Below are 258,447 nucleotides of genomic sequence, written 5' to 3'. Positions count from 1 at the left end.
CACATGTTGGAAAAGGGGAGGAAAATGCTGTGTGAACAGGCTATGGGGACAGCGTCTCCCAAAGAGAGAGATGCTAATGTGGAGGAGACTTGCTAACCAGGAGTGGGGGTACTAATCTAGGACCCATGCTTGTGTAGGGGTCACCTGGGCCGAGAAGGACCCATCTGAGTGACTCGATCTGAGGCCCCACGGCACCCACACATTCCTATGCAGATGTGCCACCGAATGCCCACGGAGCTGTGTATCTGAGGCTTACTAAAAGGGGAGACCTGCTGACCGAGGGGTGACCCATGGGAGGCCCACTCGAGAGTGATGCAGACCCGCTAATCAACCACGGGAGGCGGGGTAATCAAGAAAATGAGCTCCACGCAGCCCCTTGGGGTTGGAGCTGAGTGAGGAGGACGCAGCTGTGTGAGGCACACACCATTGTCGGGGTGAGCCCAGCTCACTGACAGCCGTGGGGTCCAGAAGCAAGGATGGGAGCCATGGGGTGGACATAAGGTGATGGACTCAGCACATGGATTCTAGAGGGACCGCAGCCCTGCAGCCACTCCAAGGGAGAGAGACAGGCCGAACTGGGGTGGGGGGAGTGGTGGTTGGGGACAACAGGGAGTGGGATGAGTCTAACAGGAGGCAGGAGGAATGGTGGGGAGCAGCAGGTCCGGGGTGGGCGTGTGCTGAGAGCTCTGACCACACCTTTCTGTCTGCTCCGGGACAACAGGAGGAGGACAGCCCCTGTCGCACTGGCATAGAGGTGGAAGTTGACTCTCAAGGACAGTGTCCTGAGTGCGAGGCTTGGGACAGCCCGCCAGTGTTATCCGGGGAAGTAAATGTGTGTGCACGTGTATGTGTCTGTATGTGTATCTGCACGTGCCCTTCCCTGAGAATGTGTATATGTCGGTGTGTCTGGTGTGTCTGTGTATCTGCGCCTGTCCATCTGTCTGCGTGTGCTTACGTGTGTTTTTGTGTCTGTCTGTGATGTGCACGTGTGTAGGCAGGGGGACACTTTTTGAGATTTCTGTCAACCCCATACAGGATTGGAACCAGGATCTTCCCTTCTCTTCTTTCCCACTGCACTTTGGATAAGCACACAGCTCTGCCCTCACAGTGACCCTGGAGAGTCACAGCTGGACGGCAGTTACTCCAGCAGGGGACGAGGTGGGGAGGAGGAAAGTGACTAAGGTATCTATCGATGGGGTGGAAACTCCATAAACCTGTCTTTCCTTGGGACGGGGGTAGTTCCCCCAGGCTCCTGTGTCTAGCCATCCTGATACAGGGAGCAGTGTGGGATAGTAAAGGCATAGAAACAACCTTCAACAGGTCATGGTGTGCCATGAGGGACATGTGGAGAAGAGACCTTCATGCACAGGGACACTGTCACTCTTGTCTTTTCTTCAAGTGACTCAGCTGACTCTTTTCCTCCAACCCATCCAACTTCAGAGCATCAGAACTGTGGGGATGTCAAAGAGGCGGCTGCCCTCCTTCTGCCAAAGGGACATAGGGGGCATCAGGAATTCAGAGGGCAGTGAGGGAAATGGCAGGATAAAGGGAGAGGTAGGGGGTGGGAGGTTCTGGAATAAAGGTGGAAATAGGTTGAGGACAAGACCGAAGAAGCCATTGAACCAGTAGGGAGAGAGCCTTGAGCAGTTGGTGACCTCTGGTGGGCCTTCCAACCCTGTGATAGCGAATTCTATAGGTTGAAGAGAAAAATTGGGGTGCAGTAACCAGTGTCGAGACGGGCAAGCCTAGAAGGAACAGGTGGGGTGGGAAAAGGGAGAGTGGCAGCAGGAGGCTAAATGGGGGTTCCCTGCCTCTTCCTGTCCACCATCTACTCTCTGCCTCTGAGGACTGCACTCAGCTTAGACTAGGTTGGATGACAGGCCACAAGGAACTTGGCTGCCCCATTACTGCCCCCTCAGGACCCTTTGGGTATGTGGAGGCATGGGTGTGTCATGCGAGGGGGCTTGTGGAAGAGGTTTTTATGAATACCTGTCAGACAGTGTGGGGCCAGTGCGTGTGTGTGCGTGTGCGTGTGTGTGTGTGTGTGTGTGTGTGTGGCAGCAGGAGACAGGGAGGGGGACAGAGCAAAGGAGGGAGCTCATCACGGTGTGTGAGTAGAGGTGTTGATGGGGAACTAGGCGCGGTGTGAGCCAGGTGTCCGTGGGAGTCTGGGAGCGCAGGTACCGAGAGCTGAAGGAGCCGGTGAGGGGTAGTGGGAACAGGTGAAAAGAGATGTAGAAGGAGGCAGAAGGGAAGGGAGGGGATGGGGGGTGACAGGATCCAGGGAGGGGGTTGGGTAAGGCAGAAGCAGGTGATGAGCGATCCTGACGACAGGTGAGGAAGCGGCAGGTCCCGGGGAGGGGCTTCTGGGCACTGCTGAAGGGGTGAGGAAGTAGGTGCGGCAGCTACTGGAGGGACGGGAGGGAGTGAGGAGAGGGAGAGGGGTTATGGAGGCAGCCGGGAAGGGCCTGTCAGGGTGACAGCAGGGTGAAGCCTCGGGGACGGGGGCAGAGGTGAGAAGGGAGGGGCAGAGGCCTTGGGGGGCCGGCTGGCGAGGGCGGGTGTGTGTGCTGGGGGGGGGGCAGGGAGCCGTTCCAGGCCTCGGGATGCGGCCCAGGCTGTGTAGGCCAGCGGCGGGCGTCCCGGCTCGGGCGGACTCGGCCCAGGGAGGGGGAGCTGGGGAAGGCTGCGCTGGGAGGCGAGCCGGGCCCGAGGCCCGCGGAGCCCGCAGGGGAGCCCCCGCCCCGACCCCGCCGGCCCGCCGGCGGCCCCGCCCCGCCTCACCTGCTCTGTGCCCGCTGCGGCTGCGGCTGCGGCGGCGGAGGCAGCGGCTCGGGGCGGCGCATCCCCCGGGGCCGGGGCGGGGCGGGGGCGGGGGCGGCTCAGTGCGGCGCGGGGCGGCCCGCTCCCTGGGGCGGCGGCGGCGGCGGCGGCGGCGGCCTCCCGCCCGGGATCATGCCCGCCCGGCCCGGCCCGGCCCCGATCCTCCTCGGGCGACGGCGGAGGCAGCGGCGGAGCGGGGAGCTGCCCACAATGCACTGCGCCGCCAGCATCAGCACCAGCCCTGACATCACCGCCCCACCGCCCGGCTCTTACATCACCGCCCTTTCTCTGACATCACATTCCACTCCGCTCCTCTCTCTACGCCTGCAGCCGTGGGGTTCTCCTTCAGATGGTCCCGCTCCAGCTCTTCGGCTCTCCTCGCTGGCTTCAGCGATTCACTTGACTGTCAACCCCTACCCCGGGAGGGCCCCATCCCTCCTTACCTGTCCCCACAAACCTCATCTGTCTTGAGCATCCCTTATCTTCTCCCCTCCCAGCAAGTCCCTGTCACTCGCTGCCTGTCCCTCAGCCTCAAATGATTGTCCCACTGCACCTTCCATGTGTTCATACTACTTTCTTCTAAACTCCTTTCCCTTCACCTGTACCCATCCTCCCATAGTCCCCGACCCCATTTCTTCTCACACATCCCTCGCCTAGAACTCACCTCGCCACACATATGCCTTACCTCCTGGCTCAACCTGTTCCTCTGTGTCTTTGGCCCTTCCTCCCATTTGTTGGCTAATTCTGTCATTGTTTCTTACTGCTTACAAATAAGATGCACTCTTTTTATTTTTTTTTAAGATTTTATTTATTTATTTGAGAGAGAAAGAGAGAGCACAGGAGCAGGGGGAGGGGCAGAGGGAGAGGCAGACTCCCCACTGAGCAGGGAGCCTGACATGGGGCTTGATCCCAGGATCTGGAGGTCATGACCTGAGCCAAAGGCAGATGCCTAACCAATTGAGCCACCCGGGCACCCAAAGATGCACTCTTAAAAAAAAAAAAAAAAAAAATATATATATATATATATATATATATATTTGACAGAGAGAGACACACACAGCGAGAGAGGGAACACAAGCAGGGGGAGTGGGAGAAGGAGAAGCAGGCTTCCCCACTGAGCAGGGACCCTGATGCGGGGCTCCATCCCAGGACCCTGGGATAATGACCTGAGCCAAAGGCAGACACTTAACCAGCTGAGCCACCCAGGTGTCCCATGATGCACACTCTTTACTGTGACATTAAAAATTCTTCCCAACATGGTAATAATACCATATAGAGGTTATTACCACCCTTTTGACAAATTTGATTACTCAACATTCTCTGAACATACTTTGTACTTCGTCTCTCTCATCCTTTGTGCCTTCAACAAATGCATACTGACGCCTCCATTAACAACGACAAACGGCACCATTTACTCTTGCCACACACTGTTCTAACTTTACCCATATTAACTCATTCAATCCTCATAACAACCGTACGATGCAGCAGTACTAACGTGACACCGATTTTATAGAGGAGGAAACTGAGAGGCAGAGAGATTGAGTAATTTACTTAGGTTACACAGCTAGCAGGTGGCAGAGCTAGGATTCAAACTCTGGCTTCAGAGTCCATGCTCCTAACCATGATGCTGGGAGGAAGGACCACTGAGTCATCAAGACCACTCAGAGGAGGTGCGTTCCACCGTAATTTGAAGGAGTAGTTTTGCAGCAGACAAGTAGGGCCAGGGCAGAGGGTGGGAGAGACTTCCAAGCTGAGAAGGGGGCATGAGGTGAGCTGGGGTGGGCATGCACAAGATCACTAGGGCCCTGCACGCCATGCTTGAGAAGACTGGATTATCTCCACTGCGCTTTTGGAGGTGTGGTGGATAGTGTTGTGAGCCGTCCAGACCCCCCTCCAGAATCTAGGTACTCATTCCTTCGGCTGCCTGGGGTGCTGAAGTCTGAGTGCTCTCAACTGACTCCCTCTCTGGAAATTGCCCCTGGCCAAGGATGCTGCCTCATTCCAAATCAAGCACCCTTTCTGGCTCAACCCATAGCAAACCGATGATCCGCTTGCGAGGACAAAGGCCTGGCCCCCTCACCCCAACTCGGGACATTTCTGAAGGGACATCCATTTTCAAAACTCCTGATACGGTCAGCTGAGGCTTCTATCGAGGCTGCATCAAAGCTCTGCCCAACCCTGCTTTCTTCTCTCCTCCGCAGACGTTCATCTTCGGAATACTTCCCGATCAACTCCTTGCATGATCTCCTCCATCTCGGAGTCAATGTCATGGGCACTGGACCTTCAGACAGGAAATCACTGAAGAACACAGTCTGATCCGAGTATTGAGTTAGGATTCTAGGATGACAATTTTTTCCCCAGTGCTATAAAAACGTCGCTCTAGCTTGCATTGTTTTTGATGAGAAATTGGCAATTATCCTTATTTTGTTTCTCTGTATGTAATATCTGTTATTCTTCTGGCTACTTTAGGATTTTCTCTTTATCACAGTTTTAAAGCTATTTGGTTATGATGTAACTTGACGTAGTTTTTTTCATGTTTCTTGTGCTTGGGGTTTGTTGAGCCCTTGGATCTGTGATATTATAGCTGTCATCAAGTTTGGAAAAATCTCAGCCGTTATTTTCTCAAATATTTTTTCCGCCTTCCCTTTCCTTCAGAGACTCCAATTACCCACTTGAAGTTTTCCACAGCTCACCGATGCTTTGTTCCTTTCTCCCCCAATCTTTTTTTCTCACCGTGTTTTGTTTTGCATAGTTTCTACTGCTAATTAATTTTAGCAGTTCATTAATTTTATCTTTTGCAGCATCTGAGCTGGTATTAATCCCATCCAATATATTTTTCATTCTAGTTTATATCTCTAGAAATTTAATCTGGATCTTTTTTTTTTTTAAGATTTATTTATTTTTGAGAGAGAGAGTGTGTGCACGAATTGGGGGAGGGGCAGGGGAAGAAAGAGAGAATCACAAGCCAAATCCACACTGAGCGCGGAGCCCAACGTGGGGCTGGATCTCCCGACTGTGAGATCATGATCTGAGCTGAAACCAAGAATCCCATGCTTAACCGAGTGAGCCACCCAGGCACCCCACAATCCGGGTCTTTCAAAAATCTTTCAGGTTTGATTTTTCTTCTAACTTCTTAAGCATGTGGAATACTCATAATAACTATGTTCATGTACTTGCTTACAAATTTTATTATCTGAATAATTTCTAGGCCACTTTCAATTGATCTTTCTTCTCACTCTGGGTCATATTTTTCTGCTTCTTTCCATACCCTAATTTTTTTATCGGATGCCAAATAGTGTCAATTTTACTTTGTCGGGTTTGTGGTTTTGTTTGTATACAATATTTTTGCGTTTTAGTAAATATTCTTAAGCCTTGTTCTAGAATGCAACTAATTTACTCAGAAAGAGTTTGATCCATTAAGGCTTACTTGTTAAGCTTTATTAGGCGGGACCTAGGTAGCTTCTAGTCTCCAGATCATTTTCCCCACCAATGAGGCAACAAGCTTCAGCAAAATCTACCTCATGCCCCATGAACTATGAGGTTTTCCCACATCGGCTGGAGGGAACGGGCACTTTTTCCATTGCCGTGTGAGCTCTGGAGATTGTTTGCTTTGCTGCTTTCAGGTGGTTGTTTTCCTGCTTCAGCGAGTTTCCTGACACACATGTGCTGATCAGTCCTAAGCCGACTGTCACAGAGATCACGCTGGAGACTCCCAAGCTCTCTCTTCCGTCCTGTGCTCTGTTCCACACACCAGCTGCCTTGGCCTCCGTGGACGCCGCACTCTGCCTCCTCAGCTCCAGGAGACAGCTGGGCTTAGCCTGGGTTCCTCTCCCCAGAAGCCTGGAAAACCTGCAGGCATGTTGCAGGAGCAAACGAAAGCTCACCTGGCTGTTTTCGGATTTCGGGGATCCCTGTCCCACGATGCCTGATGGCCAGTGTTCCAAGCATCATTGTTTCATATACCCTGCCCAGTTTTTTGCTTGTTAAACATGGGAGGCTCGACAGCAAAGGAAACCATCAGTAAAATGAGAAGGTAATCTATGGAATGGGAGAAAATGCTTGCAAATCATTTATCTGATAAAGGGTTAATATCTGAAATATATAAAGAACTCATCCAATTCAACAGGAAAAAAAAAGAACAGTCCACTTTAAAAATAGGCAGAGGATCTAAACTGACATTTTTTTCCAAAAAAAGACATACAAATGGCCAATAGATAATGAAAATGTACCATATTACCCCAAGCCATCTATAGATTCAATGAAATCCCTATCGAGATTCCAATGACACTTTTTTACAGAAGTAGAAAAAAAATCCTAATTTTTTAAAAAGATTTTATTTATTTGACAGAGAGAGAGAGCACAAGCAGGGGGAGTGGCAGGCAGAGGGAGAGGGAGAAGGAGGCTCCCCTGCAGAGCAGGGAGCCCGATGCGGGACTCGATCCCAGGACTCTGGGGTCATGACCTGAGCTGAAGGCAGTCATTTAACCAACTGAGCCACCCAGGTGCCCCGACAATCCTAAAATTTATATAGAACTAAAAAGACCCTGAATAACTAAAGCAATCCTGAGGAAGAATGAAGTGGGAAGCATCACACCTTCTGATTTCAAAGCTAGAGTATCAAAACAGTATGGTACTGGCATAAAAACAGACACATAACCAACGGAACAGAATTGAGAGCACAAAAATAAACCCATGCATATATGGCCAACTAATATTTGACAAGGGAGCCAAGAATACTCAGTGAAGAAAAGACAATTTCTTCCATACAGATGGCCACCAGACACATGAAAAGATACCTAACATCACTGATCATCAGGGAAATGCAAATCAAAACCACAGTGAGATATCACCTTATATCTCAGAACGGCCAGTATCAAAAAGACAAAAAATAAGAAGTGTTGCACAGGATGTGGAGAAAAGGGAACCCTCAAGCACTGTTGGTGGGGAGGTAAATTAGTGCAACCACTGTGGAAAACAGTATGGAGGTTCCTCAAAAAACTAAAAATAGGGGCACCTGGCTAGTTCAGACGGTACAGTGGGCAGACTCTTGATCTCAGGGTTGTTAAGTTCCAGCCCCACTAGAGATTACTTAAGAATAAAATGTTTAAAAAGGATGAAATCTTGCCAACTGCAACAATGTGGACGGAGCTAGAGAGTATTATGCTAAGAGAAATAAGTTACTCAGCGGCTCAGTGGGTTAAACGTAACCTTCAGCTCAGGTCACGATCCCAGAGTCCTGGGATTGAATTCTGCATGTGGCTCCTTGCTCGGCAGGGAGCCTGCTTCTAATCTCTGCCTGGCGCTCCCCCTGCTTGTGCTCACTCTCTCTCTAACAAATAAATAAGTAAAATCTTTTTTAAAAAGAAAAAGAAAAGAAAGAAAGAAAGAAAGAAAGAAAGAAAGAAAGAAAGAAAGAACAAGGAAGGAAGGAAGGAAGGAAGGAAGGAAGGAAGGAAGGAAGGAAGAAAGAAAGAAAGAAAGAAAGAAAGAAAGAAAGAAAGAAAGAAAGAAAGAAAGAAAGAAAGAAAGAAAGAGAAAGAAAGAAACAGACTCAACTATAGAGAAAAGAATGATGGTTAGCAGAGGGGATGGGGTGGGGGGATGGGTGCAGTAGGAATGGCAATTAAGGAGGGCACTTGTGATGAGCATCGGGTGATGTATGCAAGTGTTGAATCACTAAATTGTACACCGGAAACTAATATTACACTGTATGTTAACTAACTGGAATTTAAATAAAAACTTGGGGGAAAAATCTTTTAAAAAATACAAAAAACCGGGGTGCCTGGGTGGCTCAGTCGTTAAGCATCTGCCTTTGGCTAAGGGCGTGATCTCAGGGTCCTGGGATCGAGCCCCGCATCAGGCTCCTCCGCTGGGAGCCTGCTTCTTCCTCTCCCACTCCCCCTGCTTGTGTTCCCTGTCTCGCTGGCTGTCTCTCTCTCTGTGTCAAATAAATAAATAAATAAATAAATAAATAAATAAATAAAATCTTAAAAAAAAAAATACAAAAAACCCCTAATGGGGCACCTGGGTGGCTCAGTCAGTTAAGTGTCTGACACTTGGTTTCAGCTCAGGTCGTAATCTCTGGGTCGTGAGCACAAGCCCCACGTCTGGCTCCAAGCTAAGCTCGGAGTCGGCTTGAGACTCTTTCCCCTCCCATCCCCTTCCTCTCTGCTCCTCCCTTTGCTTGTGCACTACCCCTTCTCTAAAATAAGTAAATAAATAAAATCTTAAAAAAAAAAAACTAAAAATAGAAGTACCATATGACCCAGTAATTCCACTTCTGGGTATTTTCCTGAAGAAAATGAGAACACTAATTTAAAAAGATATAAGCACCCTTGTAGTTCACTGCAGCAATATTCACAATAGCCATGACATAGAAGCAACCTAAGTGTCCATTGATTGATACATGAATGGATAAAGGAGATGTGGTGTATAGAGACAGTGGAATATTACTCAGCCACAACGAAGAATGAGATCTTGCCACTCGTGACAACATGGATGGACCCAGAGGGCGTTATGCTAAGTGAAATAAGTCAGACAGAGAAAGACAAATACTGTATGATTTCATTTGTATGTGGAATCTAAAACAAACAACAACAATAAAAGAGAAACAGACTCCTAAATACAGCGAACAAACATGGTTGTTGAGAGGGGAAGGCAGTAGGAGGATGGACAGGATCGGTGAAGGGGAGTGGGAGATACAGGATTCTAGTTATGGAATAAGTCATGGGGCTGAAAGGAAGAGCATAGGGAATGTAGTCAAAAGTGCTATAATAGCATTGTATGGTGACAGAGGGGAGCTACACTTGTGGTGAGCATACATCTAGACTTGTCCAGTCACTATGTGGTACACCCGACACTAATGGAACATTGTGGGACAACTACTCTTCAATTACAAAAATTTTGAAAAGACGGTCTCTTCAATAAATGGTGCTGAGAAAACTGGATATTCACATGTAAAGGAATGAAGCTAAATCCCTATTTTATACACTCACAAAAATTAACTCGAATTGGATTAAACTTTTTTTAGTTTTCTTTCTTTCTTTTTTTAAGATTTGATTTATTTCTTTATCAGAGAGAGAGAGCACGAGCAGGGGGAGTGGTAGCCAGAGGGAGAAGCAGGCTCCCCACTGAGCAGGGAGCCCAGGCGTCCCTCTTTTTTATTTTATTTTTTTAAAGATTTATTTATTTGAGAGAGAGAGTGTGTGTGCACACACAAGTAGGGGGAGGGGCAGAGGGAGAGAGAGAATCTCAAGCAGACTCTGTGCTGTGCACGGAGCCTGATGTGGGGCTTGATCCCATGACCCTGACATCATGGCCTGAGCCGAAACCAAGAGTCAGATGTTTAACCGACTGAGCCACCCAGGTGCCCCTCTAATTGGATTAAAGATTTAAATGTCAGACCTGAAGCCATAAACTCCTAGAAGAAAACATAGGGAAAAAGCTCCTTTGCATGGTTATTGGCAATGATTTTTTTTTTTAATATTTTATTTCTTTATTTGACAGAGAGAGAGACAGCCAGCGAGAGAGGGAACACAGGCAGAGGGAATAGGAAGAAGCAGCCTCTCAGTGGAGGAGCCTGATGCAGGGTTGGATCCCAGAACACCGGGATCATGCCCTGAGCCGAAGGCAGACGCTTAACGACTGAGCCACCCAGGCGCCCCTGGTAATGATTTTTTTAATATGACATGTAAAGTAGAGGCAACAACAAGAATAACTAAACAAGTGGGACTACATCAAAATAAAAAGCTTCTGCACGGGGGCACCTGGGTGGCTCAGTCGTTAAGCATCTGCCTTCGGCTCAGGGCATGATCCCAGCGTTCTGGGATTGAGCCCCACATCAGGTTCCTCTGCTGGGAGCCTGCTTCTTCCTCTCCCACTCCCTCTGCTTGTGTTCCCGCTCTCGCTGGCTGTCTCTCTCTCTGTCAAATAAATAAATTCTTAAAAAAAAAAAAAAGCTTCTGCACAGCCAAAAACAAACAAACAAACAAACAAACCCAACCCCCACCCCCCAAATCAGAAAAATGAAAAGACAACCTATGGAATGGGAAAAAATACTTGTAAACCATATATCTGATAAGGGCTTAATATCCAAAATACATAGAGAACTCCTATAACTCAATAGCACACACCCACACCCCCAAATAATCCAATTAAAGATAGGCAAAGGACCTGAAGAGATATTTTTCCAAAGAAGACATACAAATGGTCAACAGGAACATGAAAAGGTGCTCAACATCACTAACCACTAGGGAAATGCAAATCAAAACCACAGTGATAGGGGTGCCTGGCTGGCTCAGTCGGTGGAGCATGAAACTCTTGATCTCAGGGTGAAAGTTTGAGCCCCGGATTGGGGGTAGAGATTACTTAAAAATACAATATTTGGCTGGCTCAGTCAGTAGAGTGTGAAACTCTTGATCTCAGGGTTGTAGGTTTGAGCCCCATGCTGGGTGTAGAGATTACTTTAAAGAAAAAAATCTTTTAAAAAAATCTTTAAAAACCCAGAATGATATGTCACCTTGTGCTTGTTAGAATGGCTATGTTCAATCTTAAGAAAAAACAGCAAAAACAAACTCATAGATACAGAGAACAGATTGGGGGTTACCAGAGTCAAGGGAGGAGGAGACATTGAACAAAGTGGACGAAGGTGGTCAAAAGGTACAAGCTTCCAGTTATAAGATAAGGAAGTCCCGGGGATGTAAAGTACAGATGGTGACTTTAGTTAATAATACTGCATTGTATATTTGAAAAATGCTAAGAGAGTAGATCGTAAAAGTTCTCATCACAAGAAAAAAATATTTGTAACTATGTGGTGATGAATGAATGTTAACTAAACTTATGGTGGTGATCATTTCACAGTACATACTCATATCAAGTCATTATGTTGTACACCTAAAACTAATGCAATGCCAAAAGAAATTTTTTTAAATCACAGGAAAAAAAAAAAGCATGACAAACAGCAGAAAGAGCAAGGAAAACATGGTAAATATAAAGCACAAAAAAGGATAATAGGAAAAAATCCAAATATGTTAATAATCACAATAAATATAAATGGAAGAAATTCATTGATAAACAGAACATCGGCTTTGTAAAAATGCAGGTATAAGCTGCTTAAGAGAGACACACTGGACTACAAAAAAGGTTAAAACTGAAGATGTAAAAACACGTAAGTCCAAAAGAATTATTGGGGAAAAAGTGGGTCACATCATGAAGACAAAAAGTATACCACCAAGAACATATAAAAATTCTAAACTTGCACTCACCTAATAATAGTCTCAGAATACAAAGTAAAAATAGGTAAAATCACAAGGAAAAAATTTTAAATCCACTGTCCAAGGGAGATTTCAACAAAATTACCTCAGTAATTGATAAATGGTGGAAAAAAGTCAAGATATAGAAGATCTGAAAAATACAAATATAACCAACAAGTTTGATCTAGTGTATACATGTGTATAGACAATTACATATAGGGGCGCCTGGGTGGTGCAGTCATTAAGTGTCTGCCTTCGGCTCAGGGCGTGATCCCGGCGTTCTGGGATCAAGCCCCACATCAGGCTTCTCCGCTGGAAGCCTGCTTCTTCCTCTCCCACTCCCCCTGCTTGTGTTCCCTCTCTCGCTGGCTGTCTCTCTCTGTCAAATAAATAAATAAAATCTTAAAAAAAAAAAAAAAAGACAATTACATATAAGTAATATATATTATATCTATTTTAGATATGATATCCGTTGGAAACATAGATATCTATTATAGATAGATTTTATATACATACATGCCTATTATAAAAATAACAGATAATATTTATAATAGGTATTATGATATAATGTATAGATAGATCTGAAATAGATATAACAAAATTTTAAGATCTGATAACCCTGAGCAGTGACTACAAGGATATAGGATCTACCATTCTCCAAACTTTACTCATATTTGATATATTTTGTAATAAGTTTTTTACCTTAATAATTATTCACCAAAAAAATCTAAACTTGAGCGCTAAGGCTGAACTCCCCGTTCTGGCCTCTACAAATTCCTGACATTGAAGAGCTCCCTCCTTGCACAAAATCTCCATCATAAGAAATCATCCTAGCACCTGGGATGGTGAAGAAATGAGTCAGGGGGCACCTGGCTGGCTCAGTGGGCAGAGCATGTGACTCTTAATCTCAAGGTCGTAAGTTCAAGCCCCACACTGGGCAGAGAGCTGGAAGGAAGGAAGGAAGGAAGGAAGGAAGGAAGGAAGGAAGGAAGGAAGGAAGGAAGGAAGGAAGGGAGGGAGGGGACTTGGAACGTCCTCAGGTAAGGTGGATATAGTATATATTAGGGCAGAGATCCTCAGTCCTGCTTTCTCTACAACACATCTGAGGAAGCAGTATCACGTTTGAAAAACAAATGAAGACAAAACATGGGAGGGCAAATGGCAAATGTGGTCCTTGCTATTCCTTGTTGAAGAAGCAGGTGTTTGTTCGCTCTGGGTATTAACCGGCAGGAGCGTGAGGATAAACTGGATCCTCCAGCTGCTTGATTTCTGCTTTCTTCGAATTGCTCAACACTTTTGTACAGCGCTGCTCGGCATTACATTGACCTCTGTCCTTGAGCCAACGCTGGCCCTTCCCCAGACCCGAGTCGTAAAGTCTCAGACTTTCCTCCTTTTTGTGGTTCCTCTAGTGCCCACTGAGTGTCTCACACAAATGTTTCCAAAAAATGTATCCTCGAAGCTGGAGATAAGAGACTTTAAAAACATATTAAAAACAATGAATCAGTTTAAACTGTATGACTGGAAATGCACGTTTGGGTGATAAAACCATAAAGAAACATAAAGAAGTTTATGGCCGTTCTTTGTCCTTACTATAAAATGGCAGTGGTTACTTTTAGAGGGACAAGGAGGCTGTGATGGGGATGGGGCACATGGAAATTTCGGGGTGGCTGAAGATCAATTTCTTGACATGAGTGGTGGTTACAAGAGTGTCTTATAATAATCTGCTTTGAGGTGGTTTGCTGCAGGTGGATTTTATTTTAAAATAAAATCATTTTTATTGGTATGTTCCATGAATGAATGAATGAGTGCGTGAGTGAGTGAATGAATGAATCATTGGGGGCACTGAGCATCAGTGGTTGCTAACATAAAAAAAAAGAGACATCCAGACACCATATGCCCCACGATGGGAGTAACACCACCACCTGTGAGGTAGTCTTGCCCAAAACGGAATCCGAATCTGATTAAGTCTCTAGATCCAACTCCAATTTATAGGACGGAAGAACACCTTTTTATTTTTTAAGATTTTTATTTATTTATTTGAGAGACAGACAGAGTAAGCAGGGGAAGGGGCAGAGGGAGAGGGAGAAGCAGACTCCCCGCTGAGCAGGGACCCTGACGTGACACTCGATCCCAGGACCCTGGGATCATGACCTGAGCCGAAGGCAGACGCTTCACCGACGGAGCCACCCAGGCGCCCCCAGACAACACTTTAAATGACACCACAGGTACATAATCAGTAAACTCCAGACTATAGGAAATTCAGCAGAACAAATGAGGGGACTGGGGGGAGACGATATGCAGCGGTAACATGTTGATTCAAATAGCCTCAAAAGATATATCAACCAATCAGAACCTGTGGACTTATATGTGGCTTCTGCTTTTAAACAAACTGGAAACGAACATTTATAACTTTTCTAAGACAACTGGAGATTTGAACTGTGGTAGAATACTTGATGATGTTAAAAAAATCTTGTTAAGTATTTTAGCTGGGATAATGGTATTATGGTTAATTTTTTTTTTAAAGAGTATCTTGGGGTGCCTGGGTGGCTTAGTAGGTGAAGTGTTTGACTCTTGGTTTCAGCTCAGATTGTGATCTCAGGGGTCCTGAGATCAAGCCCATGTTGGGCTCAGCAGGGAGTCTGCCTTGGATTCTTTCTCCCTCTCCCTCCTGCTCTCTCTCTCTCTCTCAAATAAATAAATAAATAAATAAATAAATACATAAATAAATAAAATCTTAAAAAATAATAAAATAAAAATTAAAAGAGTACCTTTTAAAGGTACATATTAAAATATTCACCAAAAAAATGCAACCTTGAAGTTGCGTCGAAACAGTAGAGTGGGGCGCCTCGGTGGCTCAGTGGGTTAAGCGTCTGCCTTCGGCTCAGGACAGGATCCCAGGGTCCTCCACTGAGCCCCACCCCACATCAGGCTCTCTGATCAGCGGAGAGCTTGCTTCTCCCTCCCCCTCTGCCGGCCTGCCCCTCCCCCTGCTTGTGCTCTCTCTTTCACTATCTCTCTCTGTGTCGAATAAATAAATAAAATCTTAAAAAAAAAACAAACAGTAGAGCAAGGAAATTCAGTTTGGGTACAGAGATGAAACCAGATTGGCCATAAATTGATAATTGTTGAGGCTCATTACATCGTTCCCTATTTCCCCTGCTTTAGTTTGGCTTTTTAAAAAACAGCTTTATGAAGTATAATTTACATATCAATACATTCTATCAATTGTAAGTGTAAAATTTAATAATATTTTGTGAGCATCGATGTTAAATGATTCCATTTAAATGACATGTCCAGAAAAGCCCTGTTTGGAGACAGAAAGCAGATCATTTACATGGGATTATGGGTGGGAGCGCCTGGGTGCCTCAGTTGGTTAAGCGTTGGACTCTTGACTTCAGCTCAGGTCAGGATCTCAGCATTGTGAGGTTGAGCTCAGGCTCTGTGCTGGGCATGGAGCCTGCTTAAGATTCTCTCTCTCTCTCTCTCTCTCCCCCCGCCCCTCCCCCCACCTGTGAGTGCTCTTTCTCTAAAAAAAAAAACAGACATAAAACAATTTTTAAGGGAATTATGCACTGTGTATATAAGTTTGGCATTGTCTGTCATGCCAACAGTTCTGTGGGACCGAACACTGAGTGTCATTTGTAGAGCACCTGGTGCTCTGTAAAGCGCTCCCACGAACTTCGTCAGAACTGCACCGTGCGAACAAACTGTGTGAGGCGGGTAACATTTCTTACTTCGGGACAAGGAAACTGAGGCTCAGAGGCTTTAAGGATCCTGCTCCAGGTCACAGAGCTGGCAAGTAGTTACTTGTCTGACGAGTTCACGGGACTAGGATTCCATCCGCGCCCCCTCAGGCTGCCTCACTAGACTGCCCACCTGCCTCACTGCCCCCATGCCATCCCCATCCTCCCACCTCGGGCCTCCCTGCGTGGAGCTGGAGGACCGAGCTGGGAGCCACCGCTGGCTCTGCATCCTCCACCTCTCCACCCCCCACCGGACAGCGGACAGAGAGCCAACTTCAGGGCCTTGCTTGCCAGTGCTTCTCTTCTTTCTCCTTCAGCCTGAGGTGGGAAGGGGAGGCCAGCCACATCACCGTGCGGGCCCTGAGGAGATAGAGGCCAGTCTATGTTCTTTAAGACACAGAGGCAGAAATAAGATGCGGTGTCTGTACATGCGTATACGGGTTCCTCTCTGTGGGAAGAACGGAAGGAAGGCGTGAGCCAGGGTAAAGGGTAGAGGAAGGTGCCCATCACGTCATCTGGCACACGAGGCTTCTTTCCTAAAGGGGCCTGAAGGTGCGTGTGAGTGTGTGTGAGAGAGGGGGCCTGGGGCACTATCAGACGGCTCTGCATACATGTTTGGCCCATGGTCTGTGTACCTGTGGCTGGGCCCACCAGGGGGCAGAGATATCCGAAAATCTCTTGTGTCTTTGCACTTTTTTTAGGTTTATTTATTTAAGTAATGTCTACACCCAATGTGGGGCTCGAATTCACAACCCTGAGATCAAGAGTCTTATGCTCTGCCAAGGGAGCCCACCAGGCCCCCCTGTGCCTTTGCATTTTTATTTATTTATTTTTTTTAAGATTTATTTATTTATTTGAGAGCGAGAGAGAGTGTGCATGCGAGCGAGCAAGCAAGGCCCGATCCCATGACCCTCAGATCATGACCTGAGCCGAAATCAAGAGTCAGTGGCTCAGCTAACTTGAGTCACCCAGGCGCCCTGTCTTTGCATTTTTAAAAATTATTACTGTGTCGGCCCTGTAACCCCATACTCTGGTATTTTATAGTTACCATTCAGGAAGAATTTGGAAGGAAGTCCGACAGAGCTTTCCTCTAGGGAATGGTATTGGGGTCACAGGACTCACTTTCCACCAAGGACTCTCTTGTTCCATTTGATTTTTTTTTTTTTTTTTTTTTTTGTCCTGTGTTTCTTTATTTTCATCACATAATGAGGGGTTATAATTGGTGTTACCAGTGAACAATGGTGTGCCAGCCTCCCTGAAGATCCTATCTCCATCAGCCTACTGTAGGGCTGGGCAGATTACAAAGTGCTGGCAAATATAGCTTCTCAGCTGAAGCACTCATTCATTCAACAAATATTTGATAAATCGTTCCTCTGTGTCCAGCACAGTTCTAGAAGCTAGGGATATAGCAGTGAACAAAACAGAGAAAAGTTCCTGCCCTCCTGGGGACTTACATTCTACTGCATAGGGAAAGACAATAAAATTCATCAGTGTGCTGGGGAGCAGGATAAAAGGTAAGGCAGGGAAGGGCAATGGGGAGGATAGGAAACAGGAGGCTGCCATGTTGAATAGGATGGTCAGGGAAGGTGACCTGTGAAGACAGGGAAGAGGTGAGGGAGTGCTCCAGGGAGCTACCTGGGAGAAGAAGGTTCCAGGCTACAGCAAATGCAGAGGGCATGGCCAACATGCTTGAGGAAGGGCCAAGAAAGCCAGCGTGGCTGCAGAAAGTGAGAGTCGTAGGAGGTGGGGTTAGGGAGGTAGGGTCACCAGAGCAAGCACCTGCGTCTCGCTGCGATGGGGGAAGGCCCGGGCCGAGGGGCGCAGGAGGGCTGGAGTGTAGGCGACCAGCTGCAGCGACCAAGCCCGGGAGGCCATGGGTTTCCAGCCGTGCCGTCGTCAGCGTCCGGAGGCTAACGCCGGGCTCCCAGCTCGCCCCCAGCTCGCAGGAGCCGCCTCCGGGGACCCAGGGCGGAGTCCTGGGCCGGCCGGGTCACGTGGCCGCGAGCGGGCGCCCCCTGGCGCGGGGAAAGGAGCGGCGGCGGCGGCGGCGGCGGCGGGATGGCGGCGGCAGTGTCCGGAGCGGGGGAACGCGGAGAGCCGGGCCAGCCGGGCCAGCCGGGCCGCCGGGCGCTGTACTTCTGCGGGAGCGTCCGCGGCGGGCGCGAGGACCGGGCGCTGTACGGGCGGATCGTGTCGCGGCTGCGGCGCTTCGGGGCGGTGCTCACGGAGCACGTGGCGGCCGCCGAGCTGGGCGCGCGCGGTGAGGCGGGCGGCTGGGCTCGGGCGGCGCGGCGCGGTGAGGCGGGCGGGTCCCGCCCCGCTACCTAGATTGCACTCCGGCCGCGGGTCCCCCTGGCCCGGAGACCGTCGCCTCCTGCCAAGCCGGGAAGGGAGGCAGAGCTCGGACAGCGTGGGTCCCAGGGAGCTTGCGGGTGGGAGGCCGGGCTCCGCGTTCATTTGTTCTCTTGACTTTGATTCTTTCCTGGAGAACTTTCTTCTCCTCTTTCCAGGGACGGAGCAGGGAGGAGCAGAGTGAGAATGAATGGGGCTGCTGCAGTTCCCGCCTCACGCGCAGCCATCTGCTCCCCCACCTGCTTCCCCCTTGGCGGTCAAAGTATCCGCCCTCTCTTGGACCCCACGAACCCCCCGTTTTCCCCGCCACCATCTCTCTCACGCCCTCTCATCAGGCTGTTTACTTCCTGGCTGCTGGGTCTTTCTAAAGCGTGGCTTTTATCAGTTTTGGTCTGGAATCTCCGCGAGTCTTCTAGTTTGAAAGTTGTGCCTAGAACTCTTTGCACTTCTGCTCAGAAAAACTTTTAAGTGCTTTCCCCTCGCCAGACCCAGGAGCGGAGCCAGGTTTTGTGGGATCTAACGCAATTCTGAGAGACCTCTTTAAAAAGGTGTGATGTAGTTTTTGGAATGTTGGTGAGGTTGGGGTCCAGAGCCGTGGCCAAGAAAGAATTCTTGAAATGTTTTTGGTGGAAAAAAGGTGATTTTATAAGCGCAGGTACAGGACTTGTGGGCAGAAAGAGCTGCTGCACTAGGGTTGCGAGGAATGGCTGATTATATACTTGAGAGTTGGGAGAGGTAAGGAAAAAGGAAGGTGTCCAAGAGGGCTTTGGTATGCTGAAGAAGATACTGGAGGGCTTGCCATTGTCAGGCTAAGGTGGTTTTCCCTGTAGCAAAGCATTAAGACTGTTGGGAGCTTCCTGGAGGAACATTATACTCTGCCTGCCTCAAGTACTTGTCACTGGGCGGCAGGTTCTAAGGGCATTTCATTTTTACCTGCATTTCCTTCTACTTTTGTTTCCGACATCCCTGTGGAGGGGAGAGTGATGTTAGGGCTCCAGGAAATTGAGTTATGGTTCTCTGGAAGTTAGGTTATTGATAAGAATGCTTTTTCCTTGTAAATCACTAAGACATTGGTAAACTGATGGGAGACTCCTGTCCTCCTGGCTGTGGTCTCTATGAGTTCACCATTTGTGTTTCCTTCTGTTAGTTTAGGGCAGGCAGGAGTGCCTGAGGAAGGTCCCGCAGATCCCACCTCGGGGTGGGGCGGGGGTTGCCCCGTCAGCTTGTGCTTTGTTCTCAGCTTGCCTTCTCCCTCATCAGGTGAAATCCCAAACCAAAACTGCTAGGGCGTTGGAAAGGGTCTGTGCAGGTGCGGGACCCTGAAACTTAAAGGTTCCTTGGTTTCAGGGCATGTCCTGTCCATGCCCCCCTCCCCCAGTGGTTCTGGAATTTAGTGTGCTCAAATGTAGTGTGAAGGAACTTGTTTAAAATGCAGGTGCACGTCGCCATCTGGGGTGAAGGCTTAGGATGTATTTTTAACAAGCTCTCCAGGGATTCTGCTCTGATTGGAGCAGTAACATTTCTTCAAGCCTGAACTGAGAGGCTTCGCCTCTGACCCGTTAGAGCCACTCCTACCATCCTTCCCACCACGTTGTATTCCCGCACTGGTGCTCAAAGTTTGGTGGGGCTCACAATCGCCCGGAGAGCTCATGAAGCAGCCGGCGTGCTCTCAAGCTGTCAGCTGATGCTGGTGCCCAGCGAAGCTGGAGAAGCACTTGGTCAGGCTCTGGTCGTTCAGCCTTTCTTTGCACGGGCGGGGGCTCTTGCTCCTGCCTGCCGTTTTCCCGCGCCCCAGGCGGCTATTCCTCTCCATCTCTGATCCCTGACCCACAGTGAGGTATAGTCCTTCCCGTAGTCTCCTCTGTATCCCTCATCTGGCCCTGACCACATCTCTCCTGGAAGTTTTCTTGTGACTATTCCATTTCATCCTTTCCCTGGAGCTTTAGTGTCGAGTGGGTCCTCGGAGGTCACCTAGCATGCCTTCCTGCCCTGCCTGAGCAGGACACATATGGGGGTGGCGAGGGCAGAGGAGAGGTACTGAGTGCTGAGGACCAGGCAGGGGCCTGGCCTTAACCAGCTTTTCCTCCTCCACAGGGGAAGAGGCTGCTGGGGGTGACAGGCTCATCCATGAGCGGGACCTGGCCTGGCTGCAGCAGGCAGATGGTGAGCGGTCCCCCCTCCCACCCACAAACCCCTCTGGGGTGTTAGATCCCCTGGACATGCCTGTCGTCCACACCTGGGAGTACCCTTCTCACCACATCAAGACTCTGTCATCTGTCCCTTAGTAAGCCCCAGATATTGAGCGCAGTCTCTTCTTTCTTCCCAGTGGTGGTGGCAGAAGTGACCCAGCCATCGTTGGGTGTGGGCTACGAGCTGGGCCGGGCCGTGGCCCTCAATAAGCGGGTCCTGTGCCTCTTCCGTCCGCAGTCTGGCCGAGGTGAGTGCTCCAAGCCCTGGGCAGCCCCTCCTCCCGCCCCAGCTTTCTGCAGACCCAGCCCTTGGGGGCTCTGAGGACAGTGCCTACCCCCCAGAATGGGAAGGGAGTGGAGAGAGGGAGCGTGGATGGAAGACACCTTCACCTCCCTCCGCCCTCCCCAGTGCTTTCAGCCATGATCCGAGGAGCAGCAGATGGCTCAAGGTTCCAGGTGTTGGACTACGAGGAGGGCCAGGTGGAGGCCATGCTGGATCGTTACTTTGAGGCTGACCCTCCCTAGCAGGGGGCTGCCTCCCCTGACCCAACTGCTCCATTTAACCCCACTTTGTTAATTCTTCTAATCCCAGACTCTGCCCTAGTACCCTTCCTACCTCTTTGCCCCAGTTTCAAATTAAAAGGTATGTTTAAAATTCTACCTATGTCTATATGAGTTGGGGGGGGCGGGACAGGTCCTCAGGAATATCCTTTTCTTTCCTGCTTCACTTCAAGATGCAGAGAGACCTGTTAACATTCTGTACCCCAGGCTCCCCAAGAGAGAGTACTTCCTAATGCTCTCAGACTCCTGCCAGGAACGTTCAAGAGTTTGGAGGAAGGCTGGGGCGGGGGGGGGGGGGCGGTGGTGGCTGTTTCTCCGTCTCCTCTGATGCTGGGTGGGGTCTGGGGCAAGCCGACAGGCCTGTACCTGGCCCTGGACCGTGTGGACCTTCATTTCCCTTTGTCAGCTTAGGTCAAATTGGTCTGCTTGGTGCCTTTTCTGAGAACACAAGCGTCTAGAGGTCTAAAAGAAAAGTGAAGAATGAGGGTTGGGGGTATGTAGAGGGAGCGGGGAGCTGATGCTAGCCTTTGGGGACGCAGCTGCGCAGACTGCTTCCAGAGAAGTATTTGGAAAAAAGTGTATTCAGTAAACAGAAGGTACTGCAGACACTGGGAATCGCCTCCCCCAACGATGGCAGGAAGGGGCGACCTCACCCCCTCGGCCCTCATCCAGGGCTGGCTCCAGGTGTTCCCTGTGTCCTGCCCCTCAGTCATAGGCCTCATCATCCTCCTCCTCGTCACCGAAGAAGAAAGTGTCTCGGTCCAGGTTCTCAGACTCCTCGTCATAGGAAAAGCTGTCGTTGTCCAGCTCCTCATCAAACTCGTCCTGCTGCCACTCGGGCCCGTCGTCATCATCGTCGTCGTCATCGTCCTCCTCATCTACCTCCAGCCCCGAGGAGCCCTGGGACCTGGGGAGGGAGGGAGAGCGCCATCCTCAGCCCCAGGCGAAGCCACACGGCGCCCACGCCCCTGCAGCGGCTCTGCCCACCCTACTCACTGACTGCCAGGCACGTTGGATCCTTTCGCCTCTCGGGCCTCTAACGATGGGCTCTGCAGACCAACCCGGAAGTCCTGGCGAGGAGCCGGGGAGATGTGGGAAGTCGGAGAGTAGAGGAGGACCTGGGCCTCTGCCCAGCATTCCTTCACCCACCGTTCTCTGCTGGCCTCCCCCACAGAGGTGCTCCCACCTCCTCTCCGTCATCCCGGGACTCCACAGCCCCAAGCCTGCGTGTCCCGGAACTCGGGCGGTCTCTGGGGACATGGGTCATGCTGGTGAGGCCCCCCCATCCCCGCGCTTCGGGAGCTAACGGTGTATGTTCCTGTCCTGTCTGCCCAAGTTATTTACTCCTCTGTAAGCTCCCCAAGGACAGGTCTCCTCGTTTAGACGAAACGTCAGTGTATCAGACCTGGGAAGAACCTCAGTGGATCCCGATCCCAACGTCCCACTTGGGAACTATGGGAAAGTTCCCAGAGTGAGCACACATCTGGGCAAATACCCCTGATGTGGGCAGACCATTCTGTAGCACTCGCCAGGTGGCTGAGTGGCAGAGCCCAGCTGCATCTGGGAGGCTGGCCTAGGAGCTGGGTGCGCGCCCAGGTCTCCACACAGCCCTTTCCTCTTCGCTGCCTTTCCTTTTGCAGCCCCCCCAGGGCAGGGGCTGTGCTGGGCCCAGGAGGCCCGCGTGGGCCGTGCACCTGCATAGAATGCTGCAGAATAGCCAGCAGCCTCTCCTGGATCCTCCGCAGCAGCTCCAGGCCCGTGCTAAGGCAGTCGGCTCGCAGGAGGCGCAGGGATGAGGCCAGGTCTCGGCACCGCAGCAGCGTCTCCTCTGCAGAGGGGGCAAGGCACAGGGGCTCCCTCCCTCCTTCCACTCCTTCCTTCAAACACCTACTGAACGTCTACCAAGTCCTACCAACACCTGCCAGGCAGGGCTCTAGACTAGACATTCGTTCTCGGGGCACCTCCGTCCCAGTGGAGGGAGGCAGACGGTAATTGAACAGGTCAGGTGAAGGCCTGTGCCCTCAGGCACCTTACGGCAAGTACCACGTACCCTCATACCTGAATTCTAAAAGGCTGTTATCGGTGATAAGGCTGTGAAGAATGAGGACAGTGCGGTGGGGAGCTGGGTTGGGAGTGCTGTTTGCCCACTGTTTGCTGGGAGGGGATGCTGGGCGTGCAGATGGGAAAGGAGTGTGCAAACGGGCGGGGGGGCGGGCCGCACCGAGGAGTATCTGCAGGGCGTTGGTGTGCAGCTCCAGGTTCTCGGTCTGCTGCTCCAGCACGTCCGCGTGCTCCGCGTCCTGGCTGTAGAAGCTGTACACGCAGGCGTAGGCCAGCACCTGTGGAGCCCCCGTCGGCCTTGCCTTGCTCAGCCTTGGCACCTCCCCACCCCCACTGCCTCATGCCCTCCATCCCACAGGGTCAGAGTCCCGCGGCCCCGCCCCCAGCACCCCCACCCCGACCTTGCGAGCCTGCTCCAGTCCCCGGCAGGCGTCACTGAGGAAGGTGAAGGATTTGGGGGGTGGCACCTCGTGGATGGCAGACACGCGGTCCCGCAGGCTCACAGCGAACTCCTGTGCAGGGTGAGGGGATCAGGGCGGCGGGCAGCCCTCCCCGCCCGCCCACAACGGCTTGGCACCCACTCCATGCGGATCTTGGGCCCCTGGCCGGCCGTCCACCCCAGCCCTTCGACCTTCTCACCCACGCAACTGTTTGCTCCCTGCTCACCCGGGCCTGGTGATGGAAAGTACATCTCTCGTTATAGTCCTGAAACCGCTTCTCCTGGCGAGCTGCTCTGCTCACCTGGTAGGGACAGATTGAGAGGGAGGGCTCTGGGGTGCTCTGCTGGGCAGGACGGCGTGAACACACCAGGCACCCCGGCATACAGGCCTTCGGACACTTCACCCAGACCTTTTCATTTAATCCTGACTCTGAAGTAGGTCACATCACTGTCCCCTTCTGCAGCAGAGGGTGCCAAGGCGTGGGCAAGGCAACTGGCCCAAAGCCACCTACTAAGCAGCGGTGCCTGGCTCTGATGTGAGGCCCGGCCTCTGCTCTGCTCTGGCCTAGTGCCTCTGAGGAGGCACGGACCTCCCAGGACAGAACTCCCAGCACCTGCAGGCCCAGGTGGCTTCTGTCTTCCCACTGAGCCTCTGTCCCAACAGCTGTTCGGCTGCTCAGGACACAGAGCCCACTCTGCCCAGCATGCCATCCCGACTGCCCTTGGGCCTCCCGGCCCCGGCCCCAGCCCTGGCCCCTTACCATGGCAGAGCAGTTGTAATAGTCTTTGTGATTTGGCTTCCAGGACTTGAGGCAGCGCCAGCAGAATCCGTGGTTGCATTTGGCACAGGTCATACTAAGGAGGAAGCTGGCTGGTCAGAGCAACACCCGGGAACTGGGAACACCCGGATGAGGCCTGGAGGCCCCACTGAACCTGCCCTGGCCCCTCCGTGCCCTGACAGTCTCTAACCTTACCAATCCCTAGTGCACGCACCCTCGCTTCCAAGCCCCTTACAGTGCAGACTTAAAAGCAGGGGAAGGAGCGTAAAGGAGCAGCAGTCACCGGAGGTTGCCACGACAGGGGTGGTGACTGCCCTCCTCTGCTCAGCTCTCTGGTAAGCCCCACGGGCCCTCCATACCTCCAGGCCTCCCACCCTCTCCCGTGACCTCTGACCCCACCAACGCCCGCAGTACCCCCCTTACTGCAGACACCCTTCGTTCTTCTCAATGGGAGCCTGGCAGCTGGGACAGCGCTTGGAGATGAGCTTGGCCAGGTGCTTGCTCTGGGCCTCCACGCTCATGCCGTCGTAGTAGCCGCCGTCATCGACCCACTGGGACATGTGGCCACAGCTGGCAGGGTAGTGTGCCTAGAGCAGGAGGGGGCCGGGAGGACACGGCCGAGCCCTGAGCCCTGGCCAAGGGTGGTGCCGTGGGTGTGCAGAGGAGGGAGGTTGCATGTGGAGGACTGCAGGCGGAGGAACAGAGCTCAACCCGATGGCAGAGGGTGAGGACAAGACAGAGTGGGTGAGTGTGAGTGTGTGTGTGTGTGGCAGAGAGGGGTGCTGGCAGATGAGGGGTATAGGCCTTGCTCAGGGGCAGGGCTGGGCAGGTACCCACCTCAGGGAAACTACAGTTGAAGCAGGAGGCCCAGCCACACTTGGAGCAGGTGGTCCCACAGCCCAGGCCCTGGCGGCACAGGATGCGGTCGCAGCCCTGGGGGTTGGTGCACCAGGTCAGGTTGGAGCAGCTCTCCACGTAGCCACGCAGGAGGGCCTTCTCGTACTGTGGAGACATAGGCACCACCAGGTGAGGGCATGGCTCTCCAGGACACACCTCTGTAACCACCACCCCTCCCCACCCCGTCCCCTGCATGTCAGTCCACTCCCTGGGGCCTGCCCCTCTGGCTGCATACCGCCGCCTCCCACAGAAGAGGGGCTACCTTGGAGATGACGTCCGGGGAGGAGACAATGGCCCGGATGAAGGCTCCAGTGGGCTGCGCAGGGCAGTCGGCAATGGGGCAGGTGCAATTCAACACAAGGTTCTGCTCAATCCGAGTTGTCAGATACTCATTCCAGCAAGACTGGGGGGGAAGGAGGGGCTGCTCAGGGACAGCGGGGGAGCAGCACAGGATGCTGGTGTCCTGGTAACTCACCTAGCACCCATCCCTGACAATATGGAAGGCCAGAGACAAGCCTGCTCCCGAGCAACCTCAAACCGGACCCTAACTTTTCTGGCTTTTATGGGTTTTCCCGGGATTGGCCCAAATCACAGCTCCCTTTGAGAATGTGTGGGTCAGGACAGTGGTCTCATTTTAATTATTGCTGGGATGGACATGGAGGGAATGGGTAAGAGAATCAAGAAAAAGGAGATGATTCAAGTGCTAAGAAAGATTTGGAGAAAGCAAGAAAGTCGGAGAGGAAGGAGGGCTGGGGCAGTAGGGCGCCTTTTCCCCACCAGCTGACCTTGGACACTGTGAACGCTGCCGTGGCCTCTCCTCCCCACTCATCTGCTCTCCTGGCTCCTCGCTGCTCCCATCTCTCCAGACCCAGCCTCTTCACAAAACAGCCTCACCCACCGCCTCCCCCCAATCCCAGTCACCGGTGTCGGAAGCCTCACATCTCTCGATCCTTTTCTAGCTCCTGCGTCACTTCGCCACCCTAAATCAGGCCATTATCCCGTCACCCCTAAATTGCAGCAGGAGTTTGTCCCCATAAGTGGTCTTCCTGCCCCGATCCCTCCTCCATGCAATCCACTTGGTTTAGGTGTGATCAGCAGCCTGAGCCTCCTAAAACACTCCATTAATGACCCCCTTCCTTCACACTGCCCACTGTAGAGCTTTCCAAGATGATGCATCTAGACCCCGGGGGAGGGTGTGAATCCTTATCAGTGGTACCAAAGCTCCAGGGCAAATGAAAAGTGCCTTACCCGACTATTTTTACTCAAAGCAAAGTACTAAACAGAACAAAACAAAACCCTTTTATAGTGAAACAAATCTGGGTAAACTGGGAAGTTGAATGCAGAATTCCTGCATTTTTGAGATAAAACAGGAAAACGCTCCAAATTCAGACCACACACTCGCAAGCACACAGGCCCGATAGGGTCCCTTATGGCCTAGAGCTCAAAGGCCGGCCTCTCAGTTTGGAGCCCCTCCCACTTCCCTAAGGAGCCCCTCTGCCATGGCTTCTTCTAGCTTCTGCTGTCCTCCCTGTCCAGCCCACCTGGAATGCAGTCTCCAGCCTGTATCCCCCTCCTGCCCCGCCAACCTTGCCTGTCACTCAAGGCTCACACGCAAAAGCCTCCTCGGACAGCCGCAAGCCCCAGGATTTCCCTTCTCGGAGTGCTCTTGCATTGCACTGTGCTGCCCAAGGCTCCTCCTTGGCTGGGACTTGGCTAGTGTGCCTGTTTTCCCCAGTCTTCCTGTCTCTACAACTCTGCAGGAGGATCTGCGCGGCTCGGCACCCTGGGCCTGCTTCTCTTTCCCTACGGGATGCTAGCCAGGCCTCTCGACTTAATTCCAAATTCCCCTGTCCCAGACAGGTGTCCAACACGAAGCTCAAACTTCCCATGGCCAGAACAGACTGAATTTCTCTTCGAAAACCTGCCCTCCACACCGAGCCCCAGCCCCAACATGTTGCTCAACTCAGCGGATGACACATCTCATCCACCCGGATACTCAGGTCAGAAAGCATGGTCAGAGGAAGCACCCAAGAAGCACCCTTGATTCCCTTGTCCTAAGTCCCCACGTTGGCTCCGCCGAGCCCTGTCAGCTCTCCCTCCTGATGTACAGCAATCCGTCTGCTTCCTTCCTCACGGCTGACCCTGGGCCAAACTCCTACCACCTCCTGGCTCTTGGTACAAGTCTCCCAATGCGTGCCCTGCTTCCACGCTTGATCCGCCCAAGTCCTTCTTCCACAAGCAGTCACCTTTTCAAAAATATAAATCACATCATTCCTATCACTCCCCTGCTTGACCCCACCGTGGCTTTCCGTGAAATCAAGCCCACCGTCTGCCAATCCCAACCCAAGTGGGCCCCCGTCTCCCTCCCAAATCTCTCCCTCTGCTATCCCACCACGTCACTGTGCTTTAGCCACCAGGCTCAGCTTTTTCGTACTCACTGTCCCCTCTGTCACTCTCTTCCCCTAGATCGTCACCTCCTCGGGATGGCCTTCCCTGACCTCCCCAATCTGAAGTCCCTGACAGGCCCCTCCCCCACTCCTCACCTGGGTCACTTCCTAAGACATGACCCTGTTGTATTTCCTTCCTGCACTTGTCATTAGAGTGTGAGGGAGGGCCCTGGAGCCAGACTGCCCAAGTCCGAATCCTGACCTTGGGCAGGTGACTTCTCCTCCGGGCGCTTCCATCTGTCTCCAGCAAAATGGTAACAGTAAAAATACCTACCTCACGCAACTACCGAGGAAATTAAGCAAGATAACGCATGTCACAGTGGAACGGCCCAGAACGCATCCCCTATAAGTATTAGCTGCTCGTATTATTAGCTCTTAGGTCATTTCTTGCTGGGATTTCCCCCCCCCTCATAAAGCAGCACCCGGTGCTGTGAACACAGTGAGTTCATGACAAACATTAGTTGAATGATGAAGTGAAGTAGAAAGGAAATAATTCAGAACCTGGGAAAATGGGAGTGCAGGCAATGGTGTGGGAAGAGTAACTTGAAGCCGAGCAAAAGGGAGTGAGAGAAAGTACCCGTCTACACGAAGCCAATACTCAAGTCCCGGATCACCCACCCCTGGGGAGACGCTGTTGGCAGAGGCAGCTAGATTCACGGCAACAAGCCTGCTCGTCCTGCTAAGCTGAGGTATGTGGGCTTGGGACCAGTTCTCAGAGCTGTGAGGCAGGGAATATGTGACACTCAGCACCCTGGGTCCCTGCACCTCAGGCCCTCTCCCCTGCCAGTGAGGACCACTCACTCCCCCGTCTAGAGCCTTCTCTGCTCCACTTCACAGTGGCAACACCTGGCTTCCCGTAATTCCCTCCACTTCTGTGTTATTCTCTGTTTTACACCATCCCCTTCATGTTTGTATTCAATGAGAATATATGGTAAGTGATGATGTTCTGAGATAAAGAGACTTGGTGATAAGGAAACCATAAACTACTGTCATCACCAATTTAATAACGCTTCTCACTTATGAAGTACCGTGGTGTAGGGTTTACGTGTGTGCGTTATCTACCTACCTACCCTGAGCACTGGAATCACCTGAGTTTTTAAAACTCCGGATGCCTAGGGCACTTGGGTGGCTTAATCAGTTAGGCATCTGACTCTTGGTTTTGGCTCAGGTCACAATCTCAGGGTCATGGGATCGGCCCCACACGGAGCTCTGTGCTCAGTGTGGAATCTGCTTGAGATTCTCTCTCCCCTCCTCCCTCTGCCCCTCCCCCTGCTTGTGCTATAAATAAATAGTAAAATCTTCAAAAAATAATGGGGCACCTGGGTGGCTCAGTCGGTTAAGTGTCCAATTTTTTTTTTTTTTTAAGATTTTATTTATTTGACAGAGAGAGGCAGCGAGAGAGGAAACACAAGCAGGGGGAGTGGAAGAGGGAGAAACAGGCTTCCCACTGAGCAGGGAGCCCGATGCGGGGCTCGACCCCAGAACGCTGGGATCATGACCTGAGCCGAAGGCAGACTAAGCATCCAATTCTTGATTTCGGCTCAGGTCATAATCTCCGGGTCATGGGATCGAACCCCGGTCTGGGCTCTGTGCATGGAGTCTGCTTGTCCCTCTTCCCCTACTCTTTCTCTCTCTCAAGTAAATAAATAAATAAAATCTTATAAAAAATAAAGTAAAAAATTTTTAAATATAAAAAAAATAAAATAAAACTTCAGATGCCTGGGTTTCACCTCAAGATTCTGATTAAATGGTCTGGGTTACAGTTTGAGCATATGAGGATTTTTTTTTTTAAAGGCAGGAAAAAAGGACAGAGCGAGAAAACCCAAGCAGGCTCCATGCTGGGCATGGAGCCCAATGCAGGGCTCGATCTCACAACCCTGAGATCATGACCTGAGGCCAAAATCAAGAGTCAGGTGCTCAACCGACTGAGCTGCCCGGGTGACACGAGCATGAGGATTTTTTTTTTTTTTTAAGATTTTATTTATTTATTTGACAGAGATAGAGACAGCCAGCGAGAGAGGGAACACAAGCAGGGGGAGTGGGAGAGGAAGAAGCAGGCTCATAGCAGAGGAGCCTGACGTGGGGCTCGATCCCATAACGCCGGGATCACGCCCTGAGCCGAAGGCAGACGCTTAACCGCTGTGCCACCCAGGCGCCCCGAGCATGAGGATTTTTAAAAGCTCCCAGTGATTATAATATGTAGCAAAGTTTTAGCCACTGATACATTAGTGCTGGATCCTGACAACCACTCTTCAGAATGCTGAGGCTGGTGGCACCCTTTCAGATGACAAAACCAGTTTGAGAGGGACTAAGCGGCCTGTCCAACATTGCCCCAGCTAGGAAATGGCAGTGCTGGGGTCGAACCCCAGACTTGCCAAGGAATTGTGTTGCAGGTGGAAAGCCGGGGCAGGTGAGAAACAGGCGGGGCCTCACCTTACAGCAGTAGTGCCTGCAGCAGAGGGAGGGCAAGTCGTCGTCGGGCTCCAGCGGGCTGACGCACACAGGGCAGTGGTCGGGGCGTGCGGGGGCAGCCTGGGCCTGGGGTAGGCACAGCCCAGCTGCCAGCAGCAGGGGTTCGGGGTTATCACTGTAGCTCTGCAGCAGCTGTTCAGCACCCCAGTGAGAATGAGCCAAAAGGTGCTGAGCTACATCGGGCTCTAGGTTCAGCGTCTCCTGCACCTGCCGTACCGTCTGCTCCATCAACCCTTCGACCTCCTGGGGGCTCATGGTGCGGCCTGCAGGCAGCTGGAGAGAGGCCAGGGCGGCTACAGCTTCTGGGCTTGAGGGGAGAGAAGAGGCAGCAATCCATCTCCCTGCCCTGCTTATCTACTAAGCGAACCCCTCCCCTGGCCCTCAGCTCCCACTTGTGCGCCCCTGCTTGTGTGCGCTTAACCAGCCCCAGGATGACCACCTGAACCCATAGTCAGAGCGTGGCTCTCCACAGAAGCATCTGTACGCGAGGGCTGGGGCGGGCTGTCACAGTGATTTTGGGCACTCCGGGAATCTGGTGGGCAGGGATCTGGATGCTAAGGGTGGACAGGATCCCCACAGTGGATGGATGGGATAATCCCATTGTAAACCCCACCCCAAACACCAGCGATCCGTCTGGTGAGAAACCAAAGTCTACGGCCTTACTACTCAAATATGGGCCAAGGACCAGCAGCCTGAGTATCACAGGGAGCTCCACTGAATCAGGATCTGCGTTTTAATGAGATCCCCATGTGATGTGTATGCAAGCGACTCCTCTAGAGAACTCTCTTTACACGCAGTGCAGGGGCAGGCCTAAAAGTAGTGCCGGAACAACACTCGGTGAACTGGATGTGACGGGACAAGCTTTAGGGGTGCCAGCTAATTAGGGGGATCCTACGGCAAATTCCTCTGTAGAACAGCCTTCTTGAAAAGTAGAGTTTGTACATTTCACAGAGCAGAATGCCTCATCAGCACTCTATGCGCATCGGTGTGATACTTCTTTTTTGCTTAGAATGAGAGACATCTATACAGAAGGTATGTGTCTGGGTCCCTTGCCTAAGGGTTGGCTCTAGGGGGATGGGGACAACAAGGTCCCCCAGTGAGGAAGGCAGAGAAGGGGGTGACAGGGGTAATGAGGACTAGCAAAGTGGGAGAAATAACAGAGGCAGGGAAAATGGGGTAAAACAGAGAGAGAAATGAAGCATCTTCCCACAAAAGAGCCTGACTTTGGCACTAAACCTCCTCCATGTCACCGCAGCGCCAACTGTCCTGGGGAGCCCATCCCTCCCTACTGGCTTGGAGCCCTTGCAGCAGGGGAATGGGACTGAGGATGGCTACCTAGGCTTGGAGGTCTTGGTGGTCTGGCTGCCACAGAAGGGGACCTCTGCCTGACCCCGGCAAGGCCCTGTGGGCTCTGGGGTGGCATACACCAGGATCTGGGGCCGGTCGTCGCGCCGTTCCACGTAGCCCTGGCCCAGGAGGTGCAGGATGCAAGAGAGGACATCAGTACTGGTACAGGCCACGCCTCCTGCAACAGTGCGGCCCAGGCTTCCAGGGGGGTTTGGACCCTTCTGCCAGGCCTCCAGCACCTGGATGGGAAAAGAGGAAACAGCGAAGCCACTTTTACCTAGAGGAGCTAGCCTGCCTAGGTTCAATCCTCAGCTCTTCCACTTACTAGCTGTATGACTATGGATGCGTTACTAACTCCCATGCCTCTTTTCTTCTCTGTCAAATGGGAATAATAGTAAATAATAAAATAATGATGATGATGATGATGATGATGATGATACCACCACCACCATCACCTGTCCCATAAGACTGCTGTGAGGATTAAATGACTTACTCATGCAAACTCTTGGAATAGGGCCTGGCACGTGGTGAACACTCACATCTTGTCTCTATCTTCTTGTCTAACTAAGTGCTCGGTCAGGAAGAGAAAACCCAGATGCAAACATCACCCTACGAGGTCTCGTACTGAGAGAGGTTACCTTCCCTTGTGCTGATCCCTGGCACTAAGCCCCAACCCTGAGCCTGACTCTCTCCCTCCCCTAACTTCACGGTCCCCTCTGCCTACCAGACAAACCAGCTGATCAATATGGAGGCCCTTTTCCCCATGGGCTTTGAGAATACGGACAAGAAGACAGCTCAAGAGGTTCCTCTTTTTTTCCAGAGTTCGGCCCTCATCCTTCTCTACATTCAGGTATGTCTGCGGAGGTATCAGCCACAGGGCCTCCCCACAGCGCTGGGACCCAGGCGTCCGAAGCCGCAGCACACCTGGAACTCACTCCCAGTCAGCACCAGAGGAGGGGAGGGAGAGGTGAGTGGCGGCAAAGGGAACCCCATTCATTCCCTGCCACACGCCCACCATGAGAGCCCCACCCCCTAGCAGCAGAGGCACAGCCCAGCCCCCCGATGACCTACCCCTGTATGGAAAGCCCTGACCCTCATGCAGGGTCAAAGGGCCATTGTCTGAGGTGAGGGGCAGAAGTGCCTGGAGCAGCAGCTCCGGGGTGAGGTCAGAATTCTTCAGCAGGGTCTCTACAGACACCTCCTGGTGAGGAGAAACAGGGCCAGTCAGGAGTAGGTAGTCAGGGGAAAGGAAAATAAGAGGGGGGAAGGATGGAAGAAGGGACAGAGTTTAGGAGGAGAACGGTGACAGGGAGAAGAGAAGACAGCGAGGCTAAGGAGCTGGGGCACCTCTGTCTGATTGAAATGCAACAGCAGCCACATCTGCACAGTGGACACATGGAGGGTCTGGTCCCCAAACTGCAGCTCAGCCCGGCCCAGCCACGTCCACTGCAGCCGCCGATGGGGTCCCATGTCCAGGGCTGGATGATTCTGACCTGGGAAAGCACGGAAGAGAAGGGGAGAGACAAAGAGCAGGGGGAGCGAGGGGGTTAGAGGCTGAGGCCAGCCAGGGTGTACTATCAGTCAGGCTTTGCTCCTGCTGATCTCTGTGGGGAGAAGGGCCCCCACAGAAGTGACTTGTTAAGCTTTCAGAGCTCAGCCTCCTCTGTGTCTGCCTCCCTGGTCCGCCACATGTATCTGGGAGCCCACCCTGTGCCTCGCCCCACACCAGGCAGGCTCCACGAAAGAAACACCAGAGAGAAGAGACCTGTGTGTTGCCCTCAAAGAGCTGACGGTTTTTAAAGACCCACTAGGCTGCATCTCTTCCTCCTCCTGTGTCACAGCTCAGGCGACATGAGCCTGGATGGTCACTCATACTAGAAAGCAAGGCTGCTGTCAAAGGCAGAGACTATCACAAGGAGCCAATGTGAGAGGTGCTCTCTGGCTAGAGATGGGACAGTCTGAACATCAAGAAAGTAACACCTGCGCTGGATTGAAACACATGAAATATCTTAAAATTCAGAAGATCATAATGATATATTTTTTTTAAAAGACCACATTGGTTATCTTTGGAGGGTGCTAGAGGAACCAACACATTATTATGAAAACTGGTTAAACATAAGGGGGAGGAGGAGAGAATCGAGCCTTTCTTGTATAAACCGTACTTCCGGGTAACCAAAAAGTTGCCGAGCGGAAGTTTCTCCTTATAGAGAAAACATTCCGGCTGATATAGGGAATGACAAAATTAGAATGGTGCAAGTTTGTACGGCCTAATGAAACGACAGAGCTAAGCAATGGTAACGAGTGACCGCCTCATTAAAAGCTGACAGGAAACTACATATAATTTACAGAGCACACTTGCAACACTGCAGTCCACTGACCCATCTTAAGACGTCCCAGAGGCAGACAGAAGTACACACTACCACCTATGAAGCTCTTGCCCCAGAAATCACGCCCAAATCGAAATCAACTTCTACATCTAAGGATCTGTTTTCTGGAAATGAAAGAGACAGAAGGACAGGCCAGAGGACACCATGTGGATACAGTCAGCAAAATCCGGCCTGTGGACAACTCTGTGTGGCAAGAGATCTGTTTTCCTCCACAGACAGTTGTAAGGGGGCAAAAACGGAAAGCAGGAGCTACACATTAATGGAGACGGAAGATAGAGCTCAATCAAATGCAAGGTGTGGGCTTTGTGTGGATCCCCAATGAACAAAAAAATTAATTTTGAAAACTTGAAAAAACGGGAAATATGGACACTTTACTGTTTGATATTAGGAATTGTTATTAATTTCTCCAAGTTTGATCACTGTAGTGTCCTTGCCTTTAAAAAGAGAATCCTTAATCTTTTAAATCTGAGAACTGGGGAAAGTGGGTGGGGGTACAGAAGAAATGAGATCGGCCATGAATTGACCCATGTTGGTACACTGGAGTTTATTCTGACTACTTTTTTTTTTTTTTAAGATGTATTTATTTATTTGAGAGAGAGAGCGTACACAGAAGGAAAGGGAGAAGCACGGGGCGCCTGGGTGGTGCAGTCGTTAAGTGTCTGCCTTCGGCTCAGGGCGTGATCCTGGCGTTCCGGGATCAAGCCCCACATCAGGCTCCTCTGCTAGGAGCCTGCTTCTTCCTCTCCCACTCCCCCTGCTTGTGTTCCCTCTCTCGCTGGCTGTCTCTGTCAAATAAATAAATAAATACATCTTTTTTAAAAAATTTTTTAAAAATTTAAAAAAAAAGAAAGGGAGAAGCAAATTCCCATTGAGCAGGAAGCCCAATGTGGGGCTTGATCCCAGGACCCTGGGATCATGACCTGAGCCAAACGCAGACTCTCAAGTGACTGAGCCATCCAGGTGCCCCACATTCTGTCTACCTTTGTGTACATTTGAAACTTATCACAATAAAAAAGTATTTAAATGAGAGTGAAGGTAAGCCATTCTCAAACACTGATAAAGTTTTCCACCAATACTCCCTCAATGAAGAGACTTCTAAAGGATGTTCTTAAGGAAGGAGACTGAACTCAGAAAGAAGGGTCAAGATGCAAAAGGATTAGTGATGGAAGCAACTAGTATGATAGCAAATCTAAACATCAACTGAAAAAGACAATAATAATGACTCTTTGAGAGGTAGGAAAAAAAGATAATCCTAAAATATCGAACAACAGTAACAATTAAGATGGGATTGAGAGTTGCAGTTAAGATTTTCTATGGTCCTGGGGCACCTGGGTGGCTCAATCGGTTAAGGGTTTGCCTTTGGCTCAGGTCATGATCCCAGGGTCCTGGGACTGAGTCCCACATCTGGCTCTCCGTCAGTGGGGGGTGTGCTTCTTCCTCTCTCCCTTTGTGATCTCCCACTCTCCCTCCTCAGATAAATAAAATCTTAAAAAAAAAAGATTTTCTATGGCCCTTTTATTGCTCAGGAAGGTGGGTGACTGATATTAACACGTCAAACATACAGATTATAAACATAAGGGTAATCAACCACAGAACTAGAATGTGTGACTTTCAAAACTGGTAGAGACAAAAAAAGGAATTAAAAAAGATCAATCCAAAAGAAGAGGGAAAAAATGCACAAAAACCCAAGGTAGAAGCATATCTATAAAGGTGTTCAATTTATTATTCTTCTTTTACCTGTACATGCATTTTATATATATTTTTGTATATGTGAAATAACTAAAACTTAAAATTATAAGGGTACACTAAAATGTAAAAGCTTAGCAATAAAAGCCAAATATATCATTACTCATAATAATTATAAACAGGCTAAAATTGACAACTCAAAAGGAGAGATTGTTAAATTGAATAAAAAACAAATTCTAGGTATTTATAAGACACCTGCCTAAAATAAGAGTATGGCAAAGTTAAAAGTAAATGATACTGGGGGATATATTCTGGGGATCACATATTCTGATGAGAGCAGAATATAGGCATGGTTTGGAAGTATCTCCCCAACAGATTGCTTATTAATAGTGGCAAGGGGAAAATATTAACTATACAGTGGAAAATCAAACCACCTCTTGTTCAGGTTGTCAAAATTCACATGACAAAAGAGGAGCAGATGGAAATTGTGTGCTTCCAAACGAAACACACAGAGGACATAATGTCACTTACTTAGGATTCTAGCCTGGAATGCATCACCTGAATCTAATTATGAGGAGATATACAAAATTAAAATGAAAAACGTGTAGAAAATTTTAAATGGCTATACTGTCCAAGGGTGTCAATGTTGTAAAAGACAAAAAAAGCCTAAGGAATTGTTCCACACTAAGACTTGACAATTAAACATAATAGATGATCCTGGCCTGGATGCTGTCCTGGACTAAAAAATAACAGACATTATGGAGTCACTTGACCAAAGCAGAATGTGGACAATAGACTAAAGTATGACACCAATGTTAAATTTTTGAAATTGATAAATGAATTACTATTCAGCACCATGACTCTTAGGAAATATATATTCAAGTATTTAGAGGCAAAGGGCCAGCATATATGCAATTTACTCTTAGTGGTTTAGGGGAGAAAAAATGTGTTTGTGTGTGTGCGCGCGCACAAATACACATTTTATAAATGTATATATACACAAAGAGCAAACGGGGCAAAATGTTCACGAAAGGTAAACTTGGCTAAAGAGTATGTGAGTGTTCTTGGGCCACCTGGGTGGCTCAGTCACTTAAGTGTCTGCCTTTGGCTCAGGTCATGATCTCGGGCTTCCTGCTCAGGTCATGATCTCGGGAGTCTGCTTCTGCCTCTCCCTCTGCCTCCCTCTGCCCCCCATCCAGCTCATGCTCTCTCTCTCTCTCTCTAAGTCTTTTTTAAAAACAAGAGCATGTGAGTGTTCTTTGTATTATTCTTACCATTTTCCTGTAAATTTGAAATTATTTCCAAATAAAAAAAATTATGTAAATGGACAACTGAATTGTCCACCTAAAATGGTTAAAATGGAGGGGCACCTGGCTGGCTCAGTCAGTGGAGCATATGACTCTTGAACTCAGGGTTGTAAGCTCGAACCCCACACTGGGTATAGAGATTACTTAAAAATAAAATCTTTAAAAAATGGTTAAAATGGCTAATTTTATATTTATCTTTCACCAAAATAAAAGAAATCCAAAAGAATTATCATTCTCCCCTGACAAGGTAAAAGGATAGAAAGATATTCTGGAAAAACCCTAACCAAAGAAAGCTGGTGTATTATTAACACCGGATAAAAATAGACTTTGAGAGAAAAAGCTTTACTAGAAAGAAAGAAGGTCATTTCATAATAATAAAGTTTAATTAACTATGAAGACTTTAAACCTGCATAGTTCATTATGGTAGCCACATGTGACTATTTAAACTGGTTGAAGTAAATAAAATTAAACACTCAATTCCTCAGAACTAGTCACATTTCAGTAGCCACAAATGGAAATCATACTGAAGAGTGCCGAAAATAACTTTTCCATCACTGCAGAAAGTTCTACTGAACGGCACTGTTAAATGATTTTAAATGTTTATCTAAACTTTATTTTTTTTAAAGATTTATTTACTTGAGAGAGGGAGAGTGGGGTGCAGGGGGAAGGAACAGAGGGAGAGGGACAGACTCCCCCCTGAGTGCAAAGCCCAACACAGGGATCGATCCCATGACCCCGAGATCATGACTTGAGCCAAAACCAAGAGTTGGATGCCTGACTGAGCCTTCCAGGCCCCTCTATCCACACTTTAATTTTTAGAGAGAGTGTGAGCATGTGGTGGGGGAGGAGGGGCAGAGGGAGAAAGAGAATATTAAGCAGACTCCATGCCCAGCGTGGAGCCCAAGGAGTAGCTTGATCTTACGACCCTGAGATCATGACCTAAGCCAAAATCAAGAGTTCGGATGCTTAACCAACTGAGCCATCCACCAGGCACCCCTAAACTTTTATCTAATAACACAGTCAAAAAATATAAAAAGCAAAGTTGACCTGATGAAAAGTTTAAAAATTCACTATTGGGTTACCCGGGTGGCTCAGTTGGTTAGGCGTTTGCCTTTGGCTCAGGTCATGATCCAGGGTCCTGGGATCGAGTCCCGCATCCAGCTCCCTGCTCAGCAGTCTGCTTCTCCTTCTGCCTGCCACTCCCCCTGCTTGTGCGCACTCTCTCTCAAATAAACAAAAAATTCTTTTAAAAATTCACTATCATAATGATAGATCTTAATACACTTCTCTCAGTAACAGATCAAGGAGACAAAAATGAGTAAGGTTACAGCAGATTTGAAGAATACAATGAACAAAGTCGATTTAGTGTAATGTGTAAAAGCCAGTAGCTGAAGAATACACGTTCTTCTTAACCACACATGGAACACTTACAAAATCTGACCATCTACTAGGCCATAAAGGACGTCTCAAGACATTGCAAAGATTCAGAATCAAAGAAACCATGTTCTTTAGCCACAGTGGAATGAGGGTTGAAATCTAAAACAAAAAGACAACTAAATGAAGAAAAACTGGTTTGGGAATTTTAAAATATACTTCTAAAAAAGTAACAGATCAAAGCAGAAATAATAATGGAAATTAGAAAATCCTCAGAACTAAGAAAATACTAAATACTCACACACAGCATAATAAAAACTTAGGCGACATCCCAAATGCCCATCAACAGCAGAAAGGGTAAATACATGCATACAATGGAAAGGAACCCACAGCACAAAGAACAAAGTAATAATACAACTGACACCCTGGATAGCCCTCACGGACACTACATCCGCTGAAAGAAACCAGACACATCAGAATATATACCCTATTATTCCGTTTATACGATGTTCAAATACAGGCAAGAATCTATGGTGATAAAAAGAAGAACAATGGTTTCTCTTGGAAGAACATACTAACTAGAAAGGGACATGAAGCAGGAAGTCTTCTCGGGTGCTGGAAATGCTCTGGGGGTGGTTATGGGAGTATATGTGTATATAAAATTCATTAAGTCATAATTAAGACGTGTACTTTACCGAAAACGATACGACAAGAAAAACAAATCTAAAAAAAAAGAAAAGAAAAGAAAAAAAGAAAATGAATGCAACTAAAGCAATGTTGAGAGGAAAATGAATAGCCTTAAGCATTTTTACTTAGAAAGAAGCCTGAAAGGGGTAAAAATTAAGTAAGCATGCAACTTGAAGTTAGAAAAAGAAAAATGGAACAAATTCATACAAAAGTGAAGGCAATGATGAGAGATGTTAAGAAAGATCTAACCCACCTTTTCCCCCTTCCCTAGGAGACTGCTGTCCCTAGAGACCATTTTTCTTTTTATCTACGCATTCCTATCCACAGGTCCTCTCCTCTTCCTCTCCTGCCACCCCAAATCTCACCCCAATCTCCAATGGCCTGTCCCTATCTCCTCACTCTGGCTGTAGAAATTGGAGAAGCGGTCAAGGGCATCACAGAATTCAGTGGGAAGGCACTTTCTGGGATGGTACAGGTAGCAGAGTGGGGAGACCGGCCAGCAGCGTGGTGACAGGACCAGTATGGAAACTGTTGGACTTGAATCTTCGATAAATAGTTCTTTTTCAGCCTCCTCTTCCTCTGCTTCCTCCTGAGAGACAGAAGGATTTCAAGGGCTCTTGGGCTCCCTTCTTTGGTCTAGCCTTTTGCTCTCCTATTCTCCCACTCATTTCCCTTGCTCTTACCTCCTCTTCTTCCAGGCCCTGTTCCTCCTCATTCTCCTGCTCCAAGAGCAGCTTGTCAAGCCGCTGGAGCTGGTAGACGTGGAACTGGCGCTGCAGCTCCTCCGAGATGCTCAGACTGCGCAGCATCTGCTGGGGGAGGCGGTTGGGGAAGCAGAGGCCGATCTGCTCCAGCACAGCCCCCTCCAGCCAGCTCGAGCCCAAGCTCAGGAGACGGTCCGCCATGTAGTGCCTGCAGCGCACGCAGAGCGGGCGAGCCTCAGTGCGGCCGCCCGGCCCGGGTCCTGCCTCCCCCTCCAGAACGTAGGTTCCTCTGTTGCAGCAGGCCTGAGTCACAGGCCCGACCTCCCCTCTCCCTCCTTACTCCCTTTCCACCAGTGCCATGGCCATCTCTGTGTCTTAATCTCTCCTCTCCCCTGCCTCCTCCCCCCCTTCCCTCCAAGACTCAAACCTTCACCCTCTTTAGACTCTACGCCTCCCCTCCCCTACCTCTCAGACCTGCACTCACTGGTAGAAGTGCTCAAAAGTAGTGGCCAGCTCCAGGCCAGAAAGGACCATGATGGGCTCCAGATGCCGCTGAAGCCGCCCCAGCATTTCCACTCCAGGGGCTCCGCCAACCAGGCCGCCCTGGATCTGCTGGTCGATGTGCCTGGCAAACTGCTCACTTATCTGGGGGCAATGGAAAGGGCACCAGCCAAGCATGAAGAGGGTGTGGAAGCAGGAGAGTGCGGGGTGAGAGGAGGTGAGAGGCAGAGAAAGAGGTGAGCTTGCACCAGGTGACCGGGAGGCTGGTGGTACTCACGTGGGCAGCGGTGAGGAAGGACTGCTGGAGCAAGGCACCAGAGAAGCCACTGCGCAGAGCCAGCGTGAAGGCTGCCCGAGGCCCAAAGAGCTCTGAGCCTGCTCTCTGCAGATGCTCATAGAGTTTACAGTATCGAGGCACAAAGTCAGGGGCCCTCCAGGCTGCAGCCAGGAACCTGCTGACCTGAGAAGGGAGGAGAAGGAGCGTCAGATGCAGTAAGCTGGCAGCCCCCCGCCCCCAACCTGCAGCTTCCCTGCACTCACCTGCTCCTGCACCACGGTCAGCCAGCACTGTGTTATGTTCCTCAGGCTGCTGCTTGGAAGGGCTGCCGACGGCCCGGGGCTCCGATCCCGGACCTTACTGTTCTTGCTGACTGCAGAGACAGAGGGTAAGGGAAGCGGCTTTGTCTCAGCCCCGCAGTGAATCCAGAGGTCTTGGGTACTGACCCCTGGAAAGGCCCCAGAGCGGAGCAGTGAGGGAAAGTAAGATCCAAGACAGGGAGAAGTCAGGTACCATCACTGCCCAGGTTCTCAGCTCAACAGGCCATTGCTGGGACTTACTGGGCTGAGTGGATGGCTCAGGAGAAGGCCCAGGCGGGGGCTCCACATGCACCAGCAAGTGACAAAGGCGACGAACTCGAGAGGCAAAGGATGCTGCTCGACTCAGGGGGTTCTGAGAGCTCTCCCTTTGCTCTAAGTACTGATCCAGCAGCCATCCCAGGGAGCTCACACCCTCCGCATCTAAAAGAAGACAGGTCAGAAACAAGTGATGGGAAATAGGGGGATAAAAAGCCCAAGAAGAGGAGAGAGAAGGCCCAATTACACAAAATTCAAGGGGGGGAGCCGGGCCGAGGCTTACTTCAGCTGGAGTCTGGGGGGTGCTAAGCAGGTGGGGTGGGGTGGAGGAGAAGAGTCAAATACCAGAGTCTCAGGGAGCAGTCCCTGGGGCAGGAAGGAGAGGAACACTGAGGCGACAGGCCTTAAGGGATAAAGACAGGGACCAAGAGAACCAAGAGCGTTAACTCATGTGATCCCTGAGAATCATTACGAGGGGCTGGTTAGTGGGGCCAGGGGTCGGGATGGTTACCGGGGGAGGTGATGTTCTGCACCAGGGGGCTGACCAGGGCCTCCCAGCAGGTCTTGCCCAGTGCTTGGGCGGCCTCGTCATCAGGGAGGAAGCGATCAGCAAAATTCTGCTCGTAGCGCAGAACCCTGTTGAGTCTGGGGATAAGGAATGTGTGGTCAAGGGTTTAAGGCACAGGTTTCTCTGTGGCCTCCAATTAAGTACAGTCAACTCCCACTCTCGCTGTGCTTGGTCCCCTAACCAGCTTGCTGCCATCAGCAAACACTTGTCACCCGTGTTCCCCTTCCCCTCATGTCTAAGCTGCTGCCTGACCTTTCAGACTCCTGCAGAAGTCTCCCACCACCTACTTTAAAAAAAAAAAAAAGATTTAAAAAATTTATTTGAGAGAGAGAAACAGTGAGTGGGAGAGAGAGGGAGAAAAAATCTGAAGCAGACTCCATGCTGAGCACAGAGCCCCATGTAGGGCTCAATCTCATGACTGTGAGATCATGCCCTGAGCCAAAAGAGTCCGCTGCTCAACTGACTGAGCCACCCAGACGCTCCCCACCAGCTACTTCTTAACAGAGTCCTCCTGCTGTGTTAACCTCTCCCTCCTCCCTTCAACCCGGCCCACTGCCTGCCTCCTCCACCCACCGGGGACAGAGCTGGAGGAGGCGCTTGCGGTCCTCTGCTATGTCCCGGCTCCAGGCTTGTGCCCGAATGGTATAGAAGAGACATGTCCGGCGACACAGCTGCTCCCGAAACAGTGGCCAGAAAGTGGGCTTGGGGCCCAGGACCTCCACGCCTCGAACCCGGGTGTCAATGCCGCCCTGTAACATGCACAGACTTGTCTATCCCCTAAGCCACCCAGCCACCAAGCACTACTAAAAACAAATCCAGGCCTCACGCCCTGAGTTACCCAGAGGCACGTGAGACATTCCCACATCCCTGGAACTCAACAGGCTCCTGGGCCATCCCCCAGCAGATGCACGGCCTGAGCCTCGCCCCCACGTGCTGGGGGACACAATCACTAGGAAGACCCTGTGCTACCCCGTGACCGCCCCCCCCCCCCCGCCTCTTCCCTCAGCCCACCTGCTGGCAGCGCTTTATGCGGATCTGGATGACGGGCCAGAAGCGGGTCAGGTTCTCCAGGAGGATCACCCGGCTGGCGGAGGGCATCACATTCACCTGATGGGGGAGGGGAGGAGGAGAAAGGACTGTCACCTCTAGAAGTGGGGTTGGAGGGACAACTGACAGCAACCCAATCTTGTGACAGTGGGTGCACTTTACTGCTGCACTGAGCCCATAGACCCATGCAAATCTGCATGCCAAACCGCGCTCTCACCGCTTAGGAGGCAAAGCCTGCCTGGGGGAAGGAATGTGGGAATCCCCCAGGGACTGGATCCTTCCAAGGAGGTCCTGGGACAGAAAGATGGGGAGTAAGGTCAAGGGGGGGCACCAGGGACCCACCGTGTTGAGCTCAGTGCTGATGCAGCTGGCACTATCGCCCCCAAACACCACCACCCTGGCTGGCATGTAGCTTGAGTCCTCACTGGCCACGAGCAAAGTCAGCTGCCTGGAAGGGGAGAAATCAATGAGTTCGAACTGGGGCCCTGGTCTTTGTTCAAAATGACTTCAACCCACCACTTCCACCTCTGGCCTCCTGTCCCTCTTCCGCCTCCTTAAGTGTCAGTCTTCCCCAGTCTCTGCCCTCCTCTTATCTTCCCCCAAAGTGACTTTATTTAAAACCACAGTTTCAACCAAACTCTAATACCCGAATGACTCCAAATCCACATCTCTACCCTAAATGGCTCTTCTCAGCTTTCATGCCGTGTACCCAACAGACATCTCCATGTCACACCCCGCGGGCACCTCAAAGTCAACATGCCAAACGGCACCCTCATCCAACCACAGAAGCCTGCTCCTCTCCTCTTCCTACATCCCCCTCGGGAAGAAAACTGCCACCTCGCTAGAGCACTCTGTCACTGTGACTCTCCCATTCATGGCTTCCCTCATGTCAATGGCGCATCCTGGAGACTCTGGCCCTTGAGATCTGTCAGCCCACCACCCCCTCGCCATTCCCACTCCCTCTGCCTAACTGAAGATCTTCATTTCTCAAAGAGACCACTGCATAAACCTTCCAACCCTCCGGCCTCCAACCGAAACTCCCATTCACCTGGGTGACTTTTCTAAATTAAAAAAAAAAAAAAAAAAAACTAGTTGCATCTCTTCTCTTCTTAAAATCCTTCAGTGGCTCCCCCAGTTTCAGAATAAAGCTCAAACTTCTTAACTTCTTAACAAAATGCTCTGTGGTCTGGCTCTGCTTAGTTTTCTGGCTTTGTCTCCTGCCATTTCACAACAACACCCTACATTCCTGCCAAACACAGTCACTTAAACTTCTCCCAAGCACGTCGTTGTGTTTCTTACTTCCATTTTGCACATGCGCTGTCTCTCTGCCTGGACTAGACCCTGCCCTCTCTTTATGTAGCTAATTTCTACTTCCAAGCTCAGCTCATTTAACCCCTCCTTCTGGAAGCCTTCTCTCACCTCTCACTTGGCCTCAGGGTCCATGTCACCTTTTCTTGCTCTTACTGATTTTCCAGGCTAGCTCCCCAACAAGAACACCAGTTCCCCAAAGACAGGGATCACATCTTATTGCCCTTACAGCCCCAAACCCTCACCCAGGGCCTGGCACAGAGTACACATGAAACAAGCACCCATGGGAAGAGTGAGTAAGGAAGTTCTCAATCTCCCTCAACACCACGCACAGGGCAGTGACATCTGTCCCTGGTGGGAGAAGCACATCACCAAGCTCAGGGAGTGAGGATGTCTATACTGTACAAGGAATGCGGATCAATATGTCTGTTCACCGCACAGAACGAGTTTGAGTGTGTCCCTCACGCACCCGGTTTACACAGTCGCGTATGTGGGCACTTGGGAGAATGTATACTGGGGTGTATCAAAATATTTGCACATGCGTGTGTGTGCGTGTTCCTACCTGACAAGAACACCACGGTGCATGTGCAAGGTGATGTAGTGGGAGCCGGTGCTGCCGTTGGACTCCCAGTAGGTCTTGGGGTTGCGGTCGGTCAGCTTGCTGGCCCGGTGCGGGTTGGAGGACACCTCCACCTTCTCCCAGCACTTGTCCTCCTTCACTTCCACACTGGAGCCTGGGGGCAGGGGGCAGGGGTGGCCGTCGCAGCGTGGTTAGTTGAGAGAGAAGAAAGGAAAGGGACCGGGGAGAACAAATACTGGGGTGCGAGCCAGGAGAAAGCAGATGGGGGCACAGACCCTGGCACAGATGCCGGAGGAACACGTCAAAGAAGGGGATGTTGATGGGTCGGTGGGTCCGTCTGTGGTCTTCGATCTGGCCCAGGACCATCTGCAGCCACAACATCAGAGAGAAGGGGTGTGGGGAGGAGGCAAGAGTATGAAGAACATATAGAAACATGTCTGCGGAACAAGCCAAGGGGCACCAAAGCACTCAGTGCCCTTCTTCACACATTTTGGCAGAACAGGACCGTGTGGGGTAACGGCTGGGAAACAAGTGCCCCGGATTTGCTACCACTGGTGCCAAACAGGGACCCACACTGAATCCCCTTCCCCTGCTTCTGGCTGATGTTCTCCCTCGCCTCTGGACCCACAAGTCTCCTCACCTGAATGCAGCCAGCCAGGATGCTGGAGGTGAGGTTACTATAGAGCTGGGCGTGTTTTTCACACTCCGTCACCAGGTCCCGAAGCTCACAGGCCAGCAGCAGCTGAGCCGAGTGCTTGTCCAGGACTTTGGAGAGGGTCTCTTTGGCTCCCAGGCAGCAGAGAACCACAGCATAGTCCTTATGCATGGAGGCCAGGCGGTGCAGAAAGCAGAGCAGCTGCTGAACAATCTGAGCCCAGAGCCGCAGAGATTAACATCGGGAAACGAAGGGCGGGCCCCCGAAGGGACGAGGGGTGGGTTCCGAAAAGAGAATGTGGTGGGTGAGGGAGGTTCTGGAGAAGCTTGAAAGCCCAGGAAAAGGAGAGTACCAAAGAAGATTGGGGCAGAGCAGGAGGGTGCTGGGACTCCCGAGCTGGCAGAGCCTGGGCACAGCTTCCAGTGCTTCTGCCTGCCAGGGCGAAGCTCTCTCAACAGCCCGCCCTGGTGCCCAAGCCTCGGTCCACAACGCACAAACCCAGAAGGGTGGAGAGTGAGGAGTGTTTGTGCGCACTTCTCCCAAACCCAGAATCTAAAATCCCGCTGCAGCCAAAAGATTTCTACTTCAACGGCCCCAGTTCTGAGGACTCTTAGATGACATTCCTTCCTCTCCACCCCTCTCATTGTTCAGACCCACCCAGAAAGGCTGCACTTTGCCCTCCAGAGCCTCACAAGATAGCTGGTGCCCCAGAAGCGGGCTTTCCCTCCCCCACCCTTACCAGGGCTCTGGTACCTCAGAGTCACTGCTAGGGCCACTGAGACAGTTGAGGCAGGGCTCCAAGACCTCGTGCCAGGGGAGGACCATGGCCTCAGGGTGATCCAGCAGCCGGGTCATGATCCTGGTGAGGGGATGGAAACAAGCAAAGTCCCTGTGGTCTGCCGGCTCCCCTCGCCTCTGATGCAGGGGTGCCCCAACAGGCCCCTCACCTCAGTGCGGTCAGCAGCAGAGTTTTGTTGGACCCTGGGGCGTCCAGAGTCCTCAGCAACAGGAGGAAGGGCTGGGTCTCCTGCTGGAGGCGCTTCAGGAGGGGCCTCACAGGGCCCCCTGGGCCGCCCTCTCGGCACAGCACCCGCTCCAAGCCCAGGAGGATCTCTGCAGACGGGCCCCCCACCAGGGATTGGATCAGGCATTCGGGGGACCCATCCTGGCCCTGGGCACCAGGGGCTTCCAGTGCTGCTGCCCGGACACATGGGAGGAAAAAAACGAGTATGAAGAGGAGTCATGCAAGTTGGTCAAACCATGAACTAGGCAGGCCCAGAAAATCACCCCCAAATTTTCCTCCTGTTTGGAGGATGTCTGTAGTTTGTACCAAACTGTGGGGGATTTTCTTCTCTGGCCCCAAATATATAGCTAGCTGCATCTGGAAAAAAGTTTAGTATGGCAAACACTGTCATGTTAAACAGACATTTTTAATCTCATACAGTCACACAATTACCTGTTACTATTAAATGGTAGCTATGCCGTTACGTCAACCAATAAATATAAACCATTATAATTACATCCCCCTACTACCTAGCATGGTGGCTTTAAAGATTTGATTTTTAAGTAATCCCTACCCCAACATGGGGCTGGAACTTACAACCCCAAGATCAAGAGTCGCAAGGTTTACTGACTGCGCCAGCAGGCGCCCCGCGGGCTGGCCCTAGATATGTAATTTTCCTTACCTACTCTATAGTCTCCTTCTCCTCTTGGTTAGAAGTTCTACTTAAGACCTAACTGGAGCGCCAAGACCCTTACTCATTTCCTGAAGGTTCATCGTGTCTTTCCAGGAAGGCGCTAGTACCACAAGCCTTAGCCCTCCTGGCCACAGGGCGGCACTGCCTGATTCCTGAGAAGAAAACCACCCCTTCCACAATGTACCTGTGTGCTCAGGACTGCCCGGTGGCTCTGAGTAGCGATTGAGAAGCATCATGAGGACGGTGCGCGTGGTAGGCATGGGCTCTGTCCCCGGTGCTATCCCGGAGTGCCTGAACAAGGTGTCTCTCAGCTCTCGGGTTATAATCTGGTCCCCCAGAGTGTGGTGGTTGCACAGAAGCAGGTTGAGAAGGAGCAAACCGTTTCTCACTGCAGAGGAGCACCTGGGAGGAGGGAGATAACCCAGGAGGGAATGGAGAGGGAGTGAACACAATGGAAGCAGAAAGCAAGTACAGAGGGGAGGGGGACTGCAGCTGCGGAGGGAGGAAAGGGCCCCGGGCTCCCTCCGAGGGCAGGACATCTGGCTCCCTGACCTCAGGTCACTCCTCCCAACCCCAGGAAGGAAGGTCAGCGTGCCCTTGCTCTCTCTGGGGATCTCCCTCCCCCCAGTTACTTGGGCTCTCTACCAAAAACAGTCAGAGAGGGCCACCAACATTTCATCTGGAGGTAACAACATAAAGTGAATTTCTGTGAAGCCCATGAGATGTGGGCGGGGCAGCAGTGGGGCTTGGGGCTTAGCGGGAGTTTGGAGGGTGATGCCCTGACCCCTCTGTGTTCAGCATCAGGATCACGGCTGCAGGGACAGTAAGGAGCAGGCTCTCAGAGCCTGGGCGGGTGGCTGAGTCGATGCTGGCAAAGATCTCTCTGGTCATCTGGGCATCAAACAAAGGGTGGATAGAATCTCGGCCAGAAACAAAAGTGGGGATCTCCGAGGAGCTGGCAATGGCCAGCATCTTCAGTGCCTGCAAAGAGGATGTGGATGGAGAGTTAGTTGTGGGCAGGGCCACCATGCACAGAAAGAGGAGAGCTGGGTCCTCATTCTCGATTCCAAACTTTGGGGCAGCTGAGCTGTTTGCAAATAGGTCAAGTAGGAGATGGAAATGGAAGAGTCATGATGGGATATCAAATGCTACAAACAAAAAGAGAGAGAAGGAAAGAAAGCAAAGGAAAAAATGAGGGTCAGTGGTAAAATCAGCCCACCACTTCACTCTGCCGGCACCAAGGCTGAGTGGCCTGGCCGCCCCTTCCTGCAACTTCCTTGGGGAGGGGGGCGGGGAACCTGTCACAGCATCTAGTTGTCTTCAAAGGGTTCCCTTGACATTCTCTTCCATCCCCCTGCCCCACCCCTCCCCTTGCAAAACCTCCCTTCTCTTGAGTTCCAGGACTTCATAGCCTCCTGGTTGGCCTGCCTCTCTGGAGTTCCTCTGCTTAATCCTTGAACATGGAAGTTCCTGTCCCCTCTCACTCTGCACTCCTCCCTGGGCAACCTCATCCATTCCCACAGCTTCAATTATCATCCACAGGCTAACACTTGCAAACATATGTCCCTTGGCCTCCAAAGCCAGTAGCCAACCCTCTTCAACAAGACTATTGGGGTTGTCTCACAAGAAGAGTGACTGGAATTATAGGAAAAAATCCTTGGCGTCGGTGGACTTGTTTGCTGGTACTATAAAGAAAATTAAATTAAGATGAAAGCTATACCATTAGAGTGGAGGCTACCTTCCCTGGGGAAAGGGTTGACACCTGAGAAGAAACCCGTCGGGGATGGAGAGTAGAACCAATTCTCAGGACGCTCTCCCTTATATGGCCTGAACCCTCCATGCATATGCTACCTCATAACGAGCCTTTCTCCCTGTCGTTACCCACCCCCTTTCCCCAATTAGCTGAATTCTGTAAACCTGAAGTTATAAACAAGATGATGACTTCTGCTATGGGGCAAGAGTTTGAATTTAGGGGCAAATGCTGTATTTTGGTCATGCAATCTGAGAGGGTTAGGGAATTCTTGGAGCAAACAAGGCCTAGACATGAATGCTTGGCTGCTCTTCAGAGGAACTACACCTAGCTGGCGCCTTCCAGGAAAGAGCCTCTCAGCCTCGCCCTGGAACAGCCTGCTCCAGGGGGACCTGTGCTCCTGTCCATGCTGTTACCATTATACTGCAGGAATCCATTCTCAGAACTGATTCGGGCTGCGGCCTACCCATCCCCCGCAGGCACCGGAGGCTATACAGAGCACAGCCTACCCACACCTCCTACCAGCCAGCAATCACGTCTAGAGTAGTCAGGAAGCCAATTCTTCTGTGAGCTCTCCTGAATGGGGCCCCCCTTCCCCATCTTCTAGGCCCGGGTGGCAAGGCACCCACATCTGGTGAGGGGGTATTTTCTACGTAAGGGTACCACTCGGATCAAAGGGTAAAAAACTACTTTGTCGTGTGCAGAAAATTAGTCTCTAACCAAACGCTTCACTGTAACTCAAAAGACTCAGGAAATTCAACAAACCTAAAAACTCAACTCCAGATTTTCTTCCCCTACCTCTTCCTCCTTCCACATTCCCCCACTGAGTAAATGGCCTCCACATCCCCTCTGCTGCTCCCTTTTAAACCTGGGAGTCATTCTTAAAAATATATTTCTCCCTTTCTCCAAACACGCACTCAATCTCTGAGACCGTCCCGCCGGAACCTTCAACCCACCTGTGCCTTTCCATCCCAAGGTCTCTTCCCTGGTCTAAATCGCCACAGCACGTCCTCAAGATCGGCAGCCCCCCACGTGCCCCTCCTGCCCATCGAGCTCTCCCGCCAGGCCCAGCCCACTCACCGCCAGCCCCGCCTGCTGCACCAGGACGGAAGTCTTATATTCCTGCATGCAGACCAGCACAGCGTAGATGCCGCCCTCCCGGGCAAAGAGCGGGCGCCACTCCCGCTTGGTCAGGAGCAGGTACAGGAGGCGCAGGGCCAGCACCACCACCGTCTTCTCTCCCACCTGGCTGGTCAGCAGCTCCACCAGCGTCTTCACTAGCTTCTCTCTTAGAGAGAAGAGACATTGGCGCTCCCCATCCCAAAAGTCACGCCCGACTCCCCGCCCGACCCTCTCCACCAAGACCCATCGCCCCCACCCCTCTCCAACCTATCTCCAACCTACGCTCCTCTGCAGGCTAACTGCCTCTGGCTCCTTGCCGTGGGAAGGAGGCCGGAGGGCAAAACGGTCACAAACTCTGGCTCACCTTTTCACATAAATCTATAAAGTCAATGTAATCCTAATCACAATGCCTACAAGATTTTTTACGAAAACACAGGACAGGGAGACCCAGGCATGGGATGAGAAAATATGCAAGAAGAGTCAAGAAATGTTTAGAAAGAAAGAACGGGAGACTTGTGTGCTAGTTATCAAAATATAAACTCGTGAAAACTAAAATGCTAAGAAATGACACAGGGCAGATACAGATCGCTAGCTAAGGGTGGCATCCCAGCCAGTGAGAACAGCAAGGGCCATGCGACCCATGAAGTGGGGACACCCGAAACAGCTGGGACTCTGCCTCCCTCCATCAGCATAGGGACCCTGCAAACAGATTTTAAAATATTTAGAAAATAAAGGGAAATATTTTTCTAATCCTGGAATAGAGCAAACCTACTCAAAACCTAGAAGCCATTAAAAAGTTTAAAAATATTCTAACCTAAAATTCTAAAACTTCAGCACAATGAAAGACGCTGTTCCACAAGGTTAAGAGAGAGGCAATGTGAGGGACAGAGACAGCCCTACGGAAATGCTGATCCGAAGAAAGGAAGAAGGGCTCCAGAGCCCCTGGATCACACTGAGCACCTCAAGAAGGAAAAAACTGGCATTCTCTCTCTCCACAGTGACGGAGATGCAGCCTGAGGAGGTGGCCTGGGAAAGTTCTGTCTTTGTCTTTTCTCATGAGCTTTAGGATGACAACAGCATGAATCCGATGTGCTTCAGATATAAATCCCCTTCTGTAGCCAGGATTTATTATAAACAAGTTAATACCACATAGGCCGTATATATGAATGGATATAGAAATATAAGTAAGGATGTTTACCAAAATGTTAACAGTGACTCTCTCTGCAAAGGGTTTTCAGATAATTTTTATCTTCATATTTTTCTAATTTTTTTAATAGGAGGCATATATTATTTCATATTCAGAAAAGAGTTAATGTGATTTTGGAAAAAAAAACAAGCAAGATATATGAAACATAAGTAACAGATTAATATCCAGATTGTCTACAAATCAGTAAGGAAAAAACAAAGACCCCCCTAAAAAAATGGGCAAAGGATCAGCAGAGATTATTTATACAAGAAGAAACACAACAGATGCATGCAAATATGCTTAACTTCACTAGAACTAAGAAATTAAAACAGAGATACCAATCGTTTAAAATTCTGCCAATCTGATAGAGTAAAAAAAAAAAAAAGATAATATGCAGTGTTGGCAGACGTGAGGAAAACAGATCCAGGAGAACACTGTACTTGAACTTGGAGATAATCTGCTGCAGAGTCCCATGCAGCAGTGAGAGTAAAAAGTCAGCTCTATGTGGACGGACATGGAGAGCCCTCTCAGACATACTGAGTGTGGGGGAAAGTTGTAGAAACATGTTGCGTGATTACATAGATTTAAACACGAACTCAGAAAATGTTCTATTTCCAAACACACTAAGAAACATAAATCTGTGGAAGGTCTGAAGAATCCACAGCAGACTGACAACAGTGGCGGAAAGGGACTGTCTTTTCCTTCTATGCTCTTTCACATTCTCCAAATCTTTTAAAATGAGAACGTATTTGTACATCATTTGTGTAATTAAGAAGTGACTTTAAAAAAACCTTTGAGGGGCACCTGGTTGGCTCAGTCGTTAAGCGTCTGCCTTCGGCTCAGGTCATGATCCCAGGGTCCTGGGATCAAGCCCCACATCGGGCTCCCTGCTCGGTGGGAAGCCTGTTTTTCCCTCTCCCATTCCCCCTGCTTGTGTTCCCTCTCTCGCTATGTCTCTCTCTGTCAAATAGATAAAATCTTAAAAAAAAAAAAAAAAGAACCTCTGAAAATGGAAAATAGGAGGCGATAAAAAAGAAAAGAAGAAAATAACTCAGGGGTGCCCGGCTGGCTCAGTCGGAAGAGTGTGTGACTCTTGATCTTGAGGTCATGAGTTTGAGCCCCACACTGGGTGAGGAGGAAGGGAGGGAGGGAGGGAGGGAGGGAGGGAGGGAGGGAGGAAGGAAGGAAGGAAGGAAGGAAGGAAGGAAAGAAGCCAAGCTCTAGGGCCCAAAAGAGCTACGTTTGAATCCTGGCTCTGCTGTCAAACTCCGCAAGTTAAATTTTCCAAAGTTCTGTTTCCTCACCAATGATAGCACCAACTCTTCCTCAGGAAGGAAGACAGAGAGGAGGATTTAATGAGAGAACACATGTAAAATTTTAAGCACAGAGGCTGACACAGAGTAAGAAGTCCTCCAAGGATATTATAATATTCCGTTATAATACTGCATCCTCCCGCTGGGCTGCTCCTCAGGCTGACCCTTCTTTCACCCTCAGCCTTTCAAATTCCTCATCTAGCTCCTTCCCTCCCTACCACCATTCTCCCACATTGGCAGCTTAAACCAAAACCCCTTCCCTCCCCACCATTCTAACTAACCTCAGGGATCTGTCGGGACGGACCAGAGGGTGGTCCCGCTCAGTGACCTCTTCCACGGCCTGAGAGAGGGCACAGAGCCCTGAAAGCTGCAGGTGTGTGTCCAAGCTGGATATCTGCACAGTGGCCACGACCGCTGCCACATGCTGATCCAGGGAGCTGCGTGGACCAGGACCCCGCAAGCCTCTTGCCATTTCTGAAATTGGTGAGGGAAAGGTAGTGGCTTAAAAAAAATTGAGGCTCCTCCAAGTTGGAAGTCTTTAAAGGTCAAGCCCAGTTATCCTACTGATATTTTAATACATTATTCATTCCTGTAGCTTGCATTCAGAGCTTTTCCAATTCTGCGTGAGGGATTTAACAGCCAAACACTGAAGATGAAGATATTCTGGAAAGCTGAGCCTCCTTTTCCAGGGATGCTGAAGGGAGCAGCGATTGGTTAGACACACTCAAGGTCAAAGGAAGGAAGATGGATGCATGCTTCCAGAGCATTCCCCATGCAACAGCAACCTTAGTCCACAGCTCTTGTCTACCCTGACTACTTCTGTGGCGACTGCCCAGGACTTGCTCCAACTTCTTTGCCCTCCCCTCCCAGCACCTGACTCACCACTGGCTGCCTCCTTCATCTCAGGGGGCAGAGCCATCCCCTCAGTCACCAGAAGCTGGTTAAACAGCTGTGAATCACTCTGTGCCATGGGGGGCTCAGTTTTTCCCTTGGCAGGTTCTGCATCTGCCTTCGGGGGCTCAGCTTTTGCTTTGGGAGACTCATGCTCTTCTTCTGAGAAGTTGGCCTCCGACTTGGACTCCTCTTCTGGATCTGGGGTACAGGAGTGACTTCGTGAAGAGGACGAGATGCTTAGTTCATCGGGCAGCAGCCCGTACTTGGTGTAGATTTGGGAGTTGAGCAGGTCACTGAGGGTGCTGCCCTCAAACCGACTGCTGAGCACCTGCAGCAGACCCTCAGCCATCTCTACGGGCACGGAGAGGTCACCCAGGGCCTTGTCACCCAGGGTCTGTCAACAGAAGAGGGTGCGCATTTCAGGGACAAGCAGACGCGAAGGTCCTGGGGACAGGAGTAGAGAGGGTGGCCGCCTCCCGCCATGCCTTGCATACCAGACCTCACAGCACTTGTCTCCTTCCCCAGCAGGTCCCCCTCATACACTCTAATCTCTCGCTCCAGACTCCCCCTAAGTACCCCCTTATCTAGAACTCCCTTAGAGAATCCCACCTCCAAACCCACGACAAACCCAAGTATCTCAAGCCTAGGATACCTCATCCAGGTTCTCCCGAAGATTCTGGAAAATTGGCTGCTGCTCACATATGTCCAGCTTCTTGATGAAGAAGAGCAGCTCCCACCACTCAGCCTGGGTCAGGTAGCCCAACTGCTCATTCTTCTGAGGCTCGGGCTGGAGGTACGGCAAAGAGTAGAGCCCATCCACAGGTTTCCAGTCCCAGGAGGGAAGTGCTGAGGATACAGGAATAGGGGTGTCAGCGTCCAATGGGAACAGAGGGCATATCTGAATCTCTGGGGCAGCTCCTCGTGAGGAGTGGCTGAGTCCCAGTCCTACTCCTCTGTTCAGACACATGCCGTCCATGTGCCCTCCAAGGCTCACCTGTGCCCAGCAGAGGAGCTCCTGCCCCCTTCTCCACAGCTCCTGAAGTCGCATCCTCGGCGGCTTCCTCAGGGCCCAGGATCTCCAACATGTGCCAGTGCACCCAGTAGGTGCGGCCCGTTGACTGCCAGAAGACCTGGTATGGAGGGAGGAAGAAAGAGGCAAGAATAGGCTTCTGAGCCCTGGGTGGTACAGGCTTGAGAGGACAAGGCTGGGCCCAGAGCGGGGGCACATGGTCCTCAGATGCATAGCTGGCTAAGCCCCTGTATAGCAAAAGTCTCCCTTCCCCTATGGGGTGGGCCCTGCCCCTCATCTCCTAACCCTGCCGGCCTCTGCTCTGACACCCCTCCTAGCCAACTCCACGGGTAGGGGTGCAGGGAGTGTCTCCACGCAGCACCTCTGCTTCCTGGGTGTGAGCCTCGGCTTGGCCTCACAGCCCACCCCGTTTTCTCAGCCCTCCAAATTTCCCCAAGCCCTTCACCACTGCTGACCACCTTTTTTCTCCGTGGGTGGCCTGTCAGAGCCCCCTGCATGGAAGCCCCCATTATGCTCCCCCAGCTAGATCCCCAACAGCGCCCCCCACGCACACTCACTCACCTGCACAGGGGGCACGCCGTTGTTGCTCTGACAGAACTCGCCCTCGTCCCCAGCGCTGACCTCCTCGTAGTCATCCAGCATGCGCACTCGCATCCCGGCCTGCAGCGTCTCTCGCACGTACTCACCATAGCCACAGCGGCTGGAGAATTCAGAGCGTTGGCGGAAGGCCCGCTCTTGCCTTCTGGGGGCAGCAATCATGGTGGGGAGCAAAAGGCTAGGGCCTGAAATGCAGGGCTGAAAGATGGACCGGGCCGGCCGCGGTGGCAATGTGCTCTGTTCGCTAAGGTTCCGGGCCCAGCCCATGCTCCGCACCAGCTCTGAGATGAGGCTGCCCACGGCCATACTGAACTCCAGCTCCCGCTGCCCCCGGCTTTTCTCCTGGCCGAACTCCCTTGGGGACAGGGAGCCTCGGTCTCCAGCCCCTGGCTCTGGGCTATTATTCAGCTGATCCAGCAGGGAGGTGACACACAGGTAGCGTTTCACCAGGGAGAAGAGCAGCTTTCCTGGGATCTGTAGGACACAGTCGGTAGTGGAGGTCCATCTTCTCCCAGCTGCAGCCCCTCTCCCCATAATATCATCCTCTACAGAGAAACGTAAATGCCTATCCCCACACTTGAGAAGGTCTCAAACTGTGATTTAGAGAACACACAAGGAGTGTCTTAAAAGAGAGATTCCTGGGTTCTAATCTCAGAATTTCTGAGTGGGGAAGCAAGCATGACCCTTCATTCTTAACAAGCTCCCCCAGTGGCTCTGGTGCTGTGCACAATTCTGAACCACGCTTTCAGAAGCGATGCCCTTGGCCTTGTACACGGCATTTCCCCCATAGCTGCCAGAGTACCTGAGGCAGATGAATGCCCTCAAAGGCCATGCAGTGCTCCTCAGAGGAGGTGGTCTCTGCAAACAGCTCCAGCAAAGTATAGCGGCTGTCAAAATCCATGTGCTGCTCGATGCCATCTTGCTGGCTCAGTGACAGAAGGACGTGAGCCCGACTCCCTGTAATCCACACCCAATCTGTATCTTCTCCTCAATCCCCAAGGCCTTTCCTAGAGTACCTATCCCCTACCCTAGAGGCTTTCAAACTTCTCTGTGACAGAGGCTCACAGTAAGGTATACATTTTACATGCTAACCCGATACAAACATACACACATACAACTGAAACATATACTTAATGCTACAAAACTTACCTTACTAAGTGCTACCCACTAGTTACTTTACATTAAAAAAAATGTTGGTTGTAACCCACCAAACTGATTTCACAATCAACGAATAAATCTCAACTGACCGTTTAAAAATATAAACCAATTCTATTCTCTTCTCTGCCACTGCATTGAGAATGGACAGATAAACTGGGTACTATTATTTTATTCTATTTATATACCTGTCATAGTTTATTAATGTATACTCTTTTTTTTTTTTTTTGGCAATGAATTGGTATTCACCAAATATTAGGTGTTCTTCCAGAGTTGGGCCATCCCTCCTCTTTCTGTTCTTACTCCTGGTGGCCCCATTCTCTCCAGTGCTTTCCTTCTTCCCCTGGCTGTCTCTTACCAGCATCGTGGGCTGCCAGAGCTTGTAGCATCTTGCCCGCACTCCGACGGATCTGAGGCTCAGGGTTGCATAACATATGCATGAGCAGGTCCAGGGCTCCTGTCTCCCTGAAGATCCCAGTGAGGGGCCCGATGCTGGCATAGGCACTGAGCACATGGATGGTGTGGAGCACGGCAGCTGTGAGGCTCGAGGTCCCACCTTCTGCCAGCTGCCTGGCAGCCCTGCGCACCAGCGCCCGCACATCAGCCTCCATCTCTCCCATTGCTGTGTCATCCAGACCTCCTGGATCTCGGGAAAAGCTTCCTGAACACCCAGCTGGTTCATGCTGAGGTCCCTTAGAGAGTGCCCGCTCACCTAACAGCATGGGGCAGTTGGCATAGACTTCGGGGGCTGACAGCCACATGAGGATGTGCTCTGTCTTGCCCTCGTCCACACCCACTCTGCCCACTTCCCCACACTTCACAACACTCCATCGGATCAGGTATTCAGGATGCCCGTCATGCCCAGGCCGCTGTCGAATAAGCTCTTCAGGATATGCCTGCAGCCGAGGCCCCAAGGGCACCATGAGGTCCTCGGTGCGCCGTTCCCCCACCATCCTGACCTCCTGGGACACACAAGGAGAAAGATAAAGGCAATGAGGGCAAGGGAAAAGACTACATGGAGAGGACAGAACCTTGAGACACAGATCGGGTGCAGGGTGACTGGCAGGCTGCGTGGTGGAATTTATAGACCAGAGAGAAAAAGCCAAGAATGGGACGGAATACATAACTTGAACATATTTTGGGATTTAGAAGGAAGGAGAATGCAGTGGAAATGGCAAGAAGATGAAATGAAGGGGTTTAAGTAATGGAAGAGGCTATGAAAGGGGATAAGAACAAGAAAGTCACAGTAAGAGTGACAGCTAAGTAGCACAGCCTGGGCAGAAGAGCAGGACGGCCGGGAGATACAGGTCAAGACTTAGAAGGATAATAGTTGTGAGCAGGCAGGACGGCAGCATGGAAGACAGCGGAGCCAGAACAAATGCGGAAAGTCCGGGTGGAGAAGAGGCAGGAGAGGGAGTAAAAACGACAGCGTAAAGCTGGAATATGGATATAAAGGAACGGGCCATGGCAGGTAAAATAGAGACGAAAGAAGGCTGGGCGGTGGGCCCCCACATCCGGATGGCTGGATGGGGAAAGCGTATCAGGGAATTGTAAGCAGGAGAGGGGCCGAGGGGGCCAGATAAAATTATAAGAAAAAAGACCAGGTTCCACCTGGCACATAAGTTGTATGTATGGTGAGGGTCTAAGTCAGGTAGATATATACGGAGGTGGTAATCATGCAGCTGATTCGTAGGAAATGAGGTCAGGAGATGGTGAAGACGTTAGAGAGGCAATACAGCACAGGTGAGACTCTGGCTGCACCTGAATTCTGGTTCTTTCACTTACTCCATGAGTACTTTTGGACAAGTTACCTCACCTCTGAGCCTCAGTTCCCTCCTCTGTTGTAAAGTTGTTGTAAAAACTGAGTAAGATCATGTATTAGACCACCTAGAACAGCCACTGGCACACAGTGAGAGCTCCCTAAACACAATCTAATATTATTATTCTTAGCTGGAGAAGGGAGGGGCAGTCCTCAGATAAACTGAGTTATTAAGCCGGAAAATGATAAATGGGAATAGGAAGACGGCTATGCTGGCGATCAGGAAAAGGTACGTGTGGTATGAAAAGGTATGGGGGCAACCGGGGAGTGGTGAGAGTAGGAGTGGAGGGGCGGATAAAGATGACAGAAGAAAGGTATGGAGAGGAGGGTAAACATAGGATGTGGATCTCAGTGGGGGAGGGGGGCAAGACCGGGAGGTAATGGGTGATGTGGCGATGGACAACGGATGAGCAGGGTGAAGTGAAACAACTGAGAGGCATAAATGGGGGGGGGGGGCGAGAGGGGGAACTATCATGGGCCTAGAATAGGAGCAGTAAACTGAGGTGTGGAGGCGAGGTCTGGACCTGGGGATGAGACAGCAGGTACACGCAGGTAGCAAGGCCAGGCCCAAGCTTGCAGACCATCAGGGGTGCCAGAGGAGGCCACTAGGGCAGCGGAACGGCTTTAGGGGGGCGGGGTGGGGAGGGGCGCAGTCCGAGGAGGCTGACAGGACGGGGCGAATCTCGGAAAGCAAGACCTGGCTCCCGTCATCAGCCCCAGGGACAGTGGGTCAGGGAGCGGGAAGGGACGCGGCAGGGACCGGGTCGCCGCAGGACTCTCCTCTCACCTCCCACAGCCCGGCTTGGCCCTCGCTGGGAGCCAGCGGCCGGTCCCGCCGTCCTGGCCCCGCCTCCTCAGCAGCTCCCTTCCGGGTCACACGGCCAGGGCGGGCGCGGCCGAGCTTCTACGGGGGCCCCCGCGGCCCACTGTCGAGCGTGGCGGAAGGGCGCGCGAGTGGGGCATGCGTAGTGGCCGCGCCGCTGCGCGCGGGGCGCGCTGGAGGCGGAGCCCGCGCTCACATTCACGTTGCTCCTCGCCGCAGAAATACGTAGCCCTTTCCCTCCTTCACCTTGGAAGCCCCCCCCCCTCGCATTCCCCGGGTCGGCCTTCCCCATCCCCCTGAAACCTACACTCCCAACCCTGGAGCTGTCCTGTGAGTTTTCACTAGGTCACGTGGCCATGAGTTTCCCAAACCCGTCGGCAGTGCTTTGGATTGGTTGAGTCACTTTTCCTATTAATTAAAATTGCTCATCTCTGTGTCGGCCTAAAAACCTAACAAAGCCATGCACAAGGACAAAGGCTCCAGCTCCCCGAAATGTTCCTTCAGTTAAGCCGCAGAGTTCCACAGCCCAAAGCACCCCTTAGCTTTGCCGTTGTTCTCATCAGGCAGCCAGGCTTGCTTCTCAGAGCAATGTTTGGGGTTTGATTCATGTTCATACTTCCCTCCCTCCCTATGCGGAAAAACGGAGGCAAAGACCCCACAGTCTGTGCACAAAAATGATACATTTATTGAAAGAGTATTTTTTTTTAATACAAAAGAAAGCTCTGTACATAGGACTGTGACCATGTCCACTATTCCTGGGTCAGCATCCCAGGGGAAGTAGAAACCACTGACATACTCCACATTCACACACACACTCAGGCACACACACGCGCACACACACACACATACACATGCACACACACACACACACACACTCCAGAGCCACCAAGGAAGGGAAACACCAAGGGTTGCTGCACATAGAAATGCCACCTCATCCCTGACGCACACATGTTCTCCCAAGGCCACGCTCACACAACACACATTATAAGCACTTTGCCTGATTCACTCACTGGGTCTGTCTTTTGTGGGAAGGAGAGGAGGAATTCATCAGTCTCCTCCCCTGGGTGGGGGAGTGGGGAGTGAGTGAGTGATCGTGGAGTGAAACAAGAGCAGAGAAAGGGGGCTGGGCAGTTACAGACCTGAGTCCCAAGCTCCCCCACTCTCTGGCCCCTGATTTGCCATGCCCCAGCCTTGTAAGCTACCCATAAGCCCCAGCCATCTCCGGGAGAAAGCCCAGAATGGTGACTTCCATCTGGGCACCCCAAACTGAGGCAAGACAGCAATGGGGGTTAGAGGTTACGGGGGTTCTCAAACGCGTCGGCAAATCATCCCCTTGATAACTAGGCTGTGCGCAAAAACTCCCCCCACCCCCTCACCTCATCACAGAAGCAGGATTGTTCCTCCTGAAGGCAGTCACAGGGGTTAATAAAACTCCACCCCAACTGCTGCCCTGTTCTGAAAAAGCTCCCTTTCTGGATAAAGGGGGTGATGGTAGGCTCTGACACAGGGTAAAAGACCCTCCCCCTATGCTAGCCCGTCCTCAAGTCTACCCCAAAGGGGGCAGAGTGGGGTAGGGCACGGCCCCTGTACAAATTACATAAATACTGAGGTTACACTTAGAAAAATAAAGTCATTTTCTTCAAGGCTTTTTGTCTTAATTTAAAAAAGTTACAGTAGCTGCTCACTCCCTGGGAGAGCTGCCCATTTCTGGCTCCCCTATCTCTATACTCAGCCCAAGAGCTGCTCCCGTTTTTTTCTGACCCCCATTCCTGCCTCTCACCCCCTCCCAGACCCCACCCTGCTCACTGCAACTTGGGCCCCAGGCAGCTGCAGGCCTGGGGGAGCACAAGGCTGCAATGCCCATGCGTGTGGCACAAATGAAGTCAGTTGCCTCTACCTGACACCCTCCCACCCCCACCCCCACATTTGGTCTCCCTCTTCCCTCTCCCTTGCAACAGCCCTAAAGGGCAAAAAGAGACCCAGGGCCGTGGGTCACCCTCCCCACCCCGTTGGGGCATGGCCTGAGGGCCCCTCCCCCGGTTTTCTCCTGGAAACAACCCAGGACCGGGCAATCCCAGAATCTCCCCTACACACTGGCGGGCCCCAAGCTCATGGGGTGGCTCTGTCCCCAGAGGCCCAGCCAGTTCCGGGGAGCCCCAGGGCTCCCCAGGGAAGGGGAGCTCGGGCAGGGAGGGGGACGAGAAAAACGCCATAAAAAAAAGTTTAAATATTTTAAAAATATATATTTATAGATTTGTTTTCACTTCGTCTCCTCAAATAAAAAGTTCAAAATCAACTTTAAGTAAAGCAGCTGGGAGGAGAGGGGGGAAGACAGGGTGAGAGGGAACCCTGATGGTTCCCTCCAACCCAGGAGTCCCTGGGGTCCCGAGGGGATCGGCAAGGCAGGGCAGGGCAGCTGGCCCCGGGAACCTGCTCTGTGCGCAGGCCCAGCTCTCAGGAGCGGCAGGGACAACGGGGCGGCGTGAGGGAAGAAGCCCCATCTCCCCAGGTGACTCCCTGAGGGGCAGGGGTAGGGCTCTTTTTACCCAGCCTGTGACAGACACAGTGCTGACGTGCGGTCAGCAAGGAGGCTGGGAGAGGACCCCAACTGCTTCCTCAGGGGGAACACGGTGCCTAGTCCCACAGAGGCCTGTGTGTGGGAAGGTGGGGCACGGTCCCATTGAATAAGCTAATACTCATGGCAAACATGGAGCCAAGCTGGCGAGGGGAGTCTGAGGAGGGAGGACAGCCCCACCATCAACAGAAAATGGGAGGTGGAGCGAGAGAAGGAGGGGAGGGTGAGGGAGGATGGGGGGGAGGGCAGGCTGGCCCATTTCTTTGGCTGGAGTGAGAGGGCTCAGTCCTGTGGCTGCCCACTCCTCCTCCCTGCCTCCCTCCTGCGGCCCGTCAACGTGTGTGTAAAGAAAACGTGAAAAGGCAACAATAAATAAGTGGTGCCACCCCTTGGGCCATCTGTCCAGGGCGGCAGGGCGGGTCAGTCACTCTTGGTGCTGTGGGCGGCATCCAGGTTCACCACCTGTAACTCGGTGAGGTTGCTGCTGCTCCCAGCCTGCTGCCCTATCACAGCCATCTGGAGGGAAGGGGGTGTGTAAGGAAGAGGGGGCAGGAACTGACCAGGCAGTTCGAGCTCCCCCCTGCTTGCCTGCTTGTCCACCCCAGGCCTGACCGGGAGAACGGACGGGCCTCCTGGTTCGGGATCTTGGCTTTGACCCGTGGGGAAATGGAATGCCCAGGGTCGAGATAAAGAAATGGCTGGCTGGCTGGGGTGAGGTGAAGGGGGCCCCCCCACCTACCTGGTGAAGCTGCACTGCAGACACAGGGATCTGCACTGTCCCAGACGGCGCGGTCAGGAACACCTGGGGAACGCCACCTGCAGTGGGAAACCACGGGACATACTTGCTCAAGAGGAACTTCCAGGTACCAGAGAAGTGGTGATAAATGCTCAAGTGACCCGGTAAGTCTCAGATGCAAGTGCCCAAGGGTGAGTGTCCAAATGTGCCCACGTGTGCATGCGGATGTAAGTGTTCAAGTGTGCGTGAGTACCCCAGGGGACAGCGTGGGTGTTGAAGGATGCGTGCAAGCATCCGTGTGTGCGCGTGTAGGGCTATGTGCGGGCAGCCTAGTTTGTGTATGTGGTATGTGAGTGTGTCCATCTAGGTGTGTATGTGGGGGCTCAGTTGAGCATGTGGGTGTGTAAGGGAGGAAATGGTCCTCCTTTCCTCAGCCCCGCCGCACAGCTCACCTTGCTCCTGGACCTGGCTGTGGGACACCTGCATGGTGGATGGCGCCTGGGGGAAGGCATTGAGCACGGTGAGGCTGCCATCAGCCAAGCCCGAGGTGGGTGCATACATCACCGCATGGGGACTAGGGTACATCATGTGGCCACCCACAGTTGTGGGCACAGATGACGTCATGATGGTGGCAGGCAATGTCACTGGCAAACACAGACACACATTAGGGAGGTTGGCCCTGGTTCCTACTAATATCCCCCATCCCACCTCCAGGAACTCCAGGGCTCCAGAGCCCTCGTGCCATTGCCCAGGTCAAAAGCTCGATAAGATTCATTCCTCTGCTCCCTGTGTCATCGACTAAGAAAAGCCTTATTTTTCTTGAACATAGGAGCACCAAACTTTAATTGTATCCTATTACATTGTACTATTTAAATGTCTATCTGCTGAATTCTTCGTTCCAAGACCATAAGGCCTTGGGAGAAACAAGGATTGCAATGACTGACCGACCCACTCTAGGGAAACTCAGATACTCCCCTTTTATTTTATTTTTCAAATACTCCCCTTTTAGGAGGCTCCATCATCCCATTTTTTATTTGTTCACACTTCTCCTCCTTCTTCCTAAACGTGTGGCTAACAAACTCATCTGTTAAATGTCCAGGGTTAATGTGCATAACGTCACCTGGAATCTTGTTAAAATGCAGATTTGGGGTAAGACTTAAGAGTTTGCATTTCTATCAAGCTCCCAGGTGATGCCAGTCCTCTGTCCATAGGCCATATCTTTTGTAATAAGGTTGTCAATAACAAAAACTGAAAAGTAATTTTTTTTTTTGAAAGTGTTTCATCATTTCTGAAATGACTAGAGACACCAAGGGGAATTACGGCTCCTCAAAACCTAGGATGCCCTCCAAGGAGACAACTGCTCTATAAATCTTTCCTGGTAATTAAGCAAACATGTGTCCTTGGGCAAGTAGCTTCTCCTTTCTGGGCCTCCAGCTTCTCGTCTGAATGAGGAGAAGGGCGGCTCCAGTGGTCCCTAATTTTTTCCTAAAATCCATAGCCCTACCGCAGGACAGGGTTCCAAACCCAGCCATCCTCACCTGACCTTCCCATAAGGATTAGGATAAGGGTTAAGCCAAAATCCTCCATCTTCACGTTAAGAAATTCTCTGACCTTAGTTATAGGAGGGGTACTGTTGGGCACCTGCTGCTAGGCCTCATGAAGGAGGCGGGGCAGGGAGGGGAGGGCTTCGAGCTATACCTGTCCCGCTGGAGGAGGTCTGCGTGAGGTCTGTGCTGCTGTCGCGAGAGGGAGACGCTTGCTGTGGTGCCTGGTGCACCTGAATGGCCTGCACTGGGACCTGCTGGGCCACTGCCCCACCTAGAAGACACAGACACTTAACCCATGCGCTGTTCTACCCGGCCACCATCTGCACCAAAAACCCACAAACACCCCCAGGCCCAGGGTCTGCCACACTGCTCCCCAACTCCCATAGCTATCTTTCCTGGGAGCTAAAGAGGCTTTTCACGTCCTGAATCTTGTCTCCAAGGGTCTCTGCACTCTGCTCTTGCCCCTCCCAACTCCTCCCCCTCCAGGCCTTGCCTCTGCCTCCTTGGGTGATACAGGAGCTGGCACCGAACCAACAAGAACATGCCCCGTCCTTCACTGAAGGTAGGGAAGTGGTGGGCTGTCTATTGTCCCTGTGGCAGTAGGGGCACAGGGCTGGGCTGTCTGGACAAGGCCAGCGGGTATGGTTGAAACTTATTGACAAGGATAGCAGGGGTCCCAGTGCGGAAGGGCATGCCTGCCAGCGGGACATAAGAGGCTTCTCTCAGGCTCTGGCTGACCCCTGTCCACCTTCCTTCCGAGCAAGGAAAGAGGTTCCCCTTGTGCCAGCCCTCAACCCACTCTTGGCATGCTCAGTTTGCCCCTTGTGACTCACCAGGCATGAGGGTGAAGCTGGTAGGCAGCTGCATGAGGCCCCCAGAGGAGACGGGGCCGCTGCCTGTACTCTTCAGCACAGTCCCATTGGCACTGCTGACAGCGCTGGGGCTGACGCTAGCAGACACTGGTGCCAGGTAGTTTGTGATGGGGAAGGAGGGGCCGCTGCTGACTTGCATGGTGGTAGAGGTGCTGGGTGCTGTTTGGATGGTGGAGGTGGTACCCGGCAGGTTGGTGACCGTGAACGCCTGTTTCAGTGTGTCCTACACCCAGAGTAAAGATGCAGCAGTGAGCCTCTACCAGACCCTGCCCCTGCAGAAGCTTTGTGGGGAGTGACAGAACAGACTGGAACCAGTGCGCTTGGGTTCAAACCCCAGCTCTGCCATTTACCTGCTGTCTGACCCCTGGGCAAGTTACTGAGTTTCCTGTCCATAAAAGGAGAAGACTTAGCCCATAGGTGTTGTGAAGATTAACAGGTGAACATAAATAAAGTGCCTGACACCTAAAAAGAGCAAATAAGTATTTGCTGCTCTTACGGTGATGATGATGATGATGATGGTAATTCCCTGAATTCTCTGCCGCAATGGGCCATGGTAATCACCCTGGCTGGGGAATCAGGACACTGGGGTCTATTCCCGACTCTATCGATGACCATCTGTGTGATCCTGGGGAAATCACCTCCTCTTTCTGGGCCTCAGTTTTCCTGGTCTATAAACATGAGGGGGCTGGGCTACTATGTCCTTTTTAAAAACATCCTTCCAGCTCTGATTTGCCAGGTTCTGAGGTAGGGACAAGAGTTTTTCAGGGAACTTAGGGTTTCAGAGAGATCTTGGGTGTTTGGCAATTAAGCACTCATGCCAAATACCTAAGATTTAAACTACCAAAGGAATTTATTCCTCCAGCAAAATTCCCCAGGAATAAGTGAGCCCTACTGCTTAAAGAGTTTGCAACTACAGATGATATGCCGGTAAGAGGGGGGGAACCTGGAGCACTGAGTCTCCCCTCGACGAGCCTTTGTTCTTAGAAGGGGAAGGAGGAAGCCACGAGCTGAGAACCAAGCCCAGAGAACTGAGGGGGTTCAAATACTGGGGGTGGGTCAGCGCGGGATGTTTGCTAGGCAGCCGAGCTCAAAGCCCCTGATTGGTGAAAGCGTTGCTAAGGCAAACAGTGCCGCTTCTTCTGATTGGCCCATTAGTGAAGGGCCACCCGGAAGGAGGAGCTCCCCAGAGAAGCAACGGAGGAAGCCCCGCCCCCTCTCCTTACCGGGAAAAGGAAGGGGGAGGCGTAACTAGGGCCGGCATCCCTAGCAGCCGAGAATACACTCCCTAAACGTGCCCGGGCCCGGACATCCTGAAGAGGTAGGCGGCTGGCTAGTTAGGTAGTCTCCAGCCCAGTCAACCAGCCCGCCTGCCTACGGTGCTGGGTTTCCAGGACCCTGGAGCCCACAAGTGCTTCCTTCCTACTCCCTGGCAACCCAGCCTGCCGCGAGGGCAGGGCTAAGCTACGCCCCCGCCCCCAGCAGGGAGACAGCTGGCGGGAGGAATGCAAGGGCCCTGCCAGGCGGGCGGGCTGCAGGCGGGAGGCCGGCCTGGAGCCGGAGCCGGCCTTATAAGGGCACGGAGGCCGCCCGCTTATCTAGGGGGCCGGCCTCCTGTCAGGATGGCGAGGATGGACACCTGTCCCCTAGGATGAGGGGCACTAACCCGCTCCGTTCCACATCAGTGGGCACCTATCCTGAGTGAGGGAGAGAGGCACCCATCCCCTCCCCTCTCTGCCGGTGAAGTCCCTCCCCTTCCTTCCCCTCAGATAGGTGACCCAAACACACCTTGGTCTCCCCACTGCTGTCGGACTCCGACACCTGGTAGGTGAGGTCTGTCTCTTCAAAGCCCGTGGCACTCATTCTCTGGTCTGTGGTGGGGTCTGAGCGGGGTGGAGAGTCTGGCGAGTTGAGGCAGGTCTGAATCAGTGCCTTGCCAGTCTCACTGGTGATCATGGGCTGCAGTTTGCGGGTGGCAAAGGTATACACATGGCCTGTTTCACTGGCCACCAGCAACAGCACCTGTGTCCCTGTCAGCGTGGACAGCTCATAGGCCTGGGGGTAGGGGGGAGGAGATGGGTAGGTCAGCCAAACTTTTTCTCTCTACCTTCCTTGGGAAGTAGGGAAGAGAGGAAATAACGCAGTGATCTCAAGCCCCTGCCCCACCCCCGCAGCGACCTTCCTCTCCAGTGACTGGGGCAAGGGGGAGGGTCCTATCGAAATATCTGAAGGAGAGCTGCAGAGCAGAAAAACTACCCCTGTGCCTCCTTTGAGGAGCAGCCACTGACCTGCAGATAGCCCAAGCAAAGAGTCACAGCCCCCTAGTGACAGCATGTATAACCTCAGGGGACACCGAGGGGCCCAGGTAGCTCCTGAATACAGCTCGGTGCCAGGAGCCTCAGAGAGAGGGCTCCCACCCACACACTCTTCACTGTCATAGGAACCAGACAGAATAAAGTTGCTATCTTACTGGAAGTCCCATAAGACATTAGGGATAAGGGGGTCACATAAGTTCTAAACTGTCCCATGTTTCTTCCCAGAAACTGCATAGGTCCTAACCTGTTGCCATTTTGTCATTATGCCCTATAATACTGTGCTACCAGCGGTTTTCTTTCTTTGTCTTGATGCAACAGGGTCTGGAGTGATGGGAGATGGGGGCTAGATCAGCAGCTACTACTACCCTGCCATGAGCCCAGGGAGGGGACCTTCAAGGGTGTCCTCACAGATGGCCTCCTTACTCCCAAAAAAGTTCCACAACACACCTTGAAAGCAGCTCTGGTTTTCATATGGGGCAGAAATAAACACCAGCCCGTGTCCCCAGGGTTCTAGCTTCTTGTTTCCCCGTTCATCTGCTTCCATCCCTTCCCACATCTTCTACACCTCAAGAAGGCTCCTTTCCTCACCCATTTTCACTGGGTTACTGGCTAGAAGAGGAAGAATTTCTAGATACCTCTGCAAACCTCCCTGCCTTTACCCAAACTCCATGCACAGATTCTCTCTGGGGCTGGAAATCCCACTCGTCCCAAAGGCAGATGGTCCTGAAGGCTGTCCTGCGGGCAGTGCACCGGTTTCCAGTGGATGCGAAGGAAGACACATGGCCATCGTGGGACTAAGTCCCTGCTCCTTAGGGCAGCATCAGTTCTCCTGCCCTGTTCCCCTACCTGGGGCTCTTGAGCCCCATTTGGTCATCAGTCCTGCCCGTCCTTCCAGCCAGCACTACTCTTGTGGTGCCCACCTTCCTCCCACACATGCTGGCTCATTGTTATAGAGCTCCAGCCTCTTCACCTCCATACCTTCCCTTTGGCTCCCTGCTTTTCCGGCACCCTCCCCGGAACACCAGAAGGCACTGGATTTAGTGACCCCCGCGTCTCACCTCCCGAGCAGCCTCCCATTACCACTCTTCACCCGTTCACTCCACAAGGGCCCTGTTCTTCTCTCGCGCCCGTCACTCCCACCTCGGCGCCCTTTTCCTCTTCTTTGGACATTCCTGGCATCTCCCCTCTCCCCACATTTCCCCGGCGGCCCCTCCCCTTTCGCCCTCCCGGGGTAACAGCCATCCCCTCCCACACACCTCCTGCGGACTCGCCGCCTCTCACCTCCGCCTCGGCTCTGCCTTCCTCCCGGGCTCCCCTTGCGTGTCCCCACCCTCCCGGTCCCCCGTGGCCGGACAGACTCCGGGCCCGGTACCTTCTTCATGATGCCCGTCTTCCTCTTGCTGAAGGTCGTGTAGCGCCGCAGTTTGTTGTCGATGAACTCCATCTTGATCTTCACGCGGCCCCGAGTCTTCTTACCCGGCTTGGCTCCGCTCACCGCGCCACTAACCGGCCCATAGCCTCCGGTGGCCGCCGCCGCCGCCTCGGGCCCACCGACGAGCTCCATCTCGCTGAGGCTCCGCTTCAGGCCGCGCCGCTCCGCGCCCAGCTCCTCCTCCTCTCCCGACTCCGAGTCGCCCTCGCTGCCGCTGTAGAGGGCCCCCGCGGTGGGCGCCGGGGTGGTTGTCGCTGCTGCTGCAGCCTCCCGCTCGAGGCGGCCCGGCCCGAGCCCCGCGCCGTTCCCGGGAACCCGGCCCCCGTTAGCCCCGCGAGTCCCGCCGCCGCCGCCACCTCCCGGCCGCCCCGTCGGGGTCCGGTTCAGGCTGCCCCCCAGGGCCGAGCCCCGGCCCAGCGCCGCCGCGGCCCCAGCTTGGCTCGGTAACATGGCGCTCAATGCAGGAGGGCGGACGGGCAGTCAGCGAGGAATCGGAGCCGCCGCCGCCGCCGCCATCGGCTTCCCGGCTCAACCCGGCACTCCCGCTGCTGCTAGAGCCGCTATCGCTGCCGCCGCCGCCGCCGCGAACCCGGGGCCCCTGCACGCCCGGGCCGACCTGGGCCCTCACTTTCTTGCCCCTGTGGCCCGGGTTGCCCCAGGCCGCGCGGAGCGCCCCCTGTCCGTATGCTAGGGCGGCGCGCCCGGCGGCCGTCAGCGTCCCCCGGGGGGCAGGGGCTGCTGGCCGCGGCCGAGACGGCGGGTGGAGGGGGCCGGGACCACGCGCTGGCGGCGGAGGGATCCCCCGACCCTTCCCCCCATATAAAGAGATACAATGTTTCCTTTTATGGCGAGGCCGCTCCTTATATGGTGAGCCCCTGCGCCCCCTCCGCATTGGTCCGCGGTTCCGGCACCTCCGCTTCCCATTGGCCCACAGGGAGCTCTTATTTGCATAGACATACCGAACTCGCTGCTGTCATCCCGCGTCAGACGGCGACTCCGAAAGGGGAGGAGCCGAGGCCTCTTAAAGGAACAGGAGAGGAGGTACGACTCCGCCCCCCCTGACTGGAGAATAGTCGATTTGGGAGGGACCTGAGCAGAGGACGCCTGGGAGTGGACCCGAGCGTAGTCCTGCGGCGGAATGAGAGCAGCGCTGGGAACCCGGCCCTGGAAAGGCTGGAAGCGAACACTAGGGTAGTCCCTGAGTGGATTGTGCCGGGTTGCAGTCAATGATATAATACAGCCTAAATTCCAAGGGAGTACAGGGATTGGAGCACGTCCCCACGCCTTCCTGAGGGAGACAAATTTACTGGCTGCGCAGAGGAGCCTTGGGTCCCCGGTGTCCAGACTCGTCGCTTCCCCGCCGCTCGACTCCAACCCTTCCCCTCCCCCCGACTTCCTTTCCCTTTCCCTCTCTTTTCAAGGCGACGACACTTTCCCACCAGGCCGGCTCCCCGGTCCTCATTCATCATCCTCTCTACTGGAGGGATCTTTGGCAGACGGACATCTGGAAAAGACCGAGGGAGACAGTCGGCCTCCCGGTCCCCGAAGGGGGCAGGGAGACGAGATGAAGATCAGTGAAGACTTCCAGCTGCGGGCTGGGCTGGGGGAGGGGGTGGTCTCGAGGAGAATGCCCACCCCACCGCCTGTGCAAAAGCCTGGGAAAAAGTAGGGCCAGGCAGAAAGTTTCAGCAAGTAAGCAAGCCAGCCAGCCAGCGCAGCGCGTCACACACACACACACACACACACACACACACACACACACACACTTCTGTGGATAGGCCATAGTTTGGGGGTGGGGGTTAGAACTGGAGCGGCGCAAAGCCCAGGTTCAGGGTGTGGGTCAGGGTCTCAGCTCCAAAGCCGTGAAAATAGTTTGCGCTTTGCTCCTACAGAAATTTTTCAAATCTGGTATCAGCCTCTTTCTAGCCCTGTGCCTGGAAACAAGTACTCGACCTCTCCAAATGCCATTACATTCCTCATTGTTGGTACCCATGCCATGTTGGGTTCTTAATGCAGATTAAATGAGAAAAAGGCTAGAGTAAGTGGCCAGTGAATAATAGGAGCTACTGGGGTAATAACCTCATCCCTGGGATAAACACTGGGTTGCCTTTAAGGGGATGGGAGAATGATGATTTCCTGCCTTAAAAGTTTTTGTGAAGATTAAGTAAAGCTGTTGGTTGTAACCCATTAGTGGTAGTGGTGATTAAATGAATTTAGTGTACTGCAATGAGCATTTAAAATAATAAATTAATGAGTATTACAAAACACAAGGGCAAATATTTTTGCATAAAACTTTTGTTTGCTTTATTTTTAGGTTGAACCATATAAAATGGCCATTTTATAGGTCCAGAGGGTAGCATATGGTCAATTTCGTATGGCTCAATGTGCCTGTGTACCGGATAACAATGTCAACTGCATTTCCTACTGTGAGTCATAGTCCAAGGACTTTGAGAAATACTGAAACAAGGTATGTTCAAGTGATTTGTGAGAACCAATGTGTGTATATATATGCTCGTCAAACCCCTAACTACAGGAATTCAGAGCCCTCCTCTTCCACATTTCCCAATAGGTTCAAAGAGGCTTTTTTTTCCCCTTTTCCTAATTTACTCTGCATAACAGGTAGTTTAACATATGGAATGTGTTAGCTCAAGAGGAAGAACAGGTCAAATACATAAATAGGTTCCAGAAGAGCTTTAGGGGCCACAAAAGGTGCTTGGGACTGTGATCTGTCTGAGCAGTGCAGTCTTACAACCACAGCCCTGGGCTGGCTCCTGCCTGACTTCTAAAGGCTTTTTTGAGACCCCTAATTTAGACCCATGCAGGACCGACAACCCTTAGCAGTGGCACCCCAGAGGACAGTACTGTCTGCCACGTGCACTGGGTATGGGGTGTGGAATGAGCACAGTTCTGTTTCCCTTCAAATAGATTGACCTCTCCCATTTCACCCAACCCCTGGGCCATGGCACACCAGTATTAGTGCCCCAGCTCCTTTGCCTGCTTGGGACGGCTTCATTTTCACAATCCTTTGTCACCATGGGGTGTGGGGGGGGGTGGCTACAGCCACATCAGACTGGATTACTACAGGTTCAGGAGCCAAACCTGTTGATGGGAATAAAAGCAAAAATCAAAAACTGGCTCACAGATGTGTTTCGTTTGAACCATATAGTATTTTCAAATCAGGAGATTTTACATAAAAATCTGGATTCTTTTGACATATTGAAGTTTTTAGCAACTCCAGGTCTTGCACCCACAAGAGCACTCTAGCCTGGAGCTGGGCTGAGTGGTGGCCATAGCAGAGACTTCGGCTCTCAGGTTCGCTGTAGGCTCCACACAGCTCACTGAGCTCGGATAAGTGCCCTGCCTGGCCTCTCTGGAATGTCAGTTTGGTGCTTCTCCGATAAGGCCTGTATCACAGTAGGCCCCTGGAAGATGGGAGCTCATGTCCACCCCAGACCATGAAGGACCTCCAGAGCGGCATCAGAATTCCAGCCAGATGCCCCAGATACCACACCATTCCCACCGTGACTTTTCTATCTTTCTCCGGATTTTTATCACCCAAGTTATACCAGAACAAAAATTAAGGATTGCTTTAAAAAATGACTATCACCAAAAAAAAAAAAAAAAAAAAAAGGAAAAAAGAAAAGAAAACCCAAAACTACCACTCTTAAAGTGTTTGCATTTGGAATTAACCTTGACACAAAGACTCTTTGTGGAGAAGAGAAGAGATCTCAATGGTGATGGCAGCATTAGAGAGAATAGGAAGGAAAAGAGGTTGTTGAGTCAGTGTGCCCAGGAAAAGTCTGGAAAGCAACACTCCAGACAATATTAGTGCTTCCCACTGGAGAGTAGAGTGGGAGAGAGAGGAGTGTCTTTTTTGCTTTATACCTGTCTGTACCATTTGATTTCTTCCCTGATCATTATTATCTTTTAAAATTAAGCAAAGATAGAAATTAAAATTAAGCAAAGATAGAAACAGGGTAGGGGTAGAATAAATGGATCTCGGTGATGGGCTGCACAGGGAAGGGGGTGCCCAGAGAGGAGGGCTCACGATGGATGGAGTAAGGTTGACTATCACCCCCAAATCGGTACCATTGATGGAAAAAGCGAACTTAGCTGGAGAAGCAGGGTCGTGAGAGGGAGTTCAGCAAGGGCCCCAGGAAGCGCGCAGTGGGAAACGTCCCGCAGGAAATGGGGAGTGTGTGTCTGCAGCTTGAGGCAGAAGCTAGAATTGGAGCTAATGCTCTGGGAACTATCCACACCGAAGCCACAGGCGGCGAGGTGAGAGGACATTCCTGACGGTGGGCACACGGAGAGAGCAAAGCCAAGGAGAGAATCCAGAGCGGCGAGCTCTGGGGCAGCCAGGCGGAAGGTGGAGATGGCGTACCATCACCAAAGTCCAGAGAGGGGAGTCTGAAGGTAGATGTGCGGAGCAGCGTAGCCAGGCCCGAGTGGTTAAGGAAGACCGGGAGTGAGAAGGCTTAGCGCTTGGCCTACAGCGGCACCTTCCTAGTACTTCTGAGCACAACCCACAGTAAGAAATCATGTGACATCACAGCTCACGGTGAATTAGATGTTCACACCCTGTGGGTGGAATTAGACGTCCAACATCCTTTGCCACGTGCTCTGCAGCACTTCCTACTGGTGTCGACCACGTGACCTGCTTTGGCAGATAAAACGCGGTTACATCCGTCCATGCGGGATCTGGCTGGAGCCCTTACGTTACTGCCACTGCGGGAGAGCATGCTCTGGGGAGCAGACGCAGAGTAGACCCAGACCAGACCTACAGCCTGAAGCCAAGCCCGGCTCAACTCTGCCAGGTCTGGCCAAGATCCGTCGAACCTCGCCAACCTGCAGATCCATGTGCGACAGAAATAAATTAAGAACTGAGATTGGGGGCTTATTATACACCATCACCACCCCAACAGCTGACCTAATCCAAGAAACACAAACACGTATCAAATATTATAAACTTGGGGCGCCTGCGTGGCGCGGTCGTTAAGCGTCTGCCTTAGGCTCAGGGCGTGATCCCGGAGTTCTGGGATCGAGCCCCTCATCGGACTCCTCCGCTGGGATCCTGCTTCTTCCTCTCCCACTCCCCCTGCTTGTGTTCCCTCTCTCGCTGGCTGTCTCTTTCAAATAAATAAATAAAATCTTTAAAAAAATTTTTTATTTATTCACTTGAGAGAGAGAGAGAGAGCACAGAGGGAGAGCAAGAAGCAGACCCCTGCTGAGCAGGGAGCCCAACACAGGGCTCAATCCCAGGACCCCAGGATCTTGACTTGAGCTGAAGGCAGAAGCTTCGCTGACTGAGCCACCCAGGCGCCCCCATTTCATTCTTTTTTGAATGCTGGTTGCAATCCACACTTTGAAAAACAATGTTCTAGAAAATTTGTTCTTGGGTTATTTCACTCCAACACATCTGAGGGATATAACACACTACGTATCTACAAGTAAGTGGCTCACTTACTAGCACTGCGACCTTGGGGAAACTACCTGACCACCCGAGCTTCACTTTCCTAATCTGAGAAATGGGAATAGTATCTGGCTCTAGAGTAGTTGCGGCAATTAAACGAGAGAATGCATGTTAAGTGCTTGGCCAAGTCATTGCTGTAAAGCACATATCCAATAAATATTAGCTGTTATTTTCATTACTGAGAAGCGTGGTGAGGAACAGAAGGAACCAGAGGAATTTCAGACTTAAGACTGAGTTATGGACTACCTTCTCTTGGTTGGGGAACCAGGCTGAAGTTACTGGAATAAGGCAGAGTATGACTGATGACACCAGGTCTAACTAACAAAGGGGTGAGAATCAAACCAGTTGAGTGCCCTCGACAAGGGCATCGATGAGGCATCAAGCACCACCGCTCTGCTCCCTCCGAGAGTCTTACAGGGATTCAGAGCCCTGACTCCATCATTAACTCCTTCTCCAACCCTACTCTAACTTGTCCCCCCTTCCCGCCTTCTACCCTCCCTCCCTGAGTGTGAGGGTTAAGCCAGCCAGCAAAGAATAAGCAGCAGGCAGTCAGAGAGCAACACAGGGTCACACGGTCAAGAGGTGGTCTTGCGTCCTCTGAGCCCATGTTCTCCACTGCTCCGTGAACCAGAGAGAAAGGCCAGTGTCTACTGGTTATTCCTGTCCAAACCCCACTAGACTTCATGATAGCATATGGACACTTCTGATGAGCGAGGGATGAAGGGACACCATCCATGGACAAGGGCAGGGAATGAGCATCACAAGCAGGTTGTAAAAAAGGCTTCTTTATTGAGAGCAGCGAGTGTTAAAAAAAAAAAAAAAACCAAAACAAACAAACAAACAACAACAACAACAATAAAGGTGTGAGGCAGGGTGGCCCACCCTCCCCACCTCTTCCAGGGTCCACCCCTCCCTCCCATGCCCCCCACCCCACGCTGCAAGTACATACAAAAGCCGCCCATGGTGCATACAAAAAGGGCGGGTTATATAGTGTCAAAAGCTCCTGAAAACTCCTTCATCTGCCAGGCACTTAGGATGAGGAAAGGAGAGAAGGGTGGGGAGGAGGCATGGGTCTGGGTCAGCGTGCACAAGTCCATGGGGTGAGGATTCACTGACGCATCCTCCGTAATCCTGGTGCAGACCCCAAGGTGGGCCCCGGGGACCAGAACTATCCAAGAACTTGAGTATGATAAGGAACTCCCCTCAGACCCAGCTCATCTCCAGCCTAGCCCTCCCTGGGCCAACTTGGCAGGTGAGTGGCAGAACTGGACCTGGTCAATGGGAGGAGACCCAGGCCAGAAACTGGGGTTACCTGAGGTACCCACACTGTCCCTGATGGGGGGAGGGGTGGCAGAGAATGCTGCCCAGCTCAAGGCCCTAGTTACTCAGTCTGGGTCTGCATCAGTCTGCCCAGGGGCTGAGGATGAGGAAGAGGAGGAAAGCCCAGGCCCTGCCCAGACCTGAAGATTGCCTGCGGCCCCAGGCAGGGCCCCCGGGGCCAAGGAGGACAGGCATCTTGCCCATCATGCTGGGAGCGCCCCCGACGACGTCCTCCCTGCCCACACCATCCTGAGGCGCAGCCTGCCTGGGCTCCTTCCTCACGGCTTGCCGTCTGCGGGGTTGTCTCCCAGGGTGTTGGCGATCTCGCTGAAGGAGGGCCGGTCCTTGGGGCTGAGGGCCCAGCAGCGCTGCATCAGCCGGTAGAGCTTGGGAGGGCAGCCCTCAGGCTGTGGGAGTCTAGCCTTCCCGGCCTGCAAGTCTGCAGAGAAGATGTCGGATGGAGTGTTAGTCAAAACATTCAACCACCTGTCCAGCTCTGCGGAGCCCGTAGTTCCCACAAGCAGCCACGCGAGGGCGACCAGGGTTGGGGCGCTGGTCAGTGAGTGGTGGGTGGGCAATGACTCCAGGGGCATACGGGAAGTATCTTGCAATCAAAGGTGGTGACTCCCGTGACCCTGGCCCTAGCTCTCTCTGGGCTGGTGAGGGCAGGGTCCACAGGAGGCAGCCAATGCATGAGGACCGAAGCAGGGTCAATAGGCAGGCGTCAGAGTGGCTGGACTGGGCACGGGGGTCAAGGACTATTTACCAACCAGTATAAAAGTATTAATTAGTATTTCAGCTGGAGTAGCCGTATCTGTACACCTGCTAACACACCGGCCCGGGGAAGTGAGGCAGGACCCTGGGCAGACTCCCCACCTGGAGAACATCTGGAATCGTCCTTTGGAAACACAAACTGCCTACCTGCCAGCACTTCATCATCTGCCTGCCCACCATGGGGCATCTCTCCATGGGTGAACACTTCCCACATCAGCACACCAAAGGCCCAGACGTCCGACTTGGTGGAGAAATCGCCCTCCAGGATGGCCTCGGGGGGCATCCAGCGCAGCGGCACCCAGGCCTGGCGGAAGTGGTAGTACTCGCTGTGGGAGGGAAACACACACAGGCGTGGGGTGGGGCTCCCATGGCTCACGGGGTGCAATGGGGTACACGGCCTGGAATCCCCAACGTCACCCCAGGTCTGGCTCTCATACCCAGGCTAGAGCCCAACTTTTCTCAATTAAGGCACTCAGAGAAATTGTTAGCATTAACGCTGAGCACGGGAGTACGCTGGATGAAAATTTGGAGGTATCCATGTGGGGTCTGACAGTTAAAAAAAAGTCCATTAAGAATAAAAATTTAGGGGCGCCTGGGTGGCACAGCGGTTAAGCGTCTGCCTTCGGCTCAGGTCATGATCTCAGGGTCCTGGGACTGAGTCCTGCATCGGGCTCCTTGCTCAGTGGGAAGGCCTGCTTCTCCCTCTCAAACTCCCCTTGCTTGTGTTCCCTCTCTCGCTGTCTTTCTCTGTCAAATAAATAAATAATAATAAAAAAGAACCCCTTTTTGGAAATTCCATACTAAATTATTGATTAGAGCAGTAGTTTCCAACATTGGCTAGTCATTAGAATCACCTGGGAGCTTTAAAAAACAAAACAAAATTTAACCATTCTTCTGTTATTTGACGTTTAGAAAGCATAAATTTCTATCACCATGTTGCATCTCGTAAAGGAAAACCACTATCCGCTATTAAAATATAAAGGGTCCTGGGGCGCCTGGGTGGCTCAGTCAGTTAGGCACCTGCCTTTGGCTCAGGTCATGATCCCAGGGTCCTGGGATCAAGTCCTGCATTGGGCCCCTTGCTCAGCGGGAAGGCCTGCTTCTCCCTCTGCCTGCCACTCCCCCGGCTTGTGCTGTCAAATAAATAAAATCTTTAAAAAAAAATCAAAATTTGCTTCAATGTTAGTATTTTTTTTTTCAGATTGTATTTATTTATTTGACAGAGAGAGACAGACAGCACAAGCAGGGGGAGCAGTAGGCTCCCTGCTCAGCGGGGAGCCCAATGTGGGGCTTGATCCCAGGATCCTGGGGTCATGACCTGAGCCGAAGGCAGCTGCTTAACCAACTGAGCCACCCAGGCACCCCCAATGTTAGTGTTTTTAAAAGCTAACAATCATATATATTTTCTGTTTAAAACAAAATGTAAAAAACGAGAACACGTTGAATGGAAAGAAAACTTAAAGAGCTTTACTAGTGATAAACCAATTATGACTAAAGCAACAGCCTGACGAGCTGTGGTGACTCAGAGCCAGGGTGACTCGCAGGGAAGTCCCCGAGAGGCTGTGTGGTGTGTGCAGGCATTCCAGAGCAATCTCTGGCCTGGCTGCTGAGCTTGAAGTTTTGGGCTTTAAGACAGCAATTACTGAATTCAGGAAGTTACAGAGGGAACCATATGAATAGTTAAATTACACATGAACTGTTAAAAAGTCTGACCAGTTATTTTTAAAAAGGTTCATGTTTTACCCCCAGAGAAAATTTGTAAGTGTCGGTGCCCACTGGCTAGCAAGTCTGCTGCACCTTTGGAGAAAGGATGGGGAGGCCCTGTCCCTTCCCAAGCCCTCCAGCTTTGGGCCAAGCAGACACTGAGACCTTTCCCACACCCCCCCAAGCCCCCTCTGCCCTCTGCCCCTCGCCACACCCGCCCGGTGCCCTCCTACCTGTTGTACACGTCCTTGCTGAGTCCCAGGGCCGACACCTTCACCTGTCTTTGAGCGCTGACCAGGCAGTTCCGAGCGGCCAGGTCCTTGTGCACAAAGCGATTGTTGGACAGGTGCTCCATGCCCAGGGCCACCTGGGTGCACAGTGCCACCTACAGCGAGAAAGGGGCCTGTCAGACAGCCCAGGACTAGAGATCAAGGCCACAGTCCTCCACACAACCCATGGTGAGGTCTCGGTGCCATCAGTGTGACGCACAGGAAGCCCTGAAGCAAAGACCTAACAGCCTCGCTTTCCTTCTCTGTACAATGTGGGTAACAACAGCACCTGTCCCACGGGCTTGTTAGAAGAACTGAGGTAAATGAAATTCAGCTCTTGGAGCCACTCTGGCACACAGGAGTTCAACTAGGTAAAGGGCACACGGGGCAGGAAGGACACATAGCATTCACTTTTTTGGTGAAAAATAACTGGGCACGGGGGGCGCCTGGAGGGCTGATTCAGTCGGGCGACTGACTCTTGGGTTCGGCTCAGGTCATGATCTCAGGGTCGTGAGATGGAGCCCCATGTCGAGCCCTGCTTTGGGCTCAGCTCAGCAGAGAGTCTGCTTGAAATTCTCTCTCTCCCTCTCCCTCTGTCCCACCCCTCAACGCTCACACACACTCACACACACTCTCTCTAAGTAAATAAATAAATCTTTGTAAAAAAGAGAGAAAAGAAAAAGTATAACTGGGCAGTAATCATAGCTTACATGTTTATGGGTTGTTTCTTTTTACTTCAAAATTACGTATTTTCTTCCAGTTGTGTTTAAAACAAAACAACAACAAAATGTGTGTGTGTGTGAATGTACGTACACACATGACTGGTTGCCTCCAAGGAGAGGAACTGGGGACTACAGAGTAGAAAAGTAGGGAAACAGGATGCCTAGATGGCTCAGTCGGTTAAGCGTTTGCCTTCAGCTCTGGTCATGATCTCAGGGTCTTAGGATCGAGTCCCGCATCGGGCCCCCTGCTCAGTAGGGAGCCTGCTTTTCCCTCTGCCTGCCGTTCCCCCTGCTTGTGCTCTCTCTCTCTGACAAATAAATAAATACACTTTTTTTTTTAATTTTTAAAAAGTAGGGAAACTTAAATATTTTTTTTAAAGATTTTATTTATTTGAGATAGAGCAAAAAAGAGAGAGAAGGAGCACACGAGTGGGGGAGGGGAGTGGCAGAGGGAGAGGGAGAAGCAGACTCCCCACTGAGCAGGGAGCCTCACCCAGGGCTCCGTCCCAGGACCCTAGGATCACGACCTGAGCCAAAGGCAGATGCTTAACCAGCTAAGCCACCCAGGTGCCCCCTAAATATTGTTTAAATTCTGAACTGCATATAGAAAAATCCGTAAAATATACATACACTTCCAGAAATAATTATAAAGCTCACACCCAGGTACCTGTCACTAAGTAAACAAACAAAAACAAAACCCAACAACGCTAGCCTCCCAGAAGCCACAAAGGCTCCTTCCTAATCGTGAATGTATATTCTCCCTCTCAAGAGGTAACTGCTATCTCAACGTTCACGATCATCACGGCTGCTCTTTGTAGTTTTACCACCGACACACACATCCCTAAACAACAGAACTCCGTTTTGCTGCTCTGGAACCGGATCACGTTGGAAGCATACAAAATGTCTACACTTTTGTGGCTTGATCCTTTTACACAACGGTGTGAGATTCAGCCTTTTTGCAGGGACCACCGTACAATGTCCCTTTTCACGAGGAGTATGCCACGGCTCATTTATTCTAATGCCGACAGATATTTGTTTTTTTCCAGTTTTTGGCTCTTAAGAACAGGGCTGCTATGACTATTCTGATGGGTACACACGCGTGAGTTTTTTAAGATGGTGAGGCATGGGTCATGGAGTAGGAGTATCGCCAGCCTACAAAATAATGCCAAACTCTTCGCCAAAGTGCAAGACAGCTGGGGATATTTCTCACTGATATCCTTTTTAAAATGTTGACCATGTGTATACCTGTCACATATAACACATTATGTAACACAGTAAATGGAATTATGATTAAGTTAGACTAACATTTTCAAAGTATGTATCAATGCACCGAATAAATAGTGAGCACCTACTGTATACCATACACCGCTGGGTGCCGGTGGAATACAGCAGGCACGGCAGGACAGGGTTCTCGATGATAGGGCAATCTAGAGGGGAGACGAGAACTGTATCCGCAGGGGGATACAGCAGGGAGAAGGTGGCCTATGCCCACAGGGAAAAGCTGAACGCCACGAGAGTGCTTGCAAAGATCCATGGCCCCTCTGTCGCCTTATATCCAAACCTCAGGGAGCAACCATTTTGGGACACGTGTGACCTGAAGCATTTCTTTGTATGTAAAAACAAAGCAAACAAATGAAAAGGGGTCCGTGGGAAGATTATTTAACAAGTCACTGGCCAGCTGTGTGTTTCTCCCGGCATACGGGCTGCCTCTCAGCATCCACAAGGGAGAAGTCACCCCCCCACCTCACGCCATCGTGGAGAGGTGAAGATGAGAATGTGGCCAGTAAATGACGTCAGCAAGGAACTAACAATCGAGGCCCCGTGATAGCATTTTTAATATATCTGACTGTGAAAGGTCAAAATTTATGTCAGGGGGTTCAGGAAGAAAATGCGTGAAAATAACATCCACGTGTCAATGGAGAGAGTCAATGGGGTAAATGCAAACAACTGAATCTGGAGTTCCTTGAACTACTCTTACACCCTTTTAGGTTTGAAATATCAAAATAACACTTATCAAACACACACACACAAACGGCCAATAAACACATTAAAAAACACTACTAAGTAAAAGCAGCCCACGTGTAGACCAATAACGACAGGAGGTCAGAGGTTAACCAGAGATTATGGTCCGGGCGCCTGGGTGGCTCACAGTCAATTACATGTCTGCCTTCGGCTCGGGTCATAATCTCCAGGTCCTAGGATCAAGCCCCGCGACGGGCACTCCGCTCAGTGGGGAGTCTGCTTCTCTCTTTCTCTCCCCGTAGCCCCTCCCCCCAGCTCATTTTTTCTCTCTCAAATAAATGAAAATCTAAAAAAAAAAAAAAAAAACTACAAAGATTATGGTCAATCGGCTTCTATGCTTCTGAAGTTCAAAAAGGGAAACAAGCGGCTGGGAGTGGTAGAGGGGCTGCTGCGAAAAGGAGACCACCCAATCAGAGAGAAGAGCACGGGAACGTGTTGAACCTACTGTGTGCCGAGCCCCGCGCTAGGCTGGCTGTCTCCCCTGCTTGCACTCTGTAGGGTGGGGGCCATCCTCAGCTTTACCCATGTACCCCCCTAATGCCAGAGCCTAGCTCTTTCCTCAATACTGCAACTGCCTCTCCTGGGTCACATCGCTGGTGATGGGGGACACAGGTAGGGCTGTCTGCTCATCAGCAAGCCCAGGGCTGGTGCTGGCTACAGATGGAGCCTTTAGCATCCCTGGCTGGCTCTGAGCCCCTTCACTGGCCTGGCTCCCAGGGTCATGGAAAGGCCGGCGGAGCAGCCAAGCCCACACACCGAACAGGGGGTCACTCCAAAGGCAGATCTCAAACTGTGTGCACTGGCCAGTGACATCCCTGTGGACCCCCCGCCTCTACCGGTGGTTTGCTAACTGTAGTCACAAGCTATTCGTAGGTCATGAAACCAATTTAGTCAATCTTAACTAGCAATAAACTTTTAAATGGAATACACAATATCAGAGTACATATTACTTAGTAAGGGTAAAGGTCATTCATAAAACTTTTCATTAAAAATATACACACACATACACACACACACACGCATGCATGTGACGGCTTGGGATACAAAATGTGTTTTTTTGCGACTGGGTCTCAGTCAAGAAAAGTTTTAAAAATAATGGTCCGTATCCAGATGGCCAAGAGACACATGGAAAGATGCTCAACATCACTCGTCATCAGGGACACGCGAGTCAGAGCCACAGCGGGATTTCACCTCACACCTGTCAGAACGGCTAGTATCGAAAAGACAAGACATAACAAATGTTGGCAAGAGTGTGGAGAAAAAGGAACTCTGGTGCAGCCATTCTGGAAAATAGTATGGAGGTTCCTCAAAAACCCAAAAATAGGGGCTCCTGGCTGGCTCAGCTCGCAGAGCGTGCGACTCTTGATCTCGGGCTCCTGAGTCTGAGAAATGGTTTGGGAAAAAGCAAATTGAATGCTGTACTTTCTTAACACCAGAAAAAACAAAATGAAACAATGCTCGAAACCTGTGTTGTCCAAAATAGGAGCCCCTCGCCCTCTGTGACTCCTTAAGTGAATTAAAGCTAAATAAACTTAAAAATCAGTTCCTTAGTAGCCGTAGCCACATTCTAAATGCCCAGGAGCCAGCTGAAGCTAGTGACCAGCACACTGGACAGCGGCAGCCAGCGAGCATCTCCATCACGGCCAGAAATTCTTCAGAACCGCCGATCCAAGCCACCGCCACACCGGGCCTATCTACGTAACCAACACACTGGCTGACACTGCACGTGCCCAGGGCCGAACCAAGGACACCATCGGGAGCTGGGAAACGATCTCATATTCTTGGTGTATTTTCCTTATCTGAAGTGAAAACACAAAAGCTCCACTTAGCTTACAACCAAACATGTGGCCCCACTGATGAGGGTTAAAGAAGAGGTCAGGGGCGCCTGGGTGGCACAGCGGTAAGCGTCTGCCTTGGGCTCAGGGTGTGATCCTGGCGTCGTGGGATCGAGCCCCACATCAGGCTCCTCCGCTATGAGCCTGCTTCTTCCTCCCCTACTCCCCCTGCTTGTGTTCCCTCTCTCACTGGCTGTCTCTATCTCTGTTGAATAAATAAATAAAATCTTTAAAAAAAAAAAAAAAGAAGAGGTCAGGTGAACAGGGCCACCAGGATGACTGGCTCCCCACTGGGTGCAGAGCCCCCCACTGTGTCGCCATGGAAAAGTAGAGGCCGCCACACTCCCAAAATCGCCCCCAGACTGCCATCCTCAGAATACCGCCACGTGCCGCAGTGGTCACAGGGCCAGCTGACCACTGAAGTGGTCGTATCATTAACAGACGGACTCTACTTCAGGCTTCAAAACCGCAGGGCACTGCCCGGCCTTGCCAGGTTATCTGTGAGGGACAAGCCTTCTGCAATGTGCCCTCACTGGACTTGCCATTCCCCTCAGCCTGCTCTCTCTGTTCTGGCTCATTAGCTCAACAGTCCGCTGCTAGCCAAGGGAAAGAGAAGAGAGTGGACTTGGCATGGTGACTAACTTGCTTTCTTTCCAGAGGGGTAGTGCTTCTGGAAACACTGGCTAAGTTGAATGGTAAAAGGCAATTCTGTTAGACCCCAGCCAATTACGTGTTTCCTTACTGCTGGGCAAGATGCCATCAGATGGCCACAGGATTCATTTTCAAATACCGTTGCAAAGGCCCGCTCTTTGGGAAAGGCCAGGCCCACCCCTTCGCTTCCAACACGCCAGCCTCATGCTCGCCCATGCTCTGGCTAAGCCCTGGGACGCCATTGCTGTTCTCATGCTACAACATCTGGCTGCACGCACCACTGTCCGTCCTCGAGGCTGCTAAGCTGACCCTGCTCCTTGTCCCATCCTTAGCTTGCAGGGACCCACAGACAAGTCACAGGTTACAGTTCCGACTTCAAAATCTCCCATCATCTCATCAGCTACTCGAACACACGCATGACCTCTAACACCCAGGGCCCGTGTCTGATTTCTGGCACTATCCTGCTGCTGTCCTGAAACTCTCCCAGGGCTTCTCGTGGCCCATCCACACCAACTAGGCGCTCTCGTTCCAATTCTACCCGACCAGGGAGCACCCTGCTTACCATCCCACTTCCCCTTAGAAACTAATTCTTCCTTCTTCCATTCCCCTAAATTCGAGGAATATAAAATGATATAACAGCTCAACAGATTATTTGTACAAGAAAGTATCTACGATTTTAGTATACCTTTCCTACAAATTTTCATTTTCATGGAAACCCCCAAAAGCATTATTTTTCAAGTTACTGATCAAGACCCACATGCGTCTCAAAATCAATTTGGTGGGTTAAAAAAATAGGATAGGAAATATCAAGTGCATCAAATACAGTATTTTGAAAGTGTAAATTTAGGGGCGCCTGGGTGGCTCAGTCAGTTAAGCATCCAAGTTCAGCTCGGGTCATGATTTCAGGGTCCTGGGACAGAGCCCCACATAGGGCTCCCTGCTCAGTCGGGAGTCTGCTTCTCCCTCTCCCTCTGCTCTTCCCCTTGCTTGTGTTTTCTCTCTCTCTCTCAAATACATAAATAAATCTTAAAAAAAAAAAAGAAAAGAAAAGAAACAGCTGGAGAGCCTGTTTGAAAAATGCAGGTCCTCAGACCCCATCCTTAGACATTTCTATTCCCTCAGTCTAGAAACCTGCATTTTTTATTTTATGCAAAGCCCACTTCCAATTAGATGCAGAATATTGTCCTAAGAGTGTGCAGAACCCAACTTATTAAAGCTCCCCAATCAGATTTAAGATGCTAGGGGGAAAAAGTGGGGGCAAGATCTTTAGCACAGGTGGTAATGACTTTCAGTCAAACAGAGTCCTTTAAGTCATGTGACAGAGGTCACTGACTTCCTGTCTGCCTGCCTACGTCCCTGTCCCAGAGAAACCTACCTGACTCCCCTCTTTCCTGAAGCCATCCCCTTCCTGCCATTCAACTACTTCCTCTCCTTGAGAACTGACTTCAAATTGCTTTTTCGACCAGCAAACCTTCTCTGTTAACCACACCGTCTGCCCACCTAAAGGACACGGAGGTCTTTGATGTCTCTTAACTTATGCCTCTCACTCATTTTCAGTCGTAACTGAAGTCTACAAGGCACATGCCGTATGCACTTTCCCAAGCTCCCCCGCTAGATCCTAAATGCCCCAAGGACGCCTGGCAGTTTCCATTTTGCAACCCCAAGGGTCCTTGTGGCCATGACTGGCTCAGTAGAGAGTCACTGGCTCCTTACACGTCCTGCTTGGTGAACTCTGGGGTCCTGACATCCGACTGAGAGGAGCACATCCTGTCCTGCGGCTTTCCCCCTACAGCCACTGAAGACAGAAGCTGCAGCTTCGTGGGGATGGAGGCAGGGGCCTGGTGTCAGGAGGCCAGACATGGCCGATGTGGGGCCAGGTCACTTGTCCTGGGTGGGCTGCAGTACATTTACCTAACATTGTGAGGAAGTCAGCCTGAGGGGCGCAGAGTGACTTCCCCAGAGAGACCAGGGGTGACCAGGGTCCCACTTGCCTCACTTACCAACCAGTCATGCCTTTCTGGGCTGACCCCAGAATCTGTGACCTGGGTCAGCCGACAAGGCGCAAGGTCACCTGGGAGGGAGGCCCCTAGCAGTGGCTGCCTACCTGCCCTGGGCTGTGACTGGTCTCTGAGGCGACCCTGCTGTCAGCCTGGCGGCTGGATGCCCAATCCCAGAGGAGGACCCATTCCAGCGGGGAGGGAAGAAGGCTGTGGGCAGGAAGAGCTGGGCCACAGAAGGTATCATCTGAGGTGGGCAGAGGGGAGTAGGCAAGCTTTCCCTTCCCCACTGTTTCAAGCCAGGTCTGCTCCACTGTGGGGCCCCAGCCACGGATCTGTGCCCAGAAGGCAGGAGGAGAACGGAAGGAAAGGCTGGGCGGCCCATACCCTGAGTGAGAGTGAGAGTGTGAAAACCACAGTGGCTGAGACACGGAGCAGCCCTCTCACAGAAGTCTTCCACACTCAGGGCCGCATCCTGCCCCTCCCTCGACGCTTGGGCTGCTCCCGCTCCCCCAGCTCAGCGCTCACTGCAGGGGGCAGATGGCCCACTCCAGCAGCAAGGGCCAAGGGCAGCCCTTCCAAACGAAGGCATGGCAGCAACACAAAGGCATCTGGGGGCTACGTGATCTGGGACAAGTCCCTTAACCTCTCCAAACCTCGGTTTCTTTATCTGCAAAATGGGGCTAATGACATCTGTTTCAGAGGACTATCGTGATGGCCGAGATAACATATGTAAAGTCCGGCCTGTTCCGCAGGGAACATTCCATCAGCGGCACCTCTATCATGATGACTGCCTTGATCCTGGCCCACACTTGAGGATCTCTCCCGCCCTGTCCTCACCTTCTGCTTGGTGCTGAGGGGCTGTGACTTCAACTTTTCATCCTTGCTCTGCGAAATCCTCAGGAACTGTTTGAGGTCTCCCTAAGGGAAAAGCCAAGCATCTCTGTCAGGTCAGAGGCCAACTATTATCTCCGAAGCATCAAACCAAGCAGGGGCTCACAGAGCGCCTACCTGGGCAGAAGCAGCCCTGGCCCTGCACCCCCACCCCGGCCAGCCCCCCTCCCTTGGGGGAAGTCCAGTGGGAATTTAAAAAATACATAGGAGATGGCTTCTAGAAGCTCTCTCAGTCGGAAGGACAAGACCGCCATTCCTACCCTCAGGGGAGCCCCAGACAGGAAGGTGACAAAGATCTTGCCCTCAGGGAGCCAAGAGGAAAACACAGCTCCTAACCCTCACAGACCCCTGGAGGAGACCCCTGTCCTCCGGGGGTTTATCATCTAAGAAATACTGAGGGAGCAACAGCAGCAGAAACATGCATAAAGTACTCATAAACCCTTGCCAAGGGCAAGAAGAAGGATTGCTCCTCCTTCCTGCAGAGCTGGGGGATGTGACAAGCGGCAGCCTGAGGACCAAGGGAGTAAGGCCTGGATGGGTTGGGGAATGCAGAGTAAGGGGCAGCTCAGGGCAGCTGAGGTGGAAAGAGAAGGCTGGCGACGGGGCTAAAATGGGACCGGATTTCCAGGAAGGAAAGCCGGGTCTGCTAAGTTTACCCTCAAGGGGTGATGAGCCCTGCAGAGATGGAACAATGACAAACCAAAGAAAAGCCGAGTCAAAGGAGAACACCTGGGATGCAACCGTACGGTGTGCAGAGTGAGGGACTGGGAAGAACTGGGGACTGGCCCCCAGACATCGGGCTGGCAGACAGGAAGGAGGGAGCACGGGTCAAGGAAAAGCAGGTGTCAGAGAGTTAGCGGCAACAGGAGGCTGAGCGTCTCCAGGGGGCAAGAGCGGGCAGGCTGAGACCACATGAGATGAGGCTCCCATGGTGCCCCCCCCACCTGCCAGCAGGGCACTGCCCTGCCCGAGATTCCCAGGTCCCCCCCAGCATACCAGGTCCACGTACTCCAGCACCATGTAATGGGGTTCGGCTTCCCGGCACAGCCCCAGGAGCCGCACCACGTTGGCGTGGTTCAGCTTCCCGAACATCTCGAACTCCCTCCGGAAGTCCAGCTGCTGCTGTTCGTCTCGGCTCTGCAGGCTCTTCACAAGCACCAGGGTCTCTGCCACCCCCTCCTCCAAACCCTGCGCCTTTGCCAGGAACACCTCCCCAAACTCACTTTTCCCTGTGGGTACAGGTCTGGGTCAGCCAGCTGCCCTCACCCCAGCAGGGAAGCTCCCAACTGGGGAGGGTGCCTCGCCTCTCTACACAGAGGGGAATCTTCACTACACCCCACCCACCCGACGGCACCCCACCCACCTGCTCGGTGCCCCTGAGCAGACCACTCCCCACCCCACCCACCCTGGACTTCATGGTCTCCAACAACAGTACAACCGAGGGGTAGAATTAATACCCGGCATTTTCCAAAGGATGGCTTGTTTGACAATTTTAGGCGGCTCTTGATAAACGTGTTAATAGTTACCTGTTTTAATGTATACTCAGAAAAAAATTTAACTACCACGAATCCCAAATTTCTCACATTTTTTCCTAGAACAACACTAACTTGCATTAATTTTGTTTTGTTTTGTTTTTAAAGGCAGCCCATCTGAAGGAAACACCAAATAAACAATCACAGAAATGACGAGAGCTGGGGAGGGGAGCCATGGACAGGCACCGGGGACGCACTGGACTTATCTCCCCTCGGCTTCCTGCCCCCGGCTCCCACGTACTGGGTTTTAGGGACATCAGAGCCAGAGACCCTAACCGAGCCTCCAGACAGGCCTGTCATTACGATGTGACAGTTGTGGCCAAGGCAGCATACCCAGTGTGGTGATGGGCTGCAGGCTGGTCCTCGGGAAGTGCATCTTGTCAGTCGTGCTGTGGCGTTTGTTGGTGGCCGCAGGGCCAGAGCCCAAGCTGGTCAAGGCCACTTCCTCTTGGATCTCTGCGGAGGGCTGCCCATTCTGCAAAGGCCCACCTGGGAAGAAGGGGCATGGTGGGCGACGGCGGGGAGCAACATGAGACCAGATACTCTGGCCACCATGGAGACCTCGCTTCTCTCCCCCAGACCTCTACTGCCGTCAAGCGGGTCCAATCAGCTTCCACGCAAAAAGGCCAGTGCAACTGGTGAACTGATGGGGTAGGGGGTATAGGCGTCCCTCAGAGTACAACCACCGACTGACGCAGCTGATTACCACCTCTGGAACGGAACCAGGACACGAGTCTCATCTGAGCCACCGGCCCCCGGACACTACATCAATGTAAGGGGCTTTGCTTTCGTGGGGGCCTCCTCTGTGTGAAGCCCTAATCGGGCACAAAGGGGAATCACAATGAGGGAGACCCAGGCCCTGCTCCTGAATGCCTAAACGGATAGGGGCAGCCCAGCAATGCTCTGAGGGGAAGGGTCGGAGCAGGGACACAGACAGAATGCCCCTGGGGGAACTCGAAGACGAAGGGGGAAGACAGATGTGCTACAGAAACACGAATGCGAGTACTGACTGCACCCGTGGTTTAGCAGGGCAGGGAAGAGCAGGCCGGCAACGGAGACGCTGGCCCCGAGGCCCCAGCGAGGTCCTGAGCCAGGCTGCTCAGCCCCCACGGCCTGGGAATGGGCCAACTCCCGGCTTCCTGCTAGGGGTGGGGCAGCTCTGCCCGGGCCCCGGTTACCCAGCGCACAGCTCTCTGTGTGGCCGCCGGGGGGCGCCCAGCGCCTGCACAGCGGCCCCGCCTCCCCGCCACCGCTCCTCACCATTGAGACACTCCATCTCTGGCTCCTCCGCCTCAGGCTGCTTCTGAAGGCGCTTGGCCTTGCAGCGCTTCTTGCAGTAAAACATAAGGCCCAGCACGGCAATGATGTAGGCCACGGCAGCGCCCACGGACAGCCCGATGGTCTGGATCATCTTGTAGGGGGGAGGGCTGCCCGGGCCCTCGGACTCCTCCAGCACCGGCTTGTCTGAGAGACACACAGAAGGGTCTGGCTGGGGGGGCCAGGGAAGCAAACCCAGCCCTCCTTCGCTACCAGCCCCTCCCCACCCTACACAGACCACACCTCCCAGACACTCCGTGGCCTGACGGAGCCAGAGAACCAGGGAGGGTCACCACTGTCACTGGCTTGAACAACGGCTGGGTCCATGGGCCCCACCAAGGTCACAGAAGTTCTGAAGGACATGAGGCCAGTGAGTCCCTGGTGCGCCTCTGAAAGATGAGGCTAGGGACGCATGTAAAAAATGGCACTGTCAGGATGCTGACACAAACCCACGCTATCCTTAACAAGCTTCCTAGGTGACTTGGTATCTTGAACCAGGCCCTGAAGAGCAGCATTTGGGAATTCCTGATTTAGGATCCCAGACACTGCCTGACACAGAGCCAGTTCTTCAAGAAACGCTGTTTATGGAAAGGATCTTCTAGTCTAGGGGCTTTCAATAGCCTAGCGTCCCACAGTGAAAGAGGAGCCAGGAATCATGAGGGAAACTGAGGGAGAGAGGCCCATGAGGGAGACCATGCAGGATCCCCTGACTCCGGCCCACAGCTAAGGTTTCAACCAAGGGGCTTTATCACTTTGCTACTATCCATTCAAAGTTCCACAGAATATTTTGTCTAGAAAAACAGTTCTGCTACTAAACCACAAGTGTGAGAACTTCTCATTGAAACCACTCTCATCTTACAGATGCAGAACCAAGCCCCTGGAGAGGAAATGACACCTCATGGGCATAGAGCTGGTGAGCAGGAGAAGCCAGACCTGAACCCGAGGCCTTGACTCTCAGAGCCCTTCACCTGATGCATCATCTGCTCTGGGCCTCCAGGGCAAAGGAACCCTTCCCTGCTGCACCCTGGCCTGCTCCCCTCCCTGCCCACCCAGAGATAGGTTGCAGCTGCTTCTGGGAAGAAGCATTTCAGGACAAGAGCACCACCCCCATGCCCTCCCAACACGCACACACACATGCACACAGGCTGTGGAATGTTAAATCAGCAACAGCCCGGCAAGGAACCTGACACGATGCCACAGCAGGGTAAAGGGGACCCAAGCTGAATCCCAGCCGCCAACACAAAGAGGATCTCAGTGTCTTCCGTATACAGGGAGCCGATGAAAACAAAGATGAGAAGGAAGTCTGGCCCCAGCACTTCCTGTGCAGGACACCGCTCCCCAGCACATACCCACAACGTAGAGGGGGGCCTCCGTGTGCTTGATGTTACAGCTATTGCCCGCGATGCAGGTGTAGCGGCCTGAGTCCTCGGGGGCCACATCGTGGATCACCAGGGAGCCATTCTGGAAGATGTGCATCCTGCCAGGAGAGAAGCCACAGTGCTGGCACCTCCCCAGCTCCTCGGAAGACCGGCTGCAGGAGAGGTGCGGTGGGTCAGGGAAGCAGACGGCCCTACCTCGGTCCCAGCTTGGTGGGGTCCAGGATGCGGTCTTTGCCCTTCCACTGAATGAGCGGCTTGGGGTCCCCCTGGGCCTCACACCGCAGCAGGGCTGTGTGGCCCTGGTACACAGTCGTGCGCTCTGGCTCCACCTTGAAGGTGATGAAAACTGGATGGGAAGAGCCCAAGAAGGGGTGGGGAGCAGTGAGCCACGGGGTTGGCAGGGTGTGGGCTGCCCCCCGCCAGCCCAGGGCCTGCCAGCCCCAGCCCCAGGGCCCTGCCACGGTCGCACCTGCCACGGTAAGCTGGACGTGGGCACGGATCTGGCCCTGCAGTCCATTGGAGGCAATGCAAGTGTAGTTGCCGGCGTCATCACGGGTCACCCTGGAGAAGTGCAGCGTCCCAGCGTTGTCTGTCACCCACTCTGGGAGGCTGCTCCCATCTGTGGGGGCGATGAAGGGAAATTACAGGCTTGACCAGAGTCACAGGGTAGCTGGCAGTGCGCTCTGTCACCCGGCTCTACTCAAAAAGGTGTTGTTCGTTGCTCCTGACGACCCACAAAGTCCAAACTGCTGAACCAGACGCTGGGAACCCCCCCGTTACTTGCTGCTTTTTCCAATTTCTCAGTCTCACCTCCTTCCACTGCCCTGTACAACATCTCACTCCTGCAAAACTGGACTTCCAATGGGGCCCTGACTTTGCCTTGTTCTCACCCTCACCTCCTGTCACTTCTCACTCCTAGAATCCTTTCCTGCCCTTTCCCAGCCAGGCTTCAGATCCGTTTGGAGCCCCACCTCTGACAGAAAGCTGCGGGGAGACCCTGCTTCATCCCCGAAGCCCGCAGTCCTACTCTCTAGCTCGTACTACTCACGGAAATGTAAAAACTGCTCCAGCCCCTTGACAGACAACTTGGCAATCTACAGCAAGGGTTGCAAAAATGTGCATACCCTTTCATACATAATTATTCCACTTCTGGGAATCTCTCCCAAAGGAAATAAACCCAAATCCAGAAAAAACTTTGGCTTAAGGATGTTTATTGCAGCAATAAAAAGAGAGAGCGAGAAAGGCAGAGAGGAAGAGAGGGAGGCTGGTAAACACCCTAAATCTCCCTCATTAAGGGAATATTTAAGTAATTACAGTGAAGAAAATCATCAGAATATTAGTACAATCAGCAAAACCAAAGTTCATGTATAAAAGCATGTGGAAATGCTTGAGAACGTTAAGTAAAAAAGGGTATAAAATTACATAATTAACTGTATCTTCTTTTTCTATAGTAAGCATGACTTACTCAAGTAAATTTAATAAGTGAAAATTATATATTCAATAAAATTGTTATGTGCAAACAGAAAGATATACATAGAAAAAGAAGGGGGCACACACCCAAAGATGATGGATAGCGGGATTACGCATTTCCCCCCAAAAATTTCTTGTTTATTCTTTTTTAAAGTTTTTTTTTTTCCTTTTCTCTTCTCTTTTTTTTTAGAGAGAGGAGAGTGTGCATGCGGTGGGGGGGGGGGGGGTGAGGGGGAGAGGGAGAGAGGGAATCAAAGCAGGCTCCACACCCAGCTCAGAGCCCAATCACATGACCTTGAGATCATGACACGAGCCAAAACCAAGAGTCAGACGTCCAACCAACTGAGCCACCCAGGTGCCCCTAAAGATGTGATTTTTTAAGTCAATTCTACCCTCAATGTAGGGGTGTAACTCACAACCCCAAGATCAAGAGTCCAGTGCTCTACTGACTGAGCCTGCCAGGCGCCCCCACGAATTTTCTAAAGGAGCCCATGTTACCTTTCTGTCCCCAAGGATGACTATTTTGAAGGGAGAGGGAGGACTTCACAGCACTGTCTGGGCCAAGCCAATCCCTTGCTGCCTCAATCATTGTCCATGATGTCTAATGTCATAACCTGACCTCCCTGGTGTCTGGCTCCTTTCTTCCTAACTAGACTGTAAATCGGCCCCACATTTCTTGTCTTTCCCACAGTTCCTGGCAGGGTGCTGGGCCCTCGGCTGGTCCTTGGACACGCATACATCTGACCCGTGGACTGTCCTACCTGCCCCCACTCCATGCCCACCTGGTACCCACCTGCCCGAATCCACTTAATAGTAGGCTTTTCTCGGCCTGTGGCTGAGCAGGGCACCGTGGCCTCCTTGTCAAACTCCATGCACTGCTGCGGCCGGGGCGGTGGTGTGAACTTGAGCTTTTCTGTTTCAGCAGAGGGAGGGTGGGTGAGTGGAAAGAGAGACAACCAAGGCAGCCCGAGAGGCCAGGGCAGGCCTGAAGATCTGGGCCCCTGCTGCTCCCTCCCCTGGGCCAGGCGCACCCCCCCACGGGCACTCACCCAGCACCTGGACCCGGGCTTGGGCCTCGATGCTGCCGGCTGGGGTGCTGCTCACGCAGCGGTACCACGTGCCATCATACACCTCCACGCTGTTGATGCGCAAGGTCCCGTTCTTGGAGACTTCGAACCGCGAGTCCTGTGGCACACATTAAGGGACTGTGGGGGGTCTCAGCTCCACAAGCGTCTTCAGGGGAGCTTCGGGGGAAGGAGTGCTAGGGAGCTGATCACAGAGGAGAGCCCCGGAAGGGGATTCTGCCCCCTTTCACCAGGAGTAAGCCTCATTCTCACCTCCGAGATGAGCATCTGGTTTCTGTACCAGACGACTGTGGGTTTTGGTGTGGCCTGGGTCAGGCAATGCAAATAGCCTGGCTTGCCCTCCTCCAGCTGGCTGTCTTGGGGCTTCTTCAGCCACGTGGGCACAGCTAGAGGGACAGGGAGGGAAAAGAAGACCAATGAACATTTCTGCAAAACCTAAGGAAACAATGCCTCAAAATTCGAATCCCACACTCAACCCCAAGTTCAGAAGCCCCTGTCTGCTCTAGTGAAAAGTGCAACAACGACCCTTTAGTGAGGGCCTATGGGCAGCACACTTGGAACATGCTCTTAGTTAATGGTCACAATAAACCCCATATGTATGTATTTCTAGACCCATTTTACAGCTGAGAAGACAGAGGTTTAAAGTAGTAATGGGATGTGCTAATACCTAATAGATAGGATTCAGATCCCCGGTCCATGTGCCTCCAAAACCCTTGCTCTTTTCCTTACACTGAAATGCTCCAAGGCTCGGTCCTCAGATCCCTGCTCTGCTTTAGCCATCCTCGTTCCCTGAGATCGCAGCCAGTCCGTGGCCTTCAATGCCATATATGAGTGCATGATTCCCAAACCTATACCCTGACTCCTGGCCTCTCTCCCCACGAGCTTCAGACTTGCCAACCCAACTGCCTACCGCACCTCCAGCTGGATATCCGATAGGCATCTGAGCGTTACATGTACCAAAGAGAACAAGTGAGTTCCCCAGAACCAGCTTGTCCCCGTTTTTCCTACCTCAGCAAACACTGTCCCTATGCAGCCAACAGCAGAGGTCAAAACCTAGCCTTGACTTCCCTCTCTATAGCCCCTCCTGTCACATCCATTCTGCACAAACCCTATCTACTTGAGCTCCCCCAAATCCTGAATTTGACCACCTATCTCACCTCCACTGCTACCGCTCTGTTCCAGGCCCGTCGACACCTCCCCCGAGTGATTACAGTCATCTACCAACTGGGCTCCCTGTCTTGACTCCTGCCCCTCACAGTCTGGTCTTCTCAGAACAGCTGAGAGTGATCATTTGAGAATGTCACTCTCCGACTCGAAACCCTACAAGGACTTCACGTCTGACTCGGGGAGGGAGATTGTTTGCAAAGAAGGTCGTAAACAGTTCTCCCATCCCTTGTTTCTTTGCACCGTGTTGCTGCCACTTTCCCCAGCTGGAGACAGCCTACTTCTCTCCTGCCTACAGTCTGGGTGGCCGGTGACGGGCCTGGCCCAACACAGAGCCCAGTGGAAGTCACGCTGGGCAACTGCTGAGTGCATGCCTTGAGAAGGCTGGAGGCTTCCACCACTGGGTGAGGAGCCCCGAGCTGGTCTGCTGCAGCACCCATGGGGAGACACCTGAGGCACCCCGTAGATACATCCTCCATCAACCTCGAGACACGCGAATCAGGCCACCAGGGAATGGGCAGCCACCAGCCGACCTACCAGCTGACCACAAGCACATTTGATCTTTCTGACCGTCTTGCAGGGTAGGTAGTGGGCTATCAGCTCCATTTTATGGATAAAGAGACTGAGCCCTGGCAAAGAAGGTGGCTTGCCACATATCGTCCCTCTGAGCATGGGGGAAAGGGTGGGACCTGGGTCTCTAGAACCCCAGTCCCTTGCTCTTGCTCTGAAGTCAAAACGACTATTTTTCTGTGTGGGCTGTCACCCCACCTTCTGTGCCTGGCTCTTCACGGTCTACTCCAACATCACCTCCCAGCAGCTGAGTCCCCAGCGTGCAGAAACCAGAGCTGAGAGGGCCTCAGGTGAGCCCCAGGGGGGCCTCTGCACGTCACACCCAGAGACCAAGGCCTTGTCATGGGACCCGAGCTCCCCTCCACCTCGCCTCGTCCCTCAGGGCAAAGGTGCTCACTGGCCACAGTGATGTTGACGTCCTGTCGCCGCTGACCGGCCAGGTTGGCAGCGTGACAGGTGTAGACACCAGCGTCGCTCTCCGCGGTACCAGCAAACACCAGTTCGTGGCCTTCCTGGAAGACTCTGCCGTGGGTGGGCAGCCGGGCTCCCGCATGCTCCCACCACACACGGGGCTCCGGCAGACCCTGAGGGGGCAAACAGGCCACACGCTCCTCACGGCCAGCTGTGAACACCCGTGGCTCAAATGGCAGCATGTCTTCGATCTCTGCAGGGAGGGGAGCAGGAGGCAAACCACCTGATTACTGTGGGTCTCAGGGTACCCCATGCTCTCCCACAGCAAGCTTTGGCCCTTTGTAACACAAACCCCTAAAATGCTGCCTCTCCTCTTCCCGCCCCAGCATCCTCTTCCTCTCTCTGCCAGCCAAGCTGCTTTCTGAGAGGACCCAGGAGCCTAACTCTCTACGTGCCAAGAATGTTCCCCCACTTCAGCAGCCCAGATCCAGGGACCCACCTGCCAGGTGAAGCGTGGCCTCAAGGACGACGGGAGGGCCCCTCTGCCCGTGGCCTATGCAGCGGTAGACCCCTGCGTTGCGCGGCCGGACCTGAGTCAGCAGCAGGGACCCATTGGCAAACACAGTGGCTCTGCGGAGGTGCGGGGGACTGCAAAGAGGAGAGAGCGCTATTTGGAAGGGAATGAGATGGAACCCCATGCTGCGAAGGCCAGAGGTACCGGAAGGAATTGGCCAGGAACAGGACAGAGAGAAGGAAGCCCCCATGCCACGTCGGGATGTGTGTGTGTGTGTGTACACGTACATGCGTGTACTCATTCATGTTTGTGCACAGGTGTGTTCCACCTACAGCAGACTCAGCTTTTGGGGTGGCGAGGTAAGCCACATTGTCATGGGAGACAGTGAGTCATCAACAGCGTGCAGCTGTGGACACAGAGGGCCACCTTCCCGCAGGGTTAAGACGAGCCTGCCAGTAAGGCCCCCAGCCCCAACAGTCAGGAGCCCCTCGGCCACACCAGATGACCTGCTCATGACATCTTCAGGGCTGAAGCCAGGTGGGATCCCCTAGCCTAGAGAGCCACACCCCCGAGGACCAAGGCCATGCTGGCACCACAAAGGAGCTCTCTGCTCTCATTCGGCCCAGGGAAGGACAAAAGCCCAGATAAAGGAGCTGACACCACCCAGAACCTTCTGGAAGTGGTTGCTTCCTCCAAAAAGTACGTGTGTGTATGTGTGTGTGCGTATGCATATAAGGTAACCTTACCATCCAGGGCCTTCCTATCCAGACAATGGTCACCAGGTCCCCTCTATCCCTCCAACCCTGGATCTCTACTCCCATCCCAGAAGACCCATATAGGCAGGAGGAGAGTGGGGAGAGAACAGAGCCACCACCAGCTCATACAGTGCCTTTGCGTGAACTGGAAAAAGATGCCCTTCCGGGAGGCTTCCCTTTGTTGAACTCATTTTGTAACAGCAAGACATTCTACTGCCATCTGCTGGAAACTCGAAGTAATACATGTATAGGTCTAGGATGTCTGCAGTACTAATCCCATTCTTACAGAGAATGCATCTGTACAGCACACAACCTGTACCACCATACTTGAAGGCCCCTTGCCAGACGCCTTACCGGCTGCGGTTAGTGATGGGAGTCTCATCTTCAAAGACCCACTGCAGGCTTGGGGGTGGCTGGGCTGAGAACTGACAGTGGAACATGGCCTCCTCGTTCCTTGCCACTACGATGTCCTGAGGTGCCAGCACTACCCTGGCAAAGCTCTCGTCTGGAGTGGGAGAAGCACAGGTACGTGAGCGGGCAGAGTGGGGAGGCCCCTCCCATCCCTGCTGCACCTTCTCCATCCCCACCCCGGGCTCACCCGCAATGCTCAAGGTGAAGTTCTGGCTGCTGCAGGTCTGGCCAAAGGCGTTTTGGGCACAGCAGGAGTAGAGGCCACTGTGCTCAGGGCTGGCCGGCCGCAGGGTCAGGTTTCGCTCCTTGCTGCTGACTGTGTGATTGCTCTGGCCATCGGAGAGGGGGCTCCCATCTCGGAACCACTGGTAGGTAGGCCTGCAGGGCCGAGGGGGTCAGCAGCAGGGAGGCAGGGGGTACTCAGATGGCCAGTGGACAAGATACAGAATCGGAGGGCCGGGGCTAGACCCCTCGGTTTACAAATGGGGAAATTGAGGCCTGGGAGGGGAAGCGACTTGCACAAGGGCAGACAATAATTCAGGGGCATCATCAGGTTGAGTTTCTCTAACTCTGCTCCCAGAATCCAGGATCATGCCTCCTCCTCGGGTCACTAGGGGCTAGCGTGGAGCAGCATCCGGGCAGGCAGGGGTGGTTACGGAATGAAGCAAGGTGCCTCTGAATAGAGTCCGGGTTTCGGGGAGACACCCCTACTTGTCTAGAATAACCCTCGCCATTCCCACCCTCAAAGTCGGCTCCTTACCGAGGGTGCCCGTCAATGTGACAACGCAGCGTGACCTGGGTCTGTGGCTGGATCTCAGCTTCTGAGGCTGGATGCTTCAGGACCACAGGACCAGTCTCAATCCCTGCAACAGAGGCCGTGGTGGCAGAGTGAGGGGCGGGGCAGAGCAAGGGGGCCAGGGAGGGCGGAGGGGAAGGAAAAGCAGAAAAGGACGTGGCCTGCAGGCTCTCGCAGGGAAGCCCTGCAGAGCTGAGGCCAGGGCTACACACAGGGGGATGCGGGGGGGGGGGGGGTCAGAAACAGACTGTCCACCCAGTCCATGGCAGGTCAACCCTGACGCTCAGCCACGCTGCCTCGCTGCCCTTGCCACCTGCAAAAGCATCGAACAGGTCAAGGGTCCTAGACTTGAAGGAGAAAAAAAATCTTTCAGAAAAAATAAAATTTCTAGAAAGACAATTATCATATGATTTCTCTCATCTATGGAACATAAGAACTAGGAAGATCGGTAGGGGAAGAAAGGGATAAAGAAAGGGGGGTAATCAGAAGGGGGAATGAAGCATGAGAGACTATGGACTCTGAGAAACAAACTGAGGGCTTCAGAGGGGAGGGGGGTGGGGGAATGGGATAGACCGGTGATGGGTAGTAAGGAGGGCACGTATTGCATGGTGCACTGGGTGTCATACGCAACTAATGAATCATCGAACTTTGCATCAGAAACCAGGGATGTACTGCATGGTGACTAACGTAATATAATAAAAAAACATTAAAATAAAAAAAAAACAGTTAAAAAAAAGAAAAAGAAAAAAGAAAACTTCTCTTCTCCACACACACAGAAAAGAACGGACCGCAAGTGCATTCAGCTGGAAATGGGAGAAGCTGAGGGAAAGGAGGGGTCCCACGGGGCTCAGTAACTGAGGGACTAGCAAGGAGCGAGCACAGCCCCCCGGCTCTCACATTTGATGTTGAAGGAGGCGTTGGCACTGTGGGCCTCCTCTCCGGTGGCGTTGTCCCGAGCCACGCACTGGAAGGCTCCGGAGTCCTGCAGCCGGTCCACGGCGGCAAAGCTCAGGCTGCTGCCCTGGGCGAAACGCCTCTCGGTGTCCTGGACGGGGGTCCCGTCCAGCAGCCAGTACACATGTACCGGGCCTGGAGCCTCGACCTCACAGCGGAGCAGCGCCCGGCGCCCCTGCAGTGCATCCTGGGAGGACGGCTCCTTGATGAAGACAATGGCTGCCTGGGCACCTGCAGATGGGGACAGGGGAGAGGCACCGTCAGGAAGAGCTACAGCCACCAACCTCACGCAGGTCACCCACCACCCCGTGCACAGGAGGAGGAAAGGGGCTCTGCGCACAGGAGGGGTCCAGGAAGTGCAGGAGAGAAGGATCGAGAGACCACACTGCCAAGTGTCCCCTGAGAAACTCTTCAACTGTGCTGGGCGCTCTGTAGTCTACAGAGACGCAGCGCGCACCGGTCGGTAGGGGGCACAGGGCGATTACACAGAACACGGCAAGGCTCATGGCCCGTGAACAGTGCCTGCAGTCAGTGCCTCCAGAGCCCAGACAAGAGAGGAAGTCCCAAGGGGTGGGGACACCAGGAGGCTCAGACCCGTGGGTCCCGATGCTGGGCTGAGGAGCCGGAGACATTAGCAGGCAGCCCCCCTCCCCACCAATCTTCAGAAACCAGAATGAATGTTGACCCTAAGTCATGATCCACAGGGCATCTTGGAAGGATTACTCATACTCAGCCCCACTGAGGGTCCACCCGCAGACGCTCTGCAGCCCAGCATCCCCCGGGGAATTCTCTGGAAAAACCCACCCCATCACAGGGGAAGCTGAAATTCTCTAGATCTGCGGCTATTGCCAAAGACAGGCCAGCGCCACCCCCACGTCCTACCCTCTATCGCTAAGAGTATGTCTGGCCAAGGCTGGCTTTTCTGGGCGAAGTTGAGAGGTGAGCATTCCGCCTCCTGTACCCCAACCGTCCGGCTCCGACTGGGGCCGGAGGGGCACCCACAGAGAAGGGGGGCCCTGCAGCCAAGGGTGGGACCATAGCCAGTGGGAACAAAGGGAAAGCGAGAAACCTATACTGAGCAGCAGATGGGTTGAGGAGGCGGAGGGCAGGGCTGGGCAGGTGGCATGGTGACAGCAGGAGTAACACACTGGGCTTTGTTCCTGGCCCATGTGGGCGCCCTGCAGAGGCCCCGAACCGCTGGGCCAGGAACACTGGCCCGCCTGCCAGGGGTGGGTGACACAGGAGAGGACATGCAGCCCCTCCGGGAAGAAGAAATCGGCCTCCTGGGGCTGCTACCTGCAGACGCAGGCTCTGCCTCTGACCAAACTGGGCCTGGTAAGGGCAAGAGGAGGCTAAGGGGGTCCTGCCATCCCCTCCCAAACCGATGGAGGCTAACCTCGGCCCAAAGAGTGCTGTTCAAGCCCCTGACGGTGGAGTTTGGTACTTTAGGGCCTAAGAGCCAGTCTCCTCATAAAGTCAGCATCAAGACAAGTCCAGGATCTCTCCGAGTGAGGTCCAGATGAGGGGCTACCTTTAGTGTGGGTCCATCTCCCAACATTCTCAGAGGTGCCAGCGCACAAGACAGTCACGGAGCCAGAAGGGGCCCAGAGCCACCCCCATTACTTCTCAACGGGGCACTGCCGGCTCTCCAGGTGGGACCAATGCCGTCGATGCTGGGCTATCCCACCCACTGTGCGGGTTAACAAATCTGTCCTCGGGGCGCTGCCAAGCACAGCCCCAATCACCCTGACATCTCAAACATCCCACTCACTTCCAATCACCACACAGGAATGTGACTGTCCCCACAGGGCAACTCGGTACAAACCCCTTTGTAGAACAGAGAGGTAAACTGAGGTCCTGGGAAATTAAGGGATTTGCCCAAAATCAAACAGCTCATTTGACCATGACCCAAAGAAGCCAACTCCTAGCCCCATGCTCTTCCCAGATCCACCCACGAACTCAAAACCAACCTGGAAACGGCTGATCCCACAATGGGGCTCAGTCTCCGTGCCCAGGGAGAGAGAGAGACACACCCCCTACAGACAATGCCAGACACACAAAGGCGCTGGGCTAACTGGCTGACTGAGGTAACCTTCAGGAAGTATGGGGCAAGAGCTGGTGAACGTGGAGGCGTCTGGAACACTTCCCGACCACCTCTCATGACACAGCTGGGCAGACTCAGGCTGATGCCCCAGCGGGTCTCTGCAAATGAGACTCACCAAGTTCTTGGGACCCTCGATCCCCAACTCCACGATGCTTGTGAAAGGCCAAAGAGAGATCGCCTGCCGTCAAAGTGTAGGTCAACCACCTCACTTCCCACTCAGCTTCTCCAGACCCAGGGAGCCAGGAGTCTCGCCCGTGCAGAGAAACCTTAGTTAAGGGTGTGGAATCAGACAGGTCGGGTTCAACTCCTGCCCCTCATGCTTGGGGTTTGACCTTGGGCAAGGAATGCAGACGGTCTCTGCCTCGGCTCCCTCTGCCTCTCTCATGAGGTTGTCATGAGTCACACACGCCGAAACTCGTGTGAAGAGACTTGGACAGAGCTAACCCAGTGAACGGTAGCTACTGTTCCTACCTCCACTGTCACCCGGCCTGCCCAAGGACTCGCATTTTAAGACCATTAGGAAGCTCCCCCTCCAGAAGCCCAGGACCCCCCCCAGACCCTGGATGGGCAGGAGCCTCCGCAACAGATAACTCTGAGGGCAATGATCAGGTGGGGGTGGCATGGAGGGAAAGGGGCCGCAGGCTTGCAGGAACCACAGACCACGGGCCACAGAAATCTGAGCTGGAAGAAGAGATGGCATGACTCAGAGGGACCCCGGCTCAGCCTCCGGCATCCCCTCCCGGGGCGAGCGCTGCTCTGTAGCTGTGGGGAGAGACGCTGCATTCCCAGACTGCCACTCAGAGCCTCCCGCGCCCCCACCACAGGGCCTGGGAAACATCAGAGCGGGCCCTGCGGGGCCCTCTGTCCTGACGTCAGCTCACAGCAGGTCCTGGTTAGTGCTTGGCTGGGGCAGACTTTACATGTTACAAAAGGCAGGGAGAACAGCCACCGGGCCTTCTCCAAGCCCCCAGCCCCTGCTCCGAGCCACCATCGGGAGGCTGGCCTAGGGCCGTGGGGCCCACATTTGCCGAGAAGGCGACCAGAGGCGTGCCCAGTGTGCGCCAATGGCAGGAGAACTCGGTCTGTTGTGTTGCTTAGGGGCGAAAATGGGCAGAAGGCGCAGGGGCAGACTGAGGAGTCCCTTCGCAGAAATGCCAGACTCCAGGAAAGGAGGGGCTGGGCAGGGAGGAACTCTTCAGAAGCTTCGGCGGGTCCCAACAACAGGATGTGGAGGACAGCAATGACAGAAATGGAAGGCTTGTGGGCACTGAGGTGGTACGTACCCCAACGTGGTGTCGTCACCAGCACGTTCCTGTCCCTGTACCACCGCTGACTTGAGGATGCCCCCAGGGCTGTGGTCTGGGGAAGGCCTTCTCCGATGGTCCTGGGCTTCCCAAAGCTGCCCCCTCGTTCACGGTCCGACCCCACCAAGCGCCATGCCTCCTACACGCAGGTCCTCCCAGAACACGAGGCTGGTGTGCCGCCTGAGGCAGCCCACTCCATGCAACCGCTTCAGTGCTGCCCAACGGTGCTGCCCAACGGTGCTGCCCCTGGCCTCTCTGCACCCTTGCTGTCACCATGCAGTGGGGACCCCGCCCCTACCCTGAGGCCGTCTGAGGCTAAGTGGGTTCACACGGGGCTGCCCCGCGGGGGCACAGAGGGCTCAAGTAGTCCCCCCACAATGACAGGCAGGCGGAACCATCTGGCCAAACCAGGTGCCAACCCCAACAAAACTGGAGCTGCAAATACCCAATAAGGACATTTTCCGAGCCACTTCCTCGGCTCCCCAACAGCCATCTATATGCAGACGCTCTCTGCCTGCGCCTTGGCCCCAGCCCCCTGAGAAAGGCTGTATGGGCAGTGGACCAACTCCGCTCCCCGCCCCCCCCACCCCCCAGCAAGCGTCTGGTCCGCTGCCCGCTCTCCGTGCTGCTCTCTGGGCTCCAGGCCCAGCAGACCCATGTGTGTCTACGTGTGCATGTATGCACACACACACGTGTAAACATGATTTCATGGAGAGCAGAGAGCAGCAGGAAGTTTTTCTGCTCTGAAGTAATTTCAGCTACTTTGGTCCAAGCATCCATCTGGGCCACTTCACTACCCATCTCACAGGGGGGCTGGTCCTCCTACTCGAGGAAAAACACCCCAGAACCTGTGCAGGCCCAGGAACCTGCCAAACCCGACCCGTTGATTCGATCTATGTTCTCTCCCTTTTACTAAAGGAAACGCCATCTTTCAGACATGTGCCTCAGGACCAGGCTGAGCCACCAAGACGCTGGTTGGCTGGCCCTGGCGTGGGCATTTTACACAGCAGTGTGTGACCACATACGTGACCACCTCCTCCACAGCTAAGACTCAGTCTCTGGTTCCAGAGTCTGGCTCCCTGTGGGGGACATCCCGACTTTCAGGTGGCCCCCAGAGCCCAGGCTGAGATGGCTCCTGTCAAGGCACACAAACCCCCGAGGGAGAGGTTTGATAACACCCTGTGCCTTGTCTGGGCAACGGTATCAGGACACGGGCCAGGAGAGGCAGCCCTCAACCCAAGAGGCACACGTGGTCCAGGAAACACAGCAGCCCCAGGCCCGCTCACCCACATGAGGACAGCCCTCCTCCCAAGTCCCCTCCAACCAAAAACTCTAAGGGCGCCAAGCAAGAGGCCCCAGGGGCATCAGGGTCCTTGCATCACACGTCCTCCCCAAGGGGTCAACACACAGGACTGCAGACCCTTGCCCTTCTGGGATTTAACTGGCGTAACTTTCTCCTGCCCTTGAGCCACTCCAAAGGTCCGTGGCTCATACACGTTTGTCACTTTGTTAAGGAACAAATGTCAATTGCTGCAGGAATAAGTCAAATGGGTGAGCAGCAAGTTCAGTTACCCCACCCCTCACCCAGGTCAGCAGAAACACAAATGCTACAGTGATATTTGCGAATCTGGGCAACTGGAATGTTCTTCTCTACCACCCAGTATATACCACCAAGATAGTGTATGTGGTTTTAACACCGGCAACCCGGACTCTCTGATGATAAGCCCAGAACATAAGGATTCAGGGGGGTCACTGAAAATCAACCGCAGCAAACTGTAAGACCCAGAGGCAGAGCACAAAATTTCTACCCCCTTCTGTCTTTCCAGAGTCTATGAAAAGCCCCAGGTTCACAGACGGGAGCCCCACAGCCCTCTGCAAGCCGTCACAGTCCTTGCTCTGAGCAGCGCAGGAGGGAGCAGAGCCAGGGACCCGGCCGGGTTTTCCCGTCCTGGGATTTCACTGTAAATGTCTGGAGAGGCTCCCACATCCGGAGTAGAGGAACAGAACAAAATCACCAGAGATTAGGGCAGAAACAACCTAGTGGGCAGACTCGTCTACCTTAGATGAAAACCACAACTCAAACCTGTCCCGCCTGCTCCTGGGAGGCCCCGGAGTGGGGAGGGCGGGAGCAGGTCCCTGCGTCCGGCATCACGTGCCATCCAAGCCAGAGGGACAAATACGACAGCAAATGAGGTCTAAGATGCTCCCCAACCAGAGGCCACACTGTTAGTCCCCAGAGCCAACCTGTCTTCTGCTGGGGCTGGGAGGGCCATACCTGGGACATGTCTCTCACCCTTAGTAACCCTTAAATGGCTGTGATGTCTTCAGGGAAGCAGCAATGAATTAAACTCCCGGCCACCTGAGGTGGTGTGATCAGCCGAAGGAACACGGCAGGGGGGAAACCTGGGTTCTAGTCCCCACACAACCGCTAACAAGCAGAGTGACCCGAGCCAATCACTACTGCTTCCCATGCAGATTTATTATCTATAAAATTAAATAAGCAAGAGGATGTAACGGGACAGTCCCCAAGACCCAGCACCGGATTAGCGGCAAAGAGCCTCAAAGGCAGCTACAGAAACAAAGGGCTCGGTCCCCAGAGTCCCCTCCCCGACCCTAGCCACCAACCCCCCGCGCACCCCCCCTCAAAGCCCAGCGGTAAAGGGCTCGGCACAGGAGGATTAAGGGCAATGCTGTAAATGGCAGGTGTGTGGGTTGGAGGTAGCTGGGGGTTGCAAACAGGGACCCAGCCCACTTTCTGACAAGCTGCTCCCATTCCAACAGCTGAGCTTACATCCTGCCTCGCCAGGAGACCGTGCCTCTGCCTTGGCCACACACTTGCACTGAAAGCTCACTGCCTGTGATGACCCTGATAGTCCCGTCTGTGCTGTGACTGAGAGCTGCACCCCCAAGCTAGGCTGTAAGCCTGAAGAGAAGGCAGACATTTGTGCCCAAGAGGATACGGCTGTGCCCCTCAGAGTGCCTGGGCACCGTAAATACCCCACTAGCATTTACGGGGGAATGAAGTCACGAAGAGTCTGTCTGACCTGAGATCTTGTCCGAGGGCTACCTTTATCCTATCTTGGCCAGCTTGATTTTCTTCTCTGGGTCTCAGTTTCCTCTCCTGGAAAATGGCAGCCTTGGGACCAATTTTAGTGATTCTTTTTTTTCAGATTCCTAGGATAGTCAACAATATCCAAATGAAATACCTATTAGGTACAGACGTACAGAAGTCTGCATATTTTTCAGGGAAGTAACAACAACAACAACAACAACACCCAGAAGTGCTAGGGAACCATGGACCCCAGATTACAATGCCCTTGGGTAAGGTAATCCCTGGGGAGTCCAAAGGCCTGGTGAATGGGGCGGGGGGGGGGGGGGCGGGGCTGGAACAGAACTGCCAGGGATAACCAGGAGTTCTCACCACCCTGTGTGTCTGGGGACAGATCCATTCTCAGCCCCAAGGAGAGAGGACAGAGAGCAGCCAGCTGTGTCCTAAAGACACCAGTCAGAGGCCTGCGGAAATAATATACGCTGTGGGCAAGGCGACAGAGCTGCTGGACCGGGGCACCGAGAAATGAGCCAGAGCTCAGTCCCAGGAAGACCTCAGGGGTGCTCAGTCAGGCACTCAGGGCTCCAGAGGGGACAGAGAGCCCCGCCTCTGGCTGCAGGCTCCACAACCACTCATCAGAGTCTCAGGTGCAGTGGTGAGGGTTCCGGGGACCCACAGTGAGAACAGCACCAGGTGACCCTAAGGAGCATCCTATGGTCTTTCCTGGGGAGGCGGGGAGCAAACCAAAAGACAGTCTGGGGACCACCACCTTGCAACTGGTGAGACCTGGACTGACTTTATCAATTTTCAAGGCAGGCTCAGAAAACTCTCTGAGACTCTGCTTTCTGAGCGCTTTTTACCTATCTCTGCCTCTTCCCTGGGAGGCTTAAGGCAGTGAACACAGATCTCTGACCTAACCAGAGTGGCCACAGCACTTCACCCCAAATTCCCTGTGGAAGAGAGAACACGATCCCCTGTCCTTCACATGGAGCGGCCTCTACTTCAGTGAACAAAATCCTGGGGCACCCGGGGGGCTCAGTTGGTTAAGTGTCTGCCTTCGGCTCAGGTCATGATCCCAGGGTCCTGGGATTGAGCCCCACATCAGGCTCCCTGCTCAACGGGGACTCTGCCTCTCCCTCTCTCTCTGCAGCTCCCCCTACTTGTGCTCTCTCTCTCTCTCAAATAAATACATAAAATCTTAAAAAAAAAGAAAGGAAAGAAAAGAAAAAAGAAAAAGAAAGAAAATCCTCCCTGATCTGTAAAGAAGTTGAACTATCCCTTAGACCTGCTCTGCCCAATATGGTAACCACTAGCCACATGGGGCTCCTGAAATGTAACTTAATTAAAATGAAACAATATTGAACATTAATCTCCTCCATAGGAATAGGCACATTTCAAGTGCTCAGGAGCTACACCCAGCTCAAGGCCACCGCATCGAACAGTGCAGATATAAAACCATTCTGTCCCCACAGGAAGCTCCATTAGACGGCACTGCCTTCGCTCTTCTGACTGCCGGCTTCTTGCCGGCCCCAGGCACGGGCTCATTATTTCTAACCTAAAGAACCCGCGACACAGGTCAGCTCATTTTCCTGAGGAGGCAAGTGGATCAAGGCTCTCGCAGTAAATGGCAGGGTCTGGAAGTGCCCCTGCATCTGTCCGTCTCTGTCTGCCTGCGCTCTTTCCAGGATGCAGCGCTGGCTACTTCTCTCCTTTCACTTATTGCCTTTGATCCGCACCCTCCCCCAACCCTTCTATTGCGTTTAATGTGAATTTTTCTCTGCGTGTGCTCTGCGCAAATGTGATTGCTGTTTCCAGGGCGGGTACTTTTACCTTCTCTAAGTGGTCTTGCATCATCTCTCACTCTGCTTCTTACTTTGTTGCATTTATCGCTGTGTTTTGCAGGTCCTTCCCTGTGGCCATCTCCTACCTCCTGCTGTTCTCCCAGTAGATGAACACGCTTTTAGGTCCGGGGAAGGAAGAAGCAAGTGGATTTTTTTTTTTTTTAAAGATTTTATTTATTTATTCAACAGAGAGAGAGACAGCCAGCGAGAGAGGGAACACAAGCAGGGGGAGTGGGAGAGGAAGAAGCAGGCTCATAGCGGAGGAGCCTAATGCGGGGCTCGATCCCATAACGCCGGGATCACGCCCCGAGCCGAAGGCAGACGCTTAACCGCTGTGCCACCCAGGCGCCCCCAGCAAGTGGATTTTTTTTAAACAAGTAAGTGGCCGAACCTAGCCGTCCACAGTTTGAAGCCTGGTCCTTACTCCTGCACCCTCCTCCCTGCGTACCCCCTGGCCTCTAACAACGCCCCTGGTGCCACTCTGCCTGCTGGGCATCCTTGGAGTCTGGTGGAACACACACAGACCCCTGCTTCTCCTGCCTCCCTCCCTTCTCCCCGGTAAACCCAGAAAGTCACTGAAGAGGCTGGACTTCAGCTGGTTTCAAAGGGATAAGCGAAAGAGTCGGTCTCAGACTTTTATATTTAGAAGCGCTCTGCAAACCACTTCCCGGAGCAGACAAGAGTGGGGAATGTGAGGAAATCGCTTTGCTATGTGTGATGTGGAAAGCACGAGCCACTCAGGGCCCGAGGCAGCGGGCTGCATTTGCCACACAGCTGGTGACACGCGGCGATGCCTAACACATGTGCAGGAAACGAACGGGCCCCGGGGCAGCCTCCAGGAGACCCCGTTGGACAACACACACTGTGGCCTGGCTGTCCCCCCGGGGCCAGGGCACAAGGCAGGGCCCAGGAGTGAGAAGCAGACACCATCGGCGAAGTGCCCCTCCCCCAGCCTTTCTTTCTTTCCTTTCCTTCTCCACCTGTCTGACCAACAGCTGTTTCTGGAAACCAACCCTTCTCTCCAGGGAGGGAAGAGTCTTCGAAAGGGATGCTGCAGGCTTTAGGCCTCAACCTGGAACACAAAAGATGCAGACTGAGAGAGGAGGCTTGCAAGAACCACTGGCTTGAGGGGACAAGCGTTCCCTCCTGGACTCAAGGCTGCTGGGACAGGTGTGGGGACAGGGCCATCCACAGTGCCCACTGCCTCCTTGTGAAGACAGATCAGCTCCTGCCATCAAAAGTTCTCCTCTTAGCCACCTCCGTTAGCACACGTGGCTGGAAAAAAACGTTGGAGGGGAAGACTATCTTGTAGTGGAGACCAAATCCTGCAGCCATGAACAAATCGCTCAGATATTACTCAGACGTAACAAGGTCTGGCCTGGAGTTACAAGGTGAAGGGGAGCCATGGACAGAGGGGGAAGTGGAAGGCAGGCCAGCTGCTGAGTTAGAATTAAACCACAATACTTCCTAGACTCCTTATAAACCTCATTTTCCTACTTAAAATATAAACTTTCTAGGGGTGCTTGGGCGGCTCAGTTAAGCATCTGCCTTTGGCTTAGGTCATGATCCCAGGGTCTTGGGATCGAGTCCCACATGGGGCTTCCTGCTCAGCCCCTCTCCCTCTGCCCCTCCCCACCACTCCTTCTCTCTTTCTCTCTCTTGAATAAATAAATAAAATTTAAAAAAATACATAAATTTTCTAACAGGGCAATTTGATTCTTTTACTTAATCTCTTAACTGCAAATCACTACTAGTGATTTGTTCCTTTATGTTTTAGGGAAAATAACCAAAAAAGGGTCATTTTTTTAAAACAATCAGCTGTTTGGAGAAAGCACTCTGGCTAAAGACAGCAAAATGAGTATTCCAATCCTCAAATCAATAACAACAGATGAAAAAAATACAAACTGATGAATAATAGAAACAATTCCTCGTAAGTTATTTTTAAAAACAGCAAAAACTTGCAACTCATCACCAGATGCTTCAAGCCTAGGGATAACTGACTTTGGGGAGAAAACATTATAAAACATAAAACACACACAAACAACTTAAGGGGAAAAAAAAAAAGCCCCTAAGAGGGGCTGATGCAATAACTGAATTGAATAGCCAAAAAAATGACAAAAGACCTAGAGTTTCTTTCATGCCTACTCTGTCGATCTTTGAGTCAGGGTCTGGAAGGCACCAAGATCTGGCTTTACTTAAGTCTGGAACTGGCTGTCCCTCCATTCCAGGAGGTGCTTCTCACAGACCTCTAAAGTCATGGAGGGAGAGAGGGGGAGTGGGAGTAGGGGAGAAAGAGGAAGAGAGGGAGGCGGGTGGAGGGAGAGAGGGAAGGGGGGAGAAGAGTAGACACGGATGGAGAGAGACAGGGAGATGAGATGAAGGGAGCTGGAGGAAGACTGACAGAGACAGAAAAAGAGGAGACAGACGACAGACAGAGGGAAACTAACAACTGGCAGACGGAGGGAGACAGACACGCTTTGGGAGGAAGAGACACGGGCAGAAAGAAGACAGGGAGACCCAGGCCCTGACAGCGGATAAGGTGAGAGGTGAACAGGTACAGAGATATGGGCAGAGACACACAGAGGGACAGAGTAACACAGTCATGGAGACCCAGAGAAAGGGACAAGAAAAACAGAGACCCAGAGCACACCAGTGCACACACATGTAGGCATGCAAAGGGCTCTCAGGTCTGCAGAGCCCTACATGTACCCCAAGTTCCCCTGGCAGGTCTGTCCCTGTGTCTCTAGTAGGGAGGTCCTCCCCACCCCTCCCAGCAGCCTCAGGGACTCCAAACTCAAGACAGTCCCTGGCTTGGGGCATGGGGCTACTCACTATATCACTAGACATGAAAGGTTATGGCTCGCCTATGCGTGGGAGACCTGACGGAGGGAGCAAAGGGGGAGGGGCTCTCGATATAGCAGATTCAGGCCATTTATAATGGAGAGCCCTCAAATTAGAGGATCCTGGTAAATAATTCACCAGGAAAAGTACAGTACCTTCCCGGGGCTCATCCATTATTCACCAAGATAAATGTACCACATTGTTATACTTCCTGACATCTAAAAATGGTCTGAGCCATTAGGCCAGGAGCAAGAACATGGCGGGGCAATTTCCACCCCACCTTTCCAGAACCCCTCACCCAGCAGCGCTGGTGCTTCTGGAACTCAGTCTGCTGCTCCTCACACAAGGGCAAAGCATTCGACTTCCACGAGGGGCCAGGCCTGGGCTCAGCCCATGAGATCTTAAGAGCAGGCCCCCACACAGCCCTCAAGAGCCCGCTGCCAGGTCAGAGGGACGCCCAGAACAAGTCTTGAGTAAAACTCCCGTGTTCATCAGACCCTGGAGGTCCTGGCCCCCCTCAAAGGGAAAAGGCAACCCCTGTGCTTGTATCTAAGGGTAATTCTGATCCTAGAAGTTCAAAGGGTTTGACTTTTGGTGCCAGATTGAGTGTGAGCTTCCCAATGCAGAACACCCCGCATCCTAGACTTGGCTCTGAGCAAGTCTCTCTGTTCCGCAGGCCTTCGTGTTCCTCATTTGTAAAGACAGCTGCCTGCTGCTCTTCACCACGCAATGCCTTTACGGGGACGCAAGGGCCTCCGGGAAGGCTGAAGAGCTACACAACTGTCAGGCCCTGGCCTCCGAAGCACAGGCAGGATGGAATTGGGGCAAGAGCCCAGAGTCTGGGGCCAGGCTGCCCACACTCCATTCCTTCTGTCCCACTCACCAAGTGAATGTCCTCAGGCACGCTGTCTCCCTGGGCGGTGCCTCCACTTTTGTATAGAATGGTGCTAATAATGTTATCTGCTTCGAGGGCTTGTGAAAAGCAAATGCACACGTTCATAAATGGAGCACATTTGGAACAGTGCCTGGCATGTATTAAGTTAAGGACTAGGTGAGTTTGGGTTCTTAACAGTCCTTTATTGTCCTTATGTTCGAGATGTTTTTTATCTCTTAGGAACTACATGCCACCACAAACATCCCTCAGCTGGTGCAGACCTTTGCTGGCATCCCTCTCCTGCAGGCCAGTGGGAGCGGCCAAGTGGCCTGATTGATTTGTCACTCGCCCAATCTCAGCCATCTGAGCATCAGCGGTTCTCTCTGGACAGACCCTGAGGTCTGACACGTTGTCCCACGGCTGCCTAACGGAGCTGTGGAGCCCCCTCATCCCAGGACACAAACCTGTGGAGCTCCGCGGTTCGAGGGGGGTTGCCCCGCGTGGGAGAAGCCCCACAACATAGCTGCCAACTGCTGGGAGCCTGGCATTCTGTTGCCCGCCGCCCCACGGGGCCTGCAGGCCTTGCACAGAAGAGCAGTCGCTCAGAGTGTCATTCTCTCCCCTCCCAAAGATGCTTAAATAAAAGGGCACCTTTGATATGAACAAGAATCGGAGCGAGCCTGTCAGGGTGAGGAAGGATCCAGACCCTCTTGGTACAAGACAGGTCTCTGGCTGCGAGGAACACAGCAGCAGTCAGGTGAGGAGAGCACAGTCAATGTTTGCGTGCTAACACCTGGTGGTAAGTACCAGGCTGCCGCTTTCGATCCCGTAAGGCCCTCACGAGACAGACCTGGAAAATTCTATGCTTTATAAAGGAAAAGACTTGACTACATAAAATAGGAGTTGTAAAAACTCTCAGTGGCAAACAATAAATTAGGAAAATTATTTCCAGCAATTGACAGAAGACGGGCTGCTGGTCTTGATATACAGAGTTACAAATCAATCATAATAACTACTAAAATTCTCAGAGCAACATGGTCAGAACATATGAAGAGTTCTCAAAGCAAATGCTAATACAAGAAAACATACTAGGGGTGCCTGGGTGGCTTAGTCGGTTAAGGGTATGATTTCGGCCCGGGTCATGATCTCAGGGTCCTGGGATTGAGCCGTGCAGTGTCCTCTGGCTCCCTGCTCAGCAAGGAGTCTGTTTCTCCCTCTCGCTCTATGCCCCCCCAGCTCGCGCTCTCTCGCAAATAAATAAAATCTTAAAAAAAAAAAAAAAAAAAAGAAAACATTCCAAAGCACTAGGAATCTAAGAAACGCGAATTAGAGTACGTTTTTCTGCCCATCAAATGAACACCAAGATTTTTTAAAATAGCACTCAACACTGGTGAGTATATGGAGAAAATGGTCTTCATGCTTTGCCGACAGGAGTATAAATTATAATAATTCCCTCCTGCAAAGTGGTTCGAAAATTGGACCAATATCTTAAAAAATTCATGCCCTTCCTCATTGGAGAAATGCCTGATTCCAGGTCTGGGGCAGGAAATGCACAAGGCAAGCCTGGAACATGATCAAATACAAGGGGAGGTGCAAACATCAGTGACGTCACATCGAACGGTCCAGGGCCAGCTTGAAGAAGCTCCCACAGGCCAAACACGGGACTAAGCATCCATCACGGTAAGAACCACATGGACTTACACACAGCGACTAAGTTAGTATCCACGACTTCATAATGATGTTTTTAAAAGGCCCAAAATGGGGTACCTGGCTGGCTCAGTCGGTAGAGCGTGCAACTCTTGATCTCAGAGCCACATGGTGGGTGTAGCGATTACTTAAAAAACAAAACAAAACAAAACCCTAATGCCTTCCATTGGTCATCTCTGAAGGATGCTAGAAAACCAACTCATTATTTTAAAATCAAGCTTTATATTCCCTTTCTGAATAACTACTTCAGGATAACCAAATAGTCTACGAGGGGAGGTTTGTCTTTACAGGAGTGTCTAGACGATAAATACCGTATCATCATTTGACAACCCCTAATGAAATAACGGATCCAGCAATGATTACTGATGGCTGCTAATTCCAGAGAGACAAGCAGATGTTACGTGACCGCGGAGGGAATACACATGAAAAAAAACGTCAAATTGAATCTGGTGAAGTCTCTAGACCTATGCTTCCTTATTAAAAAGTTTAAGAAACTTTCTAGAATGAACTTGGAAAACAAGGAAGAGGTTAAGTAACAATGTGCTACCAACTGAAATAATAACCATGAATGTACTTCCTGTGTCTTCTGTTGCTTTCACAAATGGTTATTAAAACCTCCTATTGTTAACAAAACATTTCCTATGCTCACCACCTGTCTTCCCCACTAGATTCTAAGCTCCCTGAGCACAAGGGCTGGCCTCACACTCATCCATCCCCCTGCACTGCAGGTGCCTTGCCCGCTGGAGGTGCTCAGGAAACACCAGCTGATCTGGGGTGGTTTTACTGAGCCATATTTAGCTCCATTATCCCTGCATGATGTGGAATGAGCAGAGGGTCAAAGCCCAATATGGGATCCTCGTAGGCAACTATGTTAATTAGCATTATTAATTCAACAAACGTTTATCTAGGGCCTACCATGTGCCAAGTATTCTGCAAGACACTGGGGATGAGAGAAAAACACACAATTACTGCCTTTAAGTATCTCAGTTCAGTGGGGGAGTCAGACAAGTAAACATGTAATTACAATAACAGCTAACACTTACTGCCCGCTTACTATGTGCCAGGCACCGTTCCAAGCATTTTAACCATACTAGCTCGTTAATGCCTACAACCACCCAGTGAAGTACAGACTGTGATCCCCATTGTACAGACGAGGAAACTGAGGCACAGGGACGTAAAACAACTTGCTCAAGGTCACACGGCTAGTAAGTGGCAAATGCAGGATTCAAATCTCAGGTTATCTGTCTGCAGAGGATACCCAATCATCAGCAAGGCTTTACCACACATTATCACACAACGTGGTGGGCGGATGGGCAAGACCCAAGCTTTCTAGCTCAGAGTGCGGGTAAGAATCGTGCAAGAAGGCTCGTCCAAACAAGCTTTTCACAAGGAATGGGGCTTGGCAAATACAAGACTGAAGCACAAAGACAAAACATGGTCAGAGACCTCCAGGTAATTCAGGATGCTCAGAGTTTAAGAGGCGATGAGGGGGACCATAGCCAGAGGCCACTAGACACGAGTGCGTGCGGGAGAAGGAGGCAAAGGAGGTGAGGTGTAATTTACCCTGCTCAGGCTGTCCTCGACAAAACAAAGTCACCACGCCAGCGGGTCCCTGCCTCTGACGAGCTGGCTGTTAGTGTGGAAGACGCACTGAAGCAGTGCTTTGCCACGGGCAGGGCAGCAGGGGCACCCACAGAAGGCATGACTACAGGATAATGCCTTACCTGTCCTATTCGTTTTCTAGGGCGGCTGTGACAAATGCCCACAACTGGGTGGCTTAAAACAACAGAAGCTTATTCTCTCACAGTTTTGGAGGCCAAGGTGTAAACTCAAACTGTTGGCAAGATTAGTTTCTTCTGGGGGCGCCTGGGGGGCTCAGTTGGTTAAGCGTCTGCCTTCAGCTCAGGTCATGATCCCAGGGTCCTGGCATTGAGCCCCGCATCGGGCTCCCTGCTCAACAGGGAACCTGTTTCTCCCTCTCCCTCTGCCTGCTGCTCCCCTTGCTTGTGTGTGCACTCTCTCTCTTTCTGTATCAAATAAATAGATGAAATCTTGAAAAAAAGAAAAAAAAAAGATTAGTTCCTTCTGGAGGCTCTAGGGAGAGTCTATCCCATGCCTCCCTCCTAGCTTCTGGTGTTGCCGCCAATCCTTGGCGTTCCTTGGCTGGGAGCTGTACCACTCCAAGCTCTGCCTCCTTCTCATGGCCGTCTTTCCTCTCTGCGTGTGTCTGTGTCTCTTCTCTTCTTGGAAGGGCACCTCTAGTCATAGAGGATTAGAACTTACCTGAATGACTTCACCTTAACTTGATTACATCTGCAAAGTTCCTATTTCCAAATAAGGTCACGTTCACAGATACTGCAGCTTAGGACTTTAACTTTAACCTTTTGGGGGACACAGTGCAACCCTGAACACCTGCTACTCTACAACTTGCTTTTTTCACTGTACGGTTAACTACAAGTATCTTCCCATGTCTGTCCACATGGTTCTAGTTCATTCACTTAGACCGCTGTGTATTATTTCACTGCGTCAATGATCCCTGATCTATTTGTCCAGCACCCCAGGGAAATAGGACAGATACGGCATTACCCCACAATCATCCCCAATTACGAACATTTGGAAGGCCTAATATTTGGCCATTACAAGCAATGCTCCGACTAAACCTCTCCGTACAGGCACCTATGCACCCTGACAATGACGGTGTTTCTCAGGATGACCTCCTAGAAACAGAACCCCCACTTGGACCAAAGAGAGTACAATTTCAAGGTGTTTTTGTTTAACAACCTTTTTTTAAAGATTTTATTTGACAGAGAGAGGCAGCGAGAGAGGGAACACAAGCAGGGGGAGTGGGAGAGGGAGAAGCAGGTTTCCCGCCGAACAGGGAGCTTGAAGCGGGCCTCGATGCCAGGACCCCGGGATCATGACCTGAGCCGAAGGCAGATGCTTAACCACTGGGCCACCCAGGTGCCCCATCAAGCTTTTGTTAAATGACAAATGGCTCTAGAGGTTGTGCCAGCTTACGTGTCCTTACCACACTGACACTTACTCATTTTTATCAATTTGGGACGTGAAATAATGCTTCGTTGCAATTTGCAATGCATTCAAGACATTTAGTTTGTCCTTAACAAGATAAAGCAATCTTTCACGTATTTATCAGTTAGCCGAATTTCTTATTGTCCATTTTTTTTCAAATTTTAAAAAAAATTCTAGTTAGTTAACATACAGTGCAATATTGATTTCAGAAGTAGAATTTAGGGGCGCCTGGGTGGCTCAGTCATTAAGCATCTGCCTTTGGCCCAGGGCGTGATCCCAGAGTCCTGGGATCGAGCCCCGCATCGGGCTCCCTGCTCCGCTGGGAGCCTGCCTCTTCCTCTCCCACTCCCCCTGCTTGTGTTCCCTCTCTCGCTGGCTGTCTGTCAAATAAATAAATAAAATCTTTAAAAAAAAAAAAAAAAGAACTAGAATTTAGTGATTCATCATTTACATATAACACCCAGTGCTCATCATAACAAGTCCCCTCCTTAATGCCCATCATGCATCAAGCCCACTCCGCACCCACCTCCCTCCATCAACCCTTACTGTCCATTTCCTACTCAACTTTGTTGTCTACCTTTTTTTTTTTTTTTTTTTTACTTTTTTTAAGTAATCTCTACTCCCAATGTGGGGCTCAAACTCACAACCCCAAGATCAAGAGTCACATCCTCTACCGACTGAGCCAGCCAGGTGCCCCATGTCTACTTTTTTCCTTATTAACTTGTAATCAATAGATCAAGACTGTAAGGCCTTTTCTGGATTACATGTTCTACTTCTGAGAACAGTCATTAAGTTACTGAATGCCTACCACGTGTCACACATTGTCCTAAGTGCTGGGGATACAGTAAGAATCGAAGCAATGAAGGTTCCTGTTCTCAACTGTTAAACTTCTTGGAAGAAAAGGTGTTTGCACATGACTTGGGCTAGGAAATAGGAAGTGGATTTTCACCCCTGGGTACCAAGTTCCTTCGAATTCATTTAAATACTGTTCTGTTTTCACCCATTTGAGAGCCTTCTGGAGAGAAATCTACTCCTGCTCTCCAGGGGTCCCAGAAGGATCCACAAACCGGTGGTTAGTGAAGTGGAAGCAAGAAGAGCTGACAGATAGCTTCGCCCCTTCCCTGGATGGCAGAGCCACACCCCCAGGTGCCTACACACCCAGGCTTCTAGGGACAGGGCCTTTAAGCCCCAGTGAGTAAAGGGAGGAAGTCTGAAGAAGGAATAACTCCTCTCCATCACAGCAAAGAGGGTGCCTGCCAGGGGATCCCCACTCCTATGAACCCCAGGGAGGGATGATGTCTGATTGGGCAAGCTGGCTCTGACCCTTCCTCCCCAACCCACTTAAGGGATCCACCCCCTTGCAGATAGGACACATTTTATATATAGATAGCACACACACGCACACGCACGTGCACACATACCCATATTCAGAGATGAATCAGACAAGCTTATCCTCTTCAGATTTAAACCTTGTTCGTCAACCTAGCCTTTATCAATAATAAAGATGATACACCGATTTCCATCTGTCCAATTCCTGTGTCTGTCTTTCCTTCCTCCCCCCAACCCCCACCTCTACTGGTTCCAAATTCAGAGGGGTGAAGGATGCTATCTACTGACTCACTCAACATACTGTTTCCATGATACTGCTTTATGTCTGAGTATTTGTGATAAAGGTTTTCTTTGTATTTTCTAACAGGTTATTTGCTGATAAGTAGCAAACCTTCTGGGTTTTGTGTAGTTTTGTATTTGGCCGAACGAGTCAACTCTCTCATTGAGTCTAGTGGTTTTCAGTTGATACTTGAGTTTCACATGTAAAAATCAGGGCGCCTGACTGGCTCAGTTGGTAGAACATGTGACTCTTGGTCTCTAGGTTGAGTCTGAGCCCCATGTTGGGTGTGGAGCCTACTTTAAAAAAAAAAAAATGATGCCATCTACAAAAACCACTAACTTTATTTTGACTTTCATTTTTCCTACAGTATTATTTCAACTAAAAGTTCCAGAATAATGTTAAAATAGTGATGTTAGTGAAATAATGCCTTCTTTTTTTAATCAGAACAGCATGATAGTTTCTTTTTTTTTTAGATTTATTTATTTCAGAGAGAGAGAGCAAATGAGCAAGCAGGGGGAGGATTAGAAGGGGAGGGAGAGAGAGAATCTCAAACACACTCCCCACTGAGCGAGGAGCCCACTGTGGGGCTCCTGGGATCATGACCTGAGCCAAAATCAAGAGCTGGACGCTCAACCAACCGAGCCACCCAGGCGCCCCTATAATTTCATTTTTAAGTGTAATGTGGGCTGTGCTTTCAATTTTTTTCTTAAAAAAAAAAATCAAGAATGGGGGGGGCGCCTGGGTGGCTCAGTCGTTGCGCATCTGCCTTCGGCTCAGGGCGTCCTGGAATCAAGCCCCGCATCAGGCTCCCTGCTCCTCTGCTGGGAGCCTGCTTCTTCCTCTCCCACTCCCCCTGCTGTGTTCCCTCTCTCGCTGGCTGTCTCTCTCTATCGAATAAATAAATAAAATCTTTTAAAAAAAAACCAAGAATAGGTGTTAATTTGTATCGCATGTCATTTTAGCATCTATTGTGATAACTGTGTGACTGGGTCTTCTTATTTTAATGAATTCTATTTAATTAAACTACCTGCGCATTTTTGGAATAAACCCTATAGTTGTTTATAGTATATTATCCTTTAACATATTATTAGATGTAACGACAGTATTTTATATTAGACTTTTACATGGCTCTCTCCAAGCAGCGTGCTTCTCTTTTCTGCTGTCAGTCAGCATTTGGAAGCAAGGTTACGTCAACGTTGTGACAGGCGTGGGGTGGCCATCCATCTGTTCCCAGGCTCCGTGACAGTCTTTGCATCACAAAGCACTACTTCCTCAGCATTTCTGAAATTTCCTGTCAATGCCCTCAGATACAACAGCTTTCAGCTTTGTTTAGTTGCTTTTACTATCTTCCGATTGTTTTCAATAGACACTGGTCACTTAGTCATTCTAATGGTTCCTGAATAAACTTTGGAAAACTTATGTTTTCCTTGAGTAGACTCTGCTTAGCATGGCGTTGAACACAGAAACCTGGGATAAATTTTTTAAATCTTTCCATCGCAATGATCGCAATTGGGATTACTAGTAAACATTTCCATACGGCCTCCTCATTGAACAGTAAGCACCGTCTCATTCCCTGCTAGGCGTCCACAGTGTCTCCCAGGTGCCCAGTACGTACGCAAGAAGTTGTTGGAAAGCCAAGAATGAGGTTAAAGCCTCTTTTTCCTTTCTTGTTTTGCCTAATATTGAACTTCTCTCTCTTTTTCTTGATTGGACTTGCCAAAGTTTTATTTCTTTTATTATTTTCTTTCAGGCAAGGAGCTTAAGTTATCAATTCTACATGTTTTCATTTCAAATCAATTTCAAAGCTGTATTTGGAAGAAAATTAATAAACTTAAATGATTTCCTAAATAATGAAATGAATTAAGCTATTTGTCTAAAGGTAGAAAAAGAACAATAAAACAAACTTCGTCACTATCTTGGGTTTGTCCTAGTAAAGAGCATGAAACTTTTTATTCAATCTTCATTTTCCCTTGAATTCAGCAGGAAATTTATTCCACTGAAATTTACCATCACAACTGACATATTTGTCTTTGCTTTTATCTATTTTACGTTCTAATACTACAATGCTTCTTCCTTTGTTGTATGTGTTGTTTTGTTTGCTTTCAGTGCCTCCTAGAATCTAAAAGATGTTATTTCTTTTTTTAAGGTTTATTTATTTATTTGACAGAGAGAGAGAAGTAGGGGGAGGGGCAGGCAGAGGGAGAGGGAGAAGCAGGCTCCCCGCTGAGCAGGGACCCCCCCCCCCAATATGGAACTTGATCCCAGGACCCTGGGATCATGACCCGAGCTGAAGGCAGGCACCTAACCGACTGAGCCCCCCAGGCACCCCGATATACTTTTTAATTCAACTATTATACCCTTTGTTCATTGCTTTAAAATTTTTTTTTTATTTCAGAGAGACAGAGAGAAAAAAGGGGGGATTGTGGTGGGGGAGGGAGAGAATCTCCAGCAGACTCCACCCCTGAGCACGAGACCAACATGGAGCTCGATCTCAGGATCCTGAGATCATGACCTGAGTGGAAACCAAGAGTCCATCGCTTAACCGATTGCGTCACCCAGGCACCCCCTGTTCATTGCTTTTTAAGATCTTGAATCTATTTCTCTAATTATTACATTTCTTCCTCATTTTCACCTCACTGTACGTTCTCCTCTGGATTCTGAGAGCGCCACAACTACATGGTATTGATTAGGTTAATCGTCAAGTCCATTAGGCCCTTTAGAGATTATGCTGGAAACTTAATTCTGCTAGTCCATTTGGGTTTCCTTATACTGCTCGTTATCTCAGCCAGTCCCCTATTTATCTCCTCTCCCTTCTTGGTCAGCTTCCTTTTGATCTCGGTCTGTTGCTTCTCATCTGATTTTTTTTTTTTAAATCTCGGGTTTCATAAAGTACGTATCTTCTTGATGTTTTCGAGGAGGGAAAAAAAGATGCTGCCTTCAAAAAAAAAAAAAAAAAACAAACCCACTTCTTTTTTCCAGCAGTATTCCACGGGAGAAATGACAAGAACTGAACTAAGCCACGGGCAATGGGACGGAAGGGAGGGGAAGAGCTATGAGAGATTAAAGGGACAGTAATAAATGGAAAAGCGGGAAAACAAATTCAGAGAGCTAGCAGAGCCTAAAGGCTCCAAGCATATGTCCATGAGGAGCTGTAAGTGACCCCGGAGCTCACCTGCCACAAAACAATGGCAACACCACAACACCCCCCACCCCCACTCTATGCAAACTTTCCTGCAAAGTTCTTCTTCTTCAGATGAAGAAAGGAGTTCAGAAAAGTTAAAGAGCTTCCAGAACTAGAATTCTAGTCTGTGGAATCCAACTTCTCGAGCAACCATGGAACACTGGGGATAGGGTTACCTGGCTTGTGGGGAAACAGAGGACAGGAACTCAAGCCACCCTGCTAATAAGCTCACCATCAAGTTGAGGGCGACCAAAAGAATACAGCTGATAGAATGGAAAATGAAGAGGAGCAGGTAATTTAGAGCTACATGGTGTAGAAGAGAGAACGTACATGGTCTCAAAAATGAGAGAACGAGAACCTTGGTGGGCACCTGGCTACCACACTCCCAAGTTTCCTGGAACATCCCTGACTGGTGCTGGCTGTCTGGGCATAATTATTAATAATGTCTCCGTCTGGACGATAAATTCTCTGGTCCCCCGAGCAATGCTCTACATCTGAACCATGCTTACCGGTTTTCACACATTATCCCGTGTAATTCTTCACAGGCCTACTGTACCGTGATGATTCAGAAATTGGATGAAAGGGGTCCCTGGGTGGCTCGGTCAGTTAAGCGTCTGCCTTTGGCTCAGGTTATGATCTCAGGGTCCTGGGATCGTCAGGCTCCCTGCTCGTTGGGAAGTCTGCTTCTCCCTCTGCCCCTCCCCCGGCTCCTGTGCTCCCTCTCTCTCAAATAAATAAATAAAATCTTTAAAGGGGCACCTGGGTGGCTCAGATGGCTAAGCAGCTGCCTTTGGCTCGGGTCATGATCTCCAGGTCCTGGGATTGAGCCCCGCATCACTCCCTGTTCAGTGGGGAGTCTGCTTTTGTCCCTCTCCCTCTCCCTCTCCCCTCGCACCCCTCAGCTCATGCTCTCTCCCTCTCTCTCAAATGAATAATGAATAAAATCTTTAAAAATGAATAAAATCTTTAAAACTAAATAAAATTTTTAAAAAAATTTTGATGAAAGCTATAAACTCCCTCTTCAGAAAAATTACATAAATGCAGAATGTTGTACACAATTTTGATATGTTCATTTCCTTTGACAGAGCAGCTCCACTTCTGGGAATTTATCCTACAGACACGCATGCATAAGGGCAAAGGTAGGTACACGGACATTTGTGATGTTTTAAATAGCGAATCGTCAGAAACACCCTAAAATCCATCAGTAGGGAAGGAGTCAAATAACCTAGGGAAGGGAGGTGGGGGTGGGGTGGGGCGAGGACAGACAGCACTTGCTTTGGGCCAAGCTTCCTCTTAAAATAGGTAGGAGTCTTCCTGTGCCTCCCCAAACTTGCACAGCCGCCCCCGCCCCCCGCCATGCCCCCAACTCAGCAAAGGTCCCATGGGAGGAAGAGACACGAGCCTGCTCACAGAAGGAGGTTAAATAATGAATTGTAAGTGTGTGTTTTCTTTGGCCAGGGCAGTCTGGCCAAGCACTGGGGGCTGCTGGGCAAACATTTTTCATATTTTAGTAGCTGGCCTATGCCCAAAGCAGTCAGAAGTTAAGTAAGCTTTCAAGGAGCTGCACCCATCCTCTCCCCCGCCCCAAGAATTCTTAATGAGGTTCTAAGGCAGCGGCCTCCAGCAAACCCGACGTGTTGCCTTAAATATCACTGGCCCTTCACTACTTTTAATGAATGCAAATGATTCAGCAACAAAACACTTAGCCTGGAGTGAAATCCGTCTTTGTGTGGCTGGTTTCACCAGCTTACAGCCCAGCTCAGGCAGGGCCCTACCGGGCAGCGGCCCAGCAAAGCCTGAGGTGCCCAGGCTAGCCCAGGCAGACCCCCGCACGCCGAGGGCAGCAGGAGCAGAAGGCAGGAAGTGCTCAGCAGGAGGGAAGACCCTCCCTCTCCCCCCCCCACTCTGCTCCCCACCCCTGCCACCAGATGCAGACCCTCACAACTCCACCTCTTTACAACTCTGGCTCCAGGGCAGAGGAAAGTGTGAGCGGAAAAACAAAAGGTATTTCTTTGATCTAACGAAGGGGTTGGTCCCGGGCACCTCAAAGGCCTGTGCGGTCAGCACACATTCTGCATTCAAGGGCATTACACCCTGACACGCCCCCCCCTTCACCTGCTGCCAGGTCCCTGAGGAACAGAGCCACCAAGAACCTGAAAAGCTCACTTGGACCCATGCCCTCCTTCACCACCTTCATGGAAGCAACAAAAACAGAGGCAGTGTAAATAACCCAATTTACACCCTGTTCTCAGGGCTCTCTTTTGGCCGCAAAAACTGAAAGCAATTTGTCAGGAGTCTAAGAGCACCCTTTAGCTAATTTACTTGCAACCCAGGGCTCAGGGGCATTTGCCGTCCCAACAGCCCGATCAACACCTCTCCCCAGGGCTGAGGCAGCGGCCCGGACCAGCACAAGCAGCTGTTAATTCAGCTGCCACAGCCATCACTCCCAAGGCCAGCAGCTGGCGAGAGACCCACGGAGGTCCCTCCAAGTCCTCTCTCGGTTCTTCTGGTCGTGGATGTAAATAAGGAATCGGGGGCGTCAGACCCAAACTGGGCAACGACCAAACTCGGGACCACTGAAGGCCCTCAGGTGTCTCTGGCTGCCTGAGATACAAAAAGGGCTTCAAAGTATTTGTTGACCTGGTTTGAAAAGAACCACTGCCTCTTTCCGTCTTCACAGGACAGAGAAGCCGGGGAGACCGGCTTCCCCAGAAGAAAACTCACACTGAGTTTTAGAGGGCCTCTCAAATAAGTTTTATATCCTCAAAAATGCCTTTTTTTTTTCTTTTTTGATGATATCAAGACCAGTACATCGAAGGCTTTTAGGAGAAGAGCACTAGAATTTTCTTAACCTCAACACCATTCTTCCTGATTGTTCAAGACACATCAGCTACAATACCTTATTCTTCAAGACACTGCCAAAGGAAGCCAAAAAGGGCATTCACGTCATACAGGAGCTGCGTCTCCTAGACCCTGGGACTTCTGAGTTCTTGCCTTCTGAAAGTGACCCATTAATCAGACCCCTTCCTGGCTGGGCACACCTACCGGGGGTTCAAATCCTGGACACCACCACAGAAAGATGTATTCCGAAACCCCTATAAGGTAGAAGTGAACATCTGGGAGGCTTGGAGCCCAAATCTACACAGCAATCTATTTTTTAAATGAAGGAAAAAAAAAGTTTTGCTCTTCACTCTCACTAATGCACATGAAAGAGAGAGCTTTCTCTTTCGGTCTACCATCTAAACCCCAAGACCACGGCTAATCCATCCCACCATCAAATAAACCAGAACTCAGGCAAATGAGGAACACCCCAGCCTCTGGGCCACTTTTGTCCTGGATGGGGGAGGGGAAGGTGCCCTCAAATGCTTAGGTAGCACAAAGCAGCATGAATAGCACCAGTTGTCTCCACAGAGCTTGGATCAACCTCACACAACTGCACAGCCTGGGAGGGGAAGGAAATGCTACCAGCTCCCGTCTGCCTCCTGCCTGCCCCCACTCCCGTCTCCATCCTCCGAGTGCCCAGCATTTTCTGCGTCCCCCGCTCTTTGGTGCTTCTCTGTATCCTTGCCTTGTTAATTACGCCCTTCTGGTTCTGTCTAGATGTGCCTACCAGACAATCCATTCCTGGAGTGAGTCTCTAGTCTCCCCCAGGAATAGCCCAGCTTTTTAAAGTGCAGACTCCATCAGAAAGGCGTTTTCTTTCCCTAAGACACTGTTGGCCCTTGTAGGGACATTGCCTCCTTTTCTAGACATCTCTTGCCTTCTAAAGACTTGAAGCACCCCCGCCACACACACACACACCCTCTCACATACACGACCCAGCAGGATGCCTTATGCCTTAAGCATTGTTTGTTATTTAAGTGCCAGACTGAAAAGGGAAACAGTTTCTACTCAAAGTTACTGGTGGAAGGCGAACAAAAGCAGACCTGTACATAAACCACCCTCATCCAAGATAAGGTAGAGTTAAGAGTGAAAAAGCAAGGCCAGAGAAGCATCTTTTATGGAGCATTCACTCTACAACAGACCAAGTCCTTCCCACACGCTCAGTTTCAAAGGTGTCACCAATTTTAAGATGCACTGTTATTTGTGTTATGCTAAAAGGAGATGGTCCCCGTTAAACTAAGACACAATACTACATAATCGATTATGTTACCACCCAGCTTCAAAGGTGTGAAACTGAAAAAAAGAGCACCTGAGAGTTGATGAAAGACAGTACTATCTCACAAGCACCCTATTGGGGTCGGTATTATTACCCTCAACTTACAGAAGGGAAACTGAGGTTCATCAAGGTGAAGTGAACTATCCAGGGCCTCTTGGGGAACAAGCTGTGAAGTCAGAACTCCGTTCCTAAACAGATTTCTGAATTTCCCTGTGCACAGGCGGGTGGCACCCCCAGGCTTGGGCAGGTCACCCCCAGCTAAGCTGCCCCATCAAAGGCAAGTAACACTTGCTTGGCTGATTGCTAAAATCAGGGTCTTTTTGCAATTGCTCCTTCACAGATCTACTTCCAGAAATAACAACAAAAGGAAAACAGGTTTTCCTAGCTCCTTCCTCACCAAACTGGCTGGAAGTGAGGGGGGACCTCTCAGCCAACTTGTTATATATAAAGCACATTTAATGAGCCTTTCAAGCTGAGGGGGTGGGAGAAGGCAGGGTTCATTGGAAATATGATACTTTGGCAGCCAAACGAGAGGGACAAGGCCCTTAGCATCAGCCCCAGGGGGATAAACAGCATCTCAAACCTCTTTGTCTGCCAGAAGGAGATACTTCCTGGGGGGACAGGAGGCGGCAAAGCTTTTTATGACAAAGCCCACCTAACAACAACCCTCTACCGGAGACCTGGCTGGGGTCTTTGTACAACCCACCTAACCATAAACCCTCTGTCCTTTCCCAAACCTGCTGGGGTCCCTCTACCCACAAATACCTGTGACCGCCATAAACGCCCTTAAACAGCCCCCGTTTACTGCCCAGCCTGCCTGCTGCTAAATGAGGGCATTTGTTTCAAATTTGCAAATACCGAAAGCAGTGGAAACCTAAGTCCACTCCTAAAATGAAATGTTCTGCATTCCTCTGGGCCTGAAGCACCGGGCTTCAAAAGCTGCAGGGGCCCTGGCTGTTTACTCACTGGTGGGGCTATTGGGAGAAGTATTTCCCTGCTCCCGGAGGAGGCTCCTTTGATCTGGGCTGGGTGGGAAGGGGACGGAGAGAAGTGCCACCCAAGCTCAGGCCCGGCAGGGGCCCACGCTCTGCGGCCTCCTTTCTAGATTGCCCGCCGCAGCCTTGGGAGGCCTGGGAAAGCCAGCCTCACAGGGAGGCTCGAGGAGAGACACAGCAGGCCCGCTCAGCACGACCTCTCAGACCAGGTTCAAGAGGCCCCGGAAACAAAGGTAGAGTTAAGAGTGAAAAAGCAAGGCCAGAGAAGCACCCCAACCCCTTACCCAGAAACTAAGGGGCCAATTCGGTACCCCTTTCCCTGCACCCCACCAACACACTCAGGACACTCCTTCCATGCACAGTACGATGTTTACTAAATAAAAGCCTTTTGTTTTAAGGAGTTTTCGGAAAGGGGGGGGTGGTGGTAGTAAAGAGAAGACAGAGATCCTCCTCCAGGCCCCCCGGGGCTGTTCCCGGGCCCAGCAACCCCTCCTCCCCTGGAAGCTCCTCCTGCAGGAGGCCCAGACCCCTGTGGTGGAGGAGCCCGGAGCACAGGCCAGATCACAGGCACAAAGCTGCGAGCAAGCTGGGCATTTTCTAAATTGGTCAGTTTAACAACTGGTTAATCTGCTAAATTAACCAAACAGATAGAATGGTTTGCTCTTTGTAGCTGGAGTTACAAGACCAACAGCAAATCTTCTCCGCGCCCCCCACCTTCCCCAAGGCAGCAAGACAACCATTTTCTTTGTTTGTGATTTGTTTCGTTTTTCCGGGTAGCTGGAAATGTACTTGGGATCTCAAGTGCTATCCTAGCACATCTCCTCTCTAAGGACCTGCTGACCTGAAGGAGCCCCCCCACCCCCTCTCTAACCGATGAGCTACAAGAGAATCAGAGCACCGAAGTACCACTGTGTACCCTTCGGTGATGGGACACGGGTTCCCAGGTTGGAACCTGAGAGCTTCGGAAGCAGAAGAACGAAGCTCAGCAGGACGGCCGAGAGCAGTTAGCAGCTCAGCTAAAGGGAGCCAGACCTGGCACCAAAGCCCGCACGTGATCCCAGAATGTCAGAGGTCACTGTCCAAGCAAGTCTGAAATCTCTTGAGAATTAAAAGGTGTGCCTCCAAAATCAGAAATGGAAGGGAAACCGACGTCCACCGTGTCCCTACTGTGTGCCAGGGCCTGTACCACCAAGTGCGGACACATCCAACCACATAAGAGCGGGGAGCGACAGCGATGACTCTCTTACCACCTACGTGGTCTCCAGCACAGCATCGCCCCGTGTGCACCTCCCAGCAGGCACACGGATCTGGAATGTGGCAGCACCCCGGCAAGCCAGGGCCTGCAACTGCCCGCGACCTTCCAGAAGCACCAGGGGGAAGAGATAGAGGACTCCGCTCAAATCGTGGGGGTTGAGGCACAGTGTTCTGGACTTCTAGATTACCCAGCCCGACCATCACGCGAAACACCTGAAGATGTGCGCAAACCTCTGAATGGGCCGCTGAAACCTTCACCGTGCTGTTCTGTAACAACAAGTTTTCGAAAAGAGGGAGAAAATCTGGCAATCTTGAATGCTATGGCGCAAAAGGTCTCTCCCTGCCTGTTAGTTACTGATACGTTCGCTCCTTGGGTAGAAAGAGCAAAGGCGGGGCCCCTGGGTGGCACAACGGTTAGGCGTCTGCCTTCGGCTCAGGGCGTGATCCTGGCGTTATGGGATCGTGCCCCTCATCAGGCTCCTCTGCTGGGAGCCTGCTTCTTCCTCTCCCACTCCCCCTGCTTGTGTTTCCTCTCTCGCTGGCTGTCTCTATCTCTGTCGAATAAATAAATAAATAAATAAATAAATAATCTTAAAAAAAAAAAAAAGAGCAAAGGCTCCTCCACCCTCTGACTCTAACAGGCAGCTCCTAAACCCACCCAGACGGTTATCCCCTCAGCCAAATCCACTCCCCAACATTCACCCCACTCCAAGGCATGTATGTGTAACATTTCACAGCCCGCAGGACATATGAGAACACAGAACGAGCTCTCCTACTTCCAGCTCTGCAGTCCTGAGAGGATCGTACTTTGTACCTCAGTTTCTCTACCTGTCAAATGCCTCCCATCCCTCTACCCTCCCCCCACCCCCAAAACCAATCCTCTTCAGCCTGCCTACCTCTGAGCCATGTAACAGGATCAAATGGCACATGACTGAAAGCATTCTGTAGGCTGCCGCGATGGGCACACTTGTTGGGATCACAGAGGAGGCTCTCCCAAAGCACACCCAGCCCCCTCTCCCAGCTGGAAGCCTCCCTTCAGTCGTTCCTGCTTCTGTGCAAAGGAAAATGTGTTCCTCACCAAAGCACTAGTCCCCCGAGTACTTGAGGACTAACCAGGTAAGTTTCTGCCTTCTTTTACTCAGATAAAAACTCTTCCTTTGGGGGGCGCCTGGGGGGCTCAGTCAGTGAAGCATCTGCCCTCGGCTCAGGTCATGATCCCAGAGTCCTGAAATCGAGCCCCGCATCGGGCTCCCTGCTCAGTGGGGCGTCTACTTCTCCCTCTCCCTGCCCCCCCCCTCAAATGAATAAATAAAATCTTTAAAAACACACACACACAAACTTTTTTCCCCCATAAGAATTCTCTCCCAAACCTTTCTACAATTTAGTCACACCTCTCCCCCCTGCGCCTGAGGAATTAAACCCTAATACCCACATCACCAGTTGATCGAGTCTAAACACATCTGTGCCCACGCACTAGAGACTCCAGAACAAAACGCGGCCCTTGAAGTCCTCTCCCCAAAACCAAGGGTGAGGAGGAGGGCCGGTAAGGTGTGACAGAAACACAGCCGGGGGTTGTGTATGGCAATACTGGGTCAGCCCCCAAAGGTCACCACCTTAAAAGGTCTTCCAAGGTCTTGCGTCCTCAAGTTGAGGTCTGAGTGGCAGGTGGGACTTGTCTGACGTCACATGAGCCATCTGGGGCAAATGTGGGAGCAGGGCCCATGTCTCCCTCCCAGTGCCTCCTGAGGAGAGACGTACACCTCCAGGGTACCCAGAACTAGAGCCCACCAAGACCCACCTTTGCTACTGAAGACAGTCTACTATTACTGCAGGATTTCGTCTAAAACAGGAAAGCCTATGCCCTTTACCTGGGGCCACTGGAGGCCCCAGAGTGCCCAGGGAGAGAGGCAAGCCTGGTACTTCTTAATGAGATGTGGAATAAACTCTGAGCAGCCCCTCCTCCCTGAAGACTCAGCCAGCCTTCTTTATTAATTATTACATAAGGCTTTAGAAGCCTGCGTGTGCAAGGCAGTAAAACCCTCTGGTGAGGGGAGGAGCCCAGAAACAGACCAAGATCCCAGCAGCTACAGACACAGACTGTGGAGCGGACTCAGCACTGGGCCAACCTCCCAGGCTTCTCCTACAGTATGGGACAAGCAGCAGGGCCCCAGCCCACCGCCACAGGGGGCAGGCGAGTAGTAGAGAAAACGGCTCATCTAAAATATAGACGAGAGGTCGCCAAAATCATCTTGGCCCATCAGCTGAGAAGCAAAGAGCCACTCATTCCAATGGGATAGCCACATATGACTGTATAGGTTGTGCACTGCTCAAGACGCCCAGCCAAGGTGTTAATACCGAAATAGTGCCCTGTGTCCTGATGCAGGGTTGCATTCACTTGGAGAAGGGCACCTATTTCTAATTTGCACAAAGGTACTCTATGAGCTAGCCGCTGGGACACCTCAGCCATCCCCCAAACAGACCAACATTCTCCTCACTGCCTCACCAACGGCACCCCAGAAGGGGCAAAAAGGAGCCACTGTATCTCCTGGGGGAGAGACAGTGCATGCTAGTGCCCACACTGGCCTCCTTAGCCACCCACAGAGAGCCGTCCATTCCTGACCGCACCACACCTTGGGAACCTCCCTACGGTATTGATAGGTCACACAAGCTACCCAAAGTGACGGGGGGGGGGCACCCGCAGCCCTCCCGTGATCACAGAAGCCCCTCCCTTGGGTATTCTACAAGTCAGCCCAGGCTGCATGAAGCACAGCTTACTACCCACTCCCTAGAGGAACACTGGCATGCCCAGGGAGACGGCAGGCCTGAACCAGCACTGACCAGCCTGGGATCATCAGCTAGGAGGACAGAGGGAGAAGAGTTTCCACCGGGAAATGCAAAGTGGCTGTGCCCACCTTTCTGAGCTGCTGTAGGAATACTGAGTTGAGACCCATTTAGAACATTTGCGCTCTCCAATGAGGAAACCACTTCTAAAGCTGCCAATCCAGTCCAGAGAAACTCTGTCGAGCCCTTGCAAACCATTCTAGAGACTGAGGACGGGAAAGAAAGGCTGACACCCTAAGAGGAGACGAAGGGTCAGGGTGGTCTCTGGGAAGAGACATGAGGGCTGGCCAGAGGGGCTGCACTCCTGGGTCAACCACCTCCAGGGGAACGCTACCTCGTAACTTCTGGGAGGCGGGCAAGGGAGCAATCAGCGGCACTTGGACTTCGCAGATGAGGAAACTGAGGCTCGAAAGGTTAATTAACCAGCTCAGGGTCATGGGGCTAGGCGGCAATTGAGCCAGGACTAGAATACAGAAAAGCAGGTGTCACAAGACCACAGAAGTCGCTTGTCCTCCTTTATCATGCACAGATGCGTGAGACGTTAAACAAGAACCAGCCAAGTTTTCAGACTCCTGGTCCAGTGCCTTTATGTCATTCTGATCGGTCACCGCAGCCTCCATCTACTAGCAATTCGATTCTCTTTCCCCTCTGAAGCCTTTCCCCTCCGTTTCTCCTGTGTCATGGACTTACTGTCCTACACATTCTAGAACGGTCTTCTATTTAGCATTTTACCAAGTGGCGCCTTTTACTACACTTTCACGGGACTCCCATCTCTCCGCTGTGTCTCCTTTCCACCTCCCACACCAACTGAGACACCTCACCCACGAAAGACCCGCAAACACACTTTGAACTGACCCCATCCTAAGCCCCTCACTATCAACACCAACTTTTGCCATCACCACACCTCCACTCTGACGGACAAACCCCTTCAGACAACCCCGTGGTTCTCAAACCTGAACGTCGGTAAGAATCTTCTGGGAAGCAATTTTGTTTTATTTTACTTTTCCTGGGAAACAATTTTAAAACACAGTTTCCTTCTGAGATTGAACTGTGACTGGATTGACTATTCAAACACGGCGACTGAATCTAACAAATAAGAAAGTAAAATACCTTTTCTGCCTCCTTCCCCGATGATTCTGAGGGGCAGGTCTGCAGTCAGGCCCAGACAACTCAAATTTTAAATGGGTCCTCTAGTTACCTGCCCTGCCAAGTGTTACCTGATGGTCTCTGGACCACAAATCTACATCTTCCTAACACGCGACTCACAATCCCTAGCCCGCGGCTCAGGACCTAGTTTTCAGAAATTAAAGACCCACCTAAACCAGCAAATGCATACCCTTGCTCATCAGGGTCTAAGCTTCTGGCAGGAACTTGGGATCTACAGGACACCCAGTAGACTGCGTTCCACTCACCTGTGTATCCCTTCCCCGGAGCTGGGTGACCCCAACCCCAGCTGCAAGAGGGGAAGGGCGCCTGCGTGTCCGCGCTTCCAACAAAGCTTCCTCCCTGCCCCACTGCTGCTTGGGTAGCATTCCAGGGAGGGAAATGGCCTAAATGCAGAGACGAGGATGGAAAAAGTGACATACTGCAGAGGGCTTCCTCAAACCACATATTAGCTGTAGCAGCTCCTGGGCCAGCTCCACCAAAGCGCCAGGGGGCTCGGCAGGGCCAAATATGCACTCGGTGGTGAACTCAGAGAACCCCAAGCCACCACGGCAGAACTTCCACAGCGTCAGGGACAAGAGGACCAGGAGATGGGGGGCCAGAGCAGGAATCCAGGAGAGAGGCAGGCAGGCGGCTTGAAGGCAAGGCGAGAGCCGGCGCCAGCGCCAGCAGCATGACCCCGAGCCTGTAACCCCACCATATGGCTCCGCCAAGGGCAGCACCAGGGGCACAGCAGCCGACAAGCATGCTACTGAGGTTAGGGACAGCACAGAGAGGCTGGGGGGTAAGGACCAAGGGCACCCAACCCTGTTTAATGACCCTTTCTTATGGGGTGCCTGGGTGGCTCAGTTGGTTAAGCGTCTGCCTTCGACTCAGGTCATGATCCCGGAGTCCTGGGATCCAGGCCCACATGGGATCCCTGCTCAGCAGGGAGTCTACTTCTCCCTCTGATGCTCCCCCCTCCCAGGCTCTCTCTCTCTCAAATAAATAAAATCTTTTAAAAAAAAAAAATGACCCTTTCTTCCATCAGGAAAACACCGAAGACTGAATCCCTGGCCCCAAACTGCTCTTGGCTCAAATATTAAGAGTCTGAACCGGCCAACAGCCATCCCAGATGAGTCTCACGGAAGCTCCACTGGCTTAAACACAAACTCACACAAACCCCCTCCCTCCAAAATATGAAGTCCTCCAAAGATTTACCAACACTACAGCCGCCGAAGCCCAGCAGAGACGTAGCCTCCCTTTATGAATCAAATGTATTCCTGAAAAGTCATCCGCCGACCAAATTTCTGCCTCACAAATCCAATTTCTCCACTGCCTTTCCTTATAAAATGAGCACATGCTCCTCGAGGAAAAGCTGAGGCTCCAAGAGGAAGGGAACTACACACAGCGCTGCGTACTTTCTAGAGTCCCGCGGTTAATGGACAAGTTTCCTGACAAAATCCAAATCAAAGTCAACCCAAAGGGAGGTAATTTTGGCGGGGGGTGGGGGGGTGAGGCAATTTTTACATGCACACATCACACCAAAGAGTGTTCACATGAATTAAAAGTTATTTAAGGTAAATGGTCAAATACTGTTCAAGATCTAGGGCTCCTAATTTGAAAGTTCTGCACCTCAAGTTTCTGTATAAGGAGACCAGGACTTGGGGTGCCTGGGTGGCTCAGTTGGTTAAGCATCTGCCTTCAGCTCAGGTCATGATCCCAGGGTCCTGGGATTGAGCCTTGAGTGGGGCTCCCTGCTCAGCAGGGAGTCTGCTTCTCTCTCTCTCCCTACGCCCTCTCCCCACCACTCGTTCTCTCCCTCTCTCTCAAATAAATAAATAAAATCTTAAAAAAAAAAAAAGGAGACCAGGGCATCTGGAACTATGGGGTGCAGTCACCTGGGTAGCTTATTCAATGCAGACTGGGTTTGATTTGTGCTCCCAGGCAATGTTGATGCCACTTTTCTGTGACCTTATTTTGAGTGGCCCCCACACAGTTCACCATTTTTGAAGTGTGGCCCTTTGAGGCAGGTCGGCTTCATATGTCCAGGTGGCTGCCCGCGCCCAGAGCTCTTGGAGAAAGCCAGATGCCCTGCCACATCAAACTCAGAAAGCCACCACAAAGAACAGGCAGCCCAAACACAGGGAAGGAAGGTGTGGTCCCTTGACTGGGTCATGGTAGAGCAGGCACAAGGAGGGTCAACAGACAGCCCCAACCCAGAGAAGCTGGAAGGGACACAAAAGACGCCCGACAGCTAGGAGGCAAAGGGGATGTTTACCTTTGCCCTTGATTACTCTGCCCCGTACCCAAAATGTTCATTCACCTTTTTAATAAAGCTAGAGAAGGGCTCATTATAAATGATACTGTAATGAATTCTACAAGGGGGAAGCGCTCTAGTTAAAACTCGAATGCGGCAAAAATATGGAAGTGTCCTAAGAATGACAGAGTCCACAAGTTCTACAGGCAACTTTCTGGCAGGAAAACGGGACAGCTTTGGGGAGGAAGTGGAGCTGGGCAAGGGAGAGATGGGCCAGCCAGCACATACCAAGGACTGGCCGGGGAAGAAAGAAAGGGCTGAGAAGCCACGCCTGTTTCAGGGGATGGTAAATTGACTAGCTGGGTAGAAATGGAAGGCTCCAGTACGTGGAAAATGTTTCTTGTTGGGGGTGACTGTGAGGCTGGAAAGGTATGTGGGAAGCATACCCCAGGAGAGGGAAGAACAAGAAAAGGGCCCTTTATAGACTTCATTACATTTAATCCTCCGCACGCCCCAGAACTAAGTACCTTTACAGAGGAGGCGAACTAGGTGGTCAAGAAATTTGCCCAGGGCCACAGGGCCTGTCAAAGTTTGAGTTGCTGTTTTGCCAAATACTTCGTCTCCCCAGCCTGAGCTCTCTCCACCACTCAGCCCTACTCTGAATGCCAGGAGTGTGACCAGATCCTTCAGCAAGGGATGTACAGACACTACCCTTGCCCTCCCGCATCCCAATGACTGAGGAAACCCATCACTGATAAAAGCAACTCCTAGGCCTGAATGACAGGCTGCAGAGCCTCGAGGAATCTGCAGGACAGCCTAGCTCTTAATGTGACAACTCAATCTCCCCAAAGACACAAGAGCCTGGAAGGAAGAACCCGGGGGGGGGGGGGATGGGAACAGGAATGGGCAGTGACCACAACTGACCAGGCAAACAGCTGGAGCTAAGAATCCCAGATTTCCAACGTCAAGCCCTCTCCTCCCCCTCCACCGTATTTATCACGACAGGAATCTCAAAGTTTGGAAAGCTACTCAGCCATTTACAGCATAATTACCCAAACTTCAAAATGGTCTAATCCACAAACCAAGCTAGCCTAGGTCCCTCACTCTGGCCTTATTAACAGCAGAGTCTCACTAAAACTCCAGTTAATTACACAGTTAAACAATGAGACGGAAAAATCTACTGTAATCTATTAAAAAATCGTTGCCCCCTGAAGTCATGCCGTCCGGGGGTGGGTTGAGTTCCGGATTTCCCTAGAAGACAGCAGGCGCCTCAGCCTTGGCTGAAATTGTTTACAGCACATGGACAGGTCCCACACCAAGGCACATTTGGTGGAACTGATTTAAGGCTCCCATTAAAATGTTCCTTTGTTGAGCACAAGACATCTCCCCACCCCCAGAGGAGACTGCAGACCTCCAGTCCCAGGCCTTCAGCCTGCCCTAACTTCCCCCACAACACCCCCTCCCTCTCACTAAACACCCGTCATCGGATTAACATCAATTAACATCAGAGTCGTCTTCCCGAGGAAGGAATTTAGGAATTTAGTATTTGTTGAACGAACAAGGACCCAGTCTCCACCAGAATCTCCCCTTGACTCCAGAACTCTAAACATCAGCAGTGAAGACAACAGTAAGTATCAGGCAACCCACACACCCAAACCCAAACAGCCACCAACCCAGGAAGCCTGTAAGCTGGGGCTGCTCGTCCATATGGCTGGGCCCCCGATCCTGGCTGCACAAAAAAACTTCCATACTTCCTCTGGGAGCAGATGTGGGTTCTGCCATGAGCAATAACCACCCTACACATCACAAGGAACACAGGGCAGCTCCAGAAACACCTCCTACGAATCCCGGGAGCTTGTTCTTACCTCTCCGTCTTGGGTTACAATTACCTCTCCTTTTAAAACTAGGGCTGGGGGAAATGTTGATTCCATTACCACCAAAACTCAACAGCTGGCAAGCCAGGGAGATGTCAGAAAAGGCAATTCTCTATCCCCAACCACCCTATGGCCACTCTTCCAAGAAAGAGGAAAGTGATAAGCTAGGACCAGGTGTCCTGGGCAGAGTTCCTCCAGAAAGGGCTGCTGCCAGGATCATTACCAAAGACTGTGTGTGTTGTGGGTTTTTCTTTTTTTTGGGGGGAGGGGGTGGCGGCATATTTACAGTCCAGGCCATTTGTGGTGTGCAGGTAGCTTGGTGCTTTCCTGTAAAGGACTTCAACACCTCAACGGTGACTCTCAGGTGTGACCAAGCCAGGAAATAAAGGCGGCGTGGGGGGGTGGGGGTGTCGGGTCCTGTCTGCCCTGTAGATACAAGCCACACCCTCATCAAAACGCTGAGGCCCTCCAAGAAAGGGCAGAATGAACTCTTTTTGCCTTTCAGCCCGCAGAATGAGACATTTTCTTTCCTCGGTGCGGAGAGACAGGATGGAAATCCAGGAAGGAGCAGGAACAAACCCCGTCCGCACCTTTGCAGGCCAGCCATGCCCGATTTTGGCAGCGGCCTTCACACATTAGTCACCACGACAGCCTCGGACTCTCCGCTCCCCAGATTCGACCCGGCTGGGAGTGGGCTCGGGGCTCAGGGCTCGGGCCCAGGAGCTGGAGGAGACGGGGCGGCCCCTATTTCTCCCTTTCTCCCGCCCGCACCAGCAGGGCCATCAGGAGTCCCATCCTGGCCCGGGAACTTGGAGGAGGGAAGCCGGGAGCGTCTGGCCGGCGTAGGTAACAAAGCTCCGCGCTCTGCGCGGCGCAGGTCGGTCCCGCATCCGGCCCCAGGCCGGCCCCCCTCACCTAGGCTGAGACAGCTGGGGGGACTCCGTCTCCCCCGCCGCCAGCCACCTCACCGCGCTCCCCTAAGTAGGGAAGGAGTCGTTTCCCTCCCGAAAAGAAACTCCCTACCGGGGCCCAGGAGCCAGCAACTCCCGGCAGTTCCCGACCAAACTCTAGGCTCAGGCCGGGAAAACTCTGTGGCGACTAGAAACTCATCCTCGCGGGCGCGAAGGGAGAGGGGCCCGGGCGAGTCCGCGGGGGCTTCGCCGCGCCGGGACCTCGCGCCCGCCGCCAGCCTCTCCGCCACTCCAGGGTGTCTTGCCCGGCCCAGCCGCCCAAAGCCACCTCCCCGGTGCCCCCTTTTGCCCGCGGGGCTCCCGCGCTTCCAGTGCCCCGTTCCCGCAGCTCGCCGCGACTCACCGCCCAGCAGCGGCAACAGCAGGACGCTGAGCAGGGGCAGCCGGCGGAGGCTGCTCGGGGTTCCCGGCGCAGCTGCCATCGCGGCAGGCTCGGGAAGAGGAGCCGGCCGGCGCACGGCGGGCGTTCGAACTGCGCTCCGCGGCGGGCCCGGGAGGCCGAGCGCACCGGAGCGCGGGCGCCGCTGCAGCAGCCGCAGCCGGAGCCCGAGCCCGAGGCGTCCCGAGCCGGAGCCGCCCGCCGCTGGTACCTCCGAGCCCTCGCGCGCCGCCGCCGCTGGGGTTGCTGCCGCCGCCGTCGCCAGGCCCCGCCCCGCGACGCCCCCTCCCCGCCGGCCGCCGAGCGGCGCCCCGCCCCCTCGACGCCCCCTCCCCGTCGTGGCGGGGAGGAGCTCGCAGGAGGGGGAGGGGTCTGGAGATGGATAGGGGACAGAGGGAGGAAGGCCCTGGGGAGTGCGGGGGACCTGAGTGAGGTAGGGGATCGTAGGCTGTGCCTACCACCCATTCTGCAGGGACTCGGGGAACCAAAGGGACTTTCATGGCCCCTGGGGAGGATGGCCAGTTCTGGGCCTTCCTGGGAGCAACCAACAGTTCCCCCAAAATTCTCTGGGTAGGAGAGGGAAAAGATGAGCTCTGGCTCACTTCTCAACGACCTAAAATCCCGAGGGAGACCTAGAACAGAAGGGTGTCCTTGATGTCCCCAAGCAAGGTAAACTGGAGATACTGTGGAACCCCTGGAGAAGTGAGGAACCAATGCATAACTGGGGTCGGGTTTGGCTCTGGACCAATCTGAACCCAAAGGTAGAAACAGACTGGGCTCTGAATGCCTGGCTGAAGGCTGTTAAACTGACAAATTTATCCCAAGTCCATCTCCAGGCAGTCTGGGCTGCAGGGCATGGCCAAGTCTCCAGCTGTGGAGAGGCCCATCGCAGCCCTTGTTCCAGGCACCCCCCACCCCCAGCGCCACCACCCCCACATTCTTTCTTTGTTGTGAAAGCAGCAAGGGGTGTAGGAGGCGGGTCAGGAGGAGTCAAGCTTTAGAAGATGGGCCCCAGCTGCTGCTCAGGCCTCCAGGATATGCTGAGAGGGGATGGATAGTGAGTGCCTCATCCCCCTCTGGCTCTGGAGGGCCCCCCAGGCCTGCTTAGACCTCCCTTCCCCCAAGCAGCTGGGAGGAGGAGGGGCAGCCACAGAGGGCCTCACAGGCCGGGAGCAGTGGCGCCAGGACTCCAGGGTCCTGCCACATGGCCACCACATGTCCCTGACAACCCAGTCCATAGCACCTTCTCCTTGGGTTGTGGGCCTCCTCCCCCATCCCCCAGATGCCTTCCTGCAGGCCCTGCTGCAGAGGATACAAAGAGGGGAAGGAAGAGAGGAGAGATCCAAGAATCAACACTTCTCCCGTTGCCCCATCCATCACTGCCCCTTGCCCTTCTGTGAAGGGCCCCAACACAACCCTTGCTCCCTACCCTCTTCGGTCAGGACTCAAGTGGCGAAACGGTTACCTGATTCTTTTATTTAAGAAAAGTGAAATACACGGACCTGAAGTGAGGCAGCAGAGGGAACACGAGAGACCAGAGCAAGGCAGCTTCACTGGCCAGCCCCAAACCCTCTGACCGAAAAGCCAGCAGCAGGCTCCATCTCTGAGATGCATGCCTGCTCCTTAAGCATCTTGGGGGCCTCAGAGCTAGCTACTCTAGAGGACTATGGGGAGAGGATGTCCTGAGGGTCCTTCCTGAGGGGGATTCCTGAGGAGGGAGCCAAGACCCTAAGGGCAGCAGCAATCTTCTGGTTAACTGCTCTCCCTTCCCTGTCCCACCTTGGGGCTGGAAGAGCCAGGAGCAATAGGGAATGCTGAGAGGGCTGTGGGGGGCACCCAGTAGACCTGGGGGGTGGGTTGAATGTCAGCTGCTTGAAGAGAGGTCCGTGGTGCTGGCACTGAGGCCCCGGGAGACCTGAAATAGACAACACCATGCCATCAGCCCAGGAACCTCGGCCTCCCAAAGACTGTCCCCTGGAGTCTATCCATTACATGGATGCAATCTATCTCTAGAGCTAGGCTGGAGCCTGTGACTTCGATCCCAAGCTCTGGGGCTCTGTGTAGTGTTAGCCTTTGCTAGGATGTTGAAGAAGGCCACGAGCCGGTGGAGAGAATGCATGGAAGAGCCACATGAATATCAGCCTGGACTCTGAATGTGTTGATACAAATGGTCAGTTGCCATTAACATGTCGTTATTGTTTTCTCAAATATAGATGATTTAATACTTTTTTTCCCCTTCTCATCTGCTACTGAGTCCCCAAGGTGAAGAATATGGTGGCTGCAGGAGGAAGAGCAATTCATATCCCCAAATCACTCTTGAATTATTCATAATTCCAAAGTACCAGTTTAGAGAACATCAATTCCTGTTCCCTTCCCGATCAATTTATTCGCTACCATCTCTGGCCCAAAACTGTCCGGTGGTGGTCACCACCCCCAACAAGGCGTCTGCTGGATTCTCATCTACCCAACTCCAGTTCCCCGGCTGGAGTCCTCACGCCAGAGGACTCTTCCCCAACTCCTGCGGCACTGGCTCCGTGGCTCCCCTTTCCTGCTCACCCACCAATATGCTCCCGAGCACTGCTCTCACCTGGAGGGGTGCTGCACTGGGCTGATTCAGATAGTTTAAGGAGGCTGCCCGCTTCATGTTGCTGCTACAAGGCAAAAAGAAAGAACTGAGGCCCCTTCTCTTCCCTAATAGAGGCCCTAACACTGTGGGCCTCTTGGGTACTGCCACACGCATCAAATCACAGCCTCCCCGCCATCTGACACCCCCCCACATACACAACCATACACATGCACACTCTCTTATCTTCAGCAACTGGCATCTCCTCAGGCACCTTTCCCGACCCCTGGGGTACCCATTTTTCCCAAACTCTTTCTCCATGGCCATCCCATCGACTTCTTCCATGTTTCTCTCCAAGACACTTCTCCAGAGATGGGGCGGGGGGGGGGGGCATGAGGAGTTGGAGGCAAGGGCTCCAACTTGCCTCACAGTCTCTGACACTGCCACACAGTCTCACTGTGTACCTGGAGGGCCGAGGCTCAGTCCCCTGGAGCTTCCTCACCAGGAGTTCGCTGCTTCTTCGAAGCACATCCCGGATCTTGCCCAGAGAACCACTCCTCTGCAGGGTCCCACTGCCATCCTGGCAGAGAGCGATGGGCAACAGAAGCTAAGGGGAGCCCATGCAGACTGGCTTCTGAGTCTACTGCTGCCATTTATTCTGCACACATCCCACCTCCCCCAAAAGCCTAGTGATTAAAAGCTCAAGAGCCCTAGGGACGCCTGGGTGGCTCAGTCGGTTAAGCGTCTGCCTTTGGCTCAGGTCACGATTGTGGAGTCCCAGGATCAAGTCCCATATCGGGCTCCCTGCTGAGGGGGAAGCCTGCTTCTCCCTCTGACCCTACCCCCTCTCGTGCTCTCTCTCAAATAAATAAAATCCTTTAAAAAAAAAAAAAAAAGCCTTATCAATAGATGGCTTGCAGATCCCCCTGAGAGGGACGGGCTAACTGAACTGGAGTGTGGACAATATGCCCTCATGCCCTACATGGGCAAGCCCAGAGCCTCTCACCACCGCGAGCAGGAGGGAGCCAGAGAGATCAAGGGGCAATAATGAGACTCACCCCTGACCATTCCACGGCCACAGAAACATCTTCACCTCCCTCGAACTTCACGCTGCCCCCAGGGCCCTCCTGAGTGGTCCTTCCACTGTCACCTTCCCCAAGCAGCTCGGCCACCTTGGTTTGACTGATAGGGTCAGTGCCCTGGAAGGAAAAGGGAGGAGCTGGGAGTCTGCACCCCTTAACTCCTCAGGTTGGGGCTTTCAAACTTTCTTTCACCATCAGCCACAACAGGGGAGATGTTTTTCCTTGTGATGTCCTAGTACACACATACTGGAAAGCACTGGCCTCTTCTCTTTGCAAAGCATTCCTACTTAAAATAGATACAAATTTGCACCATGGCCCACACTGAGTTGATTGATTTCAAGACCCACTAATGAGTCATGACCCACTAATGAGGTTCGGGCTCCCCTCAACCCCCTCACCCACACACCCCCACAGCCCTCCTCAGTAAATTCTTTAAATTGTGAAAGGACATGGCTTTCCTTTTCCTGTTTAGTGATGTGAACCTTGAACTTGGAGTCCTGACCATAAAGGACCTGGGGAGGGGGGTGGGAGGTAAGAACACACTTAAAAACAACCACGACCACAAGAGAGTCTCACCTCTCTTTCCTGGCTTTCTCCTTGGCCTCTCCTCTTATTCTCCTGAGGCTCTAAAGAAGCCTCAGTGGTCCCCCAACCCCAGGACCTACCTTCTAGACCTCCTTCCCCTCCTGGTCACTGACCTGTTTCTGGGAGCGTAGGGCACATTCTTCCAGGGTCTCAGCGGCCTCCAGCTTTCCCTGGCGCCTGTACAGAGCTCCTAGGTTTCTCAGAGTGGTGTTCACTGTGGGGCTGTGGGAAGGAAGTGGGGACAGGTTCAGAAAAGAAACAGGAGAGGGAGGGAGCAGAGCCAAGAGAAGGCCGAAGGGGAAAGGGAAAAGGTCCCAGAGGCCAGGATCGGGGTTTGGATGGAGGGCGGGGAGGCCCAGCCAGCTTCTCACTGGCAGCTCACCTGCTCACTTGGCAGGCCTTGTACCAGCCTCCGTACTCGGTGTAGGGCGTGCCACCCTCTCGGTGCCGGCTCTGCACAACAGAGGGGAGGGGAAGCCGGAGAAGAGAGCACAGAGATGGCTGGGGGCTGGGGTGCGGGCTGGGCTGGGGAAGGCACAGGGCATCTGGGGCTGGTGCTCAGGTGGGAAAGAAGTAAGGAGCTGGGCTCCTGCAAGGAGTAAGCCAGAGGCCCTGGTAGCCTCGGGCTCCCCAGGCTGGGCCCCACACTCACTTTGCTCATTTCCTCCCGCTCCTCTGCATGCATCCAGATGGGCTTGTGGTCATCTAGGAGTGACGCACAGGATGGGGTGGTAAGGTTAGAGAACAGAGCTAGACAGTATGGAGGGGAGCCAGGAGCCAGAGGCCCATGGGGCTGAACTAAAAGGGTTGTTTCTGCCTGGGAACCACTAGGGCCTAACCCCCCACCTTTGGCCTGCATTTTCTTTTTAAAGTAGGCTCTACAGGAGGAGCCCAAAGCGGGGCTTGAACTCATGACCCTGAGATCAAGACCTGAGCGGAGATCAAGAGTCTGCCGCTCAACCAACTGAGCCACCCAGGCGCCCCTGGTCTGCATGTCTTCACCACCATGCAGCTCCCTCCCCAGGCCCACCCCACTCACCATCCACAGACCCAAACTCCTGCACATGCGCACGTGTCAGGATCTCCTTGTAGAGCGTCTCAGCCTCAGCATATTTGCCCTGTTTCAGGTAACAGGAAGCCTGCAGGCAGAAAGGCAAAAACACAGGACAGAGACAAGGTCTCAGCAGGGCTCAGGGATTTCCACTTCTTGGTCTCTTTATGACTTTCCCCAGAGATACTCCTCGTACTTCCTTTTCTAGCTGCGGGGTCAAGCGTGCTCACTCCACTCCCAGGAGGCTATGGGACTTCGCCTTCCCACTGGAATGAAGCAGATCCCTCAGCCCCAAAGGCAGCCCCAGATGCACAAAGGTGACAAGGTTAGTGTACCACAGGAGGGTGCTTTCCCTTCCCTCCCTCCACTGACTTCTTCCCTTCCTCCCTTACCAGGTTGTTCTTGGTCCGGGCTACATTAGGGTTGTCCGGTCCCAGCTGCCCCTCATAGATGGCCAGGGCCCGCCTGTAATAGCGTTCCACGGCCTCATACTTGCCCTGGTTTTGGCACAACAGGGCCAGGTTGTTTAGCTGCTTTGCCACATCTGGGTGGTCAGTGCCCAGGACCTGGAAGGGAGTAAAGGAGTGACAGATGGCTATGACTCTGTGTGTGTGTGTGTGTGTGTGTGTGTGTGTGTGTGTGTACAACCACGTGCGCACATACCCATGCGGGGAGCAGGGGAAGGGAATGACAGGAGAGGGAACAAGGCAGAGAAAGGCGGGGTGAGGAAAAAAATGAGGGAGGGGGGGAGACAGGAAGAGAGATGGTGGAGGAAGGGTCACGGCATCAGGGAAGAATGAGTGAGCACACGCACCTTTTCTCGAATCTCCAGCGCACGCTGGCACAGTGGCTCCGCCTCCTTGTATTTGCCCCTTTTGCCATAGAGCACAGCCAGATTGTTGAGTGTGGCAGCCACCTAGGAAGACAGGCCTGTTCCCTCAGCGTTGGTGCCTTGAGCAGCGAGGGCCCCATACGGCACGACTCCCAAGAGAAAAGGACTCCTCCAGCCTAACCAGAGGTGGGGGGAGAAGCCGCCGACCCGGAGGTTCTGAGGTTTTCTCTGGGGGTGGTACCGCCCTCTAGGGGGATTTGTAGATATTTCTGGAGGTGGGGTTTGGTGGGGTTTTTGGTTGCCATGAAGACTGGGACCACTATTACCTTTGGGAAGGTAAGGATGGTACAGGTGTTCTGCATGTGTGGGACAGCTCTGTTAGCTTTGGGGTGTCCTGCCCGACATTCGAGCACTGTAAGCCTTGACACTTAGTGGGATATCAAGAGAGGCTACATCGTCCCTGCCTATCACGTGTTGTAACATAAGGAATTATTTTCATAAAGTCAGCTCATTTGCAAAAATATCTTGTTTCTCATTTTCTCCACTGTGACAATCTATCATTTCTCTTTCTCTCATCATATATGAATAAATCTGGCCTGTCATTACTGAGTCTAACACGGGATTTTAATCTTGTATCCACCAATACTTCGCTCTGTCATTTTTTTTAAGTTTATTTATTTTTTAGTAATCTCTATGCCCAACGTGGGGCATAGACCCCGAGATCAGGAGTCGCACGCTCTTCTGACTGAGTCAGCCAGGCACCCCTGCTCTGTCATTTTTTTTTTAATACTGCTTCAGTGTCTTACTGGTCTCACTTTTTCTAAATCTAAAGTTGTATATCATATTATGTTCTATGTAAGTTATATGCTATATTACATCTTCTACCATAGTTAGACTTAATAAAACTGTTACCACATCGAGTTTTCATTTCATTGTAACATACCCTCTGTATTATTTTATTCGAAGTTACTTTCCTCATATCGATCACTCAACATTTTTTGGAATTGTATGGGTAGGTCAGGTACAGTCTATGAATTATGTTCCAGGAAAATACTCATTATAACAAAGAGTCGTTGTGTCCCAGAGAGTTGAGAACCACTGGGCTGAGCAGACAGGGCCTGGAAAAAAAGGAGCCTGCACACCAATTCCCTGAGCACCCCTAGTGAGTGGGCTGAGGGCAGTGGATAAACAAACTAAGAGAAGCCAAAAGAGCAGGAGGCAAGGAGTACTGACAGCAGGGTGGTCCCGGCCCAGGGTGCTCTCCCGGATGCTGAGGGCATCATTCAGCAGGTGGGCAGCTTCCTTATACTTATTCTGGTCCCTGGAAGAGGAGAGAAGTGACAAGGGTTTACCCTGAACTCTGTCCCCAAGCCACCTCTTTCTCTTCTTTCCTTCAGTGTGACTAAGGTACATTTAGGGATTGGGGCCCCCGCGAGGAGACAGGAAGCCTGGGGGCGAGCAGTGAGAGTTCACCAACATGCAGGTACATAAATACAGAACACTGCCATGCCAAGAGGAGACAAGGCACAGGATGCAAGAGATGGAAACAGAGAGGGCAAGGGACCCTCCCAAAAGAGGGAAGGGAGAAGCGAAGAGCCTGAGAGAGGAGCAGCTCTGAGGTCAAGGGCTCAGGTACGGAAAGAACGAGAGTGCTGCTGCAGAGGAAGGTCCCTAGTGGGGTCACTTGGGAGGCCCAGCAGGGGAAGACGTACCCTCTGGAGAGGAGGGATGGGAGCCAAAGGTGGATCAAGGTGGGAACCCGGAGGCAGAGTCGGGAGATGACGAGGCCAGGACTCACCGATACACCAAAGCAAGGATGTTGAGCATGGTCGCGACATCAGGGTGGCCGCGGCCAGATGTGCGCTCCAAGTCCTCCAGTGCCTGCTTGCAGAGGGGCACAGCCACCTCATAGCGACCCTGGGCAGCATACTGGATCACCAAGTTGTGCAGTGTCCGCAACCTCGCTGGGATCTCATATCCGCTGTGCTGGGTGCCCTGGCCACGGGACACTAACCATCCCAGAAAATGAACAGGGGACTTCTCAGGGCACTCTTCCTCTCCCCTTTGCTGTCTGACCCCCAACCTGCGTCTCGTTCTGTGCCTGTGCCCACTCCCTACCAGGCCCTCTCCCGAGACCCACCTCAACTGCTATTCCTTCGCCCACTCCCTGGTATCTGTGCCCCTCACAACCCCACTTGTTCACCCAATCAATCACTCATTCAATCAACAAAATTTACTCAGTAAGCATGAACCAGGCACTGTGTCAGGGATACAAAAATAAGAAAGACCTGGTTTTTTCCCTTGAAGAGCTGATGTTCTTTCACTCCAGGGTCATTATCCCGCTCAACTTTGAGCTCCTTATGGGCAAGAACTCCATCATCAACTTGATACCCCTACTGCCTACCACAGGGCCCAGGACACATTGACTATGCAATAAATATTGGTGAATAATGGGGAGGCTGAGGAAATGGAAGCAGGAGCCCAGTCCCTGCCATATCCCCAGGGGAAGCGAAGAACCTATTTCTGGATGGTGAGCAACCCATATGCATGGCGGGCCACAGCTGGGACCTGCCCCCTGCTGCCCCTCTCTAGTCTCCAACTCCAAAAGCAGACTCACAGCCATTGCTGGAGTCTTCTTCCTCTTCATTGGGGAAGAGATCATCGAGGGAATCCTTGGTGGCATCACCCTCCTTCTCCTCCTGGAAGGGAAGAAGCAGCATGTCTAGGCCAAGATATCCCCAGTAGCCTCTCCAGGGCCCCTCTAAACCATGAAATCACTGACAGGTGAAGATTCTTGTTCATGTCCCTGCCGCTGGGAAGGCGAGCATCTGTCCGCCAATCTCACCCCGTTCTTGTTTGTAAATCTCCTTCTTTCACATTGAGAGCTTCCTAAGCACCCTCACTCTCTAGCCTCCACCCCTCTCCCCCTCAGTTCTTGTAATTATAGCCCAGTGCTGATCCCTGTGTGTTTACACTGATTATATGTCTGTCCTATCTTTCCTGAGGGTAGGGAGTACGTCTGATCTATTGACACGTACCCAAAGCGTCTAGCTCGGCCTCGTCCCCATCATCTCCCACCACTCCCTCTCGACTCGGTGCCCAGCCCTCACTGTCTCACCTACTTCCACATGGGGAAATTCGCTTTGTCCCACCAGGCATGTCAGCCTTGTATAAACACCTTCAACCCTCCCACCCAGCCTCGCCAACGTGTCCCATGCAAATCATCCCACTTTCCCTGGGACAGAGCAGCTCTCCAGCCCTGGAGCCTTATCTGTGACACATACCCACCCCCAGTCTAGAAAGCTCCTCCTTTCCCCTCATCATCCATCAAAATCCAGCTCAACTCCTCACCTTTACAATGAAAAACATCCAACCCAAATCTCACCCAACCCTGTATCCCACCTCATCTGTGAATCCTTCTCAGGCCATTCCAGTCCCCATGAACCAATCTTGGAACTCCTCCCGTTACTGACTGGACCAGTCATCCAGCACTAAGCATTTGCTGCTTTGTGTCGTCACATGCATGTTCTCATGTGTAAGCCTTGACCCTACAGCTACATTATAAGCTTGAGAAGGCAGGAACTCTCTTTTATAGCTCCTTACATCTCCCCCCCCCCCAGCCTTTTGCACTGCCTAAGGCAGAGAGGTAATTGAGTGAGGGTTACATTTCATACATTTTGAGAGCAAATTTTAGGAGGGTCTTGCTCAACTGAGCTATGCTTTCCCTCCCTGTAGCACTTAGGATTCTGGACTGGAATTGTCCAGGTGCTCATGTGTCTCCCCCAAACCCCAAACCTCTAATTGGGAGAGCAGGGATTCTGTCTGCCTCGCTCACTGTTGCATCCTCATTGGAGTGCGCAGTGCCCAGCATACACAGCTGTCCCGTAAACGCTGACTGAATGAGTTAACACTGTTTCCACCTCGTTGCTATCTGGAGTGGGTGTCAGGACCTGAATTCTGCCAGGTGGGGGCAGGGTGTGCAGCACTGATGGTCCCTGCAGCTGACGCAGCAACGGCCCCCACGTCTCTGGTGACTCCCAGCTGTCTGCCCCGTAGCCAGGTCGCTTGCGTGCGCTTACCGTGGCGTGCCCATCCTCGTCATACTGCCGCAGCTGGCCCAGGAACTCCAGGTGCTTCTTTTCCTCCTCCAGCTGAGCCACAGCCTGTTCACTGCGCTGTAGCCGCTGCTGGGTGCCCGCCAGCTCGTCCCGGAGCCACTGGTTCTCCTGACACAGCCTCCGTACCTGAGCCCGCAGCTTCTGTTTCTCCGACTCCACTGTGCTCAGGTGACTGGCCAAAGCCAGCATCACCTAGGTGGGCACAGCCCGTGAGCGCCGGACTCCGGATTGGAGTGTTCGGGGATCAAGTGGGAGGGGAGCTACCGGGAGGCAGCAAGACTGGCAGGGGCCAGGAGGCGGGGTTGGGTAGCAATAGTACTACCCTCAACACACACCCTGAATCTAATTTCTTACCACCTCCATAGCCACCACCCAGGTCACCATCAGTTCCCACCTGGGTGACCACAACAGCCCCGTCACCGGCCTCTCTGTTTCTGCCCTTTTTTCTTAGAGTCTGTTCTCAACCCAGCAGCCAGATGATCCTTTTAAAATGTTCAGTTAAACCACATCACTCCCCTGCTCTATATATTCCAGTAGCTTTCATTTCAAAGTAAAAGCAATGTCCTTATGATGACCTACAAGTTCCATGTGCTTTGTTCCCTTGGCTCCTAATCCCTCTACTTCTTATACCTTATCTTCTTCCTTCCTTCCTCCTTCCCTCCCTCCCTCCCTCCCTCCCTCCTTCCTTTCTTTCTAAGATTTTTTATTTTTAAGTAAACTCTGTACCCAATGTGGGGCTCGAACTCACAACCCCGAGATCAAGCGTCGCACGCTCCACTGACTGAGCCAGCCAGGCGCCCCTGCACTTCATCTTCTATTTTGCTTCACCTCATCCCCTCTACTGCAGCCACACTGGTCCCTCACTGAACTCACCGGGAAGGCTCCAGTTCAGGGCCTTTGGAGATACTACCCACTCTGCTTTAGATGCTCTTGCCCCATTTATTTTATGGCTCACTCCCTCATCTTCAAATCTTTTCTCAAATGTCACCTTTCAGTAAGACTTTTTTTGACCACCCTATCTAAAATTGTATCTCTCTCTGTACCCCCTAGTCCCCTTCTCTGTTTTATTTTTATCCTTTGTGCTTAACAATTATCACTCTGACATATGGAATCCTTTACTTATTTGTGTATTGTTTGCTTCCTGCAGCTAAAATGTAAGCTCTGAGATGGCAAAGATTTTTGACTGTTGTGTTCGGTGATGTTTTTCCAGTGCCCAGAAGACTTGTGCCTGGCACAAAGTAGGGGCTTAATACACATTTACTGAATGAATGAATGAATGAATGAATGCAAGCATCTAGGACAAGGCAATCCTAAATGACCCCAAAACTCCCATCAGACAAATGCTTCTCCAAGGGCCACCTGGCATCACTTCCTTCCTCTCACCTGGGCCTCACTCAGCCCCAGCTCGATGTTTTCCATGGAACGTCGCAGCTGCCGGGCCTTCTCGTGTACCAGTCCTTCTTCATGGCCTCCCTGTTGCAGACACTCGATAGTATGGGACAGACTTTGCAGGACAGCCTGATGTTCACTGTGGAGGGCCTCCAGCCCCTGGCTCACCAGCCGAGTGCTTCCCAGGATCTCCTCCTGGCTGAGCCGGTGCCCTGCAGGCTCATCCCGCTGCCCCAACACCAGGCCTGACATCTTGGCCAGGGGGACCTTTCTGGGCTGAGGAGAAACAACAGAGCTCAGCAGGGGTAAAAATAAGAAAGAGAGGCTGAGCACCTTGGTTAGGGGGTTATGAGGATCCAAGGGAAGGGAAAAGAGAGAGTGTGGGTGACCTTCTGGTTTAATTGGAGAGAGAGTGACCGGTGGGGAGGGAGCCTACAACACTAAACACAAAGCTAAGGTCATGGGAAAGAGAGAGGGAGAGGAATTGACTTGAATGAAGAAAGACTATAGAAGGAACAAAAGCCCTAAGAACTAGCAGATGGATTTAGAACTCGGGAAGAAAAGAGAAAAGTTGTTGGAAAGACAGCTTAGATCAGGAATAGGAAAAGGAATCAGATGAGAGACACACTATAGGGAACACAGAGGGTGTCTGGAGAACACTGCAAAGGAAACAGTTAAAGAAGACAGGAGATATAAAGAAAACGGTGCAGAGGTTTCAGAAAATAGGAAAGGTACAGGTTTCCAAGTTACAGGGAAGACGGGGAGAAGAAGAAAGGCGGCTTCATTGCAGGACCCAGATGAGAGGGCCCCAGGAAGCTCAAGGTCTCCAGACTGCGTCACGCTCAGAGCCAAGGCCAGCATCTCCAAACCTAGTAAACTCTGCCTCTTTCCCCATTGGGCCTTCCACCTATACTTCCCAACCCCCAAATGTCAGGCTCTTTTCCTATTTCCTCCGAAGAGCCTTGTTTCTCACCTTTCCAGTATTCGTACCGGGATCCAGAGCACAGCCCTCGCCCGTGGCACTCAGGCCAGAGCCCGGAAGAAACTCCTTCAGTAGCCAGGTACTCACAAGGATCCGCCCTGCCCAAAGTCCAGAAGTCCAGCGTTTCCACCCCTTCTCTTACCACTTCTCAGCCACCCAGAGGACCTGGCACAGAGCCCTACTCGGGGCAAACACCCTCCCTCTCTCTACCTACAGGCCTTCAGAGGCGACCAACGTCCCTCTTCCTTCCCCAAGCCAACCTCCCATCCCAGGCCACAAGAGCTATCTTCTCCCAAGAAGGGAAGGAGACTTAACATGAGACCCGCGGCGCGGGGCGTGTCTGGGAAAGGGTCAGGAGGCAGACCTGGTCACTCATGACCCATTCACTTTCATGGCTTTGTCTCTCACGACCACCGACTAACAGGCTCTGAGAGGAGTCACCTTAGGGTGCCTCTCGGACGCCTGACGATGCAGGGAAGAATGGCAGGTCTTCCGAGCGGCTGTAGGGTCACAGGGAAACGCGGCCCTGGGAGTTGGTCTCCCAGCCTGGGCGTGCGGTCGAGAAATGTCCCCGGCTGTCGACCTGCCCTGGGGCCCAGGGTGGGGACAGAGTAAGACGGGCGGGGGTGATGGGGGGAGGTGCGGTGGACCGCCGAGCTCCGCGTCACGGGCGACTACCCAGGGGGCCAACAATGCCGAGGTCAATGAGTCGGTCTGTAGCGCAGGGGGCGGGGCAGGCCGTCTGTCTGTCTGTCTGGACGCCGAGGGGCGGGAAGACTCGCGGGGGGCGGAGTTTTTTCAGCTTATCTGGAGTTGTGTGAGGTCGGCTGGTGGGGGTTTGTTCATCTGTCCCGGAATGCGGAAAAGAGGTAGCGGGACCTCAACCCTCAGCCCCAGAAGTACCCTCAAAGACTCACCCGCAGTCTGTCGGTCTGGCTGCCTCCCTGGCCGGTACTGCCCCTTTAAATCCATCATGGCTGCCGCTCGAGGCAATTGTTTTGACGGCTCGGAGGGGCGGGGCCTGTTCCTCAGTCACGCGACCTAAGGGCCGCCCGAGGATTGGCTTTGACCTCGCGCAAGGAGGAGAGGAGGTGTGTATCCACCTTGGTCTCGGGTTCTTTACCCACCTCTTTACGTCATGAGGGAGCGACGGCACCGGGATTTGTTAGCGTCATCTCTGAACGCCAGGCGGCTTGGGTAAAAGTAATGGTAGTGTGCTGACCCGGCGGAGCTTGGGTGCCCTCATGGCTCTGAGGGCGATAACTCGCGCTCTGGGCTCCCTGAGCCTGACGCCCCCAGGTGCCGCTGCCCTCGGCCCGAGCCTGCTCCCGGCCGCCCAGGTAATTCACCCTATCTGGAAATGAGGCTGTTTCTGTTCGGGCCACCGGAGAGGGCACCCTGGGATGGGAGGAGGAGGACGTGAGTCTTGTCTGGAGTCACGTCGGTCTGGGTCTTTGGCTAAATCACTCTCAGCGTCAGCTTTCTCTTCTGTAAGTGTTGCTGCCCCACAGGGCCGCTGGATTCTTCAGACGACGTATTGGAAGTGAAAGTATTTTACAGGTCACTGTACAGGTTTCAATAATAACTGACATTGAGTACCAATTATAAGCCAAGCATAAGTAATTGATATTTTAAGTAAATCAACTCCTTTCAACCCCTGTATAAGGTAGTTATCATTACCATTTTACATATGAGAAAACCGATCAGCAGTCCAAGGTCATACACCAAGTATTTTTTTTTTAATATTTTTTATTTTAAGTTTGTTTTGTTTTGTTTTTTTGAGACAGCACAAGCGGGGAGGAGGGGAGGAGGATCAGAGGGAGAGGGAGAAGCAGGCTCCCCGCTGAGTAGGGAGGAGGACCCCAGGCTCAATCCCAGGACCCTGAGATCACGACTGGAGCCATAGGCAGACGTTCAACCGACTGAGCCACTCAGGCGCCCCATACACCAAGTACTGGGGCTAGACGGTCTGGCTTCAAAACCTGGGCTCTTGGGTGCCTGGGTGGCTCAGTCAGTTAAGTGTCTGCCTTCAACTCCGGTCATGATCCCAGGGTGCCGGCCCCATGTTGGGCTCTCTGCTCAGCGGGGAGCCTGCTTCTCCCTCTCCCTCTGCCTGCTGCTCCCCCTGCTTGTGCTCTCTCTCTCAATAAATAAATAAAATCTTTAAAAAAAGAAAAAGGCCTGGGCTCTTTACCACTGAAGATAAATTATTGCTGAGATTAGAGAATGCAGGGCAAAATAACAAGATTAGGAGCCTAAGATAAAGTTATTCTCAATGTCCCTAGTGAGCGATTGGTGAGTCACAGAACAGAAAGGTGTAAGTATTGTTCCCCTGGACCTTTCTGGATGATGGTAGAGTTTGGCAGATGTGTAGTTAAAATTCAAAACCAAAGCAACTTACTCTAAAATGCTGGGAATACAGCAAGGAAGAAGACAGAAATGATCCCTCCCCTCCGTTCACATCTGGAAAACTCCCAGAAACGTAATGCCGAGGGGCAAAAGGCACTGGTGCTGATGGTGGCATATGGATGTGTGAAAGTTACCAGCTTTGGAAAAGGGAGTTGTTTAAAGAAGGAAGAGTTTCCCAGAGAAGGAGAGTCTTGAGCCAAATTTAGAAAGAGATGCACCAAGGGGAGAACATTTCATTGAAGAAATACTTCAGAGGTTAGAGGATCAAATGAGGAGAGAGAATCAACACACTTAACACCTAGATAAACATTCCACCCTGGTATTTGTGCAAGCAGTGAAGGGTGGAGTTTTTGGACAGCTGGTCTGGGACATTCCTAGAAGGAAGTAGGCTACTTGGTCTGTGCCTTCACCCTTGGTTCTCTGGTTACGTTTCAAGTCAAAGAGATTTCTGTTTATCTCCAGGTGACAAGTAGTACCCTTCTCCAGCTGCCCTCTTCCTCATTGTTGCTCCCCTGCCGCCCAGTGCTCACCTCCGTGGCCCTTAGTGCCAATTTTGTGTCCTGGAAGAGTCGTACCAAGTACACCATTACACCAGTGAAGATGAGGAAGTCTGGGGGCCGAAACCACACAGGTGAGAGCAAAAGCAAGAGGATTTAAGCATTAAAGGGGAAAAACATGTTAGGATCCTAGGCCTATTTCTTGACAGGGAGAGGAATGTAAAAAAAAGCGTTTATTGGACTCCTTCTGCATATAGTATGTCTGTAAGAAGGAGAGAGTAGAATACAAAGCAACATAAAGGTGGTCTGTGCCCCTAAAGACCATCCAGGTAGTTGAAGAAAACCAGACATAAACATGAAGTTCATGACATTTTTCAGCATGTTCTTAAGAAATTTACAACAGTTGAACACTATATATCACTCTCGGTAAACTTACTGAATTCAGTAATTTGTAGAGATTTTGTCTGGAGGTTTTATGTAATTTCCATATCCCATAATTATGTTTTCACCAAGCTCCATGTAGGGGTTTCCCCACCCCCATTAGCCTCACTGTGCTGTGCAAATTTTTTATTATTTTCTGCTTGTGTCATAATGTTAGGAAGTAATTGCTTTCTGCCCAGGATGGGCCTGTTCCTACTGCTGGGAGCTGATTCATCTAATTTGGGTCATGTCTCTGCACTTTCCTGACCACAGGCCGAATCCAAGTGCATGGTATTGGCGGGGGCCACAAGCAGCGTTATCGCATGATCGACTTTCTGCGGTTCCGGCCTGAGCTGGAAACGAAGCCAGGACCATTTGAGGAGAAGGTCATCGTGGTCCGCTATGATCCCTGTAGGCAAGTTTGGGATATGATATGGTGATGGTGTGGCTGCATGACTGTTTTATGGCTTTTCAGAAGATAGAGGGCTGCCTAGATGGTCTGCTCATATGTCCCTCACCCTGAACAGATCAGCAGATATAGCTCTGGTTGCTGGGGGCAGCCGGAAACGCTGGATCATTGCCACAGAAAACATGCAAGCTGGAGATATAATCCTGAACTCTGACCACATAGGCCGAATGGCAGGTAAGAGATGGCCATCAGATATATAAGGGCTTGGAGGCTGCAGGGGTGTGGTGCTGATGAAATTCTGTCTTTTAGTTGCTGCTCGGGAAGGGGACGCACATCCTCTTGGGGCCTTGCCTGTGGGGACCCTTGTCAATAACGTGGAGAGTGAGCCAGGCCGGGGGGCCCAGTATATCCGAGCCGCAGGTATGAGGAAAGGAACTACTTGGGGGTCTTACAATTTGGGAGGCCGAAGGGTACCTGAGGTCACAATTCTCTGAAACCGTGACGCCACGTGTGGTCCATTGGCAGAGAAAAAGAATGAAAAAACACTGAAAACGAGGGTGGAGAGTGCTTGTGTTTTGACTAAGACGTTGCATGCATCCCGCTTCAGTGTATCTGCTCCTCAAGGGCAAAGACCACGGTGTGGGGTGTGTCCCCCTATAAATGTGCCCCCACCTCTTCCCTTGTGGAGGGTGGCAAATCTGCTTCTCCCTTCCCCCAGGGACATGTGGTGTGCTGCTACGGAAAGTGAATGGGACGGCCATCGTCCAGCTGCCCTCCAAGAGGCAGATGCAGGTGTGTGCGTGGGTACAGGTGGGAGGGATCAGCAAAGGAGGAATTTTTGGAATGTACCTTTCTTGTCTGGGATGGTCCACAGGTGTTTTATGTTAGGAACCACCATGAGCTAGGTGTGTCCCTTTCTGCCATGTGACTAGGCATGCCCCGTCAGGCTGGCTCTGTGATGGGAGAGGCAACAGTGCCTTTTGTTCTCAACTACCATAGGACCTGCGCTCAGGTTCAGTCACGCTGTGGCTTTCTCCTGTCCTCTGCCTTCTCTCAGTGAGGGTAGGAAGCCTTCCCAGAGCCACCAGGCAGCAATGTCGGGTTCCTCCCCGTGGTGCATTTTCTTCCATCCGCTCTTTCGGTCAGGTTCTGGAAACGTGCATGGCAACAGTAGGCCGGGTATCCAACGTCGACCACAACAAACGCGTCATCGGCAAGGCTGGGCGAAACCGCTGGCTGGGCAAGAGGCCTTCCAGCGGGCTGTGGCACCGCAAGGGGGGCTGGGCTGGCCGCAAGATCCGGCCATTGCCCCCCATGAAGAGTTATGTGAAGCTGCCCTCGGCAGCTGCCCAGAGCTGATATCCCCGGATTCTAATAAAATCGCCCCCCATTTTTATCTGTTACTGGTTTTTTGGGAGGGAGGATGGTACATACTAGACCGGGGGAAAAAACGCAGAGACAAAAAAGATGGGAGAGGAGAAAGGAAAGGACAATATGCGTCAAAGATGAGCTGCTCCTCCCTCAGTTCCAGCCACCTCCCCCTGCCCCCCCGTCTCATTTCTTTTCTCTGTAATGGAGGAGGTGGAATAAAGGACCTCCAACGTCTTCTCCAGTTCTGACTTCGGGAATTGGGGAGAGCACTTCCGGTGGGAGGAGGGAGGACGAAAAGGAAGAGGAAAGGGCGGCGCGGAGGAGGAGGTGCCGCGCGTCGCCGAGGTGGCACCGGCGACTCCGCCCCGGCGCTTTCCCAAGGCCCCCAGCTTTCCGCTGGGCCCGGCGGAAATGAGCCGCAGCTCCGGGCGGGTGGCGGAGCCCCGGGAGCTGGGCGGGCGGCGCCGCTGCCTGGGCCCGGTCCCACCCCGCCCCACCCCAGCGGCCGCTGACCTGTGCGGCAGGCGGTGACAGGGGCCGCCCCGAGGTGCTCTGTCCCTGCGCGCCACGCCCCCTGCCGCCCGCCTGTCCTTCGGAGGCACGCCCCCTCCCGCCTCTCCGCTTCGACCCTCTCGGGGGCCCAGGCGGGGCCCAAATCTCCGCCAGCATCGCCGCCATCGTCTGCGCTGCGTCCCTAGCTCAGCGAAGGACAGGCCTCGCGCCGGGACCCCCATCGACTTTTGAGGTGGCCAGAGCCCCGCCGCGGCCCCTGCCCCTACCCCGGGTTTTCCTCCGCCCACTCGCCCACCGGCCGCGCGCCCACCCGGTCTCGCGCCCTCTCCACCCTAGGGCCACAGTGCCTTGGGATTCTCGTTCATCTGGCCTAGCCCCCTCCCCCGCACCTTGCCGCGCGCCCCTGGCCCCCCCGGGTCCACCTGCCTCCCGCCGCTCACCCCCCCGGGTCTCCCGTCGCCCCCACCGGCCTTGCTGCTCCAGTGTCTCCAGTCCTCGCCTGCAGCCCACCAGCCTCTCCTCCCAGCCCATCGTGCCTTGCCCAACCCCCACCCCACTCCACCAGCAATTCTCCGGATGTCTTGTGTCTATGACACACAACTGCGCTTCAACCATTGGACCTGGTGTCCCTTCCCAGACACACTCAGGGTCTCAGTCCCCAACACCCCCCCACACCAGCACTCCACACACACCCCTAAGGGTGTCACCTATCTCCTTCTGAGGGCTGCTGCCTGTCCCAGGGCCTTGGGATTCACTTGTAACTCCAAGGCTGCCCTGCCCCCACTGTCCCCTTCCCACTGCTCCAAACCAACCCAGTCCAGGCTGCAGGGCCTTGGACCCTCCTTTCAACCAAATGTGTTCTTAGAACAAACGCCCCAGTGTTCCCCTGCTTAGGCCTGGCCCCACCCAGCCTGCAGCAGGCAACTCCTGGGCCCTGCTTTACCCCAGCCAAAGGGACAGCTGTTACCACATTTGCTTCCCCAACTCCTGGAGATCCTTGATTTTCTGAACTCCCACTCTCGTGTTAGCTCGCCTGTTCTCTTCTGCTTCTGTGTCGCAGGTGCCGGCATGGTGGGGGAGCTCCGCTACAGGGAATTCAGAGTGCCCCTGGGGCCGGGCTTGCACGCCTATCCGGATGAGCTGATCCGCCAGCGTGTGGGCCACGATGGGCATCCTGAGTACCAGATCCGCTGGCTTATCCTCCGGCGCGGGGATGATGGGGAAGGGGGCTCTGGCCAAGTGGACTGCAAGGCTGAGCACATCCTCCTGTGGATGTCCGACGACGAGATCTATGCCAGCTGCCACAAGATGCTGGGCGAGGACGGCCAGGTCAGCGGGCGGCCTCCCGACACTGCAGGGGAGGCCGGGGCCCTGGACCAATCTGTGCTGGGGGAGATGGAAACCGATGTGAAGTCTTTGATTCAGAGGGCCCTCCGGCAGCTGGAGGAGTGTGTGGGCACCATCCCGCCCGCTCCTCTGCTTCACACGGTCCATGTACTCAGCGCCTACGCCAGCATCGAGCCCCTGACTGGGGTATTCAAAGACCCGAGGGTCCTGGACCTGCTCATGCACATGCTGAGCAGCCCTGATTACCAGATCCGCTGGAGCGCCGGCCGCATGATCCAAGCCCTGGCCTCCCATGATGCCGGTGAGGAGCGGGGCGGGGGAGGAAGGAAGGGGAGCCAGGTCCGCTCGGGGCTCGCGGGGCGCTGTGGCAGGAGCCTCTGCCCCATCGGTGCCTGAATGGTTCTGGTGCCCTTCTCTTTGAGCTGGAAGAGAAGGTGGTAGGAAGGTAGGTGGGGCCATCTCTGTAGGGAGAGGAGGCACTGGGGCGGGGTAGGGGCTGGCTGGCTCAGTCAGGAGAGCATGCGGACTCTTCATCTCAGGGTCATGAGTCCGAGCCCCATGTTGGGCATAGAATTTACTTCAAAAAAATAATAATGAAAGAGGAAGGACTGAATCCTCAAGAACCTCGTATTAATTGGATCTCTATGCAAAGGAAGAGGTAAGATATTAGACTATTGCAGGGTATATATGTATATGAAATATATATATAGAAAAGATAGTTTGGGCTTTTGAAGCAAATCAGCAAATCATGTCATTCCTGATGTGTGGTGACAAAGGGAGTGGACTGAGAGAGGAGGTCTAGGAGGGATGCTTGGGGAGGGCAATGTGAGGGGGCAGTTACTGACTGGGGTGTGGGTTTCAGGGACCCGGACCCAGATCCTTCTGTCGCTGAGCCAGCAAGAAGCCATTGAGAAACACCTGGATTTTGACAGCCGCTGTGCTCTGCTGGCTCTGTTTGCGCAGGCCACGCTCTCTGAACACCCCATGTCTTTCGAGGGCATTCAGCTGCCACAGGTATTCTGTGGGGAGATACGAGGGTGGCTATAAACGAGATCTAGAGACCAGGCCTATGTACCCATCCTTAAAGGATGGTGTGGAAAGAGGAGCTAAAGCTGGGACAGAGTGGATATAGGCCAAAGGTTGCATCCTACAGGTCCCAGGAAGGCTGCTCTTCTCCCTGGTGAAGCGCTATTTGCATGTCACTTCCCTTCTGGACCAGCTGAATGACAGTGCTGCAGAACCAGGAGCCCAGAACAACTCTGCTCCCGAGGAGTTGAGTGGGGAAAGGGATCGACTGGAGCTGGAGTTCAGCATGGCCATGGGCACCCTGATCTCAGAGCTGGTACAGGCCATGCGCTGGGACTGGGCCTCAAGCAGACAGGGGCCCTCGGCACGGTCTTCCTGCTCCATCTTCCAGCCCCAGCTGGCAGAGGCCGGCCTGGGGCTGCCACCCACCAGGGCCCAGCCCTCCATTAGGAGGTCACGGAGATTCCGCCCTCGCTCTGAGTTTGCAAGTGGCAACACTTACGCCTTGTACGTGCGAGAGACTCTGCAGGCCGGGATGCGAGTGCGCATGCTGGATGACTACGAGGAGGTCAGCGCTGGGGACGAGGGCGAGTTCCGTCAGAGCAACAATGGCGTGCCCCCCGTGCAGGTGAGCGAGGGCACGTGGCGAACGCTATTGGGGACCTAGCTGGGGAGCATAACTGAGGCTTCAATGCAGGGGGCTCTGACAGGCCACCCACGGAGAAAACCCCTGTGGGGAATGGAATGGTTAAAGGGGGTCATCAGGTGAGACCGGGGCCATTTGGAGGGCCGGGGCTGGGGAGGCTATGAGGTCAGGAAGACTCACGCCCGGGAAGAAACAGATACAGCAAGACTTTCCCAAAAGTCAGGGTCAGGGAGAGAGTAGCGGAGGCCAGGAGGAAGTGTGGGGCATAAGCCATCAAGGATGGGTGGGAGGAGAAGCAGAGCCTATTTCCATAGGAGAAGGCGGCCTTTGTGTGTGTGTTCGTGTCATCCACATGCCAACGTTGTGTTGTTTGGAGGTTGTTCCAAACCTTGCCAGGTGGTCAGCTAGAGAGTTGTATGTCCTCATCATTGGGCCACAGCCAGCCATTAAGTGAGCCATTTCTTCCCTTTCCCTCTCTTTTCCCCCATATCTTCCAGGTGTTGTGGGAGTCGACGGGCCGTACCTACTGGGTACACTGGCACATGCTGGAAATTCTGGGCTTTGAGGAAGACATTGAAGATGTGGTTGAGGCTGATGAGTACCACGGGGCAGCAGTCCGTGGAGCCCTGGGTGCAGGTGAGCACGGAGAGGAAGCAGGGTCAGCGCTGAGCACAGGAGCAGTGGTCTGGCTGGCTGGGCAATGACATCCCTGGGCCCTCTGACCCGTTTCCACAGCTCTGCCCTCCTGGCGGTGGAAGCCCATGACAGAGCTCTATGCGGTGCCCTACGTACTGCCCGAGGATGAAGATGCTGAGGAGAGCGAACACCTGTCCCAGGCAGAGTGGTGGGAGCTCCTCTTCTTCATCAAGAAGCTGGACGGACCCGACCATCAGGAGGTTCTCCAGATCCTCCAGGAGAACCTGGATGGGGAGGTAGAGCCAGCCTGGAGACACCCAGAAGCTGGAGGGCTCGCGGCAAGGGATGGACTGATAGAACATTTGGGAAGCTTAGGATGGGGAGTGGAGGTCCACAGTGTAAGGGGCGGCAGGGGAGGGAGCTCGAATGTTCGGAAGCATTGGCAAGCTGTGTGGGAGGAGGCAGCTGCCAGCCATGAGAGGTTCAGGATGGAGAAGGTGTGTGCAGAGATCCCCACGCCAGAGGAGTGTCGGGATACTGAGCACCCCCCGGAGCCTCTGTGCTGGCAGGGCTACCTGCAGTGAGGCCTTCTCCCTGACAACAGGTTCTGGATGACGAGATCCTGGCTGAGCTGGCCGTGCCCATAGAGTTGGCCCAGGATCTGCTGCTGGCTCTGCCACAGCGGCTCGACGACAGCGCTCTCAGGGACCTGCTCAACTGCCATGTCTACAGGAAATATGGGCCTGAGGCCCTGGCGGGGCAGCCAGCTTACCCGACCCTGCTGGAAGCCCAGGCCCAGCCTCAGGAATCAGCACGTGCAGCCGGAGTGGAAGGTGGGGCGCCAGACAGACTTTGCAGTGGCTCTGCAGACTGGCCTCCAGGAGGCCTTCAGGCCAGGAGAGGTGTCTGTGCCCAGTTTGGTGCCCTCCTGTCTGGTAGAGTTGGCACCTGAGGAAGAAGCTGAAGCGTAGAGCTGCTCCCTCCAGCGAGCGGGGGAGGATGGAAAGTCAGAACACTGAACGAGATCTGAAGCCCATAAAGCCCCCACATGGAACTTTTTCTGTTGTAGAGAAAGCCAAATCATTGCATGCCTTTAGATACAGGGAAACACTCTGCTATTTGCAGACGGGAGGCTCCTTTGCTATTTTAAGAGTAGAAAACATAAGATTTGTCACAGAGCTGTCTTATAAATACATTAAGAGATGCCTTAAGATCCCCAAACTAATTTTTAGGGGGACCCCCTCCAAAAAAACATTTTTAGGAGAAATTAGGAGTTATGAATGTGTCTGTCCTTTTTGATCCTAACCTCACCGACAATGGCCAACTCTTGTGACATCCACTTTCCTGTAGGAAAAGAATCCCCAACTCAGTATCCCGACACTCCTCTGTGGCGACTGATGCAGGGCTGCGGTCTGCCTGGGAGAACCTTCCTGGACCTGGAGCGAGCCCTCAGCTCAGGGGGGGCCCCAGGAGACGGAGATCAAGCCGTTCCTGATCCAGCTGCAGCGGCAGCCCCGGCCCTTCCTTACCCTGATGCGGAGCCTCGGCACCCCGGCGGCCAACAAGCCCCTGCACCTGACCGTTCTGAGGTGAGGGGGTGGGGTGGGACATGGGGCCAAGAGGTCTCTGAGGCTAGCTGCATATCTCTCCTCCTGCCTCCCCACCCCCACTCCCCAGAATCCTGATGCAGCTGGTGGACTTCCCCGAGGCGCTGCTGCTCCCCTGGCACGAGGCCATGGATGCCTGCATGGCCTGTCTGCGGTCACCGGACACTGACCGAGAGGTACCTCCACCCTGCTCTGGGGAGATGCTGGAGGGAGAGGCCGCAAGGCAGCCTCTGACGAGGCAGGCCCCCTGGGCGAGGCTCCAGAGGGCACAATGAATTTTATTTTTTTCAAATAGGTAATATATTCATACGAGTTAAAAATCAAAACAGTATAACAAGGTCTACACTGAGAAGTCTCACTTCCACCTGTTCTCACTTCCATCCAATTTTCCCAGTGCCTCTCTCCACGCCCCTTATTGGTTACCACTCATATTAATTTATGTGTCCTTCCTGTGTGTCCTTATCAAATATAAATAAGCCCAAGTGTGTGATCTTACTTGCCTTCTCCTTTCTGACACGAAAGCTTATGTCTGTACTACATAAGAAGCCTCAGTGGCTCCTGTTTGGCTGGGCCTGTTGGGGGACAGGGCGATGTAGGAGGCAGAGGGCACGTCACATATCAGGGTCCCCTGCCACAGAGGGGTCCTGGGCTTGGAAGGCTTGGCAGTCTGCAGTGCACAGCTTCGGCTGTTACCCAGATTTTCATTTCGGAGGCGGACTCGCTCCCCGCCCCCTCCCTGCCGTCAGGTACCTGTGCTTGGAGCCCGAGCATCTCGAGATGCAGCCCCACAGCTGGTTCTCAGGACATGGCCTCAAAAGGAACAACCTGGGAAGCTCCCCGCACCTCTTGCCAACACAATCAGTCATCAAGAACCCCAGGATGGCGGAGCATCTCTTAGCTTTTCCATGTCTATTTGCCTTGGGTTCTCTAACTCCACCCGGCCCTTGTGTGCCCCTCCTCCCTGCTGTCTGTACGGCGGTAGCCCCAGCCCCTATATACCACAGTGGGTGCATAGTAAATACTCCCGAAGATGCCCCATGGCCCGGGTCTCGTCCCCGTTAGTCACCGGCCCTGCCCCCACCTCAGGTGCTCCAGGAGCTCATCTTCTTCCTGCACCGCCTAGCCTCCGTGAGCAGGGACTATGCCGTGGTGCTGAATCAGCTGGGAGCCCGAGATGCCATCTCCAAGGCCCTGGAAAAGCACCTGGGAAAACTGGAGCTGGCTCAGGAGCTGCGGGACATGGTGTTCAAGTGTGAGAAGCATGCCCACCTCTACCGGAAACTCACTACCAACATCCTGGGAGGCTGTATCCAGGTCAGGAGGGAGGGCGGGGGCAGGCTTGTGGGTTCACAGCTCGGTAAGAACATGAACCCTGAGCCGTGGTGGGGGAAGAGGGTGTGTTCCTGCAGCTGGGAAAGGAAGGAGAGCCCAGTGAACCCAAGGGCGTTTGTTCTCTGCACCCCCTTCCTCACCTGGTCCTGCCGCGCCAGGGTTCTGGAGGAAGTCCCATTGCTGCTGGGTCTTTCCTCCATATGTGTTTGTGTGTGCTCTCCACGTGTGTTCCTCTCTCCTCCCCGCACCCCTTCTCTCTGATGTTGCGGCTGCAGATGGTCCTGGGCCAGATCGAAGACCACAGACGGACCCACCGACCCATCAACATCCCCTTCTTTGACGTGTTCCTCCGGCATCTGTGCCAGGGTCTGTGCCCCCATCTGCTTTCTCCTGGCTCGCACCCCAGTATTTGTTCTCCCCGGTCCCTTTCCTTTCTTCTCTCTCAACTAACCACGCTGCGACGGCCACCCCTGCCCCCTGCCCCCAGGCTCCAGTGTGGAAGTGAAGGAGGACAAGTGCTGGGAGAAGGTGGAGGTGTCCTCCAACCCGCACCGGGCCAGCAAGCTGACCGACCGCAACCCCAAGACCTACTGGGAGTCCAACGGCAGCGCCGGCTCCCACTACATCACCTTGCACATGCACCCGGGCGTCCTCATCAGGTAACGCGCCCCACAACGTGCGCACTTTGTCGTGGCGTCCTCGTGTTTGTCTTAGGGGAAGCGCCACTGCCCCCCTTGAACCCAGACATGACCAGAGAGTCCCCTTGGCTGTGTCTACAAGGACACAACTCGTTCCGGTTCTGATGGTTTCCTCGTCCCGGCTCCCAGGCAGCTGACTCTGCTGGTGGCTGGTGAAGACTCGAGCTACATGCCGGCCAGGGTGGTGGTGTTTGGGGGCGACAGTGCCAACTCTCTTAACACAGAACTCAACTCGGTAGGGAGCGCCGTGCCATTAGATCACCCTTCACGGGGTCTGCCCTCCCGCCCTGACTCCTGAACGCCTAAGTTCTTCCCTGTCTGGAGCCCCCTAGAAAGTAGAGTCCTTTCTCCCTCTGCCATTGTGATGGTATCAGGCCCTGAGCAGTGAGTGTGGCATTGGGACCCCTTGGTCAGGACCCCACACCCGCCTGGGCTGAGGGAAGGAGGGAATAGGAGCAGGCTCCCGTCCACACACGGGGAGCTGACGGCCCCTCTGCCCCGCACCAGGTCAACGTGATGCCCTCCGCCAGCCGGGTGATCCTCCTGGAGAGCCTGACCCGCTTCTGGCCCGTCGTGCAGATCCGCATAAAGCGCTGCCAGCAGGTTCGGTGGGGGCCTGGGGTCTTGTCTGGGGGTATGGCGCTCTGGGCTCTGTAGCTGTTGGAGAGCTTGAGCCAGAGCTCTGGCCTGGGGCGTGGGCAGCTCCGGGAGTAAGGCACAAAGGTGTGTGTGACCCCAGCCGCTCCAAGGGGGACGTGGGGCAGGTGAAGACAGGCCTGTGCCCCCTGCAGGGCGGCATCGACACGCGCATCCGGGGGTTGGAGGTCCTGGGCCCCAAGCCCACCTTCTGGCCGGTGTTTCGGGAGCAGCTGTGCCGCCACACACGCCTCTTCTACATGGTTCGGGCGCAGGCCTGGAGCCAGGACATAGCAGAGGACCGCAGGAGCCTCCTGCACCTGAGTTCGAGGTGTGTGCGAGCGCGTGTGCGTGGCCGTGTGTGTGGGCAAGGTAAGAGTAGTACCCTGGGCACGGGCCTACGGACGGTGTCGGTGTCGACAGAGGGTTAATGTGCTTGGGGAGGGGGCTGGAGGGCTCTATGGTTTCGGGAAGGAAAGAATGAAGAGAAGAGATTTCTCTGGGGGGCTGGGAGTGGGATGTGCCAGTTAACGCAGAGGAGCTTCGAAGTACTGGGTAGAGATTGGTCTGGTGGCTAGGGGCCAGCCGGGCAGTCTTCGGCTGGGCGGACACCAGGGCAGTGTACGCCTGGAGCCTCTGACGCCTGCCTCCCCCGTCCTCACCCCCAGACTCAACGGGGCTCTGCGCCAAGAGCAGAATTTTGCTGATCGCTTCCTCCCTGATGACGAGGCCGCCCAAGCACTGGGCAAGACCTGCTGGGAGGCCCTGGTCAGCCCCCTGGTGCAGAACATCACCTCCCCCGGTAACCATCCCGACCCCTGGCCCCACTAACCAGCCCCTTCTTGCTCTGCCCTAGAGCCACCTGCATTGTGTACTTGGCCCTTTTGGTACCCGTGCTGGTTTGGTACCCTGAGGCCCCTCTTCTCCCAGCCCAGGGGCCAGCTCCTTTCCCGTGTCTCCCAGGTGCCAGCTGCCACCGTCAGGACGGGGGCTTTTTACCTGCCTGCATCCCCACCACCCTGTACCTTCCATCCGATCCCGCATTCTCAGTGCTTCTGTCCAGCCCAGCCTCTCCCACTGCCCTGGAGACACGCCCTGCCTTGGCTTGTTTTTCCCCACCTCCAGATGAGGATGGCATCAGCCCCCTGGGCTGGCTGCTGGACCAGTACCTGGAGTGTCGGGAGGCTGCCCACAACCCCCAGAGCCGCGCAGCTGCTTTCTCCTCGCGGGTGCGCCGCCTCACCCACCTGCTGGTGCACGTGGAGCCCTGTGAGGCGCCCCCTCCGGCAGTGGCCGCTCCCCGGCCCAGTGAGTACCCGGGATTCGGGAGGGAGCTCGGTGAGAAGCGTTTCTCCACGGCCCCCCCGCTCGCACCCTACAGCCTTCTGTCCCCCCACACGCTTTCCTTCCCAACCCGCTCAGTCGTTCGTCTTCGCAGTGTGTGTCACCCCGCCCAGGAGCGTCATTTTGGGGTGGGAGTGTGTCCGGAAAGGCGGCAGGGCTCACCCTGCCTGGGGAGCCCCAAGCTGAGGGGCTGCCCCTGCCTGCCTCCGCCCCTTCCCCTGTCTCCACAGAGGGCAGAAACCGGAGCCACGACTGGAGCTCCCTGGCCACCCGGGGGCTGCCCAGCAGCATCGTGAGAAACCTGACCCGCTGCTGGCGGGCGGTGGTGGAGGAGCAGGTGGGCGGGAGCAGGTGCCACGGCGGGAGGGCGGAGCGCGGCGGTGGGCGCCGGCCGTCCCCTCACGCCGCTTCCTGCAGGTGAACACCTTCCTGACCTCGCACTGGCGGGATGAGGACTTCGTGCCGCGCTACTGCGAGCACTTCCACAACCTGCAGAAGTCGAGCTCCGAGCTGTTCGGGCCGAGGGCCGCCTTCTTGCTGGCGCTGCACAACGGCTGTGCCGGCGGCTTGCTGAAGCTCCCTTTCCTCAAAGCTGCCCACGTGAGCCTCCTGCCCTCGCCTCTGCCCCGGGCCCCTCCCCGCAGACGCTCCGACCCCCTCCTCAACACCTCCCATTCAGCGGGGACCCGGGCTTGAACAGAACCAAGTGTTTGAAAATTCAAACACAAAAGGAACACAATGACCTGTCCTAATAGTACCTTGATAGGCTTTCTGTGTCTGTGCGTGTGTGTGGTTTAACAGTGTGCTCACAGGCAGCTAAAGTGCTTGAGCCTGTTGTCTTTTCACTGTTATATATACTTATTTTAAAAATTTTAGGGGCGCCTGGGTGGCTCAGTCTGTGGGGCGTCTGTCTTTGGCTCAGGTCATGATCCTGGAGTCCCTGGATCGAGCCCCACATTGGGCTCCCCACTCAGCGGGAAGTCTGCTTCTCCTCCCCCCCCCCCCCCCCCCGCCACTTGTGCTCTCTCTCTCACTCACTTTATCTCTCAAATAAATAAATAAAAATTTTTTAAAAGATTTTATTTGAGAGGGAGCGGGAAGGGGGGAGCAGGAGAGGAAGATGCAGACTCCCTGCTGAGCAGGGACCCCCCGATGCGGGGCTCAATCCCAGGACCCTGAGATCATGACCTGAGCCAAAGGCAGACGCTTAACCCACTGAGCCACCCAGGCGCCCTTGACTGTTAATATTAAAAGCCTTGTTCGGTGTTGCTCTTTGTCCTTATTTTTTATTTTTGTATGAATTGTACAAGAATTTACTCTGCCATTCCCATTACTACATATATATTTAATAAGTGCTTCAGATGTGTCTGGCACCGTGATAACAGCTGAAGATAGACAAAGCCCCTCTCCTCAGAGTTTGTAGTCTTCCAGGGGCACACGGGTGGGCGGGTGATAAAGTCAGCCAGGGCTAAACTCCGGCCCTTCTGTCCGCTCGGCGACACTGCAGTGTGACCGTCTCTGTGCGCGTAAGTTACTTCCTCACGTTAAATTATTGTGATTAGTTTTATTTTTAGACACGTTCAGTGTGGGGAAAAAAACACACCTCCTAATTGCTCACTTGCACACCTGCTGGCGATTTTACACGAGAGCTTTGTGCAAGCGTTCGGGAGCAGCTCGGCCCTTCCCGCCTGCCTCCTCAGCCCTCGCGCTCTGCGCCCGCCGGCCTCCTCCATGCGCCGTGTCCCCGCGCAGGTGAGCGAGCAGTTTGCCCGGCACATCGACCAGCGGATCCAGGGCAGCCGGATTGGCGGGGCGCGGGGCATGGAGATGCTGGCGCAGCTGCAGCGCTGCCTGGAGACGGCCCTCCTGTTCTCCGGCCTGGACATGGCCACCGCCTTCGAGCATTACTACCAGTGAGTGCGGCCGTGGGGGCGGGGGGGGTTGCGGGGGCCGGGGAGGGGGGTGCGGGGCGGGGCGCGGGGCCGGGCTGGGCGGCCGCACTGAGGCTCGCCCGCTCTGCGTGCGCTGCAGGCACTACATGGCGGACCGTCTCCTGAGCTTGGGCTCGAGCTGGCTGGAGGGGGCTGTGCTGGAGCAGATCGGCCTCTGCTTCCCCAACCGCCTCCCCCAGCAGATGCTGCGCAGCCTGAGCATCTCGGAGGAGCTGCAGCGCCAGTTCCACGTCTACCAGCTCCAGCGGCTCGATCAGGAGCTCCTGAAGCTGGACGACACCGAGAGGAGGATACAGGTGGGCGGCGGGGGAGGGAGGGAGGCGAAGCGTAACCGGAGGAGGCCCAGCCGCTGTCGGGAACCCCGTGTTTCTTCTTCAGGGGGGCCACGAGGCCAGTGACAAGGAGCACAAGGGAGAGAAGGCAGAGGAAGCAGAGGGAGCTGGGGCGGCGGCAGCCACAGACGTGGGGGGGGAGGAGGAGGAGGAAGACGAGGATCTCTACTATGAGGGGGCGATGCCCGAAGTGTCCGTGCTAGTCCTGTCCCCGCGCTGCTGGCCCATTGCCTCCATCCGCCACACGCTGAACCCCCGAACCTGCCTGCCCTCCTACCTCAGGGGCACTTTGAACCGATACACCAACTTCTACAGCAAGAGTGAGGAGCCAGGAAGAGGATGGGATTGGGGGGGGGGGGGGCCTGGGGTGGGAGTCTCAAGCACCAGGTCCCCAGACTGTAGCCTTTTCTGTCCTTAAACACAGGATTCTCTTTAGAGAGTGGGAGGTGGGGAGGATGGGGGCAGGGGCACCTGAGGCCACCAGGAAGGACTTCCCCTCAGTGGCAGGGGTGTGGCTCCTGGTCAGTCATCATCACCTGAGCTCCCCCCTGGGGGCTGGTCCTGGGCTTGGCAGCAACATAGGAGGAGGAAGAGACTCAGACCCTGAGTCTTGGGGGGCGGGACTCCCAGACTAACCAGGGAGACCTCATTCTCTCTCTCGTGGATGTTCCAGTTTAATGAGAGCCCCAGGCCTTCCTCACTTCATGGTTTTGTCTTCCTTAAAAAAGCGGGGGGGGGGGGGGGGGACTTCTGGAAGGCCCTGATCAGAGCCCCCTGGCACAAGGCAAGGCACAGGTGGGCTCCCGGATACCCGAGGCTTACCCAAGAGGCAGACACGGCGAAGGCTGAGCTCTGGAAGTTCAGACCAAGAAGCACAGTACCCATAAACACTGGGGCGCACGCTCGGCAGCGATTAGCAGGGCAGGGCTCCACCAGCAGTGCCCCCTCACCAGCCTTGACTCCCTTCTCTCCCTGACCCATCTCAGGTCAGAGCTACCCGACCCTGGAGCGGGGCCCGCAGAGGCGGCTGCAGTGGACGTGGCTGGGCCGGGCTGAGCTGCAATTTGGGGACCAGACCCTCCATGTGTCCACCGTGCAGATGTGGCTGCTGTTGTATCTCAACGACGTGAAGGTGGCCCAGCCCAGCTAGGCAGCCCTGCTCTCTGAACCTTGTCCCTCACCCCCTTCCCTAAACCTCGACTCCCCGTCCTCCCTGCCTCTGTCTTCTCTGCTCCACCCTTTGGGGGAGCCCTGAATAGTTCCTTCGTCTTCTCCAAGGCTGTCTCCGTGGAGAGCCTGCTGGCGCTCTCCGGGCTCTCTCCAGACATGCTCGATCAGGCGATTGGGCCTCTTACCTCTTCGAGAGGCCCCCTGGACCTTCAAGAGCAAAAGGATGTTCCAGGAGGTACGCACCTGGGGCAGAGGGTCCTCTGCTCTCAGCCTTCGGGTGGGCCCCCCACTGATGACTAGCGCTTATTCCAGGCGTGCTGAAGATTCGAGATGCCAGCGAGGAGCCCAGGCCAAGGAGGGGCAACGTGTGGCTCATCCCACCTCAGACATACCTGAAAGCTGAGGATGAAGAGGGTCGGAACCTGGAGAAGAGACGGAACCTTCTGAACTGCCTCATTGTCCGAATCCTCAAGGCACATGGGGACGAGGGGCTGCACATTGACCAGCTTGTCTGTCGGGTAGGCGGGGGGTGGGCAGTGGGTGAGGGAGCTTTGGGGTGGGGGGCAGCCCACAGGAGGAGGCTTGGCCGCATCGGAAGCATCCGGTTCACCGTGGAGCCGGTGGGTGTATGAGGGGGCAGGTTGGGGCATGCCTAATGGCCTTAGAGCTCCCTGGCTGGCAGCTTGTGCCTGGAGTGGGAGCTCGAGGTGGAGGCAGCTGGGCGTCTCCCACCTGCTGTGTTCCCTTCCATCTCCTTCCCAGGTCCTGGATGCTTGGCAGAAGGGCCCGTGTCCTCCCAGGGGTCTGGTCAGCAGCCTTGGTAGGGGGTCTGCCTGCACCAGTACCGACGTCCTCTCCTGCATCCTGCATCTCCTGGGCAAGGGCACAGTGAGGCGCCATGACGACCGGCCCCACACACTGTCTTATGCGGTCCCCGTGACAGTGATGGAACCTCACACCGAGTCTCTGAACCCAGGCTCCTCAGGCCCCAACCCACCCCTCACCTTCCATACCCTGCAGATTCGCTCTCGGGGCGTGCCCTACGCCTCCTGCACAGGCACCCAGAGCTTCTCTACCTTCCGGTAGCCCTGGAAGTGGGACCAGGGCTTTCTAAGGAAATAAAATGCAGGAGTTTCATTACGTGGCCTGTGTCGTGACTGCTAAGGATCTGACAGGGGCAGCGGAGACTTTCCTGGCTGAAGAGGGAGAGGAGCCCTCTGGTTCTGAGGTTGTGTCATCCCAGCCAGCAGTCACTGCTAGGGTGAAGATGGCAGCCTGGGGAGAGCGGTGGAGGAAGGCAGGTGTGACCTGGCATCCGCCTCTTGGGAGGGGGATTAAGTGGACAGGGATGGACCTCCAGCCCTTCACAGAGAGTATGTGGTCAGAAGTGCTTTCACTTGGCAGGCTGGAGACCCAAGTCCCCCTTGCCGCACACTCAATGGCTTGTAACTTGGGCAGATTGTTTTCCAGATTGGGCTCCATTGTTTTCGTTTGTGGAATCGAACCAGAATCCCTGTGGGTTCTGACAAGCACCAGGTATGGGAGCATTTGACATGCTGACGGGTCCCTCTTTTGGCCACCATACCCAGCAGTAAGTGTAATGCACAGTAAGATAAAGGACCTTTTGTGGCCACTGCAGGCACCCAGGAGCCTGAACGTGTGTTCCATCTGGAAACTTTAGGATCTGGGTTGGAAGCAGACCTAGAAGGAACTGCAGCTCCCTTGAGCCCCTTTTCGCTGCCCCCTCTTCTGGTGGTGCAGAGCTGCACTCGCCAAAGCCAGACCCCCACTAGCGCCCCAGGCGGGCCACTGTTGGGGAGGTTTGCTCTGCACTGCTGTGATTGACTCCCCTGGCCCCACCCACACTGAGGCAGGGCAGGTCGGGCTAGGGGGCCCAGTGCCAGGGGTGGAGCTCGGCATCTTGGCGGGGGCTATTAGGGGAGTCAGGAAGGAGTGACCCAGCCATCCTGAGTCCAAGGTTCTTGCAGCCAAGAGATGACTAGAAGGCTACAGAAGAAAGGGGTGGGGCAGGAGTGAGGGAGTCACGTGGTGAGAGGGCACAGAGGCCAGACAGGGCAACTGGGTGCCACCCAAGACAGAGACTTGGAATAGAATCTGTAAGGGAAAAAGGCCAGGACTTGGGAGAGGACGCCCAGGACAAGACAGCGAAACAGAGGGCAAACAGGGTAACCACAGATGGCCCACGCTTGCTTTACTTTGCAGTATGGTGGCCCCATAGTGCTGTGGGTGGTTCTCAGAGCAGAACCACCTTGCGGGTCCATGCTATTCTAGGACACAGAAGACTGGCAGCAGGCCAGGGCAGCACTGGGCCCCAGGGCACACTGGGGCTGCTACAGCTGGCCACTCGGGTGCCTCTCTGCCTTTGTGCCAGAGATCATGGCCTGGCTCTTTTATTGGCCCGGGCCATGCCCTTATTCTTGAGCTAGCTCTCGGGAGCCAGAACTTTTTGCCCTTTTCTGGGTTCTCATGCTCTTTCTGAGCCTGTCCTTCTCCATCGGAAACCCAGAGAGGGTCCAGGCTCTAGTAGCCAGATCAGAATGCACCACATGCAAGGGACAGGACGGGATTTTCTCTCACTGCTGCCCCCCGTGCCGCTGCGGTGCCCACAGGCTCCCGCATGGGCCAAGCTGTAGGCTTAACCCCATTCATCCCACTCAGTCTCCCACAGAGTGCGTACCTGCTTATCCGCAAGGGATAAGTCTCCCGCAAATTCTTATGGGAAGAACACACCAGCGTTGGCCCCAGCGCCCTGCATGTCCCTGCCTGCAATCCAACTCCTGGGTTGCCCACTGTCCTCAGCACACAATCTAACCCCACCTCCGCTCTGGCCTGATTTGTCTGAACTCAGCCACCCAGGTGAACAGGCCTGCCCGCCCTCTCACCAGCACCAGTGAAGACATGAGCCTCCTCCCTGCCCTCAGGACTTGCCATCTGTCCAGGGCACACGCTTCCTGTGTGACATGGACAGAAGTTTGCTCCCCTGCCCCCCTTGTGAGACCCTCCTCCCAGCCTTGGTTCTTTATATCCCAGACAGCTGGCTGTATACAAAGGATCACATACTGATTCCATTTACATGAAATACTCCAAAACAGGCCAATCCAGAGACAAAGTGGTTCAGCAGCTGCCTAGAACTCGGGAGATTGAGAAGAAATAGGGAGTGTCTGCAAGAAGATATGGGGTTTCTTTGCGGGGTGTTGAAAATGTTACAAAACTGTAATGGTTCCACAACTTGCTGAATAGACTAAAAACCACTGAACTGTAAAATTTAAATGGGTAAACTGTATAATATGAATTATATCTCAGTATGTTGCCAATAAAAAGCAAAAAACAAGCAGACCAACTAACCCGTAGCTGAGGCTCCGAGCTCTCCAATGTCTCCTGTGGGTCCTTGACGAGGGGGGAAAGTAGCCTCTGCAGGCCTGGGGATGGACATGCATGGTGTTTTGACTACCGTTCATCTGAAGCCCCTTCTCATACTTGGAAAACGCCACACAAATCACAGGAGACAGAGCCCACCTCCCACACATAGCAGACTGGACACGGCTTTCCCAGCTGTCCCCTTGCAGCCATATAACCAAGGCTCAGCCAATCAAATGCCTCCGCCAGGACTTCGTCCATCTAGAGCAAAGCAGGAAGGAAAGCGAAATACCTCTGGTGGCAGCAGGGACAGCTTCACCACACCCTGGTTCCCAGGTAGGATTTAGGGTGCTTTTTTAACTGCTCAGATTTATCTGCCAACCACCATTCCTTTTTTTTTCCCTTTACTTTTCTCAAGCCTTAGTGTTTCTGTGAGCCAAGAGTTCAATAGTCTTTTCCTGCTTTTATCAGCCAGAGTCTGTTCTTCGGCTCTAAAATAGGATTGACATACGTGACATCAGGGACCCCATAGCATGGATCCCTCTGGGCAAGGCAAACTATCCTGGTAGCCTCACTCCACAGCTTACAGTCACTGGGAGACAAACATTTTATGCTCTTCTCACATTTCAGTCATCACAGTTACATCTTTTCCCCATCCCAGAAGCTTAGATATCCTAGCTTCTCTCTTCCTTTTCCTGATAGCTTTTCTTTAGATGTCTTTCAAATGTTCTGTAATTTTTTTTTAAGATTTTATTTATTTGAAATAGCGAGAAAGTGTGCACGAGCAGGGGGAGGCACAGAGGGAGAGGGAGAAACAGACTCCCCACTGAGCAGGGAGCCCGATGTGGGGCTCGATCCCAGGACCCTGAGATCATGACCTGAGCTGAAGGCAGACGCTTAACAGACTGAGCCACCCAGGCGCCCCTCAAATGTTCTATAATTTCTTATGATTTATCAATTTTAAAAAAATTTCTATGGCCAATGTGGGGCTCGAACTCATGACTCTGAGATCTAGAGTCGCACGCTACCGACTGTGCCAGCCATCAAGCCCAGTTAGAATTGACTGGGCTTTCTGAGACCTAGGGTTTATAAATTTCAATCCTACAAAATTCCCAGCCTCTTTAAAATATTCTCCCGGGGGGCGCCTGGGTGGCTCAGTCGCTAAGCGTCTGCCTTCGGCTCAGGTCACCATCCCAGGGTCCTGGGAATGAGCCCCGCTTCAGGCTCTCTGCTCAGCCGGAAGCCTGCTTCTCCCTCTCCCTCTCCCACTCCCCCTGCTTCCATTCCTGCTCTTGCTGTGTCTCTGTCAAATAAATAAATAAAATATTTAAAATAATTCTCTCCTCTGGAATTCTGATTGCATGTATCACATCAATCTTCCATATTTCGTTTTCTCCATGTTTTTTAATCTCTCTTCCTTCGTTTCCATTTCTCTGTACCTCTGTGCTCCATCTGTGTACCTTCACATCTACTTACTTCCAGTTCATTCTTCTTTCAGATATGTCTAATCTGTTAACCATAAAGTTTCTAACTTCAAATAGTGTTAATTTTTAAAAGCTTTATTTTTTTATCAAACCAATTTGGTCCTTTTAGATATTCTTTTCTTTAGTCATACCTTTTCTTTAAATATAAGAAAGATATTTTATATTTGTATTTTTTTTTTAAGATCTACTTATTTTATAGAGAAAGAGAGAAAGAAGAAGGGGCAGAGGGAGAGAATCTCCAGCAGACTCCCTGCTGAATGAGGAGCAGGTCACAGGGCTCGATCCCATGACCCTGAGATCATGACCTGAGCCAAAATCAAGAGTTGGATGCTTAACTTACTGGGCCACCCAAGTGCCCCTATGTTTTGTATTTTATATTTCTGACATGTCTTTGCTGGTCTGATTTTGTTGTCTATTGTCCCTAATGACTCTTACTCGTGGTGATTTCCTTCCTTGTATGCTTTGTATTTTCACTGAAAGCACATATTCCTTCAAATTTCACATATTCCTTCAAATTTTATCTGAAGGAATTCCTTGAAGCTTGGGTTGAAAGTACAGACCCCAAGAGAAGATTACATCTGCTTCTGCCGGGTGCCTGGGAGCACGACCAATCTGAGACCACTTCGAACTGACTTACTAGCTTGAGGATTTCCCAGTCTACACAGGCAGTATGAATCCTAGCCCCGAACAGTACCGAGAGCCGGCTGTGCTTACACGCTACTGCGGAAACTTTTTGTCCCCATCCCCTACCTCCCCTCGGATCCAAAACCAAAGCTAAGTAGGTGAGTTGTGGGAGTGGTTCCCTCTCTCAATGGCTGTGTCTTCTTTGAAGTTTAAGTTGGAGGGGTCTCTGGTCTGACTTCCTTCTCTGTGGGAGCCTTACGTTTGTTGCCAGCCCCCACATGTGGCCCACGGAAACAGCAGTTCTAGGCCACTCACAAACCCGACCAAAAAAGCAGAATAAAAAGTGACAGGAATGTTTATGAATTGGCTCTTACATAAAGTCCCAGCCCTAGGGAGCCATCCACAGACTTCATGGCCTTCACCAGCCTTAAGATCACTCACTGGCCCTTTCTCTTCTATACCACAATCACTGGTTTAAAGCAAGGATGGGAGGACTGGAGGACACGATGAACCAGATCCAAGCGGGGGAAGTGTGGCATAGCACAAGGTTGAGCGCCTCTTCTTGTCCAACCCTGGGGCAGTCCAAGAGCCCTCTAGTCGTCTTTGAGCCAATCCAGCTCAAGGGCAGTTATGATCCTTGCCCTTGAATGGACAAGAACCAGAACAGGCCAAGCCCAAGTCTGTCCCCATAGATCCATTTCTCACTGGGGCAGTGGCAGAGCTCAGGACAGTTCCTTATTACTCTTTGCTCAAGGGGAGATGTCTCCGGTCCTTGCCTGCATTTCGGCGCCTCTTTCGACTCAAGAAGCTCTCTAGCTTCTTGCTGCGTTTCAGCTCCTTGAACTTCTCAGCTAGGACCAACTGGCGCTGCTCAGCTAGAGGACAGGGAGAAAGGAGGCTGCTGAGCAAAGGACAAGGCACTCTTCCCTTTCCCCAGGTCTGTACCTCTCAAGCACTTTGCTGGGATACATGCCTCGGTTGGCGTGCACTGGCGAGTGCAGCACGTGGTTTTGTCTATGATCCCGTGCTTTCTCTATTACACCAACTGTGAGCTCCTTCTGTGTGCCCGGCCCAGCATATGGAGGGGAGCCAGGAGAGAAGTAAAGGCAACCCTCCTTGCCCATAATCTATACTTAGGGAGACGAGAATAGTTACAAATAACTCCTCCCTACCACTTCTACTTTCCTCCAACTTCCCATGGCATCCAGCCTTCTCGCCTCCCTTAGGGAGCCCATGGACCCCCAACACAGTATGCTGCATCTATGGCCCCTGAAGCCCATCCCTGTAACCAGCCTGCAACAGCTGCGCCCACTCACATCTCTTCAGGAAGTACGGCCGATGGCCCTGCTGGGCCCGAGCCCTCTGCTCCTGCTTCAGGGCCAGGCGCAGCTCCTGTTGCCGCTTGCGCTCCTGCTGCGCCATTTCTTGCTGCTCCTGAGAAGCGAGGAGGAGGTGGGTGAGATGGGTGGGCGGCAGGGACGGGCAGCACCTCCTGGCTGCCCTGACCTGTTCTCACCGCCCACGTGCAGTTCTGAGCCCCTCACCATCCTCTGAAGCAGCTGCTGCAGTTTCTCATGCTCCGGCCCCGAACGGTGCTTCTTCAACTGCCTTTTCACGAGCTCCACAGCACAAAATGAATACGATGGTTAGCAGTCTGCACACGTTGGCTGAAATTCTGTGCCAAGCATTATTCTAAGAGGTTCACGTATGTTAATGCAAACAACACTCTGAGACATGAATTCCTATTATCTCCTTTTATGATTAGAAAACTGCGAAGTTAAGGAACCTACCAGTGGTCACACGGCTGGTCAACTAATGAGCCAGGATTTGAATACAACTAATGAGCCAGGATTTGAATACAGGAAGCAAATTAGGGAGCATTAAATCAGTTAAGGAGAAATAAATCTACCCACCACTATGCTCCCTGTTCCCCTCTGCCCGACTCTCTAACTTGTACCCTAGTTTCCCACCCCTCGGAATCTCCATGAGCCAGTCTCATGTTCCACACCTCTTTCTCTTTGGCTCGGATGTCATTCAGGAATTCATATGTTTTGTCAAACACCTCAGGATTATATTCGCCTGACAGATCATCAAAGCGGGGGTCCCGGGCTACCTTTGGAGAGAAAAAAACAGTATAAAAGAACTGTTCAGTCTTCCCTGAGACATTTCTTCCTGCCTCTTCCTCACCTTCTTACTGATGGGGACAACTTGACGCAAAAATGGCACCCGGACCTTGGCTGACATTTCCAGAGGCCTACGGAGAAATTAAAGGACATGTCTAGGGTCTCCAGTCTTTTTTTTTTTTTTAAGATTTTGTTTTTTTATTTTTTGAGAGAGACACACACACACACACACACACACACACACACACAGAATGTGCATGAGCAGGGGGAGAGGCGGAGGGAGAGGATCTTAAGCAGGCTCCATGCCCAGTTTGAGAGCCTGATGCGGGGCTCAATCTCATGACCCTGAGATCATGACCTGCGCCAAAATCAAGAGTCGGGCACTTAACTGACTTAGCCACCCAAGAGCCCCAGATTTTATTTTTTTGTTAAGATTTTGTTTATGTATTTGAAAGACAAAGTGAGAGAGAGAGCCCAAGTGGGGGACAGGGAGAAGTAGGCTCCCCGCCTAGCAGAGAACCCAATGTGGGGCTTGATCCCAGGGCACAGGGATCATGACCTAGGCTGAAGGCAGACGCTTAACCAACTGAGCCACCAAGGGCACCTCCCCCCCTCAGATTTTATTTTTCAGTAATCTCTACACCCATGTGGGGCTCGAACTCACAACCCTGAGATCAAGAGCTGCATGTTCTACCAAGCCAGCCAGGTGCCCCAGGGTCTCCAATCGTAATCAAAGGCCTCCAACATAAGAATTCAGACACCTACTCAAGGTCCCAGGTATTCTCCAGTTCCTGGAGCAGGGCTTGCTCCTCACCTGTGCTTATCTGCAACACATGCATTTTGGACACGTGATCTAGAACCTTGCTTCTTAGAACTGTTTCCAGCTGCCAACTGTTTGTATGTCTTAATCCCCAGTTGGTCCTGCAATTCCAACAGCTCTTCAAATGGTATGTTAGATGTGTCTGTGGAAGAAGGGGTGGGGACACAACTCAGCACAGCATCTCCCAGTGCTGTGGAGACCTCATCCCACTCTCATTCCTTAGGTAACTGACCTTTCCAATATCCCCATCAGACCAATCACTACAGGCCCCAGATATACTTAGGTCCTTCAAACTGTTGCTCAAATGTCACCTACTCAGGGAGGCCTTCTCTGACTACTTAAAATTGCAACCCCTCTCCTGCTTTCTCTCCATAGCCCTTATAAACTTTGGGAAAAACTGAGATATAATTCACATATCATAGAATTCACCCTTAAAAATACACAATCCCATGCTCTGTTGCCTTTTAATGTTATTTACTTTTTTGGTGGGGGTCATCCTTTCTGAAAGGTATGAGAACAGGATTTCTTTTAAAGATTTTAATTTTAAGTAATCTTGACACCCAACGTGGAGCTTGAACTGACAACTCCGAGATCCTGCTCTGGCCACTGAGCCAGCCAGGCGCCCCGAGAACAGGACTTTTTGATTGCTTTATTCACCGCTGTAACTACAGCAGCTAGAACACCCTGCACACGGTAGATTTTCAACAAATGTTGGACAAATTGGTGAACCCTGACCTACTAACCCTTCCCCAGCAACCCATGCCTCTCCTGATCGGCTGTACTTTTACCCATGCGTTTTCTCCCTGCGGAAAACCCTCATCCTCCTCTTCAGCAACTGCCCAGGATCTCCTAACCCAGGAAGCGCCCCCTCACTGCCCAACGCGTCGGGCGCTCCCCACAGTGGTCTCTTCAGAGAACTTGGCAATCTCACGGTGACTGCGCCGCCACCGGCCCTTCCCCCCGCCCCCCGGCGCCCCTCGGCCTGGCACCGGGCCCTCACCCTTCCGCAAGTCCCCGGCGTCCTCCCCGCTGCCCCGGGCCCCGCGGGGAGACCCGGCGGCCGCCGCGGCGCGGGAACGCTCCCTCGGCATTGGCTCCGGCTCGTGGGACGCGGCGGCACCGAATGGCGCTACTTCCGCCCTAGCGGTTCCGGCCCCGCCTCTTCCGGCCTCACCAGGAGGCCGCGTCTGCGCAACGCGGGCGCTGAAAGGGCGCGACCCGCGGGTGGGTGAGCGCCCACTCGAGATAATGTCGCCGCCTCTTTGTCGCATGGCGCTGGATTCCTCGCTCAAGAGAAACCAGGGCCAGGCCTTGGCGGTATTTGGTTTCCTTTCGTTCTTGGCGGAGAAGCCAGCACCTCAGCACCCTGCCCCTTTGCAAGCTTCTGCCATCCACTCCCATCGTATTCCACAAAAACAGATCACACGTTTAGAGATTTTTTTTTAATTCATTTTTATAAAATCTGAGCTGGCTGGGAGCGTCAGGGAACAGCAACAGCTCAGGGAAGGGTGGGATTATCTGCTGGTCCTCGTCTCCCAGGTGAGGGAGAAGGAGGTTTCATGGCAACAGTTGCAACTCCTCTCAGCTCCCAATCGATGCTCATGGCTCAAGCGGGGCAGGGGGTGGAAACAAGGGTGGGGGGAAGCTCCTGAGGCTCAGACACTGCTTGCTTCTCCCTTATCCCCATTTCCTTCGCTTCCCGGCAGAGCCTGGCTGGCCTGGGGCAGAGCAGAGGCCCAGGAGCAGTTGGAAGGAGGTGTATGGGACAGAGCACCAAGGGGAAGGGGCCCTCGGCCCACGGGGGGAGGGATCTCGCCCTCCCCCCTACAGCTCCCCACTGAGTTCACAGCACAGGAAACACCTCTAGTCCAACAACTCCACGCAGAGGTATACCGAGTCCAGGGTCCAAAGGGGCAGGCAGGTGAGGGATGGGAAGGGGCAGTGAAGAGAATAGCAGGCTCAGGAAGGGAGGCGGCAGCAACTTTCTCCTACCCATGGGAGGAAACGATGGGGCGACTGATATTGCTGTTGGTGGTCATGGCATTCAGCTCCCACCTGGAAGAACAACGACAGGCAGAAAGGACAGATGGGGGGAGCCTCCACCCCCAAGGCCAGAATTGCTCAAACAAAGCTATGAACACACCAGTCCCTTCAACATCCTACAGCTCAACCACGTACAGCCACCTCCTTCCTTAGGGCCTTACTAATAAGTTTAACAATCAGGCCCCACCCACCACCGAATCCAGCATCACCCACTCCTCTGCCCGCAAGCTCACGTAGACTTCCTGTCTATGTTTCCGTGTGTGTGCTTGTGCCCAACATCTGGAAAAAATCATCTGTGTACAAAGCTGAGTAAACTTCCCAACCTACCTTTGATCCTCTGCTCAGATCCAAACAAGAATGCCCATTTTTGCTCTCCACTCCTATCCCTTTAAAGGGCCTGACTCAGCTCTCCTAGGCTTCTAGAAGCCTTCCCCGCCCCTCCCACCACATAAAAATTAAATCCCTTTTTTCCCCTCTCTTTTTTGACAGTTCTCTCCGTCTACAAAGACTTACCACGTACCTCCTTATGCCAAGACCCTCACTACAATCTACTTGGTATGAGGTACTTGTGCCTGTGTCAATCCTGAGCCAGCCTAGGATCCATCAGTTCAGCCTCGAACACTGTGTCACCGAATGCTGAACACACACCCTCTCAGCGAGTATGAAACTGAACTGATACAAGGAGAGGGAAGTGTCCAGAATGACCCCGGAAAACACAAACGCCAAATAACTTTTGGTGCTTGATTTGGACCTAAGAATGGAATTCAAAGGGAAGTAGCTAGGAAAGACCTCCCTTAATTCTGGAACTAATGTGATCCAAAGATTCCTAAACTTGTTGGTACTTTGCAGCTAACTTTAAAGATTTAATCTAACTTTCTCAGCATGTTAAAAGCAACCAAACAGGCTCAGGATTCAAGAAGTGATGCTTCTGAGCTTGGTTTGAAACACGTTTTTTTTTCCATATAATTTACCCACCTGCTAATTTTGAATCTCCTTCCCTTTCACTCTCCATAGGTACACTGTATCTCCAACAGAACAAAAACCTCTGTCCCCTCTATACCGAGACCAAGCTCAACAGATCATGCCTGTGCTACCCACTCACCCGCAACCAAGCCTTCCTCTCCAACCACTCCCTGTACCTGATGTCATGGGGCAAACAGGACTGGTCCAGGTTATACTGAATCACGGCCAGTTTACACAGAGTCTTCAGACTAGGGCCTTTAAAGGAGAAGTCAGAGGGGGAGATGGTCAGAGCCAAGCAAAGGGTCTAGTCCTGAATGTCACCACCCAAAGCCAGGGACCCTGTGGCAGCAGCACTCTGGGAATCCGTGTACTTACTAAAGTCCAAAATGTGTAAGTCAGAATGATCTATGAGGTCAAATTCATCTCCCAAACCTTCCTCAGGAGATGGACTGTAGGGATCAAAAAAGAGATGAAGGAAGGAGGAAAGACTACCCATGAGACCCTTTTGCTCAAACGCCTCCCATGCAGTCACAGACCTGGGCCCTTCCCTGAGGCCTCCCTACTTTCCTCCTAACCTGGTACCCCCGAAGAGAACAATCTTGTCACCAACAATACAGCAGCACTGGCGCCGGCGGGGACACGGCCCCTTCCCCTTCGGTTCAATCTTCTTCCAGGTAAAGGACACTGAAGAGAAGTTTATATGGAGGTTTAATACCTTCCCAGTCCGGATACCCTCTCCACCCCCCACCCTCACCCTCTTAGAACTTTTTTTTTCCCTCCCCCATCAATTGCTCCTTGTTTTCCCCCTAAAAGCAGTGCTCTGTACCAGGGTTAAACTTCCAGAGGTCATGGAAGTGCCGGTTCAGCCTTGCATTATAGCCACCGAAGATGTACAGCTCCCCATTGTAGCCAACTGGAAGGAGAGAGGAATGTGGAGTCTGAGGACAACAGATGGGAACGGGGACCCCACAGGGACAACCAGACACTCACAGGCCGAGTGGCTCCGGCGGCCCTCGGGCAGCACCGGAGTGGGCGGACAGTCTAGCCAGGCCTCAGTCCTGGTGTCAAAGACACGGATGCGGTTGCAGTAAATCTCGTTGTTGGAATGGAACGGCCCAAAGCGGTCGGCACGGCCCCCAAAGACATACATGTGACTGCCCAGCATTGTGGCCGAGTGGAAGTCCCTCCAGCGTGCAGGGTTGCCCTGGGCAGGAGCAGAGAGATGAGAGGCAGGGGTCAACATGGAGGCTAGCAGGGGATCTGCTCTCACTGAGCTTCTTATGATTTCTTCAATTGATGGTAAGGATCTGGGAGGAAGAAAGGACAGACCTTTGTACAGATAAGGGTCCATGTCATGGTGCTGGTATCCAGCTTGTGAATGTCATTGGAAAAGCAGTCCGCCTGAGTGGGAAGAGAAAGGAAGTGAAGAAAGGAATAAAACATGGGATCAGTGGTCACTGTCTGCCCCTCCACCTGTGCCCTCAAAACCTGCGAACAAGTCAAAGCCTCCTATTCCACGACCCTCAGTTTCCCTTCCTCTTTCTCATTCCCACCCTAAACCTCTAGTTTCCTCCCAGACATACCAGCTGCTCATAGCCCCCGAAAATGTACATGGTCTTGCCCAGGACACAAGCTGAATGTCCGTCCCGGGCTCCAGGAACTGTTCCTGACACTCGGGGTGTGGACCACTTGTGAGTATCTGAAAGAGAGGAAGGATGGGCCAGGTAAGCAACCTCTGAAGCGCCCTCCTCAACTCTGGGGTGCCCTATTCCCAGCCGCCTCAGCCCACACCGTTCCCCGCCCACTTCCCCGAGGCACCATTTGGCAGAACACAGCCTCTCTGAGACCCGTACTCACTGACATCAAAGGCATAAAGCACATTGCAGGCTCCTTCGGTGTCATTCCGCCCGCCCCAAAGGAAGACCGTGTCATCGATGAGGACGGTTGAGTGTCCATACCGCATGTAGGGTACCACAGGAGCCTGCCCACGGACGGCAGGCCTCACTGGGGGCAGCTTTGTCCAACGCAAGGACACTGTGGGCACAGTTCTGCTCAGCCCTGGAAAGCTCCCTTCAGGCTGCTCACTTTTCCCAAACCAGATATTCATTCCCCCATCCCTTCGGACCCTGGGGACCACCACCAAACCTCATTCAGCTACCCGTTCCCCTCCCTGATGTGGGTACCCAGGGATGGTCCCAACATGAGCTTACCTGCATTGAAAATGTGCACATCAATCTGACGCAGTGTTTCATAGTCTTCACCAGAGCAGTAGCCCCCGAAGGAGTACACCCGGTGCCCAACGGCCACTGCGGCATGGTTCACCCTGCGGGGCCCGCCCTCCAGGTGCACTGTCCACCGTAACATCCCCTGGGTCACTGGTTACAGCAACATGCCCCCCCGGCACGGCCTGCTGCCTCTGCTACCTGCACACAAGTTAGGGCCACGGGCTCCTCAGGCAAGGCCTTTGTCTGGCTCACCGCGACTCTGCCCAGGACCAGCCCTTGACTCCAAGTGTCACCCTGGTGGCCCCCCCACACCACCCCTCCAAAGCTCAGGTGGCTGGCCCTGGCCCACGGGAGCTGCAGAGGTCAGAGAACTTGCCCTGGACCTGTGTTCTCCAACAGCCAAGGGTGGGGCTGCTCTGACCTGAATGACAGCTCAGAATTTGCTGATCGAGGCCTCAGCATGGTCATACTAATTCACTCATGGAGGCCCCATCGCGTCCCTGGCCTGGCACAAGCTCCAAGTGCCCCCCACCCCCCATCCCCCACCCTCCTTCCCAAGGCAGTGCATTCTCTTGTCTCTCTGGCTCTGCTCCGCTTACTGCCACCTCTCTAAGAATCTCTGCTCTTTAAGGTGGGGAAAGGGATCTCAAAATACTCAGGGCTATTAATAGCCCAGCCAACCCCAATCGGTCCATTGAAAGCTGGCATTGGTGCTTCAAAGCAGAAAAGCTTTTAGGCCTTTAGAGTGAAACAATCCCCCTATCCAGGACAGGGTGGGATTGATTCAGGGCAGGGGCCTCCATGGAAGGTTAGCCCCTCACAGGGAGCTCCTGTCAAGCTGAGCTGTTGTCATTAGGGTCATCCAGGGCCCCTCACAGGCACTCGGAGTTCCTTTGACAGCTGTGCCTGGTATACTGCCAAGACTAGGAACTTAAGCCAGAAAGGTATGTGTCTGCTGGGGACTGAGGGGGTGGGGTGGGGGTGAAAAGGAGGGGTTTTCTCCTCCTGCTACTTTCCCAACTCTGCTATTGTAAGGATAAACAAGCTATTTTAGCGGTTCTTTTCCCACTTGGATCCCTGAAAGGGGGATGGGGTAGGGGGGCATTACAAAAGAGAAAGAAGGGGCACCTGGGTGGCTCAGTCAGTTAAGTGGCTGCCTTAGCCCTGCTTTGGTGTCGGGCTCCCTACCTGGTGGGGAGTCTGCTTCTCCCTCTCCCTCTGCCCCTCTCCCCACTCATGATCCCACTCTCTCTCATAAATAAATAAAATCTTTAAAAAAGAGAAAGAAAGGAAGGAAACAAACAAAAAATGCCCTTGGACAGGACAAGAAATAGACCCCGTCATGACCTGCCAACCTAGTGATAACGGGTACATTTGAAGGCTCTGTCAGACAAATGCTCTTCCAACTGGTATTGCCTTCGCTGGCAGGCACCTGCTGGGTTTGAGTGGATCATCTGCTCCCTGTTCAAAGAAACCCTGGCAGAGGGAAGAGACTGACAGAACCTCAGACACAGAGAAAGCAAGTAAGGGAGGCCCCTTGAAAGAAAGAGACATGGCTTTCAGCTAGCTTGCCAGCCCCCCTCCCCCTTCAACCTCCCTCAACCCCCCCATCCCATGCTTTAAATAGCCAGCCTGCCAAACTTGAAATAGCCCCAGCAGGAAACCGCTCTCACTTCATTATTCCTGTCCTCAACCCAACAGATTTTGGATCTGGGCTTGCGGGGAGATAGGAGGTTGAAGGGTTTATTTCATCTTCCCTCATAGCTTCTACACCCCGCTTCAGCTGTGTCAAGGTAAAGTAAAGAATTCACAGGGGAAGAGAGAAGCAATTCCATCCAAAGGTGGACAGAATCGTAGCTTCTTCCAAGGACACTCAAACTCATGGAGAAAAGCCCCCACTGTCTCAGGGGCCCCGCTTATCTCTGGGTCTCCTGGATCCCTCATCATTGCTGCATTCTCAAGCTTCTTCCATTCCCTTCATGTACATACCCCCTCCCTGGTCTCTTGCCATGTTCACTCCCCATTTCTGAGAGCTTTGCAGTTTTCTCCTTTTTCCTTCTCCCCCCCGCACCAAGCTCCACCCCGACAGCCCTCCATTTTCCCTCTTCCACTAAGGGGGAAAAAAGCTAATATTCACTGACCCCTTTCGGCGAGGGATATTCCTCACTCTACATGACGCTATCCCTGTCTTCTTCCAGTCACTCCAACCTCCCCTCCCCCACAATACTAGACCCTCCCCGCCTTTTCTTCCATTATCTTCAGCTTCCCCTTCTCCTCATAGCCCAGTCTTCCTTCCAATTCCCTTCAGTGCCTCCGCCAGCCACCAGGTCTCCTCCACCCATTTCCTCACCATCCTCCCCCAGCCCTTCTTTCCCCATTAACACTCTCCTTTCCCATCATCCCCCTAGTTCCCTCCCCACCCCCACCTCATCACTCTCAGGCCCCTCCCCCACGACTCCAGATCCAGGTATGGGCGACCCCAGCCCCTCCAATTTTCCTTGTCCCTCAACCCATCCCGGGCTACCTGCCAGGCCGGGCCGGGGCGGGGCCGCGGGTCCTCGCGCTACCTGCAGTCTAGAACCCGTTGCGCGCCAACCGACACCTCGGTCCCCAACGAGATAAACACAGTCAGGCTCGGTCCTTCCGGCGGGCAGCCGTGTGCGCACGTGCAGTCGGAGCTTAGTTCCCGAAGCCTACCGGGACTTGTAGTCCACGGGTTTCCGGAGGGTCTTGAGGGGCCGAGGAGTGGGCCGGAGGCGAAGGAGATTGTGCGCATGTGCTTATATGTGTCAAAACCCGTAGGGGTCACTGGGTAATGTAGTCCTTTGTTGTCGGGGCAGGGGATGGCGGAGGCGGGGCAAGGGGCGTACTCCTCGTCCTCGTTCGCGTCAATCATGAACACGGGGCGGGGCGGGAGGACCAGGCGCCCGACTACGTCCTGCCCTGCCGGAAGTGGAGGTGCGGGTTCAGCCGCGGGCTCGGAGCGGGTGAGGCGCGCGGAAACACCGGCGCCGAGAATCGGTGGGGGCGGGTGGCGGACGCCGCACCTGGGGCCATTTGAGGGGATCCCCTGGGGCCCGAAGGGTGTTTGTCAGGCGGTACAGAAGGGAACACCTTGGAGAGGGGAGAAGGGGAGGGTACGCCCTGTCTAGGGGAGCTTGTTTGGCGACCCGGAGCTCCCAAGTCGGGGGGTAGGGGAGGGCGGGGTTCTGGACCGAGTGTCTTTTCGCTGGTGGCGCGGACTCCGTTTGGGCTGTTATTTAAGAATTGGCAGAGTTAAGTCGGGTGGGCCTCGGTTAAAGGTATGAGTCGATTTAAAAGGTGGAGGGCCCAGGAGAGGGTGGGGTGCAGGAAGCTTGGGAGCGTTTGAATGTTTTGCGGACCCAGGAGACCACAAGGAACTGGATGAAGGGCTGAAGGTGGACCTAAATTTCATTCGATCCCTATCCTTCTGCCTCCCTGTTCTTGCAGCCCCTGCCCGGATGGCAGCAGTAGTTCTAGGGGGAGACACCATGGGCCCCGAGCGTATCTTCCCCAATCAGACTGAGGAACTAGGGCCGCACCAGGGTCCTACGGAAGGCACTGGGGATTGGAGCAGCGAGGAGCCTGAGGAAGAGCAGGAGGAAACGGGGGCAGGCCCAGCTGGCTACTCCTATCAGCCCCTGAACCAAGATCCTGAACAAGACGAGGTGGAGCTGGCACCGGTGGGGGATGGAGAAGATGTAGTTGCTGATATTCAGGATCGGATCCAGGTATGGCGGAGGAGGCACTGCTCTGGCCAGGTGAAGCTGGGATCCCCGAAGGGCTGGCCCTGAACTGTCTTCTCTGGCTCTGCAGGCCCTGGGGCTTCATTTGCCAGACCCACCATTAGAGAGCGAGGATGAAGAGGAGGAGGGAGCTACAGGATTGAGTAACCACAGCTCTATTCCCATGGACCCAGGTAAAGAGAGCATTCTTTCATTTTGGAATAATGATGGAGGAAAGGGACTGGTCAGACCCAGTAAAGGGAAGTCACGGAGGAACAGCCGGTTCCTAAAACAAGTTTGTAATCTAAGATTCTACAGACTCCAGAATCCAGGTAAAATGCTATTGTGCTGGACTTGGGTGATGGGCAGGCTTGCCTGGAAATAACAAGATGGATTTGGTCACCTTCCTAGCCCAAGGGTTATGGGTTAACTCAAAGAATGGAGAGCAGAGCTGGTCCCACAGTTTCTATCCCCTGACCATTCTCTGTGATTTCAGAACATGTGGAGCTGGTGAAAAGGACGATGGCTGGAGTAAGCTTGCCTGCGCCAGGAGTTCCTGCCTGGGCTCGGGAGATATCAGATGCCCAGTGGGAAGATGTGGTACAGAAGGCCCTCCAAGCCCGGCAGGGGGCCCCAGCCTGGAAGTGACTACCCTGCGAGCTGCCTTACCTCCCTGCATTCCAGGCCAGAACCAGCACAGGACTGAACACATCCCTGGTTGTAACGTCCATCTCCATCTTTCCCATCTGCTTTTCACATCAAGGCAAATCAGACTTCTTCTCAGAGACCCACTTTATTCAGTTCTGTACATATGGGGACATCGGCCCAAGCCCAACCCATCCTAGCATGTATCACTCTGTGGAGAATAAAGCACCCTATGTACACAGCCAAAAGCTGCACTGCCTGTGCCCCTGGAACCTGGGTCTGGCCCTCCTCAGCCCCTTGCCCCGCCAAGGTGTCCGAAAGGGACAAATGGGGGCCTGCCCATCATCAGCACAAACAAGGAAATAAATAGGTGTTGGGGGAGCCATGCTTGGGGCACTGCTCCCTCCTAGCTTTGGGAACCAACAGCACAGGAAAGCAGTCAGCCCCAGGGTGGTCCCTGCCATGTCTGTGATCCCAGGGCTGCTGCTCACCAAAGAGGGGGCACAGGGTAGGGTATTTGTTCACCCCCTTCTCTTGGTCCATCCGGGCCCTGTATTCATCACCTATTGTCCATAGCCTATGCTTTTCTCCTTTTGACCTCCCATGTTCTCTTGGTCAGGCAGGGGTTAAGAGAAAATAATTCAACCCCATCAGCCTGCACACTGCTGGGGCTGGGGGCCTACTTGTGCCTTTTGGGGGTTGGCTCCCCTCCAGCTACTCCAGGGGCCAATGGGGCTTGACATAACTTTGGTGAGAGCCATCTCCTGCTGCTCCCTATATGCTTCTGCAGGGGAGGGAGAGAAGGAAGGACACCTGGAGTTCAAATGAGGAGAAAGGGAAGGGGAGAGGAGCCTATGTATTCCTGTGTGTATTTCTCAGAGCAGCCTCAGGTCGCTGTGGGGTTAGGAGCAGGAGGGGGACAGGCATCCCCAAGTTGTCTGAGCACGGAGGACCTCAGTGCTCAGCCTGTCTGTACTAGCCACAGGGAGGCATGAACACATTTGGGGGAGAAGAGGGACCATTGTGTGAGGGTCCCCGCTTCAAGTGCCGCATCCCCTCCCTAGAGTAGCTAGAGAGGCACTGCTTTGCCCCAAGTCAGCCAGTGGGGAGCAGAGGGTGGAGGGCCAGGGCAGCGTCCCAGGGCTGAGTGGGCTGTGGCCCTGTGGTAGGATGGCAAGGGGGTCAGAGAGCCTCCTGGCTGGCAGTTAGGAACTCTTCCGCCCGCTTGTGGGCCTCCAGCGCCTTGATGGTGTACACGTCCTGGGGCAGCTCTGACTTCCGCCGCAGCAGTACCTTCTCCTTCTTGATGTCCTTCAGCATCTGTGTGTGGGTGCGGGGAAGGTGAGGGATGCTGACCAACTCCCAACAGGTTCTGTGGTTTCCTCCCCTTATTCCTTGGCTCCCGTCTCCCCTCCCTTCCGGAGCTCTTACTTCTGCTCCCCACTCCCTCTGTGCCTTCCCACCTGCACGGCCTCTGTCTCCACTGTCCTCTTCAGAAGCTGGATGTCCTCTGCCGTGGGGGTCTCTGTCTCCATCGAGTATACAGGAGGCAGTGGTGGCGGGGCTCGAAACATGGGATACTGACAAGGAAAGGAGAGCCGCGGGCAGGCGCTGAGAGCCACTTCAGAAGCTGCTGGACCCGTCTGCTTCCTGTGCCTCCTCAGACAAACCCTCCCTCAGCCACATGGGGCCCCGGAGTTCAGGGCAGTGGCGGCAAAACCTCACCTGGGGATTAAGTCGGGCCAGCTCCTCGATCTTTTGCCACATCTCTTCTCTTTCCTTCATTCGGAACCGGCCCCTGAGGGAGCAAGGACGGGGTGGAGCGGGGGAGGTGGGCTTGAGAGAGAAGCAAAGGGGCCCGGGGGGTGAAGACGGAAGCCCCCAGGTAGAGAGACACTCACTTCTGTTTCTCTGCCTTGTACTGTTGTGTGCAGTCATCGAACAGCTTCTGGTTCATCTCCATAAACAGCTTCAGCGCATTGTATATCAGCCCATGGATTGTCCTGCCGCCAGGAAGAAGGGTCCGGTGTAGGAGGCCTCACGGACACCGAGGGCAGTGCCAGGACCCCAGTCGGCTCTCTCCTGGGAGGGGTCTCTGCTAAGGGTTTTCACAGACCTCTGCGGTGTAAGCTGCTCTCTCTAGCCAAGTCATGTGACTGGAGACCGCCATTTCAGGGTCTTTATAGCTAACAGTCCGCCTGTCTATCCTTGGCCTCCCATGCTCCAAGACCTACCTTCTTCCCACCACTTCCTAGCCTCTGGCCGGCTCCCAGCAGCACTTGCGTTCAGCACGAAAGCCTCTACAACACTGGGATTCAGCACATGCTAAAAAGATCACATGGGCTTCTCGGAGCACGGCATTAGGTCTCCAAAGCTGCAGACTATCTGGCCGTGAGAAAGGGTCTAAGTCCGCTCCGCTAGATGGTACCACAGCCCTGTCTCATACACCGGCCTCCTCCCGGGCAGGTCCTCAAGGGCCCATCAGCGTGCAGTGGGCGCCAGCCGCCCCTGCCCCCACCCCGCTCGGTGACCAGATGAGGCCACTGGCTCTTCAGTTCTCCCACACCCTCACAGGCTCCAAAACCAGAGTCCCACCGCCCAACCCTGCCCCAGCCCCATACTTGTTCCAGTGGCTCTTGGAGTTCCTGTAGAGGGCAGGGAACATGATGGGGAGGACTCGGGCGGCATTGTCACTTATCAGGCTCATGATGTACTCATTGTTCCAGTAATAGAGGGCACGCTCCGCCACCTGGTGGGGACAGGTGGGACTCAGCAGGGATACGGGTCGCTCTGCTGGAAACCCTCCTCGGTTTCTGGGAGGCGGGACGGGGCTGTGCTGGTCTGAGTCTCACCTGGAAATGGGGGCTGGAGACACACTTGGCAAGCTGGCGGAAGAGTGGTTCCATCACTTTGCTGAACTCTGAAGGTTCAATGACATCCAGAATCTCCTCGAGCTCATTCAGGAACATGACTTCTTTGGGGCTGTGGGTCTTGGGCCAGAACTTGAGAAGTCCTACAATCACCTGTGAGAAGAACAGGACATGGGGAGAAAATTCTCCCTCAACACCTGCCTGCTTCTGCCGGAAGTCTTCCTGCCCTTTCTCCCCACCCTGGTGGGCACAGCTTGGGTGCCCCCCGCCAACTGCTCACGTTTCTCTGACCTGGATTTGTTTTCTAGGTATATATAGGTTATCGTCCTCCTTCAGAGAGGAAAGCGTGTCACCTGTTGGGCCACATTCCTCCTGAGCCCCTGCTTATGGCATTACTCGATAGACAGGCTGGCAAGTCTAACTGACAAGAAGAGGTGTCCTGGGGCTGGGAAGGGGAATTACCGGCTCTGTGAGACTGCTCTCCTTCTCCAGGAACTGTACCACACAGTAAGCCAGCTGCAAAAGGGTGAGGTAGAAAGGAGGTGAGGTACAGGGCCCAGGTCTCAGAGATGTCAGGGACAGAAGCAAAAGCCCAGAATGGAAGAAGAGGTGTAAAGAGAAATCATCCCACCCACTCCTTCTGCCACCCCCATCCCAGCTGGAATACCTTCCCCTCCCTCTCTGCTGTCAGGCAGGGACCATCAGGAGGAAGGCGGCTCACCTGCGGGTGGTAGACACTCAGGGACTTGACCTTGTGAAGGGGAAGCAGGACACGGATGAGGAACATCTTGTGCTCTTCCTTAAGGGGCAAGGCAAAGCCGTTGATGATGCTAGGAGTTACGGGAGGTTGGTTAGGACCAAAGGGCCGCGTCCAAGTTCAGTGTTCCAATCCTCCCAACCTTCCTCAGGCATGCGTGTCCCCACACCCCCTTCACCTGCCAAGGATCTCGAGGAGCTCAGCAATGCCGTTGTGATGCTCTGTCTCATAGATGAACCTGAGGGAAGAAAGAAAGGCTCTCCTGACAATCCCTGATGTCCCTGCAGCTCTCTGCAGAATCCCCCTACCTTCTGCTCCCACCCCAACTTAGCAAGGCTTGCTTTGCTCCTAAGCCTGGCTCCTGGCCTCACCTGTAGAAGATGTGGTTGATCTGCCTACGGATATAAGCCCGGAGCCCCAGAAACTTGCCATAGATGCGATGCAAGATGGTCTTGAGGAAGTCCCGCTCTCGAGGGTCCTCACTGTCAAACAGGTCCAAGAGCTGCGAGCCGGCAAGGGGAAAGGTGGTGGGTGAGGCAGGAGCCAGGAAAAGGCCAGGGCTGGGGAGACACAGGGTCCTAGCCAGGGGACACCCAGAGGTTCTCTGGATGGGGGGTGGGGACAAGTCCCTGGCGAGCAGACTGCTGCTCTCACATGGCTCTCCCCAGCGTGATGTCTGGGCGTGCACGTTTACATGCCCCACTGCCGGGGCACAGGTAACTCTTGCTTGTTTCCTTCAGTTACGCTGGAAGCTTCTTGAGAGCAGAGAGGTTTGTTTATCCAACCCTCCACCACCAGTCGCTTTGTACCGGACCCGGCTGAAAGCCCATATACTCAGCAGATGGAGAAGGAGCGGGGCCTGCAGCGAGGGCTGCGGGGCTAGAGCTCATGCACTGGAAGAAGGGCAGGACGGGAACTTCAGGGACTCACAGCAAGGACAAACTTCTGGTCGATATACTTCTTGGCTATGTTTGGCTGGAAATCAGGAGACTCAAGGAAACGTAAGAAGAACTCATACACGAGCTGTCGGGGACAATGAGCATCCGCTTAGGGGGCGTTCCCCAAGAGCTGGGCGATTCCGCACCCCCCGGCTGCAGGTCTCTGAGCGCCCCATTCCCTGCAGCCAGGGCCCGCCTGCCCCCTCACTCCGATACCTGCAGATGGGGCCAGGCAGCTTCCAGGGTGGGCTCATCCTCTTCAGGGTCAAACTCGGCCCCGGTGGGGTTTGATGAAGGTGGCAGCGTCCGGAAGAGGTTCACTGAAAACTGAGGGGCAGGACCCAGGTGAGAGCTCCCGTCCAGGCTTCTCCACAGCCGCTGGCCCTGCCCGCTCCCCCCTTTGCCCAGTGCCCACCATGGTGACCGCCTCAGGGTAAATGGCCTCCGTGACGACATCGCGGCTGTGGGTGATGTACTCCACCATCTCGTTGAGTCCTGCCCGCTTCACCTCCTTGAATTTGAGGTCACTGAGCGGATCTGATACAAAGTCAAAGAGGACGCAGCACTGGCGCAGCTTCTGGATAAAGAGCTCCTCCCGCTCCTGGGTGGGCGAATCTGGGGGTGGCGAGGCAACAGTCATATTCTCCTCCCCGGCCCTTCGCTGCCAGGCGCCACTTGCCTTACAGAACTTTCCCCTACCCCGACCTGCTGCCAGCCTGCTCCCCTGGCAGCCCCAGCCCCGGCGGAACTCCCTCTCACACATTCTGCAGAACTTCCATCCCTCCAAAATACCCCAAGCCTCCATTCGGCCAATGCCCTGTGACCCCTAGGCCTGGTGCACCAGCCCCCTTGACCTTTTCCAAGTACCTTTCAGGGCAGGAAGCTTCTGCAACTCCCGATTCTTGCTGAGATTGAAGCGGGATGAGCTTTGCCGTCGCTCCTTCTTGACGATCTGGGGCCCTCCGGAATACTTGATTTTGCTGAGTTGTGTCGGGGGTGGCGTGCTGTTGCTGGGACGCTTGTTGGATGATGGGGGCTGGGGCTGGGGCTGCGGCTGCGGCTGCGGCTGCGGCTGGGCCTAGTCAAACAAGTGGGTCGTTGAAGTCGGCTCCCCGAGGTACGCCTCCCACCCTGGGCCGCCGCCCATCCCTCCGTCCATTTAGGCCTGTATAGGCCTGGGCAGCCAAGCAGCTGTCTCCTACCCTGGAGCAGCTCTGGTCAGCATCAGAGATAACTAACATCTATTATCCCTAGAAGAGAGGGGTCAGGAAGCGGTGTCTTCCAAAATGGTGCCCACTGCCTGTGCATCAAGAGCCTTCGAAATGTTCTAGTTCATGAACAGCAAGTCTGCCTGATTCTCCCTCTGCTTATGCTCTCTCTCTGACAAATAAATAAAATCTTAAAAAAAAAAAAACAAGAAAAGGAAAAGAGAAAAATCCTTCATATAAAAGAAGGCTTTGTGGGGTGCCTGGGTGGCACAGCGGTTAAGCGTCTGCCTTCGGCTCAGGGCATGATCCCGGCGTTCTGGGATCGAGCCCCACATCGGGCTCCTCCGCTGGGAGCCTGCTTCTTCCTCTCCCACTCCCCCTGCTTGTGTTCCCTCTCTCGCTGGCTGTCTCTACCTCTGTCGAATAAATAAATAAAATCTTTAAAAAAAAAAAGAAGGCTTTGTGTGCACTTTTACAGCCCTATTTATAATGATAGATAGATAGATAGATAGATAGATAGATAGATAGATAGAAGGAAAATCATGGAGTTAGAATTATGTTTATAAAAACTAGGTACTAAATGTAATCACACATGGTTCAGCTGTGGAAAATATTTACACAGCCATAGTAATTTGCCCAAAATTGGTGATAAGTATTTTGGGAGCATGGGAAATGTCTGGGTTGGAGATCTAAGGCACTGAGGCCTTAATTTTCCATAGTAGAAAGTCAATAGATAATATCTAACACTCGAAAATTAAAGGAAAAAAAAGCAGTAGAAGAATCTTATTTGGAAGTATAGAAGTCAATTTCCAAGGAAAGGGGAGTTGAAAGTGGTCACCACGGAACAACAGGAGAACAGGGGGCTCAGCAGGGACTGTTCTCTTCATTATAAAACCAAGGGTCCTACCTGACTTTCCTGACAATGTACATGTTGTCATGTTGACAAAAATTTAAAATAAAACGAAACGAAGCCTAAAACTACGTAATGACAGAAAATTGCTTCCTATACGGATAATGCAAAACTGTATGTGCAGAATGAGCTCACCCACACTCTGACACACGCACGGAAAGCAAAACCCAGTGAAGGAGGAAGAAACGAGAGCAAGTCCACCACTGTGTTCATGACCGTCTCCCGTTGTAGCACAATATGTGACTTTTTTCTACTGTTCTCAATGTTGTACTAGCTGACCCTTCTACACAATTGGAGAAAAACTGCTGATTTTTAAAAGCTATCTCCTGACTTCCTCCCAGACACGGGTGTCGGAGCCCCACAAAGCCCATTTTTCAGAGGGCTACACACAGGTGTGTGTGGGGCTGTCCACCCCCAGGTCCTGGCAGGTAACCACCTGTGGGAAGAGGGCAGAGCGGAGCCACAGGACAACCCTTGCCCCCAGGACTGCAGCGGGACCAGAGGACTGAGGCCATGTCCAGCTGGCCGCCACACCACAGGAGAAGTTGACCTTCTGTCCTCATACCTGCCATCCCCACCACTCCTCCAGCCTCCTCCCCAAAATCTGACTTCCTACCACAACAATGGGAGAATGGGAAATCCTCTGGGATAGGGGGAAGGGACGAGGACAGAAACGCTATGCTTTGTAGGCTCTGAATTTTTTATAGAAACGATTATGTCAAGCTTGTGACCTATCTGGGGATCAGAGGCGAGGAGACAACGCACTGGAGCCAGCCCGGGGCAGGCCTGTGGGTGCAGGGTAGCTCATTACCTTTCTGGCCATCTGGCCTTCTCCTCCACCTGAAACGACCGCTCCAGACACTACTCTGACTAGGGGAGTGCAAGGAAATGGGGCAAGAGCAGCCGCCACACTCCTCTCCTGCCGTGACCAGCGCTCAGCCAGTGTGATGTTGGGTAGACTGTGAAAGGCACCCTGGAGTCTGGGGTCTCTCCCCCTGCATCTGGCACATGGGTCATACCTCAGGGAGGGATAGGGGAGAGAGGCAGAAGGGTGGGAGACCAGAGCTCGGAGTGGATCAGACCCACCCCTGCTTCGGGCCTTCATTTCCCTGTTGTAGGAACAACCAAACCCTTATCTGTGGAGCTTAGTGATCAAAAGCACGGACGCATGCTAGACTGCCTCGGTTTGACTCCTGCTCTGTCATTTACTAGCCAAGTAACCTCCAGAAAGTCATATAGTCTGCCTGCCTCAGTTTTCTCATCTGTCAAGTGGGGATGACAACAGTACCTACCTCATAAGGTTGTAATAAGGATTTAGGGGAACATCATATGGCTCACAGGAGTGCTTTACGAGAAGTATCTTCTACTATTATCACGATTAATTATTTCCCATTCCTGGATTTTAGGAATGCAATCTGGAAATCCCTAAAACTAGCACACCTCAAATGTTCCCATGGGTCCATTATCTTCCTTAGTCTAAAATGGGAGAACCCAAGGGGTGCCGGAGTGATTCAGTCAGTTACACGTCTGACTCTTGATTTTGGCTCAGGTCATGATCTCAGGGTTGTGAGATCGAACCCCATGATGGGCTCCATGCTGGGCTTGGAGCCTGCTTAAGATTCTCTCTCTCCCTCTGCCCCTCCCTGCCTTCTCTCTCCTCTCTCTCTAAAAAAAATAAATACATACAATGGGGGCACCCAAGAAAGCATTTCATCTTTCAAGATCCATTTAAGTCCCACCCTCTTCCAAAAACCCTTCTCAACTCCAACCCTTTGGTGTCCAGTCCCTACCCCTGACCTCTCAACACTACTTGTCTGTTTCACTGGTTCTGTGACCATCCCTGGTAATGCTTCTTGCTTGGTGTGTTCACATATCCAACTCGGTAAGTGCCTTGAAAGCCAGGACCCTGGTTTGCACCCCTCAGGGTCAGCACTGGCACCTAACAGGCATTCAATGAAGGGCTGGATGGTTGATTGACAGGGGGCCAAGCCCAGACCTTTCCTGTCCCAAGTCAGGACCCATCAGAACAGAGCACTGTGCAGTGTCAGGGGCAGAGTAGGAGGGAGGAACATTAGTGATACCAGGGCGAGGGGCTCAGTGTCAGCTGAGGTACGAAACTCTGAGGGAGAGCGTATCTCTCTCTGTCTTCCCAGATAACACAGACGCCCTTCACCTCCACAAACCTCACACTGAGGAGAGGTCCAGGGAAAGGAGGCACTGGCCCCAGAAAGAGAGAAGCAAGGCCTCAGTTTTCTCTGCTAACGTAGAAATGGACAAATCTCCAAGGAAGGTTAAGAGAACAGAGGGCTGAGTGGCTAAAAATCAAAGTTTAAAAACCAATAGGTTGATACCTAAGGTCTCTTCCCTACTAGGATTGCATCGTTGAAGGCGGGGGTGGCCCGAGAGCAGCTGAGCTTAGCCTGCCCTGCCCCACCCCACCGGGCCACCCTGGTTTTATAAGAACCAGTGGCTCCCGGGCCCCAGACACAAGGAGCATCTGAGAGACAGCTGGTCCAGCCAGCAGAGCGCCTGGCTGCCAAGCCTCAAGGAGACATTCCCTGGTCTATTCACTCTTCACTGGGAGACATGCTTGTCAGAAGGGAGGTATAGGGCTGTGCCAGGGGCTCACTTCATGTTCAACTCTTTCTCCTAAAAGCTTCAGCTTGCTTTCTTTCTTTTTACATTTTCTAAAGATTTTATTTTTTAGTAATCTCTATACCCAACATGGAGCCTGAATTTACAACCCCAAGACCAAGAGTTGCATGCTCCGCTGACTGAGCCAGCCAGGCGTCCTGGAAAAGCTTCAGTTTGTTTTTTCTTAAGATTTTATTTATTTGAGAGAGAAAGAAAGAGAGCACACTGGAGGGGGAGGAGCAGAGGGAGAGGGACAAGCAGACTCTGTGCTGAGCTCGGAGCTGGAGGTGGGGCTTGAGCCCATGACCCCGAGATTACGACCCAAGCCAAAATCAAGAGTCAGACACCTGACTGACTGAGCCACCCAGGAGCCCTAAAGCTTCAGCTTTTAACTTCTCTACTGACCTGGGATGGAGATGGGAAGCAACTGATTCCCCGGGAACCTTCTGGGTAGACACTGACCAAAGAGGCATGGGTAGACACTGACCAAAGAGGCAAGCCAGCCAACCTGCTCTCCGCCCCCTACTACATTCTGCCTGGTCCCACTTCTGAGACTCTGTAGTGGCCATCTCCTCTGCATGAGGTCCTTCTCCTCCCACCTCCAAGAAGCCTTCCCAGATTCAGGCCTCCAGCAGTCAAGTGGGACTTCAAACTTATGCAACAAGTTCACATTCAAGAGACTGCAACTAAACTTGCCCACTCTGAACCAACCCTAGTCCAAACTAATCCTAAAGCAGCCACCATTAACAATCAAACCCAAATATTTAAACATAAAGTAGGAGGCAGAAATAGAAATCAAGTACTATAGAAACTATTATGGGGTCCTGGTTGGCTCAGTCCGTAGAGCGTGCAACTCTTGATCTCAGGGTTGTGAGTTCAAGCCCCACACAGGTGTAAAGATTACTTTAAAATAAAATCTTTATTTTTTTTAAAGATTTTATTTATTTATTTGAGAGAGAGAGAGAGCATGAGTAGGGGGAGGGGTAGAGGGAGAAGCAGACTCCCCACTGAGCAGGAAGCCCAATGCGGACTCCATCCCATGACCCTGAGATCATGACCTGAGCCAAATGCAGACACAACCGACGAACCACTCAGGTGCCCCTAAAATAAAATCTTTAAATGGGCACCTGAGTGGCTCAGTTGGTTAAGCACCTGCCTCTGGCCCAGGTCATGGTCTCAGGGTCCTGGGATCGAACCCCACGTCGGGCTCCCTGCTCAGTGGGAAGTCTGCTTCTCCCTCTGCCTCTCCCCCTGCTCGCTCTCTCTCTCTCTCTTGCTCAAATAAATAAAATTGTTTAAAAAATCTTAAAAAAAAGAAAAAGTATTGTAAGGGGTGCCTGGCCGGCTCAGATGGTAGAGCATGCGACTCTTGATCTTGGGTTCCTGAGTTCAAGCCGCATGGTGGGCAAAGAGCATATTAAAAAAAAAAAAAGTATCGTAAGAAAAAGATGAAAGGTAAAAATAACAGTGAAAAACACAAGATTGGGACACCTGGCTGGCTCAATCAGAAGAGCATGTGACTCTTGATCTTGGGGTCATAAGTTTGAGCCCCACGCTGGGGGTAGAGACTACTTAAAAAAAAGTTTAAGCGGGGCACCTGGGTGGCTCAGTCTTAAGCGTCTGCCTTCAGCTCAGGGCGTGATCCCGGAGTTCTGGGATCGAGCCCCATGTCAGGCTCCTCCACTGGGAGCCTGCTTCTTCCTCTCCCACTCCCCCTGCTTGTGTTCCCTCTCTCGCTGGCTGTCTCTCTCTGTCAAATAAATAAATAAAATCTTAAAAAAAAAAAAAGTTTAAGGGAAAAAAAAAGAAAAACGCAAAAATTAACCTCATCACTTTTGCTTAATGAATTAACTAGTCAAATAAAGATCATTTTAGTTTAAGACCCCCAAGATCATAGAGGCCTTCTCTCCTATCCTGACATCCAGAGCTCTATCTAGCTGTGCTTATCTTCTCCTTTCATTTACTGATTAAACATCATGCTAAGCCATAGAGATCAAAAGGGGTGTCCTCAGAGAGCTCACAGTCCAGTGGGCGAGACCAACATGCAGGCAGCTTGGGAGCAGGGAAATGAAAAAGCCGAGAGCGCCGCTGCGGATCTGGGAACACACACTCTGGCTGAACAATTAGTGAAGACGCTCTGAAAAGGGTGACTTCTGATGTGGCTCTCAAAGGACAAACGTGCGTTTAGCAGGCAAAGAAACAGAGCAGAAAAATAAAGTAGTCCACGCCCATGGAATCTCATCGGTAAGGGCCCAGGGTCATAAAAGGGCTTATATCGGAGAATGGGAAGTCCAGCGGGGTGAGAAACCAGGAGGGGTGCTGGAAGAATGGGGTGGGGCCAGCTCACAGGGGTCCAGAGTGTGAGTTTGAATTGTAACCTGTAAGATTTTTTTAATTTAATTTAATTTAATTTAATTTAATTTAATTTATTCGACAGAGAGAGTGCGGGCAAAAGCTGGGGGAGTGACAGGCAGAGGGGGAGGGAGAAGCAAGCTCCCCGCTGAGCAAGGAGCCCAATGGGGGGGCGGGGCTTGGTCCCAGGACCCTGAGATCATGACCTGAGCCGAAGGTAGACGCTTCACCAACTGAGCCCCCCTAAGTAGAGGACTGAGAAAACAAAAAAATGTTTTTAGGGTAACAACTCTGGCTACTGGGAGGACAGGCTGAAGTGGATGAGACTGGGGTAATTTCTTCCGTCCTCTGTCCCTGCTTCCGGAACTCAGGACAGGGCACAGGACATAGAAGAGTCCAGGCAGGGAGCTGCTTTCTCCAGAGACAGACCAGGAAGGACCACTGCCCGCAGCAGTGGGTCAACAGTGAGTCTGACCTAATCTCTCAAGGCTCCTTTCCGCTCTAAGACTCTTCAAGAATCTTGTCATCATGTCATTAAGAACACGGGAGAACTGGCTCGTAAGCCACACAACACTGGGTTGCATTCCAGCTCAACTGTTTACTGGCTGAGTAAATGCTATTTAACGTCACTAAGCCTCAGTTTCATCTGTGAAATGGGATGATGACGATAATGGAATGACCTCAGGGGAGTGTTGTCTAGATTAAATGAGATCAAAAGATTAAATGCAAGCAAAGGTCTTAGGACAGAGCCTGGTTGAACAGTGTCTGTTCTCAAATTCAAGTCAACCCAACACCTGTGAACATGACCTTATTTGGAAACAGGGTTTTTGCAGACATAACCAAGCTGGGGTGGGCCTTAAATCCCATATAGTTAGTGTCCTCATAAGAAGAGGGAAATGCAAGGGCACCTGGGGGGCTCAATCGGTTGAGTGTCAGACTCTTGATTTGGGCCCAGGTCATCATCTCAGGGTCCTGGGATCAAGCCCCCCCACCCCCCCCCCCCCCCGTAGGACTACCCACTGAGCGGGGCGTGTGCTTATCTCCCTCTCCCTCTGCCCCTCCCCCTGCTCACACTCTCTCTCTCAAATGAATAAATAAATTTTAAAACAAGAAGAAGAGGGAAATGTGAACACAGAGACGCAGGGGAGAACCCCATATGAAGACGGAGGAGGAGACTGGAATGATGTATGCACAAGCCAAGGAACATCAAGCATTGCTGAGAACCACCAGAAGCTCGGGACAGAGGCATGGGAGAGATTCTTTCCCAGAACCTCCGAGGGACATGGCCTCTGACATGTCGATTTCAGATATCTGGCCTCCAGGAGTGTGAAAGAATCAATCTCTGTCATTTGAAGCCACCTAGTTTGTGGTCATTTGTTATGGCTGCCCTGGCAATCTACCACACAAGTGAACTGCTGAAGAAAATAAGGGGCGGCTGCTATCTATCGTTACTAGGCTCAACTGAGAAAGCTCTGGCGAATGCATGACACAGGGTGAATCTGGCTAGAAGAGCCCCAAATTCTGGACTACAGAAAGCGAGGAAAGGACTGTGCCAAATGGCTTTGGATGACCTAGGCCTGGTAGCCCGGCCCCCAACTTTTCTACCATCCCTCTGCCTGGGGCCCCACGGGGACATGCCTGGACAATCGCACACAACTCCTGCTGCTGCCTCCTACCGGTGAGCCCTGGGCAACACTTCACAGAACGGAGCCCAAGGGGAACTCAGCACTCTCCTTTTCCAAAAGGCCTTGTATCAACCCACTGCCTTTAACCCATGGGTCCAGAAAGGTAGTGGAGAAATGCCCGTAGTTGGTCTCAGCATCTTTCTTCGCCTGTTTGAGCTTTCACTTTCCTACCTAGGAAAGGAGAGGGGTAGACTCTAAGGTTACTTCCAGCACTTTTTTGAAGTTGATTGGTTTGCTTATTGGTCACTAATGCATTCAAATACTGGTACCGCTGGTGTGCCAGGCCCTTCGGCATGGAAGGGGGGCCTCACAGAGCTCACGTGCTAACACAAGAGTTAAAACTGATGAACAACGAATTCACATCAAATTCTTTAACTACAGCTGTGGTTCAATGCTGCCGTGGGGTGGTACTGGGTGCCAGAAGGGCAGACAGTGGGAGCCCCGACCACGTCCTGGTGGGGAGGGAAGGGGAGGTGGTCAAGGAAGACTGCTTTTAGGACAAGACATCCAATCTATCTAGTAACGTAACAAGGAGGAGTTAGTTAGGCAAAAGATGAGAACAGTCCCCTAACTATTCCTTTCTGTCCCTTTAAATCCTATTTCTAAGTCCCTCTTGCTGCTTTGAATGTCAGTTGCCAGCTCCCAGGCACCTTCCCTGTGGGTCCCACAGATGTCACCATTCTTAAAGGGGAGACTGAGCCCAGAGGGAGTGTTTTCCAGGAGCGCTGACTGATGATTTATTAAGAACCAACTGCATGAGGGGCACCTGGCTGGCTTAGTCAGCAGAAGCATGTGACTCCTGATCTTGGGGTCACGAGTTCGAGCCCCGCACTGGGTGTAGAGATTACTTTTTTTTTTTTTAAGATTTTATTTATTTATTTGTCAGAGAGAGAGAGCACAAGAAGGGGGAGCAGGAGGCAGAGGGAGAAGCAGGCTCCCCGTTGAGCAGGGAGCCCGACGTGGGACTCGATCCCAGGACCCTGGGATCATGACCTGAACCAAAGGCAGATGCTTAACCGACTGAGCCACCCAGGCGTCCCTAGAGATTACTTAAAAAAATAATATATATAAATAAAAATACTCCCCCACCTCCAAAAAAGAGCCAAGTGTACAAGCACACAGGTGTGGGGAAAAAGCAATGCACCGTCCAGCACACGCAGCTCCTCCCCTCAGAGTCCACAGTGTGGTGGAGAGAAACACATGTTGGACAAATAGTTACAGCACCGAGTGATAAGGCCTATCCCAGAGACATGTTCAGAGGACTATATAAGTGCAGAGGAAGGAAGAATTCATCTTTCGTGGTCCTCAACTCCCATGTCTGTAAAATGGGGAAAACCAACCCTGCTTCCTCTGATTAATTAAGTGAGGCCTAAAACGATGGTCAGAGGTGTGGGGCTGGGATCTCTTTAGAGGTGACAGGGACCAGAAGTACCTAGAAAAATCTAAATCCAGGGTTAACCCCAAACACTTGTTAATCGATCTCTTCTTCCCCCAAAAACCCACAAGCTCTGCCCATAATTAGAGAGCTATTTCCTGCTGTCTTCCATTCCTCTGGAAGGTTTAGAACAGGAGAGAAGAAGCAGAGAAACCAAGGATCACCAGTTCCTGAGTAACAGGGGTGCTTGCTCAACGTGCCCACAGGACTGGCCACCATCTTGAGCAGCCCAGTGAGCACACTCCCAAACTTCCCGGGACATACTCTGGACTTAAGTCTCTCCACCCTCCAGTGCTCTCCCGGCTTGCCATTTATTGCTTTAGAGCCCTAGATTGCTAAGCTGTGCTGACCTCTGCTCCTGACTGGCCTTTAGCAGCAAATGATCAGAACCAAGGGCAGTGGGCCCAGCCCTGCCTGCCAGACTCAGGAATACCAGCCGCTCCCCACCCCCGGCCCTATCCTGAGCCACGCTGAAGCCACTCACGCCCCACGGAGCACCCGTGTACTTCTTCCTCTCTCCCCAGCACCTGATACCCCTCGCTTTTTGCCCTAAGGAGAAAGGAATTCGCATCACTCAAAGTTGGCAGTCAGAGAAATGACTTTCACGGGAAATGCTGGGGCGTCTGAAGACCTGCAGAGTCTCTTTGCTCTACACCAGCCAAAGGGGAAGGCTGCCCAGGGCAGCTACCTGGCTGGGCTGTCCAAGCCCCTCCCAGGCTGCGGAAATCCCCGTTCCTTCTGCCAGGATAACTTCTGGCCCCCCGGGGATCCCTCACCCACCAGCCGTCAAGCACTTGGAGCTGGTGCCTGCACCGTAACTAGGGCTGTGCCCATGGTCATTACCTCGTCGGTGCTCTCGCCTCCACCATCCTTGCCCGAGCTGCTGGGCTTGGCCGTGCCTTTGGCAAGCTTGGGGGGCTCCTGAAGGAGGAAGATGGAGGTAGTTAGCAGATGCCAGGGGGAGGGAGAGGCCTCATCTGGACCCCTTACATCTGTGTTGTGATTATCCTTTGTCCAATGGAATCAATCAATCAGTCAGCATCACCGAGCATCTACATTGTACCCAGCCCAGGCGAGGAAGACTTGGGGTCCACAGAGGGAGAGTTGGTCCCTCCACACAGTCTGGAATCTGGTCAGGAAGACATCTCGAAGATAATTTAAGCAAGATAATGCTCGGTCACCTCACATGGCTGGTCTAAGAGCTGGGGCCTGGGAGGGCCTCCGTCCAGGAAGAACCAGGGCGAGGAGCTTTCAGGGGAAGTCCCATGGAACAAGCTACTCAGACTGGCTTCTGGCTCCAGCAGGCAAGAGGTGCCGAGGCTCTCATGCTGGAGGGGAGGGAGTCACCACTCTTCCCCAAAAGCCATCTGCAAAGACTTGGAAGCCTTTTTGGGAAATTACAAATCACACCCAGACTAGAGGGTGCTACTGGCCTAATCAGGTACAGGAATCATCCCAGGAACGCCCCAGTGGACAAGCACAGGGACAGCGATGGGGGTAAAACCCTGAACTGCTACAAAGACGAGCACTAGTCTGAAGTCTCCCTCGGGAACCAGGCCACTGGCTCAGAGCTCCGGCCTGCCCGGCGTCTCTTCCTATGCTTCAGGCCAAAAAAACCAACTGCGCAGGGACAGGACAGGGAAAATGTGAAAAAGACTTGGGGATTTAGGTCTGACTGCAAGCTCAACACAAACCATCCAAGTGCCGGGGCGTCACAGCACCCCGTGACCTTCCATCCAATTAACAGACAGAGTGTGGAGGGCTTGGCACTGGGGGGACGGGGAAGCGCCCCTGTCCTTGGCACTTCATGGGGCTATTTGGGAAGATCTGGTTCAGTCGTGAGCATCAGACTTTGGGAGGGACAAAGACAAATCCTAGGTTTTCTTCTGGCGAAATACAACCCATACTGGGAGTGGATTCAAAAGCCTGTCCTGAGAGCAACAGCTGCAAGGCTGGGATGGCTAACAATGGAAGGGAGGAGTCCCGGTGGTGGGTGAGCAAGAGGGGGTTTTACGAAGAAAGAAGAGCTGCCTGCAGACTAGAGATGCGACTTGTTCTATGTGGATCCAGAGGCCAAGAGCCATGGGCTGAAGTGGCAGGAAGACAGGCTGAGGCTCCAAACGAGGAAGGATTTTCTCCTAGACTAGCAGCACAGAAACGGGCTGCGAGCTCCCCAGTCCCGAGAGCCTTCGGGAGCAAAGGAGTATTCCTGACTCTTCTAAATCAGGGGCAGAAGGGATTCGAGCCCTAAATGAAGACTCGGTCGGAGGATCCTGGAAGTCACTTCCAGCTCTGAGATTCTGCCGCTCGATGGCACCTGGGCCCCTTCAGTGACAAATGTTAAGTCATAGTGACTATGGGGGCACAGGGATTTCTGCAAGAACAGAGCTCTGCGTGGGCTGGAAGAGGGGGCAAGGAAGAAGAGAGCCCTTCCCAGGTGTGGCGCAGCTCCAGGTGTCACAAGGCGCTCCTCCTTTGGGCCAAGCACCCTCTCCACTGCCCACTGACTAGGCTGGGCACACTGACCCCTTGCCAAGGGGCCAGGGAGTATGGCTCAGAGCGTGGGGTGTAGAGGAAAAGGATGAGGGGTGCAGGCAGGAGTCACTGAGGCGACAGTCCCCAAACGTGGGCCTCTTGGACAAAGCTGACCCATCTTTGTACCTGTTTCATCTCTGCTTGACCGCAAGCTCCTTCTCCTTTTAGCACTCCTCCACCAGCCCCACTGCTCAAACCTACCTGTCAGGGAGTGCTCCTAGGAGAGATCCCAGCTGCCTGCCTGCGTGCGTGCGTGGGCGTGTGTGGGGGCACGCGGAAGCCACGCCCACCACCCTTGCTCCGGGCTCTTGCAGAACAGGTGGAATGCACACACCCCAGCACACCCCAGCTCACCCCGGGGCAGCCCAGCAGTCAAGTGCCTCCCGGCACGGTGGTTTGGAGCCCACACTCCGCTTCGGGCCCAACTCTCACTAGCTCTATCACCGTAAGCAGGTTAACTAGGCTCTCTGAGCCTCAGTCCTCATCTTTGAAGTGACAACAGTCATATTACCCAATTCCCTTTAGCACACTGTCCGGCACATGAATAACCCAATGTTAGTCAATGTTATTACTATTATGAAGAACAAGAAGAAGGTGGAAAGGAGCTGGGGCACACCGCCGGGGAACCTAAAAGAGATAAGGAGGAAGGAAGCAAATCACCCTAATGGATTGACTCAGCACCCATCTATTGAGTGCCTACTGTGTGCAAGGAAGATGCCAAACCAAAATGGAGCTTAGTTACTATCTCAAGGGGGAAGAAAAGATTTGTTCACAATTAATTCCAGTCCAAGGGAACACAAAAAGACCCTAGGTGACCTATCAAGTCTTCTGCAAATCCAGGGGAGGAGGGAGAGCTCACTCCTAACTGAGGGTTCACGGAAGTCTTCAGGGAGAAGGCTGTGAAGGATGGCCAAGACTGGGACCAGCAGAGATGAAGAACAGGGAGAGTTGATGGTTCCAAAATAAAGACCCTCCGCCCACCCCTCCTCTCTGCTCCCACCCCATCCAGGCAAACCTCAGTCACATTGTCACCCCCCTCCCCTCAGGACTTGTTAACCACTGAAGGAGGCCAAATGCAACTGGAAATCAAAAGCTGAAAGTTAAACCTTAAAAGGAATCCAAGATGCCTGGCTCTGGGTACCCCAGTTCCTCCAAACTCTTTCCCAGCCAAATACTATGGGCAAATACCTATGGTCCTAGCGAGTCTAAGAATTTTTTCTTCTCAGTCACCTAGTAGAAGAAGGCTTTTTGCAGCTGGGACAGTATCTGTTCCGTTAAGACTAAAAACTACCAATGGGTGGGGACCCCACCAGCTTCCCCTGAATTCCCCACGCATCCACACTCCTTGAAGAAGCCCCTTAGCCTCAGGTGTGGCTGACTTGGGTGTGCATCGTTCCCAGCTACGCTGCCCAAACCACCTCAGCAGGCCCACTCCCCAAGGACACAGGGCCTGGGTGCAGCACGCCAACCTGCCCAGCCCAGGACCCCAGGAGCTTCCCTGCCTAGTACGCCATCACCAACCCTCCACTCAGAACCTCTGTCCCTGTGAGGTAATGGGGACAACCCAGAATCAGAGCTGCCTGCCAAACCTCTGAAAGCCCCAAGATAAAGAGTTGAACTGATAAAGGTCAGACACAGCAACCCAGCGACCCAGCCCATCAGAGGGCAAATGAAAGCAAGACACCTCTCAGGTCATAAAGTGGCTGAGCAGAGTGCCAGGCCAGAGCCAGCCCCCACCACGAGGGGCTAACCCCAGGAGAGGAGAAGCTGGGGGAGGCTGGAACTGGTATCCTAGCATCCTCTGTGTGAATCTGTACCTCAAAGGAACCACACCTCTGAGTCAGACCTCAGCAACAGCAGGAAATAGAAGGTAGAGAAAGGCAGGGATGAAGAACAGGGGAAGGCAGTATGGAGGTAGAAGAGGAAGGTAAAGAAGGCAACATCAAGAAACAGTCTGTATCAGGACACCAGGACAAAGTCAAGGGTGTCCAGGGGTGGCTGGCTGGCCTTTGGGGTAAGAAGGAAAACTAATCTGATAGTAAGGGCAGATTCCCAATTTGAGGGTAGTGTAGCCTAGAAAGGCAGGAATTCAGCACTGGTGCAACACTGGAAAAATGCAAATGTTATCCTAAGATTAGGAATAAGGGGAGGAGCTCGCTCAGATTAGGAAAGGTAATTGATTCAGGATGAACCTGCAAGTCGGTTGATGCCTGTTAGGGAGGCTTTGGTACAAAGGAGGCCTTTAAATCAAGAGACCTGATATTGCAGCTGGGCCTCCAAGTAGGCTGTGTGACCTTGGCCAAGTCCCTTCCCCTATCGGGGCTTCAGTCTCCTCATCTGTATCACTAAGGATTGCACTGAATGCTCTCAGAGGTCCCTTCCAGCACTGACGTTCTGAGGTTCCATCAACAGAAGGAAGGGCTCAGTCCTGGCTTACAAGTTTGTGTGTGAAGGAAGAACTAGAGGGAGGGGCCTAGGCCAGATTTGGTGGAGGAGAGAGAAAGCAGAGCAGTTCTAGGTCAAGGAGCTTGGCGGGGAGGGAGAAGGGGCTGTAGGGTACGGTGGAGAAGGCCGGCCCAGGCCCAGGCCCAGGCGTGTAAGAAGAGAAGGGGCTGCGCGCAATGGGGGGCGGGGGGGGGGGAGGTGGGCTGGAGGGAGGTGCAGTCTCAGATGAGGGGCTGTCCCAAACGGGTAAACGGGTGGGGGGGGGTGGAGAAAAAGCAGCGGAGTGACCTGGGAGTGGGGCAGATCTGGAGGGAGGTGGTTACCCAGGGCCGGGGGTAGGTGAAGGGAGGAAAGGATGGAGGTGTACGCGGGGGACTCCATCCCGGGCTAGGTGAGGGAGGCTTCCCAGCTGCGGCACAGGCTGGGGGTGCGGCCAGCAGCGGGGGCGGAGGGCTGGCCCCGGGAGTCCTGCGGGGGCCGGACGGGAGGGTCAGTCTGGGGCTGTCCCGGGCCTGGCTCGGCCTCTCCCAGAGCTCCGCGCAGGCCCCAAGGCGGAGGCGCGAGGAAGAGGGCCACACTCACCTTCTCCTTCTTCAGTTTATAGGGCATCTCGGCCCGTCCGGACCCAGCCCGGCTCCTGCGGCCCCGCTCCGGCTCCGGCTTTGCTCGGCCGCACTCGGCCCGCTCGGCGTCTCTTCGCCACCGCCTGCGCGCTGCGCCCGGGTCGAGCGGTGATTGCGCCTCCAATTGGCCCGAACTCTTACAAACCTGCCTGACAACCAGGCGCCGCCTCCTCGGATTGGTTATTGGGGCCAAGCTGCTTCCTTTTTTTCTCATTGGAAAGGAAGAGTACAAACCGCCAGGGTTCGTCTCCCAGAATTGGTTGAAGTGGGAGGTCCCGCCCTAAAGTGGGTCGAGCTTAACAAAGGAGGCGGGGATAAGGGGAAGCCCAGGCTTAGCACCCAGTGCCGCACTCCGGCGTCTGGTGTGCGTCGCCCTCGGCCATTCTTCGCAGCCCCTTCCCTTCTAAAGTGGCTCTCGCTCTTTCCCTGCTCTGCTCCTTCGCCCAGTCCGAATGGAAGGAAAGAAGCCCTAAAATGAAGGATACCTTTCTTCATCGGGGTAACTTAGCACTAATTGCATCTGCAAAATTAGTGGAGAGAGCTCCCAATAGTTCTCTAGGGCATCGGTTTCTTAGACGGGGCTTGTAGAGAACGAAAGGGGAAGGCTGACTGGCGGGGACCCTGGTGAGATGAGATGAAAATTCTGGGTTTGTTACAATTTTGGAAAGAGGGTTCCCGTTCCTATTGCAAGTGCCCTGGGATTGGGGAACCAGCTAGACTGGAACACTTGGGAATACAGTGGAAAAGCTAGGTCTTGTTGAGTGTCTCAGGATATACGTCCCTTACTTCCATCCTGCCCAAGCCCGTGTCCTAATGAGTAAGATTATTTCCTGCCCTCAGGGAGTTCACTGGTGAAGTTCATAGACTTGTATAAACAGATGCTTAAGATACAATGTAGTGAATTACACAAACCTAGAGGTGGCTGGAGGAATGTTTCAGGAAGTCAACTCTAGGGGCACCTGGGTGGATCAGTCAGTTAAGCTTCTGCGTTTGGCTCAGGTCCTGATCCCAGGGAGCCTGTCTCTCCCTCTGCCTGCCGTCCCCCTGCTTGTGCTCTCTCTCTCTGACAAATAAAATCTTTTTTAAAAATCCAACTTGGGGGACACTTGGGTGGCTCAGTTGGTTGAGCATGTGACTCTTGGTTTCGGTTCAGGTCATGATCTCAGGGTCAGGAGATTGAGTCCCAAGGCAGGGTCCATGCTCAGCGTGGCATCTGCTTAAGACTCTCCCTCTACCTCTCCCTCTGCTCCTCCCCCTCTTCACACTCTCTCTCTCATTCTGTCTCTCTAAAATAAATAAGTAAATCTTAAAAAGTCTACTCCGTCTGATGATTGACTATATGAAGAAACTGGAGAAGGCTCAAGAAAAAGCCTGTGGCCCTTGACCAGAACAGCTATGTTATAAGACAAAGGCTGGCAGGGAGAAGAAAAGACAAATTGGGAAATGTGTAGAATCAACTGGATTTGGTGATTCATTGGATTGTGGGGAAGATGGTAAGGGAAAGGGAGGAGTTGAAGATGACTTCTGGAGCCATCAGAGGTGTACGTGGAAAACTGGTGTCGCAATGGCAAAGGAAGTAAAAGAGGACTGGTCAATAGTGACAGATTCCAGGGAATGACTGAACAAAATAAAGATCAAACACCACCAGCCTGATTCTGTAGTTGTAGGTGATCTTTGCAGGAAAGTTTTCAGAAGTGGAAGGAAGGTTATAATGGGTTGAAGAGTGAGCAAGAGGTATGGAAGTAAAGGCAACAAATGTAGGCTCTTATCTTATGGAAATAGTATTTGCCTCCCAATGATTAATGACAATTTCAAAGTAACACAAAGCAGACTGCATCCCAACAATTATTTGCTGGGGGGAAAAGCCTCGGAAGAAAGGATATTTGTGGATGGATATTTGCGTCTACCTAGGTGCTGAACTAGACAGGAGAGCAGATTTATTTAACCCATTCCCAAGGCCTCAAGGAGCACTATAGTCCTGAGGCTTAGAGCTTTCCCATGTAAAGCAGGCATATCCTTTTTGGGACTCATGCCACCATCCTCCCAGTCCTTGGTCCCTCTGGGAGACAAGGGACAGACCCACATAATACAGTTCAAGAACTACCAAATGGGAACTTTCATCCATATGAATTCGGGTCCCTAGTACATTCTTGCATGCTCTTTTAAAGATGTGGAACAGAGGAGGAGACTGGATGACTCAGTCAGTGGAGCATGTGACTCTTGATCTTGGGTTGTAAGTTCCAGCCCCATGTTGGGCAGACGTTACTTAAAAAAAAAAAAAATGTGGAAGGCTACCTGGGTTGCTCAGTTGGTTAAGTGTCCAACTCTTGATTTTGGCTCAGGTCAGATCATGACCTCAGGGTTGTAAGATGGAGCCCTACATCAGGATCCACGCTCATTGTGGAGTTTGCTTAAGATTCTGTCCCTCTCCCTCTGTCCCCATCTCAAGCGTGCCTATGCCCTCTCTTTCTCTCTCTCAAAACAAAACAAACAAAACAAAATAAAACAAAACAAAAAAGTGGAATTGGACAATTTCAAGTTTAAGACTAGAAGTACCTCCAGGAACTATAATCAGACATTTAAAAAAAATTTTTTTTGGAGGGTCTAGATGGGAAACTGACTCTTGATCTCAGCTCATGTCTTGATCTCAGGGTCATGAGTTCAAGCCCCAGTGTGGAGCCTACTTTAAAAAAAAATAAATAAGGGGGCTCCTGGGTGGCGCAGTCATTAAGCGTCTGCCTTCGGCTCAGGGCATGATCCCGGCGTTCTGGGATCGAGCCCCACATCAGGCTCCTCTGCTGGGAAGCCTGCTACTTCCTCTCCCACTCCCCCTGCTTGTGTTCCCTCTCTCGCTGGCTGTCTCTCTCTGTGTCAAATAAATAAATAAAATCTTTTTAAAAATTTTTTTAAAAATTAAAAAATACGGGTATCTTGGGGCACCTGGGTGGCTCAGTCATTAAGCATCTGCCTTTGGCTCAGGGCGTGATCCCGGCGTTGTGGGATCGAGCCCCACATCAGGCTCCTCCGCTGGGAGTCTGCTTCTTCCTCTCCCACTCCCCCTGCTTGTGTTCCCTCTCTCACTGCCTGTCTCTCTCTCTCTCTCTGTCAAATAAATAAATAAATCTTAAAAAAAAAAAATAGGGGTACCTGGGTGGCCCAGTCGGTTAAGTGTCTGCCTTCAGCTCAGGGTCCTGGGATGGAGGCCCACATTGGGCTCTCTGCTCAGCGGGGAGCCTGCTTCTCCCTCTGCCTCTGCCACACCCCTGCTTGTGCTCACTCACTCTTTCTCTCTGTGTGTCAAATAAATAAATAAAATCTTTTAAAAAATATAAAAATACCTTCTTGTCTTGCTAGGAATAGAAATACCTTACAACACATAAATCTAATATTCAACTCTCAGATTTTCAGGATATTTTCAGGAATTCATAACGTGCAAAGGAGAAGCTGCCTCAAGTTTGTTCAGCTGTGCAGGAAAGGAGAAAGGCGGTGTTTGGAGAATGCAAGGTCCAGAAAGAGTAGATTACCACCAACCAATCCATTGATTCTAAGTGAAAATATTGTTTTTGTTGTTAATAACTGGAAATGTGGCCTGCCAGCGTCCAAAGCAGTGGAGGTGGAGACAAGGATGGAATCTAAGTAACAGCAAAGTTGGGAAGCAAGCTGTTGGCTCGCGCTCATGACCGAAGCCTTGAATCCCTCTCTTCTGCCTGCTCTACACCCCCCCCCCCACATCCCTCCCACCCTGCAGGGTAGAAACAGGACGTGGGTCTCCAATCTGCAAGGATTGGTGGGGCAGGGAGAGCAACTGGTTTTGGAGGAATGAAAAAGCGAAGCTGCTTTGTCTTCACTTCAAGTTTGGTGGGAGCAGAACGAACAGGACAATAAACAAGACAAGAAACACTGGAACGTGGGTTTTGTGTAGGATGTGTTGGAACAGGTGTGGCAGCACCAAGTACTCCAGGGCTACATGAATCACAAGTAGTAATCCAGCCAGCAGCCACTACATATCCGTAAGCATGTCTGAAGCAGTTTTATCCTACCACTCCCTCCTGCAACCCTCCCCACAACCCCCAGACCTCATTGCCTCCAGTTCCACCATGGAAACTGTAGGAGTTCCACAGAGGGCTGGACTCCTTCCTAAACACTCCACCCATAGCTCTGAGCCCTGGGCCAAGCTGGTCCTGAGCACGCTGACGGTTCGATGTTCATTCATTTAACTGTTAAGTGCATGGCAGGACAATTGAGAGGACGTCACTCCCCTAGCAGGCGCGTTAGTCAGATCCCCGCAAACACAGTGTCAAAAGACTACGCAACGGCAGTGAACGTGTTACTGCCACCGAGGAAGCCTCCCATCAATCCGAGTCGCCGCTCACCCTCCAGGCGCGCGCGCCAGGGACCCGCCGCCCCGCCCACTCTCCTCGCACCTCCCCCGACGGAAGCGGAAACGGCGCGCGGCAGGCTGGTTCCGGAAGCCGCTCTCCTTCGCCTTCCTCGTTGGTCTCCTGTCACCATGGCGCTGGCCGTCTTGCGGGTCCTGGACCCCTTCCCGACCGAGGCACCCCCGCTGGCGGTGCTGCTGCCCCCCGGGGGCCCGTGGCCTGCAGCGGGGCTGGGACTGGTGCTGGCTCTGCGGCCCGCAGGGGAGAGCCCCGCAGGGCCGGCGCTGCTTGTGGCGGCCCTGGAGGGACCGGGCGCGGAGACCGAAGAGCAGGGTCCAGGGCCCCCGCAGCTGCTGGTTAGCCGCGCGCTGCTGCGGCTCCTGGCTCTGGGCTCCGGGGCGTGGGTGCGGGCGCGCCCTGTGCGGCGGCCTCCGGCGCTGGGCTGGGCGCTGCTTGGCACTTCGTCGGGGCCTGGGCTGGGACCGCGAGTCGGGCCGCTGCTGGTGCGGCGCGGAGAGGCCCTGCCAGTGCCCGGACCGAGGGTGCTGGAGACGCGGCCGGCGTTGCAAGGGCTGCTGGGCCCAGGGACGCGGCTAGCTGTGACTGAGCTCCGTGGGCGGGCCAAACTGGGTCGGGAGGCTGGGGACAGCAGCCGGCCCCCACCCCCACCTGTGGTGTCGTCCTTCGCGGTTAACCGCACAGTCCGGCGACTCCGGGGAGTTCTGGGAGGGACTGGAGATTCACTGGGGGTAAGCCGGAGCTGTCTCCGTAGCCTGGGCCTCTTCCAGGGCGAATGGGTGTGGGTGACCCGAGCCGGAGAGTCGTCGAACACTTCCCAGCCACATTTGGCCAGGGTGCAGGTCCTAGAGCCTCGCTGGGACCTCTCTGAAAGGCTGGGACCCGGCTCTGGGCAGCCGAGAGAGCCCCTCGCTGACAGACTGGCCCTCGTGCCTGCCACTCTGGCTTTTAATCTCGGCTGTGATCCCCTGGAAGTGGGAGAGCTCAGAATTCAGGTAGGATACAGGACTGAGGTCAGGAATGCTTCCACTCCTTATTCCCTCTTCCTTATCTCAACTGAATTGGAAGAAGAGAGCTGTAGAATTTAGACCCCTTACTCCTTAGATCTTAATGTCTCTTAGTCTTATTTACCTATTCTCTACAATCAAAATATAATCCTCCATGGTGTAATGGTGCATGGGAAGGGCTTTCATCCATTCAGGTGAAAGGAGAGAGTCATCGTCAAATTACCAGGTACATACAGTATATTAATTCTACTTAATCAGTTGTTTATTGAATTGCTACAGTGTATCCAGAATTGTACTGAGTAATATGGAGGATGATACCTCATTTCTTTTGCTCATGCTTATCCTTGACTTCAAATAGCTTTCTGTTCTTCTAGCCTCATCTGTGAAAGTCCTACCATCCTTTCCTTCAAAGCCCATCTAAAGATGCTACCTCTTCTCAAAGCCTTACACCATCTTACCATATATTTGACATGACTTCTTTTTCCTATAGTGTTTTGTACCTTTCTTAGAGCATTTTTTTTCTGTCCCGTTACGATTATGTACTCTTATCTAATCCTCAGTTATATATTTTAAATTCTTTGAAGGGAAGGACTCTTTATTATCTTTAGTGCCTGGTATTTGATTTTAATATTTTAGTAAATATACCCGAGAGAAATTTTTGGTTCCTGCCTTTAAGGAGATTACTTCAAGAAGATCATTGTATTTGGGGGGACAAATATAGTCTACTGTTTAATTAGGCACCTAGATATATGGTTTAGGCCTGTACTGTCCAATACAGAAGCCACTGGCTACAGTGTGGCTTTTTAACTTAAAACTAAATAAAACTTAAAACCGTTCTTCAGATGCTTCAGTTATGTGTCAAATGCTCAACAGCACATGTAGGTAACATTTCTATCACTGTAGAAAGTTCTGTTAGCTAAAGCTGGCATAGCCAATTTGTGTTATAAGATGTCAAGAAGGATGTAAGATATGCATGAATGGGAGTCAGGTGTGGGTTTCCCTTTGAATGGAGGAAAAACTGGAGTCTTCAGACTGGAGCTCATTCAGCTGAACCAACCCTTTCAGCTTCAGCGAGATCATATCCTTTTCCCACAGCCTGAATTCAGTGTCCCCACTAATGTCCAATTAATAGCAGTTCCACTTGCTGCCTGGTGTCACTCAAAAGTACTTGTGGGAATTAAATGTCTTTACCACTTTCCTGGCTCAGGGTCAACTTAAAGGTATCGCAGAAAGGTTATTTTTACTGGGGAACTTTTTGGAGCTAGAGTCAGAAATCTCTTCCTGGTGCCCATGAGGAGAGGTTTCTGTTTCTAGGGAAGATACAGGTATTCAGTTTGGCTACCTTAGGCCTCCCTCCCACAGGCCTTGTGGTTAGAGGATGCAAATAGAAACATTGGCTGCTAAAGTGAAGGTAGGGCAGAGCCTGACTCCTTGGGAGAAGGTGATAAGGTGGTGGTTATTTCTCTAATAGAGATACTTGGAAGGCTCCAGCAACCCTGAAGACAAAGGAAGCCGCTCAGTGCTGCCTGAGCCTCTGTTTGCCAAAGAGTTACACATCGAAATTGTGTCCTCTCCCCACTACAGCACCAACGGAAATTATGACCATGTTCTTTACCGGCACTTTCAGACACCCAGGTTAGCTGCTTACCCCTTTCAGGAGATAGCATCTCACCCTTGCTCTCCTCCTATTCCATGCCTTAGGTGCAGGTCCCACAGAGCTCTGACTTTACAAAGCCACATTTTAGGCAGTATTGTGGCTAGATGCCTCTTGGTGTGGCAGGTGGTCAATAGAAAGGAAATTGGTACCACGAGGTGAATCTGGACATTCTAAACTGAGAAGCCTCTTTGATTTGAGAGGGCCCGCAAAGAGCCAGGATCCTGCTTTGCCCCTCACTGCTCTCTGATTCTCCCTTTCTAGCCTCTCTGCCATTCCCCCCAGCTCATTCTAGGTCAGACCTGTTCTCTGGACAGCTGCTTGGGATCTCTGGGTGGGCGGTAGGCCCTTATGGTCTGCGGGTTGGGAGTAGACATGAGGGGATATGTCAGGCCCATGCTCTTGACTCTTATTGTGAGCTGACCAGGGCCACTGCTGTGTTTGCAGGGCAGTCCAGGAAGGGGATGTTCTGTGTGTGCCAACAGTTGGGCAAGTAGAGATCCTGGAAGGAAGCCCAGAGAAACTGCCCAGGTACGCAGCTGTCTCTTATCCTACAGCTGGGATCCCTAACCCGGGTGCAAGAGTTCTATGATCCCCTCCCCACAAGTTGTGTGGAATAATTTTGTATATAAGAAAACTTGATTATCATGTACATTTTTAAAAAAGATTTTATTTATTTGAGAGAAAGAGCTAGAGAGCATGAGCATGGGGGAGAGGGAGAAAGAGGCTCCCCGCTGAGCAGAGAGCTGGGGGGCTCAATCCTAGGACCCTGGGATCATGACCTGAGCCAAAGGCAGATACCTAGCCGATTGAGCCACCCAGGTACCCTTGTCATGTACATTTTTTCTAGTGAAAAGGTACATGCTTTCTTCAGGTTCTCAAATAGGCGCGGGACTGAAAAAAGATGAAGAATCACTGCCTGCCACCTTTGGGACGTATTTATCCTCAAATTATTGGTGGTCATCGGTACAGGAAGGCATTAAGAAGTTTAATGGCCTAGACCAACATGAGATTCCTTGCTTTTCTTTCTTAACCACAGTGTCATTTGGGCCAGGTTTTGGGCCGCACCTCCCATATACCCAACATAAGGAGACCCAGGCTTTGATTTCTGCCCTAATTAATGCAGCGTGCACATGCAGCTTTGCAGTCCCATCTCCCAGAGTGGAGGAGAGACAGATGGCTGCTGTCATTGACAGGCCTTCTCTTTTTCCTTGCTCTCAATAAAGAGTGAGAAATTAAGCATAAGTGACCCAAGCACCCAAAACAAGGAGTGCAACCTTCTCTTTACTTTTTATTTATTTATTTTTTTTTAATTTTTTATTTATTGGACAGAGAGAGAGAGAGAGACAGCCAGCGAGAGAGGGAACACAAGCAGGGGGAGTGGGAGAGGAAGAAGCAGGCTCCTAGCGGAGGAGCCTGATGTGGGGCTCGATCCCACAACGCCGGGATCACGCCCTGAGCCGAAGGCAGACGCTTAACCGCTGTGCCACCCAGGCGCCCCCAAGGAGTGCAACCTTTCTCCTCCCTGTAGACACTGATCACAGAGGTTCCATGTAAAAGGGTGAGACAAAGAATTCAGAGACTGCTTTGGCTTTCTGTGAAGCGGGAGAATGTGTAGCCTGATAGCCCGGGACTGATTTCCTGTAGCGACGTACTAGGAGAGCACAGCTAATAGACCCACTAATCCAGCATGCACAGGGGATTCCTTGTGAGGTGGTGGGGCCAGCCGGAAGGAACTGAGGTGTAGGAGTTGGCATGCCCAAGGTCTCCGGCCTAGCCAGCCTGGGTTCTCTGCCAAGACAGATGCATTGTCTGGATTGCCTGATTCATCCTTGATCAACATTCAGAGCTTGGTTCATTCAGAGCTGTGGTACCCACGTGAAGGGCCTGGTAGTACCCTTTGTAACCCCATTTAATGCTCATGGCACCCCTTTGAGCTTTCCCAAATCTTATCTACAACTAGGGCCTGGTAGAAAATGCCACGCTGGCATGTATTAGTCACTTCCCACTCGTGTCTCCCATCTTAAATATAGCCAGTATCTACGAGCTAGCTTTCTGTAGGAGAACTACAGAATGCCCACCCTTTGTACTTCCAAAGGAAAGCAGGCACTGGACCCTTCTGGGACCTAGCACACAGTTTTTCCCCCTCAGTAGGTCCTGCAAAGGGAAGGGAAGCCTTGCTAGGAAGCTTCTGTGATGTTGGTGGTGTAGCCCCTGCAGGCTCTTCCGCGGTTCCACTGCCCCAGAGCAAACCAGCAAGGATCCAGCTCCATTGTCTCCCGTCTGGCTCTTGAGAACACAACCCAGCTTTCCCCAGCAATGTCCAGATACGTTCAAGAGCTCTGATCCTTGTACTTACTGAGATGGTCGTGCTGTCGTGGAAGGGGGGACTTCCCCCTAACCTCCCCCAGTGCTGTTTACCCTTGGATGCCACTGCTCACCACGTGCACTGTGACTCAGGGTTGAGATGCCAGGTTCTAGCGCTACCTACTGTCCATTTATACTGAATATCAGTAAGACACAGGCTTCCTTATGCTCCAGGTTTTTTTTTTTTAAGATTTTATTTGTTTATTTGACAGAGAGAGTGAGGGAGCACAAGCAGGGGGAGCGGCAGAGGGAGAGGAAGAAGCAGGCTCCCTGATGAGCAGAGAGCTGATGCGGGACTTGATCCCAGGACCCTGGGATCATGACCCGAGCCGAAGGAAGACCCCCAACCGACTGAGCCACCCAGGTGCCCCATATGTTCCACATTTTATCACGATAACCGCCTACCCTAATAATCGGGAGAGTTCATAATACCAATCTGCTGTGCTTCTCCCCTCCACCTGGCATTATTCCCACACACCCCACTTTGCTGCCAGAGTAAGCAGCTTTACGACAGACCATGTGAACAAAGGAATTTGCACCAACTGGAACTTAAAAGAGGCCCAAGTTCTAGTCTGGGCCAAGTCATTGCCTTTCCACCTGAGGATTAAAGAGGAAAGTAGTTCATCATTTCTTTTCTGGAAGATTGGGCTAGTCACTACTACCTGCTCCCTGCTCTCTGCACCCTTTGTAGGTTGAGTGCCCCCCACTCACTCTGAGACTAGCCAGTGAGTGCACAGCCCTGGTTACGGCTGGGGGAGCTTTCAAAAAATGCAGATGCCTGAACCCCACCCCAGACGTGTTTGCGCAGAGTCAAGGTGAGGCTGGGGCCTGTGCAGTCTTTATTTTTACGAAAGGAGGGGAAAATGCTAATTTAAAATATTGAGATGGGCGCCTGGCTGACTCAGTCAGTAGAGGATGCAACTCTTGATCTTAGGGTCATGAGTTCGACCCCCACATCTGGCGTAGAGATTACTTTTTTAAAAACTGAGATCTAATTCACATGTTTAAAGTGTATGCTTCTGGGCGCCTGGGTAGCACAGTCGTTAGGCGTCTGCCTTCGGCTCAGGGCGTGATCCTGGCGTTCCGGGATCGAGCCCCACATCGGGCTCCTCCAATGGGAGCCTGCTTCTTCCTCTCCCACTCCCCCTGCTTGTGTTCCCTCTCTCGCTGGCTGTCTATCTCTGTCAAATAAATAAATAATCTTAAAAAAAAAATAAAGTGTACGATTCAGGGGTGCCTGGGTGGCTCGGTTGGTTAAGCATCTGCCTTCGGCTCAGGTCATGATCTCAGGGTCCTGGGATCGAGCCCCACATTGGGCTCCCTGTTCAGTAGGGAGTCCGCTTCTCCCTCTCCCCCTTGTTCATGCTCTTTTTCTCTCAAATAAATAAATAAAATCTTTAAAAAAAATAAAATATACAATTCAGTGGCTTTTACTATATTCATAAGGTTATGCAACCAACACCACTAATTCCAGAACATTTTCTTCCCCCCAACACCCCTGCCCATTAGCAGACCCTCTCTACTCCCCCCTTCCCTCAGCCCCCAGCAATTACCAATCTGCTGAACAGAATCATATAATATGTGGGAGATGTTGATTTTCAAGTTTCACAGATAATTCTAATGTGCAGCCAAAATAATGAATTAATCATTAGATGTCTTTAATAAGGAATCTGCAATTAGATTTCTTTATTGAATAACGACCCAAGGGACCCTTCCTGCTGACGTGTTGGAAGGCTTTGGGAGGTATGACTTGGAGGGGAAGACTGTATTCTAGAGCCAGTGAAAATGGTCAGGTGATCATTGCTTACTGCAGCTGTAGCTCCTCCCCCTGGAATGGGTGGGTAGGCCATCTACCTGGAGAAACACGTCCCCAAGGCTCTCTGATGGTTGCCATGAGGGATGTGGAGGGCTGTTATAGCTCCTGCCCTCAAAATGTGCAGGAGCCAGCCAGGGAGATAAGAAAGGCTCCTTTATCCCTCCTCCTGTCCCCTTCCTCACCCCCTGCCATATCTGGGGGCAGTTACTCGTGCTGTTCTTGAGTTTGTCCCTGTGGTCGACTCTATGATGGAGACAGCCACCTTGTCCTTAGGGAGAGGTGTATGTGGGCTCTGAATCTGCGCAGTTCATTGGGCTTCTTTCCTACAGGTGGCGAGAAATGTTTTTTAAAGTGAAGAAAACCATTGGGGAAGCTCCTGATGGGCCGAGCAGCGCGTACTTGGCGGACACCACTCATACCTCCTTGTACTTGGTGAGGCCCTGGGGATGGGACTAGACCTGGGAGGAGGAACAGAAACAGCTTCCAGGCACTAAAGCTTCCTCCGGCCTTTCCCAGGTGGGTTCTACCCTGAGCCCAGTTCCAAGGCTCGCTTCAGGAGAATCCACTCCTTGGAACAGCTTGTCTCCTCCAGGCCTGGAGACCTTGGTGACTGAGCTCTGTGCTGCCCTGAAGCCTCGCCTCCAGCCGGGGTGAGTGAAGCCGCGGCCTCAGGGTGGGAGAGAAGCCTGCCTGGAACATCTCTGGAGGGGCAGTGGGCTGGACAATCAGTCCCTAATGCACTGGCCAGCGTAGGGTTGGGGGGACCTCCCTCAAACCAGTATGCCCAGGCCACTAGCCCATGTCCTTTCTGTAAGCAAATTCCTAGGCTCCTTTCTGGGGACAATGTCCATCCTCCAACGTTGGCTGTAGAAGAAAAATCTCCCCCAGGGACAGCTGTCTCTGAGACTGCCCTTCCCCTTGGGGAGCCCACTAGCCATTCTGGCCTTCACCGCCCTGGGCCCAAATGCTACAGCTCCTCAAACCACTGGCCTAAGCGTAGACACAGACCTTCCCCTAACTCCTCTGGATATCATCCAAGGCTTTAAAGGCAGTGACGACAAAAGGGAATTGTTCTGGCTGCTGGATACGCTCCGTGCCCCTGCCAGGGCACCAGAGGTGGCATGGGAACTATGGCTTCACCACGTGCAAACAGCCCTGGAGGAGGAGGGGTGCCACAAGGAGAGGGAGGTGCCTGCTTTCTCCATCCAAGGGTCCCTCTGTTGCTGGGGGTTTGAGCAGAGTGGAGGAGACCAGTGTCTGCTCTCTGGTTGCAGAGGTACCCTGTTGACAGGAACCAGCAGTGTCCTTCTCCGGGGTCCCCCGGGCAGTGGGAAAACCACAGCCGTCACTGCAGCCTGCAGCCGCCTCGGGCTCCACCTGCTGAAGGTGAGGGTACCTGGAGAGTTGACCCCCAGCTGCCCCGCCCGGCCCAGATTCTCCCGCTCCCCTCCCCCTTCTGGCCACCAGCCTGGCCCCAGCACCCCAGCACTTCAGCCGGGTGGGCCAGGAGGTCAGGCCTGTTCCCATGATTCTCAGCTACGAGAAGATAACTTTCAAAAAGGAAGGGGTTTGAAGATTGTGGTGGGTAGTCCAGGGAATGAGGTCAGGGTAGAGGGGAGGTAGGCCTTGGCCAGTGTTCCCTTCTCCCCCGTCTCCGCCCTCTAAATAAAAGATGGCCTGCGTCTTCTGGCTCTTCTCCCCGCCCGTCCTGCCTCCGTCACGCCTGCCCTTTGCTCACAGACCGTTGGGGCCTCGTCCCCAGGTGCCCTGCTCCAGCCTCTGTGCGGACAGTAGCGGGGCTGTGGAGACAAAACTGCAGGCCGCCTTCTCCCGGGCCCGGCGCTGCCGGCCTGTGGTTCTGTTGCTCACAGCCGTGGACCTTCTGGGCCGGGACCGTGACGGGCTGGGTGAGGACGCCCGTGTGGTGGCCACGCTGCGTCGCCTCCTCCTCGACGAGGACCCCCTCACCAGGTGTGGTACGGAGCTGGGTCTGCAAAACGGCGGGGCCCGGCCTCCCCACTTCTCTTCGGCCTCTCGTCCTCTCTTCCTCGACGGCTCCTCCGACATCTCGCCCATGTGGCTGTCCTCCAGACGGTCCTGAGCCGAGCAGCTTGGGGTGTCCAGAGGGAGGGGGATGCGGTCCCTAGTGCTTTGTGGGGAGCACCGTGTCGGAGAAAAAACACAGCCTCTGTCAGTGAGCTCCCCGTGTGAGGGCGGGGACCACAGGTCCTCCCTCAAGCTGTGCCCACGGGGTGAGCGCTGGGGTGCTCCCCTCCCCGTCCCGCGCCAGCGGCCACCCGCCTCCCCGCCCGGCCACACTCTTGCCCTCAGCGCCCGCTCTGTGTCTGCAGCTGCCCGCCCCTGATGGTCGTGGCCACCACGAGCCGGGCCCAGGACCTGCCTGCCGACGTGCAGACGGCGTTTCCTCACGAGCTGGAGGTGCCGGCGTTGTCAGAGGGGCGGCGGCTCAGTGTCCTGCGGGCGCTCACCGCCCACCTCCCCCTGGGCCAGGAGGTGAACCTGGCGCAGCTGGCACGGCGCTGCGCAGTGAGTACCGAGACGGGGCACCCCCCCCTCCGTCCCGCTGCCCTGCCCGTGCGGGCTCCACCCTGGGCCTCTGCTCCCGCTGGGGGACAGGTCTCCTGCGGGTTCCTGCCTGCCGTGCCCTGCTCACGCGCCCTCTCCTGCGGTTCCCCAGGGCTTCGTGGTGGGGGATCTCTATGCCCTTTTGACCCACAGCAGCCGGGCAGCCTGCGCCAGGATCAAGAACTCGGGGTAAGGAAACTGTGCACAGGAGGGAAGAGAAGGCAAGAGGAAATATGGTGGGGGGCGGGGGGCTGGGAAGGGGGAAGAGGAACCAGGGCCTTGACGGGGGGTTGGGGGGGATGCTTTCGGTCAGGCCCTCTGGAGGTCCTCCTGGGCTTCTCTTTGCAGTTTGGCAGGTGGCTGGAGTGAGGAGGACGAGGGGGAGCTCTGTGCTGCTGGCTTTCCTCTCCTGGCTGAGGATTTCGGGCAGGCACTGGAACAGCTGCAGACAGCTCAGTCCCAGGCCATTGGCGCCCCCAAGGTAGGACTCCAGCTCCTCGGAGGTAGGACAGGAGCTCTCACCACCACCCTGTCCCCAGCCGCGTACTCTCCATCTCCTAGATCCCCTCAGTGTCCTGGCATGATGTGGGCGGGCTGCAGGAGGTGAAGAAGGAGATTCTGGAGACCATTCAGCTCCCTCTAGAGCACCCCGAGCTGCTGAGCCTGGGCCTCAGGCGCTCAGGTCTTCTGCTCCATGGTCCCCCTGGCACGGGCAAGACCCTCCTGGCCAAGGCAGTGGCTACTGAATGCTGCCTTACCTTCCTCAGGTGGCAAGGGGGTGTGGAAGGGGTGCTGGGCGGGCTGGGGAGCAGGAGGGGCTGGCTGGTCAGTTGTGTGTTTACGCATCTGACGAATCTCCTCCTCTCCCTCAGCGTGAAGGGGCCTGAACTCATCAACATGTATGTGGGCCAGAGTGAGGAGAATGTGCGAGAAGGTGAGTGAGGAGAGGCCAGCCTTCCAGCCCCTCCCAAACCCTAATGGCCCTTGCGCTGCCCCCCCCACCCTCCAGCGACTCCAGGTCTTTCCACCGTCGCATGGTCCTTTCTCCAGAGGACCTGCCCAGGGTGGCCTAGTACCTGGACTGATGAACCGGCACACCTGGCTTTCCCTCCTCCTTCGCATGACTTCACACCCCCCTGAGCTTCCCCCTCCTGGGGGTCCCTTTCTTTCCTCAGTGTTTGCCAGGGCCAGGGCCGCGGCTCCCTGCGTTATCTTCTTTGATGAGCTGGACTCCCTGGCCCCGAGCCGGGGGCGAAGCGGAGACTCTGGAGGTGTGATGGACAGGTGGGGGTCTGAACCTGATTGGAGTCTGGGGTCCAAGACGGAGGGATGTGAGACAGGCTGCAGCAGTCTCCAGAGCCCCAGGAGTTCCTGCCATTCCAGTTCCAAAATAGTATAACAATGAAAAGGGGGCCGCGGAGCCGGGTGAGGGACACTGAGGAGAAGGGGGGCCTTCGTGGAGGGGTCTCCAGGGCACAACGGTGCAGGCGGCCCTAGGGGGAAGGCTGGGAAGGAGGGGCCCCACAGGCAGGGTGGAGGCTGAGGAAGGGCCGGGGACTGGCCTCCACGTGCTCGTTTGCAGGGTGGTGTCTCAGCTCCTGGCTGAGCTGGACGGGCTTCACAGCACTCAGGATGTGTTCGCGATTGGAGCCACCAACAGACCAGACCTCCTGGACCCTGCCCTTCTGCGGCCTGGCAGGTGCGCACCCATCTGGGCCTGGCCCTTGACCCCCTCCTGTGCCTCTCCACCCTCGTGCTAGGCTCCCCGACACTTATGCCTGCCTGTCTCCCTCAAGATTTGACAAGCTGGTGTTCGTGGGGGTGAGCGAGGACCGTGCCTCCCAGCTGCGTGTCCTAAGTGCCATCACACGCAAGTATGTCCCGTTAGGGGGAGACCCCCGAAGGGCTTGGGCCTTGGGATGGTCGGGGCTGCCAGTTTCTTTCCTCTCTCTGCACAACAGGTTCAAGCTGGAGCCTTCTGTGAGCTTGGTGAACGTGCTGGATCGCTGCCCTCCCCAGCTGACGGGTGCAGACCTCTACTCCCTCTGCTCTGATGCCATGACAGCGGCTCTCAAACGCAGGGTCCGGGACCTGGAGGAAGGTGAGCCACTTGCCAGCCCCAGAGGTCTGGTTCCCAGAGGGGAACCAGGCCTGCTCCTGGATTTCAGAGGACGGACTGTTGATATTTGGGGGCCTCTGGGCAAGAAGATGCCCACCCTAGGGCTCTCCCCTCCTCAGACACAGACCACAGCCTCTGTTGCCCCCTCGTCTCCCCCAGGGCTGGAGCCCAGGAGCTCGGCTCTGCTCCTCACCATGGAGGACCTGCTGCAGGCCGCTGCCCGGCTGCAGCCCTCGGTCAGCGAGCAGGAGCTGCTCCGGTACCAGCGCACCCAGCGCAGGCTGGCCGCCTGCTAGGAGCCTCCTGCCGTCTGGGAGCCTGACCCGAGGCCTAACAGTGCTTAGGTACCCCACAGACCCCTGGGAGAGCAAAGGGCTCCTCCGCATGCTGCCGTGGCACCAAAGGCTGCCTACCTCCAGGAGACCCCCTCGGTGCCGAGGAGCCGCGAGGGCTCGAAGGGCATCATCCCCTGCCTACCTGTTTGTCCTTCCAGGCCAGCTCCAGCTCCAAGACTAAAGACCCTTCGCTCAGGAGGGGGCGCTTGGGCCTGGATGGAGCTCTGGGGATGCCCCCCCCCCCCCAGGGAGCCCAGTCTTGGCTGAGAATAAAGTGTATGCTGCCCCCTGCTGGTTGTGTCTGAAAGGCTGGAGTGGGGGCGAGCAAGCCTGTGGAAGGAGTCAGCCCCAGGGGAGGGCACACCGGGGAGCTTAAGCCTTTGGACAGACACGCAAGGCACGCGGGAACTGAAAAAGGCACAGACTGTATTTGCTCACCCTTCCATTTGCCTGAACATAAATCCCTGCGCCCACAGCAGCAGTCCCAGGATCTGCGCTGGGGGCTGGCCTTGGGATGGGGCCGCTGGTCCCCACCTCCCCAGCCAGACCTGGCAGCGCCTGGGCAGAGGGCTGTAGGAGCTGAGGCCACGCTCAGCGCTCAGTCCGTCCTCTTGAGCACGTGGATGAAATAGCAAGGAATGTAGGCCTGGCCCGGCTGGTAAGGCTTGAAGTCTCCCAGGACGCTGTGCTGGCACCTGCCCCCGAAGGCAGCTCGGAGCAACTCCGTGAAGGAAGCCAAGCAGTGCGGGTAGTAGGAGAGCCGGAACTTACTGCAACAGAGCGCCCGAGCAGCCGTGAGGACTGGTGGCCTCAGCACCACCCCCTCCACCCCCTGCCGAGCCCAGTGGGTACCTCAAGCCAGGAGAACCATCCTGGCCAGCCCCTGGCACCTGCACTGTATAGTCCAGGGTCACCATGTGGGCCTTGTTGTTCACTGTCAGCACAGACGTCGTGATGTCCTTGGTCAAGTCACTCTGTAGGCGGTGGTGCCGGCTGCATTAGCCTTTGCAGCCACCGTGGGGCCTGGACCCCGGGATCACATCCCCCATTCTGGGCCTCCCCCCCCCCGGGACCCCACCTTGTAGTAGATGTTCTTTCCTGGGGGTGCGCAGCCTGTGCTGAGGATGTGGTCATAGTTGCGATGATCGATGACCAGCAGGCCGCCTGAGCGCACCATGCTCGCGATGTTCCTCAGCGCCAGCCGGTGCTCGCTCTGGTCTCCTGAGCTCCAGGCAGGGCAGAGAGGCTGCGTTTGCTGAGGGCCCCGAGCTCCCCTCCCTCCGATCTTCCTCCTCCCCGGGGATACCGACACCAAGGCAGAGAGGAGCAGAAAACAGAGTCTGCTCTGACAGGAGAGCAGGCACCCCGGGGTCTGTGGAAAGAGGTATAGCTCAGAGCAAGGGCCGGGCTCCAGGCCACACCCTGTCTCACCTCTGCAGTCTGGCAGGTGGGCAAAACTGTTTCCAAGGCAGATGACAGCATCGAAGCCACCCCCTGGTGGCTGGGGCACATCTTTGTCCAGAGTCATCCAGTTGGCTTCTTCTATGACTGGGACCAGGAAGGGGAAGAGGGATCAGGGTGGCACCATGGCACCAGCAGGACCCACCTCCACCAAGTGCAGCCTTGCCTCAGTTTCCCCTTCAAGACTCATGGGGATTCCTCCTGCGGTTATGGGGAGGGGATCATTATGGCTATGGAGGGTGAAAGGAAGGAGAGGCGGGTTGGGATGGAAGCTATGATTGGGAAGAATGGCTCTGTGCTTACCGGTTTTTATTTGGGAGAAGGGAGAAGACACTACAAACGTCATTAAAACTAGCCCCTCATTACCAGATACCTCATTCTTTCCAGGGAAATGAAAGTAATTTTGCTGTCCCCGTAAGGAAAACACCCCAGCACAAGAACTTCAGGAGCCCAGGGCAGAGAGCACTGCGTCCCAGGGTGCTGGGCAGGGAGGGCCTGACTGGGCCTGCGTACCCCACTTGTCGAAGGCTGGCTCATGCCGCCGGTTCCAGCGCTCTTTAAGTGCATACTTCAGCATCTTGTCACTGGCGTCCACACTGGTCACGCTGAAGCCCTCTTCCACCAGCATGATGGAGTCCACCCTGGGCAGGGCCAGAGGTGAGAGGGGCCCAGGCCAGGAGAAGGAAGGCCCTGTGCTGGACGCTTCCGTCTCCTCCACTCGAGTCCATTCCTCTTCTTCCTCTCCCCAGGCCCTCTCCACTGACCTCAAATGAGGTTCCTCAGCCCCGTTCCTTATCACCCGGTAGCAACTTTCTGGTTTTGTTTTTTAGCACCCATTCAGAGCCAGGCATTCTATCAACGTGCACTAATCCTCACGGCAACCCCGTGAGGTAGACCGTGTTATCCCCACTTGAGAGATGGGGCAAACTGAGGCTCCTGCGATTTAGGAACCCTTGCACCGGGAGGCGGTATAGCACCAGGTTCGGAGCACAGGCCAGACCCTAACCAACCCGGGTCTGACTCCCCTCTCCACTAGGTAGAGGGCCTTCACTCCTCTGAAGCAGGTTTTCCACAGCTGTACATAGGCTATCACTTCTTACCTCGTGAGGTTTTGTAAGGACCTTAAAAATGGATGTATGGAAAGCTCCTGGCACAGCGCGTGGCACGGGCAAATATTGAACGACTGTTAACACCGCCCAAGGCCATCCCTGGGGAGCAGTGCCAGAGCCAGGACCCGTAAGAGCTGCCGTCGATCTGGCCCCAAAGCCGGGCCGCCGTGTCGCCCCGAGGAGCCGGCCGTCTCCACCCCGAGGTGCCCACACCCCGCTCGCACGCACCCTGGGTGTCCTCGGCCCCGCCTCCCGCCCGCTCTACCCCGCGGCCCGGCCCCCGGCTGGAGGCTGCTGGACGAGCCTGGAGGAGGTGCCCCCGCCGCCCCCCGCCCCGGCTCACCCGGTGCCGCAGGCCACGTCGAGCACCCGCTGGCAGCCGTGCTGGCGCAGCAGCCCGAGCAGCCAGGCCTTGTACTCGGCCGTGCGGCTGCGGGTGTCCCCGATATAGAGCTGCCACACGCGCGCCGCCTCTCCGTCCGCGTACTGGTCCGGGAGCCCTTCGGCCGCCACCCCCAGGGAGCGCGTGCGGTACACGCTGTCCACCATCCTGCGGCGCGCCTGGCTCGGCTGCCGCCCCGCTCTGCATTTATAGAGCGCGGCGCTGCCCGACGCCGGCCGCCCCACCTGCCCAATGGCAGGTGAGCGCGGGGACACGCCCCTGCTGGGCTCGCGGCCTCGGGGAGGGCTCTGTCTGGCAATCGGAACATGCCCTCCTGGCGGGCGGGAAGATCCAGCCCCCAGGGCGACCCCCTGGCGGGAAAGGGCCCTCCCAGCTCCCCACCCCCTTAAGCCCGGCCTCGGGAGCACCGGGGCGGGGCCAGCGGGGGAGGGCGGCAGTGAGATAGCCACCCAAGCCACTCCGCCGCCACCCAAGCTGGATAAGAAGGAAACGTCCCAGTCCACACCGAGCTCAGAGCCTCGGACCGGACCGTCCCCAGCGAAGGAAGGTATTAGCATGTTTAAAGAAGGACTGTCCGCTGAAGGAGGCCCTGGTCAGCCAGGAAAGGGAGGAATCGGGAGTATCTGGGGATAATGCTAGTCTGGCCTCCCAAGTCCAGGAGCAGTTCTGGCCCAGAGGACCATCTGCCCACCTGCAAGCAGGTGCTCCCCCGTCGTGGAGGTAACGCATTAAGCCTTTCCCTGAGTCGGCTAAGACGAGGTCGGACCTGTCCTCCCAATTCTTCACGGACTGGCATGATTCTAAGCCCTATTTGCTGTTTGAGGCCCCTGTTTGAAACCCAGCATCTCCACAAAAAAATTTAAAAGCAAACATAAAAATAAATGTCTTGATTTTTTTTTTTAAGATTTTATTTTTAAATAATCTCTGAATCAAACATGGGGCTGGAACTCACAATCCTGAGATCAAGAGTCGCATGCTTTACTGGGACTGAGCCAGCCAGGTGCCCCTAAAAGTTTGTTATTTTTTAAATTTTTTTAGAGGCGGGGAGGGGCAGAGGGAGAGGGAGAGAGAATCTGAAAGAGACTTCATGCCCAGTGCAGAGCCGGACACCGGCTTGGTCTCACAACCCTGAGATCATGTCCCCAGCCAAAATCATGAGTCGGGTATTTAACCAACTGAGCCACCCAGAATCCCCTAAAAGTTTTAGGTTTTTTTTTTTTTTTAATATTTTATTTATTGATTTGACAGAGAGAGACAGTGAGAGAGGGAACACAAGCAGGGGGAGTGGGAGAGGGAGAAGCAGGCCTCCCGCTGAGCAGGGAGCCTGGCCGGGGCTACATCCCGGGACCCTGGGATCATGACCTGAGCCAAAGGCAGACCCTTAACAACTGAGCCACCCAGGCGCCCTAGGGTTTTTTGGTTTTTTTTTTTAAGATTTTATCTGTTCGCTTATTTTAGAGAGAGAGAGGAGTGTGACAGAGTACAAGTAGGGGGAGCAGTGGGGGAGGGAACAAGAGGGGAGAGAGAGGGGCAAGCAGACTCCTTACTGAGCACAGAGCCCTACCTGGGGCTTGGCTTGATCTCAGGACCCTGAGATCATGACCTGAGCCAAAATCAAGAGTTGGCCGCTTAATCGACGGAGCCAGCCAGGCGGCCCTGAAAGTTTTAATTTTGTAAACACTATCGGCTTTCAACAGAGGTACCCACAGGGTGGGAAATCCAGGGTTAGGGTGGAAATACTCGGTGCCCTTGCTGTTATATTGCTCGCTGTCACTTCATAAACTGGCCCTTCGGTTTGGTTAGTGTCCATCTACCCTTCTTCCCCGAAGCAGGTCTCTTTCTAGGACAAGACCCTGGACTGAGGTGGGTTCCGCAGTACGATGCCAGCCAGTGAAGCCCAAGAGTCAGGACAGCCTTGCCTGCCTATCTTTGTTCTTCTGGCTTCAGAAAGAGCCAAGTGTGGAGTTCAGAATGAAGGAGGCCCCCCTGCTCCCCCTTTCATTATCTGTAGAATCTGGGAGCTGGAGGAACCCCAAAGATTATATAACCATTCTTGACTTTCTCTTGTTAGCACACAGACTGCCTCAAATGGGCCTGCCTTGCCCAAGTACTGGAGTCTTGTGCTCACGCTGACCCTACAGACAGGTCTTTGGCAGCAGGCTGAGAGGGGCACAGTACTGGGAATTATAATATAAATAGATAGATAAGTGGCCTAGGGCAGTTTATTATTTTTTCCCTTACTATTGCTTTCTTTTCCATTTACTTTTGCCTCTTAACCCTCTCTGAATGCATCTGAGGTAAGCCAGGGATTTTCTCGGGGCTCAAAATGCTGTTGGGAAATGTTACCTTTAGAAAGACCAGGATAATCGTGTCAACAGGTCATAAGGTTTACCTGACTCTTTCGGTCTCTCTCTATATATATATAGATATAGATACAGGTATAGACATAGACATAGATATAGATACATAGATATAGATATTTGGGGGGGAGGGCAGAGGGAGAGAGAGAATCCCAAGCAGGCTTCACACCCAGTGTGGAGTCCCATGTGGGGCTCGATCTCACAACCCTGAGATCATGACCTGAGCCGAAATCAAGAGTTGGAGGCTTAACCAACTGAGCCACCCAGGCGTACCCTGGTCTCAATATTTAAAGACAAGACAATCCCCAGGAACTTTTTATTGTCTAGAAGTGATTTCAGCTCTTATTTTTTTCTTATCCGTTTTAAAACAAAGTTGTTTGAATTTTTGGCATAATGCACACCTCTGCATGTTTGTATAACATTTTTGTGATCGGTTTGCAGCCTTCAGAGGCTAAAGGCCATACTCTCCATACTGATAAGGAATTTTATTTAAATATTTGGCTTTTATTAAAATATTGATACTTACAATTTTTGAGAAATATAAAATTTTACCCACAGAGCCATAATATGATTTTTTAAAATAATATGAATACTGGTGGTAAATTTGGATTAAAAAAAATAAATGTGAGTAGCTTGTAAGTGTACTTTCCATTTGAAAGATAAGATTTTTGTTCTGAAGTTAATAATTATTTGATTTCTTTCTCATCCAGAGGCATTTAAAAAAATGTCAACATCATAACACACATGACATTTCATGGACCTTTTCTTTCTTTTCTTTTTTAACTTTTAACCATCAAAAGCATGTTTTCTTCTCTTGACCTTAAATTATTTGGCCTCGATCATGCCTTCAATGGCTACATTGAGTAGATGCGTTGTGACTTGTTCAATCATTCCCCAGGTTCTGAACGTTTAAGATGCTCCCACGATTTTTCAGGAGAGTGAACACTTGGATAATTATGACCAAATCAGTTTCCTAATGGAATTTTTCTATTAATCGATACTGTCACCCAAAACAAATGTTTGTTTCAACTCTTCCGTACATGAAGATGCTATTCCCTGATATTTTACAAGGTAGAAAATTATATCTAAGTGTTGTAATCTTCAACTGCCACCAAAATGGACCAAATAATTACAGTCCTTCATCCCTAAACTGTCCGTGCCCTTTGCCCACTGATACATACTGAAATTGCCTTTTGTTTTACTTGTTAGTTCAGTGAATTTTAGAGAAACTGTGTGAGGCCTTGGGCCGTGGAAGAGAAGATCACAAAATCTAAGTCAATTTATAGTTTGACTTAACTGAAAATAAGAATAGGTGATAATTTTTAAAATGCAGTGCTTACTTGGAATTAGTTGAAAAGAGTAAATTCCTCATCCCCAAATGTGTGATGTTTGCCAAAAGGCCTTAGCTTAGGAATATGGCTGCGGCTGGACACGCTCCCAGGCTCTTCCAATTTGAGGACACATTAAAATCCTAGAATTAAGTCTGTATGTACGGCAGCTACAAGTGAAGGACCCCCTGGTTTTGTTTCGATTCAGAAGAGGTAGAAATTAATTTTTCAGAGGAAGGTCCAGACTCTAGTCCAAAGCAGCTGGAAGAAACCTCCTGTCTGCTGTGTCTCCCCAGATTGAACACTGGGACGCTGGGGGAGGGGAGGGAAGCCACCCGCCCACATGGACTCCGCCAGCAGATGTATCACAATGGAGTCCTTTTTGGACTTTTTAATATACCATAGAAGACTTAAGTTGCTTTAATAAAGTCCTGTTAAATGAGTGTAAAATCGGTCCGTACATTAGTGGATCGCAACACGAATTAAATGTGGCTCCTTTACTGTTAAAGGTAGTGCCCCCACAAGAATTCCAGCAACGTGTAAAAAGAGAGGTTTTCTTTGACTATTTCACACTTTGTCACAAGCAGCTTTACGGGGTGCTGATGTCCAATAAGGTCTCTTCAGTGGACAGCGAACTGCTCACCGAGCTGTTCTCCACGTAAAAGTGATACGCTATTTGAGCACTGGTAGCAGGCTGAGGAAGCACTGCTTATTCAAACGGCTGACTCAGCACACGCCATCCTGTCTTGATGGGATGAACGGTAAAATACCAAGACCACTGGGTGAGCAGGTAATTCCTAACAAAATAAAAATCTGGCTTTTTGAGCGCCTTTTTTTTTTTAAGTTGGCTCCATCCTAGCGTGGAGCCCAACTCTGGGCTTGAGCTCATGACCCCAAGGTCAAGACCTGAGCTGAGATCAAGATGCTTAACCAACCGAGCCACCCAGGTGCCCCTTGACTGTCTTTTCTGTTTTGTTCTGTTTGAACAGAGAACCTTTCATATATTTACGTATTTTAGAGGGGTTGGTGGTGATAGGAGACGTTGCCACCCCTTGAACTGGTGACGGGCTCAGCCTGCTTCTCTTCCTTCTCAATGTGCAACAACACCTCCTTATGGAGAATCACATCGTTTTCATGGAAGTTGCAGTTCGGTTGGCCAGTACAACCTTAGTAGATGGAGAATACAGTTTTAAAGAGTGAATAAATTTGGGTTCCTCTTCAAAAAACTGTAAACAGGAGCCAGCCCTTGAGGGGCGCCTGGCTAGCTCAGTCGGCAGAGCATGCGACTCTCGATCTTGGGGTTGTAAGTTTGAGCCCCACGTTGGGTGCTGAGATTACTTAAAAAAAAAAAAAAAAGTCATCCCTTGAGAGCAGCGTAAGGGTCAAGCTGGCTTTCAGTTATACACAACAGTGAACTCTGGAAAGGGAGAAGGATTTGAAAGTTATCTCACTCTGGGCGCACCTGGGTGGCTCAGTCCGTTAAGCATCTGCCTTCGCCTCAGGTCATGATCCCAGGGTCCTGGGATTGAGCCCCGCATTGGACTCCCTGCTCAGCGGGGAGCCTGTTTCTCCCTCTGCCTCTGCCTGCGGCTCCCCCTGCTTGTGCTCTCTCTCTAAAAGAAAGAAAGAAGAAGAAAGAAAGAAGAAAGAAGAAAGAAAGAAAGAAGAAAGAAAAAGAGAGAAAGAAAAAGAGAAGAAAGAAAGAAAGAAAAAGAAGAAAGAAAGAAAGAAAGAAAGAAAGAAAGAAAGAAAGAAAGAAAGAAAGAAGAAAGAAAGAAAGTTATCTCACTCCTAATTGCAGTCCCCACATTGAACTCTGAAGACTGGAGCTGTCTGCCCTCTAGAAGAGAGCCACGTAGGGGGGAACGGTGCCCAAGCCGTCCTAGCTGCAGGGTGCTGCGGCATTATGGCTCTGCCCCAGGACTGCTTGGGCCACTTACCGAACGTGTGACCTTGGGAAAGTTACTTAAGCTTTCTGTGCTTCATTCATTCGGCAGCTACTCTGCGCCAGGTACTAGACTAAACGCTGGGGTAGAACAGTGACCAAATAGACAAAAGTCCCCGTGCTTTCTGCGGTGGGAGATGGGGCGGGGGCGGTAACCGTGTTTTTCAGGAGCTGGGTGCTGGTGACTCGGCTGTTCAGTCTGTAAGAACCAGCGAGCCGTGCACTTCGGGACGCCTTCCTGGACGTGTGTTCCAGTCCAGCAGTTTTTAGGAATCCCCGGGCTTCAGGCCCTCGCTGCGGGTGAGGCACGGAGAGCTGGGCCCGCCACAGTCCGCACGCCGAGTCTAGCGGGGCTGCGACACTCCGCACTGGAGCAGCCTCGGCCACCGGGGGGCCCCGGGGGGTTCGGCTGCCTCTGCGGCTGGGCCCAGCCCACCGAGCCCTCCTCGACACCAGCGAGGTGCGGGCCCTGCGTCTGCCGCACAAAGACCGGCTGCAAGACAACACCAACCAACCAACCAACCCACCCAGACATTTCGCTCTGGCGTGTGACCCGAGGGGCTGCGGGGCGGCGGGCGCTGCGCGGAGGGGCCGGATCTCGCGCCCGCCAGTCCCGCCGCCCAGCGCGCTAGTCCGGGCCGGCGGCCGAGCGTCCTACTCTCGCAAAACTTGCGTCTTAAAACGGCTTTCTGGCAGATGGAAGGCAAAGGTGTGAAGAGCGCCATCTTCTAACTTGCAAAAAAGACTACGCGTGGGAATAGCATCCAGGAACTGGAGCACAGAGGAAGCTGCTTTCTAGAAATTGCCCTTTAAAATGAATACAGAGCAGCGCCTGGGTGGCTCCCTCGGTTAAGCTTTCCACTCAGGTCATGATCTCAGGGTTGTGGGATCGAGCCCCATGGTGGGCTCTGCGCTGGGTGTAGAGCCTGCTTAAGATCCTCTCCCTCTCTAAAAATTAAGTAAATAAAATGAATACAGAGTCCCTGTGCAGCTGCTGAGACTGGAGCCCCAACCCCTGAGACGTCACTACCAGGGCCTGTGTAAGGAATCAGCTTTCTGGTTGGTCCATCAGCCTTTGCGGTTCCGGACGATGGAAGTTTCTGGCAGACAGATCCTCTCTGGAGTTCTGACTCATCGTGTGTCTGAGGACAAGACCCTGACATTGACTCCATGGAGGTCCTGCCCCCTCTTAGCCCAACAGCCTGTGTCTCTCCTGCTGTAGTGGGTTCCTCATCTGAGGAACCATGAGAGCTTTGTTAAACAAGCAGACTCCTAGGTCCCTAAGCCGGCAAATCTGAGGTGGGCCCAGACATCTAACAAGCGTTCCATGTGACACTCATGTTCAAGTGAGTTCAAGAACCCCTTTCTAACAGGATTTCTAATAAGGGGACTAGAATCTGATTAACCGGAACTCAGCCAGTCCCCTCCCCTTATGGAGAGAGGGGGTGTGGGAAAGTGGGGGGCAATACTCAGGTTCAGAAAGGTCTGTATGTGTGGTGCAGAGAGGAAAAAACCCTGGGAAGCTGGATCTTGCCTCTGGCTCTTCTAGGCTGGGCCAGGCGAGAGAGGCTGCCTGCTGGGGTAGGGGGGTGGAGAGCTAGCGCCTGCGCAACCTGCCTGGCCCTTGTGGGGGGGAGGGGGAGGAAGGTGCTAGACCTGCAGCAGCCACAGGTCAAAGAGCAAAGCAGTCACAGTGCCGTCTGCCCTCTGGTCTGGGACTGGACCTGGATTGGGCCACTGGGCCCACACCCCAGCAAAGGGATAGGTCTTTGTCCCGTCCCACTTGAAGGACCAATGAAGCTCTGGGGACAGACGTAAGCCAGGCACCGAAGTGTTGTGGGTTAGTAACAGAATGGGGGGGATCAGAGACTAGCCACGAAATCCTAGACCGTCCAGGGGGCTGCAAATGGTTCCCCGGACCTGAGCTCCAGCCCCCAAACAGAGCCCAGGGTGGGACCTGAGTCTCGATTGGAATCTCACTGCCCACAGCGCCTTCAAAAGGGGGCAGTGCCAGTCCTAGAGATGGGTGGGGGCAGGGGGACTAAACCGAAAAAGTATCATCCTCCAAAGACCTCTTGGAAGCCTCATCAATCAGAAGAAAAAGTTTTAAGTTTGCTCCACCCTCTCTGGCCTTGGCTGTCCCACCTCAGGAGAGAAGGAGGCCTTCGCCCCCAGTTAGTTCAGACCTTGGGGCATTTCACTGGAGCCGGAGTCTGGGGCGCTCCAGCAGGGCATCTCCCCCTAACCACCAGACCAGGCCAGAAGCATTAAGGGGTCTGTGGGGGTGTTCACAGGGGGCTGGGCAGGGGCACGGCGCTGGCAGGAACTTCTGCCACTGTCTCCTTCTAAGAAGCCCTAGCTCCTTCCTCCTTTACTTTGAAAAGAAGTTTGCTGGTAGGGGTGGAGTTACAGCTAAGAAACCAAAGCAGTTCAATGTGGATCATGCTGACAGTGCCAGGTGCTGGGGGAAGGAGCTGCCAGCGACGGGGCAGTGGGAACACAACGGATCCAGAGTCTGAGTGCCCCTGTACGCTTACTAACAGCAGGACTTTGGGCGCGTCAATTCATCTGAGCCACAGTTTGTCTTCTAGTACAGATGAGGCTAATGGCACCCACCCCATGGGACTTGTAAGGGTTCAGGTTAAGGCACCGGGCGGGGAACGTGAGCAGTTGTCATTACTCCCGCTGCTGAGCACGCGACCCCTGCCCTCGGGGCAGAACGGAGAGGTGCCTGGGCCTCCCGTGACTTCTCCCTAGAGGCCAGCCTTCCTGTTCCTCCCCTGCTCCCAGAGAACACGGTATAACCGGCTGTTGGGGGACTGGGGTGTCCTCCCCTCTGGGCACAAGAATTAGAAAGAGCAGAGCGGTAAGTTGTGGTCATCAGGGAACGAAGTTCAAGACCAACAAGCAGGGCAGATGGAGATGGGAAGGAGGGGCGGGGTCTGGTGGGGTCATGGGCAGTTTACACAAGAGATGGCAAGGCCTTCGGGGAGAGAGGAGAGGATGGAGGGCAGCCAGGTGCCCAGGGCACAGGTGAGGGCCCTCCTGGCCTGGGGAGCTCAGGGAGTCCAAAGGCAGCTGAGGGGCAGGGCCAAAGCCCTGTGCGGGGCCTCACCCCAAAACAACCCGGGCCGCCCTTGCACTTGCCGGCCCCCAGAGCAGGCAGGCCAGCCTCAGTAATGGGAGGCTAGGAACTGCCTCTTCATCCTCGGCCCCCAAGGCTGGAAGGTGAGGGGCAAGGAAGAGCAACAGGGACTCCAGGCCCCTCTGAGGAGCTGAAGGGGACTCAAAATTTGAAACAAAAAAGGCCAAAAGGTTTTTACTCTGTGAGCCCTGGGGAGGGCCCGGCAGAGCGCCAGGTGTCCACAGGAGGGGGTCGGCAGGGGTGGGGTGGCCTGTAGTCTTGCTTCCCCGCTGGGGAGGAGTAAGGGGAGGTGAAGCCTGGGGTGCCCTCCCCACGGGCCCCACACCTGCCCCTCCTGAGCTCACACCGGAGTCCTTGGCAGGCAGGAAATGGCACGGCCCGCCGGAAGCCGGGGTCAGGAGAGCCGCTGGGCGGAGGGAGGGGGCGAGTTCTTCCCCGGCCCGTGTCTCTGCTGGCAGCAAGCCGCCCGGCACGGAGGACCTGGAGCAGGACAGCTGTCGTCCTGCCGGAGCGGGGTCCCAGATTCTTCAGCTCCCAGGTCAGGGGTCTCGGTACAGGGGGGCACTGGGTTAGGCTCAAAGTTCATCCGGGGGACTGTGTGTGAGAGGAGACGCCTTCTGGATGCCCTCATCCTCCTCGGGGCTGGGGTCTTCCTCCAGGCCACCCAGCTCCTTCCTCTGTTTGCTGCCGCCGCCTGACGCCTTGACCCTGCTGCTCTTCTTTTTAGACTTCTTCCCTCCCAGGGCGGCTGGGTCCCCCTTCTTGCCGGACCACCGCTCCGCCAGGCAACCTGGGGTGAGGAGAGACACCCACCCGGACTGGTTTGCTGGGGGCGGAGGGCACCTGGAACTGGCGCCCCGCCCCCCGCGAGTCCCTGCCTCCTGCCTCACTGCGGTCCCCCAGGGCCATCTGAGTTCCCTTCCTGTGCTTCTGCACCTGGTTTCAGTTCCTCTCACTCCGCCCTGTCCCCTCCAGCTCCCCAAGGGCAGGGCTGCTAGGACGCCTTCTGTTTCTTTTTTCTTTTCCGTCCTCTCCCTACCCACCTCCCCTGAGGGGGAGCAAGGGGAACCTGCCCTGCCCTCTCCCTCCCTCACACTCACTGGTGTCCTTGCCCTTCAGCACGTGATTGGCGCAGAGGAACTGAGTCAGGTCTTCCTCCTGGTGGTTCCTGTACCAGTCCTCGATCACCTCCTCGAACTCTTCCACCAGCACGTCGCACTACGAACCACAACACGGCGCATTGGCAAAGCCCCAGCACCGACTCGCTCCCGCGGGAGCTCGGCTGAGTCTCACAACCCACCGCAGGACAGGCAGGTGGCTGTGACTCCCCTGAGGAAACTGAAGCCAGAGAGGTGAGACGACCTGACCAAAGCCCCCTACCCCCACCCAGCTCCTGGTGGCCTGCCTCAGCCACAGATCCGGTCCCCCCCCGCCCCCCCACGAGGCAGGGCAGCCTGAGGGCTGAGAGGCCCGTACCTGCTTCTTGAGGTCAGCCACCTCCGCAGAGGTCTCGTTCCACAGCTCGTAGGGGATATCCATCACCACCTTGACCCCTTTGTGGACCAGGTTGTGCAGTGTCTCAAAGGTCTCAGACATGCCCTGGAAGAGGCAGCCGGGCGTGAGAGGCTGAGCGTGTTCTCCACCTCCTACCCTCCTCTCCGGGTGGTGCTGGAGGCCCAAGGACCTGGCTCTGAGAAGTCAGGACCCTCCCAGGCTTCTCATACTTGACCTCACCTTCCTTTCCCTTCTTTCAGGCCTCCTCCCATAACCCCTACACACCTACCCACACAGAGATACACACACACACACACACACACACACACACACACACACACCCTACCATGCCTCCCCACACCTCAGCCTTTCAAAAAGGATTGCTGTGTGCCTTCAGGACCTTTGAAAGGATACTCCTTTTCCAGGAATTAAGTGTGTCCTCGCTCTTTCCCCTCATTGTGGCTGGGAACACTCAGTCCCCCACGTCTAGACCCAACCCCACTCCGCTTCTTCCTGGGGCTTGTGTCTTTCCTGGGTTGGAACAGGACACAGGTGAGGCAGGGAGGGCTCTTGGTTCTGTGAAAACATTTTTGCCAGCTACCTAGGTCTTCTCCCCAGAGACTCCATCTACACACTATTTCCTCTTTCCTTCCAGAGGTGATGTGTGCAAACTACACGCAGATATACATACCAATATATCCTCCTCTCCTCCCCCGCTTCTTGCATAAGCGGTAGTATGTATCAGCCACACTATTCTACCCCTCGCCTTTTTTACTGAATAACAGACTGCACACAATTTTAATTCAATTCCTAAAGAGCTACCTCATCCTTTTTTGTCCACTAAATGGCCATATCAATTTATTTAGCCACTGGTGAACGGTTAGGTTGTTTCTAATTTTATGGCTATGGAAAATAGTTTTAAACATTTTTATATTAGGGTGAAACATGGATTTATTACTGAGTACAAAATTCATAGAAGTTTTATTTATTTTTTTAAAAGATTTTATCTGACACAGAGAGAGAGCACAAGCAGGGGAAGAGGCAGAAGGAGAGGGAGAGAAGCAGGCTCCCCACTGAGCAGGGAGCCTGATGTGGGGCTCCATTACAGGACCCCAGGGTTCACGACCTGAGCCGAAGGCAGACATTTAACCGACTGAGCCACCCAGGCGTCCCTTTATTTTTTTATTTTTTAAAAAGGCTCCACACCCAGCATGGAGCCCAATGCAGGGCTGGAGCTTACGACCCTGAGATCAAGACCCAAGCTGAGATCAAGTCAGATGCCTGGGGCACCTGGGTGTCACAGTCAGCCGGATATCCAAGTCTTGGTTTGGCTGAGGGCGTGATCTCGGGGTTGGTAAGGTCGAGCTCTGCATGGAACCCCTCATCAGGCTGTGTGCTCAGCACAGAATCTGCTTGAGACTCTCTCTCCCTCTCCCTCCCCCCAGCACATGTGCACACTTGCGCACACACACGCTCACACGTGGGCTCCCTCACTCTCTCTCAAATGAACAAACCTTTAAAAAAAAAGTCAGCCGCTTAACCAGCTGAGCCACCCAGGCGCTCCTAAATTTTAAAGATAAAGTCTAAGACTTCTGCTGCTTAAGAAGCCTCCAGGCTCCCTAGGGGTTTCTGACTAATCAACTCCACTAGAAGGGCACTTAGGTGGAGAAATCCGGCAGGCAAGTCCCTTATCATATGGTGCCAGGCACTGAAGACGATGAGGCCAAGAACTGTGGGCCTTGCGGTAAGAATCTCATTCGCCAGGGACAGAGGCATTCGTGCACACAGTAAGTGCATTAAGCGTCACCCGACAGAGGTCCAGGTGAGCGCCCTGTGGGCCCGGAGGGGCTAGATCATCCCCACCCCCACCGCTGTGTCTTCTGACATCTCCTCTACACCCCACAGCTCAGTACTTCCTGAGCTCTCCCCGAGCTAGTGCTCGGGCCTCCACGGGGGCATTTCGGTCTGAGGCGGAGGCAGGGCCCTGATGGCCCAGGTCACTGAGAATGTGCCCACTGCCACTGAAAAGTCGGGGCACTCTGGAGGCAAGAAATGCAAACAGTAATCGATGAAGAATGGGAAAAGGCCAATGAGGGAAGCTCCGCAGGCAGGACCTTCAAGTCACACCCACACCAGCAGACCACTGAGATACATGCGGGCCGGGACCCCGCGCGGATGAAGGACAAGCACAAACCCAACCTTGGCAAACCGGTTGCTGCCGCTCCTCTCCTTGTGCAGGCTGTAGTCCAGGAGCCTCTTGCAGATGGTCTCGGTGACTTCTATTAACCGTAGGTCCCTGCAGAGATAGCAGCACGAGAGCGACTGAGCTCCTCTCCCAGCCCCAGCGGGTTAGCGGTCCGCACCTCCAGCCCTGCGACCCCAACACCTGCGCATCTCACCAAAGGGAAGTCAGAGCTGGAAGGAAGATAGGTCATCTGGTCTGGGGGCTCTGAAATGCTGGAACACAGACCAGAGAGACAAAATTTTAACAGCTCTATGGGAAGGCATCTTTTATAAAGCTAAATGATTCAGTATTTTGATGTGTCTCTAAAGTAAAAAGTATTAAATTTTGATGTCAAAATATTTCATTTTTGAAAGGATGATCGTGGCTGATGAAAGGGGGTTTTTTTGGCTTGCTTTTAATATTTATTCCTGGTACAATTAAAAGCTGGTAATCCTATGTTACCAAATTTTTTTTTTTAATTGCATTGGCCCATGAAATCCAAAAGCCTGGGAGGAGATAAGGTCGAACCACCTTGCTGTGACAAATAAGTCTGAGGCTCAGTGGAATGAAGGGATTTATGAAGACCACACAATTAGCTGGGGCAAAACCAGCGGGCAAACTCAGGTGTTGGTGAGAGCTGCCTCCCTTTGGTGGGTTTGCCTAGCTGGATCGGAGAGGGAACTCCAAGCCTCCCGAGCCTCCAGGAGCAAAGCAGGCCAGGCCAGTGGGTAGCCCCTTCACTTACGACTTGGTGTATTTGACTCCGGAAGCCTTCCGATCCAGGATGCCATAGCCTGTGTCAATCACCTCCTTAGTCTTGCCAGTCTCCTCAAAAGCTGACTTCAGCTCCACGGCGACGTATTTACACACTGGGGGTGGGAGACCCAGCACAGCCTTCTGAGCGCGTGTGAGTCTGACAGGAAGGAGCCAGCTCCCAGCCAAACACACCCAGGCAGATGCCTCTCCCGGACACGGTCAACACTCGGGGCAGGGAAGGAGTTAGCCCCAGACCACCACATGGAGGTCACCGGGTGAAACTTGGCTCCAAGAGTCGCTGCCCCCCTGTCCAGTCCTGGCCCTTATCCTACTGACTCCACTTCTCCCAGCTTCTTCCTGTCCCCACCCACCACCCCCTGTAATCATTTTAAATTTTCAAACATACAAAAAAGCGGAATGAGTACAACGAGTAACTATAGAGCTTGCACTCATTTCAACAGTTTGTTAATGATCTGGCACAATCTCTCTCCAGTAAATAATGTAAAATAGTATGATAATACATCTCAACAATATATACATTGTTTCTGCTAAACCTTTTTGAAACTAAGCTGCAGACATCATGATCTTTCACCCCCAAAATGTCCTCATGCATCTCTGGAGAACAAGGACTTTCTTCTACCCAACCATAAAACCATACTGATCCTCGGAAAATGAACAATAATGCCAATATCACCTAATACTCAGTCCATATTCAAATTTCCCCACTTGTCCCCAAAGGTCTTGTCTGTCTGGTTTACGACTTGATCGCGTATGCTGTTCAACACCAGCTCTCTGCTCCCACCAAGGTCATCTGCTCCATCCCCTCCCAAGGCCTTGTTCCTACTGGCTCTGTACATTCATCCTCTTGTTTCCTCTTACTCTTCCTCGGTTACTAAACAACTCCTGTGTCAGGTACTGTCTGGGGATTCACAGCTGAACACAGGTTCCTCCATTCTACGTACAGTCCAATGGAGTAATTGCCGCTGCGTAGGGAGTATTGCCACTGAAAGTGTGACTTGTCCGAGGCCCTGGGAGAGCACTTAATGCCTTCTGTAGGCTTTTCTGTCCATTCTCCCAGCCTCGCTTATTATTTTTTTTTTTTTTAAGATTTTATTTATTTGAGAGCAAGAGACAGAGAGCCAGAGCATGAGCAGGGGCAGGGGTAGAGGGAGAGGCAGAGAATCTCCAGCAGACTCCCAGCTGAGCACAGAGCCCGATGCAGGGCTCGATGCAGAGCTTGGGGCTCAATCTCACGACCCTGAGATTAGGACCTGAGCTGAAACTAAGAGTCGGCTGCTTAACCAACCGAGCCACCCAGGCGCCCTACATCCTCACTTTACTAATTTATTTTAAAAAAGATTTTATTTATTTATTAGAGAGAGAGAGAAACAGCATGAACAGCTGTGGGGGGATAGAGGGAGAGGGACAAGTAGACTCCCCGCTGAACGAGCAGTCTGACACAGGCTGATCCCAGGACCCTGAGGTCATGACCCAACACAAAGGCAGATGCTCAACCGACTGAGCCACCCAGGCGTCCCACAGCCTCACTTTAAAAGCCTCCTCCTGGGGCACCTGGGTGTCTCAGTCAGTTAAGTGTCCGCCTTCGGCTCAGGTCATGATCCCAGGGTCCTGGGATTGAGTCCCAAGTTCCGGCTCCCTGCTCTGCAGGGAGTCTGCTTCTCCCTCTGCCCCTCCCCCCACTCATTCTCTCAATCCCTCTCTCCCGCAATAAATAAATAAATAAAATATTTAAAGAAAATAAAAGAAATAAAAGAAAAGCCTCCTCCTCCTGGAAAACTCTTCTGGACCCATCCCACCTGCTCTGATTTCATCTGGGTCTCTAATCGATCCACGTTCGAAGAGCCTTTGGTTACTCTATGTCTCCCCAACTATAACTATAAGGGTACCCCAAGTGAGTATCATGTGTTGGATTTTTTCTGTATTCCTCTAGTCTGGGACTCACTCTGTGTTGCATACTTAATAAATATTGCTGAGAGACTGGGCTGGTGCTGGAGCAGCCTCTGGTGCCTCTGAACGAATATGATCTGTAGGCTCAACGCCATTAGTATTGTTGTAACACTGGCAGCAGAGTTTGGTAGAAGACCAATTCACCGCACACAAAAATACATCCCCTGAAGGCTTGCTTGGTAAAATTTTATAACATACACATTTAATAGACGGCTTCAAGAACTTGGAACACATGAAAATTCCAAAATATAAGCAGTGTTCTCAGAGTCTGCAATGAATTGAGGCAGCTCACCTCCCTGGCTCTCTATCCAGGACCACCTGTCCCCCTCCCCCCTCTGTTCTGCACTCCGTGTGAGCTCATCAGTTTTCTGGCTCTTTTGCCCCCTTCTCCCACGCCCTCAATGTGTAGGATTCCAGGCCCTGGGGAGCTGGAACCGCCTTTCTCTCTCGTGCCCGTCAACCACAACCCTGCTTCCCAACTCTTCCAAATCTTACCTCTTCAAGACCCCCTCTGGGGATCCCACCCAGAACTAGACTTGGAGAAGACTCATGGCACAGACCCCAGACTCTCATGGACACCCACCTACTCTTTTTCCGCCCAGGTCCTCCTTCCTCTGTGCCAAGGCCTATTCCACTCAGGCTGTGGAGCCAAGAGGCAGGCTTTGTGGGCCAGACACAGTCAGCATTTAATAACAAAGGTGCAACAACGATAAATAAAAGCAAATACACTATTAAGAAGAGTCTAAGAGTTTGCCAAGCCATCCTGTAACTGAATATTCCTTTTAGGGACGCCTGGGTGGATCAGTCTGTCAAGCGTCTGCTTTGGCCCAGGTCGTGACCCCGGGGTCCTGGCATGGAGGCCCGCATCGGGCTCCTTGCTCAGCAGGGAGCCTGCTTCTCCCTCTGCCTGCTGTTCCCCTGCTTGTGCTCTCTGGCTCGCTCTCACTCTCTCTCTTTCTGACAAATAAATAAAATAAAATAAAATGAATATCCCTTTTAAATTAATCTTTCTCAATTACCTACAAAATGAGGCTGGACTAGAATGATCTCTAAGATCTTTGCCATTTCTATGCTTCTGAGTCTGTGAATGCCTCCTAAGGGAAAGAAATGTGAGATTCTCAGGCTATGAGAATAGCCTCTTCTTAGGGGCTAAGATAGAAAACAAAGAGAGGAAGTGAAATCCCCAAACCATACCATATAGGTTAGGACTAGAGCAAGGGTGAAAGGAAAGCATCACAACTCTCTGCCTGACTATTTATGGGAGTGAGGGACAAGGTGCAGGCTAGAACCCATACTGGGAACCCTCCCAGTGAAGTCGCTCATCTCTGAAGCATCTCATCTTTCATCTCTCAAATGAAAGGATTATGTGTCCCAATCCACCCCACCCCCACTTCCCAGTGCTTAGGGAACATCTGGCCTGTTGTACGCTTTGAATTGGGATGAACTGGATTTATAGCCGACTTTCGGACGGGTTTGGGGTTAGGGAAATGGCAAGGAAGGAGTGACTGCACAGGTCTGGGGAAGAAAAAGAAATGGGGGAAGGGGGAAGAAAAGGTAGGCCCTTCATAGTCCCGCATCACTGGCTTTGGCGCTGGTACTCTTTCTCTCTCTGAAGTTCTCCGCCTCCACCCCTATATCTTTGGGATTCACTTTCTCCTTATTCCTAAAATCCTCCTCCCTCACCAAATTCCCCCAGGCTAGATCTACTCTTGTACCAGAGTGGCCCTCTCTTCTTCTCCCCTTAGGCCTCAGACCCTTCTCCGTCCTCCACACACATCCAGAGCCCCCATTTATTCGTATTTATTCCAAACATATTCACCGGATGCCCACCAGGCACTGTGTGAATAAGTGCCTGAGACAAGGTCCCTGCCCTCAAGGAGCTCACAGCTAGTGGGGGGGTCTACCAATTACACAGATCAGCTTGTGGTGAAGGCACAAGGGGGAGGGTCTCTGGCTCCTCCTCCCCTAAGGACAGTCACACGGACCTTTTCAGTTCCTCAAACTTGTCCTTGTCTTCTCAGCCTGTAGGCCTCTGCATCTGTGGTTTCCTGAGAGACTCTCTCTTTTCACGTCTCTGCGCCCAGCTAACTCCTAATTACTGTTTGGGCTTCCTATACGAATTCCTGACTTCCCTCTCCACACAGCCTTTCCCCCCATCTCTAGGCTAGATTAGATGCTCCTCTCCCGGCCCGCAAAGCCCGTACTACCACCCTGGATTGTAACTGCTTCTTTTGTACCGATTTGAGAGCTCCAGGTGCACCGAGACCTGATCTCTTGCCCGCCCCCGTGTCCCCGGCGAGCAGCACAGTCCCAGGCCACAGTAGCTTCAATGAATGAAGAGGCTCCAGTTCAGGAGCCAAGGACCTTCCATCCCCCCGACCCTACTCCGCACGCCCCGCCCCTCTGGCAGGATACTCCCCGCGGGCCCCGCCCCCTCACCTTCGCATTTGCTGGGGAGTCGAACCCAATCTGTCTCCTCGGCGTGCGCCTGGCTGGGGCCCAGCTCCGGGGCCTGCAGCAGCAGCAACAGTAGCAGGAAGAGAAGCAGAAGACAGCGGGGCCCGGGCCGGGGCGCGGGCTCAGGCAACGGCTCCATGGCCCAGCCGGACCCGACCCCAGCGGACCCTGCTGCGCTTCCTCCGGCTGCGCGCTCTGGGAAGCTTCCCGGAGCCGCTTCCGGGACTGCACACGTGCCTCGGTGTAACCAGGGCAACAGGGAGCACCCCCCCCCCCCGCCCGCTCCCTCCTCTGGTCACCTCGGCCCGCCCCCAGAGCCCACGAAGGCCCGCGGACTACGCAGCCAATGGGCTTTCCGGGGCTTGCCCTCTAGCGAATGGGAGAGCGATCTTTTTTCAGTCTCGACCAATGAGAGAACGGATGGTGTCCTCAGTGACCTATGGCAGCATCTTTCCCCACCCACTAACGGAGGCTCTGGGAGGGCCTGGAGGACCAGAACGGGTGGGGGGGAAGCAGCGGGCTGGGCTTGAATGGGAGGAGGTGGGGCTTGTGGGTCCCGGTGCAGGTGCGGAAGGCCGTCTCCGTCCCTCTCCGCCTCCTTGCACGTCACTTCCCTCCTGGGGTCGTAACGCCGCAAACCGTTAGTGAGCACCTGTTTTTAAATTTTGTTACTATTATCATTGTTGTTATTGTTGTAATTGCTAATCACTAGTAGGCGCTGTGGGCGAGACCTTGGCGACTCAAACAGTCCCCGGCCTTCAAACTGTTTTCATAATGCCAAGTAATCCTAGATTGGTCCCCTAAGAACTAGAACAAATCACCTCCTCTCTCTGACTCGGTTTCTTTTCTTTTCTCCTTCCTTCCTCCCTCCCTCACTTCCTTCCTTCCTTGCTTTTAATTTTTAAAGTAATCCCTACACCCAATGTGGAACTTGAACTCACAACCCCAAGATCAAGAGTTGCATGCTCCACCAACCGAGCCAGCCAGGAGCCCTGAGGCTCAGTTTCTAAATGTATGATGACAAAGGATGCTCCTAGCTGCTGTTCAAGACTTGCCTGTTGCTGGAAAGCTTGAATGGGTTTGTGGAATTAAAGCTTATTAGCAGATTGTAAAAAATTCACACATTTTCTTTTTAGTATGTAACCTCAGTTCTCTTTTCTGCCCTATTATTGATTTCTTTGGATTCTGAGCTCTCACAAAGCAGGAATTTGGCTAATGAACAATTGTATTTCCTTTCCACCTTCCCAGGAATAACAGGGTCCCTGGCACAAGGAGATGCTCAATGGGGCCCCATCTTCTGTCATCAAGAGGAGGACTTTCTGGGTCTTTGGGGCTGCATCAGACTGCCCCTGAGCTCAGTGTCCTATGGACACACACATTCTGAGAAGTTGTCTGCAAATTACACTTTTGTCCACAAGACCCTGCTCCCCAGTGCCTTATGTTTCCTTCCTGGAGGTTGGATATTAATGCTATCTTACGAAGACTTCAAAGGACTGATGCTCAGCCTTTCAACTTTTTATTTCCTGATCTTAGCTTCTTGCTCAAAACAATTGTGCCAGTGACAAGGCACTTTGGATATGCAGGGGCTGTGGCATGTAGAATTCTATAGCGCACAGGTTCAGGACACCCTCCTGAGGGCCTCCATCTTCTCTAGGCTTCGTAAGACTTGGGGAGACTCAGAGCCTGGCCAAAGCCCTTGATTTACCTAGGCCCAGGAACCCTCCTGGGAAATAACTTTAAGCCAGCCCCAGTAGGGACTGAGCCTGGAGCAGGGCAGGATTGGGGAACTGGAGCATGAGGAGCAGGGATGTTGAAGCTAAAGGAGGCTCTGCTTCCAGAATGAACAAAAGGACCTCTGAGGGGACATTTACTAAGGCACTAATTACTTTGGCAGGAGCTCTGGACTCAGCATCTGAGCTGAGGGCTGGGAAGGGACAGTGGCCAGAGAAAATCTGAGGTTATAGCTGGACATGCCCGCACCCCAACCCAGCCTATTCTTGCCTCAGTCTGTGTGACGGGGAAGGAGCAGGCCATGTGGGGGTGGTGGTCAGAGTCACCCCGAGGAGTTGTGGGATGCCTCTCCTTGAAGAATCTAGAAAGAGGCAGGAGCATCTCCTGACAGGCTGGTGAGAGCTGGGCCGTGCAGAAGACGGGGAGGGTTTTCATGGAACAGCAGCTGAGAGGACATAGAGGCTCCGGGCAGCTGGAGATGGCACTGCCACCATGAGCGGGTGGGATGTTAGAGCATAGTTCGCTACCGCCACCTTGGGGGAGGGAGACTAAGGTAGAACCACTGGTCCGGCAGACTGTCCTGTGCTGCCCAGGGGACACCTGGGTTCACACGATAGCACCCGAGATTCCTGGGGGTGATTACTGGAGAGAGGAACCCCTGGAAAGCCTGGACCTCCTGCCAGTGCTGGAGAAACGTGCCGCACACTCTACTGTGGGGACTCTGTATGCTGTCAGCGCAATAGCTCTCTTTAGGCAACAAAACAGGGGCGCCTGGCTGGCTCAGTCAGTTAAGCGTCTGCCTTTGGCTCAGGTCATGATCTCAGGGTCCTGGGATCAAGCCCCACATTGGCTCCCAGCTCAGTGGGGAGCTGGCTTCTCCCACTGCCTGCTGCTGCCCCTGCTTGTGCACGCTCTCTCTCTGACAAGTAAATAAATAAAATCTTAAAAAAAACAAAAAATCTCTTTAGTGCCTGGCTCAAGGCTGATGCTCAATAAATATTTGTTAAATGAATAATGACCCTTAATTGATTAATAAGGTGTAAGTTTGGAATTAACAACCATGCTCTTGGCATTGTACACGATCCTGTTACCCTGGGTTCCTGGCCCCGGTCGTTTCTGTCAAGTCTGTACAAAGCTTCACATCGGGCCCAGCACCCCACCTTCCTGGCTTCCTGGGCTCCTTGCCCTGACCTTTCGCAGAGGCTGGGCCAGGGTGAGGAGACAGAGGGGGGGACCTCTTCCCATGCCTGGCTGTGGGAGAAGGAGACAGAGGTAGGACAGCGTCCTCCCCAAACCCCGGCATCACTCTGCAGTTCCCAGAGTCTCACCCTCAAGACGCCCTCTTCCTCAAGGGAGCCCTCCCAGATTTCTGCCTTTTCAAAATCTGCCGAATTCCCACCTCCCCGGGCAGACACGAATTCAAACGTTTCATTTGTTTGGGTCATTTCGGTTCTCCTTTAATTGTTCTGAGCTCTCTGCCCCTCAAACGTCCCAGTACCTTCAGCACACCACCCTCCTCCCTCAGAAGGCCTCAGTCCGAGGCGGGAGACGGGGCCCAGCACTGGAAACTTCTTCCGCAGGAGGAGGCCGGTCACACACAACTACTGCGAGGCTTGCGGAGGGAATACGGGCGGCTCAGGAGCACCAGGCCCAAGTCGGTGGGTTGAAAGCGTCCCCTCCTCGCGGACTGGGCCCCGGGGCTCCTGGCCCGGACGGCGGGGCTGCGGCGCCAGGCGGGCGGACGCGGTGAGCCCTGGGCCCGCGGTCCCCCCGGCACTGCGGCCAATCCAGGCGTCGGGCGGAGGCTGCGGGAGACTGCGGTGCGCCCGCGGGCGCGTGGGGCGCGTGCGGAGCCGGGGTCCCCCCGCGCGGACGGCGGCGCACGGAGGCGGCCGCAGGTCAGGAGCACGTCCGACAGCAGCAGCTTGAACAGCAGCAGCCGCAGCGCCCCCAGCCGCACGGCCTGGCCCCGCAGCCCTGCGGGAGCGAGACGGGCGCTTAGGGTCCGGACGCCGGCTTCGGCCCCTCCCGCCCGAGAAGGTTCGCCGGGGAGGAGGGGCCTCGTCCTCTGCCGGTGCCGTTCCCCAAAGCCGGGGGAAGTCCTCCCCGTGTCTAACCTCAGCTCTGCCTGGTAATAATAACACATGCCTTCCTGGCCTTCGTTTTATTTTATTCCCCCCCAAACCGGGAGGGGGGGTGGGGAAGCAGGCCAAGCAGGAATTAGCGTCTGACGCAGAGGAGAGTAACCAGCCCCATATTCTCTGTGCGGTGAGGAAGTGGAACCCGACTCGGGGCTCTGTCTGGCGGCTGGTGGGACTGTCTACCACCCAGTCTCCCAAGGCTCTGATGCTGACACCGTCCATCTGGGCTGCCCGAGGAGAGCTTCACGGAACCTTCTGTTGGCTGTCTCCCACACTTTTCAACTGGTGCCCAGGAATCAGTCTGGGGCAGAGGACCCACTCCCATTTACCCACGGGTAGGCCGAAGCCCAGGTTTGTCAGCGCCCCAACCCAGCAAGGCAGCCTCTTCAGGGAGCACCCACCAAGCCCCCCCCCCCACCTTTCGCCCCCCACGAGTGGGACCGTCAGGCCAGATCCAAACAGGGTTCAAGATCCTGGTCCCCAGTACTCACCCCTGAGACGCTCCCAGAGGCAGGTCCTGGCTGAGGAAGCCTCTCCTGGCAGCCAAGGAGAAGAGAATGAGTGTTTGGGGATGGGCTCTGCCCTCCACCCAAGCTCTGTGCCCCAGGCCTGGCACAGAGCAGCTGTGCGCGGCAAGTTGGCGGCAGGAACCCGGGGCCCATTCGCTACAATCCCTCTCCGGGACTCAGATCCTTCTCAGTCCCCGCGGTTCACTAGTCTGTGCTCGGGGCAGGGGCTGGGGAGGCTGAGGTCCCTCAGCGCTTTTAGACAAGGACTTGGATTTCCCTACCACCCTTCTTTGAAAGGCAGGGCATTTATTCAACAAACATTCCCATTTGGAAGACGCCAAAACTACCACAATCCAAAAACAGGAAGTAAGTCATCTGGTAATAATAATAGCTGGCGTTGGACGTGTCCCTTAAACATCTCTGTGCCTCTAAGATGGGGAAAACAGTGTGACCTACTTCATGAATGTAAGGGGTTTTGGACAGTGCCTGGCACGGAGTAAGCAGTGACAGATGGTAGCCTTTCATTATTCGGCTATCGTTTGGTTCTTGTAGGTAGGGTGATGCAGATACTAACCTTAGGTCCCTAAATCTACATATCAACCCCAGGAGACAGGAGGGAGGCGGTAGTGTTACCTCTTGGAAGCCATGCATCAGAGCCTGGATTTGAAGGAGATACTTGAGGTCTGGGTATTTGAGGGCCCTGAGGCCACCCTGCTCTGAGCCCACACATCACCTCATGCAGATGGTGGGCATGGGGACACCCTCCATGCCCCCACGGGAGCCTGCCCTGTCTCCCACCATGTCCTGTTTCCAGCAGGTGTGGGAGGGGCAGGAAGCACCCACAGGGGCCCAGGCTCCGTCCCCACCTGACAGCTGTAGGGGCCGTGTGCGCTGGCTGCGGTCGCCAGCCTCAGGCCCGGTGTGGCAGACCAAGTTTTCCCAGGCTGCCAGCTCCTCAGAGGGAAGAGAGAGCTGAGCCAAGCTAGTCCAGGTGCCGTCAGCCTCTGGGGAAGGGCCGTAGGTGAAGGCGTCCAGTGAGCTGCCATTGTCGGCTGAGAACCAGATGGGGCTCTCAAGGCCAGGGGGTGCGACATCGAGGACCAGGCAGACCACCAGCGTCTGCTGCTTCCCATCCACCAGCAGCGTGATTGGTGGGGCCAGAGAGGGGAAGGGTGTGCCGCCCACACCTGTAAGAGAGCACGCACCTGTGGGGGGCTGGTCTGTCCGTGCCAGCATCTCATAACGGGCTTCCATCCATCCATCCAGCTGGGCTTGCTCCACCATCCATCTCTCCTTGCATTTGCCCAACTAGTCATCCATCCTTTCCCCAGCAACCATCTTTCCTACATCTATTCTTTCTACCTTCGTCTGTCCGTCGGTCCATGCTTCCAGGCCTCCATCCGTCCCTCAACCATCTATCCTATCTGAACCTATCTGTGCCCGGAGCTCGGGGTAAAACACCGATGAAGACATTGCCCCCGCCCTCAAGGAACTCAGTGCCACGGGGAAGACAGCAGATGCACAAACGAATCCTCGCAGTACCTTGTTGTGCTGGCCTCGGGAGGGTAGTCACCGCTGGGGGGGCGGGGAAGGAAATAAGATCTGCAATGAGATCAAAGAGGGTTTTGAATGTGTCTGTAACTTTTTGTTTCTTTTATCTGATTCAAATATGGCAAAATTTAAACCATTGGTTAATCTGAGTGGAATATGCATAGATGTTTATTGCATTATTCTCAGTTCTTTTCTGTAGCATATTTTTTAAGATTTTATTTTTAAGTAATCTCTACACTCAACATGGGGCTCCAACTCACAACCCCGAGACGAAGAATCCTATGCTCTTCTGACTGAGCCAGCCAGGCGGCCCTCAAGTATTTTTTAAAGAGCTTTATTCAGGGGCACCTGGGTGGCTCAGTTGTTAGGCAACTGCCTTCCGCTCAGGTCATGATCCCGGGGTCCTGGGATCGAGCCTCCAGTTGGGCTCCCTGCTCAGCGGGGAGTCTGCTTCTCCCTCTGCCTCCGCTGCTCCCCCTTCTTGTGCGCGCTCTTACCCTCTTTCTCTCACATAAATAAAATCTTTTTAAAAAATTAAAGAGCTTTATTCAGATATAATTTATACACTATACAATTCACCCATTTCAAGTGTATGTTTGTATTGTTTCATAGTTAAAAAAATAAAAATAAATCACATGGGTACTGCAAACATCCGCCCTGTATTTTCGAGGATAGTCCTGATTTTCCACAATCTTTTTCTTTTCAGTAAAGATGACAAAATATATAATAACCAAAATGTTATTCTTGGATATTGGATATTTTTTCATATAAATAAAATCTCAGAGGTTAAAACCCACAGACAAGGGTGCCCGGGTGGCACAGTTGGTTAAGTGTCCAACTCGGTTTCGGCTCAGGTCATGATCTCAGGGTCATGAGATCATCAGATCTGCACATAGCTCGGAGTCCGCTTGATAGACTCTCTCCTTCTCCCTCTGCCCCCCTCAAATAAATAAATAAAATCTTTTTTTTTTTTAAAGATTTTATTTATTTATTCGACAGAGATAGAGACAGCCAGCTAGAGAGGGAACACAAGCAGGGGGAGTGGGAGAGGAAGAAGCAGGCTCATAGCAGAAGAGCCTGATGTGGGGCTCGATCCCATAATGCCGGGATCACGCCCTGAGCCGAAGGCAGACGCTTAACCGCTGTGCCACCCAGGCGCCCCAATAAATAAAATCTTAAAAAAAAAAAAAAAAAACCTCACAAATTCACACCTTGAGTTAAATGCAGCCAGGCTAAAGAAACACCCCAAAGTGCAGGAAAGGACGCCAGAGAATCCTGTGGGGACTTTGGGAGGGGCGTGCTCAGGAAAGGCTTCTTGAACGTCAAAGAACAGATCTAGAAGCATGTGGCCGGTAAGTAGCCTACGCAGGATTCGAACTCAGGTCTCTGACTCCTGCTCCCATAGACGACTGCACTTGGAAGGATGACTAAGATTTTGCTACATGACACAGTGATTCAAGCCTGGGACATGGCCTCAGGCAGAGCTGGTTGGACTCCTGACTTGTCTGCTTAATTTACTGAGTCTTAATTGCTGCATCAATATAACGAGGTTAATAGCACCAGCCCAGTAAAATTGTTGTGAAGAATAAAGATCATGAAAGACAAACACCTCGGCAGATAAGTATTATTATTATCTACGCTAATATTAATAAGACATGGCAAACAAAGGGAATAGAGAAAGGACCCTCGGCCTCCTGAGCCTCTTCAGTTGTACGGATAGAGACACTCCCCAGGCTGAGTTTAGCACGTGCCTCCTCCGTGAAGCTGCCCAGGATTGCTTCTCCTCACCCTGCCTGCTTCCTTCTCAGAGCTCGGACCTCTTGCCATGGGCTCTCCTTGCTCCACGTGGATGGGGTTTATCTTCCTAGCAAAGGAGAGCTTGTGAAAATACTGGGGGCCAGCTTCAGATCAAGAAGATGACCTTCCCCCACCACATACATGCAAACATGCACGTGCTTCTAGATAAAGCTGGAATTCTCTCCTCTAAACATAAGTCCTTTGACTCCATCCTTGATCTTTGAAGAACTGAGGGTAATACCCTTGGGAAGTCACTGGGCCCTTGCGACCTCCCCTGAGAGCCCACTGAGAAGGGGGAGCAGGGAGTGAACATGAGACATCGGAATAGGGCAAGCTGAGGGCAGGAGGGGGGAACAGGAAGGACAGGAGAGGACCTCACAATGTTGCCCGTGTCCTAGCCCTGGCTACCCCATCCCCACCCTCCCTAGATGTCTTTCCGGCTGCAAGGCAGAATACGATGGGGAAGGAAATGGTGGGCTTATGGTGAGACCCTCCCCAGGGACCCAAAGAGCTCTCTCCTGCCCTCCCGCATCCCACCTCTACCCGGGAGGACCAGACCTGGAGAATGGGCTTGGGCAAACTAATGGGGCACAGAGAGGGCTGCAGAGAGGGGGCTTACCTGTGGGCAGGGCCGGACACCCGAGGGCCAGGAGAAGCAGCAGCCAAGTCCCGGCCATGGCCCTCCTGAGAGGGGAGGCAGGACCCAGCTGCAGAGCCGGGGTGTGGGCTGTGGCTGGAGGCGCCCGCAAGACTGCCTCCCAGGCCACAGGCCCAGCTGCTCCTCGGCTGCTCCACCGCCGAGCCCGAGCCGTTTCCCCCAGGGAGGAGCCCCCCCCCCCCCCACCTCCACCCTGGCCCTCAAACCCAGTCCTCTCTCAGGGGCCGGGATCGCAAGGTGCCACTCCCACACCCCACTCCCTCCTGTAGAGCCTTTCCCCAGTCACTGGCTCTGCCATCTACAGGACACAGGGCACCAGGCAGTATGTAAGGCCTCACGTTCAGCCCGTCCTTGCAACTGCTGTGAGCTCACATCACAGGTGAGGCCGGGGAGGCTCAGAGAGATTGAGTGACCTGCTCAAGGCCTCACAGCTGGCAGGTGGCAGAGTCGGGGCTTGAACCGTCTCCTGATGGCTGGCCTTCCTATAGCCAAAAAGCCCCACGCGCTTATTTCCCTGTGGTTACAACACCCCACACCCACACATCTAAAAATACAGTTTATTTCTTAGAGCAGTTTCAGGTTTACCTTGAAATTTAGGGGAAGTTTTGGAGATTTCCCATATATTCCCTGCCTCTTTCCTTGCACCCCTTTTAAAAATAAACTTTTGGGATGGGGCGCCTGGGTGGCTCAGTTGGCTGGGCATCTGCCTTCGGCTCGGGTCATGATCCCAGGGCCCTGGGATTGAGCCCCACATCGGGCTCCCTGCTCAGGGTGGGGAGCCTGTTTCTCCCTCTTCCTCTGCCATTCCCCCCACTTGTGCTCTCTGGCTCTCTCTACCTCTCTGTCAAAAAAAAAAAAAAAAAAATCTTTAAAAAATAAAATAAACTCTTGGGACTCCTGGGTGGCTCAATGGGTTAAACATCTGCTTTTGGCTCAGGTCATGATCCCAGGACCCTGGATCGAGCCGCATAAGGTTCTCTACTCAGTGGGGAGCCTGTTTCTCCTTCCGGCCCTCCCCTTGCTAGTGCTCTCTCTCTTTCTCTCTTTCTGACAAATAAATAAAATCTTTAAAAAAATAAAAATAAACTCTTTCAGGGATGCCTGGCTGGCTCAGTCGGTAGAGCTTGATCTTGGGGTTGTAAGTTTGAGCCCCACATTGGGTGTAAAGATTACTTAAAATGAAATCTTAAAAAAAAAAACCTCTTTCTAAATGCTGTTTTCAGTGACTCTAAAACTAAATTTTAGCTACAGCTGTCATTTTGACTCTGCAACTTCACATCTAGGTGTATATCCTAATGAAATGATAAGACAAAGATTTATGCCCAAAAATATTCTTCGAAGTATTATATTCAACAAACAAGAGAAACAATGTAATTGCTCAATGATAGGGGAAGGGCTAAATGAATTAATGTTTGGTTTATCTGTATTAATGGATATAATAGAGCAGCTTTTAAACATTGTTTTTTAAAAGATTTTATTTATTTATTTGAGATAGAGCGAGAGTGAGAGAGAGCGAGCACACACGAGGAGGGGGGAGGGGCGGAGGGAGAAGCAGGCTCTCTCTAGGGCAGGGAGCCCCACTCCAGGCTCAATCCCAGGACAATGAGATCATGACCTGAGCCAAAGGCAGACACTTAACGGACTGAGCCACCCAGGAGCCCTGAAAGCAAACCAAATATTAACAAGAATTATCTCTGCATGTTAGAATTGTGGACAGTTCTAATTTTCTTCTTTATAATTGTTTATCTTTCAAATTTTCTACCATGAACTTGTACTATTTTAAAAACTGGGAAAATAAATATTATTTTTAAAAACTTCAGACGTACTATAGTTTACTTGGCAATTTCCTTATTGTTAGACATTTGGGTTTTCCAGTTTGGAGCAATGAATATCTTTTTCATAAAGTATTTTCCAAATTCTTCCTTATTTCCTTAAAAAAAATATCACCTTGAAGTCCTCTGTGATTTTTGTTTGTTTTTCACTTAACTTAAAACTTTTTCTTTTCGGGGGCGCCTGGGTGGCACAGCGGTTGAGCGTCTGCCTTCGGCTCAGGGCGTGATCCCGGCGTTACGGGATCGAGCCCCACATCAGGCTCCTCCACTATGAGCCTGCTTCTTCCTCTCCCACTCCCCCTGCTTGTGTTCCCTCTCTCGCTGGCTGTCTCTCTCTGTCGAATAAATAAATAAAATCTTTAAAAAAACAAAACGAAAAACCTTTTTTTTCAGTTGTGGTAAAGTACACGCAACATGAAATTTACCAACGTAACCATGTTTAAGTGTACAGTTTAGCGGTAGTAAGTACATTCACATTGTTGTTAGAACGTCACCACCACCCATCTCTAGAATTATTTTCATCTCGTAAAACTGAAACTCTGTCCTCATTAGACACTAACTCACCATTCTGTCTCCCTCCAGGCCCATGGCAACCACCATTCTGTTTTCTGTCTCTATGAATTTGACTACCTCGGTAAAGTGGAATCATGCAGAATTTGTCATTTTGTGCCTCACTTATTTCGCATAGCATAATGTCATCAACCATGTGTGGCAAGTGTCAGAATTTCCTTCTTTTTAGTAGGGCCGAATAATATTCCATTGTACGTATATACTGATGTAGAAAAGATGTTTGGGTTTGAAGCCGACCACCAAGAAAGAATTCTTGAGACGTCTATGGTACGGAAAGGTGATTTTATTAAAGCACAGGGACAGGACTCGTGGGCAGAAAGAGCTGCAATGGGGTCATGAGGAGTGGCCCATTCTATACTTTCAAGTTGGAAGCGGTTAGGGATAGCGTAAGTCTCTAAGGAATTTTGGAAGCAAGGTTTCCAGAACCTGGAGAGGGCTAGCTATTGTTGGGAAAAGGTCATTTATCACCGTCTAATAAAACCTTAGTCATGAGACCCTTCAGATGTGTATCGGTGGGGCATACGCTTGGGGGATGATCGCCAACATGTATCTTGGGGGTGTAGAGATAAAGGAAATTTCTAAAGGAACTTGTACACATTAAAGTAGGCTTATAGGATCCTGGGGGTGGGTGGTAGGGCTAGGATTGCCTTTTGCTCTTAGCAAAGTGTCAACATCAGAGGCAGTGTAGTCCCTAGAGGAATGTCACTCTGCCTGTTTCAAGGACTTGGCAATGGGCTGTAGGCAGTGAGGAAATGTAATAATTTCTCTTCTGCCTTGGTTTCCCACATCCTATGCCACATTTGGCTTCTTATCCATTATCTCTCAATGGTCATTTCTCAATGGTTGCTTCCATGTTTTAGCTATTGTCAATGATGCTGTTGTGAACGTGGGTGTACAGATATCTCTTCAAGACCCTGCTTTCAATCCTTTTTGTATATGTACCCAGAAGTGGAATTGCCAGATCACATGATAACTTTGTTTTTAATTTTTTGAGGAACTGTCATACTGTTTTCCAGAGCAGCTGGACCATTTCATATTCCTACAACAGTGTACAAGGGTTCCAGTTTCTCTACATCCTTGCCAACGTTTGTGATTTTTTTTTTTAATAGTGGCCATCCCAGGGAAGGTGAAGTGTTATCTCACTCTGACCTCAATCTGCATTTCCCTAAATGCAGAGCATCCAAGTCTCCCTGATAAACATCTTTTATACTAATTTATATTCCACCACCATGTATGAAAGGCCACGTTGTCCCCCCAGCATTTGGCATTCCCTAAAAAAACAAAAAATCCTAATCTAATCAGTTAAAAAATGGTATCTCGTTTCTCCGACCACAACATTCTTTGCTCATTTCCTCGTTTCCTTCATTGTATTGTTTATTGCCCTCTTGCCGTCCTAGTGTTTTACTAATTTTGTAAGAGCTTTCACATAGCAACCATACCAGTCCTGGTATATTGCACTTGCTGAAGCCATTCCTAGTTCATTGGCTACTTTTAATTTCACTTTTTTCCCCAGGGGCCCTGGGTGGCTCAAAGTTAAGCATCTGGCCTCGGCTCAGGTCATGATCTTGGGGTCCTGGGATCCAGCTCTACATGGGGGCTCTCTGCTCAGTGGGGAGTCTGCTTCTCCCTCCCACTCTATCTCTGGGCTCTCTCTCTCAAATAATTTTTTAAAAAATCTTTAAAAAATATTTCACTTTTTCTCTTAACTGACGATTTTTTGTTTTGTATAAACCAACGCATCCATCTTTCCTAATGGGAATTGCCTCATCCCTGTCAAGTCTAGAAAAGTCCTTCCCCTGCTAGAGAACCCATACATTCTACTGTCTTTCTGTGCCTGTGACCTTTAATCCCCACGACGCTACCACCGTTTAACACTATCAGGGATTAATTTTGGTGTAGGATAGAAGATATGCATCTAAATTTCGTTTCCCCCCTAAAGATCTAATCGATGACCCCAGGATTACTAATTGAATAATCCTTCCTGTCCCTATTATTTGTGAAACATTCTCTACGTTAATATCTTTTATGCTGGCGGGTTTATTTCTTCCTGGCTCCCCGACTTCTTTATTCTGGTGCCAGCGTCACCCCATTTCCGTCGGGACGGTTGCTTTAATAGTGTGTGGATTGCACCCTCTGACGTGGGGTGGGAGCCCCGGCGCGGGCCGGGCTCCCCACCCCCCTTTCGCTTCGGGCGGCTTGGAGGCCTGGGGAGCCACGTGTTCCCAGGCGCAGCCGGCGCCCAGGTGCGCTCGATCCGCGCGGGCTCCCGCCGGGAGGGGGCTGGGCAGGCAGGTGTCCCTAACGACTCTCCCGCCCTCCAGCCTGGGGAGGTGCTGGCTCGGGCTCCGTTACCACATTACAGATGGGGAAGGAGCCCTCTGGCCTCTTTAGGGTTTGAAGACCTTCCCCGGGATGGGGAGGCAGGATTGTGGGGGGGCCCTGCCGGCTCAGCTACGCTTCCACTGGCCCCCTCCCCGCTCCCGGCCGCAGGTCGGCTTGCAAGCTTTCCTTGCCCGCTCTCTCATAGGTACCCTCCTTCCAGGAACCCCAAGAATCTCCCCCTGAGGCCACAGTCTTGCTGACCCTAAAGATGCCTTGCCCAGGGCGGAGAGGTCGCCCCGACACGCCGGCCTTGAATCTCAGAGCTGAAATCTTTCTCTGAGCTCCTCACTTGGGATTAAAGCTGCCATTTGCTGACCCGCTGCTAAGAGCCAGGTCCTGTTCACAGACGGCTCATTTGATCCCCACCATCACCTATCAGGTGTCTGCATCCCTGTTTCCAGTTGGGGAAACAGACTCAGGAAAAGGCAGTGATATAGCTGAAGATTCCTTCGCAGCAAGCACTGGAGCTGGGAGCTCACTACAGGGACCAGCATGCTTACAGGTCTCTCCCCTGGATTCTTTTTAGGAGCTTGTCCAATCGGAGTACCCATCTGAGTGCCTGGCACACAGCAGATTATCCTTGTCTCCCCCTTTTTTGTCAAATGCACAGAGAAAACCAAGGGCCCTTCTAAATTGAAATAAGCTGCATAGGACGTGAAAAAGAAAATTAAGGAAAAGTAGTAGTGTTTATTGGAAAAAGACCACCGTTATGACCAAGCGATTACTGATTGTGAATCTGACCCATCCAATTAGAAGACTGCAACCAGAGGGGCAGATCCGTGTGTGTGTGTGTGTGTGTGTGTGCGTGCACGCGCAAGCAGCAGCAAGGAAAAGTCTCCTCCAGTTACTACTGACAGGGGCATCTATTTCACCGATCAGATAAAAATCCTAGCAGGATAGTTATAATACAAAATAAAAATCACCTGAATGTTCAGTAACAGGAGAGTAGCTAAGGGGGCGCCTGGGTGGCTCAGTCGGTTAGGCGAGGCTGCCTTTGGCTCAGGTCATGATCTCAAGGTCCTGGGATCAAGCCCTGAGTGGGGCTCCCTGCTCAGCTGGGAGCCTGGTCCTCCCTCTCCCTCTGCTCCTCCCCTGGCCCATGCGCACCCTTGTGTTGGCCTCTCTCCTTCTCTCCTATATCAAATAAATAAAAATTAAAAAAAAAAAAAAAAACCCGAGGAAGCAGCTAAGCAAACTAGGGTGCCTTTATATGATGAAATATTATGCAGGTCTTAAAATAGCCTTGTCATTTACTGGTGTCTGTTTTATGCCAGGAATTGGGGCTGGGGATAATAAGACAAAAAGAGATGTTCCCAGGCGTCAAGCAAGGAGACAGGCCCACAAACAGATAAGGGACTTGGAGCATAAGAGACACCATGACTGAAGTGAGTGAGTGTGTGTGTGTGTGTGTGTGTGTGTGTGTGCAGGGGTAGAGACTGGGGTCTTGGGAGAGGGAGATCATCCTTCTGGAGTTGGTGTGAGCATTAGGAAAAGTGATTCAGGAAGATGACACCCTGAGCCAAGTCTTGATTCTTTCTGAAGAGTTGATGATGACATGGAAAAGTGTTTCAGTCATGATGCCAATTTAAAGACGATTAAGATGCGTATGTGTAGTATGACCTAATGTCCAGGGGCCACCACCCGCTTTGGCTTGCTTAACACCAAGTGTGATTTACATGAGAAAGAGTTTAGAGAGTTTCATCTTGCGTAGACTATTGTTATTTTGGGTTTTCTGATGCTCACTGCCAAAACTAACCCTAACTCAAAGACATAGTGTATGTCCCAGGGTCCTAGCAGGTAGCAGGAACACAGATGGGGAATTGGAAGAGAGGGGATCGAGCCCCGCATCGGACTCCGCGCTCAGTGTGGAGTCTACTTCTCCCTCTCCCTCTGCACCTCCCCCCACTCATGTTCTCTCTCTCCCTCAAATAAATAAATAAAATCTTTTAAAAAAATAAAAGGACTATTTATAAAGGTGTGGGTAGGGTATGGAGGAATGGCTGAAACAGCACCCCACAGCTATAAGGCGGGGTGTCAGCACCTGAGGTCTGAAAAGGGGAGGTGGGGAGCACTTACCGGCACCCAGAGCCAGAAAGAGCTGTGTGGAGAGGGCTCCTGGCAACAGCTGCGACCTTCAGTCAGTGGGCATGGTCCATGCTGCTCTGGCAGGTAGGAAAGTGGGAGAATACATTCCCTGACTTGGGCACCCTCCCATCTGCTGACCCCGGCCGTTGCCCCCCTTGGCTGAATCCATGTGGAGGGTGTAGGAATCCTTTGGTGCAGTTCAGATTCCCAGAGCACAGCTGGTGTGTGTGGGGGTGTGTGGGGGTGGTTCTGAAGGGCCACAGGGAAGCGCCTCTTATCTCTTGTCCAGATGAAAAACCCATGCCCCCAGCACAGAGGACACACCGTGTCCCATCAGCTACTATGTCAGGGAGAGGGGATGTCCGTGTGACCATGCTGCCACTGAAACCTAAAATGTTAGCCACCACCGGTGTTCTTTACTAAGTTAGCAGGGGAGAACTGGGAGTTACAAGGCCTAAGTTCAACTCACACCTGTCTGCTTTCACCCCCAGTGACACATTCTTCCTATCCTTTGCCAGCACCAGATTCTTTAGCTGGTGGGTGGCTCAAACTTTTTTTTTAAGGTTTTATTTATTTATTGGACAGAGAGAGACAGCGAGAGAGGGAACACAAGCAGGGGGAGTGGGAGAGGGAGAAGCAGGCTTCCCGCCGAGCAGGGAGCCCGATGTGGGGCTCGATCCCAGGACCCTGGGATCATGACCTGAGCTGAAGGCAGACGCCTAACGGCTGAGGGGTGGCTCAAACTTTTATTCCTAGAGGGTCTGAGTCCCTAGGAGGCCTTGACTTTGTCGGGCTGCTGAAGTTTCCCGTTAACCTGGACCACTGGTTGGAGGATTATGAAGAGGGACCTCAGTGAACCCCCTGGGCCCCAGATCCAGCCCCACCTCTATGAGGCAGTAGCAACATAATTTTCTCTAGTAATTGGGTCTAATCAACTGAGACGTTCCAGAGGCACCTTTCTCTGCCTGTTGGATCAATAGGAGCAGAAACCAAAATGGCCAGGGGCCATCAGCTTCCAAGTCATCAGTACTATGATGATCGTATGGTGGAAATGTTTCTCCCTTGGGCACTAGGGTCACCAAGCTCCCTGAGTCCGTTCCATTATTGGAACGGGTAGCAAAAAGTTCTTCCAGTAGGTTGTAGACTTTGAGGTGTAATAGTGAGGACCCTGCCACTACCCCGACCTCTTGGCTCTCGATGACTGTGCCTGGCTCTGGTGAAGAGCATACACTGCCTCCAGTAGGACAGCCCCAGCCCCTGGCTCGGTGCAGCTTCTCAGCTACGCTCTAGATGAGCCTTCAGCAGGTCAAGCCACCATCTCATCCTGCCAGCTGCTTCTGGGTCACGGGGCACACGGTAAGACCAGCGAATTCCTCGGGAGTGAGCTCATTTGTACATTTCCTTGGCAACGACATGCGCGCCCCGGTTGGAGGTGATGTGACGCGGCATGCCACGGCGCTGGGTAAGGGATTCTGTCCATCAGGATACCTGATGCTGGCAGAAAGGTGGTGCTGACAGAAGTCGGAGGGAGAGAAGGTGAATTCATACCTGGAACATG

The 258,447-nt window shown here is 52.9% G+C and overlaps 14 protein-coding genes across 28 annotated transcripts; 5 read left to right on the top strand and 9 right to left on the bottom strand.

Moving 5' to 3' along the window:
* The first annotated feature begins 17,845 nt into the window (after window positions 1-17,845).
* On the top strand, window positions 17,846-21,024 carry DNPH1 (2'-deoxynucleoside 5'-phosphate N-hydrolase 1). Its single transcript, XM_026507409.4, has 4 exons — window positions 17,846-18,077; window positions 20,264-20,332; window positions 20,496-20,606; window positions 20,768-21,024. The coding sequence occupies exons 1-4, from the start codon at window positions 17,876-17,878 to the stop codon at window positions 20,881-20,883; spliced, it is 498 nt and encodes a 165-aa protein (XP_026363194.1). The 5' UTR covers window positions 17,846-17,875; the 3' UTR covers window positions 20,884-21,024.
* Window positions 21,025-21,484: 460 nt separating this feature from the next.
* On the bottom strand, window positions 21,485-58,470 carry CUL9 (cullin 9). 2 transcript variants are annotated; one of them, XM_026507407.4, is made up of 41 exons: window positions 58,368-58,470; window positions 56,120-56,723; window positions 55,409-55,563; window positions 54,571-55,080; window positions 53,974-54,109; window positions 53,632-53,825; window positions 52,968-53,373; window positions 52,367-52,559; window positions 49,545-49,752; window positions 47,499-47,695; window positions 46,899-47,116; window positions 45,965-46,214; window positions 45,771-45,876; window positions 45,003-45,230; window positions 44,638-44,728; window positions 44,345-44,516; window positions 42,817-42,922; window positions 42,439-42,534; window positions 42,001-42,176; window positions 41,371-41,504; window positions 40,845-41,024; window positions 40,548-40,657; window positions 40,285-40,467; window positions 39,991-40,151; window positions 39,486-39,714; window positions 39,202-39,391; window positions 32,709-32,854; window positions 32,433-32,562; window positions 32,086-32,285; window positions 31,350-31,600; window positions 29,976-30,321; window positions 25,358-25,498; window positions 25,036-25,200; window positions 24,622-24,785; window positions 24,181-24,274; window positions 23,647-23,721; window positions 23,382-23,492; window positions 23,141-23,258; window positions 22,614-22,747; window positions 21,916-21,989; window positions 21,485-21,826 (listed from the first exon to the last, which is right to left on the bottom strand). In XM_026507407.4, the coding sequence occupies exons 2-41, from the start codon at window positions 56,712-56,714 to the stop codon at window positions 21,625-21,627; spliced, it is 7,575 nt and encodes a 2,524-aa protein (XP_026363192.1). In that variant the 5' UTR covers window positions 56,715-56,723; window positions 58,368-58,470; the 3' UTR covers window positions 21,485-21,624. The 2 variants fall into 2 exon arrangements, with proteins under 2 accessions (XP_026363192.1, XP_026363193.1); XM_026507408.4 differs by having other exon boundaries at window positions 45,965-46,211.
* Window positions 58,471-59,064: 594 nt separating this feature from the next.
* On the bottom strand, window positions 59,065-68,693 carry SRF (serum response factor). Of its 2 annotated transcripts, XM_026507411.4 has the most exons (7): window positions 67,818-68,693; window positions 65,919-66,185; window positions 64,095-64,356; window positions 63,413-63,532; window positions 62,167-62,358; window positions 61,718-61,794; window positions 59,065-61,494 (listed from the first exon to the last, which is right to left on the bottom strand). In XM_026507411.4, exons 1-7 carry the CDS (start codon window positions 68,325-68,327, stop codon window positions 61,399-61,401), a joined length of 1,524 nt encoding a protein of 507 aa, XP_026363196.1. In that variant the 5' UTR covers window positions 68,328-68,693; the 3' UTR covers window positions 59,065-61,398. The 2 variants fall into 2 exon arrangements, with proteins under 2 accessions (XP_026363196.1, XP_057159924.1); XM_057303941.1 differs by having other exon boundaries at window positions 59,065-61,794.
* Window positions 68,694-74,119: 5,426 nt separating this feature from the next.
* Window positions 74,120-135,537, bottom strand: PTK7 (protein tyrosine kinase 7 (inactive)). The gene is made up of 20 exons (XM_026507412.4): window positions 135,277-135,537; window positions 97,840-98,127; window positions 96,907-97,009; window positions 96,334-96,524; window positions 96,090-96,240; window positions 94,966-95,114; window positions 94,453-94,719; window positions 92,574-92,707; window positions 92,286-92,421; window positions 92,030-92,149; window positions 90,236-90,385; window positions 89,962-90,112; window positions 89,737-89,864; window positions 88,331-88,534; window positions 87,404-87,559; window positions 86,535-86,767; window positions 85,485-85,565; window positions 77,382-77,533; window positions 75,592-75,770; window positions 74,120-75,109 (listed from the first exon to the last, which is right to left on the bottom strand). The coding sequence occupies exons 1-20, from the start codon at window positions 135,353-135,355 to the stop codon at window positions 74,949-74,951; spliced, it is 3,213 nt and encodes a 1,070-aa protein (XP_026363197.1). The 5' UTR covers window positions 135,356-135,537; the 3' UTR covers window positions 74,120-74,948.
* A 1,231-nt stretch (window positions 135,538-136,768) lies between these two features.
* KLC4 (kinesin light chain 4) lies at window positions 136,769-148,934 on the bottom strand. 3 transcript variants are annotated; one of them, XM_026507414.4, is made up of 17 exons: window positions 148,832-148,934; window positions 147,906-148,012; window positions 146,927-147,208; window positions 145,505-145,735; window positions 144,043-144,124; window positions 143,224-143,434; window positions 142,659-142,746; window positions 141,408-141,509; window positions 140,986-141,159; window positions 140,582-140,681; window positions 140,195-140,247; window positions 139,925-139,995; window positions 139,656-139,764; window positions 138,934-139,074; window positions 138,340-138,455; window positions 137,900-137,963; window positions 136,769-137,227 (listed from the first exon to the last, which is right to left on the bottom strand). In XM_026507414.4, the coding sequence occupies exons 1-17, from the start codon at window positions 148,887-148,889 to the stop codon at window positions 137,177-137,179; spliced, it is 2,040 nt and encodes a 679-aa protein (XP_026363199.1). In that variant the 5' UTR covers window positions 148,890-148,934; the 3' UTR covers window positions 136,769-137,176. The 3 variants fall into 3 exon arrangements, with proteins under 3 accessions (XP_026363199.1, XP_044243150.1, XP_026363200.1); XM_044387215.3 differs by lacking the exon at window positions 148,832-148,934 and adding an exon at window positions 148,356-148,802; XM_026507415.3 differs by lacking the exon at window positions 147,906-148,012.
* A 142-nt stretch (window positions 148,935-149,076) lies between these two features.
* On the top strand, window positions 149,077-153,045 carry MRPL2 (mitochondrial ribosomal protein L2). Its single transcript, XM_026507416.4, has 7 exons — window positions 149,077-149,254; window positions 150,786-150,954; window positions 151,514-151,655; window positions 151,768-151,883; window positions 151,959-152,069; window positions 152,368-152,441; window positions 152,796-153,045. The coding sequence occupies exons 1-7, from the start codon at window positions 149,159-149,161 to the stop codon at window positions 153,006-153,008; spliced, it is 921 nt and encodes a 306-aa protein (XP_026363201.1). The 5' UTR covers window positions 149,077-149,158; the 3' UTR covers window positions 153,009-153,045.
* Window positions 153,046-153,341: 296 nt separating this feature from the next.
* Window positions 153,342-167,396, top strand: CUL7 (cullin 7). The gene is given in 27 exon segments (XM_026507413.4): window positions 153,342-153,765; window positions 154,594-155,181; window positions 155,743-155,894; window positions 156,034-156,534; window positions 157,050-157,188; window positions 157,288-157,484; window positions 157,793-158,021; window positions 158,539-158,654; window positions 158,656-158,777; window positions 158,866-158,971; window positions 159,882-160,109; window positions 160,403-160,493; window positions 160,615-160,786; window positions 160,955-161,060; window positions 161,333-161,428; window positions 161,617-161,792; window positions 162,130-162,263; window positions 162,587-162,769; window positions 163,036-163,142; window positions 163,223-163,405; window positions 164,558-164,718; window positions 164,837-165,053; window positions 165,136-165,409; window positions 166,076-166,221; window positions 166,368-166,494; window positions 166,572-166,777; window positions 167,022-167,396. Coding segments are annotated over 26 exon segments (5,073 nt in total). The 5' UTR covers window positions 153,342-153,765; window positions 154,594-154,601; the 3' UTR covers window positions 167,346-167,396.
* A 3,784-nt stretch (window positions 167,397-171,180) lies between these two features.
* KLHDC3 (kelch domain containing 3) lies at window positions 171,181-182,729 on the bottom strand. 3 transcript variants are annotated; one of them, XM_026507418.4, is made up of 15 exons: window positions 182,444-182,635; window positions 179,905-180,117; window positions 179,552-179,728; window positions 179,278-179,393; window positions 179,024-179,095; window positions 178,685-178,898; window positions 178,521-178,607; window positions 178,270-178,378; window positions 178,070-178,143; window positions 174,683-174,830; window positions 173,933-173,999; window positions 173,754-173,858; window positions 173,290-173,364; window positions 173,062-173,179; window positions 171,181-172,620 (listed from the first exon to the last, which is right to left on the bottom strand). In XM_026507418.4, exons 2-15 carry the CDS (start codon window positions 180,056-180,058, stop codon window positions 172,484-172,486), a joined length of 1,653 nt encoding a protein of 550 aa, XP_026363203.1. In that variant the 5' UTR covers window positions 180,059-180,117; window positions 182,444-182,635; the 3' UTR covers window positions 171,181-172,483. The 3 variants fall into 3 exon arrangements, with proteins under 3 accessions (XP_026363203.1, XP_026363202.1, XP_044243151.1); XM_026507417.4 differs by lacking the exons at window positions 171,181-172,620; window positions 173,062-173,179; window positions 173,290-173,364; ... (1 more) ...; window positions 173,933-173,999; window positions 174,683-174,830 and adding exons at window positions 176,116-176,743; window positions 177,871-177,949 and having other exon boundaries at window positions 182,444-182,729; XM_044387216.3 differs by lacking the exons at window positions 171,181-172,620; window positions 173,062-173,179; window positions 173,290-173,364; ... (1 more) ...; window positions 173,933-173,999; window positions 174,683-174,830 and adding exons at window positions 176,116-176,743; window positions 177,871-177,949 and having other exon boundaries at window positions 182,487-182,611.
* Window positions 180,662-184,558, top strand: MEA1 (male-enhanced antigen 1). 8 transcript variants are annotated; one of them, XM_044387217.3, is made up of 4 exons: window positions 182,815-182,877; window positions 183,391-183,671; window positions 183,757-183,859; window positions 184,162-184,558. In XM_044387217.3, the coding sequence occupies exons 2-4, from the start codon at window positions 183,402-183,404 to the stop codon at window positions 184,311-184,313; spliced, it is 525 nt and encodes a 174-aa protein (XP_044243152.1). In that variant the 5' UTR covers window positions 182,815-182,877; window positions 183,391-183,401; the 3' UTR covers window positions 184,314-184,558. The 8 variants fall into 8 exon arrangements, with proteins under 8 accessions (XP_057159898.1, XP_057159895.1, XP_044243152.1 ...); XM_026507423.2 differs by having other exon boundaries at window positions 182,826-182,906; XM_026507421.3 differs by having other exon boundaries at window positions 182,861-182,940.
* On the bottom strand, window positions 184,443-204,823 carry PPP2R5D (protein phosphatase 2 regulatory subunit B'delta). The gene is made up of 16 exons (XM_026507419.4): window positions 204,662-204,823; window positions 199,943-200,020; window positions 189,743-189,953; window positions 189,291-189,490; window positions 189,092-189,202; window positions 188,868-188,960; window positions 188,309-188,439; window positions 188,116-188,175; window positions 187,902-188,010; window positions 187,643-187,696; window positions 187,163-187,333; window positions 186,932-187,059; window positions 186,212-186,313; window positions 186,036-186,108; window positions 185,774-185,890; window positions 184,443-185,630 (listed from the first exon to the last, which is right to left on the bottom strand). The coding sequence occupies exons 1-16, from the start codon at window positions 204,686-204,688 to the stop codon at window positions 185,493-185,495; spliced, it is 1,803 nt and encodes a 600-aa protein (XP_026363204.1). The 5' UTR covers window positions 204,689-204,823; the 3' UTR covers window positions 184,443-185,492.
* Window positions 204,824-209,153: 4,330 nt separating this feature from the next.
* On the top strand, window positions 209,154-221,274 carry PEX6 (peroxisomal biogenesis factor 6). 2 transcript variants are annotated; one of them, XM_044387219.3, is made up of 17 exons: window positions 209,154-209,830; window positions 211,578-211,741; window positions 212,208-212,291; window positions 216,273-216,375; window positions 216,460-216,593; window positions 217,218-217,329; window positions 217,706-217,914; window positions 218,295-218,490; window positions 218,642-218,718; window positions 218,878-219,010; window positions 219,091-219,296; window positions 219,402-219,463; window positions 219,705-219,813; window positions 220,112-220,228; window positions 220,326-220,403; window positions 220,491-220,630; window positions 220,808-221,274. In XM_044387219.3, the coding sequence occupies exons 1-17, from the start codon at window positions 209,213-209,215 to the stop codon at window positions 220,942-220,944; spliced, it is 2,679 nt and encodes an 892-aa protein (XP_044243154.2). In that variant the 5' UTR covers window positions 209,154-209,212; the 3' UTR covers window positions 220,945-221,274. The 2 variants fall into 2 exon arrangements, with proteins under 2 accessions (XP_044243154.2, XP_026363210.2); XM_026507425.4 differs by having other exon boundaries at window positions 209,155-210,094.
* Window positions 221,275-221,392: 118 nt separating this feature from the next.
* On the bottom strand, window positions 221,393-224,136 carry GNMT (glycine N-methyltransferase). Its single transcript, XM_026507426.4, has 6 exons — window positions 223,897-224,136; window positions 222,958-223,085; window positions 222,415-222,531; window positions 222,062-222,204; window positions 221,836-221,957; window positions 221,393-221,753 (listed from the first exon to the last, which is right to left on the bottom strand). The coding sequence occupies exons 1-6, from the start codon at window positions 224,100-224,102 to the stop codon at window positions 221,582-221,584; spliced, it is 888 nt and encodes a 295-aa protein (XP_026363211.1). The 5' UTR covers window positions 224,103-224,136; the 3' UTR covers window positions 221,393-221,581.
* Window positions 224,137-232,881: 8,745 nt separating this feature from the next.
* CNPY3 (canopy FGF signaling regulator 3) lies at window positions 232,882-241,862 on the bottom strand. The gene is made up of 6 exons (XM_026507427.4): window positions 241,616-241,862; window positions 237,198-237,321; window positions 236,428-236,524; window positions 234,211-234,333; window positions 233,835-233,952; window positions 232,882-233,524 (listed from the first exon to the last, which is right to left on the bottom strand). Exons 1-6 carry the CDS (start codon window positions 241,770-241,772, stop codon window positions 233,310-233,312), a joined length of 834 nt encoding a protein of 277 aa, XP_026363212.1. The 5' UTR covers window positions 241,773-241,862; the 3' UTR covers window positions 232,882-233,309.
* Window positions 241,863-243,872: 2,010 nt separating this feature from the next.
* PTCRA (pre T cell antigen receptor alpha) lies at window positions 243,873-250,039 on the bottom strand. The gene is made up of 5 exons (XM_044387079.3): window positions 249,982-250,039; window positions 247,557-247,616; window positions 246,881-247,201; window positions 245,997-246,041; window positions 243,873-245,341 (listed from the first exon to the last, which is right to left on the bottom strand). Exons 1-5 carry the CDS (start codon window positions 250,037-250,039, stop codon window positions 244,956-244,958), a joined length of 870 nt encoding a protein of 289 aa, XP_044243014.2. The 3' UTR covers window positions 243,873-244,955.
* Window positions 250,040-258,447: the final 8,408 nt, after the last annotated feature.

The sequence above is a fragment of the Ursus arctos genome, unplaced genomic scaffold, assembly GCF_023065955.2.
Source record: "Ursus arctos isolate Adak ecotype North America unplaced genomic scaffold, UrsArc2.0 scaffold_29, whole genome shotgun sequence".
NCBI classification, from domain to species: domain Eukaryota; kingdom Metazoa; phylum Chordata; class Mammalia; order Carnivora; family Ursidae; genus Ursus; species Ursus arctos.
Note: the sequence above shows the minus strand (reverse complement) of the source record. Positions and strands in the feature narration are given on the sequence as shown.

What these genes read in the sequence shown, in the direction of transcription:
- DNPH1 (XM_026507409.4), top strand. Translation starts at nt 17,876, where the DNA reads ATGGCGGCGGCAGTGTCCGGAGCGGGGGAACGCGGAGAGCCGGGCCAG. An exon ending in CGCCGAGCTGGGCGCGCGCG is followed by an intron (nt 18,078 to 20,263) that starts GTGAGGCGGGCG and finishes CCTCCTCCACAG; the next exon opens with GGGAAGAGGCTGCTGGGGGT. An exon ending in CCGTCCGCAGTCTGGCCGAG is followed by an intron (nt 20,607 to 20,767) that starts GTGAGTGCTCCA and finishes CGCCCTCCCCAG; the next exon opens with TGCTTTCAGCCATGATCCGA.
- KLC4 (XM_026507414.4), bottom strand. Translation starts at nt 148,889, where the DNA reads ATGATGGATTTAAAGGGGCAGTACCGGCCAGGGAGGCAGCCAGACCGA. An exon ending in GCCAGACCGACAGACTGCGG is followed by an intron (nt 148,013 to 148,831) that starts GTGAGTCTTTGA and finishes GACTTTGGGCAG; the next exon opens with GGCGGATCCTTGTGAGTACC. An exon ending in TGGCCGTGGAATGGTCAGGG is followed by an intron (nt 138,456 to 138,933) that starts GTGAGTCTCATT and finishes GCTCTCTGCCAG; the next exon opens with GATGGCAGTGGGACCCTGCA.
- MRPL2 (XM_026507416.4), top strand. Translation starts at nt 149,159, where the DNA reads ATGGCTCTGAGGGCGATAACTCGCGCTCTGGGCTCCCTGAGCCTGACG. An exon ending in GTCCGCTATGATCCCTGTAG is followed by an intron (nt 151,656 to 151,767) that starts GCAAGTTTGGGA and finishes CACCCTGAACAG; the next exon opens with ATCAGCAGATATAGCTCTGG. An exon ending in CCTCCAAGAGGCAGATGCAG is followed by an intron (nt 152,442 to 152,795) that starts GTGTGTGCGTGG and finishes TCTTTCGGTCAG; the next exon opens with GTTCTGGAAACGTGCATGGC.
- CUL9 (XM_026507407.4), bottom strand. Translation starts at nt 56,714, where the DNA reads ATGGTGGGGGAACGGCGCACCGAGGACCTCATGGTGCCCTTGGGGCCT. An exon ending in TGCATTTCAATCAGACAGAG is followed by an intron (nt 32,563 to 32,708) that starts GTGCCCCAGCTC and finishes TCTCCTCACCAG; the next exon opens with GAGGTGTCTGTAGAGACCCT. An exon ending in GACTGGAGCAGGCTCGCAAG is followed by an intron (nt 23,259 to 23,381) that starts GTCGGGGTGGGG and finishes GGGGCTCCACAG; the next exon opens with GTGCTGGCCTACGCCTGCGT.
- KLHDC3 (XM_026507418.4), bottom strand. Translation starts at nt 180,058, where the DNA reads ATGTTACGGTGGACAGTGCACCTGGAGGGCGGGCCCCGCAGGGTGAAC. An exon ending in CTTACACATTTTGGACTTTA is followed by an intron (nt 174,831 to 178,069) that starts GTAAGTACACGG and finishes CTTCTTCCACAG; the next exon opens with ACACATCTAACATACCATTT. An exon ending in GCCGTACTTCCTGAAGAGAT is followed by an intron (nt 172,621 to 173,061) that starts GTGAGTGGGCGC and finishes CCTGTCCTCTAG; the next exon opens with CTGAGCAGCGCCAGTTGGTC.
- MEA1 (XM_057303912.1), top strand. Translation starts at nt 182,814, where the DNA reads ATGAACACGGGGCGGGGCGGGAGGACCAGGCGCCCGACTACGTCCTGC. An exon ending in CTGCCCTGCCGGAAGTGGAG is followed by an intron (nt 182,878 to 183,390) that starts GTGCGGGTTCAG and finishes CTGTTCTTGCAG; the next exon opens with CCCCTGCCCGGATGGCAGCA. An exon ending in ATATTCAGGATCGGATCCAG is followed by an intron (nt 183,672 to 183,756) that starts GTATGGCGGAGG and finishes CTGGCTCTGCAG; the next exon opens with GCCCTGGGGCTTCATTTGCC.
- PTK7 (XM_026507412.4), bottom strand. Translation starts at nt 135,355, where the DNA reads ATGGCAGCTGCGCCGGGAACCCCGAGCAGCCTCCGCCGGCTGCCCCTG. An exon ending in CGCCTCCTTCAACATCAAAT is followed by an intron (nt 97,010 to 97,839) that starts GTGAGAGCCGGG and finishes CCTCTGTTGCAG; the next exon opens with GGATTGAGACTGGTCCTGTG. An exon ending in AGCAAGGACGTGTACAACAG is followed by an intron (nt 75,771 to 77,381) that starts GTAGGAGGGCAC and finishes TCCCTCCCACAG; the next exon opens with CGAGTACTACCACTTCCGCC.
- PEX6 (XM_026507425.4), top strand. Translation starts at nt 209,213, where the DNA reads ATGGCGCTGGCCGTCTTGCGGGTCCTGGACCCCTTCCCGACCGAGGCA. An exon ending in TGCTGCCTTACCTTCCTCAG is followed by an intron (nt 219,297 to 219,401) that starts GTGGCAAGGGGG and finishes CCTCTCCCTCAG; the next exon opens with CGTGAAGGGGCCTGAACTCA. An exon ending in TCTGGAGGTGTGATGGACAG is followed by an intron (nt 219,814 to 220,111) that starts GTGGGGGTCTGA and finishes GCTCGTTTGCAG; the next exon opens with GGTGGTGTCTCAGCTCCTGG.
- SRF (XM_057303941.1), bottom strand. Translation starts at nt 68,327, where the DNA reads ATGTTACCGAGCCAAGCTGGGGCCGCGGCGGCGCTGGGCCGGGGCTCG. An exon ending in CAGCTTCACCCTCATGCCTG is followed by an intron (nt 63,533 to 64,094) that starts GTGAGTCACAAG and finishes TGTGTCTTCTAG; the next exon opens with GTGGGGCAGTGGCCCAGCAG. An exon ending in GACCTCCTCCAGCGGGACAG is followed by an intron (nt 62,359 to 63,412) that starts GTATAGCTCGAA and finishes TGTGTTTGCCAG; the next exon opens with TGACATTGCCTGCCACCATC.
- GNMT (XM_026507426.4), bottom strand. Translation starts at nt 224,102, where the DNA reads ATGGTGGACAGCGTGTACCGCACGCGCTCCCTGGGGGTGGCGGCCGAA. An exon ending in CCACCTGCCAGACTGCAGAG is followed by an intron (nt 222,205 to 222,414) that starts GTGAGACAGGGT and finishes CCTGGAGCTCAG; the next exon opens with GAGACCAGAGCGAGCACCGG. An exon ending in GATGGTTCTCCTGGCTTGAG is followed by an intron (nt 221,754 to 221,835) that starts GTACCCACTGGG and finishes GCTCTGTTGCAG; the next exon opens with TAAGTTCCGGCTCTCCTACT.
- PPP2R5D (XM_026507419.4), bottom strand. Translation starts at nt 204,688, where the DNA reads ATGCCCTATAAACTGAAGAAGGAGAAG. An exon ending in ACCCTGAGGCGGTCACCATG is followed by an intron (nt 189,203 to 189,290) that starts GTGGGCACTGGG and finishes CCTGCCCCTCAG; the next exon opens with TTTTCAGTGAACCTCTTCCG. An exon ending in TCCAAGAGCCACTGGAACAA is followed by an intron (nt 186,314 to 186,931) that starts GTATGGGGCTGG and finishes TCCTGGCGGCAG; the next exon opens with GACAATCCATGGGCTGATAT.
- CNPY3 (XM_026507427.4), bottom strand. Translation starts at nt 241,772, where the DNA reads ATGGAGCCGTTGCCTGAGCCCGCGCCCCGGCCCGGGCCCCGCTGTCTT. An exon ending in GGAGTCAAATACACCAAGTC is followed by an intron (nt 236,525 to 237,197) that starts GTAAGTGAAGGG and finishes CTATCTCTGCAG; the next exon opens with GGACCTACGGTTAATAGAAG. An exon ending in TGGCTGACCTCAAGAAGCAG is followed by an intron (nt 233,953 to 234,210) that starts GTACGGGCCTCT and finishes TGTGGTTCGTAG; the next exon opens with TGCGACGTGCTGGTGGAAGA.
- PTCRA (XM_044387079.3), bottom strand. Translation starts at nt 250,039, where the DNA reads ATGGCCGGGACTTGGCTGCTGCTTCTCCTGGCCCTCGGGTGTCCGGCC. An exon ending in CCCGAGGCCAGCACAACAAG is followed by an intron (nt 247,202 to 247,556) that starts GTACTGCGAGGA and finishes GCTCTCTTACAG; the next exon opens with GTGTGGGCGGCACACCCTTC. An exon ending in ACGGCCCCTACAGCTGTCAG is followed by an intron (nt 246,042 to 246,880) that starts GTGGGGACGGAG and finishes CTTGGCTGCCAG; the next exon opens with GAGAGGCTTCCTCAGCCAGG.